The sequence below is a fragment of the Sebastes fasciatus genome, chromosome 23 (genome assembly GCF_043250625.1).
Source record: "Sebastes fasciatus isolate fSebFas1 chromosome 23, fSebFas1.pri, whole genome shotgun sequence".
In the NCBI taxonomy this organism is placed as follows: domain Eukaryota; kingdom Metazoa; phylum Chordata; class Actinopteri; order Perciformes; family Sebastidae; genus Sebastes; species Sebastes fasciatus.
Window position 1 is genome coordinate 19553278 of NC_133817.1, and position 288358 is coordinate 19841635.

General features: G+C 41.2%; 2 protein-coding genes and 2 long non-coding RNA genes across 17 annotated transcripts in view; 3 read left to right on the forward strand and 1 right to left on the reverse strand.

Annotated features, from left to right (window-relative positions):
- Positions 1-4168: 4168 nt before the first annotated feature.
- On the reverse strand, positions 4169-11858 carry ifrd1 (interferon-related developmental regulator 1). Of its 3 annotated transcripts, none has more exons than XM_074626394.1 (12): positions 11643-11858; positions 9007-9111; positions 8451-8532; positions 7637-7761; positions 7206-7363; positions 6993-7043; positions 6505-6683; positions 6232-6340; positions 5935-6069; positions 5584-5712; positions 5000-5095; positions 4169-4865 (listed from the first exon to the last, which is right to left on the reverse strand). In XM_074626394.1, exons 1-12 carry the CDS (start codon positions 11665-11667, stop codon positions 4779-4781), a joined length of 1281 nt encoding a protein of 426 aa, XP_074482495.1. In that variant the 5' UTR covers positions 11668-11858; the 3' UTR covers positions 4169-4778. The 3 variants fall into 3 exon arrangements, with proteins under 3 accessions (XP_074482495.1, XP_074482494.1, XP_074482496.1); XM_074626393.1 differs by having other exon boundaries at positions 11631-11858; XM_074626395.1 differs by lacking the exon at positions 11643-11858 and adding an exon at positions 9283-9313.
- LOC141762322 (uncharacterized) lies at positions 10881-41810 on the forward strand. Its single transcript, XR_012592801.1, has 3 exons — positions 10881-11021; positions 24820-25024; positions 41509-41810. It is a non-coding gene; the product is annotated as an uncharacterized LOC141762322 (long non-coding RNA).
- Positions 41811-42993: 1183 nt separating this feature from the next.
- Positions 42994-183705, forward strand: dock4b (dedicator of cytokinesis 4b). 12 transcript variants are annotated; one of them, XM_074626366.1, is made up of 53 exons: positions 42994-43248; positions 80279-80362; positions 83829-83869; positions 85764-85819; positions 85903-85999; positions 86576-86724; positions 89493-89577; positions 98441-98592; positions 105278-105359; positions 105537-105597; positions 105720-105852; positions 106901-106989; positions 115510-115635; positions 119700-119824; positions 120437-120599; positions 123637-123743; positions 125370-125523; positions 127333-127430; positions 127622-127705; positions 129730-129830; positions 130813-130894; positions 132585-132755; positions 135001-135190; positions 135806-135957; positions 137982-138116; positions 138662-138760; positions 139977-140071; positions 140867-140942; positions 141409-141509; positions 141719-141777; positions 143534-143682; positions 144890-144975; positions 146233-146259; positions 146642-146737; positions 146837-146897; positions 148232-148325; positions 149154-149302; positions 150667-150753; positions 150968-151072; positions 151393-151534; positions 154605-154771; positions 158031-158117; positions 160102-160278; positions 163839-163922; positions 165306-165425; positions 165837-165958; positions 166834-166954; positions 168962-169043; positions 170335-170444; positions 173220-173292; positions 177091-177207; positions 178001-178065; positions 181741-183705. In XM_074626366.1, exons 1-53 carry the CDS (start codon positions 43212-43214, stop codon positions 182194-182196), a joined length of 5961 nt encoding a protein of 1986 aa, XP_074482467.1. In that variant the 5' UTR covers positions 42994-43211; the 3' UTR covers positions 182197-183705. The 12 variants fall into 12 exon arrangements, with proteins under 12 accessions (XP_074482467.1, XP_074482468.1, XP_074482469.1 ...); XM_074626367.1 differs by having other exon boundaries at positions 178004-178065; XM_074626368.1 differs by having other exon boundaries at positions 166843-166954.
- Positions 183706-185891: 2186 nt separating this feature from the next.
- LOC141762320 (uncharacterized) overlaps positions 185892-288358 on the forward strand; it is a 123760-nt gene continuing 21293 nt past the window's right edge. Inside the window, exons 1-3 of the long non-coding RNA XR_012592799.1 lie at positions 185892-186898; positions 190848-191017; positions 213117-213240. This is a non-coding gene — a long non-coding RNA (uncharacterized LOC141762320). The remainder of the gene's footprint in view (positions 186899-190847; positions 191018-213116; positions 213241-288358) is intronic.

Consider the following 288358-nt stretch of genomic DNA (forward strand, 5'->3'; position numbering starts at 1 on the left):
CTGCACAAACAAGTAATTTATTCTCGTGGCGACTTTGTGATGTGCTGCAATATCTTAAATAATGGAAACCCATCCATCCTCTGTCTCTATGGCGATGTTGCAGCATCAATATCTCAATGCAAAGGTCGGGTTAAATAAAAACACATCTAGGCGGTCAATACAAACACAGTGGTTGTCTCCAGGGTTATCATGTTCCTGCTGTGGCTACATCTGCCTCTTCACAGCTACATAATTATTCCACAGCTGATCTGATGCAGGATGATGCTCTCCCCAGAGACCAACCAAGAGGAGCAAGAGATGCTTCAAGGGTTACGTCATCTCGTGTGCGGTAAATAAAAATCACACAAACAAAGAAAACGAGATTTCTGAGGAATTCTCAGTGTATTGCGGTCGCTTTGTGGCACAGAAGGTGACAGAGAGCGGGTTAGATCATCCTCTTGATATATGTATGCAGCATAATTGAAGTCATCGGAGGCAGCAGCCATTTTATCAGTCACAACAACAAGCCCCTTGGCGTGTTGGGATGGAGAGCACACACACACGCGACACTCATTTGGTGACAAAGTGCCGCTAATCTCTCTATCCATTTTTCATTGTGATAGCTATACTGTATACGCCTTGCTCCGGGGAGCAACTGGGGCCGGGAAAAGGGAGATGTTGGAGAGAGGAGGAGGAGGAGGAGAGGGAAGTATACGGGTGGCACACTAGTGTCAACATCAGACATGTGCAAGGAAACAGGTTGATCTATAGTGGGTGCCACGGTAACAGCTGCTGAGGCGCCAGAAGCACACAAGTGGAATAAATACATTAACCTGGTTTGCTGTTGAAAAGCATGTATCTGGAGGGCGTGTAAACGTCTCAGCCTGTGTGTCTGTGTGGCTGCCACACATGCTCAATGTTTTGGCTTGAGGCCCTTTTTGCCGCCAATGCGCGGCGCGATGAATGGCGAACTAAACTCAACATGGAATTGCCTAACCAGCCATGGCAACGAGCGGCTCACAGTGTCTATGTAGCGCAGCTAATCAAACACGGTGCCACATTACAACAATCAACTCGAACCGAAAGATGAGGCTTTCCGGTTAAAATCAATCGCCTTGAAAGGTCAATTGGCGGAAACCTAAATGCTCATTTCAATCACAATCATATCAAACTGTCAATGGCGGCAATCAGTCGAGGTGTAGAAGAGGAGAAGAGATTGCTTCTCCTTAAATACGGCCTCTGAGCTCTTTGCTGTGCTCTTCCACACACCCACAGGTGAAATCTCACCCACCCACTCCTGAAGCACTCGCCGCAGCTTTTTTTTAATTCTCATCTTGCACACAACAGAACCTCACAGAGGGAACCTGCTTAACCAGTAAGTCGATGGAACAGTGAGAGCATTCAGTCTTGTAAATTGCATTGAGCGCGCAACGACACGCAAATGAAACTAATTATCGATTAGACCGAAGATACCTTATCACATCTCCCGCTCCTCATTTATCCCTCTTAATTACGTAGTGATGCTTTTTCTTTGCAAACAACACACTGTGATGAAAAATGAATAATAACAACGGACCATTAGCATTCTGCCCATTCCTTCATACCTGCAAAGTTAGAGAGGATCTAATCAAATGATAGTGTTTATCTACGGAGGAGCCATAAATGCTGGGAGGAATCAGTTTTCAATACTGAAAATTGCACAAAAACACTGAAACTAATATGTTTTTTTAATAGCAATTATTACATTCTAAAGTAAACACTGATTAATCGAATTTAAAGCTGCTGCGATCAATATTTTTAGATTAAATATAGATTAAATGATTATGTGTATGTGAGAGGGACTGATAGTAGAACCCACAGAGAATAATAAGTTACCCTAACCTCTACGGGGCCTTTTAGCATCTAACTATCTGTCTGTCATCTAGTTGCATTGTGGGTAATGTAGGCAGCAGGTTTTGACAAGGATGAACAATACGTGAAATAAAGAGACAGTTCTGCTGGATCGATTTTAATCCGTCCAGACGAAATTTCTTCAAACGTCCACTTGGACTCAAGGATGAACTCATTCGATTTTGGGGGTCAAAGGTCACTGTGACCTCACATCCGTCCCATTCTTGTGATATCTCAGGAATGCATTGATATAATTTCTTCAAATTTGGTAAAAACATCGACGTGGACACAAAGGATGAACTGATTAGAATTTGGTGGTCAAAGGTTACTGTGACCTCACAAAACACATTTTTGGCAATAACTCAAGAATTCATGTTTATTATGACAATTTCACACACGTCTAATAGGATAAAATGCAACTTGACCGGTTGGCGGAGGCATACAAGCGCAAGGCGGTAATTCTAACTGTTTTTATCTGTCTATCATGAGTCCAACAATGTCATAGAGGAGCAATGATGAATCTATGGAGTACTCCTTTTTTGGACGTTCATTTGAAACCTGACTCAGCCTCGCAAAAAGGCCTGGATTTCCAAGGTAACCACCTCCAAAATCAGTCCATGCTAGTTCGGTAGTACTTTTTTTTTTAATCATTTTATGATATTAATCCATCACCACTAGTTCCATAAGGTCAATATCTAGTACTTATGCAGGTTGTTGAGAAAGTACCGTACATCTGTTTCTCTCCTACCAAAGAGGATTGAAGCAAAGCAAATTTGCAAAATCCTCAAATCCTAAAAATTACAGTTCTGCCATGCTTAAAATCCATCCTCCCAAATCATTTAAATGACATATATTCAAGAGGCAAAGGACTCTTTATGTAATCAGTGACTGCAAGTGCAATTTTGTTCAGTCTAAATGTTTAAGAAATGTGTATAACAAGTGCGATTACCTCTCTGAAGTTTGAGCCATTCAAAGGGAATAAGAGAAATTCCCACTCATTTTACGAGGGTTTTACTGGTCCGAGAACTACAGAGGTGGTGTCGACCCCTCAGTTTGCCTCTCAGGTCACAGAAAGATGCACGGTCTCACTCTCATCTCACAAATGATAAGTCAACCACCGGTGTCGGGGAGTTTGTAGTCGAGCCAACCACAACTTTCCATTTATGTCAGGAGACAATGGTGTGCTCTGAGAGAAATGGGAAATGACAGGGCAGAACTTTACAGCGTGCCATTTGGCTGAGGCAGGCAGTCAGTCAGTCAGCCCCAGACACATTTTCTCTCTCGCTGTGTGCCCTTTGAATTTTGGGGGGAGGGGGCGGGGGGGGGAGGGTTGATGGGTTTGGGAGGACTAGGAGGTGATGCAGACTAATGTGTGTCAGAACGTGTGACAGAAAATTTTAAATTCAATGAAGAGACTAGTTAAATAAGATATATACATACTAATATTTGAATTAAACACAAGTAAAATCAGTTCATTTATGGTTGTCTTTGCACAGATGAATCATCACATCTATTGATTCAAAGTCACAACCATCCTCTGGGAGAAAGCCAAAACACAGGCCATGAAAAATGCTCCCAACTCCATGTTGCTGCTTCCTCCTGAAGGTAATATTGTTTCACCTGAGGTATGAGGCTGCATCGATCGCAGGATGACTGTGTGTGCTCCAAACTCCTGGGTAACAGGCCAATATTATTGATGGGACTATTTGTAGCTTTGTGACATTGACCTTTATCATGTGATACTCGCTGCCGTTATGGACTATTTTTTTACTACCCTATAAAAAGAAGAAGCCGCCTTCAAGCGGGACCCCTGGGAGTAAATATACTGTGTACAATCTATGTTGGACCTCCATTATTTCTTCTGCTCCCTCAACAGTTTCACTAACTTGCATCAATAACCCAAGAGGTTCTATCACAGAGCCTCGTATCTATGTGTGGGAAGGTACAGACGGGGGTGTACTGCTCAGTCAGTCTCACTATAATGCCACTGTCACCTTGGCAGCAAGATCCTTCACTTTGATACGTCCAAGTAGCAATAAAATAAGATTTATACTGCCACTGTGCTCAAAATGACCTTCATATATCTGCCAGGATTTCAAAGAGAATCAGACTTCTGGTTTCCAAAACTTACTTGCCAACTCCTCTTCCAGTGAAGTTTCAGGTCACATCCACAAAACCTGCCATTTTTATTCTCAACAATGGGGAAATTATCCTTTTGATGAACTAATCTTGGTCAGGCAGCATTATTGTGTCAGTGAAGTGCAGTATATATATCTTGTGTAATAAACATGAGGATCCATTTCTTTCAGCTTTTCACTGTTTATTTCACCATCCTTGCCCTTTAGATTACATACCCAATACTAAAAAGACAACACAATATCCACCGAGGTCCTACAGGAATAACCTTCTAAGGTTTTAACAAGGTAGTGCAACTTAATACAAATTCATCAAAGGGGTTAGATCAGTCACAACATGCGTCTGGACATTGCTATGAACTAACTAGATTTACGTGGTGCAAGACAAATGCTGGAAAAATTATATAACTTATGTTAAAAATGGAAAAAAAGGCCACATATTGAATATTAACATGAGGAGCAAACAAATATACACTATTATGTACAACACCACTGTTTATGTGTGGATACATTACTCAAAATCTAACCGTTTGATTATCAAACACTCACCTCCTGTAGGTTTGAAAGGACGCTATAAAGAGATTGTCCACTACAGAGCATCGGTGATAAAGCCACCTTTCAAGTCTACAAAGGGCGAGCGTTTGATATTCAAAAGATGGATTTGGATGGACACAAAGTCGTGACAATTCATCTAAAAAGCAGGGAAGTCTGATAAATAGGGTATTAGAGTGGAAAGAAAAAGAGGGGAAAAAAAAAAAAAAAAAAAAAAAAAGGTTAAAATTCTCCCACATCCACCCTCTTGTCCCTGAACTTGTTTCTGGCCTTGGTCCGAGCCTTGAATGCAGCAGAGTTGTGGAGATGCTGGAAAAGAGAGAAAACAATTGATTCAAAATAGAAGAAAAGCTACAAGTATATAAAGTATGTTTAATGTGGTAAACTTGCCATGCTATAAGGTTTAAAAAAAGTGAAATGCTAGAGTTGTAAATGTTTTTTACCCTTTCAAAGCGAGGGATTTTCATGGCCTTTATTGTGGCTGAATCAACCAGCATAGGTGGTCCCAGTTCAAACACGTCTCTGATGAATTCATTGGCCTTGATTAAGAGAAATAAAAACATAAAACTCATTAAGAAAACGCATTAACAACCATCACCATGACACAATACAAGCAGAATACAAAAACAATAGCGAGCTAATTTTAGATACCGTTTACAGTGTAATGCTCTCTGAAATATGTTCCATTGTCTTCTCTCCACCTGTGAAATGCTGCACTTTTCCACAAGCACTGGCTGACAGCCAGACTACTTTCTAACCAGCTACTTCTAATGGCTTTATTTTTGTATTCTACAATGCGCAACATTATCCTAAATTGAGTTGTAAGTGCTGTCTTCCTGCATCAGGCAGGCCTACACATCTTCATTGTCTTTTTAGTGCTGAGTCAGTGCAGGAGAAAAGAGCTCCTGTTACACATCCCAACCTCGTGATTCTGCAGTGCAATTAAATCAAAATGTCCACTCCCATACATTTAGATTTTGTCATTGACTCATACGTTGACGTCACACTCCACTTATTAAAAACATACCTGTAGGTGGTAGTTCATCCCAGAGCCCACAAACTCCCTGAAGGCATCATATGTCCTCTTTCGGACCCAGCTGTCAATGGTCATGCGCTCAGTCCCGAAGCGAATGGCCTCAGACTGGAAGTCGCCCTCCTGGAAGAATATAGATGGAGATGAGAAAAATATACTTTGCCATGAACAGATTCTTAAATTGACAGTCATAATCCTCCTATAAAGAAAGTCCTCTTGATTTGTCTCGACTGAAACACAGAATATCTAGCTTGTAACCCTAACCACCCAGGATAAGACAAGGAAGAAGCATCTAAAAAGTAAATTAAAAGCTAACAAACCACGATGCTGTCAACGAACACTCACCTCAACAGCTTTCAGTACGTCCCTAAACACCGACCGCTGCTTCCTCTTGTCGGTCTTGGCTCTGTGCTTGTTACAGTCCGTGGCTAACGCGTTCAGTTTGTCACACAGTTGGTCCCAGTCATCAAACTCAAACTCCTGAAGGGACACAGAAAGAAATGCTGCATTCATGACCAATGAAAATGTTAAATAATATGCAATTTAGGGCAAAATAAAGAGAAAATTACAGTCCCTTCTGAATCCGACAACAGTAATTTAACATTTCACTGTACTGTACTACAGGAATGACAGTGAACTTACAGCGTCCAGGTCTCTGGCCAACTCAAAAAGCAGCGCAATGGTCTCCCCTGCAGCAATCCTCATGTTGACATCCTCACTTTCCAGCAATCTTGGCAGTTTTGGCAGGTGTCTACAAAACAAAACACATTCCAAAATATTTTAAAATACATATACACACACATCAATTCTTAAATTTTTCAGTGCTTATCTGGGATTTTTTATGTGTGGGTAAGGTAAATTTCTCAAACTGAGCTGTGAAACTTAAGTTAAGGGGTTGACAACAGTGGGTCTTACTTGCGCAGGATGTCTTTGAGCTGGTTGGCAGTGCAGATGGTGAGCAGCAGAGCCCAGGACAGCAGGGCGTTGGTGTGGAGCTGGCTCGTCTGGGGATTGATCAAAGGACAGGTACCATCCATCCTCGCGTAGGACCGGGTGAACAGGTTCTCAAAGCATTCCATGGTGGCATGCACGTCCTAGGAGGAGGAAGCAGCGGGGATCATATGAAGACTGGTTATTAAATGCTGTGTTCAAAAACACAAAACACCTGTCACCACAAATAACATGTTTATGACTATGTGACTAATCACTAGAGGCACGATTGAGTTCAGCTGCCAGTGCTGTTGACACGAACACTAAGTCTGAATGAGGCACGATGTCACAACCGATAATGAGTACAAATGAACGACTGACAAAAGGTTGTAGAGGAGACATCACAGCAGCTTGCCCTCAAGCCCAGAGGTGTCAAACCACAGAAAAGACACCAGAAGTGATCAAGAACTTACCAAAATGTCATCTTCTGCAACTAAAGTACACAGACCCAGACTTGTCGCAACCTATTAGAGAAACAGAGAGACTTGTTCAGTTGACTTCCCACAGCATATACACGTTACCCAGACAAACACATAGTAGCAGGTACAGTGTGGCTGATTCTGCTACCTGTCGACAATGTATTCTTCCAAAATATTTATTTGCTACCGACAATATCAAGTACTCACAGCCTGCCTGGCTTGTATGTTGGCTGATCCGTCTGCCAGAATGTTTTTGAAGATTGGTTTCAGGGTCTTGAACACCTCCTCGCTCTCGATGCCCGAGCCCAGCTGGATGCACAGCAGGCAGGCTAAAGAAGCTGCCGCCCGCTGCTCCTCGCCTTTGCCTGACAGCGAGAAGAAGGCCTTAACTTTTCCACTTAAATTCAGGGGACATTTGTTACGAGTAGATTTGAAGCTATAGAGTTGAGGTATTCAACAGAAAATATCAAACAGATCCTACTAAAATTAAATTATTTACATGTACAATTATAAAAACGTATTGTATTTAAATCCAGAATTTCATAACATAAAAAAGGCAACTAAAACACGTATCTGCTGAGCCATTAGAAAATAAGACCAGACTGTTTAAATGACACTTAAATGATCTTTTCTGGTACCTTTCTTGAGGCAGCGTTCGATGCTGTCTGTGATGGTCATCCTTCTCTCCGAGATGAACTCATACAGGATCCGTGTGGCCATTGCCGTCTTAAGCCCATCCAGCGCCCCTTGTCTGGTCTTAGCACTGAGGAAACAGGTACACAAACATTCATTATTGCCATTATACAAATAATTATCTCTCTCCCTCAATATCAAGCTGACTGAAGAGTGATGCAAGACAGTGAAATGTCAGAATAAAATATATTTTCATGAAGAAATTAGCCCATATTAAGACTGAGCAATTAGATCAACTTCAAATTAAAAGTTTCTATAAGTATTATTCTGTGAGCTAATATGTAAGTCTCAGTAAATGTAACATTTAAGGCTATATAAAATTAACTAACAAAAGAGCCTAACAAAATCAAAACAAAGTGACTTTACACCCTTTCATTTCTACACTTTCTCTAAACTGTGATGATACTTTCCTCCTGTGATTGACAGCGGCACTCTAAACTCACAGAAATAAGCTTTTTTAAACCGCATTAGTTGCATCTATTTAAAACGTATGTGTTCTGGAGGCACATTTGTCAATAATCCAAGGGTATTATTCCACAACACTGTACATCTACTTTTGGTAAATGACTTAGTCAATATTTTTTTGCACTATTGTTATGAATTCGATTACATCCTTAGAGTGACTTCATTCTATAAAGGAAAACAATTTATTTTTTGGCGACTAAGAACTCTTTTACACACTATTTTCAATGTATCTCATTTACAAGGGAAACAGACATGTGTGCAGACTACTGAGAAGCAGGCAGTGCTTTTTATTACCTCTTATCAACAGTGCTGTCGATGAAGCCCTTCAGCTTGTACTGGAAATCATCCTGGGCTGCATCCTCACTGGCCTCTCCACCTGGCAACACCACAAGATGTTATGCTTCATAGTTTTGATGAGTTACTGGAAACAAAACGTCAGATGAATTGCACTTTTCACAGCAGGGTTCTCTAACCTTTGCTTGATTTCAAGAAGAACAAAAACATGCAGTTTTACTCAATAACTTGCCCAATAAAAAAAACTTAACGGAAAAATTCAAACCGACAGTGGCCAGCGAAAATGTTATGATGTTTACTCCTTTTTTTATATCTGTTATTTATTCAGTGTCTCTTCAAACTCTGTGCCGACTAATTTGGAACGAAGTTCGAGCGCTGCTTGGACGGAGACGGATGGCCACGTCCATATTTCTATCACTGCCAATCAGACCTTTATTTCCCACTAAAGACAAAAGCCAGATGCTGGTTGTTTTTATTTGTCCAGTGGGAAAGGGGCTAAAGACTGAAGCACATATAATACACACAACTGTATACCCAGATATACACACAAACCTACCTTCATCTGCGACACTGGCGGTGTCACTGAAGCTGCTGCAATGACTGAGGGTCTCAATGGAGACATCCTCATCACTGAAAGGCTGCACATTTCCATGCTGCCCTCCTGAAAGAAAAGACAGATGTAAGCACAAAAAAATATAACTCAACCTAATCAAATCAAATGCATTAGTACAGTGCAGCACATATGGTTGAGTCCATTATGTAACCACAGCTGCTGCACACAGGTACTGTAGGAAATACTGCAGTTATCTAATCTGTCCTTTGCACGCTTTACCCTGCTGTACTTTCATTATCTTGTATGAAAATGCACCATGTTGTCAGGGTCAAGGGCAACCCACACTTCTGTTGGCTGTGTAAACACGACATTATGTTCAGGTTGGAGGGACATGGGTCAACACAGCTGAACTTTTGAGACACAACAGAAGCTCTCACAATCTGTCACAGGTGCAAAACGACTGTTCAGAATAGAGTTACAGTTTTGGTACAGTCCAAAAACACAAGAGTATGCAACCATGCGTTAAGGAGGGCAAGGAAGGAAGCTCATTCTTTTTCTTTCCAAGTCCACACCAGATAGTACAAGTGATTATCAGTCCAGAAGGGGAACATTTACAATACTGTTAATTGGAATGAAAACCTGGATCCAAAACACACACAATGTTTGCATGGTTGCCAGTCTATGCTGAATATTGTAAAAGTCTTCCTGGAGGCAAGAGGAGTGTGGGAGAGTTGTGAAAATTCACAGCTAAAAAAAAAGGGTGTGGAAATCTTGAGTGTGCTTCATTTTTTCAAAACTGAAAAGCTTTGAATTTTTATGTGAGAAATTTCCAATAAAAAAAAATACAGAATGTGTAGTAACTTGCTTCAATGGTTGTGCACTGTAATCAGACTAGACTCAACAGGCTCTGTCTGGCCTGGCCTGAATTCACCCCTGGCAGACATGCTTGGTAAAGCTCCTCACTGTAAGAGCATGTCTTAAAGGTCACATATCATGCTCATCTTCAGGTTCATACTTGTATTTGGGGTTTCTACTAAAACACGTTTATATGCTTTAATGTTCAAACAACACATTATTTTCCTCATACTGTCCGTCTGAATACACCTGTATACACCCTCTATCAGAAACGCTCCGTTGTAGTGCATTGCAACTGAATGGCAACAGAATTGCGTTGCTAGGAAACGGTGTGGATCCATGTTTACTTCCTGTCAGCTGACGTCATTCACATGCACTGCAACCAGGAAACAAACTGGGACACATTTAGAATGTTTACGTTTAAAACTGTGAAACTGTAAATATTGTATATTTGTGACATCACAAATGTACAGAAATCCTGACTGCTTGTTTCAAACGCACACTTTCTGAATACGGGCTGTGTGTGTATTTTATCTGTGGATTGAGCATTTTGATACTTTCACAGTATTTATATAGCACTTAAACCTGCTTTATAATATAAAAAGACATGAAAATCTCTCTTTTTACAATATGGGACCTTTAAACGGACACATTTTTGTCTTGTGGACCAAAAGAAGTTGGGGTGACAGGCCCAATGAGAGCAGAACTATGCTGATAGGTATGAACCAGTGCACTATGGGAGTTTTTTTTCTCGATCTCCTACCACTTTATGAAGTATTTATATAGCACTTAAACCTGCTTTATAATATAAAAGGCATGAAAATCTCACTTTTTTATAATATGGGACCTTTTAAGTAGTCACAACCATAAATGAAAGGACTTAAATAAGTCAACCCATAATAGATGGCTATAGAAAGCACTGTCCACTGTTTTTAAAAAGGTCATTTTAGCCACCTATAGAGGCTCTTTCTATGTGTTGACGTGGACAGCTGATTTCTGAGAACCGGGCACCGCCTCTAAGATCAACTGAGGACACTCTTCAGACAAGACCACATCACTTTATAGAGCTCAAGCTAGTTAACATAATGTCTTTTGATTTGTAGACCCATTAAACAGTTCTTTATTCGTCTACAGAAGCAACAATCGTGCCCTAAAGCTGTCAAGTAAGTATCTTTCAATGAAATCTACCTAGCAACCAAAGCAGTATGTTGCTAGTTAGCAACAAGGCCTATGGAAAGAAGGCTTGGACATCGGGCTTGCGGTGTGGGGTATGACGCATGCGCAGTGTAACTGAAGCTGCGGTCCTGCGTTGTGATTGGATCAATTTCGGCGGCCAGATTCTACTGCGCATGTGCAATATCCCTGCAGATATGACGCTTTAATCTAGTCTCCTTCTATAGTCCTTGGTGGGGAGTTGACATTAGCTAGTTGGCTAGCTTACGTTAGCTTGTAAAGTGCGACGATAGAGAAACTCGTGTGAAGTATAAATTAGTTTATGATGATTAAACGTGTATAAATAAATATAAAGCAAAAACATATTGTCTTATGATGGCATGTTTTTTGAAAGAGCGACGCTTTTGTATGACCATGGCTAGTTAGCTTTGTGTTTTGACGTTAGGCCAGCTCTGTGACGTTTTTGTAGTCCCTACTATAAACACGTTCCACTCCACTCAATGGACTCACAACACGGAAAGAACTACAACTCCCATCAAGCACGGGTAAGTCAAAATAAGCAAAGGCCAAAAGCAATGCGGGCCGCTCGTTTTACTCACCCTTGCTGCTGCTATTCTTCTTCTTGGTCCTCGGCATTTTCACGCAGATAAAATAGATGATTTTGATTAATAATCAGCCAATACACGTCCAGCTTTTATTATATTGTCTCGTAAAATGAAAATAGTCCCGTGGCACGGCAGATAGAAAGGAGTTGAAGGCGATCTTGGGGATAAACTGTTGGCCGAGACGAAACATTTTCCCTCATAAAACCAGGGCTGCGTGAGTGGAAGGCGGCGACGAGTATTTATACCCGGCTCACATGTCACGAGGAGGTTTCCCGGCATCGGCGACCAATCAGGAGACAGGAGGGAGCGTCGCGTGTGTTCGCGCGTGATGCAGGGAACTTTTTTATTTTTTTTTATTGAAGAAAATTAATTTACAAACATTAAGGCATTGTAATATAAACTCAATACTTCTAACATACAAGGCAAAATTGGAAAGGAAAGATAACTTAAATTATAAGTATTATAAAAGAGGGGGTAGAAAATAATTCAAGGAACAAAAAAGAAATGCATAAATAAATAATAATTACACTTTTTTTATTCATTTATTTATTTATTTTTATTAAAGATAATTAATTTACAAACATGAAGGCATTGTAATCTAAACTCAATACTTCTAACATACAAGGCACAATTGGATAGGAAAGATAACTTAAATTATAAAAAATATATATACGTATAATGACAACAATAAAAGAGGGGGTAGAAAATAATTCAAGGAACAAAAAAGAAATGCATGAATAAATAAATAATAATTACACTTTATTTATTTATTTTATTATTATTATTTTTTTATTGAAGATAATTATACATACAAATTATGCAAATATATATATATATATAAAAAAGCACCAATGTCCAACAATGAAATAATAAATAAAAAGTCTATATACACGTCAAGTGTTATGTAAGTTGTAAAAAATACAAATAGTGCAAAGAAATAAATACTGGACTGGATGATTATGTACAGTATGTACATATGAAGATGACTATATACTGTATGTACAGCGTGTAGGATTTATATTGACAGTGACAGATGATATGTGCATATTAAAGAATGTGCATTAAAAAACTGAACAAAAAATTATAATGGGAGCAGTGGATATTTTGGTGTTAGAGGGTTATTGACAGTGTATGACTCATTTAACTGTCCATCAGAGTGATGCATCAGATAATACATTAGCTGCTGTTCTTGTTACTTTCTACTACATTTCTGAGGCAAATATACTCCACTGCTAAGTGACTTTGCAGACTCAAATCAAATATGATGCATTGTTATAGATTAAACAACAATATATAGAGTATTAAAGAAGAAAAAGCTCCAAATGTATCAGCTACAGTAAAAGGCTACTTACACATTACATTAAAACAACAATAATTATGATAATATGGTATATAATGATATCCTAAAAAGATACTTGATACATAACCACATTTTAATACTTAAACAACATTTTGCTCATAATACCGATATGACTGTACCTTTACTTCAGTAAAATGCAGTATCTTTACTTGTAAGATACAATTTACATTTTGGCATTGATGCTTTTACTGAAGTAAATGCTCTGTCTGAGTACAACCTCTACGACTGCCTGTGATGCAATATGCATCTTTTTCTGGAGTGGATGGCGTTACAGGGCTCTCTGCTGCAACAATAGCCCACTGATAATGTTCCATTGTGATTGTAATTCTTTACTTCTGTAAGTCAATTGACACCGTGATGACAGGATCTCTGTGATACAGTTGATGTTGTCATTTTATGCGTCTGTGACTCAATGGATGCTGTGATTAGAGGACTGTGATGCAACAGAGAGTCCTCTGCTGCAGTTATGCATATTATTATGTAATGCATTTGACACTGTGATTAACCTACTGTTTAGTCATTATATTTCTTAATAGTGCTGTTTTGCAGATATTTAACAGATTTTTCAACATATTTTGACATTTAAATGTCTTTTAGTCTTTCTGCTCTGCCTTTGCCAAGTTTTCCGTTTTTGGCAACAACTAAATCCGTACTTACTTAGGCAAACAAATTGACAGAAAGGCTACACAAATTATATTAATTAGCAGTATACAGGATATGGACACAATGTCCAATAATGCAATCCAATGTGAAAACACTTCAGTACTCATGCTCTGTGATCAATGCCCTGAGTGGGATGGATTTTTTGCTCTGTTTGTTCCTTTCGGAGGAGAACAATTGATAGGAACTGTCCATGAAGTCTGGGGTGTGAACGGAGGTAAATGCAACCGTTAACAGTTATTCATCAGTGCAAGGTGTGAAACTGAGTGTTTTGTCTTTCTTTCAGAAGAAGAAAGTGATATAAAAGAGGTTTAACTGCGTCAGTCTTGTTGCTTTATTTGCAGAGGTACAAGGAGTATGCATATTTCCCAGAGTAACATTGTTAGAGAGAATACATTCTAGCAAGTAGACCACAGTTTCATACACTTACTGCAGTTAGTGATAATTGTATCAATTCTCTGAGCTCAAGAACTGAGTTATAAAGTTTAAAGTTTATTTTAATGGTCAATTGGATTCCCATAGTCGCTGAAATGTTTATTTGGCCAAATACTTGCAGAGTCCCTTGTGTGTCTTGTTCTCTGGGGAGCTGACCCTTTCATATGATAGACTAACTGAAGAAGATAATGTTATTTTCACATCTTTGCCAACCCTCTTTATTCTGTCACTGAAAATAAGGTCAGTTCGTGCCATTGATCATAATCACTAGTGCATTGTAATCCAGTAATCCAGCCAGATGGGAATCGATACATTTCCTCAACTATGTGTGACAATGTGTATCAGTGACACAAAAACTTCCTGGACTAGTAAAAGGCAGGCACATGTCCAATATCTGTACTCCAGCAGTCATGTTGGAGTTTCCTGGTCTGGATTTGAGTCTTTTTAGCATTGTTTTGGAATGCATTATTTTTAAAGGAACAGTGTGTAACATTTCTATTAGCAGAAATGTTATATAATATTCACAACAATGTTTTCATTAGTGTATAATCACCTGAAATTAAGAATTGTTGTGTTTTTATTAGCTTAGAATGAGTCCTTCATATCTACATATGGAGCGTGTCCTCTTCACGGAGTCCGCTATGTTGCTCCGCCATGTTTCTACAGTAGCCCAGAATGGACAAACCAAACACTGGCTCTAGAGAGAGTGTTTAGTGTTTTTACGTTACCTGAAGGTAACGTGAGCCACAGAGTGGAAAACCGTGGTATCGCCAGCCGCTGTCTGACTTCCTTTGCTCTTAAAATAGTGTTATTACGGTATGGATGACCTCTGAGGGAGGCGAACGGCGTTACCACGTTACCGCAGTCTTGGAAAGGGAGGAGTGAGCGGAGGGGTACTCAGTTGGTTGTAATCTGCAACCACAACACTATAGATGCCGCCAAATCCTACACACTGCACCTTTAAGTTTTTTATGAGATACTGTATTGTACTGTAAGGTATTGACATTATTCTTTCCACCCCTTATAGGTACAGTATATATGCAAATTTGTATGCACTTTATGTAGAGTCATGAAAATCTTCTTTCACACACTTAACTTTTTTGTCAGTAAAGCAAACTTGATACAGTGTTTAGAGGTCAAATACAGGACAGCATCACAGTTTCCACTAACATGTGCTAATATCCTAATGAACGTTTATCAAATCTTGGCCTAACAAAGAGCTGAGATTGAATCATCCCAGTTAATTATCTTCTCTGGGTTTTATTATTTCCATCACTCTGCGTTTTGCTTGACAGAACAGAAATAGTTCATTCTTTGTTACACAAGTGGAGAAATCTCACAGATGCAGCCTCCATGCTGCTGTTCCCACGGCCCAACTGTCAACAGCTATCCTGCCAGCTCAGACCTGACAAACATCAGAATGTATAGGCTTGCAGAATTCAAAGCTCACTTTCATTTTTCATGCACCTCATGTTCGACTACTGGGAGGTTTCCAGGGCTGCTTCCCGAACACATGATTGATTGACTTGATTTTTTTCTTTTTTTCTAAGATTTTTTTATCGTGTAGTTGTCAGTTTTGATCGTATTTTCTTTGGAGAGGCGACTGCCTTGATCCACAAGCACTCTCAAGACGTGGGCGGACTCAATTTCGATTTTTTCAATCTTTACTTTACTGATCAAATAGTCCTGCCAAAAGGAGATTTATCCCGTACATCCTGCCAAGAGTAGCATCAGAGAAACACTAAAGCTCCACATGATCAACATATACCATGTACAGAAATACACATAAAAAGAGTGTGGTATATTTTCAGGTCTTGCACCGGACAGAGAGGCCCCCAGTTGTAAACATATGTGCAGGAAGCGGACGGGGAGACCTGGGGTCATGCGGTGGATCCAGGGGCTGAAAGATAAACATGTAGGTCAAAGGTCACATACCTAAGCATACGCTTAGCTCAGCAAGTTGCCTGAATTGAACCCAATATAAGGAGGTACGAGAGCCCCAAAGGGAGGACTTTCAGATTCGACTTGAGACCTCCGGGCGCTCTAGACGCCCGTATGACATGTGTGGCTTGTTTGTAATAAACTCTATTTTACCAGCAAGAACAGTGTCCTCGGAGCATCCTTCATCATCACTTCAACAGCACTGTCGCAGAAAAGATACGACAAGAGTAAATAGTATCTGCCTCATCACTTCAGCAGGCAGTGGCCAATGGCAGCAGGATGGAGCAGTTTCAACAACAGCTCCTTAGTCGCCCACAAAATCTTTTTCTTTTTGAAAATCTTTCAAAAGAAAGATTTGGCGTTCCATAAAACAGTGGAGCCCAAAGTTTGAAAAACTTGAGAACCAGTGCTCAGTAATTGCAAAGATGAAAGGGTTTGCACAAAAACACATTTGATTTTAAAAATGTTTGTACACCAGACAAAACATATGCAATTTTCATCCTTAAAACATCGCTGACAATCCGCCTCCTTTGCAGACAAACCAACTCTGACATGAAATACATCAACAATATAGCACTTCTATAATGAGTAAGCACATGTGATCTTTCTTTGTGCTCCACTTTGTGCTGCCTTGAATATTTTAGGTTACAAACACTTTTTACCCTCAAGATGGCCCACCGCAACACTGTACTCATTTCCAGAAGAGGCTAGTGTAGCCCTTAGGGCGCTGTGCATGGACAGAACTGCTGCTCTTTGCAGCATCGAGCTTGAATAATTCATGATGAGGGGAGCTGGGGTGTGTTAAGTGGACACAATAACACATAGTTTGAGGTCAAGTGGGGCGCATTCCACACAATATGGTAGATTTTGTGGTTAATTATTATGAAAGATACGTTCCTTGATTTTTTAAGGGGTCCAATGGTGTCACAAAATCTTCACGTTTACAGTGTTAACTGTTGAGTTTGGGCAATATAGCAAAATCCGAGAGCTGTGAGTAAATGAAGTTAGGCCAACATATTGGCATGGCTGTTTTCAAGGGGGTCCCCTGACCTCTGACCTCAAGAGATGTGAATGAAAATGGGTTCTATGGGTACCCATGAGTCTCCCCTTTACAGACATGCCCACTTTATGATAATCACATGCAGTTTGGTGCAAAAACAATGCAGACTAAAATGGTGTATTTAAATATTTCTGCATACTGGGGTCCCTAAACAGTCTTGGAATAGCATACATTGTAAGACCATTTTTTAAAACTTGACCTCACTGTATAATATGACCTGTGGTGACCTCTAGAATAATCACAGCCTCATGAAACTTTACAGCCACAAACTATAGATCTAGAGCATTCAGAGGATGGATGGCTTTTCTAGGTATATTGACAATAAGGGAGTTTCTGAGCAGTTTACACAACAGAAGTGCTCGCCATCCAATCGCCGATAAATGCAATTCTTGCCGAAATCTCCAAATATCAAAAGTTTTTGATACCAAATCACAGCATGGCTTTTTCTATGGTGTTCCTCAAGGTCTTGGAGTCTTAATGTGGTACTTTGGAGGGATTTTTGATCATTTTTGATCAATTCTCAAGAGGTAAAGAAATTGTTAAATTTAGCACCAAATCTTGGTACAAATGGTAATAACCCCAAAAATGCTGCAACAACTTATGAAACATAATAGAGCATGGGAATGGCAATCACATACTTCTATGATATTGTTCTAAGCTCTTATACACTCTCACAATGTATTCTTATAATAAATTAATTCATGTTTATTTCTGATTCCTGACTAGAACAACTTGACACACAGTGCTGCGCTGCATCTCAAATTCATCTTCAGGTTCCCAGCTTTCAGATGATTATAAACTACTTCTATGTGACATCTACTGCTGACCTGCTTTCTTCCCCTAAAGACACCCTGTACCCCCCTAATCATTAATGATGTAATGGTTTTATTGATGGTATCATTATCCTGCTAGTATAACATTGCTAAATGTAGACACACTTACAGTGAAGGTTGCCTGAAATAGTAAACTATATTTGCTTGATGAGGACTCAACATCCAGACCTTACAACACATCTTTGGCACTAGGGGGAGCCATTCTGTTTGAAATTCAAAGGACACACTGCTCTCACTGCAATATAGCAAGTGAAATTCCAAGAGATGCTTTTGATCCATAATTCAGTGATTCAGTGAACTGTGCTCGCTGCTGAGCTGTGTCTTGCTTTAAACGTTTAATGGGCTGGAGCGTGCGATGCAAATATCAAATAAACCAAACCAGTTATAGGACGTCTGTAAAAATTACAAAATATATACTGAGTAGTGAAAAAGCTTAAGCAACGTGTAGTGGAAAGAGAGAGAGAGAGAGATCACCTGCCAGTAAAACCAGTGTGGGAGTAAGAAAAAACAGAGCAGCCCAGTGTAAACCCACTCAGCATGCCTGACACGTTACATCAATGGGCACAAGCCCTGACCAGCCTAATGCCACAGGAATACAGATCATTACCAACATAACAGATAGCAGGCAGAGACAGCAGATAATGGGAAATATCTGAATATTAATTTCATGTGCAATACCACTGTTTTTAAATAATTCATACATGACATGGCCTGGAGCAATGTGGTGAGGCTGCATGGGTTGGGGAGGGAGCGAGGCTATAGGAAATGATCTGGGGGTCTGTAAGGTTGATGGAAACACAACGTCAAAAGCTTAGCAGAGGTGATCTTTCAAAAACCTCAAACAGTTCTCTTTGAAATTTAGCGGTGTGCCTTCTCTTCTTTTTCTCGTCACAGGCCTCCATAGACCTTGAGGTGAAGTGAAGCTCCACTTCCTGAACTATTTGGCGGTAAGAATTTCAACCAAGCAAGGTCTCATTATGCATCTGTATTCAGATCATTTGCAGATTGTTTGGGCAAAGGACTTTTAGGTGTGTAGCTATCAATGCATATATCCAACATATATTATGTACATGCTATGATCAGGTTTAAAGGAATAGTTCCACTTTCATGCTGACAGATGAGGTCGACACCACTCTTTTGTCTGTACAATGAATATGAAGGTGGGGCCAGCAGCCGATTAGCTTAGCTTAGCACAAAGACTGGAAGCAGGGGGAAACAGCTAGCCTGGCTCTGTCTGAAGGTTACAAAAGCTGCTTACCAACACGTCTCCGCTGGTTGCCTGGCAACCTCGCACCAAAACTCAAGGAAGTCGCTGCTGCAGGCTAAGAAATAGGTTGCGTCTGAAATTCCATACTAATATGCTATTTAGTATGCTAAAACAGTTATAATTTTTACACAAATTGCACACTTTTTCTGGTGAAATATTACAGCATGCAAACCTTGCACACTACGCCAGCAAGAATATCCCACAATGCAATGCAGTAGTAACGACAACGTTCATAACAGACATTGACGGACAGCTCTGTAACATCAATAACGCTTTGATTTAAGTGTTAGTATGAGATTTCACTTTACTAAGCATAATATATATTTTTTAAATTAGTTCAGACTTTATGATTCTAACAAATCATCATTGAATCACATGAGGTTCGCACAGGTTACCATGGTTATGCGTCTACAACCAGCAAGGAGGCTCTCAGGAAATTACGTCATAAATTACAGTTCAGTGCATCCAAAAAGACACATACTACTGTTTATTCACACAAAAGTATGTTGAACGATAGTTCACATATTGAGTATGTAGTGCATAGTATGAGATTTTGGACACATAAGAGTGGTATCAATCTTCTCATCTAACTCTCTCCTTTAATTTAAATACAACATAATGATACATTTCTAAATTCTCCTATTAGGCAAATTAAAAATATAGCCTATATATTTCTGATTCAGTTGCCTTGTTTACTTTTGCATTCAGGGATCACGGCATTTTTTTTCTTGTCATAACTGCCTTCTTTACTGATTGTGTGAATAACACTCCAAACAAACTTGATTTAATGTGACCTTTATAAAAAGAAATATCACACTATCATTTGGCATCAACTCCACTTGGCTTAGACACTACCAGTCGTAATTCAAACTCATATTATTTATCAAAACAACTGCTGTTTGATAGAGACAGGGAGCTCAAATTACAGCATCCAGCTCCTAATTACAGTCTGTTAGTCACTGGCTGAATCCCATATTCTTTCCCCTCATTTTGTTGTTTTGAGAGGGGGCTTAGCACTTTATCAGACAGCCAGGCCACGCTGCTGTCATCGTAATTACCTCTCCGTCCCAGCACACATTTGTCTTATACTGGCTCATATTTTCCAACTTCAATCTCAATCCATTAACCTCAGGAGAGATAGAGAAGCCTTTGTTCTGAAGATGTGGTATGCTGGGCCGCTAGGATACCTAATATGGATTTTAATTGATCAAAGATGGAAGGGGGGAAAAAAAACAATAAAGAGAGAGAGAGTTGGGAGAAGGTCGGTCAAAAACACCTGTATGCCCCAACCCTGCTCTGCCTTTTCATCTCAACTTCAAACCTAATCACACTCCCAGCAGAAAGTCACTCTGTCACAGCCTCTCTTTAAATAGCTATTTCAAATTAGTTTGTCAGTCAGTCATCCAATAAAGCATCAGGATATATTTGAATCTTTAAAAGCCGGCCACCTTTGACTGGCACTATACTTGCGCTTACAGGTCTGCTGCAATAATAAGCTGCTTCTGTTTACCTTAAATGTGATTTTAAGGTGAGCTTTACCTTGTATCTTGCTGTGAGCGAGAAGGCGGGATCATCAATTTACTGCAGAATCTCAATAAGAATCTGCAATGAAAGCATTTTGCACTCCAGGTATGTATAGGCTTATCTGAGTCCTGGGAAAAAAAATCCATTAAGTCCCACAAGCACATACTCGAGCACACACACACACACACACACACACACACACACACACACACACACGCAGAGCTGATAAGGTAATGTCATTGTCATCTGGCCATCTGATTAAGTAGATTAAAAACACATTTAGGGGCTCGCTGTGGCCCTGTGTTGGGGATAAACGGCACCCTCTGCTCTGTCCTCATTACCTGATGCCTTCTCGGGAGGTAACCACCATTTTCCACCTACAGATGTGATACAAAATACTGTATATGTTGGAAACATACCAATAACCCAGAGGCAACAAGATCCATAACTGCATCAGGACATATTTTCACCTGTTGTAACGCATGTTCCACTGCTATTTTTTTTTCATTGTGTGTTATCTATCACTCATTTGACCAAGTCTTAGAAACAAACACAGCAGCCACTTGGATGTGAGGTCCATTTTGCAGGTTTCAACAGACAGATAGACTGAGAGAGCTCTGGGCATTGAATCAATAGAGGGCTGAGCTACCAGACAGCTCGTTCAATTCCATTTCCTCAGAAAAGCCCCTTTCCTATTATAGGAATTTCCTCTATTTTTCTCCCTTCCTCCACTGTGTGAGAGATTGTGGAAAAGGTTTGGGAGGAAAACACTTGAAAAGGTTCATGCGTGAGGTGCAGCCACCCGGAGAGGCGAGCTCAATGAATGGTTTGAAGTTAAAAGACTTCTCAGTGATGAACTCCAAACGATTAATCCTATTTCAAATGACAATCTTCTCCCCCATGTTACCCTGAGGTTGAAATCTGAGTTATTATGTCGGTTTCATTTTAATTCTAGTTGTCAGCCTCACAGATTAGTACACAGAAGTAGGAAAAAGCAAATAAACAATGCCATTAACAAAATATGGCATCCTCGTAAAGGGCCGGTGTGTAACATTTAGGGGATCTATTAGCAGATATGGAATATAATATTATTTAGTGTGTTTTCTTTAGTGTATAATCACCTAAAAATAAGAATATTTGTGTTTTTGTTACCTTAGTATGAGCCATTTACAGTATATCTACATACAGAGCAGGTCCTCTTCACAGAGCCGCACCACTGCACCTTTAAAGGTCCCATATTGTAAAAAGTGTTTTTTTTATGTCATTTATATTATAAAGCAGGTTCAAGTGCTAAATACTGTTAAACTATCAAAAAGCTCAATATATAAAGAAATCCACACAGTCCGTATTCAGAAATTGTGCGCTTGAAACAAGCCGTTAGGATTTCTGTCCATTTGTGATGTCACAAATATACAATATTTAGACCATTACACGGTTTTAAACATAAACATTCTAAATGTGTCCCAGTTTATTTCCTGTTGCAGTGTATGTAAATAACATCAGCTGGCAGGAAGTAAACATGGACCCAAGCTGTTGCCTAGCAACGCAATTCCGTTGCAATTCTGTTGAAATGCACTAAAGCGGAGCGTTTCAGACAGAGGGTGAATACAGGTATATTCAGGCAGACAGTACGAGGAAAATAAAAGTTTTTTTAAACATTACAGCATGTAAACATGTTCTAGTAGAAACACAAAATACAAGTATGAACCTGAAAATTAGCACAACATGGGACCTTTAATGAAAATACTGTACATGGATGCTGCCAGAGTGTATGTGTGTATGTCTGGGCAGGCAGCAATCTTCCAGACAAAGGAATCCCATCTAACAAGGACATTACGCCCAAAGGCTATTAAAACAGGCAGATGATCTATTGGGGAATCTCCAGCGCTGGATGACTACAACTCATTGTTATATGCTACCTCCTATTTCCCCCTTTACCGTATGTCTCTGCATCTTGTGCATCATTTCTTTCATTCTCATGTGCGTACTCACAAACTTCTCTTTTTTCTCTGTGTGTGCATGTGCCTGTGGGGAGCACAAACACTGGGATATCAAGGAGCCTATCGACCCATGAGGTATTATTTGTACCATCAAGAGCTGAAAAATATCAAACCTCTCTCTGTTTATGCCTGGAATAAAAATCCAGATGTGGATGAAAGACATGTGAGAGGGCAGGAAGTTTGATCTTTGTCCCTCCTATTGTAATGCCATAGAAGTCCACTTTGCTTCCGTCATGTAAAATGCCATTTCTTACAATAAAACATTAATATTTCATAGTCCGCTTCAACCTAGTATTTAACGTACATAAGCTCAGCTTGTATAAATCTCTCAGACTCCAAACGGGGTTTGTTGTGTGGTCTTGCATCCATTCAGGGCTATGAGGGCCGCCTCTGTTTACCATACCACACAGCGTCAATGCACCTGCTCTCGCCATACAGAGGACGTCTAGTGTGAATCCATTTTCAAGGCCATAATAATCCATTTTAAAGGAGGGACAGTGAATGGATTGTACTTACCAGTCTCAGAGTAGAACTAGTGTAAGTCATCAGAGTGGAATCACAGTGTGGCAGTATAGAGATATTTGAAAGAAATCACAGACGGCACACTGGCTCATTGATGGCAGTTACAGTGGAAATGCCAAGCATCACACAGACGTGTATTAAGCTAAGCTAATATGAGCTAATATAGAGGAATTAAATGTTTTGCATCTATTGATAAGGCAATGCATTTCTTTGTAAAGGCCAAAATGTATTTCAAGGAGTATACTTTAGAAATATGGGCATACTGTATATGAGTAGTCTTGAGTTTCATCAACATCACTAATCACTAAATTGGACTTCAGACTTCAAATTTTACCCAGAAGCATATTGTAGAAACCAGGAGGCATTGAGTTTGAAAGATGTTGGCATTTACAGGGCATAATGGGGTCTAACGTAAGAGACCACCATGAGTTGCATTATGGGAAATGTAGGGTCAAGAGTTATAGGGACTAAAAGTGACGCTATGTCGGCCTCTGGTGCTTTGATTTTGACCACTCGTTTTAAAATCTGTCTCTTGTCAGTCCTCGTACTTTATGAGTGCTACTTGATCCTGATGATTCTGATTCACAATTATTTTTACATTCATCAGGAAAGAGAATCTATATTTGTCAAAGTCACGTCTGTCTGACTAAAAGTGACCAGACGCTGGATGAGGACTCAAAGCTTCCAGCTAATCCTTTAACAAGATGATGTTGCACATCTGAATAGCTCCTTCCTGTCCGGTGTCAGCCATCTACTAATCACAAATCATCCATGCTTTGCAGCAACCGAATCAGACGCACTGGTTGATCTTAGTCTGTTAGCCTTGACAAAGTTTGGCAGAGGCGAGGAAATATGACTCCAAAAGACAAAAAGACTTCAAAAAGAGACACAAACTGAGACGCAGCCTCGATATGCGTCCAAAGTTCCTTTGGCCGTCTCTGTCCAGGAAGTTAGTTGGGAAACTCCACGCTGTCATCTGGTGTCCAGTGAAGTTTCTGTTCTCTTTTCAGACTTCTCCTTTCAGAAACGTCATTAGCTTAGATAAACACCAATAACAGAGCCAAATAACCTCATAACCTACCTCTGAGGCAAGACACTTCTAGAGGAGAACAGGTAATTTAAAGGATTGGGTCGTGTATGCATGTGTGTGTGTGTGTGTGTGTGTGTGTGTGTGTGTGTGTGTGTGTGTGTGTGCCGCAAAAGGTTGCAGGGACGCAGCCAGGCAGACGTTCTTGGAGTTGCCTGGCAACCCTGGAGCCACAAAGAGGGGGAAGTGTGGTGCTTGTTATGACGCCTTATGTAACTGCAGGAATGAGTTTCAGGACAAAGAATGAAATAATCCATTCCCACAACAAGTTCTCTTTATAGTATCTGGGAAAACAAAATTGGATGTGTTCAAGAGGGCTGGATTAACACTCTGTTAGAAAACCTGCCACTGGGATAAACAACACCAGCATCGCCAGAACATTCACTCAAAAGTCTTGTAGATTTTGCTTTATGTAAACCCCGCAAATGGTTGGTTTTCACAATCCAATATAATCAACCTCTCCCTCATCCTTGGTGATGTTTTCATTTCTGTAGGTCAGCACCTACTGTGCGCTGCAGGGCGCCGTGCAGCGAAGCCATGAGAACCTCCGGTGAACCTGCGGCGAGGCTTGGTGGGGGGATTCTTCTCTCCAAAGCATGCCAGCCTGGGGTGCCTGGAGCTCGGGATAAACACAGCCTATGGGTACCCTGAGCTAGATTTCTCCAGCAGTGTGGAAGATTATAACACAGGGGAAGAGAGGTAAGAAAAGATGGGCGGGGGGGGGGAATTAAGGACAGAGAGAGCAGGGAATCTGGAGGAAAAATGAAAGAACTGGGGAGAAATGACAGGCAGCAGCTGGAGATGATTACGACTCCCAGGTTGAATCTCTCACCATGCTCCAATTCCCTCGTTCGCTCGTTCACTTGATCACTCGCTCACTCGCTCACACCTTAACCGATGCAGATGGACACCCGTGGCGCACTGAGATAGCTCTTTCCAATAAACCAAATTAGATATTTCTGAAGCAGGGAATGAGTGAACGGTACAAACAGTTCGTCAGGTGGACACAGAATAGGCGTTATCTGATGCTTAAACACCATAAATATGGGTCATTAGGGCCCTACTACACCCAATAGTAGGTATTATCATCTATTCACATGGTAGATTACCGAAAGTCGGTATAAAAGAAGATGACAGCGACCTCTAGAGACCGTAGTAATTATGATACGAGCAGAAGCATAAGTCAGCGCTGTAGTATAGACCAGTGGTTCCCAAACTTTTTCACGTCAAGGACCCCTAAACTGACACAAATTAGACAACGAACCCCCATTTGATACGATTTTGTCCCAGGGTCCCCCATCTGATAGGATTTTTGCTTTTAGATGTTTTATTACATAAAGTGTATGAAACCAATGACCAAAATAGTCCTACATTCTGTTATCGTGTTGCTTATGGATGGCATTTTAGTGCAAATAAATTATTCCCATTTTTGCTGGGGACCCCCTGGAACCCCCTCACGGACCCCTGGGGGGTCCCCGGACCCCACTTTGAAAACCACTGGTATAGACTGAGTGAGACCGAGGTTTGCATCCCATGTGAAACAAACAACGAGTAGTTGTCTTCGTGTTCACAAGTGTTAAGTTTCACTTTCACTTTTGAAAAGTAGTTATTTTAAGCCAAAATACGGTACAAGGTTTTCCGTAAACTTAATGTGTTTTGTTGCCTAAACCTAATGAAGTTGTAGTTTTTTGCCTTTACCTAAAGAAGTTGTAGTTTTTGTTGCCTAAACCTAAATACATTGTAGTTGTTTTGCCTTAACCTAAATAAGTTGTAGTTTTTGTTGCCTAAACCTAAATAAGTTGTTGTTTTTTTTGCCTTAACCTGACAGTGTAAAAGTACCAGAGAGTGCAATTGTTCCTTAACATGTCTACAGCATGAGTGCTAAAGAAGCATCATGTATTTTAGATTTTAGATTCTGCGCAGTATATCTCAATATAATATTGTACTGTATGTGCTGACGGATGCCATGAAAACAGCAGGACCTTATTGTATACTGTAGGTGTGCATGAGGAGTGCAAAACATACAAAAAAATACTTGACTATATACTGTATGTATTATACATGTCAGTCTCCACACGTTCATTCTGTATTCAGTCAGGCATCTTGATGGCATACTAATTCCCTTCACTGACACAGCCCTCGCCGTGCTCTCCGTCTTAGCTCTAACATTATTGCCACGGGCCACAAACAAAGATAAGTAAATCAGAGCTTCCTGGCGTCCTGGCAACTCAGCCCAGAGCTGTGAGGATTGTGTGAACAGATAAATAAAGAGTATGAGAGAACGGTAGGAGAGAGGAGAGAAGCTGGGATCGAATAATTATTGGAAGGAGTGACGCTGTGAATACACAAATGAGTGACGGTTCCAAACAGAAACAAATGTAGAAGCAGTCGTGGCGGGAGGCATGGGGAGGTCAAGTGAGCAAGGCAGGGGAGAGATAATGATAGAGACAGAGAAATATAGTAATGGCTGTGGGCAGTATTTAAATGAGTGTGTGTGGCGGTCCAGTGCACAGATTGACTGTGAATTATTACCACTGTGTGCTCACTGGAGCTGCTTGCCTGCTGGGCCAATGGGCACTCAGTAATTCAGAGAGACAGAAACAAAGAAAGGAGGGCAGGGCATTAGAAGATATAAAAGAATACCGTGTTAAATTACATATTAGCTGTTTTCTTAAAGGTAATGAATTAATTTGTAACTTGGTAGTCATGGTAGTCAGTCCAAGTTTAGTATACAGCATCATAAAGTGTCTCAATGGGCTTCACAGGTTGCAATGTTTCCCGACCCAGCTCAAAGAAAAGACGAAAAACAAACATACACACAGAATTCATGAGTGAGGCAATTAAAAGAGACCCCCCAGATGGCTAGAGCAAATGAGGAAATGGCAGTGGTGAACTGAAAAAAATCGTGTTACAAAATACAGCAAATTGTCTAATGGAAAAATCTAAAAATATGATTATCTTCTTGGTTTTTGTAGCATTGCTTTCCGTCTTGTTTCACCCTGTCTTGCTATTTTCCTCCCCTCTGTTTGTGTGTGTGTGTGTGTGTGTGTGTGTGTGTGTGTGTGTGTGTGTGTGTGTGTGTGTGTGTGTGTGTTCGTGTGTAGAAAATGAGCTTAGTTCTCTAGAGCAGAGCACACCAGTAAGGCCGTGGGCAGCAGCAGGGCACCGGGACCCTGAGTCCCAATACCATCACCATTACTGCTGCCCTCAGCTAGAAACACACACACACACACACACACACATACACACACACATACAGACACATCTGGGAACTCAAACAGCACACATGTCTGTGTTTCTTTGGTGTTCGTGTTTGCTTGTTGATATCTGAAAAGGTGTGACTTTATGGTAGGGCTGTCAAAGTTAACGCGCTAATAACGCGTTAACGCATATTCATTTTAACGCCACTAACTTCTTTAACGCAAGGTTTTACCGGGCTCAGTTTGAAAGCTAGAGTGAAGATACTGGTATCATATGAAACTAGAAAGCCTAAGAAATCCATTTGTATGTAAAGGAGGTTAAATAACGCTCCAAACTTGTGTTCAATTTTGGCGAGGAAAAACTGTCATAGCCATTTTCAAAGGGGTCCTTTGACCTCTGACCTCAAGATATGTGAATGAATATGGGTTCTATGGGTACCCACGAGTCTCCCCTTTACAGACATGCCCACTTTATAATAATCACATTCAGTTTTGGACAAGTCATAGTCAAGTCAGCACACTGACACACTGACAGCTGTTGTTGCCTGTTGGACTGCAGTTTGCCATGTTATGATTTGAGCATATTTTTTATACTAAATGTAGTACCTGTGAGGGTTTCTGGATCAATATTTGTCATTGTTATGTGTTTTTAATTGATTTCCAATAATAAATATATACATACATTTGCATAAAGCAGCATATTTTCCCTCTCCCATGTTGATAAGAGTATTAAATAATTGACAAATCTCCCTTTAAGGTACATTTGGAACAGATACAAATCGCGTTTAACTATTTTAATCGATTGACAGCCCTCTTTTTATGGATTATATTAACAGGCATGCACATTTTTCATATTCACGTACATTCACAGGCTACTGTACTGCAGCCATTACGCCACCCTGCCATCCTAATAAAAAGAAACTTCTTACTGTTTCAAACAGCAAACCTTTTCAAGCATTTCATATTGCAGCATGTTGTTTTTTGTGCTGCTGCTGTACCTTTCCATTAAAATGTTTGTATCAGTGGGGATCAACATATTAATTCCATTATATATATATATATATAGGCCTCGAGTTGATTGAAATGAGTCTGCACAAGCAGATACATGATATGTAATGGATTCAGTTCTGTTGTTTATGATATGCTTTATAATCATAAATCATGTCCACTGCTTCTTCAATTCCACCTCCTTAAATTCAACCTTCCCCTTTTTCACCGCCATGTCATCAAACTGCACTTCTGTATTTTCTGTATCACTGTACAAATGGTACGTGCTATCTAGACTTAGAAATAATATTCAATAGTATCTATTTATTGTTTGTAATGCATCCTCCAAAGAGCGTGTTCCTGTTTTGTTTGGTGAGCATAGGCTCTTACATGTCGTGTGTTTAGGCTGAATGATAGAAGCTCCTATTTTTGCTGGAGTTGGAGAGTAAACAGCTGGCTGAGGAAGCTTTGTCTGTTCCCACCTGGATACTTTGTTATAGCTGCTAAAGGAAACTCCATAAAACAGCCAGCATGGCTTCCCTGCAAAAAGAGAAGCTTAGTTATGAGTACATCAGATTTTCCTTTTCTTGTCTCCGTCTGCATGCTCAATCAGTGTCTTGCCTTTATCTACAGTATGCTTAAATCTATACTGCTGCCTCTCTGTCTCGCTCTCACACTGTCTGCCCCCCCCCCGTGAGTCTGTTTTCCTTCCTCCACTTATTGATTCGGATTTTGGCACTAACGCAATGTTCAAGGGAGTGTTACTTCCCGCTGAAGCAGCTGGCTGTTTGGTTGTGTTCATGTGTTTTACCCTCTGTGTGTGTGGACCCCCCTCTGCCTCTGAAACACAGACAAGACGTCAGTACTTGTAGCTTGTTGACACTCTTTTGTACCAATCACTTGAAGCTGTCTTCTTGAACTAAACTAGTGTGTGAAACATGGCTGGAATACCTTGCCTTTTTAAGCTATAAATACCATTTCATATAATCTCTCCTACTCTGTACACTCAAAATATTTCATTACAAATGGATGAAATGAAAACATTTTGTCATTGGCGTTTGGATTTGACTGTTAAACTACATCTTTGGCACAAAAAATGATGCATCCAATCCATCCCCCCCAACCTGCCACATGTATAAAAAAAGCCTCAACTCTCTCCAGAGAATTGCCAGAGAATTCATAATTTTCCAGCTCTCTTCTCCTCCAAGGTGCTTTTACCACAAATCCACCCTCGTAATGTATGCAGCCAGCACACACATCAAAGATACATAGATTGGTAGTGTGTGCATTCGTACATGTATGTGAGCTGCTAACAGGCATGCATGCGTACATCTTCAAAAGCACCGTGACTATAGGCCCTCGGGGCACGATTGCAAGGAATACAGGTTTTGATGTCAGATGCCCTTACAGTATGTGCCGCCCTTCATGGAGGCGCATTATGCTGCTCCATCGTGAAGGTGAATCACCAAATGTGATCACTCAAAGCAGTTTGTGACCACTGACCTTAAGTAAATACATTTCTGCATAGCATGTTGCAAGTCCTGCTAAGACACCGCTAAGGGGCCTCAGGGCTATAAATAGGTTGAACGCATGGCTTTATCACATAAAGGGGATTTGAGTTATTGGACTTTTGTTGCTACCGCCCAAGATCTGGTACCTATTCCTCCATAAAACAACTTGAAATTATGCTTCCCCTGGCTGCACACATGGGCGTTGTTCAGATGTGTTTCTTTATTCTTGTATTGATTGGGGATATAAAATATGTTTCCACAATTGTTTAAAGAGGACCTATTAAGCTTTTGTGCTTTTTTCCCTTTCCTTTAGTGTGTTATATAATTTTTGTGCATGTAAAATGTCTGCAAAGTTACAAAGCCCAGAGTCCACACCAAAGGGAGATACTCTCCCCCACAGAAACACTGCTCCTGAACTACCTGAAACACCTTGCTTCAAGTCCTATCTTTCCTTCCGTAACGTGGTGATGTCACCAAGTAACACATTTGCACAATACCTGCCTAGCGGCTAGCTTGGCATGCACTCAAACAAAGATGTTTAGAGCGGAGCTGGAGCGGAGTACGAAGAGTTTGGTTCAGTTGACCAATCACAACAGAGTGTGCCAGCAGACCAATCAGAACAGACTGAGCTCTTTCAGTAGGCGGTGCGGGAGCTCAAACAGAGCGTTTCAGACAGAGGGTGAAAGGAGGTGCTGCAACACAGCTGGTATGAGAAAAATAAAGCGTTTTTTGAACATTAAAACATGTAAATATGTTCTAGTAAAAACTAAAAATACAAGTATGTACCTGAAAATGAGCATAATAGGTCCTCTTTAATGTATCATCCACTTCAAAGTATTTACACAAATGCATGTGTACCTATAGAAAAAACTGCTGTGTGTAAATCAAATTGTTGCTCTATCTCATTCTTCACTGATTTATCACTGTTGGTAGTTTATACCAGAGACATATTAAGGTGCATTGTACCATTTCCTGGCACTCCACCACGCCGCACTCATTTTATTGATTTGGTCTTCATTTTAGAGTGCTGGATGTCATGTTCGGTTGATAATAGACCGGGCTGAGCATTCAGTGAAAAATTGCCGCAATCACGACAGGGATGCTGTTCAGAAATAGAGCAGACTGATGTAAGAAACCGAGCCAAAGGGCTTTTAAAGGTTATGTCAGCGCTCGTGACAGTTGGAGGAGAAAGGAATATCTGCCGGGACTCGGCTCTGTCTGTCAGGCCAGAGATGAGGGAGGGAGATAGAGGAGAGGGAAGCGAATGTGGGAAATAAGAAAGTCTAATAAATCGCAAGAATAAAAGGATTGTTGCTTTTTATCTCCTGGATTAAAGGTTGGACTGTCATCCACAGTTTGCAGTCTAGAAGGGTTTCAATTTCCCTCCAGGGGGATAAAAAGTGATTTTTTATATGAACAACACCAAAGAAATAAATAGAAATAAATGGAAGCCCTGCTCACCAAACAGTATTGTGGTCGGGCATGTTGGACACAATCTACTTTCTTCCCCCCTCAAAGGGATGTACAGTGGTGAGAACCGAGGGACTTTATAGTCTGAGTGGATTAAACATACCCGAGGTGATAAATCATAATGACAGGAACACAGTCGCTGTTTCATTTCCTCTATTTATTTCTCCAGGTGCCAGTCCGTCTTTCTTTCTATCACCCAACCTCTTACACATCAGTTCATTCACCGAGAAATGGTCATCTCCTCTTGCCTTTCGTAGCTGCAGCCGCATCTCAAATATTAACCATAAAAGATGCTCCGGTTGCAGAAGACATCTGACAGTCAGGGTTTGAGGACAGCAAATCAAACCACGAGGGCCTGACACAGAAGCACACGCAGGCCTGATATCCAGCTGCCCTGACATTTGGAAGAGAAGTCTTTTTGATGTGGGAGGCAGAATGGAGCTGTGTTTTTTTCTGTTTGCTTCAAATCTGTCCAGAGCTCGCTCTCTCTCTCTCTCTCTCTCTCTCTCTCTCTCTCTCTCTCTCTCTCTCTCTCTCTCTCTCCGCCTCTCACTGCATGTCTGTCTTTGTTTCTGTCAGTTTCATAATTTCAATCCTTTCTCTCTTTTTCCTGTGCTTGTATGTTTTATTTTTTTGTGTGCTTGAAATAGGCCCCTGCATATGTGTGAGTGTTGGTTGAGGATATCTATGTAATGCACTCCTGTCTGCAGCAAGTGGAGCAGACCCCTTCACCTCGCTGTCAAAGGGTTATCAGAGTAAAGCCTGGTGTGTCTCCCACTGAGCCATGAGGCACAGATCTCCCCTCCACCGCCTTTCATCTGTGCCTTAATGCAACTGCACTGAAAGCACACACACATATTATTCATTTGCCACTCTGTCACATTCATTTTCTACCCTCTTTTCTCCTACTTATAAACCCTGATTTCTAAACCATCAAGTACATTTGATGCTGCATGCAGCAAATCTCCTCAGCGTTAATGAATGTTGATTTTTCAGTGACAATTATTTGGTATTGACAAGTGTTGATTGGAGTGTTTGTTCACTGATAGAGCCGATGCAGCTCTGGGTTTGAGTGTTCGAAATGATCCAAAAGGTGTTCGCTTGACTCCGACGGTGCCGCAGACATTAACATGCACTGACTTAGTGCTGAATTTACATCCTCACTTAAATTAGCATTGATTATTTCACCGGGTTAACATGTACACAGAGTTAAATACAGAGTGCTGTTGTCAGCCCTTACTAAAAAGAAGTTTATTCAAGTGTGCTATGAGTATACTTCTTTTAAACTTAAAATTCAATTTAATTTTTATGTACTTATCAGAGATATACTTAACTAAAGTATACATAAGTATACTTGGCTCATACTGACAATTATGCAGAAAAGTCTAAGTATATTTGGCTTATACTGACAAGGAAACAGAAAAGTCTAAGTATACTTGGCTCATACAGACAAGTATACAGAAAAGTTTAAGTATACTTGGCTCATACTGACAGGTATACAGAAAAGTCTAAGTATACTTGGCTTATACTGACAAGTACACAGACAAATCTTAGTATACTTGTCTTATACTGACAAGTATACAGAAAAATCTAAGTATACTTGGCTCATACTGATAGGTATACGGAAAAGTGTACTTGCTTCTACTGACAAGTATACAGAAAAGTCTAAGTATACTTGGCTTATATGCCTACTTGTACTTAATCTTTTGATCGGGATGTACTTAAAAAAAAGTATAATTAAGTATTCTTGCCTTATAGGCCTACAGAAAGGTATACTTGGCTTGTAGTTGTGAGAAAGAGAGCCTATTAAAGTGTGTATTGAAAAAATGTTTTAATGCTGTGTGAAATTCATAAATTCATGATTTCCTCTCACATTGTGCTGGTCTATTGTTCATGACAATGCAGCACAAAGACCTGTAAATGATAGACTGTAAGTGTACAACATGTGAGACTATAGTGCCCGACACAGCTTCTCGGCTGCTTCATATCCTGCTGGGATTTGTAATTCTGTTGACTTATCTTTCCAGATCAGTCTTTCCTGCTTCTGGTTTTGCTGACAGGCCAAAGCCACTCTATAGTACTCGACCATGCTCAAACACACACATACACACAGAAAAATAGCCTCAAGAAAAGCCCTTATTTGTGTCTTTCTGCACAGTTTGAAGCATGGATGCAAAGAAAAACTAAAGCAATGCTCAAACGAGTTGATTTTCTTTCTGATTTCTAAGGTCCCGGAAGCTGTCAGACCTTCCCACTAGCACATGAGCTCATCATAATAACAATAACTAAGATAATCATATAACGTCGGAAATCCCAGATCTTGATCACCACCGAAATGCAATTAACCGATCCGTTGACCTTGGGTTATCTCTCCACCAAATTTGAGTTGAATGAAATCTGGACAGCATTGTAAGATAAGTAAGTTTGTTATGTTAAAAAAAGTCCAATTAAAAAGATAATTTAGCCAGCTGACGGATTGTTCCAGGAGCCCTGATTGCTAATCCCGCATATGTTTGACTTCATAATAACATAAAACATGTTCTCACACAGCATTTCATACACCAACATATTCACTGGGATCATAAATGACATCATTTCTTTACCTTATGTAAGCAGATCTATATGGAAATTCATATTTGCCTTCTGGATATCAACTCATTCTCTCTGCAGCCATGTTTTTACCAGAGATAACCCTAACTGCTGACTTTCAGCTAAATCTAAGCATTAGCGATTACAGTATGTAATTCCAGCCGCTGGGGTTGATAGCACTGCATGCTGTCACAGGTGTCACAGGCCACAGTTAAAGATGTCAGCATGTTTTTATGTTATTAGTCCATGTAAACATGCAGCCGTGGTAATCACAGCCCTCGTGACATTTTTATGCACCGATCGGAAAAGCAGAAATTACCAGCTCACCCTGTAGCGAGTGAATCCTATACACCACGTCTTTATGCGGATTACAGGATGTAGGTGGGGCGGGTACACTCATCGCAGCACAGACTGCTCCTCACACCAACACCCACACACCAACAGGCGGACAGAACGGCTAAACACCAACCAGAAAAGAGCAAACAGCACTTAGCTGAGAGCTGGTCGCCCTGTTGCCAGTCTGTGGTTTTACAGATATGAGTAAGAAAGATGACTAAGCATACAACAAAACAAAAGATTGCATGTTTTTTGCACATGGACTCTTTATGTGTTATTTAATCTGCTGATGAATCTTTCATTTTGAGGAACAGTCAAAACAAGTGGATCATATTTAGGAAACTGTGTAGCTTTTCTTCTCCTATCCAGTTCTACTTCTGTATTCCTAATAATCCACTTTTAGCACCTAAAATGTCATCACTTCCTTTACATTAGCTCATGTTTCGTGGGAAAGCCCATTGCTTTTTGCTGAAACAGCAAATGGTAATGCTTTTATGAACATGTCAGATAAAAGCAGCTTCTCATTTCTAGCCAGCAAATTGTTGATTTTTATCAGTTGGTAGCTAATTAAACTAATGACAGCTTCATTTGTTGGTTGAAAATGTCATCAGCTGACGTTTTAATGTTTCAAGCTGACCCGTTTTCAATCAGAAACCCTTATAAAATATGCACTTGATGGCTATATCATGATATTGTGCTAAAAGCAACAAAACACTGGTATCATAAGTAAAATAAGGACAGATATAAGACCAGACTGTTATTTCATTCTAAAATAACCCCACAGAGCCACTAATGTTAGCCTTCGCTCTGTGGAGAAATACTAAATCTGTACAAAATAAGCTTTTTTGAAATGCTCTTTGGCCTTGGAAGTAACAACGGGTAGGTGAGTAGTTTCCAAACTGGTGTCCAGGGACCCCCGAGGGTCCTTGAGGGGGGGTCCAGGGTGCTCCCCGCAAAAAGGGGAATCATTTATTTTAACTATAATTCCATCCATAACGATGACAGAATATATGACTATTTTGGTCCTGGGTTTCATACACTTTCAGATGGGGGACCTGGAACATACGTAAGCCTCTCAGATGGGGGTCTGTGGTCTAATTTGTGTCACTTTCGGGGCCCTTGATATGAAAAAGCTTTGGAACACTGGGTTAGGTCACTACTGTAGGTAAAGTAGTAGCCTAAGCTATATGTATGTAGACATCCTAACCTATGCAGCTTACATTAGTGCAGACAAACATTCTGTTCAAACCGTTTCTTACGCTCTCTTACTCTTGTGTTTTTGAAAGGCTGAATAAAAAAAGAGTCAATCCTCCAAACTCTTTAAATTGTGAGTATTGCTCTTACCACTGCTTCAGCATTGTGGACAAATCCAAAGCTTGACAGGCTTGCTGTGTCTGGTTATGTTTGCTAAGCTATGATTGGGCAATCTATGTTTTTGCGAACGGTCAATTGGATATTTCAGCCACACTTATTTTTATTTCTATATTTATTTAATTCTTATTTTTAAGTCTTTTAAGTATTACTCTTAAGTTACAAAATATGACTTGTTAAGACACACATTTTTCTCTGTGTGTGTGTGTGTGGGTGTAAGAGGGTGCTGTGATGTTGCATGAAACATGTATGTGGGTCGGTGGGTAGGTGTGGAGAGGGGACACATTGCCAAGGATTGCTTTCAACTTGCTAACACATACAGCCATTTATGACAGCCATCTGTCCAGCATGTACGTGTGTCTGCATGTGTGCGTGTGTGTGTGTCTGAGTGTACATACACTCGCAGGCACAATTATGTTTTCACTGGTGGGTGTCGGGGGTCCAGGTGGCTGTATATTGTAATATTGCACCCACAGTGTGCAACAGCACGAGGGACGTGGGAGCCCCGCAGTGCATTTAGTTAGTCATAAAAACACATTCCCGATCTGGGAGCCCGCAGCTACCACGAACCAAAAGACTGTAACCTGAGAACAGTGTGGTTTTTAGGGTTACAACTCATCTTGGTAACATGACTCAAAAGAAAGTGGTTTAGCTGACCAATACAGTCTGTCTTCTTTTGTTTACCACGCCATAATCATCATGGACTAGAGGAACACTCGCAATCATACAGCGCTGTGGAAGTTTTTAAATGAAAATGTCTAGATTGTTACCAGGGTGGCAAATGCCCACATGATATATTATTGTGGGCGGCTGAAGAGCTTGTCTTTTCTTTGGCTTGCGGATGAAAAAGACCACTTCACAGGCTGAAGGAGACAAAAGATGAGGTTTGGTATAAAGACGACTGACTCCACTTGTTGATATCTTGAAACGAGATCATGGCTCAGATCCCATGAGCATCAAAGATCTTTGGCAATGAGTTGAAAACTGAAAAGTCTTCGTGACTGAAGAGGCAACGATTTCTTTTCAAATGTAAAAAAAGCAGCTTGAAATATATAAAATAATTATATCTTGCCCCGACTGCAGTGACTCATAAGCTTGTTGATGGTTAACGTTTTGGATGCATCAGAGAAGCGGTTAGACTAGATAAGAGAGAACATGGGAGGAAACACTGTACTTTTCGGTCTTTTGATTCCCACGGTGAACACTTTCAGGTGACAGGATCCTTTCCTGTACTGGAAATCAGATTTTTATAGCTTCTGAGTGCGGTTTTGCATATCAAACCGATGAAAAATCATCCGTTGGTGCGTTCCGTGTTGATGCTAAGGAGGGAGACGGAGGAGGTCTATTTTTACATCCAGCCAAAACAAGGTTTGATGTGAAGGCCCAGCGGAGAGGAGAAAAAAGTAGAGCTGCTCTCATCCAGAGTCTCTACCGCAGATACTGCTCCATCATTCATGTTGTTCAGATGGAGCCTGTCAAGGATAATGCTCAGATATCTGGCTCAGATATCTGGTAATACATCGCCTTTCATTGGTTTTGAAGGGTTTTCAGCAGCAGTAGGCCTAGAAGTGAGGCTTGAAGGATGGACTTGAGCTGGTCAGTCCACCGCTTTGGTTCAGAATGAAACTGCCATGAAATTTGGTTCACACATTTATTCCCCTCAGGATGATTTGTCATAACTTTTATCATCCCTTAACTTCTTATCTAGCTCAATTGCCATGTGACCGGAACTTGGCGTTCCTTCACCAGATTTCACAATGGCGGTGGCGTCACAAACTTTCTTATTTTACAGCTAAACCGTGCACTACAAGATGATTCTGAAAACATCTGAGGAGAGAAATAGGCATTAAGGTAACATAATATTGATTCATATTTGATCAGCGCGGCCTAGTTTGACCGTTTTGGCGGAGTTTGCAAGTGATTGACAGCCGGCTCTCATAGACAGCAGATGGACAGCAGACCTCAGATCAACTCTTACTGCTTGTTTTCCTCCGGTCTGTGAAATCTTGCAGATGCTGTTAGGAGCACCAGAGGACAAACTAAGATAGTAAAAATAATAGCAGTGTCAACGTGTGCATGTTAGCATACTGATGTTAGCATTTAGCTCAAAGCATTTGGGGAGTTAAAGGCACAGTGGGCAGGATTTGGGTCTTTCGGAGACTGCGGTGATTGGTTTGTCCGTTCTGGGCTACTGTAGAAACATGGCGGACTCCATGAAGAGGACCCGCTCCCTATGTAGATATGAAGGGCTCAAGCTAAGCAAACAAAAACACAACTATTCTTAGTTTCAGGTGATTATACACTAATGAAAACATAGTCATGAATATTATATTCCATTTCTGTTCATAGATCCCCCAAAATGTTTTTTTTTTTCAATTTTATCTCACTTTTCCACTCTTTCACAGGGCTTGTATTATTTGTAGGTCCCACTGTATTGGCTTCTGTATATGTGTGAACTGTGTTTCTTTCTAACAATATGTGTTTATATCTATGTATGTACATGCACATGTGTATATAGATCCACATGTTTTGTGAATATGACTAGGCTTTTATGGGTGGATTATACCCTAAGAAGGTATTACACATTACATAGAAAGAGCAAATGACTAATCCCTTTCGAAGCTACAGTAAACGTGCCAATACTGTAAATGTTCTGTCTAGGAAAGGCAAAGTAATTAAGGCCATGTATGAAGATCCTTCATCGGAGGTATTGGGCTGTGAAATCCATCCTTCATATGGTACAATATACAGAGAGGGGTGCTCTTCTTATAAGGCACAGGCCTGTTTTCATGGCTATATTTAGAGGCCTGTTTACTGGAGGTGAGGATATTGCCGGCTGCGTGTGAGCTGAGGGAGGCATATGTTTTTCCCCCCATCTGACCTACACTTCCTGGTGTGAATTAAAGCAAAGCTGAGAAGTGCTGAGAAGAGGTGATAGGCAGTGGTCTCTCGAGATAAGCTGGTGTAATTTTTGCTCCAACTGTCCAGCAAAGAAAATCAGCCTTGTGTCATCTCACTTTTTGACAAATAAACCGGTTGTATTTATAGTGGTTTGATGCCCAAAGGGGGGAAAATGAGAAGAAATGAAAAAGAAACCAGGGTTGTCCTTAAATGAAACCTGAAAGCTCGACTATGGCTTTAAAACGCATCGCTGACCATGTCGTCTCGCATCTCCTTTACAACTTGTTTGTGTTCCAAAAGCAATGGAGTCCTGGCTGATGCTGAAGCAAAGAACAAATCTCTTCTATCCTCTCCTTTTTGATTTATGCGCCACAGATGTTGCCTTTATGTGTGGCCATGGGCCAGAGATGAAAAGAGGCTGGTGGTTGAGTGGCGGAAATGCTGAGCAATCTTCAGAGCCCATCTGGGCTATAGTGGAGCTGTCTGTGTAAATGACCCGACTTCATCTTCCTTCCATCATCTTCAGTCGCACTCGCAACTTTGACGCCCGCAAGGGAACATATGGGACACCTGATGAAACTCGGAGCAAACATGAGGAGGTGTACGGACACTGGGGATGGACAACGGATAAGAGGAAAGGGAAGGGGAGATGAAGGGATGAAGGGATGAAGGGAAGGAGAAATCAAGCCCAGAATCCAGGGTGACTCAACCGGTCCTCAGTCCACCACCATAATCCTTTCACAGTGTGGTCAGTGAACAGATACGCCACCTTTGAGCCCTCTTCTTCCTTTTGTTTCCCTGTCTTCAGCCCCTCAGCTGCCGCTTCATCATTCTCTGTCAGTCTGAGGCTTACAGTGTCACATGGTTACACATCACAGACATCGAAAGGACGGAAAATGTGTCTCTAAATATACTGAAGATTGGTATTTTTAGCCACACTGGCAGCGTGGTTCAATGGAAGGCGAAGTTGATTGGTCCATCTGTTGGTCGGTTCACCACTTTGGTCCAGACCATAGACTATATATATAAGAAGTGGACGTAGTCACCGTGACGTCATCCATTGGTTTGTGGACTGCCGTTTTGAAGCCTCAAGTTTGTCATTTTTTGCAACCATAAGTGCTATTACTTAATGAACATCATGCTGTATTGAAGAAGACTTGAAATTAGTGACTGAGACCATAAACTCATGTTTTCAATGTTTACGGAGGTAATAAATCAAGTGAGAAGTAGGGTCATTTTCTTATAGACTTCTATACAATCAGACATCTTTTTGCAACCAGAGGAGTCGCCCCCTGCTGGCTGTTAGAAAGAATGCAAGTTTAAGGCACTTCAGCATTGGCTTCACTTCTCAGACCCGGAGTTGCCCACTGGTCCAGACTGACATATCTTGACAACTATTGGATGAATTGTCATAAAATCTTGTACATAAATTCATGGTCCCGAGTGGATGAATCCTACTGTCTTTGGTGATTCCCTGACTTTTCATCTAGCACCATCATCAAGGAAATGCTAGCTTATTATGCTATTGGTTGACACTATAAAAACTGTGATAAAAAGCATGTACATAAAACGTTCTTTACAAGTATTGCATTCACACTTCATCATTTCAGTCCGGTCACATTTAGCTGTAGGCAGTCAACAGCTCTGTCTTTTCTCATCTGTTCCATTCCTGTTGTCTTGTTTACCTTACCATATTTTTTTCACCTCCATCACAGCCGAAATTTGCCGGCAGCCCAAAGTTTGCGCAGGGATGTAGATCACATATAGTCTAGTTTCCACTTTCTAAAAGAGCACACTGGCTCCAATCTCCTGTCCTCGCAGGGATGAATCCGTTGGGCTTCTGTCTTACTTTGCTCCCCGGCTTATGATTTATTCATACGTGGAGTAGAACATTCCAACAACCCCCCGCACCCACCCTAGTACACCCACAACCCCCCACTTCTCCAATCAGAAATATCGAAGGAGGCCGGATGGGGATGAAGCAGAGCAACACTGTACAATAATCCAGCTCTATCTGCTGCTCTGCTTTTTAATCATTATTATACATAAGGTATTGTTGTGTAGTGAGAGAAACCGAGTGGAAAGAAAAAGGGGATGACCCATGATGCCCTAAGCACGTAGCATGTTCTTTAACCTACGCCAGCAGCGAGCCTCGGGTTGCTTGCTTTTTCATGGCACACACATTCATAATTCACCATGTAAACTACAAAGGTGGACATGCGAACTAGTGATGAGACAGAGAGAAAAGAGAGGCACATTTGACACTTCAAAGCATTTTAATGCACCATTTGCAGCATGGGAAATGAACGTGCATTAGAATGGGTTTTTACATTAAAAAAATCCTTTGTACTCATCACAACACCAGCTACACCAAGGCAGGTGATGAGAGTTAGTAGGGAATGAAAGAGGGTGGGGGTGTATGGGTGCTATGGATTTATTAGATGGTGAGTACATGGCTCATAAAAAATGTGTGGCATTGGGTGTGCATGCGCTCCCCCAAACTCACTCTCTCCTGCACATACGCATACAGAGAGCTATGTGTTGAACTCTTTCATTTTGGCTTTGGAACTCCCTCCAGCTTTCTGCTTCCTCTCATCCAGTCTCATGTATTTTTCATTGCACCAGTTGTCCCAGTAGAAGGCCTGTATGTCCAAGACGGGACTCTTCACTGTTTCAAGGTCATGTTCTCCACTAATACCCTGAAATGAGGGGTCTAATGCGAATGTGAAAGTGTGCTTACATGTCTTGTTATAGGGGGAATATCAGTAGAAAACACTTTCTTTCTTTCTTTCTTTCTTTCTTCCTTTCTTTCTGATAGGCTAACTATACATAGAAAGGCGTAGAATACTCTGATTGCTGTGAAGATGCTACAGATAATGTGATCTTCAGCGTGACCGTGGTATATACTACAAGTCCCAGAATGCATCGCTCTCAATTCTCGCTGCGCTGGCTATGCTGCTGCATTCAAGTACTCCTCGGAACTCCGGGTTTTGTAAATCACAGCAGCTGCCTGCAAACTCAAGTGGTTGTGATATATAAAATAATAACAACTCAGGTTGGACATGTTGCTGAATCTATTATATTTGGAGTAATGAAACAGTCCGTCACTTGAAGAGGTCTAATGTAAGTTTTCATCATTTAACTTGTTTTATAGCAAGTATTTATGTTTGTTTGGTGGATTTGGTGATACCTGTGGTGATGGTCACATCAAATGTGTTGTTAGAAGGTTATAGGATACATATATGTATCACTTCCACTATCCATATTACTTGTTTCAAATGTTTTTATTGTGAAGTAACCTCATGTCAGTAACAGCAATGTCACACATACAGTCACTTTAATGCTGTTAGTTGCTTGACCTCTGTTTTATAGATTGGGTTAGTTTAAATGTGTGCTGTTACTGTAGTGGGAATGGCTAATGAATAGCACCAATGAAACCTAATGATGTGTTCGTCGTGAACGAGCCGGTTCAAAGAGCCGGCTCTTTTAAGTGAACGATAAGAGCCGGCTCCCGTCTGAGACGTTTTTTTTTTTTTCTTTAATTAATTCAAGGCAGAATGAAAGGATGACCTTCTCCGCGCCACGGGCACTCCATGCACTGACTGTGACTGAATGTTGTGTTAATGACGTCCATGTGACCAATCGGGTAATGACAGACAAGGATCATACCATCAAGCAGGCGGGGGATGCGTGGCGCACTGACAGTCTACAGGTAAAGAGCAGGAGGGAGAGGAGGAGAGAAAGAGAGAGAGAAGTGCGGTGCGCGAATAGCAGACAAGATGAGTGACAGTCGGAAACGAAGCAGCATGTAAAATTATGGTATTCTGGAAATTATAAGGTTTAGTATAATTATATAGAATAATTTAAGTGATATATGTGCACACATACTAATCATAGGTCAAAACCGCGCTAAATTTGGCTGAATTATAAAAGGCAGAAGTGGTAAAACGAAGAGCCGTTTGGGAGCCGAAAGAGCCGGCTCTTCTTGGTGAGCTGAGCCAAATGATCTGGCTCACTAAAAAGAGACGGAATTCCCATCACTAATGAAAACGTACAGGCAATAGAAAAGCTAATGATACAAAATCACATGTAGCCGAATAAACCCGATATTTTCAATAGTTTAACACTTACACAGAGCAACGTAGTGTTTTTGTAAGTTAATGAAACAGCTGATATCTAATAGTTAAAGGTTAATTTAAATACGTCAATTTAAACATCAGAGACTGGTACAGCTGTCATGTTTTCCGCCCCCTATGTTACGAAGTGGGAAATGACAGAGATTCTCATTTCGCAGGGCCCTCATATTTCCGACAGCACGAGAAGGCAGCACGTCTCCATACCACTACTAGCAGCAGCAGCAGCAGCAGCAGCAGCAGCTTTCTCTGTCTGTCTGTAACCTAAACAATGAGTCGTACTACAGACCGGAGGAAAGCTCACCAGTAGAGAAATGCGTTACCCAGCACCGAAACCCTGCTTCTCGCTGCTATTCCGACCGATCACTTAAATGTGCCGACCGTAAACATGTGGATACCTACGGAACATGAGAAATACGGCGTCGGTAAGTTTATTGCTCTTTATGTATTTAAAACTGCGTCCAGTCACATCCAGTTTGTAGGGCATGTGTGGTTTCTCTAGAGGTGAACTGATGCTTTCCAGCACTGCGAATTGTTATGTTGTTTTTTTCTCACTGGAAGGCATCAGATCCGTTTCTACCAGTCCATGATGAGAGGATTGGATCGCATCTGACTGCCACATTGCAAAGCATAGATAGGTTGTCTCTCTGTGACCCCCCCATGGTTTACTAAATGAACAGACACATTTAGATTCTTTTTTTTTTCTCCTGATTTCCCCTATTTCCCCTTGCAATGTCAGGTGGGAAATAGTCTGCTATTTTGACTCAGATGCTTTGTATTTGTGTTATGTTGTGTTGTGTTTGAATGGGGGGGAAATCAGCTGCTCTCCAGTCAGGATATTTTCTGCCAATTCTTCGAAAGAAATACAAATCTGATGGGAAACATATTCTTTATTTTGGTGTATATGAATTTAAGATATTGCATTAGACCCTGAGAGGTCCTGGATGAAATGTGTGTGTCTCCCTTGGTGGTGCATTGTTCCAGGCAGTTGAAAGGAGGCTCTGGATCAAACACTGAAGTGAGACAAACAAGCGACAACAACAAGCCAAATGTAGGGGAGAAAGAAAAAAAAAATCCCACACAGACTTTGTCCTGTTGGTGTGGTTGGAATGTCTTCTTTGCTCGTCTTTACCCGCAAAAACAAACAAACAGAGGGATCTCATTGAGATGCTGAGAGGAGGTTTTAAATATCTCATAATGATATTCCCCAGAGATATTGGTGTGTGATGCTCTGGTCCCTACATGATCCCACAGCCTCCCTGAAAACCAGCCAATGACCATTTTGTAATCTTTACAAGGATGCCAGTAAAAAGTGGCTAGTAAAAAACTACAACTATATGATAATAAGATTATACATTTTTCCTCATTGTGCTCTCTTTTCTTGTCTGTAGAATAGAATATAAAAGAAAGCTTTATTGTCATTGTATTAAATACAACGAGATCCACAGTTGCCACTTCTGGTCAGTGCTTTAAAACAAATACTTGACAAGACTAAATGAGGCAGATAAAACATATAAAAGGTAAAAACACACACAGTTATAAAGCAAATAAAACAGGTAAAGTAGATGTAATAAACAAATATAAACAGAAGTGTTACACTAGAAGTATAAAATATAAAAATATAAAATATAATAATAGATAGTAGCCTATCTGGTTGCATTATAATGTAGGCTCCTAATTTAAATGTTGCTTACTGTCCAAAAACGCCACCTCGACCTGAAATCAGTGAAGCACAGTGAACCAGAAACTAGCCTTTGGCCTCTCTCTGTCACACTCTGTGGCTTGGCCACTTGACTGCTAAATTTCCCCCTGGTACTTGTTTCCCTTCTCTTGTCCATGTCCATGTAAAGCCTTGATACCCACTAGTACAGTCACTGTGCAGTTATATTATACTTAATCCTGTGCAGGGCAAAGTCCCCCCAGAGCCCACAGCTCCCATATTTTTGATAGGGCCGAATAGATTTATTCCATTTAGCCTCTTAAACCCATCTCATTCTGTCAAAGTTCACTTGGCCGGATAAAAAGGAAGACATTTATTTTGAAGGCTAAATACTCACCATTGTCCCCAAACTGCAAGAGGGCGCCCTGTTAATTGGATTAAGTCTCTTTATCCATTTCGTTCTTCAATAACAGCAATGAGACTCATTTAATTGGCTGTGATTTATTTTTTAAGACATGTTTTGGCAACGGCACGCTTCTTTGTGGCCTGCTCCTTTTTTTTTTTTAGGAAGGAAACTAGGGTGTTTTCCTGTTATGAAATTCAGGTTACGTGATACACAAACACACGCACGTATGTTTTTTTTTTTTCAGTCTGAAGTTCTGAAAGCTGTTCTGATGTGCTTTTTGTCTTTGGTTTTGTTTGTGCTGTACATTCTCGATCCGTGTCTGGAGAGGAATTCATTCACTCTGTTTTAAGTGGATCAATGGAGACTTTAGAGAGACTATTGAGTGCTTTGAGGGGTATCATAAGGGCCGGTCATGCTACAAAGGAACTAGTTCTTGTGACGTAATGGGACCATAATTTACTAAATGAACATCATGCTGTATTGAAGAAGACTTGAAACTAGCGATTGAGACCATAAACTCATGTTTACAATGTTTACTGAGGTAATAAATCAAGTGAGAAGTAGGCTCATTTTCTCATAGACTTCTATACAATCAGTTGCAACCAGAGGAGTCGCCCCCTGCTGGCTATTAGAAAGAATGCAAGTTTAAGGCACTTATGCATTGGCTTCACTTCTCAGAATCGGAGGTTGCTGCTCGTTGTCAACACAGAAATAGTTCTACCTCCGCTCAGCTGGTCAATCACTGCATGAAGTGGGCATGAATGTCGGATTGGCGCTTGTGGCAAGTTACAGAAATTGTTGAACGCAGCCCCTCTTCCAGTTCCTGTGTCAAAAAGATGTGGGGGAAGGGGGTTTTGCAAGGCTGTTTGACCTTCTGACGAGCACTTCTGATGAAGCATACAGGCGCCAACACAAAACTGTCCAAGTAGCCCTGCATGAATCATTTAATATTAATCAGATAATCCCAATGAAATGAAAGACTTTCACTTTGCTGTTGCTGAAATGTTTGTGGCTCAGCATGGTTGTTGCAATATCGTTACACATGACAGAATATTCCATTAGCTGGTCTCTAAGTTCACTTATTTTGCAGGGGAAAGGATAACCAAATGTTTATCCTTGTGGCAAAATAACCTCACATCAGCAATGACCATTGAGCCACCAGATTGAATCTCACCCTAAATTATTCATGCCAGGATGAAAAAACTGTTGCCTTTCCACTAGTCTCCACAGTTTATAGCAAAAACACTACCTGAAATGGTACTGAGCTAAATCACGCCTCAGTACGATTAACATCATTGATCCACATCTGTTTCTACTTTTCTGTCCAGTCCTGTTGGACCTTTCATGAGTATCCCTGCTGTAGAATTGCTACGATATCTAAATGTTGGTTCAAGTAAGTCCCTACCTAAGCCATTTTAAATGTGATCTCCTCCAGGTGCTTTCAGCGAACATTTTATCCCCTTTTGACAGGGAGGGCTGGCTAACTAAAAGGGCTTGGAAATCCTTGGATCCTTTGCAGGAACATTTGATCTCGAGCCAAATCGAGATGAGATCAGAACATTTCGCTGTGTAATTGGAAGGTTGTGGCGTTTGATGTCGATTCGCCTTACCAGCGGAGCGGGACCCTGGGAGGACGGGGGGCCACTGCTGCCATTGATGAAATATGAATGGACTCTCGGCGAGCTGATGTTAAGGCGCCCATTAGCCCACCAGTGGAGTGATTACTGCTTTTTAACCCGGAGCAAAAAGGTTGGAAGATTGATGAGACGATGTTAATATCTGATTCCTAAATGGACTTGGGATGTGGAGACATTAGATTGAGCCAAGAGGGAGAATCTTTTGTATCATGTTTTTGAACACAACGATGCGGTTGCTAGTAAAAAAATGATAAGATCAGGACGTTAGATGGTGAAGAGTTGAGATTACTGGATGACAGATGTACCCAAGAATGTCTTTCCAATAGCTACATAAGTGCATGATGGATAATCTGTCACAAATGTCAACAGAAGACAAACACACTGTGACTTAATCACCGACTACAGAGCATACTCGAGGCCGCATTGTGTCATGTTTAGTATAGACGACGTAGAGTTAACGCCGTAGACAGACAGAGTGAGTGAGTGAGGCCTTTCTCCTCATTAAGGCCCTCTGATCCAACCAATCAAGCATGTCATTGCTCATCATAATTTAGACACGTAATTAAACCGTTTTAATGAGCTGGTTTGGGTTTGTGTGCGTGCAAGTTGAATTCTTCAGAAGCTTGAATTTGTTTCATTCGTTGAGTGGCGTGGAAAACGGGACTATAGCAGCATCAGATAAAGCGGCCCGATTGAATGTTCCTGGCTGCGATGGAGGGCCGATGTCGGGCCTGAGGGTTTTTCCTGCTCTCCCATGGCTGACATCGCTGGTTCCTCCCTTGGGGGGATGTCGATGCGGTTGTTGGGGGATGGAGGAGGTGGAGGTGGAGGGGGTGAGGGTGCTGGCGCGTGTCAGGGGTTGACTCATTGTCGGGGCGTCCGCCCTGCCCTGTTACCCCCAAATTCACCCCCTCCTCCCTTACACCCCCCCACTCCACAGGGGATTAGCAGGTTGTTTTGGAGGGGGCCCCAAGGCCCATTCCACCATTATACCCATGATTCCCTAATGCAGCAAGCCCCAGGGCGATGTATGTGAGAGGGTATGGGGGAGGAGGAGGTGTGGTGAGGTGAAGCCTACCAGCTTGTAATTGCTTCCTCGCCCGGCGCTGCCTCGTCTCCATCTGCAGAGATAGCACCCCTTCTCCTCCGCGTGCACACACCATTTGCAATCATTCAACATGGAGGGAGACCGTAGGAGGGCTCCCTTGTGAATTGAACAGATGCAAATAAAATAGAGAGCAAGAGAGTTAACCACCCAACCCCGCCACTACTATACACAAGCTGTTGTGTGTGTGTGTGTGTGTGTGCAATCACGTAAGGGTTAAATAAATCTACATGGACCTGTGACATATGACGGGCTCAGCGAGCGTTTTATTCATTGCTGATTCACCCCCCCCCGACAATAATACCCATTGTAGCACAAAACATGGGCCTGAGACGGCGAGGACGGAGTTGGAGAAATGCCACCGCTAGTTCGTTTGTGTTATCTAATTAAATCATGCTCTATTTATTACGGAGCCCTCAATTATGAAAGAAAGACACGCAAACTGCACAATCTGTTTGTTTGGATTCAGAAATCAGTGAAAAGATAATTGTGTCATCTCAGTTATATTTTGTGGAAAATATTTCCTTTTTTCTTTTTCCACCTCTTTCCAGCTTGTCGTTACCACGCACACTGGGGATACCCTCGTGAATCCCATTGGAGTTGGCGACACAAACAAACCAATATGCTGTAATCGTCTGTCCATGTCCGTGTATAATGTTGAGACAGACAGGCAGCTGGGGGGGGGGGGCATTCCTGCGTTTCCACTCCAGTGGCGGTCTAGCGTGCTCGCTGTAGGGAGATGATGCCTCTGCTCCGAGATGGCCGAGCGATTTCCAGTTTACCAGAATGCATGTGGCTCTTGTAATGGACATCATTTTACATGGGCTTCACATGAATTATTAGGTTTCAAATGCCTGTCTGGCGATTGCTAAAATCTTTCTTAGAGGCTCACTTGTGCACTGATCAGAAAATGAAATTTGGTAATGCGATTTCCTTTCCTTTCAAGATACTGAATGAAATTTGTGGTCAACCTTTTTTGGCCGGCCTCACTGTTATGAAATACTCTGTGCCTGTGATCGGCGGGCCTGTTGTGGTGTAGTACGGTCGTGGTTCCCCTTCCTCGATATCAATCCGTGATCCCTATGTGAGAGAGGTTAATGGGATACGTCCTATTAGGAATTCAGCAGCTTAACTGATCAGTAGCGCTCCTGTGTGTATGCTTATGCTTGTGTGTGTGTGTGTGTGTGTGCGTGTGTGTTTGTGTCATCTGCGTGGGCCGGGGGAAAAATGACTGACATGCTATTTTCATAAACGAAGGGCGTCTGCCGGTGACAATCACTGTGATTGGCAGGTGAGAAGAGCTGTTTATGCGTCAAGAGACACTTGTTTTTCGTGCTCATTTATGGCAGAAAAAAAACCCGATTGCCTGCACTGGTCCAGCATCAGTTCTCTGTGCATGTGCGGCTGTAATCCAGGCTTGCATGTATTGACCATAAAGGAAGTGTAAATTGATTTATGGGAGCGTTTGTGTGGGTGACCCTGCACATCGTAACGACCTCAACGCTTCCATTTTCCCATAAAGCTCGCTTCAGTAATAGCTGCTCACCGCCAAGTTTCTAAAACTAAACACTGTGTTTAATTCATCATTAACGTGCTGATAAAAAAGAGTAGTTATGGTCTGTTCAGAATAGATCTTATAGCATTAATGTATTATTGATGGCTAGTAAAGTGTCACGGCTTGCTTAAAGAACATATGCATAATTTAAGAATGTAAAAGGCTAATGGTCGTGGTTGTCTCTGTCTTCAATTACCCTGTTAATTCGTGAATATAGAGTCGGCATCTAACACTCTCACTCACACAGTCACAGTGGGGGTTGTGTAACCAGAGGAGACTCATACAGATCGCTTTGGTCCTGTTCTTTGTTTTGCTCTGCAGTGTAATCTATATTCATCTCTGTGGGATGAGTGATTCACATCAGGCCACATCTGCATTGGTCGACTACCTTTACATGCACACGGATATATTATTCCAAACATGACATGTAAACAGAATATTCCATTTGGATATTCTGAATTAGGCCTTATTCTGAATGGAGCATTTTCCGATTAAGACATGCCGATATTATTCAGGTTTTAGGAGCATTCATTGGTCATGTATGCAGCACAGTCGGAATATGCATCTCAGTTCAAGGTTTTACAGCAGTTTGCGACACACGTCGTCTTGCCTGTTTACGGCTCAATGCGTTGTACACAAACCAGCCAGTTTGCAGAGATGCATGCCCAAAAGAAAAGCCCACATTTCTGGTTGGAAGGAGAAACACACCTACGTTTTTGGATATGCGCAAATATACCGCAACGCTGACCTTTTCAGGAAGGTGGTTGAAGGAATGAAAAGGGGGGACGCAGAGATGAGTATGCATAGCTGCATTTAAAAGGGAATATTAGGGGAATATTCATGTTCATTAGGCATGTAAACAGCTTATAAGGAGAAGGAATATTGTCTTTTTCGGAATAAGGGCAAAAAAAATTATATTTTGAGTATGTAAATGTAGTCATTGTTCACTGAGAATCAATTTTTTAAAGGATTGTAACCAATATACAGTATATGTACTGACTCAATTTGTCAGTGCTCTCTGGTTAAGGTCAGGGGATCATGGCAATAGCCTACATTTACTTGTCAAGATATGCTGCTGGCATGGCTAAAAGAGTATTTAGAAGAAACAACAACATGCTTTTCTTCAAATCAAGCTATCAAAAATAAGTATTGGTACCAAAGTATATCCTTAAACCTTGTTATTAGCAAAACATTGACAGCAGTATTAAACATTTTCTAAACATATACCCAGCCCTATTTGTGAAGATTTATCTTGTGACAGTCATACATGAGCATTTTCTAAAAGCTCTCATGCTCCATGCGCACATGAATATTATCTTTTAAAACCTTATATCCATTTTGCACAGTAAAAGATCAGATTCAAGTTGTATAAATCTCCAGCTTAGTGTGGATGTAATGCCACAACGAAGGGCTAACCCATTTGTGGGGACGTGACCTAAATTCCTCTTAAGTGCCAAGATACTTTTCACAAAATGATCCCTCGAAAAAGTGTAGCTCAACTCTGGTCAGTTCCTCTGAAAAGCATCACAGGTCACCGGGGACGCTGTCAGGAGTTTATCAGCGTGGCGACGGTCAGCAGTACTCTGTCAGAGAGACAGAGACAGACGGTGAAAGGTCTACAGACAGAAAGCTTGTAGACGCCATTGCTCAACCTTGACTGGCCGTTCACTCACAGCGCTGTCCGCACCTTGCTGGCAACATCATCTGTTCCCTCTTTTGTCTCGCGGTGGCTTAATTAAATGGAAATGCTATTGTATTTCTGTTGTATTGAATTGGTTCCCTTTGTTTCCTGTTCCCTCTCTTTGTACCCTTTTCTCTCTCCGGCTCATTCTTGCAGAGTGAACTGTTTCCAGAGACAGCAGATCACACTGTGATGACCCTTATCTCACTTTCTGCCTCTTTTTTCTCATCTATTGCTCAGTCATTCCTTTTCTGTCTGTGTGTTTTTTTCTATTTCTTTCTTTCAATAGCCCACTTCCCTCTATCTGTGCTGCAGTCTGTTCCACCTTTATCTCTCCCTTCCACATGTCGCTTTTTTCCCCCCTCCTCTGGATCCACACTCACCTGTCCTAGATAAGATACTGTGTGTGTGTTTGCCTCTCGTGTATCCAAGATTGTGTATTCCACGGTGCATGCATTTTTGTGGCTGTGCATAATCTAATGTTTCATATGTGCGTTTATATGCTTGTGTGCGCGTTTTTGTACGTCGTAGTATTTCAGTGTGTGTGAGTTTGCAGCGGCCTCAGTGGACTCTAAGTCTGAAGATGATAAAGCACTACAGACGCCCCACAGGCTTTGGAGTAGAGCTGTAGCTACAGCAGATGTTATACGTCTTTTTGTTGTGCTACATACTCCGCTTCGCATCAAATCCTCTTGAACGTGTTTCCTTTTGATGGAAGCATATCCTCCTATAATGAGATTTGAAATCGCTGAATGCTGTCGTTTTTGAAGTTGTCGCCAGTGGAAAATGTAAAATCACAAAGGAGGCGTTGCAATGGACAAAATACAAACATTTTAGACCCAGGATGCTCACTATACTTTGAAGGTATCAAAAAAGGATTAGATGGTTACCACAGGGCTATACACACTTGCGATAGCTTTATTGCAACTGTAAAGAGTTTGGATGGTGGTTTTCTTTTTATTGCATTTTCAAAACGAAAAAACACAAGAACAAAAGTGTAAGTTTAGTGTATATTGGAGTGGATTTAACTGTGTTTTTTATGTTCTCTTGAGTAAGCTGCAAATGTGAGCATGTCCGGCTAACTTAGTGATGTTCCAAGGCCATGAGCACATCACTAGCTAACCTTACATTAGTTTGGCGCTTGAAGGAGCCCCAATCAGGACTGAAAGAGTTATCTTAGCTTATCAGAAATAGGTTTACGTTTGCCAAATTCATCAGTTTGTCCTCATCCTCATAGCCCTTTCTCTTGTAAAAGTGAAATACAAACAATAAAGCCTTTATTGTATTCAGTTTATAAACCTAAACTCCGTTGCTTGTCCAAGAAGGGCTGCAACTAACGATCATTTTCATTGTCGATTAATTCAATTAATCGATCAGTTGTTTGATCTATGAAATGTCTCCCAAAGCCCAAGATGACGTCCTCAAAATGTCTTGTTTTGTCCACAACTCAAAGATATTCAGTTTACTGTCATAGAGGAGAAAATAAACCAGAAAATATTCACATTTAAAAAGCTGCAATCAGAGAATTTTGACGTTTTTTCTTTAAAAAATTACTCTTAATCAATTATCAAAATAGTTGGCGATTAATTTAATAGTCGACAACCAATCGATTCATCATTGCAGCTCTATGCCCAAGTATGTTTTTCTATAGTAAGCTTAGCATCCAAACAGGGAGATGCTAGACCAAAATAACAGTCTGAACTTCCATTTTTCCTCATCATATATATAATACCAGACCTTACTAGCTCTCTACCCTGCAATACATGAAGCTGCTCCTTTATATTTCCATGTCTTCTACATGGATCATTAAAGCTGATTTTATTGCCTGGGACATGCAGTTTAGTCTTTTAACACAATATCCTGTATATAGTCATCAATAGCATATTTAAGACCCCTTTTCATTGTTGTTGCTTTAAAACGAGTCAGCCAGAGACGGTGTTTTCAACCACATGATGGAGTTAATTACTGTAGCCAGCTACCTACAGCTGATAAAATCTGCTAGTTAAAGCTGTCGTGTCAGTCAGCAAAATCAATGCTTGTCGGCTACAAACGAGAAGCCTGCTTTAGTCTGCGTCTGTGTGAAATCAGTGACCTAATGTTTAAAAAAATAGCTGTAAATTGAGAGTGGTAAATCTGCCACTGCATATGTGCGCAAACAGAAAGCTTGACAGGCGTAGCAACAGTAACTAAGGGCGACAGGGCTTAGCGAAAGATCAATTGATAGATGCAGAAAAATCATTCTACTTTACATTTGACTTTAAGTCTATGTCTTTGAAGTGTGTGTAGCAGGCAGACATATGGCATGTTCCCGTTTCCCAGGGTTTGGTTTCGGTCCTGTTGTGTCTGTTCTATTTATGGCCTTGGTACCTGTTTTATCAGTGTTTTCTTAATGGAGGAGGCAGCTGTTTTCATGCAGTGCAGACATAAGAATGACACTTCATCCTTGTCACTTACTTACTGTTGAATACTTCTGTCTCTATAAAAAGCACCGGTGTGAATTGTCGTCTTCTCTCGTCTCTCTGTCCATTCATCTTCCTTTTTTTATGGTCCTACTTACTCTCTGTGTACACATATTCGAATCGGAGCGATGATCAGTTCAGAAGTGACCGTAAAAATCTCCGCGGCAAACAGAGATGCTTGCGCACACACGCCGCAGGTATGCCATATTAGCAGTGTATATTGACTGTGGGCTCAAGAGCTGTGGTAGTGACATTGATCGGTTTAGATCCCCCTCTCTCTTCGCTGAGATTGAACTGTTTTCCCGTCTCCATCACTCTCTCTGTCGCTGTAAAGATCACATTGGGAGGATCAGCTGCCGCCTGGCTGAATTCTGGGCAGCAGCCTCTCCGACCTTGGCTGCTGTTAGCTGTCTTATTACCTGCACAATGTGTGTGTCTATGTGCGTGTACTGCGGTTGAATCGGTGTATATACAGACTTTACATTCGATCTTTGCCCCCTTTGAGGTGCATGCATGTGTGTGTGCGAGCGATCTGTTTCCTGCCCTTGCTGTGCCGTCGAGATGATGCCCTGGCTCTCCTCTGCACGTCAACCTGCTGCATGCGAGGTGCTGGCCCGCCGCCCGTCCTCCTCACCTCGCCGCTGTCAACTCCCCTCACTTCCTCTCTCTGCCCGCGCACAGGAAAGCCAGTTTCATGTCAGGTTGACTTTCAAAAGGGCTTTTCATCGCAGTCCCACTACCGCTCGCTTTGCTCGCTTTCGCTTTCGCTACGGCCTCTTTTTTTTTCAGCCAATTTGAGACTGAAGTGTCGAGGCCAATTGCAATTGATTTTTGGCGCGCAAGACTGCTCAGCTGATTGAAATGGCTTTACTCAATAGAAGGAGAAGTTATAGGATGTATGGTATTTTTTCTTCATTTAGATTTATGGGGCAAAAGAAAAGAGGATTTACAACTTTGAAATGAGATTAACTCCAATCTCGGTGACAAAGCTCCAAAAATATGATTACTTTGAAACTGACTGTTCTCCTCAGCTGAACGATTCTTATGAATTCCTAAATTAATTGTGTGGGTGTTGTAGAGTGCTATTGCCTCAGAGAGTCTGTTTAATTCATCAGGTTGACTAAACCTCCAACTGCGACCCAGTTCACTTCTTACGTCTCCTTCTTTTCAAGCCGACCCCTCTTCGGGGACTGTTCCCATTTGGAATGTTTATCCAGTTAAGAGGAAAGCCTTCAAACCACACAGAGACAGAAACAGATCTCTTAGTTAAATGCTTGTCTTGAATTAATAAGCCCCCCCAAACATCTGAGCCACTGGATTATTTGAAGTTTTGTTTGTCTGAGGGGAGCAGACCAAGTGTCTTCCCGCCTCTTCCTGCCTCTCATCGTTGATTGAATGGGGCCTTTTCAGCCTTCTTCTAGCAACACCAAAGGTTGGCATCGCAGTGCATTGCAGGGTTGATTTGCTTTGTTTGTGCTTCTTTTCTGGAAGTTGCACAGAGAATTGCTTCTGTTGATTCAGTAAGCTGGGTTTTACTTCTCCTGCCATTTAAGAGGGAACTGCAAAGAGATGGAGTAGACATTTTATGTGTTTTCATGTTGTCAAAGGAATAGTTCGACATTTTGGGAAATGCCAAGAGTTAGATGTAGGGATGTCACGTGAACCGATGCTTCATAACAAAGTCAATTCTGAAAATGTGATGGTACTCGTTTTTTTGGGCTCAAGGCTCGAGACTAATGGCGTCCCATAGTCCATGGGGACGATAGAATATGTGTTTGGGACGAACAGAGATCTTCACCGGGACGAAAGGGATTTTTGTATGCATGTATGTATAACTATTGATTAGTAAGTGACAAACCAAGCGCTGACGTGTTGGACGCAGTAAACTCACTATCGATGCATCCACGGGACTATCCTATTTTTTCCCTGATAATGATACATTGTGAACAACAAATCCGTGTTGAAATCGGCAGGAGAGCTAGATAACATTAGCTGTTAGCAGCCGGTGGGCAGCACAGTCCTGCTTGGCTAAATAAATGAGCAAACAGCTAACGTTAATGGACGTGACATTATGTTACATTATGATGCCTTCAAGCTCTATTCAGTAAAAGTTAGTATTGGGCAAATGTAAATTATAACATATCATGATGGGTTCAAATTTAATCTTGTAAAATGTAGTTTTTGGTCAGTATGCAAACGGTAATAAAGGTGTGTTTGTTGAAGTACATGGGATTTATTGTTTTATTTTTGTTTTTTACCGTGGTATCGAATTGGGTATCGAGAATCGTGGAATTTCACCGGTATCGGTATCGACTACTAAATTTCTGATATCATGACATCCTTAGTTAGACGAAAAGATTGATACCACTCTTTGTTTTCACACTAAATATGTTGCAGGAGCCAGCAGATGGTTAGCTTAGCTTAGCATAAAGAATGAAAGCAGGGGAAAAGCATAGCTCGCATGGCTCCGTCCAGCACATCCAAAGCTCACAAATTAATATGATAAATCTTGATTATTTAATCTGTAAAAAAAAAAGGATTTAACAAACATGAAAAGCTAGCTGTTTCCACCAGTTTCCAGTCTTTATGCTAATCTAAGATAAGCTAACGGACTGCTGTCTGTAGCTTTGTATTTACTGCACAAATATAACAGTGATATCTTCTCATCTAACTCTCAGCAGCAAGAAAGTGAATAAGCATATTTCCCAAAATGTTGAATGACAACTCAAATCCTATTATTTAAAGACATGTACTGATGTTGCACCAACTGTCCGATAGCATGAAGCAACACTAAACCAGTCACCAGGGTCACTCCAGGCGGTGGTGTCTGTTTCTTCTCCTCCTACCAGACGTTACCAAAAAAGATGACATCCAACCACTGTGGGATTGACTTGAAGTGGCCCTGTTTGCCACAGGCCTAACCTCCTCTCCAAGCATCCACCTGGTGTCTTTATTTCCCCCCGCCTTCCACCAGTCGCACCCTCAGGGGGGAGGGAATCTGAAGAACTAAAAGTGGAAAGCGGCGCTGCTAAAAGCGGTTGAAATGGATCCCCTTTGTGTGGGGGCGAGAGGGGAAATACGAAGGAAAACCCCCCACTGTGGAAGCCTTTGTGCGGAGGAGTAAAAAGTACTTCTTGGTCTGGGCGATGGCGGCGGATGGACACCTCAGGCAGTTGGTTCAGTTGGGCAGAGGAGATGACAGCAGAGGAGAGTTATTGTTTGTATATGTATGCTTGCTATGTACACAACGTAGGCACAAAACATGATCTTATAGCAGCTTCCCTCCCAGCGGATGGTTCTCATACCTTGTGAGGCCCCCGGCTATTCTTGCTAACAAGCAATTTGTGTTGAGAGCTGGCCTCAGATAAAATATACAGGCGCTGGCATGGAAATAGTACAGAAGCTTTGATGCCAGTGAGAAAATGCCCACTTTCTACTGGTATTTATTGCTTTCTGACAGCAGATGGTTTCGTTGGTCAAGTGATAAAATACACTGCGATTGTGGTGGTTTGTGTTTCATCCCCAAGGGCATCTGAATTTTAAAAATAGCAGCCCAACTAGAAGTATTTTCCCTGAGAGTAATCTCTGCTGTTAATGGATCAATAATGGAAATCTCTTTTTGGATCATGTTTCCCCCCTACCTATTTATCTCCAGCCTAATGACCTGTCAGTGGTTCCATTTTGACCTTGATGGTCATTACAAAGCCCAGTATCATATTTCAGTCTTTGAGCTTTTTGAAGAAAGACGCTTTCATGTTGTTTCAATAGTTCAACTCGAAAGAGTAGCAGAATGGATAGCTTAACATCAGTGATTTATGTCTCTTGTCTTCTTGAATCCCATCCTCTTCTTTTAGGCTTTGTTTACGCAGCACCTCTAGAGCTCGCCGGGACGCAGCTACGGCAGCGAAAACGAGGCGTATTTGTTTTCCATCACCCCTCCGAAATAAACTTAATTGGAGTAGTGAAGAGCAAAACACATTCTTCACAGCCAGGATACATGTGAGCGGCTCGCATGCCGTAGTAGCAGATGCCCGGGTTGAAGCAGAACTGTGCATTATCTTTTCCTTCCTGTGTCTCTGCTCGGTTCGCTCAGACCAGCGCGGGCCTTCTGCTGCTGTGTCGTGCTGACATAATGAGTATGGGGATGCTAAAAATACTGATGCACAAATGGAGCATGCTACACTGCACACATTTATGACATATGTTTTAGCATGGTCGCTGATGCTGCTGTTGTTTCCCCGAAGCAGAAAAAGGGAACTTCTTGGCTTGTGTTTGTGATGTAAAGTGCAGCTGTTTTTCCTTTTTGAATCTGCTTCCAGTAACACACATTTATGATTCCTAGTTCTTTCAAAATTCAGTTCAGATCCAGCATTTTACATTACGGTATCTACAGGTACAAGGATGCACCCGATTTTGACATTTCGCAACATTCTGCGGCTTCATTTCCTCCAGCTTGTATCAAGTTCAGAGGTTAGTGTGGTAATGGTAGTGATTGACTGGGCGCTTGGAGCCAGGCCATTGATTTGTGGGGGAATGTTTCCAGGCATCATCAGTGGCGATGCGTCACCCATATAAGCTCCCCCCGGGACCCTCATCTGGACTCCAGCCATAATCCTCTTTGCACAGGCTGTCCTAATGCGCTAGTAACCTCACCACCGCCACCACCTAGGAATACAGACTTTGTGACGGCGGCTGGCGGGGACTGTGCTTGCTTGTCATATAGCTGTGTGGGATTGGACACACAACATGCCAGCGTACGAGTGGGGATATTCTAGGAATGGATGTGTGTAAGGCCAGTCTCCAGTATTACTCCACCTAAACACAGATGCTAATATCAATATCATATATTTTGAAATGCGAGAACAAATACACCATCCGGTCAGTCTGGTTACAAATCCTTCTTCTTTTGCTTGGATTTGCATCCTATAACCCCCTAATCTCATCTTCAACCATATATAAATTAAACCTAAACATAATCAGTTGATTGGTGGAGCTTGTTTGAGGTGGGGGAAGGTTGTTATTAAATGCTACTAAATGAGATATTGAGGTTTTCCTTTTACATGAGTAATGATGCATCATGCAGTTAACTGCATTACATATCAGTTGTAGCATTTAACATGTAATCTTTAAAACAATACATTTAGGGCTGGTTAGGTTGCAACGAACGATTATTTTCATTATTGATTATTTTCTGGATTATTTTCTCAATTGTTTGGTTTATGAAATGTCAAAAAATAATGGAAAGTGTCCCTCGCAAGTTCTTAAAACCCCAAGGTGATGTGTTCATATATCTTGTTTTGTCCAGCTAGTAGTCAAAAACTCAAAGATAATCAGTTTATAATGATAATAAATAATAAAATAGAAAATCAGTAAATCTTCATAAGTAATGTGGGTAATGTTTGGCAGTTTTGGCAGAAAAAAATACTTAAATGATTCAATTATTTTGAATCCTTTCCCATTGCAAGTATGTCATGCCGTTGCACTGTTCTTTCTGTTAATTTTCCATGGTGTGTCACGTTCAATGTCACAGACGTGCTGGCCAGCACTGGAAGCAGGGTTAATAAACAGTGAAAAAGTTAGTGTTTTATTTTGTGTTTCTGTCGAGTTTTAATGAATTGTGTTTTGCAATGATCAGTGAGGTAACAATTCTGTTTCTGTCAATGGAGTCTGGTGGCTAGGAGGAGAGGATGGGAATTGTATGTTTTGTACGTTAATCAATAATAATAATTGTCCAAATCTCGGTTGATTTCATTTATTATATTCACTTCAATGCGCATTATATACTGTAGCACCGCACCAGAAAAGGGGGTGTCATGTTTCCATCACTGCGGATCGAAGCTGGAGCTGGTAAATACCTGTGACTACTGCAGAGGCATTTGTCTGAGTCATATGTAGTGCACAACATGATAAAATGAATGTGTGAATGAATGAATGTGCTTTAAAGTCACTGTAATCTCACTTATCTTGGCATTATCAATGTCAATTTAGTTGTCAGTTAATGTTAATGGGTCAGCCATACATTACTAGTTATATAACAGAGATCCCAAGCTCTGACTGTGTGGGCCTTTAAAGCTGATATAGGCTGATGGTGATAGTTTTACTCTATATACTGTATATATATGCGCTTAATTATCCCAATCATGATCTGCCAGGCTTTACCGAGCACCACAGAAACGGAAGTGAAGAGAATATGAAGGGAGGGTAGGGAGGAATGAAAAGCGAAAGAGAGGTGGATATGGATGAGACGGAGGAGGAGACAAAGCGAGGCGGAGACAATCAGACAGACGCAGAATGTGACGGCTGATGGGCTGTCAATTGATGGTCCACATGGCGTTCCCTCCTCAGAGCCGAGCTGCCAAGGCTGGCTGGCTGAGCAGAGCAGCGTCCCAGTGTGTCTCTATCTGCCCGTTTGTGCTTCAGGAGCTCTCTCTGCAGCTCATTAGAATCTTTATACTTTCTTCCCCCCGGGGAGCAGCAGGCGTTGAACGGGCACACAAATGAGGCTACCTTTCTACTTTGTATAATGGTGTTCAGTCGCAACGGTGGGAGGAGAAAAACAAAGATGAAATTAATCACTCTAGCCTCGTCCCTCCCACCTCTCTCATCCCTCTTCCCCCCCTTCAAGTTCACAGCTCCTGCAGACTTTTTTAACTAGTTTTATTTAATTACAGACAGTGTCAGGGTGCACACTACTGCCGTTGACCTAAATCAGAAAACTGGGGCGTGTTTTTTTTTTTTTTTTTTCGCCCCCTCCAACTTCTTACTCCACTCTATTGATTTTGTCTGCGTTGGACCCGAGCTCGAGCAAATTAGCCGAGCGCGGCCATCGGCTTGACACTGTGTCTGCCTCTGTCTCGCTGTTGCATCTAAAATAGCCTAGTTGAGCCTAGCCACGGCTCCCCTCTCCCCACCAATTTGATCTTTCGAGGACGTGTAGAGGAGTTATCCATTCGGGGGTCCATGACAGGACGAGAAGCGTTCTAAAACAAACTGGAGGGCAGTCTCTTTGTTCACACTGATGTCGTCGCAGTAATGGAGAAGATTAAGGCAAAGTGTGAAGCAGCTCCTCGAGCTAAAGCAAAATTCAAAGCAGGCACTAGGGATTTTCTTGTGTGACAGTTGAGTATCGGTTAATTATTTTTCTGGTTCTAGATGGCTCGAGTGGCTACTCTCTCTCTCTCTCTCTCTCTCTCTCTCTCTCCCTCTGTGTCTCTCGCTCAGTGTAGCTCTTGGCTGTGTGATTTCCTACGTGGTTTGCTTTGACAAACACAGCTCCGCAGTCCCCCTTCGCCCGAGTTTGATTCCTGGAAGAAAGCGTTCCAAACCATCGTGGTTCTCTCTCTTCTTTTTCTCTTTTTTTTTTCTCCTCCATCTCTCCGAACCCAAAGTTCTCCGACCCCAGGAATAATCCTCCTTGATCCACCAATGGCATGCGGCGCACAGGAAAAATAGCCCGACGACAGCTGAACCCCTTTAGCCCCGCAGGAATGTTTGGCCACGTGCGCACACGCACACACACACACACACACACACACACACACACACACAGAGGCCATACATTCAAACGCACAGTGCAGCACAGTGCGGAGCAGAACAGAGCGCTTCATTCTAAAGATGGCTGTTTTGGAATCGGTCGCAACCAGCCGTCTGCCCTTGTTTACATTAGCGCTGTCGACTCTGGATGAACATGAAAGCAAATTTGGGGTGCGAGACACCTCTTGGATTTTTTTTTTTTTTTTACATGAGGCCTACATTTCCTGACAGCAAGCGGCATGCAAGACGCACGTAAAAGGAAGGAAATCCACTTCCCACAGAAAGCCATTAGGCGATTGTAACACAAACGATTTCCCTTTTATAAACCAACTTGGTACGCAAGAGAGTAATTGTTTGCTTTTTTGTCGGTTCCATTAAATCAGTGTTTCCTGATCTGCCCCATTACTTCGGTGTGTGTGAATGTGTGTGTGTGACATCCATTATTGATCTGTCTTAAGTTATAGCAGATGTCAGAAGCACTGGCATGCCAACAAGCCGCAGAATCCGACCCTCATTCTTCAGTTTTCAGTGTGTGTGTGAGGCTCTCTTTATAGCAAAGAATGAAGAATCAGAGCCAGTATAGACATGGACACACTCACACACATTCATTCTCCATATCTTGTGGCTCATGGAAAAGCAGAATGCATGTCACATGAAAAACATTTTATTTTTATTCTGAGGCTTGGGCCGGATGACAGATTCCGTACTTGTCATATTTCTTGGTTGAGTCGGCCGTCGTCGCTGCCTGTCGCCATCGTGTCATTGTTAGTGATGCTCTATTGTGGTCCCCGCGTTAAATGGCATCCTCAGCTCTTTCTACCCTGCCGAGCTTGGAAGGACTTACGGCAGAGCTTACTTTTTGCTGTTGCTTACAATTGCCTGGTACCAAGTGGTACACCCTGTACTTGGAAAATGCCACTGTTGAATGCCTCTTTGTTTAGAGGCCCTTAGGATACTGAACTGTATTGGGAACAGATTTGCACTCAAAATCAGATTATAGACTTGCAAAGCAATAGTCCTTACCTTTTGGCAACAAAACTCGTCATTTAGAGTCAGAAACACAAGAGTAAATGCAGTTTAAGGACTTATTAATGCCTGTGATTATCCTGATTTCCGTCTGTATTAAACATGTGAGATAATTTGTACAAGAACCACAGCAATGCTCTCTCTTCGTATAAACCAAAATTGACTGTGTGCACAGTGGTTTGTGTTGTTTGGTGTTGCTGCGTTGATGCAAGTTCATGGGTTTCATGGTTGTTCATTTAATTTCTGCCCCAGTCGCTCTTCCTCTTCTTTACTCTCTCACCTCTCTTCAAGCAACGGTTTGATCAGAAATCACGGCGTACAGTGTTCAGTTAACACATTCATTAGGTTTGGGTGGCAATATTTTGTTTTGCATTGACACTGTTTTATATCTGTTGCAATATTTCACTGTGCTGATGACATGGCATTTTGGTTGGCTTTTATGGATAATTCCCATTGTGATATAGTGTATTTTTAAAGCTGAATATATAGGGAAATATGAAGTGATAGTTTGGGTGATTTAAAGTGGGGTTGTATGAGGTACTTATCAATAGTCGGTGTATTACTTACAGTAGATAACGGTAGCTAACTTTGGGGATAACCTCTTCCCTTTAATCTGCAGATAACAAGCAAGACGGGAACTTGGCCTGGGAGTTGTATAATTTATTAACCGACAGCCTAAACTGTACACACGGCACTGCTACATTCACAGTTATACGTTACTGTTCATACTCACAGTCCATCACACACACACACACTCTCTCTCCTGCTACCTGTATAACACATTTTAGTTTAAAAAGCATCTTAAAAATACATAATTCCCAACGATTGCCTGCAATGCACTAGCAGAAGCCCTACACCAACTATGAAATAGTACCTCATACAACCCCACTTCAAAACACCTGAACTATCCCTTTAAATGGCGAAACATACACACATGCCCACAAACATACACTGTTGAGTGTTCAATCTGTCCAGTGAACATCTTGCTACTCTGCACACACACACACACACACACACACACACAGTTAATGGTTATAACTAGCTATCTCTTTATCATTAAACAAATCATCCATCCATCCATCATGTATCCCTTCAGTCTGGTGTCCATTTGTTTTGCTGAACATGCTGCGCTTCACAGGGCCTCCCTTTAAGTTGTTAGCTTAGCTCAGGGGTCAGCAACCTTTACTATCAAAAGAGTCATTTTAGGCAAAAAAAAAAATTAAAAATCTGCCTGGAGCCGCAAAACATTTGAGTATTGTGATGAAGGTAACACAGTTTATAGTCTAAGTATATAGTATATAAGTCTAATGCAGTGAGGGCCAAAGAGCAAATGTACTACGGAGTATTAGTGCCACATTAAGGGGAAAAAAATCTGAGATTTCCAGAATAAAGTCATAACTTAACGAGAAAAAAAAGTCGTAATAATACCAGAATAAAGTCATAACTTTACGAGAAAAAAAGTCGTAATATTACGAGAATAAAGTCATAACTTATCGAGAAAAAAAAGTCAGAATATTACCAGAAAAAAGTCATAACTTTACGAGAAAAAAAGTCGTAATATTACGAGAATAAAGTCAAAACTTTACGAGAAAAAAAGAAAATAACACGTAAAAATTACTACTTTATAATATTATGACTTTATTCTCATAATATTATGACTTTATTCTCGAAATCTCAGATTTTTTTTTTTTTGCCTCAATGTGGCCCCTAATACCATAGACCTACAACAATGATAAATAAAAATGAAAATGTAAACAAAAAACAGTTATTCATTTCCATTTTTAAAAATCCACAGCGAGCTACTGGAGAGGGGCTGAAGAGACGCATGTGGCTCCGGAGCCGCAGGTTGCAGACCCCTGGCTTAGCTGCTCTCTTCCCATGTTAAGGGAAGCTGATAGATTGATTCCTATTGTGAAGCATTGACTAACTAGCTGGCTGGCCAGCTTAGCTGAGATAATACGGTATGCTCCAGTGGCTTGTATTTGTGTAGCAACCTGCCATCTGTGTGTCCTTGAGTGGTGCCACTATGTGTGTGTTTCTGAGTTACTCCACGCTGCCACTTCCTGTGAAGTGTCTTCAATTGCCCTGGCTGTGCTCGGAGGCCATCGCCGTCTGTCAGTGCACGCGTGGTGCTTTTGAGCAAGCACGACATCATCACACATGCACACGCACGTTTCAGTCAGTGTCTCGACCCCACGCAGTGAATCCGAGCACACATCTAACATCCCGACCTGCACCCGGCGGCCCTTCAGCTCATCGCGGACGACCCACACTGTGGTCTTTTCATTCACTCCGGTGCTTTTCATACACTCCCCGGCGACTCGAATCACTCACTGACGCTTCAGTGCTCTCTCTTCTCTTATACAGTCTCTCTGTCTCCACTTGTCACTGAGCTCTTTGTTTTTATCTCCTCGGGAAGAGGGCGGGATGAAGGCTGCTAGGCCAGGACGTGAAGTGAACGTATAGAATAATGACTGGTATTTGGGATGCCAGTCCAGCGGGATTTTCTCTCTCTCTCATCTGTTTATGATGCTTCTTTTATTCTCCCCTTCTGTTTTGTGTTTTTTTATCTTGTTAGCAACAAACTAGGCTAAATAAGACTCTTGGTGGTTGGCGGCAGGATTGCCAACTTTGAGCCGACATGAAAAACAAGTAACGTAATTGCTTCGATTGTCTTCAACTCTATAATTAGCTTCAGCCCTATCATCAACATTGTAATTTCTCCCTCCTCCCCTCTTTCTTTGTCATTGTCTCTTTTTCTTTGCTCTCCAGTTACTGCGAGGCTTAGCATTCAGCGGTAGCAGCATGGGGTCATTTCTCCGTGTCTAGCTGATATCGTGCTTCACAGGGGACACGTACAGTCAGCCTCATCGCTAATGGAAGACTTATGATCCGAGGGGGAATTAGATGAAAATGGCTTACGAGGTTGAAGTCAATATTATCCCCATGGTCCACTGCTGACATTTATCTTCAGGATCCATCTTCTTGCCGTCTTTTTTAGATCTTTACCAAACTTATTTTCCCCTTTCTTTTTCTATTTGGCCATCTTCCCCATCTTCCAAAGTCACCCCTTTTCACCTTTTTCTCCTTCTCTCCTCTCTTCTATCACTTTCTCGTCCCTCCGTTTTCATTAGTTCATCGAGCCCTGTTGATCGACCCAACTCTTCCCACTCAGGCTAACCTTTCCCCTCGTCCTTCCCTTCTCTCTGCACATGTGTGTGTGTGTGTGTGTCGCCCTTGATCTGAGGGTTGTTAATCAGATGAGGCAGAAGCCTGCCTGCCCATAGGGACGATGTTAACACAGGCTCATGCTTAGGCTTATTGCCTTTAACACACATCTATAAAAGGGTTGGGACGATACACCTATCTCCCGATTCGATATACTATCACGTTACTTGGCCGCCGATTCGATATGTATTGCGATTCAATATTATGATCTATTGCGATTTTTGTTAACTTTTTTAACACTAGAGCTTGGGACAAAGTTGAATCATACACTTCTAGGGACTTTTGCTTTGGAAAATATCTAAATTAATACATTAAAATGTTTGATTTTCAGCATATATGTTGTCAGAGATGTCCAGAAGTCAAATATATCAGTCATTGTCTGGTGTTATTTATAAAAACTTTTCCAGCAACCCAAAAATCAAAGAATAAAGACATTTCCCTCACAAATTAGTGGTATATTCCTTTTGATTTATAAGGGACATGTAATGTTTTATACTTCTGGTGAATACAATCCAATAAATCTTATTTCCATATATATGTACTTTGTATATATATATGTTGTCGTTTTCTTCTCTGACGTATCATCCGGTTTCTGTTCGCTACGGCTGGCCGGCTACTGTTTGTTTTGAGTGACGGATACACAACGGATATGACGTCACGTTACTCAAACTACAACAATAAAAGCGGTAACTTCCTTCTACCTCTGCGTAGACTCAAATGAAGTAAATATATCGATACTGGCATTAAAAAATCAATTTCAAATCGTAAAAAAAAATCTCAATTCGTGAATCAATTTTTATTATTCCATTTTATGTTAACACAGCCTCTTTTTTTAGGCTTGTTGCCTTTAACACACATCTACAAACAAACACACATGCACAAATACATATTCTATAGGTGCATTAAGATGCCACACAGACACCAGGGTATGTGTGTGTTTAAAGCCTGAACCCAGGCTGTGGTTTTTCACAGAAATGAACCTGTAAAGTGTCTCTTTTCATTTCCTCTCTGGCCTCAGCAAAACCATAGCCCCCTAGAGAGTTAGGCCTATAGGCAGCATGTATTACCATGCATGCATGATAGAGTTACCCTTTAAGTCTATTTATGTGTTTATCTGCTCCCATTTAGTGCCAGGAAACACGGATGGATCTCATTCCGCAGTGAGGAATGCTGAACAATAGTTTTAATTTTAGCTCAGAGGAGGCGTCTGTGTGCGCTATTGAGTTGCTGAAAGTTCACTCGTTGTCTGTGGGCTTTTGTGTCACCGCTCGCACCCTACAATTGAGAGCGCGGCGGCGATGTTGTGGCGGCGCGTTGCCCTTAACAACAAACCGGTGTTCAGAAATACCCTGCATCTGTGTGTAATAAAATGCGTAACTGGTTCCCAGGCTACTCGTGCAACAATCCAGCAGGTTTAACTAAGAAGAAAGTCTCCATATGGTCGTTCATGGCTCAGTGCAGATTCAGAGATGCCGGGCGTGCTACCCCCTCCCGACCCCTGCTCACGGCGCTAACATCATGCACGTGGGTGTGTTTGTGTGTGTATCATGTGCCTCCGCAGACCTATGAGTGCAATCTCATGCATGTGTGCATGCTGAGATGCTGTATGTGTGCAGTACAACATGCTTTTCATCAGAGTGGGGCGGGGGAAATATGTTTTAATGAGGTGATAAGCGCCAGCTGTCCAGTATGATACGACAGAATCGAATGGTATGATACCAGTAGCACATTAACACAGTAACACACGCTGGGTGCACAAATGAGAACCATCCTTCAAACTCTGAGCTGCACAGCTCATGCATCGTCCTCAACTTATGCATTCAAGCAAGCATTAACATTACATTTAAATACTCTAAACTTTGAATTATATATCCTCTTTACAAATTGTCTTGCTGTCTTTATTTCCTGGGGGATGAATACATGCTACTGCATATACACCTTCAGATAATCATTCAACAAAATAACAACTTTTTTAAGCATTTACTTGATTAAGAAGCAAGAGCATCTTGATATGCAGCGCAAAATTTATTCCATAAACTGACACTCCGGCACCAAGGTGCTGTTTCAGAGAGAATGGTAGCACCTTATTTATTGCTTCTGGGGCATACGGATGTATAAAACTGGTCCATAAATTCTGCATCTAGAGGATGATGTCTTACATAATCCCACAGAACATCTTGGATAACTGATCTTAGACATGGATTGAGACCAAAAACAGGCCTGTGGGTAAGACAAGGCAGGGGGGCTGTGTTGGTGGAGGCGTATTGTTCAACGTACCAGTGAGACAATGAATTACAATCCAGTAAGTCCAGTTGGAGTAACAGTTTAATGTTTCGCATTTTAAATGAAGTCAAAAAGAACGATAGCTTTCAAATGAATTTGCATCATACAGTCCAAGTAGAAATAGAGATGGGTGATAAATTAAACCGTCAAGTGTTAAGAAAGGTGTTGGGTGACTTTGAGTCTCCACCACAGCCCAGTCCAGCAACTCTACTGGAGGGATAAACACCATTCTTACAAAAAAGATTCCCTCATTTGGTGTTTTATCGAGCACCGTCTCACCTAAGGGCCCCAAATCGTGCATCATACGATACTAGTGAGAATAGCGTTCAGCTGGATTGAGATCTGGAGACTGCGAAGGCCATAGGATATTTTCACATCACTTTAGTCATCATCAATTCTGTCACCCTTCGCAGCCTGTATGGGAGCATCTGTTATGTTTCGCCACTAATTTATTCAAGTCTTTCCTTTAATTTGTCATCCGTCTGTATGTTTTGGCAAACCTGCTGTTGCCCCTGACAATGTCTCAGTATCTCTCTCTCGCTCTCTCTCTCTCTCTCTCTTTCTCTCTCTCTGTGTTCTTTGCTGTTATCTAACAAGTAGGGGCTTTTGCTATTTTCTGATCTGTTCCCCTGCTTTAATGTCATCCTTTGCCAGAGCTACGCTGAAGTTACAAGCATTGTTTTTTCAAACAGCAAGTTATCTCTCGGTGACAATGTTTTCAACTGTTTTTTGCACATTCTGTACCTGAAGCTGTCATCACAGTACAAAGCCTTTGGAGCTGATGAATGCATTTAGCTTTCAAGATGAAAATAAGTGGGGAATGATTTAGATTTTATTGTGTACACAATGTCCAGACACACATCAAAAAGTGTACACTTTTGACAGTCAGTAACTTTCCACATGTTAGAATTACACATCTGTAAGAGCATCTAGTAAACTATTTGTGAAATGTAAAGCGTGTGATGATGGTGGTGTGTTATCTACTAGACAGGTGGGACCCGATTATGGAGAGCTTCTCCAACCACAGCGAGCCTGACGTAGCTGTGTAGCAACATTAATTAAGTTAAATCTTGAATTTCTACCGCTTAATTCACCAACTTTATCACTTCATATACAGTTATAATCGGATATCTTCTCCGTGTCACGCAGCCCTCTCTTCTTCTCTGTCTCCCCCATGATTTATTTGACTGTTAGCGCCCTGCTCTCGTCCTCACCTCTCTCCGCTGGCCCTGCCGTCGGCGTGCACACATTTCAGAGCCGACAGAGAGCATCTCTGCTACCCTCAAGCTGCCGTACAGTACAGCGAGAAACAAAGTGAAGTGATACACAAGGGCTGACAGCTACTTATCTCTCCTGCCTCTCTTTGACTCTCCCTCCCTCTTTCTGTTTCTCACTCTCATCCCGTCTTTTATCTATTGTCTCTCTCCACCGCTTTGTTTGTCAGTCTCACTGTTCTGCTGTCTTTATCTGTCCTTCACCTTCTCTCTGTCTCTCTTTCTCTCTGTCTTTACCCAGACTCACCCTTTTTTACTCCCTATTCAGCACAAATCCCACTAGTGTCTGTACATCTATAGGCTTGAGGCGGTGTCTGTAGGCTACACTGCTCTGTCTTTCCCATTTTGAGTCTCCTGACAGACACATAACACAAATAAAAAATCCAAACTAAGCCATTTTAGAGGTTTTACCAGCTCTGCTTTTCAAATCCAATTGATTTAACTTCACCTTGGGGCAGCATTTTCCCTTTTTTTTTTTTTATAAAGGCCACACCTTCAGTGTTTGAACTGGAACTATGAGATAAAAACACAGATGCTGTTTTTGGAGGATTTTGTTTCATCACTTTTTTCATCACCGTTTCATCATCCTCAGTGTGGACATGACTGCTATTTGGGCTGCTATAGCCTGGAGCTATGAAAGCGAGCGTGTGTGTTTTTGTTCCAGTGGTGGGTGAGGGTCTATTGCCGATGCCATGTCAGTGAGATGTGATGCCGACAGCTAAACACACAACCTGCCAAATACATCATGAATCTATGTGGATCGCGAATGTATATGCGTTGTGTTTGTATGCACTCACAAAGGTCACTCACTCTCAGGTATGCACAGGTTTTGTACGGGCCGCATTCACGTGTTCTCTCTGTTGATTTCCTGTCAGCTTCGGGCGCGCGAGTGTGTTTACATCTGCATGTGCTGCTGCAGCACGAGTGCATCATTTGTTGTAATTTGATTCAAGAGAGCTTGAAGTGCAGATAGAGGTCAGTCACACCTCCTCTTCCGTGAAAGAGAGCGGTTGAGGGATGGTAGAGATAGAAGAATAGGAAGTGAGTCAGAGCGAGAGAGAAACAGATTGATGCAGGAGGTTTCATTTGACACTCCCACTTTTAACCGTTATACCTGAAAGCAGATGTTTGCCTTTAAGTCTTTCTCTTTTTTTCCTGCTCTGTCAGTGGGAGATGCAGCCTACTCTCCACTTATCTATCTCTGTCCCTCCGATTTATCCCTCCATCACTCTCCACCATCCCTCTCTGTCTGCCTAAATCTTCTTCTTGTGATGCTTTATCATCAACCACACCCACACCCTTCATTTTCCCTCCTCTCCCTCTGTATATTTTAGCCTTTCTTCCTCCACTCTCCATCTCTCTCGCTCTGCAGGGTGGGAGGATGTGTAGGCACCAGTGTCGGTGGGACTTCAGCTGCTGCTGAAAATCAGCACTCTTTAAAGCTGCAGCTCCCAGCATTTGCATCTGGAGGGTTAAGAGCATTAGAAAGAGAGAATAGATGTTTTTGTGTGTGTGTGGTGTCATGAGCTTTGTTAAAAAAAGTAACCACAATGTAATTTAAAAGATGATTCTGGCTTATCAGAGCATATTTTTTTTATAGTTTTGGCTTCCATTCTGTGCCCATTGTCCTCACATTGTACCCACCAAGTTAATTGCTGAGATCCGGGAACGTGGCAACATGCCTAAAAAGAAGGAAAGCGAGGCAAGAAAATCAAGCAGTGAGAAGTTTGAAATCACAAGTCAGGCTGTTCTCATACACTGTTTGTAGCTATACCTATGAAAAGTTAATGCACTGTAATTTGTATATACTGTATTCCACGAAATCAATTCGTATGTAATCCGCGTAATCGGGAACCAGGAAGTATTCTTGCCGTGGTAGTCAGTGTTACACGGTGGTCGTGCACACACCGATTACAATACCCACATTACTTACCCATTGTTTTGCTTTTTTTTACAGAAATAAATCCTATGCATTTCATTTTCACACCATGTTGCCAATACATAGTCAAACAACGGACGCTACAAACTGAAAGTGAAAGTGTCTGCTCCGTATGGAGTCTCAGCACAGAGTAGCATGAGTCAAATTTCACACACACGGAGACGAGAGAGAGAGTTGACAGACAAGATGATGACGGAGGATTTGGTGTCGAAGCGTAAAACAAAAGCGCCTATTTGGCAATATCTCAGATTCAAACCCAATGCTATAAAGGAACCGTAACGTTAATGAGGCAATCGCTGTGAGGAGCACGGAGCGGTCACAACCAGTATGTGTGTGGCGCTGCGGCGCCAGGTGGAAACCTGCGGCCCCGCAGCCAAAGCTCGACAGGAGAGGCCAGACACACAGCCATCTGATGTTAAAGATCAAAGTAAGCGCGCTATACATGTTGACCATAATCTTTTCTTGTAAAATGTCGGGTGTAATCGGTAACACCGGTGTTGTCACAAGTTTATTGACCGGTAGGAAAATTTCCTCACCTTCATATCTCTAGCAGGAAAGAGCAACAAACGCTGCGTAAGGAGGAGGTGGATGGGTGGGTCAAAAAACACTGGATTTACGCCCAGGTGAAACTCCAGTGAAACCACAAGTCAACGTTGATTCGTCATGTAACTTCCGTACTTAAGTTACGTCACTTCCGGAATTATTTTAACCCACGATCTTTTTCTAAACCTAACTAAGTAGTTTTGTTGCCTAAACCTACCAAGTTGTTTCCTGTGAAGACGGAAGTTTATTTTGAAAAGACTGGAGCGGAAATAGACACATGCGTCACGCGTTGCTGGACATTCGTAGGAAAACGCACAAAAAATGAGGAACAATTTTTCGTAAGATGTCATACAAACCGTTGTATTAGTATAAGCTGCCCAGGTTAGTCAAAGCTATTTTAAAGATACAACTAAGGCGTAATGTGAAATCGCAACCGAAACCGTCTGTTGTTAACACCCATCGCAGTTTGCTGACCAACTTCCTGGTTCAACTATGACCTAACGTACATGCCTGAGTTGTATGCAACCACACTTTTCCTGTGTAATTTACTGTAAGGGTATTACTGACATTTCAGTTTTTACCTTCAAATCTAATAATGTTGCTCAGCTGTTCAACTCTGCAGCTCCCCTCAGCGCCACGGAGCGTTTTAGCGTCTTTCAGCTCATTGTCTTGATTTTACCGCCAGCAACTTTAGGGTTTTTTGTTCACTGGCTCTCACTGCTCTCATCAACCTAATTTCCAGGCAGCAGTTTTCAGCAAAAAAAAGCTCTGATAAACCCACTGTACGCTATCTGATAGCACCAAACAGCAGACAGACAACGTTAGTAACTAGCTGGTGAACATAGTGCAGCATAATGCTGACACATTAGCCATATCAACTATATAATATGTCAATGTGTGTTTATAATTTGCTGCACTTCCCTCAATTAATGCAGCAGTTAAATGTGCAACATACCTGATGAAGATGATGAATCTTCCTTCACACTTGACTCGTTCGGCGCACGTTGGAATGTGTTTATTGTTTACAGACGTAAAAAACACTGGAGTCGAATTCACGGTGGAACCTCAACAGGCTTCCTCTTGTCCTCCTGGGAGAGCTGGCGTCAGATCGCTTCCCAGTGAAATCCGGGCTGGTTTGTTTTTGGCAGGAATGCCATTCAGCCCAGTCACAGGAAGTGCCCCTCATGCGCCTCGTTGGCTGCGACTACTGTAGCTATCCCCAAGGTATAAAAGAGATGAACCACAGGAAAGCGATACGGGATTAGAGAGGGAGGATTGGGATAAAGATGGCCCGGAGTCTGTTTTAGTGTACAAACCACTGTAACACTGGTACTCACTGCTTGATACACATGACAAATTGATGCAGAACAGGTGAGATAAAACCTCCCAAGAGGATTATAAATCATCATCTCATCTCAACTTTGGCATCAGTGGGCTATCTAATGCATGCATTTAGCTTGCTATGAACACACACACACACACACACACACACACACATACAGTCAGATTAATGCCTGGGAATGAGGTGAGGTTTAGTGCACTGACCTATATTTCTATTTAATCTGAGTCGTTTATGATTTCTCCTGCTGAGGCCAGTAGGACAGATTGAATGTTGCTTTTGTTGCTCTCTGTTTTCCTGCTCTTTATATGATTGGGGGCAAAAGCTGGTGTCACATTAGCGGGTAATCACGCTAATGAAAAAGCTAATGGAGGAAAAAAAAGTGTTTTCCCATGTTAAATACACTTTATTTAGAAAGTGTAAATTGAAAACTCACCGTGCACAGCTTGTATTTATTTCTGAGGTCTTTCATGCATCAGATACTGTTGAATAAAACGTGACACTTGAGGCAATGCTGAAATGATACTGAGCCCTGGAGCTGCACTTTTTTGTGATGCAGCCATTTCAAAGAAAGTAATAACATTCCTCACACAACTCTGCTGCTTTGAGAGCTTCTGCTCCAGCAGCGTGATTTGGGGCGAAGGGTTATATTGTTGCCAGTGATGGCGGTTAGGTTGCTATCTCCACACACACAAAGGCAGCGAGAGGAACCTTGGCGGCCGGCGACGGGAGAGAGAAGCGAAATGAAAGCCGTTCCTCCTGGGTGATTCCGTCGGCCTGGCTTTTGTCTGCGCCGCCTATCATCGCACTTTTATGTCTGCACATGTGTGTTTTTTGTCTTCTCTCTCCCCGTGTGCACCAACTGCCAAGTTGAGTTCTGTTCAAGGCCTTCTCTCAGCGCCGCTACTTCCAGCCGCCGTCTGCCTGCTCTCTCCTCCCGCTGCCGACCCCTGTTGCTTCCCCCTGCTTTAAAATGCACGATGCCATTTCCCAGCATTCCAAGCAAAGAAATCACCTTTTTTTGCGGATGCACACGAGTGCACACGCGCCGACTTAATCTGTCTCCAGCTCGCACTAAAGCTGTCAGATACCTCTCCTCCTGCTCTGTCACACTCATGTGATATTGTGTGTATTTGCGCTTGCAAGTGTGCCTCATATATGCATAAACACGTCTTTGTGGTTTCTCTTGCTGCACACGCTCCCTGAGTAAGTCCTTGTGTGTTGTTAACCACACTCACAGACTCGCTGCCTTGGATCCATGAGGCAGTGGGACAGTATTTAGACATGACGTGGAGGCATTTTAGCCCCTTTTTTACCTCACCGCATAGAAAGATAAATGCCAGAAGCCTTTGGTTTGGAACACAGCGTGCATCCAGTTGGCGAAGACAAAACATAGCTGAGCTAGTTTTGGTCCGAGTAGGAATGTCTCAGTCACATTGCTGGAATAAAAGGCGCTTTTGGTTTGGCAAACGCACTCTCTGACAGCGCTATGCTTTTTGGACATGCAGAACATGCAGCGTGAGGAAGTGAAGAGGTTTACTGGTGTAGTTAACTTTCAGTTCTGTGTGTTAGGTTGCTTTTTTAAAGTTCACCTTGTAAATTTGTAAGAAACAGGATGAAAACAAGCATTGCTTCCCCATTCTGGATATCACTCTTCCTCCCCTTCTTCGTAATAAACTCATTAATAAGCTGTTATCTTACAAATGTGTGTTATCATGTTTCATAACGCTCACACGTAGATTCCCACGCACAAATTAGATATTCATGATGCTTTACTTTTTGGCAGCAATGGAGGCCAGTGGAGCACCACCAGTTGACGTGTTGTGAAATTAGCATATTAATGATATAAATGCTGTATAATTAACACGTGGGAGGGGATTATGCACATGAATCATTGTCAGATCAGTCGGGAGAGAAGAAAGGGTCAGGCTAATGAGGTTAAAAAGCACATTAATGTGATTTAGTGCAAAAAAGCTGGTAAAAGCCGTGGGCTCAGACAGAAATCAGTAGCGTCTTTAATGTTTTTCCTTACTTTTATGGTGAAATCTCTGTAAAATTGAGTCTAGCAGCAACATAATATCATGCTTTGATAACTGGCAGTATACCTGCCTCGTTCAGTCGTTGCTTTTTTTGAAGGAGGAGCAGTGGTGTTCCTCTTACGCGGGGCCTGTGGCAGTGTTTGTTCTTCTAAAGGAGCTTAGGCGGAGCGTTGAGCAAACCAAATATAACGTGGTTTGACAGGCCTTGACTCCAAGTGGCAGCCTGAAACACATGCAAGCCTAATCCGAGCCTGTAGGCTTTCTAGGGATCTCGATTTACTCAGCAGAATTCACTCGCAGACTACCAACACGCATAAAGTCCTGATGGATTAAGGCGAGGTGAAAGCGCATTAAAGAGATCCAAATGCAACCTCTGACTTCAAGGTCCCATGTGGACACAGCCGCTGTCGTTTAATGAATGGATGATTTGCTTCCAGTGCAATTTTGTTTGATCAGATATGCAAGTTAGGGCTGTAAGTAATGATTATTTTCATTATTGATGAAGCTATCAATCATTTTTAATTATTAATCATTTCATCTATATTGCCCAAAATTAAAGATGCTCAACTGAAGTTCCCAAAAGCCCAAGGTGACTTTTTCAGACCTTAAAGCTGCAGTCGGGAACTTTGAGCAAAGTTATTTTTTATAAAACTGTCACTATATCCTGACAGTAGCGCATGAGACAGATAATCTGTGAAAAATGCATGTTCCTCTGCCTCCTCCTAGAGCTCCGAATGGCATGTGCAATATTTCACTCGGCTGGGTCACAAACTTTATCATTTTACAACAAAACAGTACATTAAAATATGTTTTAGGAACATGACTTTTTTTCACAGATTCACTACTGTCAGGATATAGTAACAGTTATATACAAATAACTTCATCATATTTTCTCTGCAGCTTTAAAGGGACCTGTGGAAACCCAATGTGCATGAATTAATTTTCGCAAAAAGGAGACCCAACCCAAAAGCAACCTTAAATAGTCAGACCTGTAATTAGACCAGTTTAACAATACGGTCGACCCAAACAGAACAGCCAAACAAATAGAAAGAGAACACCAACACAGGCATCGGCATAATGCACCTCCAGTTACTGAGCAGCATAAAGCATACCCTACTCTATGGTGACCATAATTTACTAAATGAACACCATGCTGTCGAAACTAGCGATTGAGACCATAAACTCATGTTTACAATGTTTACTGAGGTAATAAATCAAGTGAGAAGTAGGCTCATTTTCTCACAGACTTCTATACAATCAGACTTCTTTTTGCAACCAGAGGAGTCGCCCCCTGCTGGCTGTTAGAAAGAATGCACGTTTAAGGCACTTCTGCATTGGCTTCACTTCTCAGAACCGGAGGTTGCCCACTGATATTTGATAAAGAATGATTTTTGCATCACTATTGTTAGTGAATATAATGTTGACCTTTTCACCATGCTGTTTCTCTCTTAATGACCTTCACACGAGCTCAGAATCCCAAAGGGACGTCCTCAAGTGTTGACGGAGATGGGTGCTGCCACGTCAGCCCCATGAAGACCCAGTGTGACACACTGCATCAGTTTTAAACCACCAGCTCTCCACCACAGACCCTCTGAATTTAATTTTAGACTTTATATATTTGCTCTCTGCCTCTCTGTTGGTGCATTTGTCAGTTTCGATTCCCTCACCTCTCTTGTTTTCTCTTGAGAAGATTGACAATAGTTTTTTTCCCTGCCTCTGTCTGTCCTCTGTTGTTGTGTCTCTGTTTGTTTGCTCTTCCAGATTGCCGTCTTTGTGTAATTTCTAGTTTGGGGACGATAGTCTGGTCAAGAATAGCAGCTCCCTTGCCATGACCCAGTGGACCGATGTCGCATAGAATCAGACTGTGTGTGTTTGGGTGTGTCAGAAAGCATCAGAGTTTGCCTTTTGGTGGCTGGAATGCTGGTCATTTGAGGCCATCTGGAAACTGTGTCTAACGGGTTCAGTAGAAAGGCAATGTTTGCATGTGTTCATGTTTTAACTGAGCATCAGCGGGTCTGACTTTGTTCAATTTATGCAATTGGATATTCATGCACCAGCGGCATCCACTTAAACGTGCTATGTTTGTGTGTGCATTGGTCCGTTTATATAAGATTCCCCCCCCCGCTATGCGTGTTTTTGAACCGTGTGGTCGAACAGCCATGAATGGCATCTTTCTCCTCGTTATTTGTACTCCCTGTTCTCTTTTTTTCCGACATAATAGTACACATGCCGCATCCTCAGCAAATGGAACACAAACAACAAATCAATTCCTTCAAGTGTAAGCAAGCACCTTTCCGGTCTTCTCACTGCATCATTTGGCGGTTAGCCAGCCCAGACAGTTGACAGTCTGAGGCAGACGGATGACAGGCCGTTAGAGACAGACAGACGGACAGACAGCAGCTGGCTCGCGGATTGACGGGCAGGAAGCTTTCATTTCACGGCAGAGAAAAAAAAAGGCGACTTGAAAGTGAATAATTTAGTTGACTGCAGCTGGGAAAGTCACTTGGATAATTCATGCGTCGGGCACACTTTGTGAGTGTAAGTGTGTTTGCCGTGATTGCCTCTGTGTGTGCATGTGTGTGCGCGAGTGATCGGGCTTTGAATGAATTACAAAAAGTAGGCAAGTTTTGGGTTTTTTTCTGCACGTGTGTGCACGCAAGCGGTCGGCCTTTGAATGAATTACAAAGTCAGATGTGCACTTGTGACAAATCCCGTGTAAAGATAGCGTTTCTGCAGCTCGAGGGATAACAAGGAGCTGGCGAAGCTTCGGCATAAGATGCAGAACACACACACATGCACACACACACACATGGAGTTACAGACAGCACAGAGTGTCTAGCTGCTGTTTGATTTCATCAGCAGACTTGATCTCAATGTCAACATGAGAGAGTGGGTGGATGGGTAATTCAGCTGACTCCTCTCTTGGGTAGTGGGCTGCCAGAAAAAAAACTAAAAAATAAAAACCTAAACACCTCTGGCAGTCAATTTCTGATTTGCTGCTGATATTTCTCTTTGATTGCATCTTAGTCTATAAAGTTTTTGCTTTTGGCATTTTTCATAAAAAAGTAGCCACATTTTTAGAAGATGCTTCAGTGTAAACTGACTTTCACCCCAACTCTTTTGCCAGTTTTCTATTTTCAAAATAAATACTGATAAATTCTTGGAATAAAAAAACTAAAATAAGTAAGATTTATCCATTAGAAAGCCATTTCAAACAGATCCATGTGACTTCTTGGATTCACTGAACGTTAAATGAGTGTGTCCTCACGTGCAGCGCCCCCCTATATCACCTTTACCCACGATGTTTGTACTCTAGATCTCCTGGTGCAACTCACTGTGTCTTTAAATTGGGCTGGATTAAACATTCTTGCGGGGGAGAAAATTCAGTCAGTGCTGTTTGGACGGTGCGTTCAGGTACACTGGACGAGCCCCGGAAGGCAGAAGAAATGAAATTCTCTCTGAACACTTTAGCTGTAGCAGCGGGATCCCGCTCAGTTCTGCATGGCAGGGACTCTTGTTATACGTTTCCACTCCCAAATCCCTGTAAAGCTGTCTTTTTCCTCTGCGTGTGTGTGTGTGTCCATGTGTGAATGCATGTCTGTGTGTGCTCGCATACATTGCTGCTTGAATAGGCTGCTTGTGTGAATTTGCTGTAAGGAGTTTGTGTGTGTGTGGAATGGATCTGTCAGCGCCTCTCTATCTGTATGAACATCTGTGTGCAGCGGTTGACATATATACGTGTGTACATGCAGGTTTAAGTGAGCGGGTTAATATATATATCTGTGTATGAGTGTGTGAGAGGCTGCAGCGAGCGAGTCAGCGGGACACGGCTCTGTTGTAAAGAGCCGGTTGAAGAGCTGTCAACTGACACTCACTTCTGAAGGCTATTACACTCTCACAGCGCAAAGTAGCGTTCACTGCTAATGGACCATCAGCATCTCTCTGTGGAAGTAAGGAGCTAGTCCTTACTTATTCTCCTTTATATTTCAGGCTTTGCTTCAATATTGTCTCGAAAAGATGCTCAAATCTTACACAGTATGTTCATTATATCATCAGTAACAGCAAACTTATTTGATTAAGATTTTTTCTCCATTTCATAACAGTGTTTCAGATCTCTCTGTGCTCGCTCTGCTTGATGTTAAATTTGGACATTTTCTACACCTCCATCTGTTACATAATGGAGGCATAATTTCTCTCTCTGCCTCTTTACTTCTCTTAAAGGGATACTCAGTGATTTTAGGTATTGCACTTCCATGAAGTTGGGGGTCTCACAAGGGACCGATTAGGGAAATAATTGGTGTTGCAGAGGCTGAGAGATACCGTGTCTTATAGTTCCTACTGTGGGTAAAGCTTCAAAAACCCCTGGATCATACACTTCCCACAATGCAACTCTATTAACTCCCTTTATCAGATCTTCCACGCCTGGTTATATAGCCATGTCTTGCAACCTCACGCCCACAGTTTGTAACAAAAGCTTTCTGTTAAACACGATGTAGTCTTCAAGCCCAATCTGAGATAACCCTGATCACGTCACCGGAGATTCATTTTTCAGACTTTTTAGCCTATTTGTGCACGCAACTGAAATTTTTCTCTGGGCTTGCCTATGCACAGATGTGGAGACATTTTCAAAATCGGTCAAACCGTTATGCTGAAAATTTAGTTTTTCTTATCATACTATATCTAGTCTTTGGGCACATGGAACTACTGTTTCTGCATTATGATAAGAACATGTCTGTATCTCAGAAACTACAAGGAGCACAATCAAGTATTTGGTATGAACTCATAACAAGTTGACACATGTGCAGTGTAAAAATAATCACGGAAAACATTTAATGAACACAATGTTCCTCATTTTTCAAAAAATACTGACTTTTAATCAAAGTATGATTTTTCAGATGATCTCAAAAAATTCAAAGTTGTACTGTTAGATACTTACCCAAAATATGTCTGTGCCAAATTTCAAGACTTTTGACCAAACTAAATATAGTCTTTGGGCACAAAAGGGTTAAAAAAGCACGCTCTCCATCTATTTTGATTTGATTTTGAAAATAGAAGACGTGTAAAATCTCCCTATATTTGACCCCTGCAGGAGGATAACACCGTTCCTTTGCTCTTCTGTGTCCACTCTCAAAGCTGTCATCATATAAACAGTAGTTTCAGTAAGGGGTCGTTTCAGGTCTGTAGAACATGGCAGAGATGTTATTTCACCACCTGTGCGTGTCTGCTTGCTTGTCTCTCAGTAGGGAAAGAATCACTACAGCAAACAGTCCAAGGTGAATCAGAAACAGGCTGCTCCTGTTATCGCTGCATCACGCAAAAAAAAAAGATTTATGACCCCCGCGTGTTCAGGACTGAGGGGGCGGTGTTCAGAGTGTTCATGTTCAGATTGCTGTAACAGTCCTTACAGACCTTCCAAAAGTTAATGTCTTTTTCTTTTCATTGTTGGAAATGGTAGTTTTTGAATTAAAAAAAATATATATGACGCAGAATGTATTTATGTTTTTGTGCGTTACTATTTTGAGTTTGTGCAGAAATACAGAGATATTTCATTATTTATATAAGCTTTGATTTCACCTACTCAGATTATTGATTGCACCTCCTCCCTCTGTGTTCTGATTTTCCAGAAGGATTTTTTTGTTTTGTATCACTCTGCTTATGACACAGGACCTTTTTTCTTAACTCTGCATAACTACGCTCAAATGTCAAAATAACTCACGTGGGTGTTTTTGTGCCTCTTTTTTCTTGTAGTGCTGGCCAGTTTCCGAGGGACTGTCCAGCATGGCCTGCCGCTGGAGATCGGAGACACGGTGCAGATCCTGGAGAAATGTGAAGGTACGGTGTTCACACGTACTGCGGGTATATCACTTTCAAATTAGCTGCTATCTCTGAGAAACAAAAATTAGAAATTACACAGAATAGTACATCGCTCTTGCAGGAGTAGTGAAGCGAACACAGCACTTACACACTTACAAAATATTAGGAAACACATCCTCTTTTTATTACATATACAGATCAAGTGAATCCATGTGAAAGCTGGCAGATATCACACTTCTTTTATATATTTTTGAGGGATATCATGGTGCAGCATGCGCACAAAATGAGCATCACCGTATCTGTGATAAATGCCTGTAGAAATTCATATTTGCTACAGTTTCCTGCACAACGGACTGGCTGCTTTTCCCGCCATCCTGCCCACGCTGAGTCTGTTTTTCTCCTCTACTTGCTTTCTCGTCCACACTCTCTCTTTTGCTTTCTGTAATAGGATTTTCGTCTCCTTCTATTGCTCTGTATTCTCTTTCTCTGTCCTCAGGCCTTTTTTAATTTCCAGGATAATATTGAAATCATCTAACCACAGCAAAGCCACACTATTCTGCACACCTTAACACAAATAAGCAGCCGTGCACGCCTCCCTCTTCCGGAGCTGTTGACACACTCCGTCTCACTTCCTGTTGGGAGACACACACTCGCTCCGAGAGAGTCAGCCAGCGAGCTAGTGGAGCAGTCAGTCGTGCAGCCAGCCAGAGGGTTGTGATATTGCGGTAAAAGGCCCAGAGGAAGTAGACAATAGCACAGCCAGCGGAACGCTTGGCCCAGAAGGGAGGAACAAAAATCAAAATGCTGCCAGCGGCGAGGAGGCTGAGAGACGGGGCCGCTGACAGCAGAGGAGACAGACTAATGGGTCTGCCTCATGTTGAGATACTGTTGACACTTCAAAACACAGGAGCTTATCATGGGAGAGTGTCTTTGCTGACATGTGGCTCCTGTCTGTAAAGGCAGGCACCGCCTCAGTCAATGGTTTTTGTCTTAACTTTTGTTAAGTTCCTGACAGCAGTGAATACATTTGGCTGAGTGTATTATAGTTAAAGTGTGATGCAACTTGTTTTATCTGAGTTACCCCCACAGCCCTATCAGATGAGTTCAAGTAACCCTTCATAGACAGACACCACCTAATGTTTCATGTTCAAAATGGGTTCATTCCAAATTATTATAAAGTGGATGTTAGATAAACTTACATAAAACTGGATATTGGTACAGTAATATTTTTTAAACAAATCAATTGTCAATGTTTAGGTCTGCTTTGGTAACATTTATGCTACTAGTGGCAGGAGATGTTTCCACTGTTTATCCATTACTTTTAGCCAACTATTTCAGACATTATTTATGACTTTTAGTTATCTATTTTGACTTCTTTGCTCGCTTGTTAACTAGGTTTTTCACATTCTCAATCAGTGTGGCGTTCAGGTGTTACAACTTGTTCAGGTTGGTGGGAGGTGTGTATGTGTAGTCAGACTATTGTAGCAGATAACTTACTTGTTATTATGACAATAAATTTACTAAAGATCAGGGGCCGGTTGCACAAAACGGCTACAGAAGGCTACGGAAAGTAGAGTGATCCAACTCTAGACGGTTGGACATATCATAAATTGACTGCCGGTCAAATCTATGGTGTAAAATCAGTTGCTCATCATTAAGCGTATCCGTTGGGTTCTCCCGGTCGGGCATGTTGCGGTTAAGATGGAGTCGGAGGTACCTTAAGCTTTTTGTCTTTTGTGCAACGGTTTAACTAACTTTAAGGGATGGTGCCTTCATATGAAACTCGTGAGCTCGTGTTTACAACATGAGAAGTCGTGTACACGATATGTCTGGTGTTCAAGTGGTTAAGTCGTGAGCACACCGCTGCTAAGCAACGGCAATATTAACGTTACTGTCGGCGTCTAGAAGCCACAGAGGCTAACAATCAAGCTATCTCTCAAGTGGGTAACATAATGCAGTAAATGCAAAGGCATAATGACAGAGGAAAAAGACGAGGCCTTTGGGAATATCAACATTTTCCTCAGACCTATTATAAAGTTACAAAGAAAAACAATAAACGACTTAAGTTTCAATTAATAACTTACTATGCTCCGAAAAATGAACTTCCATGGCCTCCGCCATTTCTGACCACGTCAACAAACACGTCACAACTCGTGAACTCTGAGCTTTCAGGAACTTTCCACTTACGAGGTTGTGAATACAACAAGAGGGGGGCGTTCATATGGATTCTTCTTGTCAACACCATAAACACGACCCAATTTGAAAGCACCAGGATTCCTTAACTATAAGACCAAGATAAGGAGAAAACCTTAAATACATAAGTGAACATTTTAAGGAAACCTTAAGGAGAAGACTTAAGGGTGATTTATGCAACCAATTTTATTTTAAGGTAACCTTAACATGGACTTTAGGGGAAAATCTTACCTTAAGGTGTTTTTTGCAGCCAGCATCAGATGTTTAAAACTCCTTCAAAGCTACTTCAATCTTTATTGGAATCACTGATTGAAAAAACGGATCAACTATCACATCCTGCTTATCGCTTCCAGACGTGCTGCTATCCTTCACTGACCTATAACGCTTGAGAAATCTGTCACAGTACTTGACCTCTGCTACTGAAAAAGTGACTCATCTAGGAAATACTGAGCATGTGTTCCACAGCGCAGCAGACCCAGACGAATTACTCAATGCGATTCCGACTATGCACGCCTGAAACAAATCAGCGAGGAAACACTACCTACCTAAGTCACAGATGCTCTGGCAAAACCCAACAGTGATTAGAATAATCTAATGCATTTACATTTGAGCTATTTAGCTAATGCTCTTATCTGGAGGGACTTACAATGACTGTAACAGTGGGACGAGCTTAAATCGTCAGTTTGTAGAAGAGCATCAGCTCAAAGCCTCCGATATAAACGTATTAGATTGTTTCTATCAGTACTGGGATTTGCAGAAGCATCAAGCACGTACTAATTTGGCTTGAGCTCAGATTGGAGTGTCTAATGGTGTGAGAAGAGTGCGAGCGTATGCAAGCCGCAGATTTTTCACCTCTTTTCTCTCGCTGCTTTTTCTCACACCTGCTAGGACAAGCCGTGGCGACGTTTACAGGGTTTCAGTTGGTTTGTATCACTGGTTTCCTCCCTTCACTCTGCTGTGCATTAGCCTGTGGTCACTGCAGACACAAAGCAACTTGTACCGCAACGCTCTTGAGTGCCTGTATGACATATGAAAAATGGTGTAAAATGTGTTTTTTCATTGGCAGTGGAAAGTTATTCAGTTGGCAGTGAGATGTCTCAGTCCCCCTTTCACATGACACTGAATTGGAATAAAAATAAATGTCTGGTGGGCTTGTTATGAATTTAGTTTGTACATACAGCTGTCAGAAGGATTGGATCATTACCCTGTACACTCAGCCAGATATATAGATTATAAGCTATATTATTCATAGTGACATGCTGTAAATTATAATGGTGCTTTGTCTCTGCAGGCTGGTACCGAGGATTCATCCTGAAGAATCCAAATGTCAAGGTGAGCCAACTTTTTCGAGTGTGTTTTACTCCTCTTTAGGTTGCTTATAACTCATTTGTACCTTCGTTCAACCCCGATGCTCTCTGTCATGAAGTCTTTTTTTATCGAATGCCGTGTCAAGAGCCAAGCGTCCCCCATCATTTTTAGCCGCAACTAACAATTTCACCAGCTGAGATGACACCTCTCATTGGCAGATTTCAGCAGCTGCACTTACTCTTGTGCGGTTAAAGTGTTCAGCATGTTGGTAACATAAGCTGCATGTTGTTAGCTGCTGTCTGTCTCTGTATCCATTAAGTGTTAAAGGCCCTACACACCTATGGTCCATCCATCCACACAGTTGTTTTTGCCTGATTAAAGCAGAACTGTGTGGGCATGTGCATGTTGCACCTGTTAGAGCGGGACCACTTCAGACCCTTTTTTATGACATATCATGACATGCCAGAGCAGGAAATGGAATAATGGCTGCCTTCCACTGGCACTAACTTGGCTTATTGGGCAACCGATTCGACGGTTATCTGGCCATTAAATAGGCGTTATCGGTTGCTATAAGCACCAAATATGTGGGTCATTAGGGGCCTACTACACCTACTACATTGTAAAAGTGAAAGCAAAACCAACACATTCTAACACATCAAACTGCACGAAACACAAACAAAACAGCTTCTTTAGGTTTAGGCAACAAAACCACGTAGTTAAGTTTAGGGAAATACATCCTGTTTTGGCTTAAAATAACTAAGTTTCAAAAGTGAAACTTAACACTTGCGAACAACATAAAGATAACTACACTTTGTTGGTTTCACATGGGATGCAAAGCCCAGTCTCCTGGGTGAAAACCCTCTTTTATTCCTTCTTTCGGTGATCGACTATGTGAATAGATGACAAAACCTACTATTGGGTGTATCTGTGAGCCTTATAACCACTGATAACGCACATTTAATGGCCTGATAACAGTCTAATGCATTGGGACAGTTAAATGAAACCATTGTTAGTTTTTACACTACTACACTTGTGTTAAAACAATTCAACATGACTACAATGAAAAAGGTCTATTAGTAGGCCTAACATGGAGTAAAGTGACATAACGTAATTTCCTGCAGAGCTCTATCCAACTTCAACCTGAGCAGAAGTCTAATGGAAGCTGAACTCACAAAAGCATCTTCTTTGATAATATCGTTTTTCACAAAAGACTTAAAGTTCTTTTAAATAAATTATATACACTGTTTTTAAATAATTTCTTAATTCTTTTCTTTTAATTAATTCTGGTTTTATATAATACTGTGGGTGCTGTATATAGTTAGCACAATTTGAAGAGCTAAAGTTTATGCTCACATTCTATTTTTATCACAAATAGATGGACTTTTTCAACTGTCCAACTATTTGTTGATAAAAGTAGTAGAAAATGCAAAACGTCTTATCTGTAGTTTGATAATGAAAGCCTTATCCTTGCCCAAGACCAACCAATTAAACCAAACTGACAGTAACGGATGCGGTTTGGCTTTTAAAAGCTCTTGTGCAGGAGAACATGTGATAACATAAACCAAGTGTTGTCTTCAGAGTCTCTGTGTGTGTGTGTGTTGCATTTATCCCCAGATACTTAAACGTAGGTTCTGCTTTGATCTCCCCGAGTCAATAGGGAGCAACTTGCAGTTTATTAGCGTCAAACAGTGCACACACACACACACACAAACACACTTTTCATCTTTTTTTTTGTCTCCTAAATCCCAACGCTCCTTTGCTTTTATCTCTTCGTCTGCTCCTCTCTCCCTTCGCTTCCCTTCTTTTAACCCACAAACACTTGTAACGCACCGTATTGATTATGTGCCTCGTTGCTGACAGAGTGACTTGCTGAGCGTTAGAAGGACTTCTCATTAACCTGTTTATCTTCTGCTCAAAGGGGATCTTCCCATCCAGCTACATCCACTTGAAGAACGCCCACGTCAAGAATAAAGGGTAAGTAGTGCCGTGTTATTTTCTCTTTTCTCTCGCTTCTGTGTGGCGTCGTATAGGTTTGAACTTTGTGTGTGTGTTTGCAGGCAATTTGAGACGGTCATCCCCGTCGAGGACTCTGTCATCACAGAGATGACGTCGACGTTGCGAGACTGGGGTGCCATGTGGAAACAACTCTATGTGGTAAGAATCCACACGCACACACAGTTTGCATCGATTTAAATCTCACCACGGCCTAAGTGAAGCTGCCTTTTTAGCTTTCTCCTGAAGGGAGTTTATTTGGCCCTGGGTAATTCAAAAGGCGCAAACAGTCAAGGCTTTTTCATACACATTCATTAGTTGGATTGATTGTGTTTGTGCCCTATTAAGCTATCTGGGGTGCTGATTAAATTGAGCTGATGAATACTTGCAGATCAAAGTGCATAAATTTGCGGCAAAAAGCAGCAGGACACTGGAGCTAATTTGCACAAATCCATTTTAAGTCCCTCTGTCTGCCTCTCTCTGTGGGTCGCCCTGTTCCTCTCCATGTCGATTTGGCTCTCTAATGTGTGTTCTGTCACTTCGTTTTCACTTATGTTTTTTGTTTGGCTCGATGCGACTCTATATTTCCTCATCTGCGCCTCTCCCTCTGTCTGTCTGTCTGTCTGTCATCCTTCTTGTCGATTTCCCATTCAATCACCGCCCTGTGACTGACTCACTGTGCTCCTTGGCTCATTCTTTCCTTCTCCGTCCCTCCCCACTGTTTCCTATTTTCTGCAGAAGAATGAAGGGGATTTGTTCCATCGACTTTGGCACGTGATGAATGAAATCCTGGACCTGAGGAGGCAGGTGCTGGTGGGCCACCTCACCCATGACCGCATGAGGGACGTCAAGCAGCACATCACGGCGAGATTGGACTGGGGCAACGAGTGAGTTTATTCCACCATCTCAAAAGGGCCATATCTGTGTTTTTATGTCTGTTTTTCTATGTTTTCGGACATTAATCATTCATCAGTTAAACTTTACTGCTAGCTTTAAGATCGATTTTTTTTTGCCCTCTGCTCAGCCATCGCATTACATCAACTTTATAGTATTGTATGAAAATAAAATGCCGGTGACTAGAGGCTCGCTTGAGAGCAGCAATCCATCACAGGGAACATTCAGTCAGCCTTATTTTTTGTAAAACTTTTTATTAAAAGGTACTGCAGTTGTGAAGCAGAATCATTTTGCTTTTCGGTGCATTCAATAGAAACATCAAGGATTTGAAAGTTAGTTGCTGAACTGCAGTTTTAAATGCAAGGCACTACCAAATGCATCTCATCCTTTTCGCATCATTTATATTGGCTTTTTGTTTATCTTCCATGCGCCCGTATCCACAGCAGGAACCTTACTAACCATTAGAGTAAAACTCAGGAAACTTTACCTGTGAGACTGGAGAAACCAGGGACCAAACATTTAATTCTAATGTCGTAGTTCCTTGAACCAAAAACGTCCCTATCTGGGATGAAACACTGAATTTTATACAGACATTGACAAAGAGAGAAAACACGTTTCGGACCAAACAGTTCTGGGGACTTCCTGAGAGGAATTGCCCACTGGGGAGCGCCCCGAGAACTATATACCTTCAAGGGCTTTTTCTGTTTGCATTCGCACCGCCAATAGGAACGCTGAAGTGATGTTAACCGGCTGGCACTGCTGGCACATATCTCCAGCCGGGAGATCGGCGAGTAGCTAGTTTGCTATGATTCACAAACTCTTTTAGCTTTTTTTAGTAATATAAGAATACAATAAACAATTCTGTTACATGTCACAATTATATAAACTCAAGCAAAAAAGCCATCACAAAAGTACCTGTTGTGATTTCACTTCGAAATGGATATCGTTTTTCGGCTCAGTGGGTGGGCTTTGTGCTACTAGTTTAGCTCGCTGAGCAGCGGCTCTCACTTGTTATTTGGCTCAGTTAACTTCTGGACTTCACTGTCGGCCCATTTGTCCGTGTTTTCTTCCATTTATTTTGTCACGAGCTGTTGTCTGTATTTTGTGTAGTCTGTTGTTTACACGGCTAACGGGTTTTTAAAATCGGTGGTTGCTGCTGCTGCATTGGCTCACGTGTTTGAACAATCAACGTACACTTACATCACTGGCGTCACTCATGGTTCCTCTTGTGCTGGGCGAGTACCTTCTCTGAAATAGGAGCTAAAAAAGTCCCTCAAAAATGGCGTTCTAAGAACTATACGATCATTTCTAGTTCTTACGATGCAGACAGAATATAAACAGGGGTTCTTAGAACAAAGTTCTTTGAGCTATGAAAAAGTCCCTTTGGTCCGAAAATGCCTTATAGTTAACGTGGATCAGTCATGTCATGGCCGATATTGGATCTGGTGTATCGGATCGGTGCACTGCTCGTTCTTGTGGCTCCTTCGTACCTGTAACTGTGATCAAAAACGGCTACATGTGTGATTTTCTAACATAACTCTTGTATACTATTCATACTCAAATCTTGAGTGTCTGAGTTTCTCTTTGAATGCTCCACTGATGAATCATCCCCAGCCCCTGCTCACATCTGCATAACCACATTATGACCCTGTATATCTTGTACAACTTTATGTTCACTGTGAGGGATGACCTGCAGAGAGTTTAAAGACCCTGAATATTCTTTTTTTATTATTTGTAGCCAGGAAGGCAGTTCATTTCATGTAAAAACTTCAACTAAAGTTGGGAAGTGGTTATCAATAATAGAAAGCATATTTGTAGTTAATGAGAAACAGCCCAGTGTGGTCTAATAACAAGTTGGCTCATTTAACAGTTACCAAACACTTGAAGCAAACATCATTTTGGAAAATGAATCTTACATTTCTTCACATATTTTCGGAAAAATAGGAAATTGTAATAACACAGAATTTCTGATTCAATCACTTGTTTATTCTGTTTTCCAAGCTAGAGCTTTCTGCAGCTCTCTTCCTTCTTTCTCAGACTCTCCCTCTCTTTTCTCCCTCTGCTCCTCTGTCTTTTGTTGTCACCTACCATCCCTGCAGGCGCACTCCTCACTCAATCAAGTCTCTCTCTCCATCCTCCCTCTCTCTTTCCTCTCCATGCCATGGGGGGGAAATAATAAATTTACCAACTTCTGTCATTCTCTTTTATATCTGTCCTTACCCTTCACTCTCCTTCATCCCCTAGCTGTGGGCACTCCTCAAACACACATACACGCACACACACACACCTCCTTAGTGAGGAGATGGGTGGACAGTCCCTCGCTGTGGGCTGTTGTATGGTTGATCAGGCCTGTCTCTTTTATTGCTGACAAGGAGACACTCTCTAGCGTGCCGTTTTGGTCCACTGAAAGGGCCGGCCTAGAGGAGGATAAGAAGAAGAAAGGGAGAGGTAGAGCTGTTTGTGGAAACCATGAAGGAGAGAGGGTTATAGGACGGAGGGGAGACGTTTGAGGAAGAAGGATAAAGAGGACAGCGGGCGTAGCAGGGTGCTAAAAGGAGAGGACACCTTTCTTTCATCTGTTCCTTAGGATAGGACGATCTGTCAAGTTTATTTCAACGACTGATCTGACAGCACCGGTGTGCGTTCGTTCACTTTGTTGTCGATGCTCAATTAAGTCAACCTTGTCTGTTTTGCCCGTCACAGACTTATCATTGCATGTGATGTAATTCACTTCCTCACTGCGTGAATCTTTGTGTTACAGACAACTCTGCTTGGACCTGGTCCCCAGACGAGAGTTCAGCATGGTGGACCCCGATGAAATCAGCGTCACAGAGCTTTACAGACTGGTGAGTGGTCTCCCAAACCCTCCACGCAATATTGAACTGCTTCGTTCTCAAACTAACACCTCATTAAGGGAGCAGGGTGGCGAAGTGCAGGTGATTAAAAGTATATATAAGTATCTGCTCTTCTGAAGTGTCCTTGTATAAGATGCTAAATCCAGCTCATCACGCAGGCTAGGTTACACCGTTTGTAGTTGTACCTACAAAAAGTAATGCACTGTAATTTGTATATATCCCATAAAATCAATTCATATGTAATCCACGGAATTGTGAACCAGGAAGTATAAAGAGAGACACACGCAGTCTAGGGAGGAGGTCGGGATGGACAGGCGGGTCACAAAACACTGGATTTCTGCCACTTCCGGAGTTATTTTAACTTAATTTGAAGTTTATTTTGAAAAGACTGGAGAGCAAATTGACACGTGTGTCACATGTTGCTGGACATTCGTAGGAAAACATACGAAAAATGAAGAAAAACTACGTAAGATATCACACAAACCGCTGTATGAGGATACATAGCATCACTTGTACTGCATAGTGGACAGTGGTGTTACAGGCTTGGTCCATGGCATCAGAGTGGACTGATGCTATAAACCTGTTTTTATAAACCTGCGTTTATAGCATCACCTGATTTGCCTTTTTCATATTCAGTTTATTTTAATTCAATGCCTGGAAAACAATTAGCCTTTACAATTTATATGTAAGCTTGGTCATGTTTCAACAAGCTGGTTACCATTAATTTTACCCAAATATATCTAAAATATAAATGATAGATAATGTAGGATAGAGGCTACAGCCCCAAGCAAATCCAAGCACAGGATAAGTGTGTCTAGATCATGGATGATTGGATGTGCCGTACTGCATATTTTCTTTGCAGCTGTATTATTATTTTGTTTATCATTCACAGACTTATAGCTGCTACTTGCGTCAAGCAAACTGCTTTTTACAACACATCCTTCAACTGACTGCATCAGACAGCTGAAGGATGTTTTTACCAGTCTGTCCGTTCAGTGCTTTGTCTGATCTGGCTAACCTCTAAGGTGATGTGAGAATCAGTCTTTAAAGTTCTTCACATCACATCTCCACCTAAGCACACCTTTAACTGTGGTTAAGGTGGGGATCGACTTCACAATTTTGGGCTTCAGAAAAATATAAAAATCTCGGACACGACCTCGACCATTTTTGCTGACCTCAATATTGCCCGTTGTGTTTACATGCGTGACTGTTTACATAAGAATGTCACCAACATTTTAACCAACATGTTGCCAGAATAAACAGCATGGTTTTCCCTCCCATTAAGGGACTCGGACAGTGCACATTTTTGTTAACAGAGCCTGAGAGTCCATTTTATTTATTGTTTTGGTTGTGTAGTTTTACACATTCCAATTTCAGTGTCTGAATATTAAGAATTAAAGGGTGTACTTGCATTATTATGCTATTATATTATCATTATATCAGTGGTATAAAATGGTCTTAAAATGAAAATAATATTGTTTATCGCAAGTATTTCGGGGACGATATATATCGTCCAACAAAAGTAGTCATCGTGACAGCGTTAACACTGGTGTCATCTGGCTATTGTGAAGGATTGAATAAGAAACAATCTCACTACAGTGTGCATTCAGTATCTGTTCTGGAGCTTTCAACTGCATCACACGGTTTCCTCAGCAGGTTAAGTTTGCCTGTAGTTGTCAAGGAATTGTAGACGTTCAAATTTCTACTTCCACTGAGCACTTCTCATTCATGTTGGCTTAAAAGTTGAGATTGACAGTTCATTCTTGACCTTGGGAACAGCGGTTGGCAAAACAATCTCACCGCTTTGCTGGAGCTTTCGATCGTATCGCGCAATCTCCCTCCGTTTTTCTCAGCACTTTGAGGACTTCATGTTGATTTAAAAGTTTGGACTGAAAGATTGAAAAGAATGTTTCTGATACCATTTTGAAACTATCCAATGGTGCTCAAAAGACGCTCTGAGCTTTGGTGATTTTAGATACTTTCCACAGTATTAATACACAACAAACTCAGTGTCAGTGTTGGCCACTCAATGGGCTTCAGTGTTGCATGGAGAAATGTAAAGTATAGCTGAATGTCTGAATCTCTCCATCCTCCATTCGTCTCCATACCTCTCTCGCTCATTCTCTCCTTCCTTGTTTGCTCCCTGCTTCCCCTTCCCATTTTCTCCAAGCCCCAACCGCTGTTACTGTGGCAACCACTTCTCTGCCCTGATACAGTGCATGGAGAATTGTATCACACACACACACACACACACACACACACACACACACACACACACACACACACACACACACTGTGACGGCTTTCCCTTTGCAGGGGTAATTGAGGCTCTTAATCCATCTGTTTCTTTTTTTTGTTAGTCAAAACAAAAGCAAGCATAGCAGGATGAAAGCTTAATGCACCTCCATTAAACGGCGTACAAAATGAGCAAATGACTGCAATTCCCCTATACCGAGACAAGATAAAGGGACCGGCGTTCACACACAAAAACAACACACGCTCGCGAACAGCCAGACACAAAACACCGTGACATCGAGCCCGAATTACGTCAATAGTTTTCAGTGAGATCTTTGTTTATGAGAGCAGCTTCTTTGTTTCCGTCTTGTGCTGTGCGGCTGTGGTGGGGCTTAATTAAATTGAGACGGGGATTACCTGGTGTGTGTATGTATGCCAGTGTGTGTGTGGTGAAATGGCAGTGGGGTGTTACTGTGGGAATTATGGGATATCTGCCCATTGAGAAATAAAGAGGATAATGAGAAGGATAAAGGAAAGACATTCAGTGCATTGACTAAGAGAGTAATCATAAATGGCGTGACTATATATGACAAGTTTGATTATTTATTTATTCATTTATTTATCTCATTAAGTTTTTTTTTAAATATTAAAGCCCAAAATGAGTTTGCAGCGACTTTTCCAGTAGACCTGTGCCAAGATTTGTGGCCATTTAAAAATGTTTTTTGCAATAAATTGTGGTAATATTTAGATCTGCAATAATCAATATTTGTTTATATTAAAGGTGCTCTATATGATATCCAGAGCGTTAATTTAGCAGCAAACAACTATTGTCTATGTAAAAATATAGAGGAGTAATGTCTACCTGAGCAGAGAATGAAGTCACTCTCCCTCTGTGTGTGTTGTATTCTGAGCTTCTCCGTGCTTCGTTTACATAGCTGGGCCAGCTGCGTGAGCTTAGCGCTGTTAGCACTGTTAGCTGCGAGCCGCCGGCTCGCCGTCGCCGTGTTGATAGCCGTGCGGAGGCAATAGAAATGCTCCAACTCTCGCATTTAGCACCTTAAACAATACATCAAATGTTTATGTGTATTGTGAAAGGCATGACTTATTGTGACAAACCCACAGTGATTATTCACCCATCTGTTAGTTTCCCTCAGCTCTACATACTTTGGTTCACCGTCACCGCTCACATCGACCTTGTTTCAAGCCGTAGTAGTCAGCTGTTTTCAGCAAAAAAAATTGTGATTCAGTAAACCCACTGTACCCAATGACATGTTAGTGACTAGCTGTCAAGTGAACCTAGTGGTGCATTTAGCATCTAAAGAGCCAGATTCTTCCCTCAGGAGTTGGAGGAGACAGATCAGAGCTCAAATGAGGGTAAATAGTTGACTTACATTTGTCAGGTGGACAAAAACAAGACTGAATGAACGCCAATGTTGCTCCATGTCTGCTGTATGTATAAATAGGCAATGACTTTTCCCCTCTGAATTCAGTCTACCATGCTGTGTAGTACTGCCAACAAGATCCATAAACCAAATGGTTAGCAGGTACATATTAGAATTTTTTCAGTGTTGGTAACTTTAAAAACGGTCAATTGAAAGGCTTGGTCAAAGCAGTACATCGCCTGAGGGTCAGCACTTAAAGGACATATTCTAGTGATACTTTGTCCCCTCTATGGTAGGAAGATAGATAGAAGACACTTTACTCATCCCCTTGGGGAAATTCAAGTTTGTCAGTGGAGATTGAATCCTGATTTTTTTAGTCGACTTATTTGACTTGACACCCTTTGAAGCATTTTATTTGGTAGTAGCTTTAAAGTGAGAGGAAACCTTTTATAATTGGCTCCCCAGTCTCACGCTAAGTCTGCTCAATTGCTAAAGCTGTCTGTAGAGCAAAGGCAAGACGGCTTCAAACTTCCCCATTTTCCGTCCCTGGAGTGTGAGTCCGGTACGCAGCGTGAGCGTGAGCAGACCAGAATTTAGATCCCAGAGCGATGAATTCATTAACGGTGGCAGATCAGACAGCAGTGATGGATGGCTCGGGCCTGGCCCCGGACATGTGGTAGTAAAATTTCCCTCTGTGGCTTCAGTTATCGCTAAAGTGAGACGGGCTTAAAGGCTCCGCTCACATCTCTTTGCTTCCTGCTTGTGTCACACAGGTCTCCCTCACACAAGCTTAAAAGAAGGGATGAAAAGAGGCTTAAATATAGTGATGTAGAAGTGAGTGATGAAAGGCAGCTCTGACGGAGGGACGTGGAAGTTTCTCCGCCACCTCAGTTTGACCCCCTTCTCTCCCCGTAGTTCGTCAGTCTCTCCGCTCGGTGCTGCTTGTTTAGGAAGAGTGAGCAATAATGAGACGGTTGGGAAAGCACACACATGGTCATGGTCTTTCTGTTCAGCTACATCTCTCTGGTCCTCTCTTTGTTTTCCCCACATCATTTTATGTTGCCAGCCGGGCTGCCGGGGCTGTCACGTCCATCCTTTGTGTCTAATTATTTATTTATTCCGTTATTCTCTTATCTCGTCTCGTTTTTATTCTTGTATTCATTGTTTTTATTGCGAAGATTTTTAATTTTTAATCTTGTACTTTTATTGTTCTGCACCTACCCATATGCCACCTACTGTGTTCCCTCTGTCAATGATGATTGTGCAGCATGAATGTGTGTATATGTTTCGGTGGACTGCAGAAACTGAATTGCCCTTCGGGGATAAATAAAGCTCTCTGTATCTGTATCTGTATAGTCATGCTGAAGCTGCCATATAACCACACACTGCAGCTTAAATGACACACTGAAAATAACCCCGTAATAAAATCCCACAGCATAAATTAGGCCTTCCCAGACCTAGTCATTCTGCGTCAAAAAACCAGCAGCTCTGCCTTGTTGTGTAGAGAGAAAAAAAGTAAAAAAAACAGTGTCAGTGCCTTGTTGTTAGAGTGTGTTTTCATCTGGGATCTCAGATAGGGCAGAGCAGTCAGGACGAAACAAAACACATTCTTCACTTTGACAGATATTACACTTGTAAAATGATTTGTAGTGGCATTGTTAGTGGTTTTTCATATGTTTGTATTTATAGTACAGCCAACTGTTTTCCGAGGCATTGTATCATAAATTTTAGATTGATTTCTTACCCTCTAGGCAGTCGCTGTTTATCTCGCATTTCACTACGACATAAAAATTTCAGCTTTCAGAGACTTAAACCTTCTCTGAGGTAACACTTTGTTGCCTTTTAGTTTTTGTCAAAGCAATATCGTCATCACACGGTAATGCACTCTTTTGGTGTGTTTAAAACATTGCAACATCAGTGCCTAGACAGAACAGCATATGTAATGTAGAGTGTATGTTTACGTATTATTTGTCTTCCAGATTTGACTTTTTAAGCCTCCGAGCCGTGGCACAAATTTGGCACAAACTACCACTTCCACCAGATTTTGGTGGTCAAAGGTCACTGTTACCTCACGTCTGTACCATTCTTGTGAACGCAATATCTTAGGAACACTTTGAGGGAAAATCTTCAAATTTGCCACAAACGTCCACTTGGACTCAAGGATGAACTGATTAGAATTTGGTGTTCAAAGGTCAAGGTCACTCAAATGCTAATTATGACAATTTCACACACATGTCTAACAGGATAGAATGATGTAGTGATGATATTTTGGACAGACATGGATGTGAACTGCAACTACAACTGACTTGTTGGCAGAGGCATAATACTGTGAGGTGGTAATTCTAGTTTATTATAGAGTCCCTCCAGAAATGTGTGATTCCAGTAATATATTTTATTGTCTCTGAAAAAAAGGCCAAATTAGAAGAATGTTTGCCCATTTTTTTTAATCACTGCAATATTCTACATTATATAATTTGATTCTGAATCATGTAATATGAGCCAAAGTTCAACTCAACCTCAATCTCAGCTGTCCAATATTATTGCAGAGAGATTATTCTTTATTATTATCCTCTGTGACTTTCTTTCCCTCCCGATTTGTTTTCTAAGGCAATGCTAACTCCCAGTTTGTGTATTTAATCCAACAAGTTCCACTAAAATATCACAATTTCTTCCCACGACCTTGTGTTTTTACGCATACGGCAGGTTATTAAGAAAATGTATCACAACTTTTCAGAAAGGCTGCTGCAAATTCACTCATTTCTGGTAACAATAATCAACCACAGATGTTCCTTTAAGGAATCGTTCAACATTTTGGGAAATATGATGAGTTAGATGAGATGTTTGACACCACCGTGTCTGTATGGTAAATATATAGCTGTAGCCAGCAGCTGGTTAGCTTAGGTTAGCATAAAGACTGGAAAAAGGGGGAAACAGCTAGCCTGACCGGGCAACCAGCGGTGACTTCAGGAAGTTACTGGTCCTGGCCAAGAAATAGTTTGGAACATAACCCTGTAAAACATTGAATGAATATTTTTTTTTTTACTAATTTTGTATCGATTAAACAAACAAGTCTTTTTTATAATATAAAGTAGGTTTAAGTGCTTTATAAATACTGTTAAACTATCAAAACGCTCAATATACGGAGAAACACACAGAAATTGTGCGTTTGAAACAAGCCGTTAGGATTTCTGTCCATTTGTGATCTCACAAATTTACAATATTTAGACCATTACACGGTTTTAAACGTAAACATTCTAAATGTGTCCCAGTTTGTTTCCTGTTGCAGTGTATGTGAATGACATCAGTTGCCTAGCGACGCAATTCCGTTGCAATTCCATTGAAATGAACTAAAACGGAGCATTTCAGACAGAGGGTGAATACAGGTATATTCAGGCAGACAGTATGAGGAAAATAATGTGTTTTTTGAACATTACAGCATGTAAACATGTTCTAGTAGAAACACAAAATACAAGTATGAACCTGAAAATGAGCATATATTATGAGACCTTTAATTAGTGAGCTTTGGAGATGCTATTAGGTGGATTTATTACCGTTGGACAGTCAGGCGAGCTCTTTCTCCCTGTTTCCTGTCTTTATGCTAAACTAAACTTGATAGGTGGGACTGGTCTTCTCGTATAACTCTTGGCAATGAAGCAAATTTGTGTTTCCCAAAATGTTGACCTATTCCTTTAATTACACTAACAAGAGGGCTCCAACATGGTTGCTTCTGCAGAACCACCCAATATGCAACTTTGACAAAATGCAGAAAACAAAACCTCCCCAGGACAGACGAATCCTGGTTTACATATAATCTCCTTTAATAATCTACTGTTGGAGGCTATTGGTAGAAATTTCTCCATTGTGTGTTTGCCTCTTAATACTCAGTGATGCTTGTGGGTGGCGGTGCTTTACTGCACTTCGCCCTTGCATTTTCTTTCTTCTTTTCCTTTCCTTCGCTCCTCATCCTCCTCTTTCCCCCCCCTCCCCGTCTCTTTACGTCCTACTACAGAAAGTGAATGCGGAGCACAATTTGGCAGTGGCTCGACCGGCCATCTGGTGCTCTGTGTGTGTGTATGCGTGTGCATGTGTGTGTTTGTCCTTGTATTTTTGGATGTTGACAGCAGATTAGGATGAACCTCTCATAAACAGAGCTGCAATGTGTGTGCTGATCTGGATGGTATTTACATCGCCGCACCGCATCGTGTGAGGCTTTATTGATCTTTTTGCAATAGATGGACTTAATATAGCCTGTAATATCAGACACGAGTGCCGATGCACTATACCAAGGCGCTGAGACGGGACTTTGTGCTGCATTGTTTGACTGCTCGCATTTATATTCAGTGTGAATTTCAGCACTTCGGTGTCTGTTTTTCTAAGATTAAGCAACCAGTTGAAAGGGATGCAAATCACAGCACTATTTATTCTTTGTGTCAAGAAAATAATTAACCTACTTACAGATAAATGCTTGAGGTAAATAAATAAGGAAGAGTGCATGTCTTTGGTGCTTTTATACCTGATGATAAATATGTTTTGAATAGGCTATAATACATTTCTGTGAAAGCCCTTGTAATATAAAGTATAAATACTTATGTATTAAGTGTTTGTTTATTTGGACATCTGTATGTACAGCAAAATGGGCTTGCTGTTTCTCATTTGTTTCTTTGGCACCAAGAATGCAACAAAGAAATCATCAGACAATATAGCTCGAACTCTCACATCGTAGCCTCTGGTGCTGCTGCTGACAGTCGGCGATATTACACGCTATAATAACTCGATCTATATCAACAAAATCTTTATCTTCAAATATATATGCAAATCTGCAGCAAAGCTCCTCCCAAGTGTGAGGTGTCTCAGAGGGATATTTTTTTATCTTTGACGAGGAAACTCCACACTAAATACAGCAGCTCTTGAATATCATTGGCCATTATTAAAAGAGATGTAACCACATGTTGTTTTTTCCCCTGGTATTAACTGTATTTGATGAGCTTTGATCCTGCGTTTGAGGATCTTTCAGGATTTAGAGCTTATAGATTTTACTGTTTTTTTAACCTTTCCAAATCCATCCCTTCAATCCTAGATCAGAACAGCACAATATGTATTTTTTTACCAATTTCATTTAATTAGTTTTTGCAGTTCTTTATAGAGTTGAGTAGAGTATGGAGTTGCAGATTGATTTTTCCCTGCTCAGAATACCATAAGTAAATGGATTTGTGCTGATATTGTCCTCTCCTCTGCAGATGGAACATCGGCATCGTAAGAAGGAGACCCCTGCGCCCGCCAGCACCCATCACTTGTTCGTCCACGTGAAGAGTCTGATGAGCGCCAACCTGGGGGAGGAGCTAGAAGTCTTCTTCCACATTTATGATGGACGAGAGAACCGGCCACTCAGGTAGCGACTTAAGAGAAAAGAACCCCCATCATTTTACAAAGTAGTGATGGGAAATGCATCACTTATGTATACTAGTAACAATATTTGCTTCATTATTATACCACAGTTATACATTTTCATTACTTTGACATGTAGGGAGGTTTAACTGTGATTTCTGTGGCTCTATATACCAGAGGTGTGGACTCGAGTCAGAGCCACAAATTTCATGACTTTAGACTCGACCTGACAAACACTTGCAACTCGACTTGGACTTCAACACCAGTGACTTGAGCTTTTTGCCTGGAAAATACGTTATACCTTTCCCCAAGCCGATCAACTGCCCGGTACTGGAGGTGTCGGGTTTATTTTCTTTCTGAGAGATCCTTTATTGATTTGTTTGGGAAGAGGATTTATACGTAGGGAAATAATGGAACTGAACAAACTGACCAGAGATCCTTTATTTGTCTGGGAAGAGGATTTACTCTTGGGGGGGAAAAAACTGAACTGAACTGAACAAACAGAATTTCTATCTTTTGTTATTTATTGCTGAATCCCTGAACAGTGGTGGCTAGTAGTGGGACTATTTTTGGTGAATATTATTGGGACTTGCATTTGATTATCTTACACTTAATTCCCCAGATCCACTATGTTTGAACCAATCCGACAGCATCAGTTGCAGGAGAGAACCATGAAGAATTAACGTCACTGAGCGTCAGTTGGCGCCAGTTACTCGGTTGTTAAAATGCCATTACATTTGGTGAAGAGTGCATTAGGACTTGTTTAGGACTCGAAGCTCAAAGTTTAGGACTTGAGACTCTGTCTTGACTTGGGACTTGAGTGCAAAGACTTGAGACGTACTTATGTATTGCAAAACAATGACTTGGTCCCACCTCTGCTTTATACTGTACATTTTTTGACCAAATATCAGTATTCAAAAGGTTAAAATAGCTCTTCTGCTCATGTGTTATGGATGCACAGTCCATAGCAATGTAAGTGAGGTGGATTGGTCATTTCAAATGAAAAGTGTGAATATAATTAGAGCAGTCTTCTTGACATCAGACCCCGCTGACTGCTCTAATTATATTCATGAAGATTGATTAAATGAATGAAGCAGGTTGTTAAAGCGTGCTTGAACACATAAAAGTGGGCAAGGCCGTGCTATTTAGTCATATAAAAAGTGTCCTTGCCATCCACATAAAAGAGCCTATCGCCCTGGGAGTCTGCACACGTCACTTGCATCATGCACGCACGCACACCGACACACACACACACACACACACACACACACACACACACACACACACACACACACTCCCGCGTACTCCTGATGGGGCGCCGGCCAAAAACAAGACTGTGTTTAAACTCCCTGGTTTCATAGTTCAAAGCGAAGAAATTCCATTTCATGTCACAAACAAGTGGATTCGTCAGGCGAGGGAAATGAGTGGGTTGAAAAATGAGCACGGCAACACTGAAAACTCCTTTTGATAAGTCATGCTTGCGTTTGACGCTTACTCTCCGCCCCGCAGGGTCACATCAGAGGAACAAGGGTGACATTGATGGGACTCATTGTTATATTATTTTGTTTCAGCATACAGTAGCTCCACTTTTGGTTCTATTGAAATATATTATTCATAACATCACAGGCAGAAAATCGAAACTTTTGCGCGAACTTGGTTGACCTGAGTTTCTTTAAACCTTGCACGGAGAGTCTGTGGTTTCCTCTGTAATATGAATAATTGCACACAAGAAAACAGGTTACATTTTTACATGAAGTGTACAAGGACTTTTCGGTTTATCATGATGTGGTCTATTTGAGAGAAAGATGATCTGCGTGTGTACTCACAAGCACAAACACATGATTAATCAGTGGATCAGAATCCCTTTTAATTAGGTAAGGTGTATTTATATTAGCTCTCTTGCCTCCTTTTAGATCGTACATCCGAATTCTTGATGGACGGTAAAAGGTTTGGAAATAATGAAGGTACATTTTTGCGACTATTCCTAACCCTCATTTGTCTTCAAGTGGGTAATTAGAGTCCAGCGGTATTATATTAAAGAGGACCTATTATGCTTTTCCCCATTCCTTTAGTGTGTTATATAGTTTTTTTTGTGAATGAAAAATGTCTGCAAAGTTACAAAATCCAAAGTCCACACCAAAGGGAGTTACTCTCCCCCACAGAAACGCTGCTCCTGAACTGCCTGAACTTCCTTGCTTGAAGTCCCGTGTTTTCTTCCGTAACGTGGTGATGTCACCAAGTAACACATTTGCATAATACCTGCCTAGCGGCTAGTTTGGCACGCACTCAATCAAAGCCGGTTAGAGCGGAGCTGGAGTGGTGTCCGAAGAGTTTTTTTCGGGTGACCAATCACAACAGAGGGACAGCTGACCAATCGGAGCAGACTGGGCTTTTTGGAGCTAAAACAGAGCGTTTCAGACAGAGGGGGAAAAGAGGTGAAAAGTAAAGTGTTTTTTGAACATTAAAGCATGTAAACAAGTTCTAGTAGAAACCCAAAATACAAACATGCACCTGAACATAAGCGTATTAGGTCCTCTTTAAGTTCCACTTGAAGCATATATATGCATCTGAAATGGATTTACCACTCATTCTCTGAAATAGAAGGAAGTCGGCTTTAGTTGTTGAGCTAAAACATCCGTCACAAATGTACTCTGAAGATATCAAACGGCAGCTTCAGAAAGTCAACAAGGTACAAAACAAATCTTATGAGCTTTTATCTAAACTGAATACAAGTAATAGTAAATAATATAATAACAAACGGATATAAAGCTCTATTTCTCTCAGTTTATCTTGTCTCCTAAATCGCCTAATTACCATTTTTCTGTCAGTTTTGGGGGATAAAGGAAGACAGGCCTTAACCATTGTGCCTTAGCGGTTCTGTCTTCGAGGAAAATCTCGCAATGGCAGTCGGCCAACGTTATCTCTCACTGTCTGGTCACACACATAAACAGAGACACACACACACACACACGCACACCCCATTTACGCAAGATGCCTGGCATGGAGCCATTTGGACACTTCCCCCTGTGCTGGTTTCTGTGTGTGTCACAGACCAGATGGGGGTCCGACCCGTTGTCTCAGCACCATGCCAACACCAGCAGCCCCTTGTGCACCATGGTAGCTCCTTTGTGTTCAAATACAGGCTCCTTGTCTGGCTTTCCAGCAGGACACACACTGTGGCATACTGTACCATGCTCACACATGATCCTGTTGCTCTTTCTGTAAGTGTTGGTGCTATTCCAGATCAAACACACGCCCTTCATACTGCTTTACTCTGTTCTCTCAATACATACTCGCACTTCTAACAAGGTCACCCATGGATGAGTGGACGTGTGTTTTCTGTTCATTTTTGTGTGAACAGCAGAGGCCCAGTGTGTGTTTTTGACAAAGGGATCGATGTCATTGGTAGGTCTGGCCTTGTGTGTTCTCTACCTGTTCACCCTCGCTGACTTGTCTAGTCATTTTCTTTCCACGTGGCCTCTCTCGGGGTAGATTTGGGTTTCCCAGCTAGGGGGGAGGGATGCAACAGTGGCAGTTAATTTAGCCAGTACTTTACACGCCAGTCGCTCACAATCCCATCCCCCTCCTCCGCTCCCTCGTCAGGCGAGCGCACAGCTCCTAATGCAATCATCGATATCAGGAGAGGGAACAGTCAAGCGCCGTGTGGACCCAGAGGGGAGGGAAATCGGCCATTCATGTTATGTTAATTCGAGCGGTGATAGAGGGAGATAAGGTCCCGCCGGGGGACACTGGTCCTCTTAGCTCGGGTGATCAACACGCTGCAGCTGTGAGGGAGAAGAGTCGGCGGCAGGGGAGGGCACGTAAGAGACTCGTGCATGTGTGTGTCTGTGTTTGCAGGAGTGGCTGTTAATTGGCAGTTGGGGTTTCGACAATGGAGCGCTAATTAGGGCTCGGGAAAAAAACGTGCTTCAAGTCTCATGTCTAATGCATAGGAATCCGTCTCCATATGGCTGGATAAATGGCGTGGAAAGTTACAGAGAGCAGCTAATGAGGGAACAACCGCATCTAAATCAAATTGGCTCTCAACTGGTTCATTCCAATACGGAAAAACTTTACTGAAGGAATACATGTATGAAAAATCATAAGCATTTGTATAATTAATTATCAGGACTTTAATTAATTCAAACATGGGCGCCCACTGCCCTACATACACAAACACTGAGTAACAGTGCAAGAAGCAGCCTCTTATTTACATCATGGAGGAGACAACTTTTTAAGCTCTTGTAATAAGAGCTTTTAATAGCTCAGGCTATTATAAAAACATCCTAATCCATTGTAGCCGTATGCAGCATGAAGTGAAGTTATATAGGATCTGTTGGGGTAAACTCTGCTCTTGTGTGAATGGGCCTACTGTAGCGCGCGCCTGCTAACCGTGCCAGAGACTTGGCTCATTGTCAGGCGCTGGTGCATTACAAGGTTTTCTCTCTGCTTATCGGTGGACTGTGAAAGTCACCTAACTGGATTAGCCCTCAGCTCGCCAGCCAGGATGAGACGGGGCCCAGCAGGATGCCTCCGCCGCCTCTCTTTGAACGTGTGTGCGAGATAGACAGAGAGAGGACGAAGTACAAAGAGAATGAAAAGGCGATCTGTGTCCGTCCTTTTCTGTCTTTGCCCGACATGCACTTAATTTCCCGCTCGCACGAAGGCGGGGCGCGGGGCATGTGAGGCCAGAGTTGTTATTTCGAGTCAGTTCATTCTGCTCTGTGAAGCTCTTGGATTTTGCACTGCAGACGATGTGCAAACTATCCAAAGTATGATTCAGTGTTGTTTAGACAGAAAGCCAGATTTACTTTTTCAATTGTCTCAGTGTGGCTGCTCTGAGTTTTATTTTTAGCCGTAGCTAGCATCATAGCTCAAGGGATGGCAATGTTGGTCTGTCTGTCAGTTGGTTGCTCTGCCACTCTGGTCCAGACTGAAATATCTCAACAACTATTGGGTAGATTGACATCACATTTTGTACAGACATTCAGGGTCACCAGATGATGAGTCCTAATGACTGTGGTGATCCCCTGATTTAACGTTCTAGCGCCTCCAGAGGGTTGACTTTTGTTGTCTTGAGTGAAATGTCTCAACAACTACTGGATGGTACAGACCATAGACTGTTTATATAGATGGATGACGTATCTCAACTTCCTCCCATTGTACAAAAGCGAAGCCAAAATATCCTAGATACGAGAGCTGCCATCTTGAGATTTGACGTCATTTGGAGCCAGAGTCTGCGCAGTAGTGATCGGGGGGCCCGGAGCTGCGGTATGGAGGTCCTGCCCGCACACCCGCCCAAGCCAATCGTGAACCGAGCACGGCCGCAGCTTGTCAGTGATTTAGAGAATCACAGCTGTCAATCATGATGTCTCACACAGTTTTTACAGCATCAAATAACTAATTAAAACCAAACTTATCAGAAAAATTAACACTTAAACATATATCAGTGTGATAAAAACTACCTAAAATTATAGAAACCATCTTTGGGGAAAATGTATTTGACGTGTACTTTGACTTTTTAGTTTGGCCCATGTCTCATTCTCAAACATGGAGGGGGTCAGGATTTATGACATATACTGCAGCCAGCCACCAGGGGGCAATTGAGATGTTTTTGCCTCACTTTTAGGGAGCTGTCATGTCGTCCATCTTTATATACAGTATAGGTCTATGGTACAGACCCTCAGGATAAATTGAAATAACTTTCCTTTTAGCTCAATTAGGACTTTTTTTGACCAAATACCTGTAAAAACAATGACATTCCCATCATCCTCAGTTGAACTTTGTGTTTAGTTTTAGTGCTAATTAGCAAATGTTAGCATTCTATCACGCTACACTAAAATGGTCAGCATACTAAACATCAGCATGTTAGCATTGTCATTCGGAGCATGTTAGCATGCAGACATTAGCATTTAGCTCAAAGCACCAATGTGCCTAATTACAGCATCACAGAGCTGCTAGCATGGCTGTAGACACGTAGTTGTGTTGACAGAGAGAGGTAGTCAACCAAGCAGTTACATGTGTTACTCATACAATTTCTGTTTCTGTATATTTCATACTTTAATTTACATGTTCAGTATGGTATCTCTGACAGCACTTAGCAGGTTACATTTTGTCCTTTCCTCTCTGCATTCACCTTGCTCATCATGGTCTCAGTCTAGCCCCGTCACAACTAGAAGGCTTTTGACAACCAGCTTGGCAGTTATGAAACTGAGGTTGCACATATTTTGCTGTAACCCATCACTATTTTTTGCTGACAGTCCAGTATCTGAGCTAGACCTTGACAGAAAGAATCCACGACGTGCAAAACAACACACTGAATATTTTTGCAGGCCGTGCAGGAGGAGCCACGTGTACTTTTTGTCGGATATGTTCCAGACATTCTGTGTTGGGGATTTGGTTCAGTAATTCAAGGGTTTTTTCTCTCCGCCTATCATTTTGTCTCTGATCCTTCTCTGCTTGTCTTTCTCCAGCCTCATATTCTGTTTCAGTCAGCTTTGGTTTGAAGCTTTAACTTTGAAGCGTTTTCTCCAGTGTCCACCCCGTTCAGAGCTTGACATTTTTGACACTGTTTCTAATCTTTATTCTGTTCCCGTTAGCAGTGGCTTGGATGCAGTTGTTTATGATGACACCCAGCCGACACTCCTGACCCCATTCATCTCAATGTGTGTTCCCTCCTTCTCGTACAGTGAAAGGTTCTTTGTCAAGCTGAATAAGAGCGGGTTGCCCAAGTCGCCAGAGAAGACAGAAAGACAATGCACGCTATTTGTGGTGAGTAGCGAACATGGCTTTTTGCGTTTACAAAGATTGATTGGGAGCAATTTAAAGCTATGTTCAGTAAAGTCACGCTCCATTACCCTGAAAAATAAGAGCTAAGTCAGTCCTCTGTAGCTTGTTTACAATGATTGAATCTGATGCTGAAGTATGTTTTCTTGTTTTCTTTTTCAGGATTTGGGAAGCAGTGATCTAAGAAAAGATGTCTACATCGTTGTGCACATCATAAGAATAGGTGGGAGTTACGATGCTGCTTCTTTACTCTACTGAGCACTACATGTCTTTTAAATCTCTTGGGCTTTCATAGCAGCGCTGTTATGACTGTGGATGTTTCTTTGTTTGTGTGTGTGTGTGCAGGGAGGATGGGAGCTGGGGAGAAGAAGAATCTGTGTAGCGTACAGTACAGGAGGCCGTTCGGCTGTGCTGTCGTCAGCATCGCTGATCTCCTCACTGCTGACTCAAAGGATGACCACCTGCTCAAGGTTTATGCGTAAGTCACTGTAAACAACCAGTATTTCAATACAAAGTCCTTTCTTCCATGCTATACTTTAAGGAATAGTTCAATATTTTGGGCAATACACTTGCCAAAAATAAAAAAGCTGAAACAATCCACCTACCAGCACCTCTAAAAAGAATAGAATTCCTTTATTGTCATTGCACAAAGAACAACAAAAGAAGGTGTGCACAACGAAAGTGGCTTCCTATCTCACTTTCGGAAAGAAAGCGTATAAAGGCGTATATCCCAAAACGTTGAACTATTCCTTTAAGAGTCACTGGTCTTTAAAATTATAGCTTTTATTCTAAATACCAACCACACATCTTGCAAAACAGATATGTCTTCAGAAACCCAGGGCTAGAATTCTCTTTTCTATTTTACAAAGTAATTAATCCTGTTAGCTGGTAGTCTAACTAAATAATACAACAGTATATATAGAGACATTTCATAATAAAATTGCAGCTTTTCCTGTTGTGCTTCAGAGGCCTGGTGTGTTTTTCGCCAACAGTGAGAGGACTCTGTGGTCCAACCTAGTCTACACGGTGCCCTGAGGGACAGAAAAGGCTATAGTCGACACAGTAGTTTGACCTAAATTATAGCTGGATCAGACTGACTGGCCAAACACGTTTAGCTCAGAAGAAAATACAGCCACTTTCTTTATACCTGCAGTAAAACCACTGAGGTTTTAGATGGATTAGCATTAAAGTTCTGAGCTGGATGTTTTCAGAATAAGGTCCAGACAAGACGTCCTTGTAAATACTGTAAGGATCTGTTTACTTGACCTGCCCTAGTTAAATGTTCAAACTGTTTGTAGTCACAGTCAAACCCATAACTTTACCTGTGATTCATATAACCAATGTGTGGTTCATGTTACAGTGAATCAAGCCACCATCGGCCTCTGCTGTATTGATTTTGACCATTCTTTTAGTGAACTGTCCTTGTGAGTTCTTCTACTGTATCGAAGTGAAATACTAAATGTGCCTCTTTAAGTAGAAAATCTATTCAAAATATGTATTTCCTGTCACTCATCTTTCTGTCTCAGGTGTAACACAGAGAGTGAGTGGCACCAGATCCATGAGAACATCATCAAAAAGGCGAATTCCAGATACAACCTGTCGGGTTCCAACACCGGTAAGAACCACGTGTGTTTTATTCGTACATTCATTAAACAAGAGGGATTTAGTAATGCTACAAGCTGGCCTCTTTAACGCTGAGGGATTTGGTTTTAATCCAATGTACTGGTTCACTTTATGTTTTGTTTTTCCTGTTTTTATTATCAGGGAACAACTTTCAAAGCTGTTAATTCAATAGTCTGGTGATAATCGGGCTTATTTCTTTCACAAAACCCCCTCATTGTGCCACGATGACAAACTTGGCAGCTCAGTTGCATCATTAGTCTCTTACCGTGCAATAGTCAGCTTCCGGTCAGTCTGAGTCGCGTTTATGTGGTAGCGAAGTTCCTCTTTAGGGGAGCGGATCAGTCTTCACATGGTCGTGTCTGCAGGAAGCCTGCTGTTGCAAATGCATTCAGATGATTTTTTTTTTTTTATAAATAGCTGCATTGGCACCATACTGAACAACAGCATCAGCAGTTTCCCATAGCAACAGGTTGGTGGAGAATCAGAACATTCAGTTCTTCAAACCCTCAAAAGAAATGTCATGTGACACGTGGAGAGGTTTGTTTCGCAATGAGATTCGTGCTCAGACTCTTGTAGATGCAGCTGTTAGAGCAATCATATTACACACATTTTTTATGTACACAAAATTATAGCCCAAGAAGAACTTGTGATTACGACCTCAAAAATATAATCTACAGCGAAGGAAACTCAAATAGGGTACAAAGTGTGAAGCGAGAAGATGTAATCATGAATTAAACAGTGTTGGCTGGTTTGCAGCTGTTTGCATCGAGGGGCAAATGTTCCATCAACAGTAAGCAATCAGCTTACAGTTCATCAGGAGTTTGCCTTAAAGCTGATTTACATAATGCTTTTTGTGTGAAACGTTGCTGCAAACTTGCTGCAGGCTGTTATTTTCATAAAGACAATATTTATTTTGCTTGTTAAAGGGATGGTTTGGGTGTTTTGAAGTGGGGTTGTATGAGGTACTTCTCCATACTCAGTGTATTGCCTACAGTAGATGACGGTTTGCACGCCCCCAGTTTGGCGAAACAGACAGGAGTTACCGCATGGAAGCAAAGCAATGTACTGCTGCGGAAGGGGCTGGCAGCAAAACATATTTTAGCCACCTAAAAGAAAGGTTCACCTAAAACAATCAATTTCACTTTAAGTGTACGCTATATTTAGAATCATTTTTGCCGGTTTACCTTGCTGTCAAACAGCCCTTTCCCACTGGGAATTGAAGCCGTTCTATCCTTCTACTGTATGCTCTCGCCAAAGCCACCAGACTTAGTTTGTGCTATTGTAAAGTCACGCAATAAAACAAACAAACTAACCGTTCTGCGAGGTAAAATTACTGTTTTTTTCAATGTAGTCTGGTTGCTTTGGCGAGAGCATGGATAACAGCTTCAGTTCCCCGTCGGAAACATAGACTGTATAGCTGTCTCACGGCAATGTAAATCGGAAAATATTCTAAATATAGCGTACACTTAAAGGGACTATTTGTAACTTTCAGAATTGCTTGTTAACAGCAACACCTGTGGCCGTTAAGTCAATGAAAGTCAGCGTCGGGCTCGCGCTTGCTCGCTCTGAATAGACATGAACGAGCATCGCTCAACACAGTGAGGCGACACACCTCAGCTAAAACCACAATATCACTCTATATTTCACCTGCTTGGCAGTAATGTTAGCTGACCAGACAGAGGTCTCTCCATGAATCGCTGCTGATCCTAGTGTTGGCTTTTCCAGCTTTAGCAAAAGCGGGTCGGTGCCAGGGCTAAAGCAGGAAGAGAAACGTTATCGCCTCCCGACTGCGCCCGCAGGAAGACACTGGCACCCGGTCAGAGACGATAATGTTTCTCTCTGCGGAGCCCCGTCACTTCACAAGACACGGGAAACCTCTGTTGGTCTGGAGGAGCTGCAGCAGTTATTTCTGCACAAACGTCCACTGTACATTCACTAGATATTCTCAGAGCTAAACTAACTCTTCTGCAGTGTGGAGTGAGCGCGCGTTCACGTTCAGAGGTGGCGCGAAAGAGCAAAAACGAGCGCGCTGTGTTAGTGAAGGCAAGCAGGCAGAGGAGACGAGACAGTGGCCACACGCGAGCGTGCATATGCGAGCGCGCATGTGTCCTGACCCGGTACATTTATACGCTTAAAAAGTTACAAACAATCTCTTTAAACTGATATAGATTTTTTTAGGTGGGCCTTTATTTTAGGTGGCAAAAAAACGTTTTGCTGCCGGCCCCGTCCACAACAGTACGTTGCTTTGCTTCGGTGCGGTAACTCCTGTCTGCTTCTCCAAGTCATCTACTGTAAAACGCAGGCTATGGATGGAAGTACCTCATACAACCCCACTTCCAAACACCCGAACTATCCCTTTAAGTGAGTTCAGTGTCTCCTTACATCTCCATCATGTATTCTTAGAGGACCACCATAGCCCGCTCCCTAGAAAAAAGGTCGCTAATTGTTTGAGTGAGATGAGATTATAGGAATGTCAAGAATCTGTGCGAGTGATCTACTGACTCAGCTCCTCTTTTCACCTCCCCTCAGAAGACCAATAATTAATTACTCGGGGAGAAGCCATACAACTCCGGGACTTGAAATTATCATGAATAATCTTGCGTATAGGCGTGTGCAGTAATTAAACTGAATGACACAAAGCCATTTAACACAGTCTGCGTTATCCAAGCAGCATCGGTTAATAACAAAACTGCAGCATACAGCTGAATAAAAGTTCTATACGGCGGTGCTGCTGTTGAATAAATGGAGACGTACAGTACAGTAAGGGGCTTTGCATAGCTGAGCTGATAAGTGCCACAAAAGTCTAAATGAATTTCTGATAAAGCAGAGGAATGACACTAAAATAGAAATATTACGCAACCACTTAACTTGTTTCCTTATCTCATATTGCACTCCAACAAAATCTTAATCAAGTACTTATATCAGCTTTATTTGCTCTTTAAAGTGTTGACTGGCTGTGTTATCACAGCTACGCACGTGTTATCAGATTTAATCACAGATAAAGCAGACAGATAATGCGGCGCATTCATTCTTGATGTTAAACTTCCAAGACCTTCGGCAGATGACACCGCAGACACTCAGTTAGTGTTTCACGCCTGATGGATGACAGTGACATTTTCAAGCTTTAAAATAAGCTTTCTGTAATCAAAAACAATTAATTACACTGATTAGGAAAACAACATTACCAGCAGAAGACAGCATGTTGTCTTATTTCACAGTACTTCCCTCAAAATGTATCCAACATTTAAGTGTTTGCTCCAGGCTTTAATTTGACAGCGTTATGCACACACACACACACACTGTCTGGCACACACATCATAAACACATGTAAGTGAATTATTTTAAAGAGTTACTCCCGTCTTTGGCTGCTGTGTGCACAGTTTATCACAAACACTTGGATGTTAGCTATTGAGTAGCTGTCAGCTAAAGACATTGATCCAGCTGAACGGCTGATTAGCCTCAGTGCTTTCTCTTTCAAAGTGCATTAGGGGAGAGCGCTGCGGCTTTTGTCGCAATACTCTGGCATGCATAATTCAAGCGAAAATTAAATTCCCAGCACTTAAGTGAATTTGACATTGATCGTATAAAAGTGAATGCTTTAATTACAAAAGCAGAGGTAATAATTTAATTTTTAAGATAATGAACACTGGCTATTAGTTATCATTTATGTACTATGAGCACCGTTCATCTGTCCGGACCAAATTAATTCATCATCATTTTATTAGCTTTGACAGTCATTGTCTCTTTTTCACTTCTTCTATCTCTTTAATTACACGTGTCACACACACACACACACACACCTGCTTGTACTGTAGTAGCACTGAAGACAGTAGTGTCACAAGTTGCAACAGCCTGATATCATATTATGAAGATACATATTCAGCTATAAGTTTGACGTCAACTTAAGAATCTCCAGGAAACTCCGCCAGTGCAAACCCTTAGATTGCCTTTTTTTTAAGTTCTTAAATCCGATAACTTTAAAGGGATAGTTCAGGTGTTTGGAAGTGGGGTTGTATGAGATACTTCCATCCATCAGCTGATGGTCGGCACGCCCCCAGTTTGGAGAAGCAGACAGGAGTTACTTCACAGGAGCAAAGCAACGTACTTCTGTGGACGGAGCTGGCAGCAAAACTTATTTTAGCCTCCTAAAAGAAATGCCCACCTAAAAAAAATCAATATCAATTTAAATATATGCTATATTTAGAATATTTTCACCAGTTTACCTTGCTGTGAGACAGCTATACAGTCTATGTTTCCGACGGGGAACTGAAGCCGTTATCTATGCTCTCGCCAAAGCCACCAAACTCCATTGAGAAAAACAGTAATTTGAACTTGCAGAATACGGGAGTCGCTGGTCTACCGCTGCCCTGATTGGTTAGTTTGTTTCTCTTATTGTGTAACTTTGGTTAGTTCGGATTCACCAAAGTCACACAATAACACACACAAACTAACTGATTGTGGCAGCGGTAGTCCAGCAACTCCCGTATTTTGCGAGGTAAAATAAAAAAAAATTTCAATGGAGTCTGGTGGGTTTAGCGAGAGAATAGATGGATACAGCAGCTTCAGTCCCCCGTTGGAAAGGGTAGACTTATGACAAGGTAAAGCGCCGAAAATATTCTAAATATAGTGTACACTTAAAGTGATATTGATTTTTTTTTTGATGGGCCTTTCTTTTAGGTGGCTAAAATACGTTTAGCTGCCGGTCCCGTCAGCAGTACATTGCTTTGCTTCCGTGCGGTAACTCCTATCTGCCTCTCCAAACTGGGGGTGTGCTGACCGTCATCTACTGTTGGTAATACACTGACTATGGATAAGTACAACCCCACTTCAAAACACCCGAACTATCCCTTTAACTGTGCTCATTCAACATTCAGAACAGCTACGCACAACATCACTTGCAGCACATTTCTTTCTGGATACATCCTCATCCGAAAAGTCAATTCCTCCCGAAAGGGCAATTCTACTGCAGAGCAACATTACAGCGTAGATAAAACTCAAGTCGCTTGTCTAGCCTCGACACACGAATGTACAAACTGGAGAGAGAATATTTCATCTTTAGCAAACAGGTCAGCGTCTCCTCTCCACTTTGTCCCCGTGAAAGCGTCCGTGCAGGAGTTATGGAACACCATGCATAATTTAAAGGCCGCAATTTATTACACTTAGTGTCAGGAGGGCAATTAAAACAAGTGCGCAGTGGAGTGAGATAACGTAATGTGTGTACATGTTTGTATATGTGTGCGCCGTGCCATCTTTGTATGAGTGTGTGTGTGTGTGTCTCGCTGTGTGGTTCTCCTTTTAAACAGACCTGGCAGTGGGCCAGAAGTCTCTTATTAGCAGCCAATTAGCAGGGGAGAGATGAATGCAGTGCCCTTAAAATATAAAGAACACTGGGCTGCTGGGTAATAAAGAGGCAGACAGACAGTCGATGTGGAGAGACAGCTTTTTTGTTCACATGCAGACCAATGACTACCTAATTTTCCTTTACACGTGTGTTTCGGGGTCATTGGGGCTTTTTTTGGAGTAATCGAATTCGAAAGGCGAGAGAGGGAGCTGATGCGAGGAGATGGCGGTTTTGTTTACACGTAGCCCAGTAATCCATGAAAGGGATTTCATAAGAATCTGGCTCTGCATGAGTCAGGTCAGGTAGATAATTCAGCTCCCACCTCCATGCGAGCGTAGGCAGTGACAGAAGAGGCTGCGACAACTCCACTGTTTTGTTTTTATTTCTCTATGTTTCTTTTTTGTGAGGAGGCGATCCGGGTAGGCTGAGAGGGCAGCAAAGGTTGATGGTGTTTTTGTCGGCGTCAGCTACATCTACCAAGCAGAATAGCAATGAAGCTGGTTTGCCTAATTGTAGCCCGGCAGTAGCTTTTAGAGCCTGTCCGTGTGTGTGTTCGTTTATGTGTATATAAAGGCCCAAAGGCTTGATCCACATCAGGGGGCAGGCAGATTAGAAACAAAATTCTCCTGAACCAAATGGGACTCTCCTCCTTCTATTTCCCAGCAGGCTTTTGTGCCAAGTTGAACACACTGGTGATGGACTGTGTGTGTTATATTTGAATTATTTAGATCAGAGGACTGTTCTGTAGTGTCTCTGCCACCCTTCATGCCCTCTTGCTTCGTAGTGCGGAGCTGTGTACCGCCCTAAAAAAGCCAAAACGTAAATTCTCTCGATATATCTAGATATATTTGGTCAAAGTTCAGACCAGTATCTGACTTTTTGACATCTGCTTTGCCATATGAAAACGAGTATGCCATATAAATGTGTAATTTATGAAAAAAAGGATCTAAACTTTGCAAAATCAAACCTAAAACCAAACCTAAAACCAAACTAAGCCGCAGTGGTTTGGTGCTATGTGAACTCTTGAACCTTCCATCACACAGAGAAACAGTCAAGCAGATGGGTAAACTAAAACTAAATTGGCTGTTTTTAATTTTTCCCTAGCTGTTATTTGTAATTAACAGATAACCACTTTGATTAACAGACAGCTTGGTAGTTCAGTTTTGTTATTCCCCATAACTATTTGAGGCAGCAGCTCAGTCAAATTAGCTAAAACTTCTGCTAAAGATAACAATTAGTTGAGTGTTAGATGAGTAGCAGTAGCCATTAATTTTGACTTTTGACTATAGTGGAATTTATGTGATTTGGTGTGGTTAAACTACACACACATTCAATGTGTTTATTGATTTCAACATAAATAAAGATGGTGAACACACTGGTGCCAGAGATATGTTATCCCTATGAACTATGGGATGTAAATAATCAAAACAGGTTTATTTTCTTAACCAAAGCATTTTAGCATTTTGTCTGAAGATACTGCATTTTTTATTGCCAGGACTCAGCAAGAAGGATTGCCCTCCTGCCCGGGGCTAAAAATGCCACTTTGGGCTCGTAAATGTAGCAACTCACATGCCCGATCAGGCAATAATCAAATTTTTTGTTTTTTTTCTGGAGCTGGAGTTAGACATGCAAATGATCATTTCAATTATCCTGGAAACAGGCGTTTAGTTGGGTTGCATTAGAGGATGTGGGCGATTCTTTAACTTAAAGGTCCCATATTATAAAAAAGTGAGATTTCCATGTTTTCGTTTATTATAAAGCAGGCTAAAGTCCTATATAAATACTGTGAAAGTATCGAAACACTCAATCCACAGGGGAAAACACACAGTCCTTATTCAGAAACTCTGCATTTGAAACAAGCTGTCAGGATTTCTGCCCATTTGTGATGTCACGAATATACAATATTTAGACCTTTGACACAATTTTAAACGTAAACATTCTAAATGTGTCCCAGTTTATTTCCTGGTTGCAGTGTATGTAAATGTCATCAGCTGACAGGAAGTACACATGGACCCAAGCTGTTGCCTAGCAACACAATTCTGTTGCAATTCTGTCAAAATGCGCTAAAACGGAGCGTTTCAGACAGAGGGTAAATACAGGTATATTCAGGCTGACAGTATGAGGAAAATAAAGGATTTTTTTGAACATTACAGCATGTAAACATGTTCTAGTAGAAAACACAAAATACAAGTATGAACCTGAAAATGAGCATAATATTGGACCTTTAAAGAATAAACATGACAATTAACTTTGTCCTTTGTTGTTATTTGATAAATGCTAATAAATGAAACAATTTGTATAGAATTATGCAGGTTCTATGGCAACAATTTTTGTGGTAAAATAATCAGCCTAAAAAGGCTCAAAATGAAGGCATTGCAACATTTCCATCTGCTAAACAATTTGTTGGCAAGCCTGAAAACTTTAAACCCTTCACTACTGCTCTATGCCTTTGTGGTGCGGTGAATTTTGGCATCTTGCTAACAGGTTTGCAAACAAGTCACGTCGCCTTGTTGACTCTCAGTGACTGAAACCTCACGCAGCTAATGAACCGTTTCACCGCTGCCTCCCAACTTTCCTGAGAACATGCACAACAATAATAATCACCATCATCTTGTCTCTTACACACTCCCTAGCTGTTAATAAGCTGTTTGTGTATCTGCCTCTCCTCGTCATGAGCAGGCGCACACACAGGTGGACATCAAGGAGATGCGTTTTGAGCTCTAAATACAAGTCGCTGCTTTAATTTAGCTGCGCTGACATTTGGAGTTATTGTGTAAGGATATTGATTTGAGATGACAGCCTTTATGTAGGATTTCCTCTTAATAAAAAGGAAGCCGGAGATGACTCACAGGCTGTTTGCATTTTTGGTTTATGTATAATGTGGGGGTGTCTGCTTCCTTCCATACACACAAGCACTGCTGTTGGCAGGTTTAACTGTAGTTGTCTGGTTCACAAGTTCATGTGGCTGCAATAAAACAGAAAATATGCCCTGGTGAATAATTTTTTCCTGAGCTCAACCCATACCAGATTGTTTATTGTGCTGGGAATAGGGTTATGATATATTTTGAGCACTTTATTGAGTGGCAAAGGGACAAGGGAGGGAAGATCAAGGCTGTAATATAGGAATATGCTATTTCAGATTTTGAACTTTTGTTATTATTTCCTTGCTAGGTCTGGCAGTGGCTCTCCAGCTCCTCCACGGGGACATAGAGCAGCTGAGACGGGAGTACATGGTCCTGTTCACGCGGGGCGTGTCCATCACCAGGAAACTGGGCTTCTCTGATGTCATCATGCCAGGTAGGACACCACAAACAAGCTTTACTTACGCAAGTAATACGGTCCCAAGTGGATTTTCAACTTCAATATGAACTTCCTCAGTCTTGTGGGTATGAGATCATCATGGATGTGAACAGTCTTTCCTGTTGCTCAACACAGACAACTTCTCTTTAGGTCCGATGGTGGAATAGCATTTAATCCCTGCACATCGCTAATTTAAGAAGTGACTTCATTGCATTCTCTCGACGTTTTGAACACAAGGTCAAGCCCATACTGAGTTACTTTATAACTCCTTCCTGGGTGGTGATCTCGTTGTGCACCAGTAACAAACTTGTCCAACCAATGCCAACCAACCGATGTCACATAATTTTTTTCCCCTAATTGATACCCCATCTTTTTTACGGTTAAGATTGGTCCCTCAAGCTGCATTCACAAAATAAAGTCGCCCACACATGATCAGTGTTAAAACTGCTCCGCACTGGCTGTGCCATTGTTTTTCTATGGGGAGAGCGGAGCCTACCCTTAGCTTGGCGCACTCGAAATCACCACCAAGCGCAAATCTCTTCAGCTGCCTTCACACGATAAGACATTTGCTCTTTACCCACGGCGACGTAGGGCGCAGAGCCTTGATGGTAAAATATGTCACCCAAAAGAGCTTCACTGTGTTATATCCTGCCCCAAGATCCTGGTTCAAGAAATACATCAAATTAAGGAAGATTTCTTTACATCCGACCTTTGGCCAAAACACTCTTGTAGTAACATCAGCTGCTTTGCCAATCGACTAATCTTCTGACCACTTCAGCATTAACGTATTCAACGTATTGCTGGCATTTTTTGGTGCTAAACAGTCACTGCTCTGGTGTTTTTCCACTACACATCCCGGAGATCACTTGGCTATCATGCACATGACATTTTGTTCCTTTGGTTTTCTGTTGAAGTTGGAATTCCCTTCTATGGTGGCTATTTCTGATCATACAAACCACCCAGTTTTCCTTCCACATTTATTATTGAAATCCCTTATTATCCTATCTATCGCAAAGCTAATTTGCATATAGATGACAAACAAATTCACACTCACATTCACATTTACAGACAAATTAGTTTCCAATTCACCTAACCTGCGTATCTTTGGACTTTTAGAGGAAACAGGACCACCTGAAACAGACCTAGAACGGAACATGTTTTTCACTTTCCCCATAAAGTGCTGTTACTGCTGTTGGAGACATAAAACATATAATGTCCTATGCATCAGATGGGTATACCGAGGAGAGATTGACCAGGTAGCAGGTGTGAAGACAGTCATAAACTGGGGATCCAGAGTAATAAAACACTGATTTCTATGTAAAATGTCAAAGCATGAAATAATATTGTAGCTGACACCTTTTGATGCTATAGACTTAATAATGTATTTGTTTGTATCGTATACATTGACCTGCCTTATAACATCTACTGTAGTTGCCTTGGTAACAGTCGACACACCTACCTCATGTGTGATATTTGATATTTAATTCCACCTAAGGCTGCCCTCGGAAAGATGAAATATTCAGATAGTTTCAGGTAGATAGGCATCACTTACTGTAGATGGCTTCTTCACAGACCCCTGCAGAGACCCCCCAGGCTTAGCTGGATGGGGTCTTGTTGCCTCGGTAACTAATGTACAACCACTTGAATGTAAGATGAATCAAGGGACTGAAGATTAACATGTTTATATTTACATAGACTGTGGAAAAAAAGCAGCTTTCTGACTCTTTGTCTGGTCATTCATTTATGAGAGCTAGACATCAGGGGACTTTTTTTTCTCTCCACAGCAGAGCTGTTCTTTTAAATAAGTGAGGTGTGCTTGTCTGGTCGCCCAGATAAAGAGAAACCACAGACTGCGGGTCCCACAGCGCCTCACTAACACAGATTTATGTTCACTGTCTCTCTCTTTGTCTTTGTCTGACTACAAACCCTTAATGCCGAGTGCTCTCACCCTTTCTCCCTGTGTAAGTCTGCCCTTGGGCTATGGAAACAGTCTCTCTCCCTCCTTTTCTGTCTCTCTTTTCTGGATTTGTATCTCACTGTGTGTTTCTCCAGCTGCTCTGGCCACACCCTCTCCACTTCCTTCTTTTCCTATTGTACATTAACAAACTGCCCCCGTGTGTGTCTGCCTTCCTGCTCTCTGTGTGTGAAGCGAGCGTACAGTAAGGGTGTATATAGAATGCCCTATGTTGCCATGGTTACTGTTGTTAAGAGCAGAAAATCGATGTTGACCCTCCAGATAGAGATATGATGAGCGCGCACACACACACTCACAGAGAGGTTATATAGGGAACCTATTTAACAATGTGTCTGACTGCAGCTTTGGCTGCAGAGGAAGCAGGCCTATCCTCTTTCTTACCCAGAGCACTTTGCACCATTTTAACTTCCCCCACAGAAGGAAATAAATGTGTGTGCCTGGTCCAGTCATTGTACGTTCAGCTGCAATTATAACAAAAAGATGTAGAATATTACTTCCTGGGATTATGTGTCCCTAATTGTTTTTACAGATTGCAGCACAAGAGACACTGAGTTCATTGTTTAAAGCACTTGAATTCACCAGGATATTATAAAATATATGTGCAGGAAGGGGCTGTATTTTATTCACTTTTAGGATGCATTGTTGTTGATAGTTATTTCGGCTAGTTGAGGATCAAACTCGAAACCTTGTCGTAATAAGATGTGACACCTTGCGCTCTCAAGCACGTTTCTCTTCATTGTATACATTTTGTTATCTTCTCATATACATATCGACCAGATATGCACTTACAATTGAAGGTCCCATTTTGTGTGCATTTCAGCGGAATTGCAATGGAATGGCAACGGAATTGCGTTGCTAGGCAACAGTTTGGGTCCATGTTTACTTCCTGTCAGGTTATTTTATTTACATACACTGCAACAAGGGAAATAACCTGGGACACATTTAGAATGTTTATGTTCAAAACCGTGTAATGGTCTAAATATTGTATATTTGTGACATCACAAATGGACAGAAATCCTGACGGCTTGTTTCAAACGCAAAATTTCTAAATACGGGCTGTGTGTATTTCTCCATATATTGAACGTTTTGATAGTTTTACAGTATTTATATAGCACTTCAACCTGCTTTATAGTATAAAAGACATGAAAATCTCACTTTTTACAATATGGGACCTTTAAGAATGAGAAGTCTGTTTACAGATCTTGGGGAGTACTACTGCATGTGTGAAAAAAAGTTGTATAAAGCCTTTCATGGCTCCAAAAGGAGGTGCGTGAAATCCATAGAAATAGAACGGACATTCACATTCAAATCAACGTAGCAGGATGGTTAGAGTGGCGGCAATTTTTTTATGTGTACCATTGCCAATGCGACCATTGTAGTGGGCAAAAACACGGGAAGGACAAGCCGTCTCTGGAGCTCCGTCTGCACTGACAAGTGTTGTCACAACTAACTAACAACAATCGCCATTTTTCTTTTGTGCTAGTTAAATGACCACGGAAAACAGTTCAATGTCCGTTCTACTCCTATTCTATTTCTATGGTGAAATCTGATTAATTGCCTTAAGTGATGTCACTTGAGTCAGCGTTGGTTGGGGCTGAAGACTACAAGTTTGAAAATAAAAGAAATTTGTTGCTTGCATAACACAACCATGTCTTTGACTGAACTGTTGGTGGTTGAGTTGCATTGTGGGTAACGTATGCACCAGCTTTTGTGTAAGGATGAAGAATGCGTGTAATAAAAAAAAGATGATATATCTGGATGTACTGCATCAGTTTGACAGTGTTGTCAGAGTGCAATGCTAAATAGGTGTACTATGGCCACTTGTTACTCTGCTGTAATCACAGAATATGGATTTTAGCAACCAAGTCTACTTTCAGCAGATTTTAAATCTTGTCATAGCTCAGGTTTAGATTTCACGTCAGCAGAAAATATATCATTCAGTGCCACTAATCTAAATGCTGTCCACCCCTGTCACGAAGCATTACCGCTAAAAATTGACGTCAAGCTGCTGAGAGATCATTAATAATGCTTGCTCGTATGCATAATCGATGCCTTGTTGCCTTTTTTTACCTTCCTGTTCCTGCAGGAGAGATGAGGAATGACCTTTATGTCACACTGGAGAAAGGCGAGTTTGAGAAGGGTGGGAAAAGCGTTGCCAGGAACGTAGAGATCACCGTCTACGTGCTGGATATCGATGGACAGATCCTCAAGGTGAAAAAACACTTTTTTTTTTCTTATGCAGCAACTGTATGTCATAGTTTTCATGTCTCCATGTTGCAAGAATCATTGAAAAAATACATAATTTTTTTTTTGTTTAAGGCTAGTAAATGCTTTAATTAATCCCATAGTTTTTTTTTTCCTAATAGCGGGTGTTTTATATTGGAGCCAAACTCTTCATTTAAATATCGCTGACCCAGATGAGAGCTAAGTGTCTCTCCAGTGTGTTGCCCATTTCTGGTGCAGCACTGTGACAGCCTGCTCATGTGGTTTCCTGCGCTGCCTCGGCCTTGAACAGAAAATAGACTCAAATATAACCCTGCTTGCCACTGCCGCTGCCACCGCATGGCATGCAACCCTCTGACACACATAAACACACACATGTAAACCGTGTCATTCTCACTTCATTGACATCTGTGGTGTGTGGACGCTTTGCAATACACTCCTATCTTTTTCATGTCTGACTCATTAATTCATTGTGTCCTTCCAAATCTGGCCCCTTACCTCACCCTTCAGCCCGGCCTCTCATTTCCTCTTTTCACATCCTGTTTTTTTATTTTCCTTCCGCCTCTGTCTTTATTCACTCTCTTCCTTCTTATCTTTCAGAGTCACGTGGCTGCCGGCGCTGGTGAACCAGGTGGGGATGAGTACCACTCCTTGGTGCTGTACCACAACAACAGCCCCCGCTGGGCGGAGCAGATCAAGCTGCCGATCCCGGTCGACATGTTTCGCGGGTCGCACGTCCGGTTCGAGTTCCGACACTGCTCCAGTAAGTGGGGAACGGGATTGTGGATAACTTTTAAATGATCTAGGAAAGGTCAGGTGAACACATCTTTCCAGGCTTTCACGCATTTTTCATGTGTGAATGCCTGAGGCGCTGCTTTATTTTTCAGTTGATTATCCAGGGGAGTTGGAGGTAAAGAGGTATTGTTGTGGAGGGAGAAGAGCACAATAAGCATTCACTGCCAACTCTCCGGCCTTGGGCCCAGACGCTGCTGCCACCCCCAAATAGACTGTGTAAAAAGTGTGTCCTTGTTTAAGCATTTTCATAATGAGACTAGTTTGTCCAACTTCTCACCTCCTAATGAGAAAAAACTTGTTAATTATGACCAAAATATTGCTCTCACTCTCTGTTTCTGGGCTGCAGGGAGAGGGCAGTCACTTCTCATTCCTAACAAGCTGATATTATTATGCCATTTGCAGCCAAGCTGGGAGGCTGTGTGACTGTGTGCAGTAGATATAGTAGCCTTATTACTGCTCGCAGTGCTAGCATCGCTACCCAAGGGCTGCCCATTAAGAGCCTGCGGTGACACCAAACCGAGGAGACCATATTACACGGAGGGCTCCCAAATTCTGGGACAAGCTTCCTGTAGAAATGTGATTAGCAGACACTCTTCATTTTCAATTAAGGCAAAACAGAATTTTTTATGAACATGCTTTTAAACTCAGTCTTGTTTTTGCACTCATTATGCAGCGGCAGGAATTGTTAATTTGTTTGTGGGGAGCCCAGTGTTGTTCCTAAATGATGCTAAAGGGGACTGTAAAAACCTGTCAGCGCCAGCAGTGCGATACTTTATTTTATTACAGCTGATTGTTTGTTGATAGGTTCTGTAATATTTCAAACAGTTTGAAACTATTTTCAGCACTTTATTGTTAGGAGCAGCTGTTTTTTTTTTCTCTCTCACTCGACAGTTTAAAGATAATTCCTTGTTTACAATCTAAAACCCTGAATTCCTAACAAGCCCCCAGACTATTAAATTGTACTATATAATAGCATAGTGTGTTTGGTAGGGTGGTTTCAAGATATAACATCCATCAATCTCTACCTGGTCTGCCACGCTCAGCAAAGCCTGAGTTTCAACACAGTACCACTTAATCTTTCCTAATCTCCTGGCGCCCAAGGCGATGAGGGTTTAGAGATTAGAAAGGAGCCACACACACCACAAAAAAGCAAAAGTTTGCAGTCTTGTAAGCAATAACTTTCCTGGTGTAAAAAACTTACTCACAGCAAAGCGAGACAGAAATAAAATGGTCATGGTGCGGTACCATTTTCTAAGTTTAATACAGTACAACTTGTTCTGTTCCTGGGAGAGTGAACACACACACACACACACACACACACACACACACACACACAGACACACACACAGCGGCCTGGTAGACGCCGTTTAAGTGGTGTGTTGCAATGAAAGGAAATAGAAACCTTGCTAGCGCTACACTCCTCACTTCCCCGCTGTGCGTACATTAGCACTTTATTGCTAAAGCAGCAGATAAATCAGATTACATGTGTTCATAATGCAAATTATGCCCAGAGCTTCCAGAAAGCTTCTTAAAAACAGCAGCCCACATTAATCAGGCCCTCGAAGACTAACTTAACAGCATCGAATAATCTTGTTGTTGCCGGTGATTAAAGTTGTGTGTAAGTGTGCTGAGGGCGTGTTCAATGCACCCTATATGCATTGTTGTGTGTGGTTACAGGCGCAACAGATTATTACCATACCCAACAGTAATGCTGGGTGTGGTTAAAGGTTAAAGGTACCATATAGAGTTTTCCTGTCAAGATTTAGTGTTTCTCATCAGATGCATTATGTGCATCATTGAGGTCTAACAATCTAGTTGAATGCATTTCCTTCCTTATAAAACATTTGCAAAGTTAACATGCAAAGTGAAGAACGAACTGTTTGCATTCATGTTTGCTAGGTAGTAGTCTTCTATTTCCTTTTGCTGATGCACTGCTACATTTCTTGGCACTCTTCCATTATCGATCAATGGAATAATGTAAAAGACAGGAGTGTGTGCCACCTGCATGCTTGTGTAAATGGTCAATACTGCTTTTCAGCTTGGTGTTGAGTTTACATTAAGTAGAATAGGGATGTCACGAGAACCGATACTTCAGTAGTAAGTCGATGCCAAAATTCTGAAAATGTGACGGTACTCGTTTTTCTACAGTACCTAGGTACCATAGGTACCGTCAGAACTTGGGACTAACAGCGTCCCAATGTCCCGGGGACGATAGAAAATGTGTTTGGGATGCAGTAAACTCACTATTGACGCGTCCAGGGGACCCAACCTATTTTTCTCTGATAATGCTACATTGTGAATAACAAATCAGTGTTGAAATCGGTAGAACATGAGCCAGTTAACGTTCGCTGTTAGCTCCGTACAGGACTGTTCTGCTTACTGGCTGCTGACTGCTAACGTTAACTAGCTCTCATCTTGCCGATCTCAACATGAGAGGTGCCATTGATTTACATTATGATGCATTCAGGCTCTATTCAGTAAAAAAAAAAGAGTATCGGGCTAGATAAATTCTAACGTTATCATGATCTTGTAAAATTTAGTTTTTGGGGAGAAACTTGAATAGATCCAGTTGTTTAAAGGAGATGTTTTCACAGCAATATAAAATAGATAATACAGAGGGAATTATGACCTGTTTAACTTCATTACAAATACCAGTATGCAGATGGTAATGTAATGGTAATAAAGGAGTGGGTGCTGAAGTACATGGGATTCATTGTTTTACTTTTGTTTTTTTACCGTGGTATCAAATGGGTATCGAGAAGTGTGGAATTTCACTGGTATTGGTATCGACTACTGAATTTCTGCTGTCGTGACATTCCTAAAATAGAACACATTCACTGAAGGCTGAGCATCAGATCACTTTTTTCCAATTTATTCATTTGTATTGCATAATCTGAAAAGAACCAGTTTCATAACATTAGTCTTTGTTTTGTTTATTGCCATGCAGTCTGTGCTTGTTTATTTTGGACTCAATGCCGTGTCCATGTGTTGTTGTTGTTTGACAGCTAAAGACAAGGGAGAGAAGAAACTGTTTGGCTACTCCTTTGTCCCTCTGATGCAGGAAGATGGCAGGACTCTGCCAGATGGCACCCATGAGCTCATTATCCATAAGGTAAAACCTTCATAGCCTCACCACAAAGGTTTGGACCGAACAACATGCGATCAGATCGACTGTGTGCTTTGCGGGATATTTGTTTTTGGCACGCGCACGGTGCTTAGATATTGTACTGCAGGAATATTCCTCTTTATGTGTAGTTCCATCCAAAATGTAATCTTATTGTGAAGCACCAGGATGTGATAATTTCACTATTTTCAGTGCCACTTATTTTTGTTAAGTGGTATCATGCAACAACAGGGGTATGGTAATTCAAGATACTTGGCCTTTATCAGTGTGCCATCCAGTCTTAAGTCCTTGCAGGGCACATTTGGCATGGTATTTAAAAGGAAAAGTGCACTTTCAAAACAAAAGATTTCAGTAGACAGAAAGAAAAAATCTCCATGGTCATTCTGTTCATTGGTAAATTGCAGCTTAGAGATCCTCTTGCGCGAACCCACTCAAGTGTTTTGCATCACACCGGTGTCACCAAGGCTACCTCGGATGGGATTACATGCCGTATATGATTATGTGAATCACTTGCTCTAAATGGCAAAATGCAGGCCATTCTGTTATCACACTGTTTGGTGCCGCGGGGCTGAAAAAACAGCTCACATCGCTCCGTTACAAACCCACTGGCCCATGAGTCATGTTCTCTTACGTAACATTTTTCAAGCTGTTGGGTTGAATTGAACCGCGTGAGTGTAAATATGTGTGTTTTGCTTTTTACATTGTAAGAGACAACTCAATTCATTTTTGAGGAAGTCTCTGTATTTAGCATGACCCTTTATGTCCTACAGACCTTAAGACGCTTACACTCCTTTTCACACATTTTGGTTTTGAAACATCAAAAGACTAAAGCAAATAAAATGGCCAGTTAAAAGCTACTGCAAGACCGTCTTGGGTGTAATTCAGAATAATTGCAGACTACTTGGTTTTCCTCAGCTGCAGGCGAAGGGTGTGTGCAGAAACCTCAGGCTCCGTGAAGGACAGAAAAGCATGGAGTGCATTCATACATTTTATGGCAGCGAGGCCTAACGGTGACCAAAAGTCTCATTATTTATTTTCAACAGTCTTTAAAAAACAAAAACTCCTCCTTTTCATTGTCTTCTTTTCCTGTCAAGTGGCCAGATTTAATCCTACTGAAACCCGCTAACCTGAGCCTGCCAGTTTTTAGAGGACAACTCTGGTAGTCCAGTATGTTCCCACCGTTGAGAGGGGGGGGAAAGGCCTGTTCTAATGCCAGATGGAAGTTGCTGAAAAGCTCAATGAAACTGGCATGGCCTAGTTTCTCCTCAGACCCAAAATAGACACAGAAGAATCAGTCCAAACTGTGTGGTAGCTTTTGGAGCTCAAACAGCCTCAGCTGGAGGCATTAAGGCGGCGCATTAAATCCCAAAAATAACAACCGTGATTGATTATGTGCGATGCCTTAAATGTCTCAATCGTGATTGATATACAGCCTAAAACCCTACGCCTCTAGAAAACCTATAACACTGTTGTACAATCATAAAAATCACCCACATTTAATCCATTGAAATGTGTTGACAAATGCATTTTGATAATATCACATTCTTTCACTCCTCTCCTTTTAAATCTTCTGTGCCAGTTTACAAAATGTTTTTTCTTTCCTTGTTTCCAAAGTGTGAGGAGAATACCAGCTTGGCAGAGTGTACGCGCTACCTGAAGCTGCCGTTCTCCAAGGCCAACCTCCCGTCCAACAACCAGACCCTGAAAGGCACCAAGGAGTCTTTCTGGATCACCAGCTTTCTCTGCTCCACCAAGCTCACACAAAATGGTAAACTTAGACTCAGGGATTGTGAATTTTTTTGGCCGCTTGCCCGGTGAGGTTTTTTTTTTTTTGCTGCTACGCTCCAACTCTTGTCACATTTTTAAAATTGGAGTTAGCTTGTACGCTAGATGGTCCCGTGCTTCTGTGCAGCTCTGTGAGTCGGGGTGTGGAGCTATATTACTGCCAAAGATAGTGATCAACACTTCACAAAAGGCTAACAAAATTGTAAAAATGCCATGTGTTAAATAAACAAAAAGGAGCGAGTGACACATTCTGTGCAGGTGAGAAAGTGATATTTCTATCCAAACCATCCACCTGTGTGAAAAACAACCTGTGAACATGCAGGGGGGTGGGAATAGCTTCCAGTTTGCAGTGCTCACTAATGAACCTATAAATCTTTGCTTTCATAAATCCGCTTGCAGAGTGGGAATTGTAGTCTCATCGTTGCTGTAAACAATAGCCAACAATAATCATGAATTGAAATATAAGGTGTGCAGCAAAAGAGACATTTATTTTTCTCCACTGAGTCACTGCCAATGGGTCTGAAAAGTGAAGTCAATGCTGAAGTGCCTTAAACTTGCATTCTTTCTAACAGCCAGCAGGGGGCGACTCCTCTGGTTGCAAAAAGAAGTCTGATTGTATAGAAGTCCCTGAGGAAATGAGCCTACTTCTCACTTGATTTATTATCTCAGTAAACATTGTAAACATGAGTTTATGGTTTCAATCGCTAGTTTCAAGTCTTCTTCAATACAGCATGATGTTCATTTAGTAAATTATGGTCCAATTTAGAGTCAAATAGACCATAAAGCAGGGGATGCTTTAGGGCGTGGCTACCTTGTGATTGACAGGTCGCACGGCGTTGTCCGATCTGGGAGTTGTCTGTGTTTTCGTCTTACAACTTTAATCCTTTCACGGTGTGTTTTCAGTTCATGAAAGTTAATATTAACATTTTGGTCGCCTAAAAATGTCTTTTTCAGCGTTCGGTTGTACTTAGCTCCACCCTCTTGTGTCACTTCTGGTTGCAAAAAAGCAAGATGGCAACAGCCAAAATGCCAAACTCAAGGCCTCAAAACAGCAGTCCACAAACCAATGGGTGACGTCACGGTGACTACGTCCACTTCCTATATACCATGTATGTTGACTGCGTTTCGAACCTCACCAGACACTGTCACTGTTGTACCAGACAACAGTATTTTCAGGCTGCAATAAAACCGTGACTGATGAATCATTTTTTACCTCATTAAGTCGACGGTAGAATACATAAACAGAAAAAAGCTACAGGCACAAATTACTTGCAACAGGCTGTTAATTTCCCTGAATACATTGATTACAGAAGTATTGCAGCGCTTTTGATGACAAAATCTACTCGACAGATTGGTAAATGCAGTCATGCTCGTGCACAGAAAACACATGCGCACAGACATTCACACATGAAGTTTGCAAAAAGACACACTTCAGGTTGAGCAGAATCCGGAGAGACAGCTAAAAGACTTTTCTTCTCGAGGCTTATGTTTTATTCATGTGCGTGTCTGGGGACCTTGGCTCAGGGAAAATGACTTTTTATCTCTTTTATCCCGCCACACTTGAAAATGTCATCATTTGTTTGGATTCTGTGGAGTTTTTGGGGCTATAATTGAAAGGTGTGGCGACGCTTTGTGATCTGAGGTGCATGTTGCTCTCATAAACCTGCATTTTCTTTACAAGCGAGCACAAGATGTGTCTTGATCTTTTTGTGCTCTGCACTTCTGTTTGTCTGTATCTCCTTTATTTACTATTGTATATCTCTATACCTCCCTTCTTTTTGTCTTTCTCCAGGAGATATGCTGGACCTGTTGAAGTGGCGAGCCCACCCCGAAAGGATCAACGACAGCCTCTCTAAACTAAAGGAGATCGATGGCTCGGAGATTGTCAAAGTAGGCCCGCGATGAGATTCTCTGCACTGAATTGCATTCGCTATCCTGGCATTTCGTACTATTGATTGTTTCTGATTTGATTTCAGTCTGTGTATTTTTTTTAAGTTCAAATCGAGAGGATGTTCAAATATTGAAATGTCAAGTTAATTTGATGCTGCAGCTCACACATATATAAACTCTCTTTTGTGCAGTTTCTACAGGACACGCTGGACACTCTGTTTGGTATTCTGGATGAAAGTTCTCAGAGATATGGCCTTAAGGTGTTTGATTCACTGGTAAGTAAGTTGTTCTAATGAATCTTTTCCTCCTTTTCTTCATATGTCAAGCACAATCTCATAGAGTCAAACACAGAAAGCAGAAACAAACTTACTGACGGAGAAAGATCTAGTGATGTAACGCCACAGAGCTCGCTGAACCAATCTCGCCCCGGTCACGCTGCACTGCGCTGATAGAGCGAAGCCTGTGATCGATCTCTCTCTCTCTCTGACTCTTTGTCTGCACGTCCCTCTCTCTCTCTGCATCAGTCTCACGCTGACACATGAACACACTTTCTCTCCTCTCAGCGTGGCGTTATCAGTGATGAAAAGGTCTGGCGAGCCGTTGCAGTCATCAAGTTTCCGTTTTGTGGTTTCGAGATCAATCCAACAAGTCTGACACGTGGACTTATCTTCTGTGGTCGGACAAATTCAGTGCATTTCACAACGACCTGTCGTGCACACACAGGGGAAATAAGGCGTGATTTTTGCAGCCACTGTCAAAATGGTTTTAGCTTTAGCTTTTCTGTACATGTTATGTTCCTATGAAATCAAAGTAGATGTTTAAGTTGTTTTATCACATATATATTACGCTGGTCATCACCTATACGCCAGTATCTGGCCCAACAATGACAAAAAAAGTTGTTTATTTGGTATTCTTAATGGTATTTTAGAGTTTGTCATATCCTGGAAAACTCCAACAAAAAAGGTTGATGACTCATATTGCACTCAGGGGCATATATTTTGAATTTGGCGTCCAATGAAACGACTATAATATAGACGATGCATCAGCTCCGTCGCGAGAATGAGCCTGCGTCTCTCCTTCACCAGCAGCACTGCCGGCTTCAGATCTCAGCACGTATACTGTAGATGCAGCCACCTAGAATTTTACCTCCCAGCCAGTTGCCAGCCTACTCCCAGCCAACTTCCAGCTGCTGGGAGTCCCCCTCCTCCTCCTCCTGTTTCCTGAGAAGGCATGTCTAGATTCCACTGTAAACACGCCCATTCATTCAATTGCGGGGTGTCACCATGAGATGGCGCTTCCTTCACACATTCAGCGCTATTGGCTACTGTAAACGCCAATCAATGTCCACAACAAGTCCCTCCCTACAGCTTAATGTTTTTACAGGAAATACATTAATGTGTGGAAGCAAATAGCACTGCTAGCTGTTTCACGGGAACTTTAATATACATTTTCATTCTCTCTTTTAGAATCTTACTTTGTATACCTCATATATTATATATTTGATACCTTTTATCTCTTTTTTTCTACTGATAACTGATACCAATGATGCACAATGTTGTGTGTCTGTGGAGTGGGATTTCATAACATTTTACTTTCTCACCGTGGATGTCCCATATGGGTGTTAGAGTTTAAAGTTCAATGTCAAGATGTGGAATCATATAACAGAAATCTGAAAAATGAGTCACTATTATTCATTATATTAGCTGTCTTTAGCAATTGCTAACAAAACAGCATCACCTCGATTATGTTTTTTGTTAGCTTAGCTTTTATTTATTTATTATACACATTACATTTAGAATATGTCCATTTAGTGAAAACGAGTGAAAACATGCAGTCTTGAGTTTGAATTAGGGTTGCAAATTGTGAGCACGATCCTTATTCGATCATTGGTAACATTAAGGATCAATCAATGGATTAATCGTAATTAAGAAAACATACTAATTTTGACAAGACAGATGCTCAAAAGCAACTAAATGTAACGCTGCAGCAAGAGAACAGAACTTAACAAATTTCTCTCACAGTGTCCCGATTTCTGCCTATACTCATTCTTGTTGAGGAAAATTAGCATGTCGACATGGTCAATATTTCACTCATCATGTAGCTTCAATGAAAACCTGAAACAAACTGATACAGAATATATATGATAGTGTTGTACAGTGTGAAATGTGTCAACCATAAAGCTCCTTTATATGGGAAAAACTGCATTTTAAGGGGTAAAAAAAAAAGAGCTGCACAAAAACTAATCTTCTATGTCAAGGAATGTTTTTTATAATAAAATGTCTTCTCTGTTTATGTCCAGGTCCATATCATCAACCTCCTCCAGGACAGCAAATTCCAGCACTTCAAACCAGTCATGGACACCTACATCGAGAGCCACTTTGCCGGAGCTTTGTCCTACAGGTATGTGACGTTTCAGCCTCCACTTCTCCACATGTGGCTGTTCAAAGCCACAGCTGTGCCTTGAGCGTTCAACAATGCAGCCTTCCCCGTATATTGTATTCTAATGACACACATATCACAATGGGCAGGCAGGCAGTCAGAGAGGCCAACCTGCGTCAGTGCTGTGATTTAGTCAACAGTGTGAATGAAATGCTTATGGTGCCCCCTGGCTGATGAAAAGGGAAATACCAAATTGTGCTCACATTTGCTCTCTACCTCCTCTTTTCTTTTTCTATCTGTCACATACATACTCACACTCACACACACACACACACACACACACACATATTCACAACCTGCTGTTCTCACCGGCTGTCTTCTTCACACTCTCTGTACCTGCTAAGATAACGTGCTGTTGGCGCTGTCTTCTTCTTCTTCTTCTCTTTTTTTTTCTCCAGTCTTTCGCATGCACCCACACAGAACGCTGCTGCCACAACCATCTGCTTTAAACTCTTTTACCTGTGATATAGTTTCATTTCGAGGTGTCACACCTTAATTAATTAACACAGAAAGTATTATAACTATCTTAAGTTATTAATAGTGAACCAAGATGTCATCCAGTCGTGATTAAAATGAGAATATCCTCTCATTCAGTAATCACTGTCTGCCTTCTTTGTCACCAGCTTACTGTAGCACAAAGAGGACGCTTCTCTGGAAATATCTGCCTCGATTTGAAGAGTTTTATTCTAAACTGCACCAATTAAAAAACTGGAATTGGAACTATTGAATTTGCCTGTCATCCTAAGATCATTACTCTGAGCTGTAACAGCCGTATTTATGAAAAACTAGCAAACAAGTTCTCTGAAATTGATTTGTAATGAAGGGTTTCATTTAAAAACTCTGCATTGCCTCATCTTTATTTGCTAAATCCAGTGAGAGAAGCTACGTGTGATGTGGCTAGGGGGTGAGTGGTGATAACTGTGTGTGTGTGTGTTTTCTCCAGGGACCTGATCAAAGTGCTGAAGTGGTACGTGGACCGCATTGTTGACGCAGAACACCAGGATCACATACAGCAGGTGCTCAAGGTGAGGCGTTTGCAAAGGCACAGGCAAAGGCAGCCAGAATGGTGTTTTTCAGACACACAATCATGCATATATACACACATACACCATCAACACAGATTCATCCAGAGATACAAACAAACAAACTTCTCCCTCGCGCTGCCACTCCTCCTAATTTATCCCCCCCTTCCCCCCGCTTCATCAGCAGCGAATACATCTCGCCACCATTCATTATTCCCCTCCTCAATCTATTACGCTGCATGCAATTTTAATCAGCAGAAATGCCAGTGCCTCTGGTGTTGGGAATCCACATCACATTATTCTATTGACTCATGCAGATGCGGCGTCAGAGAGGCACATTGTGGCTTCTGTACTGTGGTTTCCCGTTTTTATCATTTGGCGCGGTACATTCTGTTCACCAGAAGTAAACGTTACGCTGTCATACAGTAAATAATAAATGAGCGATACACCGCAGATGTGTTTAAAGGTTTCCTTGTACAGTATGAGGGATTCATAGCATGTCAATAGGTTCTTTTTTAGAGCACCTCCTTTAGATGGGTTTATTTTTGGAGTGAAGAAAAATGTGAATCAGGTTATCTTTAGACAACTTTGTGAAAAAAAGCAGGGCACTTTCAATGTACTGTAGTACAGTAGATAAACTCCACAATATATGAATCAAATGATCTTATAATAATAATAATAATAATGACTATGTTAAGGACACAAGGAGAAGGTCCATAGAATACAATACTAGGTAAAGATGGACAATATATACAAAAATACAATAAAAATACAATATCTTACAGTGATCTTGATCACTGTCAGGTTAAATAAATGTAGTTATTTTATCTATTTTTTTCTATTTATTTATAAAATTTCTTCTCTAGGGCTACAACTAATTATGTCTTTCATTACAAGTCAATCTGACGCTATTTTTCCAATTACTATTGTCCATAAAATTTAAGAAAATCTTGAAAAATGCCAAACACAAGCTCCAAGAGCCCAAGATGGGGTGTTCAGACTCCTTATGTCCACTGATCACTTGTCCAAAACTGAAATATAAGCCCTTTTCCGACCGCAGGGACTTTCCCCCGGATTTAGTAACCTTTTGAGGAACCCTTTGCGTTTCGACCGTAGGGACCAGGGTCTAAATTAAGTTTTGGGAACCCCCAAAAAAGGCCCTGGTTGGGGGGTAGTACTTTCTGAAAGTACAGGAACTTTTGGGGAGGAGTTTGCAGGGTTGACTTTCGCTGATTTGTAAAACACACACACACACACACACACACACACACACAGTGCTGCTGCCTAATCTTCGCAGGTCTTTAGACCTTTTTTAGAACCTTTTAGTTCCTTGAAAAGGAGTCCCGGGTCTAAAATTACCATCAACTTCTTGGTGGAAACCTGGCCATATTCTATTTACGAAGATATAAAACAGACAAAAGATGCAAATCCTCACATTTGAGAAGCTAGAGCAAAAAATGCTTGGCATTTGACTTAAAACAGTGAATCAATTATCTGTCATTTCAACAAAAGTGCACACCACTTTTTGCAATCAGAGAAAATCATAAAAGTCGAACTTGGATGAAATGCATCAGGGGCAAAATGAAATGTCACATCGTTCTTTACCCATTTCCGCTGGAAGGGAAGTCTGGCTTGTTTGGCTTTTTCATCACAGCACAGATGATAAACGACGATTGTTCTTCCTGTCCTCCAGGCCAGCGAGTACATCTTCAAGTACATCATCCAGTCACGCCGGCTCTTCTCATTGGCCACCGGAGGCCAGAACGAGGAGGAGTTCCGAGTCTGCATCCACGAGCTCTTCATGTCCATCCGCTTCTTCCTCTCGCAGGAAAACAAAAGCGTCAGTCCCGTCGCACAAACACAGGTGCGTGTACTGTACATGCGTCTACATGTCTCAAATCCCCTCTGCCTCCACAATCATAAATGTGCATCTCTGTGTAGCCTGTTGGTACTTGTGCACCACATTATGTTTGCTGTCTCGGGGACCTCCTGTTAATGCAGTTGTGATAGGTGAGAAATTGTCTGTAATTGAATTTCACGCTGCCAGAGGGTCTGGAGTCGGAATAGGCATTTCTGTGGCAGCTTTTCCATTTCCGCTGGGAGGTCTGCACAGCAGGGCGGACGCCTTCACTGATTTCCAACAAGCAAACCAAAACAAACAAGATAATCCTAATTACACACCAGAAACAGATGCCTGTGTGGTTTATTTGTGTGTATTCATGCACACTTGTAGGGAAATACCTGCTTGGTTTGCCTCCAGTGTGTGGATCTGTGATCTGCTTCCGTCTCTTCTTTTTCTTCTCCCCCTCTTCCTCATCGTCTTTTCTTTGACTGTTTTCTATTCTCATTTGCCTCCTTTATTCCCAGTCACTTCTCTTTAGTCGTGAGTCGTGTCCTCTTTTAATCGACCAGGTTGCTCTCAGCTCTCAAGTCAGAAAAAAACCTGTGTGTTTATTCCCCCTAAGTATGTTAATAATTTCTTTCATTTTATTGCCTTGTTTGCTTCACTCATGTGCCCTCACCCTGAACATATGATTTGTTCCTAGCATTAGCGGGGAAAACAGTCCTCATCTTTTCAATTTACTTCATCGGGTTTTCTTTTCACAGCTCATTTGATCAATTATAACAATCTACTCCAGAGACTTGTTTTAAACCCTCCAGTCACTTTGTAATTATTTCACCTCACTGTGCGAGGGTAACATCAAGCTATTGCGGTTGTGCCCTCTTCTCCATGCCGTCTGAAAAAGCTCCACTTCATCCCTCCGCTGACTCCTGATCTCGACTAATCTGTATTCTCAACACAACAGTAGCTGTGGGAAGATGCGGGCCGGGCTAATGCTAATCCAAGTTAATCTGTGACATGTGGGCACACACACACACACACACACTGGTCCAACACACACATTGCAAATCCATGTACTCATAATTTAGCACCTGTAGCCTGAGATGTGTTGTAGTTTCTTACTCAACATCTGATGTTTTGAGCACTGAACACAGAGAGAGATTGCTCCATCAATATTAGAGAAAGTACCTTGCCTGAATATTGTGTAATTTATGAAGTAAATGTCAAAAAGAGTTGTGTTATGGAACAAGTGGTTCCTCTAAACAATTAACAGAGGATTTTACAGACCTTTCTGGACTGCGACCCAGTTATTATGTTCTAAATATGTCATTTACAGAGCAATTAAAAAAGATTACAAAAAACAAAGTCATTAGAACATGTTTAATGTATTTATGCTAATTCACAACAAAAATAGGAGTCTTGTTTATCATTCTTCTGTGACTCCTGTCTGAGTCTAGACCCCATGTTGGTAGAGAAACTCTTTGCATTAACTAGCAGTACTGTGGAACTCCTTTTTGCTCCATCTGAACCGCTCTTTTGTCAAAAGTAAAACACCTGTGACAGTGAAACAAAGTGTTGCTGAGAAATGGCCTCAATCCTCTGACAGGCTTTCCTGGAAAAATGAACGTGAAAAGAAAAAAAGAAAAAAAAGTGTCACACGGTGACTCACCTCTCTAGATTTTAGTAATCTTCATTTTTCAATTGTGCGGCGAGAGTCTGACAGAAGTTGACAGGAAGAAAGAGCATCAGACTGAGAGCTACAAACAAGCGACAGACAGCAATCCCCCTGGAGTAGCCCTTAAATTGAATCCACATAATCCCTGACTGCCGGGCCAGTGATTCATAGCACAATAGTCCATATTTACCTTTTGTTTTCCCAACAAAACCTCCCTCTATAAACAGAGTCGGTATGAATACAAGGAGTATTGTGTTGTGTTTGCCTTTTCTTTTACAATTTAACAGAATCTTGTGTAATGAACTCTTTTATCCAAAGCCCCTGAGGTTTTGAACACAATCTATTATTGCCAGTTTTCCCAATCACCTTGAGAATGGAGGCCTCTTATAAGATTAAATGTATGTTATGCAACGCAGATTTGGTGGAAAATGTATTGAAATTACTGAACAAACACTATATATTGCAGTTTGAATGTGTTTAGCTGTTAACTTTCGACAAAAAGTGATTCCAGTCTTTGAGAAATATACATATTTTTACGATAATATATTCATAGTGCCTCCAAATGATTTAAGATTGCCCCGTTCTGTGCAGGCGGTGTTCCTGCGGACGTTTCCAGCCGTTTACGGCGAGCTGTTGAAGATCTTCACAGTGCGGGAGGTGGCCGGCTTCGTCAGGGAGACGCTGGGCAGCCTGCCCACCGCCGTCCACGCCGACTGCCTGGAGGCTGTCAAACTGCAGTGCATTGCCAAGACGGTGGAAAGCCAGCTTTACATTAACCCAGGTAAAGACTTGTTCACACAAACAGATGCACCGTTTGATACGCACACATAATTAAAGCTTGTAAACACGGAAAAATTTGGGAGCAAATATCACAAAAAAGCTCTGCATGCAGATTATGAACACGGGGAAAATAAACAACACAGAGGGAAACAAACAGATCTGAACAACTCTGCAAAATGCAGACAATAATCAGTAATGCTTTGTTCTGTACGTTTGTCTTGCATCATGTACAAACAGACTATTAGTCCATATTATACTGATCCTGCAGTGCAATCATTTGAGAGCACACCTTGATTAATTGTTACCCTACAGTGCACCTAACACCATGTCATTAAATTGTTCTTAATAAAGGCTCTACACTGAAGCGAATTACTGTCGACGTTTTATTCCCAGCATGCCCCCAAAGGCTACACGTAGCAAGAAAAACATCCCTCATGCAAATCATGTTAATGTTACACAAAGAATTACATTTAATTAGATTTAAGAAACACTGTGCGCTCGTGAAAGCAAAACAAGAACTAATACAGCCACAGAGGATTACTGTGTTTTCCTTCTCCTTATATATCATTATGTCTTTGTTGGGTGACAACTGTGTGTGTGTGTGATTGTGTTGCAGAGTCTCGGTGCATCCTGTTGCCGGTGGTGCTCCGGGTCCTCCAGGCACACATGCAGGAGCAGAGAGACCTGGTTATGTGTGCCCGCATCCTCACCAGCATGCTGTCCCTCATCAAGAAGGAGGAGAACGGCACCGCGGTGAGAATCACAGTGGTAATTGGTTGCCGTTATACACAAGCCCACCTCATCCTTAACGTAATGGTTTGACATTTTGGGAAATATGCTTATTTGCTGTCTTGCTGAGAGTTTGATGAGAAGATTGATACCACTCCCATGTTTGTAAGGTAAATATGAAGCTGCAGCTAAGAGCTTAGTTTAGCACAAAGACAGGAAAAGGGGGGAAACGGCTAGCTCGGCTCTGCCAGGTGACAAAATCCCAAATCCTCCCATCTTTGGGCTGGCGCCTTGTTTCCTCACAGTTTTCTTTTGTGACAGTAAATCCGTAAAGTATACGGATTATGTCCCCCAGTGTTCAACGCAAGGAAATGCATCTCTTTACGGATGGATAGGAACACCACTGCAGATAGTTACTCTGTTTTTCGCATGCATATTGGTTCATACGTCTTTTAACAAAATTGTCACAAAACTGCTGAATATGCCGTCAAAGTTTTCACTTAGAAAAGAAGTGTATAAAAAGGAACTGTATTACATTCATCAATCAGTTATTAATTTGTTAATTATTAATGCTAACTTCCTGTGGCAATCTGCTGCAAAAGTTAAATTTTTTCAATGTACAAATTACGGGCCGAACAAAAAAAAATGGAAGGAGGAGATTACGGAGGTTTGCATAGGAACTCTCTTGACTCACATACGTACACAGAGCTATATGGAAACGAGGCGTAAGCTAAGCTAACCAGCTGCTTCATATTTGGCATACAGATATGAGATTGGCATGCATCAATCTTACCATCCGTCTCTCAGCAAGTAAACAATGAAGTGTTTTTCCTGAAAAGTTGAACTATTCCTTTAAGATATCCTGCATGCTCACTGAAGTGGCAGCTGTAGAAATAAAAAAAAAAGTTGTATGCATATTGTTGCATAAAACTACTTAACACGATTTAAAAAGAAAATTGGCTAAAACTTCCTAGAGATTTTTTACATTTTATAATGGATGAAGTGACTTTATACCTTGACATTATCCTGTACAATGTGTACAGTTAGAATGAATTCCCTTTGCTATTCTACCAGACTGTACAGACAAATAAGCATGAATTACAACCACCATAATAATAATAATAATAACTGGAAAATAACTTTAAAGGAAGTCAAAGCTGGAGGAATATTAGTCTTAAAGCAATTTCCGTGCCAATACATTGCAATAGCAGATTGCTTTGTTGTGTCTACGGTCAATTAGTCTTTGTAACAAGGACATTGGCAGCCGTGCAGTTCAGTAATGAGACCCATCAATTTAGCAACGGGCATTGTCGAAATGGCAGTCACTTGTGTGTTTGTCTGATTTGTGTGTGTGTGTCGCGGCTCCGGTTGCTTTACTTGCACTGTTGGCTGCCAGAGGGGCAGCTAGTGGTAAAGGCGCCCAGTAGGACACACACACACTTACAGACAACGCACACACACAAAGACTGGCACCACATCTAAAGGGAAGTGACAGCAGTGGCAGCCAATGTGCCAGTCTGAGGCTCCGTCTCATTATCGCTCCGTCCAAGACCTGTCTGTCTTGTCAGGGGAGACTAGAGGGAGATGCACACACACGCGCACACACAAACACAAACACACACACACCAGTTTATCCTCCACTCCCTTTGAATTGCTTTTCATCTTTAACTGTCTCTCTCTCTCTCTGTCCTTTGTATTCCATCTTCTTTTATTCATTTCCATTTTCCTCTTTCTCTGTGAATTTAAAGTTTCAAAATGTTGCTCTTAGCCTTGAAACTTCTTATTAGTCCCCAAAACTTACTGGTTCAAGACACATTAAAACTGCAATGAAAGTAAGATTATCGGGTAAGGAGTGGAGACTTTGGCTCCGAGGCCGAATGACATCAGTTGTCGATCGTGGTTCAAGGCTGTAGAATGCAAATTAGTCAAGATGATTTTAAGGGAACATTCACGTATTCACATCGCCCTGACATTTTAGGTCTTTCTTTTCTTGTTTTTGTTAATAAAGTGGAAGTGATCCTGTCGCCTGTAATTCACGCGTAAGTGTTTTGTCCTCTGTGTAGGAGCCGGTGGTCTCAGAAGAGGTGGAGCTAATTGTCGAGAGCCTGCTGGGAGTTTTGCTGAGAACCATCCTGGAAATTAGCAACCGGCCCCAGCCTGCTGGACCTGCCATGAGACTCCAGTTCCAGGATGTCACTGTATGTGTGTTTTACCCTGTGTGTGTGTGTGTGTGTGTGTGTGCTACTACAAATTGTTTTGGGACTTAACTAAATGTGCAGGAGTAATTATAGATTTAAAATTGAGTTGCTGCTGTGGCGAACATAATCCCGCTAACATTATTAACATTAATGGCAATAATTAAGATTTAGAATACAACACAGCACAAAGGGGGAACGGTGAAGTGGATAATAATGAGATCATCATCATCATCATCATCATAGTGTGATGATGGAGACTCAAGGAGGGGTTGTTCCACTTGTAATAGAGCTCCGCTAATGTTGTCTACAGCTCTTACCGGTTGCCAATAGAGGTTAATACGGGGCATTCTGCAAATCCAATATAACAGAGTGCTTCCTTTCCTATTTCCTGTGGCAAAGGATATAAATGAGCATCCTTTGCAAAGGCGCCGTAGTTCAGCGTTGACGTTGCCACAACTCCTACTTGACTACTTTTCACATAAATGTTTTAAAGCACAATTAATTTAGTGATTTATTTTCTCTGTCGTTGTGTTTCATCCCGTCAGGGGGAGTTTGTGGCGTGTTTGTTGGCCCTCCTGCGACAGATGAGTGACAGACACTACCAGCAGCTGCTGCAGGCATTCAGCAGCAAAGACAACCTGAGGGTAAGACCACCACCATCCATCCATCTCTCTGCCTCCATCTGTCTGTCTGTGGCAGTGCTTCTCTTCCTCTCCATCCCTTTCACTGAGACCATATCAATCCATTTTCATATCCTTTTCTAGCCACATTGCAGTCTATTTTGTTATTACTTGGCCAGTGTGTGTATTGGCATATGGATATCGGGTGGAGAGGGAGAGAAGAATTGCAGAAAAATGTTTTTTTTTTTGGATTTGACTTTCTAATCTGTGTTGTTCTGAACAACATTTGTTTTTCTCCCTGCCCTCTTTGAGTCATCATCGCTCTCCGCCTCTCTATCTGTCTCTCTCAGCAACTTTCTAAAAGTTTTTTAGAAACTTCCCACTTAACCACAAGTGACTCACTCGCTGCGCTCGCAGACATTTCTGAAATGTTCGTCCACGTACATACAATATATGTTTATATAAATTTATATACTGTCCATGTAAGTATGTGTGTCTCTGTATGCATACAAATGTGTGCATGTAAAGGAGCTGTACTGCGGGGGTCAGCAGTGGCAAGTTACAAAATGAAGAAGAGCAGAGAGATGTGAACACTGGAGAAGAGACTAGAGAATGTTAGCGGGGTCACAAGTTCATCCCAGTGAGAAATGGCAATTGGCCGAATCTCAGAAAAAGTAGAGAGGTGATATGCTCTTGTTAGCTTGAGAGCACTTGATCGAGAAGGACTTTTTTTTCATGCTTTATTTCTAGTGCTTTTATCACAAGTATCCAAAGTAAGTGTCTGGAGGAGATTGAGCAACCACTGGGAAAAAGCAAATGTTAAATTACAATTGATTTCAACTGAGAGACACTGGATTTCATCGTTTCAGCACCATGGAGAGAGACATACATTGACTGCATTTGATTCCATACTACACACTGATCCTTAGATTTAAGTATGTGGCACGTTCATATGGTGGGAAATTAGCGTGATACAATTATGCAGAAACATCTACGTTTCTCCTTAAATAAAAACAATAAAACAACAAGTAAAACAATGATCAACAAGTGTCTTAAATCCTAATCGAGTGAACAAGGGAGTGATATGCACAGAGCTTGATTTTAAATGTTTCAGCACCAATGAGAGAGACGCAGGGAAAGACTGTTTTGAATTGCCGCACAAGCTTGATATTGAGCCTGGACCCAATTGATTTGAGTTTCCAATGCTAACACGTCGGCTGTGTGTGTTTGTGTGTTCCAGGACTTTCTCCTTCAGATCTTCACGGTCTTCAGGATCCTAATCCGACCAGAAATGTTCCCTAAAGACTGGACCGTCATGCGGTTGGTCACCAACAAGTAAGACCGCACACACGAATGTGCAAACATAGAGAAAGCTTTCATCTACTTACAGTGCATGTCAAGCCTGGTCTCTCTCTCTCTCCATGGACAGTGTGTTCCGACTCTCTACGGTCTCTTTTAAAAGGTCAACTGCCGTCAGTAATCCTGGGTGATGTCTCTTTATTACATGATTGCAGCAGCAAGGTGGAGGAACAAAGACAAGTCATGATGTCTAATTATTTCTTGTGGCTGTATATATCTTTGTTTCTCTTCTTTTTTTCCCCCCCGGTATTGTTTTTCATATATTTATTTATTTTTATTGGGTTGTTGTCTAGTGATTGGTTCGTTTTTCTGCCTATTTTGTGGGTGTCTTTTGGTCATTTTTTTTGGTGTATTTTTCTAAATTATATTAGCTTAGTTTTCCTTTTTTGTTACTGTTTGTTTTTGTCCTTATGTTGAGGTAAGGTCCATTGTATAAGGCTGTGGCTTCTTGACCTCTCCTGTGACATTTTTTTAAAATTTCTTTTCATTATCTGGGTTTTATGAAGTCTTATGTGTGTGCAAATAATATAACAAATGTTTATTTAAATTCAGAAAACTGGAACTTCACAACTTCAGGTCATAGCTAGATAGCAAGAGTTTTATATTTGACCCTATATATGAAATGTAATTGCAAATGTTTCTCCACTTCACCCATGGGATATCACTCTACAAATGGTCCATTTGAACAGCAAGTAAATTGTGATGCATTTTTCCCACAAGCTAGCACAATAACCCTCTCCACCTCCTCCTCTCTTTGTCTCGTTCTTTTAGTGTTATCATCACAACTGTCCTCTACCTTTCTGACGCTCTGAGGAAAAACTTCCTCAATGACAAGTTTGACTACAAGGTAGGCGGCTCTGTCGATGTCTGTCTGTGTGTTTGTGTTCATCTGAACAATGCTACAGTGAGTATCAAACAGCCTCACCCACCCACACACATTCTCACTCAAACAGACACAGACAGATACGCATTTATAATAAAGGTCATTAATTTTTATTTTATTTTTTCAAAATAAAAGCCTTCACAGAGACACAGACATGAAACAGAGCTAATATCGTTAGTCAGAAGCTTAAGGCAGACAATTAGCTGAAAATGATTGTTTAAAGGATGCTTAGCTTTTTTTGTGACTGAAATGAACAGCTGATCACTTTAATTAGCAGCTGTAGTTGTCCAACATACCACTAAAAACTCAAATCCATGGATACCTGTTGCAAATGATCTGGTGTTTTTTTGCTTGAATTCCTGAAAGTTGGTGGAGAGAATGTTTTTTGTGCAGCATTGACATGATGCTGTTTTTTTGCTGTCATTTCCAGGTGTGGGACTCGTACTTCTATCTGTCTGTAATATTCATCAACCAGCCCTGTCTTCAGCTGGAGTCCTTCTCTCCCTCCAAGAGGAAGAAGATACTGGAAAAGTAAGTTCAGCTTGTTTGCAAACGCGATGTGCACACACGTGTTAGGATGTGCCCGTAATGAGCCACGTGCTTCTCAACAAGCCATCCTATCCTGCTCCTGTAGGCCACATACAGTATAATGGCTACTTAACATGCTGTTCTCACCGCTGCTCCCGGTATTTGCCTGCAGCAGGCACATATTTTTCTAACCATGATGTGTTATCATGCAGGTATGGAGACATGAGGGTGATGATGGGCTGTGAGATCTTCAGCATGTGGCAGAATTTAGGTAAGATGATAAAACGTTTCAATGCACATGGTTCACATGGACTGTTTTATTCCCAAATTTGCTCCTAAAACCCATCAGAGAAAAAGAAAAAGAGACTCTAGAGCTCCGTTTCCACCAAGAAGTTCCTGGTAATTTTAGTTCCCACCCTGGACTACTTTTCAAGGAACTAAAAGGTTCCTTCAGCCGATTGTTGTCTGCGTTTCTATAGCTGTTTGAAGCCCTGCGAAGATTAGGCGAATTAGTCCGCTGACGTTTGAAAAAGCAACATGACATGGGACGAGGGCTGCTGGTGGTCGCAGCGGTAAACACACTCTGCAGCCTGCAGTTCAGTGTGTCTGTTTCATCTAAAAAAATCAGTGGGGAAAAATAAATGTGTCATTGCGACGACATTTACTGCTGCATAGTATTTACTGATGCACGTCGGATATAATGAATGAAATGCAGCGGAGGAAAATGAAACTAAGAGCATCTGTCTCCACAGTAAATCATCCGATGACTGTTTTATGGTTATTTATTTGTGCTTTAGAAGGTAACCGCCGTAAAACAATCAGAAAATAACTTTTCTTTCTTTCTCATTCACAGCACCACCGCGCTACATCTCCCTCTTCTAACGTTACCGCTCTACCTCGCAATCTGTCTCTTTTTTTCCTCTCTGTCTTTTTTTAATAAGGCGGGAAGCCGACAGCAGAGCCTAACTTTTCTTTCGATGTTATCAAACAAAGAAAAATGCTCTCCTCTCGTCTTAAATCGATACTAGAGTACTTCCTTGTTTATGAATCAAGCGGTACACAATTTGAAGGCGTTGAAGCAGCGGGGCTGTGTGTGTTTTACCAGTCGGCGACGGCCATCCCTGCAAACTCCACCCTGATAGTTCCTGTACATTCAGAAAGTACTACCCCCCGAGCAGGGCCTTTTTGTGGGGTAAAAACATCCCCAAAAAAATTCCCGGAACTTAATTTAGACCCTGGTCCCTGCGGTCCATATGCAAAGAGTTCCTCAAAAGGTTCCTAGTTCCGGGGGAAAGTTCCTGCGGTGGAAACGGCGCTATAGTAATATTAGACTTTTTCCGTGTGGTGCTGTAAAGAAAGTACAGTAAAGGCAACTGTCTGTCTTCCATTCCAGTAGCAGGTATCTATAACAACATGCCTGTAAAATATCTCCATAATTATTTGTCCTCTGAAGCAAACGTAGTGTTCTTGATGCCCGTGTGACGCACTAACACCAGAGAAAGTAAGGACAAATACATTCGGCATTATTTCTCTGTGCTGATGGGAACTAAAATAAACTCTCAGCCTTTTTTTTCCCTTTATGCCAACAACTATTTGTCACCATGGCAACCAAATGGGTGCTCTCAACCTTTTGTTCCGCTCAGTCTGTGATGGATCTGTGCAATTTTGTGTTTTGATAATAATAATTTCTAGTGTTTTTTTATGTGTATTCAAGTGAGCCCAATTTGAAATACATTTGGAAGTCAATTTATTTTGTTTTTATTTGATGTCAATGGGAATGGAAAGACTCCCCACTAACACTAATGAATTTTACTGTAAGTAACACAGGCGCTGTGATTATTATTAAAATACTCCATCAATTTGGATAGAGTGCAGTGCACTTCAACCAAATGATCAGAGCAGCCAGTGGGAGAGAAGAAGAGTGCTTTCCAGAGTTGTCCAAATTGCCTCTGAAATAAACAATAAGCTGCGTTCAGGGATAAAGTGAGAGCCTAACCTCCATGTTGACCTTTTGTCTCGCCTCTCAGGGGAACACAAGCTGAACTTCATCCCGGCGATGATTGGTCCGTTCCTGGAGGTGACGCTGGTACCTCAGCCCGATCTGAGGAATGTCATGATCCCCATCTTCCACGACATGATGGACTGGGAGCAGAGGCGCAGTGGCAATTTCAAACAGGTACACAACTGTAAAAAGAGGGAGATCAACTTGCCTGAAACTCATATTTAATCACACGTTTTACCTCCAACCCCTCATCAGCAGGTCAAAAGTCACCAGAACTATAATCTCAAAATAATATATACGCTATCCTCATAATTTTGCTCAAAATAATTATTTGAACTTGTAATGTTTATTTGACATTTTCATCATCAAATTATCTTAATCGCAAATATTATAATTTTCTAAGTTATACTACAGTGTAGCCAAGTTACCAAGCTACTTAGTTAGGACAACAATTCAACTACGGTAATGTTAGCTGCCAAGATTTTAGTTCATTTTTTTCGTTGTTTTGCAACTAGTAGAAGATGGATACATCATGGAATTCATACAAGAGGGAAAAAAAATACAAAAGACTAAACAATAGAAACAAACAAACCAAAATCACCTGCTCAGATTCATTCACGCAAACACCAGAGGTTACAATGATAATGTGCAATAAAACAGTGTAGAAAATCCCTGCAGCATGACGCAGCAGAGACACCAGGCTCTATATAGCTCAAGTAGGGTTCCCACATTTTAAAGAACTGGTCTGTGTTTGAATGAAATATCCATGTGAGGTATTATAATGGCACTAAAGCAAACAGCACTCTCTGGCAGCCTTTAACACTCGCTACTTTTTCACTAATCCACTGCAATAAAATGTTCTTCCTTGCAGGATAAGTACGAATACAGTACAGTCTGTTATCGTTGTTTGATGTTACATACAGGGACACTGGGCCCATCTCCAGGTCCAGACCCCAATATTTGTTTTATTTCAATTATCAAATTGGACCAGTGCTTTTAGGTAATTCAACAAAAAAAATTGACATTTAAAGTTAATGTAAAATTGTCTTGCTGTGTAAAATAATGACGGTGAATGACAGTTGCGATGTGGTCCACAATTAAAACTGTATATACCTGACAAAAGTAACTAATAAGGAGGAAATATTCTTAACAATTTCCAAAAGAAATGCATACAATTCATTATTCCCCACCATCTTGCACCCTGTCGATGGTGAACCACTTTTTCATGACTGCAAGATTAAGTCATAAAACACAAAATACATGTCAGAGGCCGTTGCCTTTTTTACTTTGACACGTGACTGATTTTGACATGACGTAGAGTGATTTGATCGACCGCGCTGTTCAGTTTCAAACTCTGAAATGTTGTTGTTTTTTCTCACAGGTGGAGGCCAAGCTGATCGACAAGCTGGACAGCCTGATGTCTGAGGGCAAAGGAGATGAGACGTACAGGGAGCTCTTCAACAGCATGTGAGTTAGAGAAAGGAACGGCAGTAGAAACAGAAGATATGGGGATGAGGGGAGCAAACTTACTTACATTTATCTAATTAGCTTGGACTTTAAAGGAGAAGGGATTGGGTCAGTTGGCCAGTGTGTTATGTAATTTATTTGTCCCATGGAGCCACTCAAGAAGTAGCTTAACAGTAAAATCTAACAGACAAAACAGCCGTTTATTTAGAGTCCAATAGCCTAAATGATGCGGCTGCGGCTCCCAGCTCGTTTGCCTCGGTAAATGGCCGCTTTATCTGTAGGAGGACATGTATTCCGTTTTGAAAATGAGCTCCTAACCCTGGCAGCCAAAGAGCACAGATAACAGCATTAACGCTCCTTTACCTGAATACAAAACCTGTTAAATGCTTTAAGCTGGTAGATTACAGGCCATTCTGTCAACAGGGAAAGTGGTTTTTAATTGAAAGTTTCACCAATTCATTAGTATTAGAGAGTAGGCAGTGGGTAGTCGCTTATTAGATAGAATAATAATGAGAGGTAAGTGATCAGTATTCACCTTCATCTCCACTCTCACCTCCTCCTGTGGCCGGTCCTTGTCCACTGTGTCCTTGTGTCTCCAGGTTTGTGCTCCTGCATCCTTAGCGTATGTGCTCACGCTAATATGTGTGTGTGTGTTATTGTGTGTGTGTGTGTGTGTGTATCCCTGCTTCTTTTTGTGCCTGTTCATATATTTATGTTCACCTCCACATAGGACTACTGTACTATAATTCAGCCCCACATTAAGCTTCTAAAAACATGAATGCATTCAATTAAGCCATTTTTCTGAATCACATACATACTGTATGTCTATTTTACTATCACATAGAATTTAAGTGTGATTTTAAATAAGTATTTTATCAATATGCATCTATTGTAATTGTCCCTTTGTCTTTCATAGTCAATCATTCTCTTTCCAACCATTTTTATGTGTAAAAACATGATGTAATATCAGTGCATAATATTAAATATCATTAAAATAAATGTAATCTATACTCTGCAATATGATATAATTATGCGCTAATAATCATTATAATAAAATTGCAATTATCAAATAAAGATTATAAGTTAGTTTTTATGTTTATGATTTTAGCCTTGATTGATTTCTTGTTTTGATTTAGTTTCTTAATTTATTTTCCTGCTACTAACTCCACTAACCCCTAAACTAACCTGTGTGAGTGTGTGCTGATATTAATCATATTAATATTAATTTATTCCGCCTATGCTTCCCGCCTGGAGTAGAATTCCTCTGTTTGGTCCGTACCCTAGGTAAGACGCTCTCCTCTTTGTTCTCTCTGTGTCGTCTGTGTGAGGGGGAACAGCGGGAAGGCTAGAACTTAACCAATCATCAATATTAAAATATCTATTTAGGTGGCAAAAATATTATTAACTATTGTGATTTTTTTTTAAGCCACCTTGGGTATTTTATTTTGTTAACTCCTACAGGCAGGCCAGTAAGCATAGGTGACACTGGTGTGACTGGGATTGATTTCCTCTTTGCTTCGCCTCCTTTTCTTTTGTAGTAATTTCTTCTTCCTTTTCCCTCCCTCCCTCCCTCCCTCCCTCCCCCCCGTCACCTTTCCTTTCCCATTTGCTCTCTGTTATCTCTTGTCTCTTTTGCTCATAACATCTCTCCATCTTGTCCCTCCAGCCTGCTGAAGAAGATTGAGAGAGAGACCTGGAGGGAGAGCGGCATCTCTCTGATCGCCACCGTCACTCGCTTAATGGAGCGATTGCTGGACTATAGGTGAGAGTTTGCGCACATACACTCTCGGCTTTATCAATCCGAATTATGTTTGTAAAAAGTTTTTTTACCCGTTGCCACTTTATGATGTTTCTATCACAGGGATTGTATGAAGCTGGGTGAAGTGGATGGGAAAAAGATTGGATGTACTGTCAGTTTACTGGTGAGTAGCGAGTCTGTTTGCTTGTCTAAAACTGCATAAGCGTTTAGTATCAGTACCGATATTTGATCAGATTTCGGGCCGATACTGACTCAAATAGCTGGATCATATATATTTGACAATGGGGCCGATCTGTTCAATTCAATTCTATGTTCATATACTGGATTTTGAATTCCTGTTTAAGTTTTGACCAATTTGTTGCTGTATTAAAACGCTTTATACTTGAATTGTAATGTTAGTTTTGAAGATTTCTTTACCAAGTTGCTGGTACACGATTTATTATTTTAATAATAAATCGCAATTCAGGTGCATCCCTAATGCCGACTTGTTTTTGGCTGTTACAAAACCAGATCTTCAACAGAATTATTGCCTTAATGTGTCCTTTTGGGGGGCCAGGCCAGCTGTTTCCACACACTTCCACTTTTTATGCTAAGCTAGTTTACGCCTCCTGGCTGTAGATTCATATTTAACACACTCTCAGGCATGAGAGTAGTATCAATCTTATCTAACTCTTGAGAGAATAAGTGTATTTCCCAAACTATTGTTAAATACTTTTTAAGGCTTGGTCACACATGCGCTAATTTAATTTTCACCTGAAAGTTCACTAAAGTTGAACTACACGCGAATTTGCTTCGCCACCGGAAGCAAATATTTTTCCCGCCCCTTTGCCTGCATAGAATGGAAGTGAATGGGAGGCGAATGTTAATAACACACAAGCGTGACCATGCGCTAAGCCTTTTCAGTAGGTTTTACCTCCTTAGAGTATTGGAGCAATCCTCATCTGTGCTAAAGAGAACAGAATATATGAGGACATAATTAATGTTTTATATTCTGCTGCTATTACAAGTGCCATGAGATTTTCACCCTTTTCTTGATAAAGAATTACCAATAATCAAATACGTTGTATGTATACAAGTTATTTTCTTCAGTTCAGGCTGTTTTACATCATTTGAATGTTTTATTATTGCTGTGTGTTTTGTAGGATTACATTATAAGTCTCTAAAGTGTATTTCAGCTGACATCTTGACTCATCGACATAACAAAACTCTGTTGTTTTCTGTTGTCAAGCCCTTCTGCCTACTATGTTTTTTCCTTACGTAACTGCAGCCATCTGTAAGAGCACCTGGGCGTGTAGGCAGATGGATCAGAAGTCACTGCTATTCAGCAGCTGAAATATATTGTTGCACCTCCTCTACCATACAACAATCTGTCACTTTTGAAAAATCTCTCCTCATTTGCATCTCCAACTCTCTGTATAATTTTTTCTAAATCCTCCCCCATCTCTTGTGATTCTTTTTGTCCGTAATCATCGCCGAACCGCCCACCGCTGCTGTCAGAACTTCTACAAAACTGAGCTGAACAAAGAGGAGATGTACATCCGCTACATTCACAAACTGTACGACCTGCACTTTAAAGCACAAAACTACACAGGTACGTCTAAAGGAGCGACTCTAACGTACAGTATGGGTGAGTGTGAGTGTCTGAAAGTGTGGGAGATACATTGATGTGGTCTTACTGTATGTGGCAATTAGGGGAGACCCCGAATAGTCGACTATTCAACGATTAAGGAGCCTGATTCGACTGCCAATCTCACAGTGGATCATTCCATTCTGGATATATGGGGGTGCTGAATGTCTGATTTTACATAGAGTTGCTTGGTTTCAGATTCAACGTAAATTCTTAGAGGTAATAGTACCTGAATGCCCTGATCACATTTTGCAGGTGGAAAACGTGAGGCGCACCACACTTCCTGTTTGTTGCCCGATCAGAGTGTTTTTTTGCAGTTTGCGCTCTCTTTTTTTTAGGTGGTTGCTAGGCAACCAGCGAATGAGTGCTAATGTAAGCTTAACACAAACCATGAACTGTGCATTACATATAGTTAATAGTACAGTTTACATTAATGAAAACAACTTACCCGAAATCTCAAGTGCCACATTAATTTGCCTCCTGCTGTTTTCTGCTCACATCATTATAACTACGGTTGGTAAACTCACATAGCTCCAGGTATCCAGCAAAAGTTACCACGGTGACAAAAAAACGCTGAAGACGTCAGGCTCTGTTGAAAAAAAGGCAACTCATGCTGTTCAGAAATGCAAAAGCAGTGCGCAAAAAACTTTTACTGTCATTGAAAACAATTACAAAACGCCGCCCCAGGCTGCTTAAACACACTATATGTCCAAATGTATTCTCCTTAACTGCTCCCATTATATGCGTATAATCTGCTGACTGCTTGTCTGTGTGTCTGTGTGTGTGTCACAGAGGCATCGTACACTCTGCTGCTGTACGACGAGCTCCTGGAGTGGTCAGACAGGCCGCTCAGAGAGTTCCTCAACTACCCCATGCAGAGCGAGTGGCAAAGAAAAGAGTACCTGCACCTCACCATCGTCCAGAACTTCGACAGGGGGAAGGTGAGCTCTTGAACACAAACATGTTTTCCCATAATCTACATTTGCAGTTAAACAGAAACAAGAAAATTCCTCTCTTCAGCACTTTTGTGGCACAATGTAGCACTACGTTTTCCACGGGTATATAAAGACAAATACATGCAGCTGTGTTTTTAGTAGATACCAACTCTGAGAAACACTGTACATAAGGGGGAAGATAAGTGGCTTTGTCATGCAGCTTCACATGCATATTGTAAACTCTAATTCATACCTGGCATTGAAGCACAGCCATATTATTAATGCTCCGTTTAGAATGAATACATACCAGCCATAAATACACGGATTTTAACCTCATAAGCTTTAACACATCCATTAAACATTATTACTCGCGGATGGAAGACGAGAGAACTAGAGTTCCCCGCTTGTTAAGAGGAGGTGTGACATCGTTCTCATGAAATGAAATCCCCTTCATAAGAGAGCCGAGCCGTGAGCTGTACGGAGCAAGAAAAATATGTGTCACTCGCGGTCAGACGTTTAATTTCTGCCTGTAGTGAACTGTGACACCGGCTCGAGGCATCAACACCTCCTCGGTTTAATCAGATGAATCGCTGGCGGCTGTAATTAAAGCAGGATCCATTTCACCCCACAATATCCTACGCCGTTCCTTTTAAGAAATATTGTGTGTGGGAGATGATGACAGCGAGACTGACGGGTGAAGCGTGACTTGCATCGGCGGTGTTGGTTTTAAAGGCAGCAGCTAAGAATGAACAGTGAGATCGTGCAGCTTGAACAGAGCTCAGCTGATTCAGGATGCATTGGAGAAGTAGCTTCTTTTCTGTCTTCCTCCCACTACACCTCTCTACTGATTTTATATCTTTATCCTAACTACATTTGCCTCAGTTCTTCACTCTCAGGGAAAAAAAGTGGCATTATGGAAACCCTCCAAAATTACACACAAAACCTTCAGCATCCCTGATGAAATAACACAGCTCTACGGAATCATTAAAACCGCTCCCCTCGTTACTCATAGTCCAATTTCCCTTCACATTCACGAGCTCTGCCATCTGCCGGTGCCGCCGCACAGGGATCAGGAGGCAGCGGGAAAGGAAAGCTTTTCATTTAATTAGCAAGATGGCTGGGTGCTGCGTGTACCTGCATGAAGAGGTTAGATTTGACTCTCGATATTGTCGACTCACCAGTGCCACCCAGTGGGGAGAAAACGGAGCTTAGCAGCACCTCTGCAGAGAGAGTTTCATTAAGCCTTCTATTCAAATATACTAAATCAGAAGGATATGCATGAGCTTTCTTGATTTTTATGTATTTGCATTCTTTTGAGACAGGAATCAGTGAGCATGAGGATGAATACGTGTGTGTTTTTATGTCTTCAGTGTTGGGAGAATGGCATCATCCTGTGCAGAGAACTGGCGGACCAATATGAGTCATACTACGACTACAGGAACTTGAGCAAGATGAGGGTGAGTTGTCCACAATAAACAAGCTAGAGACACTTCCTGAAGAAGCATTGTTTGTTGAAGTCTTACCATGTTCCTAGAAAACTGGGAAAGAAAAAAGTATATATTATACCTACTATTCATCTGCTTTAAAATACCTTTTGTCAATGCATCAAATCCCTTATTGGTCACACACTGTTTGTTTATATTCAATATTGTCCTTTATTTCCATTGCCAGATGATGGAAGCCTCTCTCTATGACAAGATCATGGATCAGCAAAGACTAGAACCCGAATTCTTCCGAGTGGGTTTCTACGGAAAGAAGTTTCCTTTCTTCTTACGGGTAAAAAAAATTCTCCATATTCCCCTCTCTTCATCATATTCATCTTTGTCAGTAGCAAGTTGAATAGAGTCATTCTTTCACCCTCTCCAAAGAAGAAACAGACCTGCAGGAAGAATTAACTTTCCTTATATAAGACTCCTCCAGTGTGAGGTGACATTCAGCAACTCTTATTCAATGCCATTTAATGATGTAACAGGCCCTGTGGTGTCCTTGTTTTTTTGAGTTTGGCAGTCGGAAGCTGCAGTTGCGACGTGCGACCACTAGATGTCAAGCTAACCCCACGCTGTGTTATGCTCCCCCCCCCCACACCTCCTCTGCAGAATAAGGAGTTTGTGTGCCGCGGCCATGACTACGAGAGGCTGGAGGCTTTCCAGCAGCGGATGCTCAACGAGTTCCCCCACGCCATCGCCATGCAGCACGTCAACCAGCCAGACCAGACCATATACCAGGCCGACGCACAGTGTATCCTTGACTATAGAAAGAGGAGCATACTAAATTAATTCCCAGCGGTGGACCACGCTGAGCAGTCAAGTGTGCAGAAATGCATAACATATGACAACACACACACACAGGATGGATACATATGTGTGCACGCACACAGAGGCACGCTTTGTGTTTGCATCCGCGCAATTACCTGTAATGAGGCACACATTATCACCCACCATGCCTCCTTCTATCTCTCGCAATCTTTTTCTTGCCATTATCAAAGGCTCATTCACAGGAACACACACACACATGCATGCATACTGTTCTGCATACTACGTGCGGCATACAGAATCTCATTCAAGAAAGCATTATCAAACACGCCGTGGTCATACATACTAAGGGAGCCGGATATTCAGTTGGGAACAAACTTTGAAAAATAAATTACTTGCTCGCTATAGTTTAGATAAGAGAAGCTCTAAAATGATGAAATGTTGATGCTACAGTCATCTGGGTTCCCTCGGTTATTTCATTGTGCTCATACAGCAGTAATAAGTTTTACAAGCAGCAGCAGCAGCAGCGAGTGCTTCAAGGACTTTTTTACCCTGGGTTTTGTCTGTTGGATATCTGACTAGAATCAAACATCAATCCTACATATGCTCTTTTTAATAAAGAGGCTAATCCAACATTATATATCAAATGATGATAAATATGACTTTAAGTAGGAGTGTGACATTAGTAATGCAATAATTTCTCATTTTTTGTTAAACCACTATCATTATGAAAAGCACAATTAGATATGTATGTCTTTAAATGCAGGTCAGACAAGACACTCACATCAACCATTTATTACAACAATATATTGATTGAAATATTTAATCACAAGTAATCGCATGATTGTCCATAGTTAATCACGATTAATCGCACATTTTTGTATCTGTTCAAAATGCACCTTAAAGGGAGATTTGTCAAGTATTTAAAACTCTTGTCGACATGGGAGTGGGCAAATATGCTTGCTTTATGCAAATGTATTTATATATTTATTATAGGAAATTAATTAACAACACAAAACAATGATAAATATTCTCCAGAAACCCTCACAGGTACTGCATTTAGCATAAAAAATATGGTCAAATCATAACATGGCAAACTGCAGCCCAACAGGCATCAACAGCTGTCAGTGTGTCAGTGTGCTGACTTCACTATGACTTGCCCCAAACTGCATGTGATTATCATAAAGTGGGCATGTCTGTAAAGGGGAGACTTGTGGGTACCCATAGAACCCATTTTCATTCACATATCTTGAGGTCAGAGGTCAAGGGACCCCTTTGAAAATGGCCATGACAGTTTTTCCTCACCAAAATTTAGCGTAGGTTTGGAGCATCATTTAGGCTCCTTCACGACAAGCTAGTGTGACATGGTTGGTACCAATGGATTTCATATAATGTCACCCTGGCTTTACATTACCTGAAGGCCACCGTAGTTCTCCGACACGCTTGTGAAACTGCAGTAACGTGAGCCGTAGAGTGCAAAACCGTGGTACCGCCCGCCACCGTCTGCCCTCTGTTGCTCCTAAAGTAGTGTTATTATGGTACGGATGGCCTCTGAGCGTGGCGAACGGCATTAGCACGGTTTTGCATTCGCCGGCTCACATTACCGCAGTCTTGGGAATCGAGGAGTGAGGGGTACTCAGTTGGTTGCAGTCCTCAACCACACCACTAGATGCCGCCAAATCATACACATTGTACCTTTTAAGTAGGGTTATGACATTAATAATGAGATGATTTACATAACCTTTCTCATTTTTTGTTAAACCATTATTATTATGATGAAAAGCACAGTAACAAATGTGATATACATATCTTTTTAATGCAGTTCAGTCAAGACACTCAACCATTTATTGCAACAATACACGTTTTAGTTTGGCCGTGTGGCTCCAGCTCATGTGACGCTCTGGAACATATCTGAGCCATCTTGACACAGACGGTCCCTGAGCTCACAAACGCCCCCTGGCACATACAACATTTAAACATTTGAACATGGACACATATTAGAGAAACGCACAGAATTCCTGAACAGACCTCGGCGCTGTTGTGTGCAGACCGAAAGAGCGCCAAATGTTCATACGTGGACATACATGATTGGAGGGGTCAGACTATGAAATGACTTCTGCGCCTGGCTAAAGTCCTGTGAGGCTCTCGTACTTTTGTTTGTATCTGACTTCAGTTTGTGCTTCAACATGCCCACTTACATAAATCTAGTCACGTTGAGAGCTGCACTCAATATGGGAGCCTTTTTAATTATTCACTCTAATGTACAGTATGGGACAACTGTTGGCCTATATAGAGGAGGAGGGAGAGCGAGAGGGAAAAGCAAAGACTCAGTGGCATAAATGACACAATGACTCTGGAGAGCAGCGCTAAGAGACAGCCAGATGGAGGGCAGACATGGAGAGATGTGATATGTTTGCTTCCATGTGCTTCCCTACCGAAGAGGACAGGGATCGTCTGAATGAATTAGCACACCGCTGTGTTATTCACACATAACACTAATCAATAGAGGCTCTCTGATCGCTCACCCATCTGTATATCCTTGTTGCAAACACTCATGCATATGAATTCTTGTATAAGACCAAAAAAAAAACTGACTTTTCTTTTGTGTCTTTGTTTCTCTGTTTAGTTCTTCTACTTCTTTGTCTCTCTTTTGTGGTCTGAGTGCACTTATCGGTTGTTAAGAAATGGCGATCTTGCTGCTTTTGGTACCATTTGTTTTTGATGTGTAGTATTGTGAGACATCCAGGGATTGTTATATTGGTCCCTTATAGTATATCCTTGGCAGGGTATTGTTTCCATGTGGATGTAAATACAAGTATGTATGTGTGTGTGTGGCTAATGAAAGAAAATATATTGCAGGACAGATGTGCTTATCTCAAAGACACACACTTAACCACCCTGTAAACCCCTGTCTGTCTGTGTGTGTTCTTGTCCTCTGTGTGAGCTGCAGTGTCTCATGTTCTTTCAGGTCACTGAAGATTCCTTGTGAGTTTTAGTCTCTAGTGCTTTCCCTTGTCACTCTCTCTTGTACTTTCCTTAACTTCCGGTGCTTCCAGACCTGCAGATCTACGCCGTAACCCCGATCCCAGAGAGTCAGGATGTGCTGCAGAGAGACGGAGTGCCTGACAACATCAAAAGCTTCTACAAGTTCAATCACATCTGGAGGTTCAGATATGACCGGCCCTTTCACAAGGGCACCAAAGACAAGGAGAATGAGTTCAAGGTACGGGGGGGGGGAAGGAATTCACTAGAAAGAAAGAGATGATGAAGATAGACAGCTGCTGACACGCAAAGCACATCTGCACTACACACACACACACACAGTAAGAGGGCAATGCGACACAGACATTCCTCTGCGTTTATGTAATTTCATCCCCAATTTTGTGGAGATATAAAAACGTGCTCTTAGATATTGAACCGGCCTTTTACAGCTTGTTGAGTAGTTCCAAACTGTCTTGTGCTATGAAATAAATCGTTAAAAAAAACATTTTTTTTTTTTTTATATTTCAGGACTTAAAATTATACATTTATGATCATTAGCATTTTTTTTCCCACTGCAAACCGATGTGAAACAGCTTCGTTTTCTTCCTTCTCTCTGCTTTGTTCATCGATCACAGGCTCGTGTAGGTAATGATAGTTTGAACCTGCGCCCAGGTATTTGTCTGTGTGTGGCGCATGTTTTATTCATCATGACTCCGGTATCACTAATTATACTTGGGTACTAGTCAGAGCCGCGCAAATTAAGTCTTTACACTCACACACATGCAAACCCACACAGCTGCACGCACTCTAAACACACACACACACACACACACGCCACAAAGACCCTGATATTAGGCTCATAAATATTCAATATTAACACGCACACACATACACACACACACACACACACACGCTCCATGCAGTCATTTCATCTCGGTTCCATCAAAGCTATTTGGCCAAATTTAATCACGATATCGCATTTCCATCAGGGCTGGATATCTCTGGCCCCTCAGGTGGGAATAATATGTATGATAAACTTTTGCACGGTGACAAGAGTGTGCAGCAGCCAGGGTATGGTGTGATCAGTCATAATAAAGCAGAAAAGAACACTGTTTTTGCCAAAAAATTCAACACAGAAGTTTCTATCTGCAGAAAAAGAAATGTTTGCAGAAAGGTCAAGTCTTTTATTTTTTCCCTCTTCCTTTCAACTTCCTGATCCTAAACTGTAATACATGTTTTTTTTTTTTTTCAAGAGGTGTTCAGGTGGGTTTCTTGGCCTTAAAAAGCAGAAAATCAATAAAGGGCAGCCGGGTTGTGTAGCGAGTCGGAAGACCCTTCTCAACCTGAGGACACTGGATCGATACCGCATGTCAGCACTCATCTGCACTGCCGGAGTGTCCTTGAACAAGACACTGACTTCTAGACCAGGCTTAAAATAAGTTAGTTTAGTGCAAATATCATGTGAACATGGCAAACATTATACCTGCTTAACATCAGCATGTCAACATTGTCCCTGTGAGCATGTTAGCATACTGATATTAGCATTTAGCTCAAAGCACTTCTGTGCATAAATACAGCCTCATAGAGATTCAAAATGAAAGCTAATTCTTGACCTTGGAAACAGTAGCATGACCAAAAAAAGATTAAATAAAGCTTAAAAAAGTAAAAGTAGACCTTGAATTACTATTTTTTTAATTTATTGATGGAATAGTTAAAGCTAGGGTTCTGTATTGGCAAGAATCTCACTTCAATATATTGCGATATATTGTGATTTTCTTAATTCTAATTTTAGGAAAACTGTTAAAATCTGAGTAAAGTTGACTTCTTTTATGCAATCAGAACAGTGGGATCTGCATTTGCATGAATCCCAGTCTCTGTTACATCCAACATCATAGCACTACTGTGAGAGGGCACATATGCTGAGACGGTGCATCTCTTTGCAAATGGCATAAAATATAGACTGAGTTACATGTTAACTATCAAAACAAAATCGCTTCAGTGTTTTTGAGAATTAATAACAGTATCACAAGTAAGGGATAGTGTACAGTGAGCCGGTCATTGTTGAGAAATGAACCCCGACAGGGCGATGCCGCACCCTGACGCGAAGCGGAGGAGTCTTGCATCGCCCTGCAAGTGTTTATTTCACAACAATGACCGGCTAGCTGTACATTATCCCGCTTATTACACGGCGACTTACTTAAGAAATCAATGATTTCACACAAAAACGGTCCGCCAGAGTCCGACATAAGAGCTGTGCCCATGGCAACGGTCTGTTATACATAGCAACGGTCTGCTATAAAGAAATAACACACCGTAGAATGCCGTGCTTGACCAATCAGAATCGAGTATTCAACACAGCCGTGTAATAAAACATAATAACGCAATATTCAATATTTTCCTCACCCCATTCCAACAGCAATCAATGAATCAAATGCTCTGACATAAACAATAAAAAGATCTGCTATCTATGACTGTCACAGGACTGTAATAAGCCTGTCCAATCATTTTATTTGGCCTGAAGCTTGACAGCTGTGAGTACTAACAATAGCCATGTTAGTTGTTTACATTCATAATGATTATTTTGGGGGAGTGGCTTTAGAGGGAGGCCTGAAGGGACGGGCTGTCAGTGTTGCCGACTTGGCGACTTTCTTGCCAGATTTAGGGACTTTTGGAGCTGCTAGCGACTTTCATTGGAAAAGAGTTGGCAACAATGTGATGGGGTTTTCGGTCAGATCATTTTTTTTTTTTTTAAATCTAGCGTACTCTTGGTAGTTTCTTAAGTTTACCAACCATAGCTTTAATCTATAAAATATCAGTAAATAAAATACACAAATTACAATTACTTTCAATTCTCCGTGTCTCTAGATGTGTTTACAACAAACCTGCTGTTTGTTTCAACACACATACTACCATACTATTTATTATGCCAGAAAGAGATTTAGTAGGTCCCAATACATAGTATGTCAAAGTTCAAGGCGAAATGTCTGGAAGAAGTATGTTCCAATTGTATGCATGCTGCATGCAACAGTACATACTTTGTAAGGGCAGCTGCAGTATGAACTAAAAGTAAAAAGGTATGTGATTTGGAATGCAACCATAGTGTGAACATAACTGTAGGCGCTCCTCTATAGTGTGAATTTATTATGTTAATAGCCTGCAGTAAATGATAGAGTTTCCATAGTTAACGTGCTGTCAGAATAACCTTGCGATGTGTTGGCATATTGACAAGCATGCTGGCTGACAGGGTAAGTGGTGGAACATGAATGACGATATGAGATATAAGACATGACACCTGACCTATGTCTTAAAGTGGGTGTTTGGCAGTAGGTGTACTCTACATGTTTCCACTTAAACTACGTATAAGTAATTAAATTTAGTGACTTCTGCCAGAGATAGAGTGCATGTGTGCATCAGGCATAAGTAGCTATGGATTTTTTCTTTCAAAATGTGCAATTTAGCAAGCAGCTAATACTCCCGACTATTATTGTGTGTTAATGCAGAGCCTGTGGGTGGAGAGGACAACCCTGACTCTGGTCCAGAGTCTTCCAGGCATCTCCCGCTGGTTTGAAGTGGAGAAGAGAGAGCTGGTGAGTGTGACAACCTCTGATGAAATAACCATGAGGACATAACTGCAACACATCACACAGGTTACACTGTAATAACACTTTTATTCCGCAGGTTGCAATTTAGAGTACTGCCGGCCAATACCCAAGTATCGATCCAAGTCATTTCGTTGAACAACAATAATGACCTAGGTCATGACATCGGGGCAATTGGACACATTTCATTTCCTCTATTGAATAGATAACATGGTGTGCTAAAAATGTAATTGCTTTGCTTTGATTGCCAATGTCCAATTTTTAAAATTGATTTTTGTATTGGAAAAAAATTTTTTTACCAACACTTATTCCGTTTTTTTTTGGGCCTGGAATCACTTTCATATTTGACACGAGTCCATTGCTACACGTAAATCCCCTTCAAAAGCTTTCCGCCTCGGATCTTCTCATTCGGATCTCTAAGGAGTGGGAGGATTTTTAAATGCTGTTTTGTCCAGCGTATGCAAAACATAACACAGTGTCTCTGTTGGTCTAAGCACATATTCTTCAGCGCATAGCTGCTGAGCGTGGTGTGAAATTGTGGATTGTGAACCCGGTGTTATTCTACGGTGGTTATGCAGTGCAATAGCATATAAAAATACAGAACTGGAAAAAGCTCTATTAGTAAGAGGATTAAGCTTTGTGTGAGACAGAGAAAGAAAAAGAGAGAGAAGGAAAAAAAATGCAGCATAAAGGGAACAACATTTTTATGCATCCATGAGTAAACGCAAAAGTCACCATGTACTAATTATGTGTTTGCAATAATACAGTGTGTGCCTTATACATAAAGCTGCTATAATCACTAGGTTTGAATGCTACGTGTATGGGAAAGGTGTTGCAGGTAGTGATAAAAACATAGGTAATTATCATAATTTAAGACAAACAAAGTAAGCAACTAGCTGGTGAACATAGTGGAGCATTTAGCAGCTAAATTCTGATGTTTCATATATTTGGAGTTGGTGGAGACCAAAAATAGAGCTAAAAAGAGAGTGAATATTGGACTTACATTCATCAGGTGACATAATCGCAACTCTAAATGAATGTGAATGTTGCCCCATATCTGCTGGATGTGTAAATAAGCCAGTGTTATCTAACAATTTCACCATTTTAAAATTAATGATGATAAAATATATCAGTATTGTGTTTACAGCTTGTTTTTTACGCTTCCCCCAAGTGGCCAAAATTTAGCAATTTTTGTTTCCATAATAAGAATACCCACCAAAAATTCAATGACTTCTCAGTCCGATCTTAAAGGCACAATGAGTAGGATTTATTGGTTGCGGTTTGTAAAGACAACATTAAAAATTCGCCCCTCCTCCACGGCTCAACGAGAGTTATGGTGCTAACCAGTGGGCGAAAGCCGACACCTTTGTCCGTTTCGCGTTTCGCGTTTTTTCAACGTTGTGTCCACCATTTTCTTAGCTTCCTCTTGGATGCGTGCTTACGATCTGGCACCTAGTCGCTAAGCTTTTATAGATGTTGATGCCCGGAGATGTCCTGAAAACAGCAAAATAACAAAATACAGACAGTGGGTCTCTGTAGATACGTCCACACACTTCTAGTGGGTCATAAGTGCTGATTGAGAGGAATTATTTTTGTATTAGTCTATACAGTACATTGTGTGTGGAAGTGTGTAAATGTTATTGCTTTTGTCAGAAATAATAATAATAATAAACTTTATTTGTAAAGCACTTTTCCAAACATAGTTACAAAGTGCTTTGCATAAGTTAAAATAGTGCAAACATCAAGATAAAACAATACAGAATAAAAACATAGGGCAAAATAAAAGGTTGAACACAAGACTTAATAAAACAAAAAGTGTGAACAAAAAGTCAAAAATAATGAAATGAAAACAAGGGATTGCTATAAAAAGGCCTTCCTGTAAAGGTACGTTTTGAGGCGTGATTTAAAAGAAGAAACAGAGTTTACTAGCCTGAGTTTACCTTTCATTTTTCAACAACATCCTCCTCCGCAGGTGGAGGTGAGCCCGCTGGAGAACGCCATCGAGGTGATCGAGAACAAGAACTTACAGCTACGCACGTTGATCACCCAGTGTCAGAGCCGGCAGATGCAGAACATCAACCCCCTCACCATGTGCCTCAACGGGGTCATCGACGCCGCTGTCAACGGGGGGCTGGCCCGCTACCAAGAGGTATGGATGGATGGATGGAGGGAGGATAAGGTTGGAGGGCTTTAGAGACCGTGGAAGGGAGTTAGGAGCGATGACATATGGAACGCCTAATGATGCATGAAGGTGGACTTTAGCGGAGAGACGTATGGACAGGGAGCGTTTTGCTGAGGGAGGAGCGGGTGAACAGATGGATAGATGGATACATGAAGGTTTTGAATAATGCGGATGGAGGGAATGGATAGATGAGTGGATGGAGGTGGGGAAATAAGATGGATGAGTAATGGATGGATGGATGGATGTGGGGAGAAAGAGGGGTCAGGTCAGAATATGGCAGATAGAGGAGTGGGAGGACGGAGCATAGAGAGATGAATGGCTAATAATGGCTGAATGAATGAGATGGGAGTGTTTATGCAGCTGCTGTATTATACTCTGAAGTGGTAACAGACAGACACACAGATTGGTAGAGGAAAAACTGGAATGTTGTCAATCCCGCTGACAAACATTTGCTTTTACTGCTTCTCCAAAAGACAGTAGATAATTGCAGGATAACAATACAGCGCAATTTCTTAAGCAGGAGGAGCTCTTTTGAAGAAAAAAGGCTTCCAAAAGCGTTTTTTTTACCCTCAACAAAGTGAGTGGACTCAGCGACTTGCTCGTGTCGCATAGCAACCACCCTTTTTCCACTGGGAGCGCGTGTGTGGGGGTTCATGTTCGTGCATGCGGGTGTGTGTGCGTGTGTGTGTGTGGGCACTTACTGTATGTGTGTGTTTGTGAGTGTATATTGGGTTTGTGCAGAAGAGCGTGCCTCGGTGTAGAAGGAGCCTATTAAGGGTTGTAGGATACTTGATAGAGCCGCAAAGGCAAGGGTCGCTGAAGTGCTTTCCACCTTTACTGCCATTATTTTGTTAGAAAAAATGATGGCATATGGAATGATTTTCGTCTTCCAGTATACTTATAGAGCCACCCTTTTACTTTGATGCACTAATGGCAGCATCATGCGTATGTTTCTATGTATAACACTGTAAACAACTGCTGTTGATTTACAGCAGGATTTCAACAGTATTAACCTGTTATTGCTAAAAAACAGTGCTTTACTGTTAATACAAAAGAAAACCTGTTAAATTATGCTCATAGGCCGTTTTTTAACTGAACTATAATGCATTCTTTAAAAAAAACATCACTTTACTGCTGATCAGCTGTCTAAAGTATCATCAGTAACAGTTTCATGCAGTATTTTTTTTTATTCTGGGACCTGATCTGCTCATGTGAGGCTTGTCCATTGTACATGATTGTAAAATCAGTGAATTAGCTTTATTGTTCTTCACTCACATGTTGTTCTGGTTTGCATTCTGTGCTTGTAGCCAGCTAGAGACAGACATTTTTGGGAAAAGTGTCAACAAGTCTATTATAGCCTTTTTCCTAACAAGTGCCTTTAATTGTATTTAGTGTGACTATTCCTATGTCTGTAACCTGGTAAGTCTATTCATCTAGGGCAAAAAAATAATGTTTATTAAAATGTATGTAAAAAAATACAACCTAAATAGTACATTAAAACAAATCAGTAAGATAATGTAAAAGAAAGGTGAAAAACAGCTATATAATGTGTCTTTAAACAGTAAATTAACTGTAAAATACTGTGAAATTAATAAAAAAAAACAGTTCAAACTGTATTTTTCATTAACAGTACAAAGCTGTAAATTTCAGCGACAGTATAATAATGTTAATTTTACAGTAACATAAAGGCAAACCCTGCTGCCAGTTCTTCACTGTTATTTTACTGGGGAATTCTTAACAGTGTATAATTATATAAAAAGTGGCATTTCTCTGGTTAAAATTGACCACCAACTTCCTTCAACCATTTTTAATTTGTGTTTTCGTTTCACACACAATGCAAAAGTGACATATTTCAATTATTTATCAAGAGGCGGACACAGATGGGGGCTGTTTCTGCAGCAAAAACGCACCGCCACCGACGTCAACACTCATTTTTCTTTGCAGAATATCGCATGAGGTACCCCCACGGAACGCGCCCGTAGAATCTATTAATTTCCCCGCGTAATGCCGATTGACAGCTGTGGAGGTTCGCTCGGCTACGAATGAAGGAGAAATTGTCATTATTAATATTCAGATTTATTGCTTTAGTTTGAGTTGAAACCCTACAGGGGGAATGCCGTCTGATTTATCCCCCCCCCATGCCTCCCCCCTACCGTTCCATCTCTAATTGGACTTTTCTAATGATTAACTGAGCTACTCCATGGCGAGGACTCACTCCCTGCAGCCCGGCGCAAAATTTTCCATCACTCGTAGAAGATTATTGATTTTTTCGCTGCCTTTTCCGGAGGTCCTTGGACGGAATTTCCTGCTGAAATGCAGCCCCGTCTCTCTTTTAGAAGTACCACCATGGCTCTGTTGCATGTGCACCATATAGTATATCGCTTATAAAGAGCATAATAACATTCATGCGATGTAATATTTTTCATTTCTTATATCCGTCTGTGTTTCATGGTTTAATAAGAGAGGAACGTGATATTGTGCACTGCATACTAATAAATGCTATCGTGACGAAGAAGATTGCCATCTGAGGATGTTTGTCTGGAATAATAATATTCCTTGTTTTATTGAAGATTGGTAGTCTCAGTGCATTCATTGACAGGGATCTACGACTTTGTGTGACATGTTTCAAGCATTATCCTCCTCTGTAACTGTCATCTGGCTCTGTCTCTTTGGAGATAAACAGCTGTGTCCTTGGGAGAGAAACCGCGCTGATCTTTTTTTTTTTGCGAACTCCCCCTTTACCTTTCAGTCCCTTATTTTCTGTGTGTGTGTGTTTCCCTCTTTGGCAGATTTGAAAGCAGATTGTGAGCCGGGGCCTTTTCATCGGCTCGCCGTCTCTCCCTCTTTGTGCGCTCCGATGCAGATTGAAAAGGATTTAACATAATCTGTGTTGATGTTGAAGTGTTGATGGCATTGTAAACAGCGAGGGGACTGGCGTTTTAATGTATGGGTGCCACAAAAAACGGTTATCATCGTTCAAAAGCACACCAGGCCATTTCTCATCTTATCTGTTCCTCCTTGAAGTCGCCGTTTTTTGAAGGAAATGTCTGGAGAAGCGAATAGAAAGCGCAGTCTGAAACCCATAATCAAGAAGTATGATGTTTTCTGGAGAGACATGATCTGTAACTGTTACATGAATGGATGTGATTTGAAGAAAGCTTTTAAAATTTAAGACCAAAATTGGCCCCTAAATCAAAGTCAAATCAATCCTCTGATCCCACCATTTGGCACAGAGTTTTTCCGTCTCTATTTTTAGCCCTTGTGTACTTTTATTCTGGTCCCTGAACTTGATATTAATACCACAACAAAAAAAAAAAACCAGACAGTAGCATTACACCCCACTTGAGCTGAATGTTAGTTTATTCTCTTTGGATATTTTGTTTTTTAAGGATTCAATACAAAGTGTGTGGACACTAATTCACTGTGTCAGCCCAGCAGGGATTCAGGTAACACTGCAGCGCAGAAAGCCTAGCGCTTCAGCTCCCGGTGTGCACATAACAGATGTTCTGCATTTTGTCTCCACGCAGGCCTTCTTCGTGAAGGACTACGTTATGAATCACCCCGAGGATGGCGAGAAGATCGGGCGACTGAGAGAACTCATGTTTGAACAGGTCTGTAATAAAAGATGTATACATGTGTGAGTGTAGTGAATGCTCATCGTGTGCTTTAAATGCACAGGAAATACATAAAAAGATGATCATGAATAGGCCACCTTTATATCAAACAGCAGGATTATCCTCTGACAAAACAATCTCAACTCAAGGTCCACTTACTCGCTTGTTTCAGAGCTTTCTCAATCTGCAAATGAAAGCGAGGAAGTGGATCTTGAGTTGCCAGACAGATACTGGATTATTGAGGCAGATACCTGTGTCTGAGAGTTAAAAAAAAAAGAATCAGATAACACTATATTGGCCAGTATTCATTATTTTCACCTAAACACATATCATATTCACATTTTTTTGATAAGGATCCCGTAACTCTGACCAAGATATGTACCAAGTGGAACATTTTTCTGCTGAAAAATGATATAAATGCAGTTTTATCACATGTTAGGTATTTCTGTACCGCATTTTATTGGTCCAGCTCTATTGTAGTACCTCTATTATGTGAGATTAACTTGGTTTTGCTGATATAGCCCATGTTTTTTTCCAGGTATTTAGTGTATCTCATTGTATTCACACATTTTTCTCGTTTAAAAGTTATAAAATATGACTAAACAAAACTCAATTCACAATTTAATGTGTTAAAGGAGGATTTTATAAGGGAATATACTATTAATAAGTATGTTTTTCTTTAGTGTATAATCACCTGAAAATAAGAATAGTTGTGTTTTCGTTACCTTAGAATGAGCCGTTTATTTTATAGTGGAGCACGTCCTCTTCACAGAATCTGCCATGTTGTACCGCCATGTTTCTACAGGAGCCAAGAACGGACAAACCAAACACTGGCTCTAGATAAGGCTATTTGCTTTTTTGCATTGGCCACCGTAGTTCTCCTACACACTTGGCACACTGGCAGAGTTTCAGTTGGTTGCAATCTGCCACCTCACTGCTAGATGCTGCCAAATCCTACACACTGCACCTTTAACTCATACATAACCAAGATATGTACTAAGTTGAACATTTGTTCTCTCTAGTACCTCTATCAGGTGAGATTAGCTTGCTCATATTTTTTCAAAATATTTACTGTATCTCATTGTATTCACAAATTGTTCTTAATTGTTCTTGTTAAAAAGTAATAAGAAATTACATTAAATATGGCTAAACAAAACTCAATTCACAATAACATGTGTTAAGTGGAAAGTATTTCACTGAATTTGTCAACTTGCAGACTAATTTTAACCGAGCACGTCTGGAGCAAATATTTAGCGATTTACACAGATGAAGTGGGAGGAATAAAAGCTCTGTCATTTTCATTCATCTCTACACTTGTCCTCAGATTTGGTTGTTTGTAATACAACAGAGATGTTAAAAGATTTTGTTTTTGTTTTTCAGGCACACATTCTGGAGTACGGCCTCGCCGTGCATGAGAAGGTCGTCCCCCCGGACATGAGGCCTCTCCACAAGAAGCTAGTGGACCAGTTTCATCTGATGAAATCCAGTCTGGGCATACAGGTAGGCCAGAAGACAAAGACACTGTGACACTTCAGTACATCTTTAAGAACGTATTGCAGAGGCATTTGTAAATCAATGAGGGCTTCAAATGTCAAGTTAAACAGAAGTTATTTTTGTTAATGAGTATAAATTATGTATTTGGAAGATTAAAACAATCCAGCTTGTGGTAATGATTTTCCTCAAATCATTAAATCTCTCATGGAAGTGCACACTGTATGTGACAACAGAGGCCCACCCGCTGCGTTTCAGACTTCCGAGTGAATGACCCCTTCAGTGCTCCGCGGAGAAAAGCCACCCCTCATTACACACACTTCCTTCATCTGCATTTGTGTGTATTTTATTTACATACCTCACGCTGGCGCCGAGCATTTAATCATGTGCACTGCCTCTTCTCCAATTTTAAAACCCCAGGAGTTTCCGGCTTATGTGCGCGCAAGCCCAGTGCACTTCACCAACGGGAGCCCGCGAACATGCAGGAACTCGGTGCCCAACATCATCAGCCCAGACGGTGGCAGAGCGGTTGCCAGGCGGAGGTGACGACTAAGAATTTTGCTCTTTTATTTTTTTTGTATTTTATTGATGTGATGTCTGTCTTTCTTTTCTCCTACAAATTTACCCAAAAAGCTTCTTTTACTACAAGTTTCCCCTTCATATTATCTCACCTTTCTCTGCTTTCTCTCGATGCGCTGCCCTTCTCTCTTGTTTTTTTATTTGTGTCCCCACCTCACCTCGAACACCACGCTCGGTGCCTTTGCTCTCTTCTTCCTTCCGTTCTCCACCGGTGTGGCTCCATCTGGGCATGCGATAGGTGGGGGCGGCTGGCTGGCACCCACAGGGATATTACTGTGTGGCTGCTGCCGAGCCGGCAGGCAGACCGTGTGCACACGCGTGTGTCTGTGTTTTTTTGATGTGTTCAGTGACCCTGCCACTCTGTCTACCTGCGACATTCTGCCTCCCCAGTCTGATCCCAGGAGGTGATGCCACACATCCAGACACACACATCACCTCAATCTCCCTGTGGCATTTCACGTTTTACTTATTGAGCTTTTCTTTGTTGTTTGGCAACACAACAACAAGTTATTTCTTTTCAAATCATTTTTGGTGATGACTTCCGCTTTAACCTTCCCTTTAAGAAACCCATTGTGTTTGTTCTCTAACCTTTCTTTTACACTTTTCCCAGACAAGTGCTTGATGGAATGCTGTGATTGCTGCATCGATTATCTTCTTATAATCTGACATTTTCTGTCCCTGTTTGTCTTTGTCCCCCTCCCTGCCTGCCTTTTTTGTCGGCTTTTCATGCTGAACTTTCGGTGAGTGAAAGCTAATGAAACAAAATACCATAGCCGGTGTCCCTTTATGGAAACCCACCGTAACCATCTCTCTCTCTGTGTCTCTCTCTCACCCTCAGTCTGCCCAGCTACCCTGCGGTGAACCGCTACTCCTCGTCCTCTCTGTCGTCTCAGGCCTCCAACGAAGTCAGTAACATCACAGGGCAGTCGGAGAGTTCGGATGAAGTCTTCAACATGCAGGTAATCTCCCTCTCTCTCTCTCTCTCTCTCTCCTCTCTCTCTCTCTCTCTCTCTCTCTCTCTCTCTCTCTCTCTCTCTCATACTCACAACCACACAAGTACTCTTAAGGTAATTAGATTGAGTCATCATCCCAACATTTGCCCTCGTGCTCCCTACAGGTTTCAATTGCAATACTTTGTAATCCTCCTCTCTCCGTTCCACCCTCGTTTCTCCTCTCCTCTGACCCTTTCTCTCTCTATCTCTGTCCTCTCCGCTTGTTCAGAGCTTTTGTCCGGGCCAAGCAAATTGTCGTGATTATATCAAATAAGGACACGATTGCTTTGTGTGGTCTGTCCAGGCAGCTTGCTGGAGTTGGGCAGTAATCTAAACTAGATTTGGCCAATTCAGAAAAGCTGCCGACAACTCCTGGCAAGCTTTTGTGGCGCACCTGGCCAGGCAGCAGAGGCAAACACGAGAGGAAAAAAGCCTGTTGTCGGAGATCTGACTGAACCTATTACAATATTATTTTTGAACATCATAGCTTTTATTCTATAGATCAAGTACAATTCACTGAACGATGTCCCAACAGACAAGTATCATTGCAGAACATGTCAAGTCACAAAGTGCATTAAGCCTTTAACCCCCACCCTCATGGAGACATATACTTTTAAGGTTTCAGCTGCAGACGCTGTGATGGATTGTATATGGATTTTTTATCGGTTTCTTTTTGGGTTGTTTTTGTCAGTGACAGTCTAATCTAGTGTAATCTATATGGGTAGCACCTTCTATGACGCCCATGTCTCTAATGCATTATAAACATGCTTATATAAAATATAATCTCCTTATAGCACTGTATTATTAAAGTTACTCACACTCACATATATTCCTGATGCTTTATAACAATAATCATAACACATTATAAAGCAGTTTATAATGACTTATAAGGTCAAGTAAATACTTCATGATTGCTGGTCACTCTTATGTTTTGTGTGTGCATAGATTTAATGATGTTTTTTTCATAAATAATGACCAATTCTAGTGACTTATAACCTGCTCATAATGTATTATATGTGCCTATACCTCAGGAATTTAATTTCTTAATGTAAAGCACCCAATGACCAGTTAGAATAATCATATTATAATACATTACAACAGTGAATATAGTGCATTATTACACGGCTTTGTTGAATACTCCATTCTGATTGGTCAATCATGGCGTTCTACAGCCTTTTATTTCTTTATAACAGACTGTTGCTATGTATAACAGACCATTGCTATGGACGCATTTCTTAACTCAGACTCTGGAGGACCATTTTGTGTCAAATTATTGATTTCTTAAGTAAGTAGCTGTGTAATAAGCGAGATTATGTACAGCTAGCAGGTCAATGTTGTGAAATAAACCCCCTTAAGGCGATGCAAGACCTGCTGACTGGCTTGCTGTACATTATCCCTTACTTATAAAATGATTCTAATATATTACAACTATGGGAATTATAATACACTATGATCCTTGCAAAAAATGACCAGCAATTATGAAGAATTATGATACTTGACCTTGTTTTATGATTATTGTTGTAAAGCATTATCAATATTAATAGGTGTTTATAACTGCAACCATACATTGCTCTAAGCAGATTATAACTCATTATAAGTATGTTTATGATGCATTATAGACATGGGCGTGCTACCTAAATATGAAGCTATCACCTACAGCTGTTTAGCTTAGTCTTGTTGTGTCTCGGCAGCAGGCAGCAACTAAGAATAGTCCGGCACATAACCGCCGTAAAACCACCACATGTTGTTTGTACACTTTGGTTTTTGTACAGATTAAATGTGTTAATTGTTGAGCTGAAGATAAACATGAAATAATTATTTGCCCACCCCCAAAGGCTTCATCACAAACATCTATTTTTTTCGATAATGTGTTATAAAGTAAGCTAATTTATTTAATATATAAAGTGTACTTTCATACTCTTCTGGTTCATGTTAGTGATGTTGTTGTTGTTGTTGTTTTAATCCCACCTGCAGCCCAGTCCGTCTACCTCAAGCCTCAGCTCCAACCATTCTGCCTCGCCCAACGTCACCAGCTCAGCCCCCTCCAGCGCCAGAGGTAAGACCAGCGCTCCTCAGAAAGCACTCATTTTTACAATGTTACACAATGTAGGGCTTTTAGCTGATATTTCACTCCAGAGTGACTCCCACAGACAGAGGAGGAGGAAGACAGAAGGTTCAGCTGGACACACTGAACACGGGGACTGAACCTTTGACCTTTCAAGTGACACAATGTTCTCTCCAACCGGCGCAGCGTCCTGTCTGGCGAGGTCGTGCAGGGTTAGACAACAGCTAAGGGAACGCGAGCGGTGAGAGGATGACGGGGTAGAAAGAAGAGAACAATGAGGGGGGCGGAGGGGAGAGGGTTGAGACTGGAAAATAGAGAGAATACAAAATGAGCTGGGCTGAGACGTGGTGGTGACAAATGCTGTTGAAAGAAACATGGAGCGGGTGAAGATGCAACAGAGAGTAAGAGATGATTACAGCGCTGTGGAGTATCTCTCTTGGACCTCAATACAATCTCCAGTCCAGCCCGGGCCATCCAAAGCCTCCTCTACAGTGTGCTGGAGTGTGAATATCTAATGCCTTCCTCCGTCTGCCTGCTGTCTTATCTCATGTTCAAATGTGCAAACGTGTTTCTGTCTGATCCACATCATAAAAAGTGAGGATATATGAAGACGTTTATGGAAGCTTATACACTCCCCTTTGGCGAGCCGCTGGCAGCGGGCGGCGCCCTTATAAAAGGGGGCCTCTGTCTACCCATAAAGCCTGTAGAGAGTTATTGCTTGTGTGGTCTTATCTGAATGAGAGCCAGGCGATAGGTATCTCATACTCGCATGATAGCCTTCCAAATGCTATCGCATTCGCTAATGGATCGAGATTCTATACAGTGGCTAACGTCACATGAGGGGAAGTAGCTGTGGAAACGGTGCCGGCGTGCGTTGCGGTTATCTCGGTGCGTGTGTTACATATGTTTCTGTGTCAAGGTTTAGCATGTGTCCCCATCTGTCGTACTGTAATTGTCCAGTCTAACGGAGGAGGTGAGGGAGTGCGCTAGGAGGGAGTGAGGAGGGTGTGTGTGTGTGTGTGTGTGTCTGTGTGTGTGTGTGGGGAAGGGGGCAGGCCATTTATCATGTCGTAGAGCTAGTGAGGCTGAAAGAATGGTAGAGAGGCTCGGAGGGAGAAAGAGAGATTGGCCTTTCCTGATTGCCAGTATTTGTGGGTAATAGTCTAACACCTTGCTGCTATTTGGTCCCTTATGTGTTGCACATGCCCGTGCTCGTGCGCGTGCGTGCGCGTGTGTGTTAGTGTGTGTTATTGCTGTAACATCTCACACCGTCCGTTTCCAGGTTCACCCCAGATGGCAGAGAAACACAAGCATTCCAGAGAAAACGCCTGTCTGTCTCCACGAGAGCGACCGGTCAGCGCCATCTTCCCCAACCCCCTGGACCCTGCACAGGTGCTTTACACACACACACACACACACACACACACACACACACATTAAGGTGGGCGGTATAACCAGAAGGAATGAACACATTTATTGGATCCGGCTATAACTTGTGTTCTAGTATAGAATAGATTTTAATTGTCAAGTCAAATAACTGTCACTCCCTTAGGTTAAAACTAATGGATATTTGCATGCAAAGAACAAGTGGTTGAAAAATAGATACAGACGAATGAGCTTTTGACCTTTCAGTGACTGAACACAAGGACAAGTTTGAGAATATTGTTCCCTGAGGCACTGATTATTAGCTGCACTAATGCAAAGGTAAGCCAGCAATAGAAGGACACACAGTAACGATCCATCGAAACCATTTTGTGTAATGAAATACTATAAAAAATAAATCTAATTTGCCAACTAAAATGAAAATGCTATTGTTCCACGTGTGGCGTCACGTAGGCCTTTAGCATATTAGCATACCCAAAGAATCACAATAGCGTTATGGAACGAGAAGAGCTATTTCAGGCACCTCCGGTTGTTGTTGCTGGTCATTTTCTCCATAGACAATGGGAGATGACTCATAGGGGACACACTTCCACGTCTTGCTTGCAACTCAGTTGAATCATCAGTAAAGAACATGCAAAACTCTATCAGAAAATATATCTGATAAACAGTTGAAGTTGCAACACTGTACATAAAAACGTAAAGGGAGAAGTCACACTCTCCCTCCTTTGTTCCACTGCATTCACTTCACAACAGGTGGTTGCCAGTTCGTTGCACGAACTGCATATTTTATGGTTGAGTGGTGGGAGACTCTGAGAGACAGTCATGTCAAGTGATGAATCTTTTGCGGTAGAGTAATGGAGTCATTTTGCAACAAGTAGCTATACATTAGCTATAGATTTAGATTACTTTGTTTGTTGGTGTTTTAAGATTCCTGTAACATAATCTATGGTAATCTGAGGATATGGCTAACGAGTTTTAGGTAACGTATAGCTTGTCTCCTTAGCCGTGATGTAGTGCAGGGAATACGCAGGTAATCGGCATATAGTCAGCCACCCACTTCTAAATCCCGTCTGATGCACATCTGCGTTATACCTTGTTTGAAGGAACTATAACATTACGACAATCTAACTTTCAACACATTAGTTAAGGTTGTAAGATCGTAATACTATTGGCTCACAAGACTTGTTAGAAGTGGGAACCAAACATCGGATATCTTCCACAGAGATAAACAAAATTCGGAAAAAAAATAATTTAATTATTAATTATATATAAAAATTATATATAAAAATGATTCTGCACTTTTCTAAAAACTCTGTGGATGTATTATTATTTTTAAATGATTCATTTACATAAAAATGTTATCAGTAAGACCTTTAACCTTGACTCAAGGTGCATTTTAGCAAGAAACATTCAGTCACCAAGCTTAAGATTAGTTATGTCAACGGTGGGCGTAATCTTAAGATTACGGTGTTCAGAAAACTGATAATACATTTAACAACTACGTTGCTCTGTTTTGTTTCACATCTGCAACAACAAAGTGTTTTTGAATTCACTACAGCTCTTCTTCTCCATAGCAACGGCGGCCAAGGCTTGTGTGTTTTGTAGTATTGAGGGCCGTCTGTGTTTCTATATAAAGTAAGAGAATATAATTAAAAGGAAAGTTTGAAATACAGAATGGAGGGGAAACACTTCCCTTCCTGCTCTCTATACTCCCTCTATAAGCAGATGGACATCTCCACCCTGGGTGTGCTATTCTTTTTTTTTTCTCGGGAGGGTGATGGAAGAGGAACACTCGTTTTTTTTTTTTTTTCTCTCACTTGCGTCCTCGTCAGTCGTGCTCATTTGGCTCCACCTACCTAAATTAGTGATTTGGAATAAGACAAAATCAACATATGTTTTGACACTTCGCTCCTTAAAGGCATGTTTGTCCCGACTCTGCAGCCACTTTTTTGAGGTGCATGCTGGGGCAGGAAATCAAGGTCACCTTTGTATTGTACAGCGTATCTCAATGGGTGACAGGAAAAAATTGCCTCCTGGACGAGGACACATGCTACGAGGCCTTTTGTAGATGAGAATTGCTGTTTTTTCAAGAGCAGCAGTCCAGTAGCTTTGCCTCAATTTCAGTGAAGAAAACATTCCAGTACAGGAAGAACGAGAGCCAACAAGAACAGCATGATATTGCAGTGTCTTCTTCTCTAGCTGAAGGGCAGTATGTAACGCAATCACACACCCCATCCTCGGTGACAAAGCTACTGTAAAAGAAAAATGTTTGTCGAGGTCTTTCATCTCTCAGGGTCAGCAGTAGTGGCGTACTTCACCTGCTTTTCTCACCCTGTGTTGTGTTGAATCGTTTTAAGTCTCCAAATGAATAGATGGTGGGAGGCCTAAACGATTATTCCCAAACCTGAGAGCAGCTAACAGCTGCTAATGGAGCATTGATTATTAGAAACATTGATGACTTATAGCATTTACTGTAATTAGAGCAACTTGAGGATGGAGGGCGAGCGCTCACCCACTTCTACAAATATCACACCACTGCCAGACATAAAGGTCATTACGCATTCAACACTCTCTCTCTGACTCTGTTGCTGTCTGTGCCTCCTCCCTCTGTCTCTTCTATTGAATTTGCGAGGGAGAGATTTCACACCTTGATATTTATTTTAACCGTTCAATATTCAATTATTCCTCCCTGCGTTAAAGCTGGCATTTACCTATGTTATCTCAGATCGCACTGTTTCCCGCTGTACATGTTTGTCATTTGGACTATTTCTTTCCTCTGTGCAGAGAGCTCCTTCTCATCAGATAGGCGATACCACTTTACCACGGAGCGACCCCAACCTCTCGGCACCTGACAAAGGTAAAACACTATGTTTAGCATATCTCTCTTCCATGCACTCATGACGATCCACATCCAACGCCCTCGAAATACACTCTCACCTCGCAGGGAATCCCCCTCCAGCTGAATAATAATGCCAACGTGAGCTGTGCAGTTTTTTATTATTTATCGCGTTCCTTACCGTTAACGCAGTGATGCAGCAGTCACACGCATCTTCTCCATTACTCACCGTTGCTTGCACCGTCGTCCAGGGTGGCGGTCATCTGTCCAGACATGCAGTGTGTGTGTGTGACAGTTTGACCGCAAAGTGACTGGAGGCATCTGTCTTCACACAGCTGCTTCAGGGAGCGCCTCGGGATACACACACACACACACACACACACACACACACACCAACAAACACATACAGTATGCTCACACACACGTACTCAGCTCCATTTTCCTCCGACTCCGAACCAGACACACCGTCGAGATTCTCATCTTCCCTTATCCTAAAAGAGTAATAAAATGGCAGGTACTATTCCGGCAACGGTGATGGATGTGTGTGACATTCATATGTATGAATTCATATCTATGTGTTAAGCATCCCCCTGGTTGTCATTTTGCTCAGCATAGCCATAGAGAGATGCATATTTCCTGCATTTTCTGGGAGAAAATATGCCTGTGAATTGAGACTGAAATTTAAAAAAAAAACCTGATTGCTTTTTCTCTGAACTTCGGCAAAACTGAGAATAAAATGCACAAATGTATTTCCTTTCCGTGAATGCTGCACACAAACACTTTGGGAAATAATTAGGGGAGGATTGCGGAAGAGACACCTTAAAATAAAAGAGTGTGGATGTGATCGCTTCCTTGTGACTCGCACACCTTTCCATGTGACTCGAGTGTGATCTGTAAATAATGCAGCGAGACGTAGATGAACTGCGGCAATACGGTGACGTGACACCTTTATGCATACGGCGATGACGAAAGGTGTTGGAATTTACACCAAACCTGTGATTGTATGAAAGCGTTGTTTGCCACATCTTCTGCCTCAAATTATAACTCCACATGCCAAATATAGTGTTGTTAAAATATGATATGATGCTCCCTAGACTCTCACTTTGCAGTGAAATGAAAATGAAGCCTGTTTAGTAGCGCTGTCCAGAGGCATCAGACTATTTCATAAACTGTGACCTGACCAATCACCCCGGCTGAGGTTTCAATAGTGTCTGATTACATTTTATTTTTACAGAAATGTCTGCGCTCGAAGTAGCTCCTAGACTTGAAGTGGCTACTTAAGGGCTTTAAGTTTGATTGATTGTGACCTATAAAGCTGAAGAGTAAACAAGAACAGTCTGCGATTTCTACCAGAAGTATACCGGAGTGTCGGTTAGATGGTGTATTTGTATTTTATAGTTTATTCCTGTTGATGTGAAATGTACATTCAGGAAAACCCATTACCATGTTTTCACACCAAATGTGCAAGTGTGGCATTGCGCAGAACAAGACCATTATTTTTCTATTTCCTCGCTCTATTCAAGGACATTTTTTCCCCCGATGAAAACAACTCTATGATGAAATTCCTTTTTTATACTTCTTGTCAACGAATAAATACTAAATAATAATGTGAAAGATGCACAAATGGACATATGAACTTATTACTTGTTTTAATGCAAAAGTCTCATGCAAAGTCACTGACCTGCATGTATCTCACGTTGTATGTGTTGCACCCACGAATCACACCGGACTCAACATGGACATATTTTAACAAATTTAATTCTGCAAGAATAAATAAAAATACAAGAAACGATCAGCTGGTCTTCAGCGGCTTTTCAACTCTAAACAATGTACAATGGCAACAATCACAATATGTCAAAATCACAGGGTCCCGGAATGTTGATACATTCTTTAAATTATTGTATTAAACATTAATAAATTCAGAATTCCTACATATACAAAGGTATTAAAACAAATTTTTCAATCTACAATTCTTATAATTACTATGTTTTTATAGACAACAATAAATAAATACAAAAATTACAATTAATTCAATGGTATTACAAATAACTAACTAACTAATACTAAAATCATTTAATGCTAAATAAAATGAATCGAATCTGTATTTACGTTGTATCTTAATTCTGCACTCTATTTCCATGCCGTTAGCCCAGTGTTTACGGTTGCTATGGTGGAAAGTGACAGCTGCCTTTAGCACATTAGCTATTTTAGCAAACAATAATCACCCATAACATGACGATTCGGCATCTTTAAACAAAATCAACATAGGTACCAACAGTCATAGTTCTTAATCCTTGAACAGCTTATATAACGGACCCACAGTTGCTCTCATGCCTTTTCCAAAATCAGAAATCAATTAAATGGGGTGTATCTGTAAAGATACAAAGTGTTTACTGTCTATAAAATAATAACAATTGACATATACCCTGTATACCACATATGCTCTTAATTGGTAAAAAAAAAAAAGTATCCTGCACCACCCACAAATATCACTTCTTCAGAGGTTTGTTTGGCTTCTTGACCTTAAGCATCATCCTGCATTTCTCTGTCATGTCTCTGCCAGTAATATTAGAAGAAATAAAGAAACACATTTATGGACTAAAATCATCAACAGTCCCTCTGAAAAGCACAAGAGAGACGGGACAGGAAGCGAGGAACAAAGCAACAGCAAACAGCTGGGACACGTCAAACATTGAAGCACGCCTCGGAATTCGAGGAAGACACAATAATTAAAAATGCATAGCAGAAAATGAGACTTAAATGTCACTGACTAACGCAACACTCTAGTCAAAAGACTAAAACTAAATCAACCAGATGTCAAAGTTTACAGTGAGCTGTGCTCCTCTTGGCTGCTTAGTGAGCCATAGCGGTGAGCACTGCCCTGGCGGTCAAAGTTCATTTTAGTGTAACCCCAAATGTGCTGACCTCCACAATGCGCGTCCAATGGAAGTCTAGCAATGTCAAGAGGCAGAAATAGAGTGCTCCATGGATGACGTATTTTTGTAGGCCAGCCAAGAAGTTAGCATCACTCTGGTTCCCTCGACAAAATGCCGATGGGAATTCTTCATTGGGTTTTGGATTACTGCAGAAAATAAGCTCTGTGGCAAACACACTTTCATGATACTCACATGTTTTTTTCAGCAAGATAACCTCCACAAATGAACACCACTTTTATGATTTTTGAAGTGTGAATGCAATCGGCAGAAGTAAAAAGCTAACATTAGGCTATAAACAAACTACACCGCGGTCGCATGAGTGTGAGTATGAACAACGAAGCTGTAGCATCTCAGCAGGTATTATGATTTCATCCATAGCACTTTTATGACGTCTTGTCTCTGTTGTCTTGAGAATTAAGCAAAGAGGCTCATTCTTGCCCATGAAAATAGTAGTTTGACAAAACAATTTCGACAGAGTTCGACAGTGACACTCTCACTGATACAGAGAATTTTCATCTGGATTTTACTGCTCTGCGTTTGTTATCATCTCTTCAACGCTGACAATACAGCTCGGTTCTGTATTCATGTGGTGAACAAAGACGTATCTTTCACCGACAATCTTTTAACAGAGCAAAACACAAGTTGCAACCAAAACACCGTCCCTCCGCTTCATCCTACACTTGGACAATATATGCACTCTTGCAAATTTTGGTGTGAAACCAGTTTCCTTCTGCAGGCCAGAATGTGAATCTGAATGTCATCAAATCATTCTTAATTTGTTTCCAGTTCTCATACCATCCATCTGAAATGTGTTTCTCCATGTTGTCTTGTGTAATCCCATAACCTGTTGAGTGACTTGTGATGTGTTTCTGTGTACCGTAAGTGCGACCCACACCCAGTAGCTGGAGCCTAGACAGTGTCAAAGAGGGCGCTCCATCCTTCTCTGACTCTTTTGGCAAATTTCTATGCCCTCCTGTACCTCCTAGGCCACCGTACTCAGGTAAAGTGGCCGATCACGGTGAATTCTCACGATGAAGAATGATACTAATTTTCCCACTCCGACTTTTGACACCTGGTGCTCCCCCCCCCACCCTCCTCCTACTGTGACATTTTCCCATCTGAGGCTCTCAGCTGCTGTTTCCTGGCTTGCTGCTCCTAACTTCATCCACATACACGACGGCAACAGCATCTTCTTTTATTAACTGGCTTGAAACGCTGATATTTTTTCTGGTATGAGATGTGCGAGTTCTGCTGAGAACAAGTCTGAAAATCTCTGTGGACTTTGAGAGGGCTGAAGTCAATCCCAATTGAAATTCCAGTCAATTCCTGGATCTGTTTTTTTTCCCTCTCAGCCCCGCTGAGAAACGCATGTCATTACATTTCAACAACAGTTTTCTCCATCATCAACCCAAACTGTATTCTAGTTTTTTACTTATTTACAGATGCAACAGACTTGACTTATTCCCCAGTGCTTTCTGATATATTGTGCTGCCCAGCAGCGTAATAAGCAGATGGAGCGTTTCACCCCCCAACACACACACACACACACACTATTTCTGCCCTCATTGCATAGAGCAGGAACAGCTGTTGGATGTAGAAACAGCTTAAAGCAGCCTAAAGGACCCGCAGAACATCAGCGCTTATTTGATTCATTGATGCTTTAAGCCACTGGCCCTCTCAGCTCCATGTGTGTATGTTTGCATGACTCACGCTGTGTCGTCATGGTGAATGGAAGAAAAACGGCCCCCTAATTTGAATTTGCCCTCTTTTCTCTCCTCTCATCTGGTTGTCAGCAGGCTCCTCGGCTAAAAACATGAGGTCGCAGTCTCCCGTCTCCGCGTCCAGATCGCCGCAAAAGGTTGGTTCCGTGTCTGTCACTCACTTCCTGTCTGTTTTGCTGAGTTTTGGGCTTTTTTTTTTAGTTTCTCTTTCTTTCCCTGAGACAATCTGACCTTGCTGGACCGCCTTGAGGGCTTTTATTCTGCTCTATAACATCGTACCGCCCAGCTCCGGGGTCTTTATCCTTCTCTGTGTCATCCCGAGGCCTGGGGAGCTTTGCATTACTGCTCACTGAAGCTGCTAACTGCTCCAGGGCTGCTGATTTTGTCGTTTTTTTATGACACCGCTGTCCCGAAGAGGACTCAAAACGGGTCTGGCTGGAGGGCACTCATCGTATTAGCTGAGCGTACACCTGGTAGGCGCCAACTGTCGTCCGCTGTGTTTAATTCAAGCTCTGAGCGGAGGTCACCACCTGGCCTGCTTGCCAAAAAATATGCAAAACCAGATGGATTTATTCAACTTCACTACATGTACTTGTCAGTGAATTTAAATTTCAAAAGACTGACTGTTTGTTATGTTTTTTTCTCTTCACTATTGATGCTGCGAGACCTGCGCGCGTGCCTGTACCGAATGTTCCCTCCAGCGTCTCTCGACGGAGATGTGTTGAAACACAACAAATGCGCCTGACCTCCAGTGTTTTTTGTGTTTATCTGCAGTTAAACTGATAACTCTCGCTTTGTCTCCGAGCTCTGATTTGTTGTTAATGAGCCTCTTAGTAGTTAATACCAGTCTGCAAAAGCAGAAGGTCCAGGAAAGGTTAACTAAGCGCTGAGTGAGCTTTTAATGAGGGGCTAGAAAGTTGTTTTGAAACTCCAGTGAACCGAAAAGCTCGTCTCCTGCTAACTGTTATCTTTTGTGGGCTTGTCACAAGCAACAGTGTTAAGCTCCCAGCTTTGTTACGGGTGCGATGTGTTCTTACATGTGACAACTCCCAAGAATGTGTGTCTGTGTGTGTGTGTGTGTGTGTGAGGCGGAAAAAAAGAGATAGAGCGACTCTGGAAACCAAAGTGTGAGTGACAGCTTGGCACTCAGCATGCTCTGTCAATCAGATTCGTGTGTGTGTGGTTAGGTGTGTGCATGGCGGCACATTTGTTTGTGGCAATAGAAGAAGCCTGGAGTGAACTACCAAGCTGCCCATCACAGCACAGCCAGAGACGGATCCTCCGCGGACCTCCAGCAGGCCCCCATTATCTGGCACACACGCAGAACACACACATCAGTCAGTGCAGCCAGGGGCCCATTACCAGACCACAAACCCCAGGACGGTAGTGAACCTGCAGAAAAACACACGGCGCTAGCCTGACAGGGCTGCACTTACTCGCGTGCGGAGGTAGAAATGATATTTAGTGGCAGCCTCTCTCCGGAGAACTGGGTCAGGAGTTTAAACTGCTTGTCAGCACTACATTAAATACACAGATTTTTCATCAAGCGCGCCCCCAGATGTGAAAAGGTTTGTCCAGTCGTGCATGTCAAATGGTTACCTCTCTCTTAACGCGTGCCCCCTGTAGCATGAGCAATACAACCTTACTGATCAATTGTATACTCAACTAGATCCAATTAAGTTTCAGCAGATATAATGGCAGCATGGTGTAATTGCTTAGAAAAACATTTTGATGAGTGATTGGGTTTTTGAGAGGGGGAAGTGCGGCATATTGTGTTTTTTCGTCTCGGTGCACAGGGCCGGTTGATGGAGTGTGAAAACCTGGCCCTCTCAATCTGTTCACTGACTCTCCTTTTTTATAAAAAGTATTTATCGTTGCTGTAGGGCTGTGTCAGCACACATGTTGGAGACAGCAGAATAGGGGATGCATTCAATATGGTTGCATGCTTTCCGTAATTATAGAATAATGCCATGTTATGGTATTTTTTTTCAGACGTTAAACTAGTTTTTGCCTCATTCTTGTGAAATGCTGGATACTTTAAAGAGTAACTTTGGTGGTATTTTCCCATGTTTTTGTATCTAAGTGACTAATTGGAACAGCCATTTTTGAAGCTGGTTCAGAATTGAGGGATAACGCTGTAATCAGCAGCCGCGAAACAAGCCGCGAGGGCAAGTGCGCAGCGTCAATGTAATGTTACTAAGAGTGCTTGTTTTTGCCACCGACAGGCTCAGATTGTTATTACAAGTGTCTGACAACATTATAGAAAGGACCCTACAGAGAAATAAATCCTTTTCCCCCACCTATCGCTTGATCTGGTCTGTTTGTTATTGTGTCCAAGTGCCGCTCAAGGAGAAGTCTTGTTGTAAGGTCTGAATATCCGTATACTCTGGCTCAAATAAATACAGGTGGCCATCGAATTCAAAGACCTCAACCACATTGGCGAAATCATCTACTGTAAATATTTAGCCATGACTTTGAAAGTCTTTTAAATAACGCTTTCTGTACTCCAACGCAACAAACTCTGCCTGGCCGTTACTCGCGTTTCCACCATGGATGTATTACACCGATGTCTTTTGGCAACACGTCACCTCGCCAGATTTAAGAACGAGACTTCTCCTTGAGCGAGACTCTTTCCATAATGTCAGACACTTATTATAACGATCAGAGCCTGTCATGGCTAAAACAAGCACTTTTAGTGGACGTAAATGGCGGTGCCAGCTTGCCCCAATAGCACCATATTGCAACCTGTGAGCAGCTGCCGTCTACAGCGCTCTCGCTCAATACTGGACCAATTTCAGAAATTATTGTTCATATTAGTTAGTTAGACACAAAACATGGGGAAATTGGTTGAAAAATAGATGTTATCCTTTAACTTCACTAAAAATCCTTCAAGTGAACCAATCTGAGAAGGAAAACCCAGTCTGTGATAGAACTTAGGGATCACAAGTAGAAACTGCTTTAAAGCTATGAGAATTTCATTATCGATTATTCTACTGATTATTCTTTCTTTTAATTGATTAACTGTTTGGTCTACAAAATGTCAGAAACAAACAGTCAAACAGTCCCCAAAGCCCAAAGATATTCAGTTTACTATAGACCTTTTCATTGCTGAAATGTTGCAGCTTTGGTCCAAGTTTACTTCCTGTCCGCTATTCCATTAACAAACATTGCAACAGGAAATACAAAGGGGTCCATTTGGAATCTTTATGTTGTCACGTTTGTAAAGGTCTATAGAGCTGAAACAATTAGTTGATTAATCGATTAGTCGATCAACAAAAAATAAATCTATTTAGATAACCTTTACAGTCATTACAGTTGTCTGGCAGAAATGGAATATATTCTCTGAAATGGAGCATTTTCTGTGTATCTAATATTTGGACTGTAGTCACCTTGGGATCTCAGATCATGGGCAGTTTTTTACTATCTATTTTTTTTTTTTTTTATATATATTTCATAGACCAAATCAATTCATCAAAAAGTAATTACAGAGTAATCAATAATAAAATAATTGTTACTTGCAGCCCTAGTTTGTTGTTACTGTAAGAAAAAAAGAAAAGCAGTAAATCATTACAATAGAGAGGCTAGAAACAGGAATTTGGCAGATTTTCAGGGGCTGTTATGATGCTATTCAAATGATTAATCTTTCATCAAAATGGTTACCAATTCATTTCTTTGTTGTTCGGCTAATCCATTTATCGACTAATAGCTTCAGCTGCTTCATTTCAAAGGGTCAGGAGCCAAGAAGGTTGTGAACCACGGCTCTCTACATGAAGAAAATATCTGATTTTCATTCTCTCTCTCTCTCCCTCTAGACCGCAGTGCCACCTTTCACCCCTTCGCCCACCGAGTGCCAGTCCACCAGCCTGGTCTCCAACTCCCCCGTCCTCTCCGGCAGCTACAGCAGCGGCATCTCCTCGCTCAGTCGCTGCAGCGTGTCGGAAGCTTCGGGCACCGAGCTGCCCGCGGGCGACCACCCGCCTCACCAGCTGCCCCCTCCCTCCACCTTGCCAAACTCCGTCTCCAGCAGCTCGGACGAGCCGATCCGCAGGGAGAACAAGACGCCTCCCCCCTACAGCGTGTACGAGAGGAACAACCCCCGGCGGCCCGTGCCGCTGCCCCACAGCCTCTCCATCCCCCCACAAACGGACCCCCCGGCCCTGCCGCCCAAGCCTCACCAGCTCCGCACAGGCAGCATGAAGCTGGACGGAACCTCCGACCCTCGAGTCCCCAGACCGAGGCCTCTGCCCAGGAAAGTGTCCCAGCTATAGGTGCTGGTTCGGGTCCAGGTCTGGAGAAGAAACACACTGGCGTATTTTGCACTTTTCTACTGGGCACTCACTTGTTTTATGTGATCTTCAGTTTGGCATTCCTGACCTACACTCCAATAAAAGACACGGGCCTATAGATTAACAGGCAGTCAAAAAAAACAAAACTGAAGAAACTGTCAAATAACGGAAGTTTCTTTTTGTATTTACTAGAGGGCATTGCATTGACTTTGACTTGGTCATTCCGCACTTTTAGCTCTAGTATGTATAATAGGTCACCACGGTCAGTCGCAACATATGTTTACCAGAACACTCTAGAAAAACACAGTTTTGATAGATGTAATAATCTCAAATATATGTATATTGGTATATATGAGAATTGTTTTTGCCTTAAGTATTGGAAACAGAGTCTTTTATCCGTGAGTCTTGCACGTTTTTTTTTTTAAAACGACTCCGTACATTTGTATACTATATGGCTAAAAAGGTGCTAGAGGCCTCGAGTATGCATTTCAGTGAAGTGTAGTAGAAACGGGTGTGTTCCCATAGTCATATCCACACAAAGCAATGGTGCAAAATAGTTGAACATGCCAACAAAAGTGTATTACCATTAAATGAAAATAATGCTGTCGAAAATGACATTTTTATGCAGTGATATAAAAGAAAATGGTAACAAACTTTGGCACAGTAATGACAGCAATTTTGAGGCTTATTTAACTCCACATGGTTCTATGTAAATCAGAAAACTAGAGAGGTTTTTAGTGGGAAGTTTTCATGTTAACAAACCACTCTACTGCCCTCTTCTCTCTCTAGAATCTTAAAATCAGCCTCTTACCAAAAATTGCCCCCCATTAACAATGAAACCATGAGCCTGGACCAAACACACAGGTAAACGCTGGTGCAATTGCATGCTTACTGTAGAAGCTGGACTTTGCCTTTGACCATTGCTATTTATGTGAACACACCCCATCCCTCCTGCATGATGTACATGACAACAGATGTTTAGGGTTACCAAGTATTGTGCCAAAGGAAAATGTACAATGTGCTGAAAAGAAACTGGAATCAAGACACTCGGAAATGCTCAACTGAAAAAGACATTTTTATTAAAGAATATTTAAAGTGATTTCACCCCGAAAATCCTAATTAAACTGTAATCTATCGATCAAGACAAGCACAAACAAGACTTTATCACCTGTATTATGACCAGTACTGTTATTATGAACTCTCTATTTGACAAAGCAGTAATTGGAACAGAGTTTCACTGTCAGCAGCGACCTTAAAACACCCGAGGACTGACACTCTATTGAAGAAATATTTACAAACTAATCATTGTCAAATATTTGTACAGTTGAGATTTACTTTGTGTTTGATTAAAAAGATGGACGTGCGTTGACTGCACTATAAATAGTTGCTCAGTTCAACCGCGTTGCATTGCTGCAGTGAAGTAAGTGTTCTGTGGCAGGCACATTTCACATTGTTTTGTAAAATAGAGGCATAAAATATTCATCAATCTTAAATCCCGTGCACCATTTTTTGTTTTGGGGGAGGGGGGGGGCTAGCTTTAGTATTGTTTGTATGTTTCATTTTTGTATGGTTAATTTACTTTTTGATTTGTTGTGAATTTTTGAGATTAAATATTCACATTAATCAGTACTTGAGAACCTGTAAATTATATGATGAGATTAATGTAAGTATGCCAAATATAAAATTTGTGTATTACAATTAATGTAAATATTGTGTTTTTAACAAAATGTAGCTATAACAATTTACAGCTTTGAATGTAATGTTGAAGCAGCAAATTATTATTATAAATGTTCAAACTTTTATGGTTTTGTGAGTGTAGAAAAACTAAGGTCATGCATAATGACACCTAACACATTTACAAGTTCAATAAACTGCCCTATGTAATACAAACGGACTGATTGGCAGATTTCTACGTTATGAGACCTTGGAGATTTATGGCTTAGAATTTGTCTTCTTTTGTGGTGGTATTGAGGTTTCACATACACAAACACTCTCCCAGCGCTTCCGCCATTTTGGACAGAAAACACTTATTATATTTATAATATTTTATTGTTCAACACAGGTCATTTCGGTAGAATATGACAATAGAATATAAAAATAATTTTGTTTTACTTTTGTACGGCACTTACGGTGCGGTAGTATGGTGTACAGTTGTGTACAAATTGGCAGAAGCGTAGCCTTGCCGCTGGGCGCTGACGTTGCAATGGAACGAACAATTGACTTTCACTTCTTGGCGACATATGTTCTTTGCTTAAATGACCACACCCTAGCTCACTTCCTACTCTGACAGGAACCAAGGAGGGTTAAAAGAGGAGATGTCACGGGTCATCAACGCATCATATCTTTGGACAGTAAAATCTGGTCGCCGAAAAGCACTCACCAAAATTGAACTAATCGCACTGCGCATGTGTTATAATCCATGACCTGTGTCCCAGCCTCTTTAAATAGGCCTTTAACGGACCCAGGAATTGTTTTAGGGAAGAAAGAATTGTCGGTGGGAAACCGTATAAAATGTAAACCATTCAAATCACCATTTGGAAGCACGATTCGTTTTGTACTTTAACTGTGAAAATGTAGCACTGTATTCAAACTTGCTATGGTAGAATACTGTAGATCTTCTGCTGAGTTTGAAAGGACAATTTTTGGGGATTTCCTTGGGACAAACTAAAAGAGATTGACAATGGATTGTACATCCATGAGATTGACCCACTGATCCGGTAAGAAGGGTCATTTGGGGCAGAGCTCCACATGCTGGCAGCAGAGCAAGGTTTGGTGGTACGGAGTACATAGAAATTAATATAATTCTGCATTAATGCTGCTGTTATTTGGCATTATTCTACATTTAAGGTCAGTGACTGATGATGAATAGTTTTTAAATGGTGTTTTAAATGGGCTTTACCCCAGAGGCCTACAGACCTACAGGCTGGCAAGGTCAAGTTCCTCCATTGTTGGTGCCTTCAAATGGGGTTGTGTTTACTGTGTTCACGAGAAGAGACCGTATTAATGCCCCCCTCTTGTGGTATTCACAACCTCGTGGAAGTGGAAAGTTTCCGAAACTTTACGTGTTTGTTGACGTTGTCAAAAATGGCGGAGGCCATGGAAGTTCATTTTTCGATGCACAAAAAGGTAATATATTGTAATTTTTTGTCATATATTGTTTTTCTTTGTAATTTTATAATAGGTCTGAGGAAAATGTTGATATTCCCAATGGCCTCATTTTTTCCTCTCTCATTTGGCCTTTGCATTTACTGCATTATGTTACCCACTTGCTAGCTTGCTAAATTGTTAGCCTATGTCGCTTCTAGACACCGACAGTAACGTTAATATTGCCGTTGCTAGGGGTGTTCTCTCACTTGAACGCCAAGCATATTGTGTACAGAACTTTCCATATTGCACATAGGAGCTCAGGATTTGCATTTGAACTAGTGATGTGTCGGTCATGAACGAGCCGGCTCTTTTAAGTGAACGATAAGAGCCGGCTCCCGACCGAGAGCCGTTTTTTTCTTTTTCTTTTTTAATTAATTAAGAATAATAGGATGACCTTCTCCGCGCCACAGGCACTCCATGCACTGACTGTGACTGAATGTTGTTTTAATGACGTCCGTGCAACCAATCAGGTGATGACAGACAAGGATCATCCCATCTAGCAGGGAGGGGCGGGGGTCTACAGGTACAGAGCACGAGGGAGAGGAGGAGGGAAAGTGAGAGAGGAATGCTGTGTGCGAATAGCAGACAAGATGAGTGACAGTCGGAAACGAAGCAGCATGTAAAAGTATGGTATTCTGGAAATTATAAGGTTTAGTATAATTATATTGAATAATTTAAGTGATATATGTGCACACATACTAATCATAGGTCAAAACGGCGCTAAATTTGGCTGAATTATAGAAGGCAGAAGTGGTAAAACGAAGAGCCGTTTGGGAGCTGAAAGAGCCGGCTCTTCTTGGTGAGCTGAGCCAAATGATCTGGCTCACTAAAAAGAGCCGAATTCCCATCACTAGCGCTTTTGAACTCACCATGTGCGAGCGCGCGCGACTGAGTGACGTTTCACTGCTGCAATTTGATTGGTGGTTGAATTGGCTAGCTGCTATCTTGTCAGGAGACAGATTGGAACACACTATGCTAGTGTGTTCCAATCCGCGTACTTCTGTACTTACACTTACTATTTTGAGTGCTTAAGTGCGTTCACACTGGGAAGTACGGCAAAATGCAGTGCACTCAAAGTACCCGGATGTTGCACTCAGAACGGTCAGATCGTTGAGTGTAGAACGCTGGACACTTTCCACACTGAATTGTCGCCATCTTGGCTACGTAGCGGAAGGGGCGGAGCCACGAGCACTATTCAAACACGGCGATAACAGATTGTAATAAAACAATACAATACCTAAACATACCGGTGCATCTTTAGCCAACAGGAGGACACATCTCAGGCGTAGGTCACGACGTTGGAAACGTAATTTCCACTCTGCTTTCATTTTTTTCAGAAGATATTTTGGCGGGTAGCGAGCCGCGGTCAAATGTTGCCATCGTCATTTCCGGTCAGTGCGCCGCAGAGTATTCGATTTGAGACGATCCTACCCCGCTGAAATGTACGCACTACTCAAGTGAGTACAGAGTGCACACAGTGCACTACATTGTGTACTTCTGGAAGTACGTGGATTGGAACACTTTCGTCAGAGAACAGGTATGTGCCTATTCGGTTTATCACCTGTGTTAAACTGGGAAATGTGAAATAGCACATTATATGCTGCCGTTAATTTGTTCAACGTAAGGTTGACATTTGTTTAACTAAAAACGCCACTGAATATGATTGAACCTGACATGCTAACATAAAGTTATCTATTGTTTGGTAATAAACAGTAGGCTATATGGTTTCCAGCCATGCTAACAGCTGAACATTTTGGTCTGTCATTCATTTTTACTGTCCAATAACGGTACTGTGGTTTAAATGAATGACACTCCCACCAACCCTCAGCTGTAATGCTACTCTGTGTTTAGGCTAAGGTTAAAGAGTCAATTAGCATCACTGTTTCTCACAGAGCAGCTAGCTGACTGTAGTCTTGTTAAAAAAAGGAGCAGAGGTCCATAGCCAGAGTATATAAAGGTACAAATAAAGTGGAAAATATACAACGTAATAGGCCTTTTTCACGGAAGACATTTTGGCTTGTAGCCATAGGAAAAAGCAAGTGTAAATAATGAAATTAATAATGGCTGAGTTCCATTTAGCTGCTTTGAGTTTAGATTCCTGGTATGGTGCATGCTGGCTCACTGTCACTCTCCCTGTAACACTTGAATAGAACAGAGCCATCGGTAATGTTATTAGTAACACCTGTGCTTTTCCTACTATGACAAAATGTCAGAGAGAGGCCTATTATTGAATTAATATGTTGGCCTTCATATACTGAAAATGTATGACCAATTTACCTCCAAAAATCACTTTACACCATCACCTGCTTGTTATGCGTTGTAATATAGCAATTTGGTCTACAGGGAGTCTGCTTTTGCAATATAACTAATAATAATAAATGTTGAATATTAATAATGTTATGGGATTATTCTTTATCTCATGGACTATATTATTATTATTATTATTATTATTATTATTATTACTATTATTGTTATTATTATTATATGCTTATATATATATATATATATAAACAAAAAAAACGAAGCATTTGAATACTGGTTTTGAGGTTGAATACCATGGCAACGGTCAAAACCCTGAAGCATTCGGGTCAGCCCTAATCAATACACAGAGTTAAAAAATCATGGTTTGCATCTTTGTCATGTCCTTACTTTCAAATGATTTTCGTAAGGATGTAATTGGCTCAGTTGTTAACCTGCTCCTCTTCATAGATTTCACATCCTTTGGCACCACGGCCGATGCGTTAAAGCATGCAGAAATCTCCCTCTGGTACAGACGTGGTTCAGAGGGCTGTAGATGAGTTACTGGTGTTTGATAAAAGAAGACACATTCACACAAGGGAGAAAGTTCCCAGTTCATCACAAAGCATTTAATTACCCCACCGCCACAGTCAGCACAACAGTTGCGAGTCGATGGAGCTGCATTGCTTGACCGAGGGACCTTGAACAACTGTAAATTGTGTCGGCGTGTGTAAATTGTGTGTACTCTCTCGCCTATAAACATACTGTGTGTGTGCGCAGCACGGCGACAAGCACACTTCACCTGTCAGCACCCATCATAATTGTTGGTGGTTGGCTGTAATTTGACAGCAATTATCATGTCAGGAATGAATTCGCGGCTAATCGCAGAGTCTCCTTGCAACAGAGGGCGCGTACTGTAGCGTCAGGAGAGACATGTCTCCGCCATTCAGCGAGCCTGGGAGAATTGTTGTCCGTTATAAACCTCCACAGGCTTGTCAATCTGCCCATTATTGAGAGAAGAGCCGCATTCTACTTGTAGTAGTGGTGAACAAAGCCTGTCCTGGTTTGTAAGGAAGCACAGATAGCTTCCCTACAACAAAAGGAGCCATAGCTGGAAGGCACAGAGCTGTAATAACATGTAAATATTTTGAACCTGCAGAGCTCCCTGCAATTGTAGAGACGTTCAGCACATTTCTGAAAGATGCAACATTCATTACATCCGGCACAAGATTTTAGCAGAACAGTTTAGCCCTATTATAAAAGCACTAAACATCCTCCGTTTATAGCATTCATGGGTGATGATACATAATTATCAGGGGAAAGGCAGTGCTAGGTATTAATTTAAAGTTGCCTGGGGCGAATTTTGGAGAACACACAGCCGCAGAGAAACCCAAGGTGTTTGTCTCGCTCTGCAAATCTCTCCAGGGAGAGGAGAAGCTGGAGCAGCTCTGCAGGGAGCAAAGAACCTCCATCTCAGAGGCACACTGAAGAGAAGTTTCAAAGAGAAACTCGCAAGAATAGATGGCGTGTTTTATCTTTCTGCTCCACTCGTGTATCTGCTCTGTTGTGTTCAGCAGCTTATGGGGGATTTTCACCTGACAGCTTCAAATACTCCAGGTTGTTTTTAATGGCACGATGAGTGAAGTTTAATTTTTTGACTTGCGCCGTCCTCGGAGGAGGACTATTGCCTCAGCTGAATGATGACGAGTTGACTGCTAGTTTCAAATGCTTTGAATGCTGAAGAGGAGTACAAGACAAAAAGAGATCAGGGGGAATGCAGGCATGTGTGTTTGCACACGTACATACGTATGTGCGTGTGTGAATGTGTGTTCTTGGAAGAGACATACTGTATTTCTTCCTGCCGATTTGTGCAGTATTTTTCAAAAACCACTGCATGAAGGTGTAGCGCTGGGTTCAACCTTTGTTCTAACAATATAGAGGAAAATGACTTAGTATTCATCCTTTATCACACTTTGTGGCAAATTTAGTTTGACTGCAAAGTAAATATTTTGAAAAAAAGTACTTTATGGTGATAAATAAATAATTAAATTAGACTGACAGCTTTTTATACATCCACAGAGAGAAAACTAGTTTGGTCACATAGTAACAAACAACAAAAGAGACAACAAAGTAAATAAGTAATGTCGTTAAAAGCAAGACCAATAAAGCAGGTTATACATATAAAATGAAACCTTTTAAAATCAACATGTGTAACAACAAAAACACATAAAACAATATCTTAAATATAATGTCAAAAATACAAGCCATATCTCAGAAAAAAAGTAAATGTCCCATGTCATTTTTAAGTTTCACAGCACAAAGTTCAGAATTCTTTTGTGGAGCATCATCCATAGTCAGTCACTTGATCCATGTTTTAAACTGCTAAAAGGGCCAAACAGATAATGGTCATTATTGCCAGCACTGTTTTGGGGTTGCTCTCCAATAAAAACGTGAAAGCAAGCAGAAAGACTTGATAAAAGTCTCAGATGAGCATACCTTTCTTTCAAATGCAGTCATGCATCACCTGTACATTATACATGTATTCACTTTTAAGACCTACTGGCATCACCAGATTCTTGTTTTTTTGCATTTCTATTAGATTCAATTAATTCTAAACTGGCTCTACTCCATATTATTTGGTGTGGCATACATTGAAACAGCTATTGTAGAATACACAGCAGAATATTCAATGTTGTGGAAACCAAGTAAAGGCCTACGCTTCAGAGCTGAAAGGTCAGAAGTTACTCAAAAACTGTGATCTCTAAAAGCTAGCACTGTATCCTGTGAATACCTTTGTCCTTTATAATGTAGTAGCATTACGATCATCTTGTATTCAGGGTTAAACCAAGGGAGTTTTTTTGTGTGCAGATGGCAATCTGTACTACTCTACACAGAATCTTATCAGATCATATTTATCACAGTTTGTATATATTGGTGGAACAAACAGATAAACATATATATATATATACAGTATATACTGTATGATACTTCCAGACAGTGTCGAAATTGGAAAAAAAAGCTAAATCTACTTAAACCCAAAAGCTTGGGAAAGCTTGACATTGAGGGTTAAGTTGCGGGATCTTCTGTAAAACACATGAATACTACCTGTGACAGCATTTCACCCTAAATATTTCAAAGTATTTACATTGCTTTGTATGCTAAGCCCATGCCTATTGAGACTCTCTTATCTAGCACTTGAACCACACTACTGCAGTTCTCTCATTATCATATGCCTCTATCCTTTCCAGTGAGTCATCCTCCGAAGGTCAGCAAATGGTGACCCTGTTTACTGAACTCCCGTGCCCATCAAGGGTTCTCGATCCCGGCTTCCACTCCAGCACCTGGGGTTCAGCAGTCTGCACAGCGGGACCAGAGGCCAGCTGCATCAAGACTTGCATCAGGCCAGCCATGCTAAAAGGTACTCTTTTGCCCTCATCCAACACCTCGCTGTCAACCCCTCTCATTCTCTGTGGGGGTGTATATTAAATTAAATGTTAGGCTCTCTTCATCGCCGCTCTCTTGGGTGATCACCTTAGTTCTGCCTGGCTAGTTCAGCTGTGAAGAGGCCTTTTCTTGTTTCTCCTACACACATGAATAAACATAAGGTCAGGTGAGATTTTGAAGGGTTGTCCCCATAAGGGTTTGCTGTTAAAAAAAAAAAAACAGCTCAGGGGTTACATAAGAGCAGGAAGGATGGCACAGTAAGGGCAGTGGAAAGTAAACCTCTCAGTATAAAGTACAGATGAAGCCACCTTGGATTTCCCCTCCCTCCGTGATGGGGCCCCGGCCGATCCGTGCTGGGTCCATGCTGGGTCCTTGGCTGAAAGGAATGGCACCATATGTGGAAACCAGTGGCAATAGTTCATCTAACCACCAGGGAAGGTTGCTCATATTTTACATCTATTGCTGCCATAGATGTACCTGCATCATTACTTGAACATCATTTTATATTATAGCCAGAGTACTATTATACTAGAGTACTGAATTAAACTAAGAAATATCACTGTTTTACTGTGGAAAAAGTTGATAACAAACCCAAGAGATGCTGAGCTACTGACTTTCACACCAACCAAGACATCAAATGTTTGTTTTATGCCAGTATAATCATTTCACTAATTAAAAAAAATATTGGTAATGTTAATCCTAATGCATCCCAAAAGTACTTCATATTGTAAGCTTTGTTTATCTAGTCATCTATTGCTATAACATTGAAGGATATTGACAGTTTAAAAAGCAGACTGGAAATGTGTCAATGAGGATATTTTCATCTGAATCAGCAAAATCAATAACAATTACTGTTCTTCTTGCATCAGCACATCATCATATAACTCTTTGAAAAGTTGGCTCCATAAATTGATGACTAGTGTTGATATTTTAGATGCATTCCACTGTAGCTCTGCCTTGCTGCCCTTATTTATAGAGCTTTATAGACTTTGGTCAAGCTTATCCAATAGCCGCAGCCCGGGGGAGAGCGGCCTTTTCTCTGGTCATGTAGCACCAATTTCAAAATTACTAGTTTTAACACGCCACTATTTTCTTTAATGCATTAATGCAACTTGCGATTTTTAGGTTGTAACGGGATCGGTCTTAAAGCTAGAGTGAAGATACTGGCATCATATGAAACTAGAAAAAATAAAGAATCAATTGGTACCAACCATGTCATAGTTGCTTGTCACAAAGGAAGTGAAATAACGCTGCAAACTTACGCTAAATTTTGGCGAGGAAAAACTGGTATAGCCATTTTCAAAGGGGTCCTTTGTCCCCTTCACAGACATGCCCACTTGATGATAATCCCATGCAGTTTGTGGTAAATCGTAGTAATCGCATAATCGCACATTTTTTATCTGTTCAAAATGCACCTTAAAGGGAGATTTGTCAAGTATTTAATACTCTTATCAACATGGGAGTGGTCAAATATGCTGCTTTATGCAAATGTATATATATTTCTTATTGGAAATTAATTAACAACACAAAACAATGACAAATATTGTCCAGAAACCCTCACAGGTACTGTATTTAGCATAAGAAATATGCTCAAATCATAACATGGCAAACTGCAGCCCAACAGGCAACAACAGCTGTCAGTGTGTCAGTGTGCTGACTTGACTATGACTTGCCCCAAACTGCATGTGATCATCATCAAGTAGGCATGTCTGTAAAGGGGAGACTCGTGGGTACCCATTGAACCCATTTTCATACACATATCTTGAGGTCAGAGGTCAAGGGACCCTTTTGAAAATGGCCATGACAGTTTTTCTTGCCAAAATTTAGCGCAAGTTTGGAGCGTTATTTAACCTTTTTCGCGACAAGCTACTATGACATGGATTCCTTAGGTTTTCTAGTTTCATATGATGACAGTATCTTCACTCTAGCTTTAAAACTGAGCCTGGTACAACCTCTGGAAGAATGATTGCGTTTATGCATTGAAGAAATTAGTGGTGTTAAAAAGAATTGACGTTTAGATGTTATTATCGCTATCATTACTTTGCCAGTGTCATGCTAACTAAACTAACAATTAACATCACACAGCTGGTTTTGCTACAGCATGAGCACACTCCTTGTGTAACAACATAGTCGATGTAAAACAAGCAGACAATACAAATTCCTATTTTGATCCATAAGCAGATAATTTATAACATATCATCCGAGAAGCACTTAAAAGGACGGACAGGTCTATTATTTATTTTATTAAAAAAAAAAAAAAATGTATTTCATGCTGTAGCTTCCCAGTGGTGTTCCTTCTGCATTCAAATCTGAACATTCACATTTTGGTCCAAGTATGTATGTTTTAGTGTCAAAATGCTATTTTCCCCAAGCCTTTCTAAAAACTTTCCGACGTGACCTGACGTATGTTTCTGCATGATGACGTTGCTACATTTACAGTGTATATATACATCCTGATGGTCTGTGTGTTGCATGCAGTAACTTAGATGGCGGTCGGCATGCTCACAATTTGGAGAAGCAGACAGGAGAACCAGCACGGGAGCTAAGCAATGTACTACTGTGTGGATTGCTGTGTGGACTGCTGTGTGGACGCCACACTGTTTAAAATAGATATTTCAGTGGGAATGAAAGAGTTTTTGTAAGTTCTCTTTTTGGCCAGAGGTGCTCTGAAGCGGCTGCCTGATGGGAATAGCTGGAAGGATTGGTGAAGGGTGTGTGTGAAGGGTTCTCAGTGATGAAGTTTGCCTTTCTTTTGGTTGCATGATTGATAATTCATGGGAGTTTTCTCTTGCTTTTCTCTATATTGGTTTATTCTGTCAATTGTCAATCAAAGCAGCAGTAGGCAAGATTGGAGCAAATATGATTTAAAAAAAGTTATTTTTATAAAACGGTCACTATGTCCTGATAGTAGTGCATGAGACAGGTAATCTGGAAAAAATCATGTGCCTCTGTGTCCTCCGGTGCTCCTAATGGCATCTGCAAGATTTCACAGACCGGAAGAAAACAACCAATCAGAGCCGAGCTGGAGCCTTGCCGTCTCTGAGCAGCTGTTAATCACTCGCAAACTCTGATCAAACAGTCAAACTAGGCAGCGACGATCAAATATGAATCAACATTCTGATACTGTAATGCCTATTTCTCGCCTCAAATGTTTTCAGAAACATCTTGTAGTGTACTGTTTAGCTGTAAAATGAGAAAGTTTGCTCCGGATGGTGGGCGGTGTTTGGTATTTCATTAACATGGTGGCCGGGTCACAAACTTTCTCAAGTTCGTGAGTGATCGACAGCTGCCTCTGTTGAATGAGCAGCCAATAGGAACCCTCTCTCTCTGAAATGACCTGTGATTGGCCAAAGTCACCCGAAAACAGAGCCATGAGGAGGTGCAGAAATCTAGTCTTCTCTCAGAACACTTGAATTACAATATGCTGAAAGGTTATTGTGGAATTTTTGCGCAATGATGCCAAAAATATTCTGCCTACCTCTGCTTTAAATGGAGAGGTATGTATACAGCGGCATATTGAACAAGTTTTGTCATGGGATTGTCTCTGTTTAACAACTTGTTTCTAGTTTGTCCAGCACCTAATACAATTATACATAATAGATACACAGTAAAGGCCTGGTCACACAGAGACTTTGAACACAATCGAACTTTTAATCAAACCTAAACATTTTAATTGTGAATGGGAATTATGTCATTACTAGATAAACTGGTGAATGTCCATATTTGGAAATGAAGAGAATATTTTCCACCCCAAAGAGAAACAAACCATTGAAAGGGAATCCTTTGGGGAATAACTGCCTGGCGAATGGTGAAATCCATCCGTATTTGAGCCAGAGAACAGCGAAGAGGAGCTGTGGGAGAAAAACTGAAAAATGTAGATGAGCAGCATTCGGGCAGACTAGAGAAAGCACCAGCAACACAAGGGAATACAAAATATTTTGGAAGTTGCATGAAGGTGCAGAAAAAAAGGGCTGAGTGGAATCACAGTCTATAGGGGTCAAATTTCAGCAAGCCGCAGTGTACATTTTATCGGAACTGTTAAAACCATCTGTAGATGGTGAAGAAAAGCTTCCTCTCTGCCAATAGTGTGTTTGTTTTTTTTAACATATGTTGATTTTATAACTACAAGTAACTTTATTATTTATATGCACTGGCATCCAACAATTATGTTTGTGGCATATACAGACCCTTAAATCAGAGATTGGCATGAGAGCTAACCACAGCTGGAAAGCTAGCAGCAGCTGCTTGTATCTCCCTCGGATTTACAAACTGGTTATGACTTCTCTGCAGAGTTCAACAAAAGCAGCTAACTGGCTGCCAAAAGAACAGAAGAAACACTTTTGTTTCTCTGCCTTTCTGCAAACTTTTCATTTCGTTGCTTGTTTTCTACTGCCCTCAAATTGTAAATGCTGTTTTCAAAAGAAAACGCTATCAGAGTTTAGCGCCCTGGTATATGTGATGAACGGGAAAGGGGGCTGGCGGCGGGGGGTAAGCCATGAGAAGGATAATGCACTGCTTCAGCACGCATGGTTTGATTCCTGCAGGAGAATGACTTTACTGGGCTATTACCGCTTCAGCTAGACAGCACTGAATTGTTCTTTTGTTCTGGCAGTGAAGCTCTGAGGGGGTTTCTCACAATGAATTCCTATTGATTTTTCTGGTCATGTCATCAAATTGTATGTGGCTTGAATCGTGACTACTGTTTTCTCATCTGCTCCCTGAGGTTCCTCTCCTCTATTAACTTTTTTATCCTATTTGGATGGGGCAAAACTAAACAAAAGACAGGGAGAATGAAAGCCGGGATGAAAACTGGAAAATAGAAGTAAACACAATGAGCAGACCTGCCGTGCAAGTCACTTGTTAAATAAAGTTCCAGGACATTTCATGAATGTTAATCCTCAACCATTTTTTTGTTTTCGTTGTTGTAAACATTGGACTACAAAGCATTTAACAGTGGGAGTGTTGATGTAGGCGGTTAGGAGATGCAGTTGTACTGTACTTATGGGATGTGGCTGACTTGATGTTAAAGCGAGACTATGTAAATTTGAAAGAAGAAGTAACACAATCTTCCTCCTACAAATGATAAATAGAAATTCAAAAGAAATAAAACAAACTGCTGCTCAATTTAGTTTAGTAGTTTAGCCATTACACTCTTGTGTAACATGTAGCTTACAGTTGATAATGTTGGCTAATATTAGCAAACTGCAAATTTAATGTTATGAAACTATATACAGATATTGCTATGTAACTGACATTAATGTCAATTTCCTGACTTCACGGCTCTTCTCTGTCCTGGTCCATGCATGTCATAGATAAACCTCAATCACTTTATTATAAAAATAGAAGGCAATGCAAGTTTATTGTATAGCACAAAGAAATACAAGGCAGTATAAAAAGACACGGACTGTATGGATGTGGTCTAAAAACATATTCATTTAATTAAGTGGGAGATAAAAATAAGCTGCAATGTAATAAAACTGTCAAAACAGAAGAATAATTGCAATAACAGCACAGTGAGAAAATGTAATGTAATAAAATGCAGTGGCAGAAAAGTTATAAATCTTGATTTTAAAAGAGCTGAGAGTTGGAGGAGACTTCAAAATTTTCTAGAGTTTTTTCAGCTGAACATTGCTTCTCCATCTTGGTGACTCTGGGCTCTGTAAGTAGACCTGTCCCAGATGACCTGAGAGGTCTTCATAGTTTGTCACATAGCAGCCAATCAGAAATGTATTTTGGCCCTTAACCATTCAGTGCTTCATGAATGTATAATAATATTTTAAAATCTGTTCAACGGCTCACAGGAAACCAGTGCAAAGATCTGAAAACTGAAGTGATGTGCTCTACTTTCTTGGTTTTCGTGACTAGAAGCGTTAAGCATCGACTGAAGCTGTCTTGTCAGCTTTTTAAAGAGACATGTAAAGACATATTACAGTAATCGGTCTGCTTAGACATGTTTTTCTAGGTCATGCTGAGACATCTGTAGTTCTTGCTATATGTTTAATGTGATATTACACTAGTCTGACTTTGTAATTACCTGACAAAACAAGGAATACAGTAAACACGGTTCCTCATGAGGAGAAAATATTTGTTCCTTTGTTAGTTGTTATCAAATGATATGTTTAAATCAGGGAAATTAGGGGAAATTCAATGTGCCAATATCTTGCAATTGCACCATTACAGCACAAGTTACATAGACAACTTTTAGGTGATTTAAAGATAACCCACAGCTGGTCGTTTGACTCGTGTCAAAACACCATTATTTTCAACTTGAGACCAGACATTGGTGGCCAAGTCAGGATACACCAAAGTCCTATTTCCCAGCTTCGATCCCTGTCAACTCTCCAGAAAAGCAGCAATTTTATCACATTTACTGCCCGGATCTTGGCACGGCTGCTCCCTCTGTCTGCATGGCGTGTTCGGTATATGTGCTATGCATCAGCTGACGAGATGCTACACAACGTGGTCGGTGTGTGTCTTACTTCACAGAACAGTACGCCAACTCTCCCTATTATCATAAAAAAAAAATCATAAATCTATGTTGTAGCACTCTTTTTTTAAAAGTTCTAGCTACTTCAACTAGCATCTGTAGACACTGCATGCTTTGGTAAGGCCGTCCGCTATGCTATAACATGCACACCAGGCATCTTCTCTCAAACTCACTCTCAGTGTGATGCTGCGGCCATCTGTTAATGTGCTGCAGTCTTAATTATGCTCTCATCACACTAAGTCAATCAGAGATGAGCCTGAGCCAACTGTAACACACCTAGCAGGGGCTTTACCGATCAATCTTATCCTCCCGGGGCTACTGGAGCTCTCACCAGCTCTGGCCCTCTCAGTCACTTGGTCTTAGCACACTGGTCGTGAATTGTGCCTTGTTTTGGTAGAGGTTTTTGTTGTACGTGTTGTATCTGAAAGCTAAATATGTTAACAGATAACCTGAAAAACATCATGTGCCTCTGTGTCCTCCGGTGCTCCTAACGCCATCTGCAAGATTTCACATACCGGAGGAAAAAAAGCAGTAAGAGCTGATCTAAGGTCCGCTGTCCAGCTGCCGTCTATGAGAGCCGGCTGTCAATCACTCGCAAACTGTGACCAAACAGTCAAACTAGGCAGCGCTGATCAAATATTAATCAATATTATGTTATGTTAATGCCTATTTCTCTCCTCAAATGTTTTCAGAATCATCTTGTAGTACATGGTTTAGCTGTAAAATGAGAGAGTTTGTGATGCTGCCGCCATTGTGAAATCTGGTGAAGGAACGCCAAGTTCTGGTCACATGACCGGAGCACAGCCAATAGGAACGCTCTCTCAATGAAATGACCTGTGATTGGTCAAAGTCTCCAGTTACGGGCTAGATTTTCTAAAGCCTGAAAACAGAGCCATGAGGAGGAGCAGAAGTCTAGTTATCTCTCAGAGCACTTGAATTACAATATGCTGAAAGGTTATTATGGAATTTTTGCCCAATGATGCCAACAAATATACTGCCTACTGCAGCATTAACTTGTCTCATAGTCAGTGATCCAGCGCCGACTGCTCCACTGTGCCATGTTGCTTCAATGCATATGGAATGGTGGGTGTATATTAGTAAAACGCTGTGTCTGTCTGATGTGCTGTCACAAGATCATTTTTGTGTGTTGAGGTTTTTTGGAGAGCTTGGTAAAGAGATGTATTACAGTTGGCCTTCTTGTATGGTTTTGCATAGTTGCGTGTAACATTTCCAAGCAGTGTAGCAAGTGAAGCCAACGCTAACAAACAAAAAGTGCATTTGAAAATAATGAGCTGCGTGGGTTGTCAGAGTGCCAGCAATGTAAGCTACTTGTATCTTGAAATTTAGCACAGATTAACATAAGGTTATATTTCAGTTCAACATTAAGGTCCATCAGTGTACGGACAAAACAATCTGCATTTCCCTAAACATACAGCTGGTTCTTATAAATGTAATTTCTCTCAACATTAGCCTTCATAGCCAACACCCCTTTACTTTATGGATGGATGCCATCCAAACAATGAAGAGGTTTTTAGAGAAAGGAAAACATCACACCCAACACAGCTATACAGCACTGTGCTACCTAGAGGTTCTGTTACCACGTCAGTGTAAACATGCAAGGTGTTATTGGCCAACTGCATCAAATAACCTTGTCATTGAGAAGTAATTTGTTAAAGCAGCAGTGGTTAGAAATGGAGCAAATGTGATTTAAAAAAAAAGTTATTTTTATGAAACGGTCACTATATCATGACAGTAGTACATGAGACAGGTAATCTGAAAGAAATCATGTGCCTCGGTGTCCTCCGGTGCTCCCAACGACCAGTCAGAGCTCATCTGGAGTCTGCCGTCCAGCTGCCGGCTATGAGAGCTGGCTGTCAATCACTCTCGAACTCCGACCAAACGGTCAAACTGGCAGCGCTGATCAAATATGAATCAATATTCTCAAATGTTTTCAGAAACATCTTGTAGTGCACGGTTCAGCTGTAAAATGAGAAAGTTTGTGACCCGGCAGCCATGAGGAAATACCAAGCACCGCTCACCAACTGGAGCACAGCCAATAGGAACGCTCTCTCTCTGAAATTACCTGTGATTGGTCAAATTCTTCCGTCACGGGCTAGACTTTTTAAAGCCTGAAAACAGAGCCATGAGGAGGTGCAGAAGTCTAGTTATCTCTCAGAACACTTGAATTACAGTATGCTGAAAGGTTATTATGGAATTTTTGCCCAATGATGCCGAAAGAATTGTTGCCTACTGAAGCTTTAAAGCACTACTGGTCGTTTTCTACCCAAAATGATTTGAATACATGGGAAGCTGTTCATTTACCTGCTGATAAATTTAATGATCTTTCTAAAAAATCCCGCCGTTTGCAGTTCCGCTGTGCACCATTTCACTCAACCATTGACATTCAGCCGACCTCATTCCATATCATCTCCTTGGTTCAAAAGTTCATGTGAAGAGGTGCCTGTGCACCAAGCATTAGTTGTCTGCCCAGTCTGCTCTCTCTCCCTCAGCGGGCTATCAGGGCTCCATTGGAGGCTTGGCTCTAATCTGCCGGCTCGGGGGTGTGTTTCCTGCGTCGGGGCTGTGGCCCAATCCATCTGTCTTCATCAGTGAGCCGGGGTGGCTGTGGGCTTGGGCCAGCAGGACCCCGCTAAGCACCAGCTGCTAGCTGCCTTTTACACTGATTCCCACCAAGTGGGACATATTTACAGTACAGCAATCTGCCCGGTAAGATTGGAGGACCGCTCAGCTTTAGCGCCTGAATTTTTCCTTTTTCTCTAGAGGTTTCGTTCTGTCTGTTAAAGTTTACCCCCTTAGACTCTCAACACCATCCACAGCCTGTGCTTTATGTGTCTATTTATCAATCTCTGTGTCATTCTGTCTGCCTATGTGACTCCGCATCTCAGGGTATTTCAGGTTATAGAGGTTAACATGAGTACATAAAGGGTGTGCACATCAGTTTGTTGTTGGTCCTTGACACGAGAAAAGGCTTCTGACAGTTTACAATGGATGGACCATATAGTTGTGGGTTTAATGATGCTATTTATTTACAGAGACTGCCAAAGATTTCTTTCAAAGTCTCTTTCTGTTCTGCTTGGCTCCACTCACACATGAAGCCAAACAGAAAGTTCAGGACAATCTATAGATATAAAATAATTGTATTTTCAGTTGTCATCCCAACCATTATCGCTGTTGCCATGGCTTCAGTGTATGATGGAGAGGCTTGTACACTTCTTTTTTCCCCATCCTCTGTCTGCCTATGGCGTACTTTACTTATTGTCCATCCACTCATCCATCCATCTGTCCATGTTCTAGATCACACTTTCCCTATAATCATGTGAACCCGTCATAACAGCTTCTGCATATCCCTCTCTGGCTAAAAGGAGAGGTTTTGTTGACAGCACGTCAGAATGGAAAAGAAAGAGACAATCTATAAACTCACCAGTTCAATAAACACAGTGCTTGAGTGCAACTATTTGCTCAAAGAGATGATGCAAAGTAGTACCTACTACTACTTCCTGTGCTCAGTCAGTAAAAGAGGCAGGTGACCCTGCAGAGTGGGTCACAGTGACTGGATTGATTTGGAGGGGCTGCTACTTAGCATGGCAAGACACTAAGCTAATTACCTCCCTTATAAACACCAGTTTGGCCTTTAGCTCCTATTGAATAAGGCCACAGGCTCTGAACGATGAGACTGGGCTGCGGAGGCCCTGAGGCCGGGGCTCCTTCCTATGGAAATCAATTTTGGTCTAAATGGCAATGAGATTAGCGCAGTACTGATCTGATGCTTTGATTTTCTTTTCCTCCTCCCCACAAGCTCCCCTTTCTATGTCAGCTGCCCTCGAGTATTGTCTTGTGAGCAAATGTAGATTAAGTAGTGTGTCTTCATCGGAAAGGAGAAGTAGGAAAAATGCCACTCTAGCAAATCATGTTCTTTTTCTTCTCAGCGATGCTAGCGGCATGGCTCTCTCGGCCGATTGGACCACCACTTTAATCCAGACTGAAGTATCTTGAAAGAAAATTGGATGGATTGCTATGAAATTGGGTACAGATGTTCATGTTCCCCTCCAGATGAATTGTAATAGGTGGGGATCCACCTGATGGTTGGAAATTAATTTCAATTTGTTCAAAACTTTGGTTTATGACCAAATACCTACCCATCAGCCTTAGTTGTACTGTGTGTTTAGTGCATAGACCCTTTATAAGAGGTGGACATAGTCACTGTGACGCCACCCATTGGTTTGTGGACTGCAGTTTTGAATCATCAAGTTCGGCATTTTGTTTTTTTGCAACTAGATGCGACACAAGAGGGTGGAACCAAGTACAACCGAACGCTGAATAAAACTTTTTAGGCGACCAGATAGGTTATAATTAACCTTCCTGAACTGGAAACACACTATGAAAGGGTTAAAGTTGCAAGACAATAACACAAACAACTCCCAGACCGGACAACGCCATGGTGGCGACCTGTCAATCACAAGGTAGCCACGCCCTAAATCATCCCCTGCTTTATGGTCTACTTTACTCATTACATTACATTACATTGGACCATAATTTCCTAAATGAACATCATGCTGTATTGAAGAAGCCTTGAAACTAGCGACTGAGACCATAAACTCATGTTTACAATGTTTACTGAGGTAATAAATCAAGTGATAAGTAGGCTCATTTTCTTACACTACTACTTCTATACAATCAGACTTCTTTTTGCAACCAGAGGAGTCGCCCCCTGCTGGCTATTAGAAAGAATGCAAGTTTAAGGCACTTCGCAGTGGCTTCACTTTTCAGACCCCGGAGTTGCTCACTGGTTTAGAGCTAATTAGCAAATGTAAGCATCTTGACACGCAACAGTAAACTAAGGTGATCAATGGTAAACATTATACAGTATCTGCTACAGCATGTTAGCATTGTCATTATGAGCATAGCATTGGTGACATTAAAGATTGTCCATAGCATGTATACCTTCATACAATACATACATGTGCATGACAGCAATAATATTCATTTTTATTGCTACAGTAAAATAATCTTTACTGAGAAATACTGTATACCACAGCGTTACCACACAAGTGATATACTACTCTGCACTTAGCTGACACAGATGGAGATTGTATGTCCTCTGTGGTTACAGCACATCATCTCCATACCTCTCCTGGAGCGTGTGCGGTTGATGCTCCAGGAAAATAATGAAATATACCTGCTGGCATTCTTTCATGTGTCTGGTCTGCTCTTGATGTTTTCAACAGCGAGGGATGAGGGTAATGCACTCGAGCGTTGTCAGTCACGCTACAATAAACCACGATGCGTGACAACAGAAGAGGTCCAATTCATACTGATAGTACAATGACATCTCTTTGGCAGGCCAATAAAAGAAAATGTCCTGCCCACCATCTTGAGTACTGCTATAGTGAAGCATCATGATGGGCTGGGTTGACTGGGAGCCCAGGCATGTGTATGTGGTACAGTATGATGTTATTGCACAGCATTTTCATAGTGATTTGTGTGTGTGCGTCTTTGACAAATGGAAGTGTGAGTGTACATTTGTGCTCTTGTGTGTGTGAGCTGCCAGTATTGGCAGGCTTATATAGCGCGGAGGAGGTGCCACTTTACGGTGCCCATGAGGCACTTATAGTATTTGTAGCTAACTCTCTATTTATGTTTCGTGCACATCAACTAAACTCTAGTGCAAGTGACAAGTCTTGTAAATATATGCACAGCCATGATATATTGTGACTGCTGTAGACATGTTTAATAGGGCCCTTTTTGTGCGCATGTGTCGATACAGATTTGGGTGTGAATCAAAGAGAAATCGCAGAGGGAATCGCAGCCTCTCTGCAACCATCTGAGCAGGTTGTGCAATATGTACAGCAGGAGAGAGGTGGCGTCAAGTGGGAATAGTCGGCTCTGCCTGGAAGAGAACAAAAGACAGGTTCTACCTCAGGTCTCATTCTAACACATGAGATATGAGATGGCGTCTCTTCCGCCCACCTTCGTTTCTCTGGGGTCGTGGTACAGTGACAGTGAGCAACAGAGGCTAATTGTGTTGGATCTAGCCAGACTGAATTTGCATCGGCCTCCTTTTCTCTGCCTTTTTTGGCATAGCTGTCTTATTTTTTTAGTTTGTCGAGGGCTATTGCATGCAATCGGAGTTGGATCAGGCACTGCAGAGGCTTTTTTCTCGTTATTGGACCCACTCTAGTCATCACTTGATTGAAGTCTGCTTTTTTTGCGCCTTACCTATGTTGAAACACAGCCGAAACACTGCCTTCCTGCAGCATGTTACTCCGTTTTTCATCATTTTCTCATAATCTCCCTCTTTTTTTCTCTCCCTCTCTCTCTCTGAGGGATTATCCCTGAACCTTAGCTCGTGTTCCATCCTAACTGTGTCAAACTCTTAAGATATGCAGTAAACAACGCCGGCATCGCAAAGCAGAGCAGAATAGAGACTGTGCCATATGTGCGGTGCTCGGGACAACATGCATGTTTCTCTACGGAGGGGCTAACCTTTAAAATGTTAATTGTTGTGCTCCTTGTTTAATCATGGGAGAGAACCTACCTCCTAAATATAGCTGTACTTCCTGTCCGTGCTCACTCAAACAGAACAAGGCGGATTTCCGTTGCATAGGGATGACATTAAAGACCACTTCCCACAGGACTCTTAACATCAATATTCTATTCACATTTTCAAGGCAATGTTGAGCTAAAAGCTGTCCTGGAAGTGTTGTGTGGATAGCATGAGAAAGCAAACATGGAGTGAATCAAGCAACATATAAAACAGAGCATAAAAGCCTCTTGTATGCTTTTGTCGCCCTCTTTTCCCATGTTTTTCTTCCGGATCTTTGTATTTCTACACCTCCACCTCTCAATCCCTGCTTTCATCATGCCCCCCCCCCCCCCCCCCCCCCCCAACCCTTTCTCTCTCCATCTCCCCTCCAGCAGATGATTTATTATGCCCGTTCAGTGAAGGCATCATAGTGCCGCTGAAAGCAGCATGCCGTTTGCAGGGCACCAGCGGCGCCTTTGTCTGCAAGGCACGCTGCTACCAGCAGGCCTTTGGATGCTTGTTGCCATTTCCACTCTCGAATTTGATTGCTGCAGAGAAATGAAAGACATATCATACCACATCCCACGTGGGGTGCAGAAATGAATATTTCCCTTTATTTATTCACTGTCTGCCTCATTTCCCTTTTTTAACGACTGATTATCTCCAATCTAGAGGTAATATCAGACGGAATTTGCGCTTGTGTCCGGATAATGCTGCAAGCGGTTGTCATCAATGATGTTGATTTCACAGTATTTAAGATTTCACTAGACTCTTGAGATATTTCTTAAGACTACAGTTACCAGTGTGTGATAAAGTGTGATACTTGTTTTTTAAAAATGAGAAAGAAATAACCGTGCTTGATGTTCGGATTTTACAGTGCGTTGCCTCGGCCTTGGAACGTAATCATTTAGTATGGTGTGTTCATCAAAAGGGCCTGATTGCTTTGAATGTACCGTCCTGTAATGCTCCCCATTCATAAGCCTCTCTTTGTTGGCAAAGGGCCAGATAAACAATATTCTTCACAGTAAAGTCTAAGTACATGAGTCACTCTATTCTCTTCTATTCACTGCACAAAAGCAGTCATCAGTTTGCTTCTGTCCACAATTGAGTCTTAAATGCCTTACTACAAGCTCTCAGTGCATTAAAATTGTTAACCTATTTCAAATAGATAACAAGTTTTAAGAATTTTCTGGAATTGAGTGTATGCATCTCGAAACAAGAATAAGGCAGGATGCTGCTCTAGAATAAGGAAACTAGGGTTGACCCGAATGCTTCGAAGCTTCGACCGTTGCCATGGTATTCGACCCCCAAATCACTATTCAAATGCTTCGTTTAAATTTTTTTTTTTTAATATATATATATATATATATGTTTTTGTTGAGTGTTATGTAATGGGAGGTGAACTTCACTCTCCTGCATGAAGGTCAGATGTAATGCTACCTCCACACCCTTACAGTACATACTGTCTGGCTAAATAAAGCATGCACTATACATTCTGCTCTGGATATAAATCGTGAGCCGTGGAATGGTCGGTCCTGCCTATAGGACACTGGGCTGCGAAAGAAGTATCTCAGTTTCACTTATTTTAAGAAAATAAGGCTTTAAAGCTGCTCTAATCAATATTTTTTAATAAACAATGGCATTCTTTCTCATTCAGGTGGAGAACACGGCCGTGTCAGAACATTCACAGTTATACATCATCAAAGTAAATTGGAACCCAGAGGAGCAACACAATTAAATGGAATAGCTGATCTGGAGATGTGTTGTTTTCTTGGCTCAGAAGGGTACAGAGGAGCTAGAGCACACTGACCCCATCAGAGAAACGGCTTGTTTGCTCTAATTAGAAACACTGAGGGCACAGAGTCAACTGCAGAAATTAAAGTGAAAACCTTCACCTATGTTTATCGCTACGTCTCAGTTTTGAAAATACACTAATTTCTAATTCATGAGAAAAAAAAACAACTTGCCTAATGTAAGCCTCTGTGTTATTTGGGAAGGAGCTAATCCTCCTGGACTTCTCATTGGTTTTTAGTGATGGGTGACCAATTAATGTAGTTTGTGGCTTTGGGCAAACATGCTGTCAATGCCGCTGTTTGTTGTGGAGCTCGTTACCTTCACTGTAATAAGTTAACCCTGCAAGAATTGCTTGACCTCTATGAAATACATTCATTAACATCAACAACAACATTCATGCGGTAAAACACTGAAACTCTTGCTTGCGGTGAAGATCGATGATGCAGATACAATAGAATCAACTTTGAAAAGTGCAAACAGCTTTATAAACGATGTGGCCCTGTAATGCATGCAGGAAATTAGTTGAGTTATACACCCCTCACAGTATTATCTGTATTGTGTGGTACGTTGATGTATATTCATGATCCGTGCGATTTCTCCGGTTTTGTATGTGTTAGGTTGAATTCACACAGCCCGTCTTCCCCCTACAGGTGTTGTTTATCTTTGGGGAGCTGGAAACGTGGCTGTTAATTAACTCGCTGTCGATCCCACACTTGTAGCTCTCTGTCAACACTTCCTTTGCAGGAATAATCTAAATGGTCTGGGAAGTCGCAAGTTCACACTTCTGTGTGCATGTGTGACCCGTATGAGTGTGTGTGTTTGTGTGTGAAACACACTATGTCTACATTAGGCCGTCTAAATTTTAAAACACTGTTTTAGTGTGAAAACGATTTGTGTCCACATGGTGTTTATAGAGGCCTCTGTCCACAGTGAAATAACTAATGAAAGGAGGCGGGGTTTAGGTGGAGCGGTTTACTTTCTCTGGAAACAAATCACCTGGTTCCCTATGGCACATTCAAGAACAACACATGGCATTGGCCTTCACATTGTGCACGAGTTTATTGGCTTAACATTTTTCACACACAAGTCCAAGATTGCATAAGTGCAAGATAATCTGCAATCTGGTATCACTTGATTTAAGACCGTTACACACTACGCCCATGCGAGTAGTTCAGAATATATTTTTTCAATCAATGTATTTTTTTCAAACTGTCGTTTTTGTCATGACTGCTTACAAACAGAAAGCGAATATTATGCGGCAAAAAAAACAACGTAATTTTTTTTTTCAGAATGAGGTCGATTTTCTGAGCTTTTGCACCGTGAATAGAGGCATCAACCAATCAAGTTGTGCGGGACCGGTTGAGTTGTGCCTATATTTAGGAAACAAAAACACAGAGGCTCCGTAGCCAGAACAACTTTATTACTCCATTCAACAATGGCAGCGCAGACCAGATCCACTCCTTCCTTTCTTACCTTTCACAATAAAAACCCTAGACATGTAATATTCGCAGACGAGTATTCCGCATTTTTGTGTCGTTTATTCGTCACGCCCCTGGTGTGTAAAGGCCTTAAAGCTGCCTTCACATAAGAAATTTGCTCTTCGCCCACCGCGAGGCAGGGCGCAGAGGCAAAGCGCAGCGCAGGTATGATATGTCATCAAAAAGTGCGCAAGGAACAACATACACTGTGTCTTGGCAAAAACAACAGTCACAGCTGTTATATCTCATTGGATGCGCTTCAAAAGGTCAGCAGCAACCAAGGTTAAAGTTGAAGTAATTTGAATTTTGAGCGCCACGCCAAGGGCAGCACTTCTGCCCAGTTGGGAGGCAATGCCCTATCCATAGGAAAACAATGGCACAGTCAGCACAGCGATTTTTTACTGCTGATCATGTTCTATTTTTCTTTTCTTTTTTGGGGGGTTTCATTTTATATATTTTTGTTGTGATCGGAAAAAGTGTGTGCAAGAGTGTGTGTTGCTTTGTTTCCTGGGAGGGTAGGGTTAATAATGTCCATAGAGGGGTTTTTCTTCGTCCTCTTTTGTGATGGAGCTGTGTGTGCACAGTACTGTATGTTGAAGGTCTATAAATAAAATATAAGTCTTTCTGCGCTCTCTGTACCTTTAGTGGATGTTGTGCCCCAGATAACATCAGGAATGACCTCCTCTAGTAAGGCTAAAACATACAAAGGCTGAAAGGTAGCTAAATAAAATTGCACAAATGAGGATGAGCAATTTGTCCCGCTTTTATTGTATGAGTAAGACCACGGCAGAAAAGTCAGAGATTGTTGTCCGTTAGAGTCAACTGCATGCTTTCTCCTGTCGACATCAGAGGAGTTGCTTGATCTCTGAGCAACTAGCTGTCCATCCAGTGCTGCTCTGTTTCAAATAAGATGGCTTCCTCTGCATACACTGATCTATAAGTTCCGCTTTCCACTGCGTGATTTGGCTCCAGTCCCAAGAAGAGGCATTGTTTGAAATGTAATGTCTGTTTGGGTGGAGCCCTAAAAGCAGCGTCTCGGAGAGATTCGCTGTGAAGTTCAGTCATCAGAGAACGGATGGATGTGAGGAGACAGCTGGAGTGATGCAAGCACACACACACACTAACACACACTGTGGTCCTCAGGGATAGTATGCACTGTGCCAGGTAGGACAAACACACAATTCACGCATGCGCACTGGCGTACACATATCCACAGGCCCCTTAGGCTGACATACATAGAGCTAGGGCTAGTTCAGCTGGGGATGAGAGCTGACTGAGCTGAGCCAAAAAATACAAGGACACAGGCGGCAAATTAATCTATAGTTTGTAGGAAAACAGCCTTGTAAAGGAAACATAGTATTAAATATGCTTAGGTGTGGTAAATATACAAGGAGTTCAATGTCAGAATTATAAATACATTTAAATATTGGATCAAAGCTGTTATATTTGGTCTGCCCAGGTATCCAATGTACCTCTGTCATCATTGTCCAAACAAGATGGAGCCAGTGGTTTCCCTTTCTTCCTCGTTCAAATGAATGATATCCAATCGGCTTGATCTATTCCCAGGAGCATTCGTTCAACGGATCCTTCTCTTCCTGTTCCAAACAGAAAATATGCTCACGGTCCTCTGCTCTCAGAGTTCCCATGTTTATAGATGAGGTTGACTCAGGACATGCTCATGTACTTGGGACACATCTCTTAACACCCAATACCCTTTTCTAACACGCCATGATGCCAGCAAGCAAACAAGCAAGTATTGAATTACCTTCAGTGCTCTCAAACGGCCCTAACCACCTCATGCATCAGCGGACAGGACAAGTGATGTGTTGCTTGCTTGAAAAATTGGACTTTCACTCTATTTTTGCAGCATCTCACAGACCTGCTTCACCTCCAAGCCTGCCAAAACCACCAGCCCACAGTCAACCCTACCTGCCACAACATTTCCAGGATCTGACTCTTAAACCTGTGGACATGTTGGGCTAGAAAACACCTTTCTTCAAAGGGAATATGAGTCTGTCTAAAAAAAAACCCAAAAAAACACTCCTTTCTGCATGGAACCAGTAGACACTATAAATAACACACACTGTAAGTGATGGGCAGTAAAATCCACAGTCCCTTTTCTCTGCAAAAATCTTTCTTCTTCGCAGTGAGAATTATCCAAATCAAGTCTGTTTCTTTGTCCCGGTAGCTCGAGTGGGTTTATTATGGGGAACTTTTGGTCTAGCAATACAACTAACAGGGGATATTCCTCCGCTGTGGTATGGACAGGAAACGCTATCCGAGGAGACAAAAATAATGAATTTCATAATAGGGCTGCAAATAATGATTATTTTCATTGTTAATTAATCGGTGGATTATTTTCTCAATTAGTTGTTTGGTCTATAAAATGTCAGAAAATGGTGAAAAATCTGTGTTTCCCAAAGACCAAGATGACGGCCTCAAAAGACTTGTTTTGTCCTTAACTCAAAGATATTCAGGGTTTTTTGTTTTCAGTTCAGAGAATTTTGACTTTTTCTCTTTACTCAAACTGATTAATCGATTATTAAAATAGTTGACTATTAATTTAATAGTTGACAACTAATGGATTAATCGTTGCAGCTCTATTTCATACGAAAAAGGCTAAAACTTTGGAAGATACTCAATTAATTTAACACATGTTTGCATGGAACTATGGATTTTGTCCCACATTTCTTAGTATTGAGTGTTGTATTAAGAAAAATCCAAATCTATCCTTTAAGAGTGGTCATTTTTGTCTGCTCTTGCCACATGTTAGCTTGTTCGCTGTATTTTGGGAACAGGTGTAAGGTTGTATTGTGAAGTGCAACGTGGGGAGCATGAGTCAGCATGAGTCACACTGACTGCTTCTGCTGTTAAACAAGAATAAAACTGTGAGAGCAGACCAAATTTGTATTAGTTATTAGCTTCTTTTTCTTCTTCCATTTCAGGGAAATAAGGATTGCACTCTTTTTGTTGTTGTTGGAAGTCACATTATTAACAACCATAAAACAAACCTCCTGCCCACAATGACTAACTATAGCACACTGCCTATGAAGGATTATAATTTCTCCACGCAAAACAAGGAATATTTTTTCTCCAGCAAGTCCCTCAGGGCTCAGTACTTGGACAAGTAATATTGTGGCTTTTTAGGCTCCACTGTATGTGTCCACCTTGTTTTTGTTATCTTGCAGTGTATGTGCTTATTACCCAATGTAAAATGATAGATATCAGAAAGTGATGTATTATTTGGCTCCAATACCCTCAGAAAGTGTTTTAAACAGTTAACGCGTTTCAAGCAATCAGTTAAAGACTTTGACTTTGACCCTGAATTCTCCTACAGTATAAGTTCCCAGGGCATCATTGTTCCATCTCAGTAATAAGCTTCCAAGTTAAGAAACGTATTAACATTAGGTTATGCTAAGAAAATGGAGCAATGCACACTCCCACACAGGTTCTGGCCCGTATCACAACATTTTGTGAAATGCTTGTTCTCTCTTCTTTTCGGTACTCTTTTCATCTTTATTCATCACCCCTGTTCTTTGTTAAGCACTTAGTGCTTAAGAGCACTTTATGAATAAATTTAACTCAAGTTAACAAGCACATCTGCTCTTTTATTACTACACTAACCTTTCCACTTTTTGCTCTCCCTCCATACATGTCTTGTTAGAGAGGTTGTGGCGAAGGTCCAGAAGTATTACGAGGACGACATCGCCCCAGTTACCCCTCGTCACTGATCCTCCTCTCTGCAGCATTCCCATTCTTTAAAGAAACTATTCCACAACCTTGTCAGATTCAGCTATTGCTAGAAGATTACTTTTTTCATCTTTTGTAGTCAGAATGCACACAAGCATTGAGCATTAGGTTTTGTAGATTACCAGAAATGAAACCCTATCACGGATGCGTGGTAGGATAGAATGGATAAAATACTTGAAATACCAGTGTTGAACGAGTCTGCAACATCAGGGAGATGAATGCTTGGTACAGTCAGAACATAAAAAATGACATGTCGTTGCTTCAACTTGAAATATGTCTGTTTTAACTAGGCTACCGTAATGTTACTTTGCCTTGCAAATTTCTTGCTCACTTTAGACAAAGCATTGTAGCCGGCGCCATACGATGCACATCAAAACACCCCTGCTGATTGTTTTCTATTTAAAATCTTGCACACCGGCTGTGTCTTGACACACGTCAACTATTAAAAAAAAACGAGTGTGCTACGGGCACCGTTATGTGACTGTGTTGGACTAAAAGGATGGAGTTTAACTTCCTCAGCTGAGGCGGAAGAAGAACAAAAAGAGGCACATACCTAAGCTGTGACAATGAACACTTAAAATATTGTTACAAGCCAGCAGACAGAAAAAAAATGATTAGGGCTCAAACTGATGATTATTTTTAACCATTTCTTCAATAGTTTAGTCTACAAAATGACCGATAAGATAGAAAAATGCCCTCCATAATACCAAGTCTGAGATTGTTGCTGTTTTGCAGGCCTGAGTATTCAAATCCAGATTAAACATCATGTATGCGGAGTGTAATTTGGTTGATAGGTATGGGAGGTGCCCTAATATCCCTCTTAACGTCAGCACCCACCTTGCTATAAAGACACTCATCATGTTCACAACAGAACCAGGAGCTTTGATGCTCCCACGTCACTGCAAATCTGGATAAATCACTTTAAAAGAGCGCTGCTTAAATTGTTGAAAGTATATAATCTCCATTAGCAGCCCAGAGGGGGCAGTGTGTCGCTGTGCGGGGGATGCTGAGCCCCAGGTCAGGGGGAAACTGCAACATTTATCCCCTCTTACATCACCTCTCGTCTTGACAAAGTGCACTGAGCGCTTCGGGGGCATACTAATTCGCCTGATGTGTATTAGCTCCCCATATCTGCCATTCAACACAATGACAGTAATTTGGCAGAAAGGTGAAAACAAGTCTAGACCCAATCGCAGACATCCAGTCAGCACAGAAGCTGATATTTAGCTCAAGATCTCTGCTTGTGAAGACATAGGACAATACACAAATACAAAGAACAGTTTACATACACAAAAGGGACACATGCACAGACACACAGGCAGAGAATGAGAGTGATTATTGCCACTTTCTTGACTTGATCATCTCGCATATCTGCTGTAATTCGACCCATTTAGAAGGTTGGAAATAGATGTGTGTTATTTGTTTGTTGTGTAGGTAATCGATTTTCAATTTTGGTATTTGGATATTAGTTTTTTTTTTTTTAACCCCAACAAAGAGGCATCAAAAAACACCAAACCTTTTGGAAAATGCTTCTTATTCAATAACAATAAAAAACAACAACTGTAGAACCACAGAATCTTTAAAAATGAATGCCTTTAATTAAACCAAATGACACATGTTGCAGCGCTATGTCGTCCATCTCGGCCGAGAACTGTCTGACTGAGTCCGTCACAAGTAGGGGTGTCACAATTCTTAAAATCCACAATTTGATTTGAAGATTTCATTTTGATTTTCAATTTAATCACAGTATGCCATTTTTGAACCATGGAGTCTTGAATCGCAAAGATCAACAGATCGTTGGTTTTATGCCCTGACATCGGTCATTTACACTTTCAAATTCTTCTTTAAAAAGAGAGGCTATCGAGTGTGATATTTTTTTGGAATGTATCACACTAAGACCATATGTGCAAGATACTTAACCCCAAAATTGCTCCCGAAGGCTGAGCCATCGGTGTGTGAATCTCCTGCTTTCCTGTTTGCAATTTCAAATATCTGCTTTATGTTACTGTTTTGCTTTCAGCTGCACAGGAGTCGTGTTAAGTGGCTGCTGATGGAAACCAAACACTTCCTGGACACCTGCGGCCCCGGAGTGAAAGCTGGACTGGCGAGGCCAGACACAAAGTCATCCAACGCTAAAGGTCAAAGTAAGTGCTCTACAGATATTGACAGTCATCTTTTCTTGAAAAATGTCCGGTGTAATTGGTAACACCGGAGTTGCCACGAGTTTTCTAACCGCTGTGAAAGGTTTAGGGTTAGGCTCCTGGTAAGATACGCTGTGTTGTCTTTGAAGTGTTGTTGTTTGTTTTTTTCTCCTTTGGACGCTCGCATGTAGTCGGGGGCGAAGAGAAAGAAAAATAATTGGAGAGTCACTGATCCGATGGTTGAAATCAGAAGCTTTATTTCGATAGATTTTCGATTTAGAATCAAAATCGTGATACCCGTAATCCCAAGTCATGTCACGGAGACGAGCCAAGAGCCCTCGTCGCCGTTGCTTGTGTCGGAGCGAAAACTACGCGAGGCTCGGATAAAAAGGGCTGAGAGGAAGCCATTGCAAGCCATTACCGGTGGTGCATATTGCACAGAGACAGCAGCCTGAAAACGCCGCTGTTTAGGGTGAGAGGGCCCGCAAGACGCTGAGCGCAAACGGATGCGTGTGCGGACTCATCATGACACAAAAAACATGTGTGGGGGGAAGACTCCGAAGCTTCGAATATTCGCTGTTGACTACTACTGAAGCTCCGTAGCCCGAAAATGGTGTTCGGGACGGCCCTAGTGTGTTGTAATGTCACATAGACTGCATTTTTGTATTTGCTGACATGTAAATATCTAGCTGCCTAAAATAGAGCTCATGCTAGCTTGCAGACTGTTAAATACAAGGTTAAATATTTTCCTAAGAGGGATGATACACGACACAGCAATTTGCAATGCGTCTTGGCAGTCATAGCTCCAGGGGATTGATCTCTGTGTCACAAAAGCAGACGCGCAATTTTTGAGACAAGAGAAACCTATTTTTTTCAGTCAAATGTCTCATTCAGCATTTCAATTTCAAACATGTTTGTTTCTAGTGCAGATTGTAATTCCCACACATCATTGATATTCACTCTTGAAAGCAAATAGTTCAAGGAAACATTTAGCTCCACAGAGACTTACTTACTGAATATACCCTTCATTTTCAAGAGGCGGCATCTGACTCAGAAAAACGCCTTGTCACCGGTGGCTCCGTGAGCCCATACGGGGCTCAGTGCCTCTTTTAGACTTTTTGTCATGCCTGCAGTAAGGGCCATTAGAAACCTGATTTATTCGGCATGCTGCTGTGAGCACACCCATCTGTGAGCTGCCTGTAAAACTGATTCGTGCAAAGGATCAATTTCCATCTGATGGTTTCTATTTGTCTGTGTTCCTGCTCGCTAAGAATAAGTGTTGCAAGAAATGTGAAATGGGATCTCATTTTCAGCATGGATCCATCATATGCTGCACGCGTTGGCTTGATATAGTATCATTATTGTACATCAGCCATCTAATTTTAGCTTTGTCTCTCTTCCGAAATACAAATCGCATCTTCTGCTTCACTGCATGGTGTCTCGCTCCCAACCACAGACACATTTTCAGGATTTTTCATTTGTTTAGTGTCATCGTTTGAAATGAAATATTCATCGTATTGTAGTATATTGCAGATTTATGTGTGCATGAGCACTAGAAAACCAGGCAAACAAACTTTAAAAGACCAAGTCCATGACAGGATGGTTCATTCAAGTTCCATTTGCTGCTATCTTGGTGCATTAGCATCCTTCAAATGCAGCCTGGTATCTCTGCTTTTGTCTTTTTGTCTCACTCCCTCTCCCCTCTCCAGTGCCAACTTCAAACTCTCGGCGCCCACATGCAATAGCACAAAAAAATAAATAAAACCAAGATGTCTGGTTTATTTTCACTCTCAGAAACATGACAGATGAAAAATAGAGGGAGAGAGAAAACATTCTAGGCAGCGGCGACAGCTTTGGAGCTTTGGAGAGCCCACTGCAACCAATCTCGGCTTCACAGGCGTGCAGTGGTGCGCTGTGGGAAGTCCGGGTGGCGCGCTGTCGTGTTTCAGGAGGAGAGGGAGAGAATGAGAGAAAATGGCAGCAAATGAAGTTGGCGGGCTGCGGAGTATTGTTCCCTCCCGCTCCCAGTAATGAACAGACTGGGGAAATTGGTCCCCGGTGGGCCCAGAGCCTTCTCTTTCTCATCTGTCAGGTGTGTTCGCCACACATGGAAACGCACAAATACCTGTGCACACACATGCATGAAGATTGCCCGCACACTCTGGCGTACACTCGAGCATGCGTACTGTAAAGAAGCCTTCCTCTATGACAGACTGAATTCAGCAGACAGGGTCTTCTTTCATCCCTTTGTGTCTGTGTATCGGGGGATGTCCTGTGCATCTTCACATTCAATTACAGTACAATGCCCTTATACTGGTCAGCTGCAGATGGAGATGGATGATGGTACACAGGATCGGCTATTAGGGCCTACGTTCAAACCTAACCTGCCCGTGATATATCTGGCTCTTACCTCATGTACCTCAGTGTTTATTGACCTCTGCTACCTTCTGAGCCTGAAATAGTTTGTTAGTAATGCTCATCCATAAATAATAATAGTGTTCCCTGATAATGCTACATTGTGAACAACAAATCCGTGTTGAAATCATAGAAATAAACAAAAGAAACCTTGCTGTTAAAAAAAAAAAAAATCCATCATTATTTTCTTACCGTCTGATCATCTGTCTTGCACAGACGTGATCATATTCTCATGAAGCGAGAGAGACTAAATGCCCTTGCTGCATCAACACCAATCCTCACCGCAGAGATTTCATTTCAACAATCAATCAAGCTACAGACTTTGTGTTGGTAAATAAATTCAGGTGACCACTGATTGATGCTGTATTAACTTGTGTCAATGATGACCCCATGCTTTACCGTCCAGGGGACGCGCTGTGTTGAAAGATTCTTTTCACCGGCGGCCGCCATTTTGACAAGATCCCATTTTGTTCATAGTCTCAATGAGTGAAGGGAAAATGTTGAAACTCTCCTCATAAAGAAAGCGAATGAGCATATTTCTCAAAATGTTGAACTATTAAATTTATAAATTAAAATTTTTTGTGGATTAAATCATACTTTTAAATGCTCTTTTTTTTTAGGGAAAAATAATATATATACTGTATATACAGTGTGTATATATATTACAATATGTTGATTTGAATTTAAATAAAGTTATTTAAAAAAATATATATATTGATATTCTGATCAAACCTGAGTTTAACACAACAATTTCTCAAAAAGTACACATTTAATTGGGGAACCACTTAATTTCCCTGGAACCAACTCAAATGAGTTGTGATTTGCACAACAGAGCGTTTATCTGGCCTAATGAAAGCTGCAAATGTTAGCATGTCTGGCTAACTAGCTTACTATTAACAGTTATAACCTGGTAATATTTCTAAAGGCAAGGGGCATGTGATTAGTGAACAACGTTAATTTGTGGGGTTACAGTCTGGAACATCCAGTGTGTGGGAACCATGCTGCTTTAGCTTTAGGATTTCATCATGTATGTATTCATCTTGTGTATTTAGAGGCTTCCCATTTTAAAACTGTTCATCTCAGAGTTTTCATTCACATATCTTGAGGTCAGAGGTCAAGGGACCCCTTTGAAAATGGCTTTATTTAGCGTTCTTCCCGACAAGCTAACATGACGTGGTTGTTACCAATCGATTCCTTAGGTTTTCTAGTTTCACATACCAGTAGAGTATCTTCTCTAGCTTTAAGACTGAGCCTGCTACAATGTCTGAAAGACAGAACCGAGGCCGAGATTGTTAAGAGGTTAATAGTTTATATAATAAAAGATCAATACTTGACATCCGTGTATCGATACAATATATACAATATACTACAATGTATAATACAATATCGCTAGCAAAAGTCGTCATTTAAGTCCATGAATGAGAAGCCTGCTTTTATTTACTCCGTATGAAATGTAGGACCTATTGTTTGGTAACTGTGTTACTGTTATCATTGTAAATTCCATATGTGCAAGAACGGAGAGCTTGATGTGGCAACAAGGGCTCAGCTAACGGTGAATTGCTCTCACCCCAGCCAATCACTTTCTCTCACCAGTCAGTGTGCTCCCCTCTGACATTAAACATTCATCCTTCATGCTAGGTGTTTCCAGTTTTTCGTTTCTTTCCTCAGGCTATTATAAAAGTGCTAATTCCTGAAAGAATTCATTTAAACTTTAATTGTGGCCAGTCTTAAGAGGATGACTCTAGAGTCACAGATGAATGCAAAGGCTCTATTAATACGTTGTTCCTCCTGCGTTATTATTCCTGTTCGTCTGTATATTTTATTCATGAGTCTTACCGTACTGGTGAAAGGGGATTTCAGCCTTGGTTTGAGAGTGACCGTGACTACAGGAGAGGAATGAAGCCCAGAAGAGGGGGAAAAAAACGCTTAAATGATGAGATGATCGTTGAGAAAAGGGGGCCCTTCAGAGCTACGCAAAGCCATGTTTCTTAATATATTGAGAGGGATTGTGGAACTGAAGTCGTTTCCGGTAACTCTTGATCCTCTGATTGCAGTAATTAAATTGCCCAATGGAGGAGTGAGAGCTTGGCCTTCACTTCCAGCTCTGTAATGTCCACCCCCTCTTTAACATGGCAAGCGTTATGACTCATAGGGCCTCATTACAAACAAGGCTGGGCCCTATATGTAAAATTAAATGAGTATTTCTCACTTCAAGCATGCATTGACCTCGAAACCTCTATTATTGTAGCAACCCGATGAGCAGAATCTAGATCCGTTCTATTGCTTTGTGTCTACAGTGAGTCGGTCTTTTTCTATTCCTCGACCTTTCTCCTTCCCCTCCTTTATCCTCCCCTCTTTTTCTTCTTCTTTCGCCCTTCTCTGAGTGACTCGGCTTCACATCAATCACAGCAGTGTTTATTGTCAATGAAATATTTAGTACGAGAGGGCCTCTGTGCGCAGATTGCAGATTTCATCTCACCCTGAAACAATACACGATGTGTGTTTTGACTGATTTAGATGCAGGATCTTGAGGCTGAGAATCTTGATGGGTTTGCATGCTATTTCTGTGATTGGCCTGGGATACAGGTTCACATCTGAGCATTCACCTGGGATTGGACACAGCCGTCAACACGTAAATAACATGCCTGGAGGTGTTTAGTGAGTGGGTTATGGATATTGAAGAGGTAGACCTGTGCACCGGGCAAGCACAGAAATAAAAACGCACCGAACTAAACATGAAAGACCCAGTTTGCAAATCTGTCATCACAAATACAGCCAAATCTGAATTAATAGGATGCAACCTTTCTCATTAAGTTCCATAAACCTTGCCGTGATTTGATCTTTCCCAGAACACTTTCTTTTAACCTCCGCATTTAACATTTATAAGCAGTGCTGGTTTATGACATACATTTTAAGTGGTTATTAATGCAATTGTCAACAAGCAACAGCTCATCTTATGAAGCACACCTAACTGTATAATTAATTACCTTTATAAATGGTTAATGAATGCTTGATAACACATAACACAGGTTTATGATTACAAACAGCATTTATTAACTGTTTACACACAGACACAAATCCTTTGCAGGCAGGTTTAGAACTGTTCATACATGTGTCCATGTGTAGGGCTGTCGAAGTTAACACGATAATAAATGCACTAACCCAAATTTGTTTAACGCCACTAATTTCTTTAACACATTAACGCAACTTGCAATTTTTAGGTTGTAGCAGGCTCAGCTTTAGCTAGTTTTAAGCTAGAGTGAAGGTAATGGCATCGTATGATACTAGAAAATCTAAGGAATTAGAGGAATTAACCATTGACAATTATGCGATTAATTACGATTAAATAATTTGATCGATATATATATATATATATATATATATATATATATGTATTATACATTACAACAATTTTTAATATTTAATTATGTTGTATTATTTTAGCATTCATTAACTGTTTTCACCAGTTATGCTTCATAAGTGGAATTATAGTGTTGACCGAGACATCAATCAATTCTCAACATTGTAAAAAAATGAATTAACAGTTTCATGACACACTGTATTTATATATTTAAGTATTTTTTCAAGGTTAGTTATCCTTCTGTCTAAACTCTATCATATTTGCTCTTTGTGTAACATGGAGGAATACAGTATAAATTCAGTTACATTTTTACAGAAAAATTGGGCATTCATGTAAGAGTCAGGATTTGATATTTCGGGAGGAACCAAGGCCTCGTATTAAAAATTGGAGAGTTCAAGTGGTAAGGAGAACACACGGCTAGTAGCCAAGTTTAATTAAAGTGCTGCTGCGGATGCATTGCACTGCAGTCTGAGTGGTCGGAAGGCAGTGCGTTAAAAAGGCTAACTAAAGCTGGTGCAAGGAGAGAACTCTATGAATCTGATCCAGATAAGTAGCCTATTGTGCATGTGTTCACAGATAAAAGCTGTGGCTTGTATGTTTAAGTGTCAGCAAATGAAGATAAAAAAAAAAAGTGACAGATGAGAGAAATGCTGACTAAAATGCAGATAGTAAATTGTTGACTGTACATAATTATTGCTGAATAGAGCTGGTGGTTGAGTGGCTTTTTCTAAAACACAGTATAGCCCAGTAAATGAAAAACTAAAGGCCAGAAATCATGCACCTCAACAAACATCCTCAGATATAATAAATTATAGTCATTATGTGTCGTGACATGGTATAAATTTGACTTATTGCAGCCTTTTGAATTGTCTATATTGTAATGGCTAGACAACATGTCTACAATGATGCTTGTGAATTGAAGAGCTCAGACAGATAAAAACAAAGAGGCGTTCTTGCCATTATCTGCTGGTTTGCAACTATATGAAGTGCGTTGGTACGTTTCAAATGCCATTGTTTATTTTAGTAGTTTTGCCTCAGGAGTGTGAAGAGGCTCTACAACCCTGCTTTGAAATTATGGACCGGAACCAGCCCCGGTAAAGACGCTCCTATTGCTTTTTTTTGTCTATATAAACTAGGAGTTTGGACACTGCAATTCTCTCGTAAACTTGGAAAACAATTTCCGAAACATAAAGCGTTGGATAACAATAGGCATTTAATGCTTCCTCAACAGAAAAGGGGGCATTCATAGCATGGCGAAGGAGGAAGTCTGTCAAAAAAAAAAAAGAGCCAGAGAAAATGATAATGGACGGAAAGAACGCCTACTGGGCTTAAATTGAAAATAAACTGCAGGGGACAGTGTGATACAGAGAGATGTGGAGTGGGTGGAGAAAGATCACTTGGCTATAAGCAGCCAGGCCAAATGGTGGAGGGGACAGACTGAATAAGCCAAACCGCTTTTAAACAGGTTTGACACAAGAGCCCCAGGCCATCTACTCACTGCACAGCTCAGTAGGCTGCCCCAATGGCAGCCCACCTACTGCCACCCACGCACCCTCTAATGGCACTCAAACTGCCCACATCTCTGCCTCCCTTAGGGCCCGCTGTATGCTCGCTGTAAAATGTAGACCTCCGACACGCTGTTGCACACAAAAGGCACAAATCATTTGTAGGAGAATTTGGAAGCACTTCTTCAAGTTCATACAGTGTACCCAGGCTTGCTAGAAAAAATTATAGTGGAACTTCCTTTTCTAGTTCTTTAACTTGCTTCACAACTCAAGGATAAAGTACTGTATAGCACAAATACACTGCCAGTTTTCAGTAAATTTAGCTCAAAAGCCAAAGCTCACTAATTACTGAAAAATATTATACATTGTTTGTTTAATCCACACACAAAACAATATACAGTGTTAATTAGTGAGCTTTCGAGGTGTCATATTTTTGGTTCTTGTCTTTATGTTAAGCTACGCATATTTCCCTTCTGCCTCTAGCTTTATACTTAAAGAAATTGTTTGACATTTCTGGGAAATAAACGTATTTGCTTTCTTTCTGAGAGTTGAATTAAAAGATCGATCATGTCCAGCTTAGCAAAAAGACTGGAAACAGGGGGAAGCAGCCAGCCTGGTCTGCTTGAAGGTAACAAAATGTGCCTACTAGCACCACCAGATTATATCTTGTTTGTTTAATCCATTCAAAAACCAAAGTGTAAAAATGAAAAGTTGTGGTCTTACATGGGGGTCATGTGCTGAACTGTTTCTTGGCTTGGAGCAGATGACATGAGTTAAGCTAACTGACAGTTGGCTGTGGCTTCATATTGAACACATGAACACATATGAGGGTGGTATCTATTTTTATGCCTCTGCGGCAGCCGTGGCCGGAGGCATTATGTTTTTCGGTTGGTCCGTCTGTCCGTCCGTCTGTCTGTCTGTCTCGTCCATTCTTAAGGATGAACTGATTCGATTTTGGTGGTCAAGGGCCAGGGTCACTGTGACCTCACGTCCATCCCATTCTTGTGATATCTCTTGAACGCCTTGAGCGAATTTCTTCAAATTTGGCACAAACGTCCACTTGGACTCGAGGATGAACTGATTAGGAGAATGCCTATGCTAATTATGACAATTTCACTCAAATTTTTAATAGGATACAACAATGAAGTAATGACATTTTGGACAGACATTGATGCAAACTGCAGCTTGACTGGTTGGCGGAGGCATAAAACCGCGAGGTGGTGATTCTAGTTTCATCTTACTCTCGGCAAGAAAGCAAAGAAACGTATGTTCCCAATATGTCGAACTATTCCTTTAAAAGCACAAAGTAAGTGCCGTCCATTTATATAATATTTGTGACTTCTGAAATGTTGGACAACAAACACAATGGCATTGAGTGGTTTTACTCTGGGTTTGAGTCAAGGCTAGTGGCATGTACATCAGTCATGCACTTTAGGTTTCTGGAACGTAATGAACAATGTTGTTGTGTAGGTAACACTACTTTGGTTTGTTTGGATTTTATGGTATGAGTTCTTATTTCCTGTCTGCCATATAACTTCCCCTTCCGGTGCAATAACCTCAATCTCGACCTTGATGTATTTCAATGATACTTTTAAAAGATCATTTGTTTTCAAGTCAGCTCAGTCAGATTTTTTCATTTCCAATTAAACTTTCTTTTAGTATATTTAAAGAGCAGTCGGGGACACAGGCACCAATGCGTACACAGCAGTGTTGACATGATGACTTGAATAGAACTAATCGGAAGCAGAAACACAACACATATGTTGAAACAATGTGGAAGGCTCTCTGAAATGTCAGGTATGTTTAGGTTGCCTTCTGTGCTGCCTATAACTTCTAATCTAAATCTGTTTCCTTGCAGATATATCACCAAAGATCAACGGGTTATTTAAGTCTACAAAATATCCTGCTTTCAAATGTACTCATCCAACCACTCAACCTGTCAACCCCACAGTATGTTGTTGGTTGCTGCCAATAATGTGCGTCAGTCCCTGCATAGCTGTAGCCTGAGAGCAGTTTGGTGGTATGCTATATGGATGCTTGAGCAACACACTTTGGTCAGTAACTGATTTGAAAAATGTTTGAAAGCTTAGTTTAGCACTCTCTTTCTCCCTCTCCAGCCCCCTTATACTCGCACACTTAAACGCTTGAGGACAACCTCCATCACACTGACATTGGCAGCGACACTGATGAGACAACTAGGCCACTGCTTTGACACATTGAGAGCAAAACGGGGGAGATAAGGCGTAATTATTTCTCTTAATTTGTGCCACATCATTAGTTTAGATCAACTGATAATTAGCACCATTAGAACAGACTGTTGACATTGACTGTTCTGACCCAAACTTGTATTTTTAAAAAAGAAACAAATGACTCTGGATTTAGGTTTAAGTGCAGCTGGTGTAGAATAAGGATGGACTCATTTTAACGGCTGCCCTATGGAGAGGACAGAAACACATCTGTTTTTGTACCAAGGACAGTTATGAAGATTGATCAGTCAATTTGCAATGACTGAACCCTATCTCCCCTGAAAAATTGTCTCAAAGCATGTGGTCTTAAAATAAAATTGCCTCTGAGCAGAGTGCCTCTGTAGCTTTGTGCGCAGGTGCTCGTGTTCTGTATTTACACTTCTTTTTGTGTGCGTTTTTTGCATGTTTGAGCGCAGGTGTGTTGTTTTTGTTGTGTTACGTGCACATGCGTGCTCCGTCGTACATGGGCATTGTCTGTATCCAGGAGCTGTCCTCCCTGTCAGATCTCAGGTATTTATAAACCACGACAGTGGAAGACAGATCACCAGGCCTCAAGCTGCCACACATCCATCCTTCCAAGGGCTTCCAAAGACAGCCTTCAACACGCATTACTCATTCCCATGCTGCTACAAACCAAATTTTCAGCTCCTTTCCATTGGTTTTTGCCTCGCATGCTGTGGGGTTTTGCGTCAGCAGGGATGCATCGGTGTGGTAATGTCAGCAGAGTTGCGTGTATCTTCAGAGGTACAACTTAGTTTTCTTTGAATTTTTGCTTTCCCCTCATGCCACTTTGAATGACACTGCCCCCTGTGTACAGTGCTTACATTTCCTGCGGTGCGCTGTCTGCCACCTCAAGTTGGTTTCGCCTGTGTTTGTTTGCATATCTGTGAACGCCTCTCAGTGTGTGGCGGTGTCTGAGAGTGCTTGTTGTGTGGGGTATTAGGGAAAATAGTCTTTTAGAGAGTTGTGCTCAAGCTGGATTTACTCTACAGTAATATAAATGTACATAATGAATATACAAATAATTTAGTTCTGTTTGCAAATCTGATATTGAAATTAGGAAATGGAGTATATTGAAATTAGGAAATGGAGTATTCTAAGTGGGTCAGTAGGCCTGTTTTATTTATTTATTTCCCTGTTGTGGCCCATTGTGGATTATTGTAGCAGATGCATTCTGTATGTCTAAACAAGACAAAGGAGGATATTTACTAAGGCTGTTAGAAATACCGTCAAGGGCACACAATTTTGCATCACTGCAATTTTTTAATTTAGCAGGGTATTTACTAAAACTACAGTTGTAGTAAATGAGCCCAGTCGCAGTTCATTTGATTTGGAATTATTGAAGGGCCGCTAAGAAACACAGGATGCCAGGCTGTTTAGATGTGTGTTGTGCATGCAAAGTAAAGAAGCGCAGGAGAAAGTGTTTGCTGCTGTTGAGCTCGGTTGAGGAGGAGTCACTTTTGGGACTGCAAGTGTGCGTTCATCCTGCACGGAGAAGCGTTTGTGTACCATGAGAAATGTAAAACAGCCCGATGTTGTCAGCTCAACAAAAAAGATCAGTGATTGAGGTAGAAAGTCTAAATCACTGTTTCTCCCTTGCTGTCTCTCATTCTGTACGTGTGTACTGAAACAATGCTGCAGATTTTACACAGATTTTCCCGCACGTTGAATTTTAGACGCAGTTTCCGCTGCCACAGTGGTCAGTCTGCTGTGATGAATAAGGCGCTGAGGGTATTTATATAAATTTCCATTCCCTCCTTCCCTCTTTGCGCCTTTAAACAGAAAAGGCATTAAAATATATATTTCATGAAACAAAACGTGCAATTTTTAGTAAATAAGGACAAACGCATTTTGACTGTTAACAACCTATAAAATGCCTGTTGTCCCCCAAAAGAGCATACAGCCATGCTAGAAACCCTGTGAGGCAGTAATGCTCATTGTACAGAAAACCAAACTCCTCGACAAAATTTAAATTTTTCAAATAAAAAGTATTTGACTGACAGTCTGTCATCGGTCATCCCTAGAGCCACTCTGCTGTGGTTACAAATATATAACAGTTTTCACACCAGACATTTCAGCCCTCTTGTCCAGTGACTATTGAATGAGAATTAGCCTGCAGAAGTTGGATGCTGGACGGTTGCCAGTTCCAATCCTCAGACCAGTCAGAAAAGTAAATGAGTAATGCTCTCTGAGTAATAACCATAGAAATCATATGTTGAAGTGGCCTTAAGCAAGGTGCTTAATCCCTGACTGCTACAGTAAAGCTGCTTAGTTGCAGGAGACAGGAGATGACTCTGGTTACTGTAAGCAGCCTGTGGGTGTGATGTGTGTAACACTTTAAATGGTTCAAGCAGAAATCCCTGATTAAAAAATTAGAAAATAATGATGAATGACATACCGCAGATGCGTTTTGGCTGTTCTCTCTCTTGTAGTGATGTTATCTTAAGTAACATATGGGTCAGGGCTTAACTTTTCACATGTTGGGTTTATGTCCACTCCATTTTTGTTACAGTATGTAGGGTAAGAAGTGGTCCAAAATTCACATTGGCCACCTCTTCTTTCACAATATGCAATATTGCATTTAATTTTCAGTTCTCTCCTCTTTTCTTCCTCGGAGAGCAGCACCTGCCGTCTCACAGCCTCCTGCATGTACTTCCGAGATGTACACATCTCTGCACAGAGCATGCCTCCGCGATTTACTGTGTTTCTGTATGTTCTCTCATTTAAGGTGAGGGTTGCCTGTAACAAAAACGCTTGCTTCTGCCCTTTGCAGTATTTGCAGTGCAATACATAAAGTTGACCTCTAAAATGAGCCATGGGAATGTTCTCTGCGATTGCGGGTTATAATTGTATTTCCTACCGCCAGTGGAGGATGAACTGGAATCGCCGCCGGGGGCTTCAGTTAACATTTCTTGTTGCCTTCCTCGTCCATCTCCTCCATATCGTCCTCGCCGTCGACTATTTCAGGGGAAACTTCAGTTTCTGTCTCACTCAGTCTTTGAAATAAAGACTAATAAGCTTCATACTTTGTGTATGTTTCAAGCCAACTTTAGCTATCTGTCTAACTTATCTTGCTGCATGTTCGCTCTTGACGTTTGTTCTTGTTATTTGTAGAAAAGGGCAGTGTCTAGGCGACCCGTTTGCACTGACAAGTGGATCACATGAATTTTTTTTTTAACGTATTTAACGTTGTATACCTCAGAAGACAAACAAATAATTGGCCCAATAGTTGCATAAGAGAGGTGTGATATTTTCCATTCTCTTGAAAAGTGTTTGTGTGATGTTGTGATCGGTGAGCAGATGGCGAGACTCTTTACATCTCATGTGTCACATGCGAGAATATAGTCACCACTAAATAGAAACTAAGACGTCTTCTTTGCCGTACACTTGAAAACCGTCTATACTGTGATATACAGGTGTAGCTCTCTGCAAGGTAAGTTGGTGTCCTTGACATTTTATGACTGGAAAAGAAGTAACATTTATGAACTCTGGCTCTGACTTGTCTTAATAAAGCCTTTTATATACCCCCTTTTTATGACTTAGTTAATATCGCTATTTGTGGAAAATTGGAAAAACATAATGTCCCTTTTGTCTAAACATTAGGCTTTATCCATAAATGCCTTATCTATCTGGTTTAAATTATGATTAATACATCTAGATTTTGGATGTATGATGTTTTTTTTTAAGTACCAGTGTGTGCCAGCCTGATATCAACGGGGTATTCTTGTGAGTTTCTTGAACTGTATTGCTTTGGTTTTACTACAAAAAAACATTCTGCACGACACCTTAAGCTGAATGGAGATCATAGCAAGAAAACAAAAAGGATTTTGTTGGCATCAGTGTGGATCTTACTGATTTATAAGCCAGAATTTCTCTCTGATTCTCCGAGGATCCAGGACTGTGTTACAGTAAATCCTCTGAGATACAGAGATGGTACCGCGTAAAATGCCAAGAGATGTAGCGGCTGAGTCCACGGATGCATGCTTGCACGCACTAACGTGCGGTACACTTGTGGTACAGATACACTATCATTTTAACTGACCGCAAGTGGGATTTTTCCACCTGTATGATGGATTGTTTCCTTTATCCTCAGGCGGTTTTGGACCTTTATTTTTGGGCCTGCTCTACAAAAGGGAATAGCCACCAGGGACAACGCTGCCTCCTCTAATCCACCGAGTTCTAAATCTCCAGTATGATTCCAGTCTCGAAGAACAATACACCCTTGAGCTTAGGGAGAACTGAGAGGGATATAGAGAGCCGGGGGACGAGAGAAATGGGAATAGCGAACTACTGAAGGGAGTTGAGAAAGTGAACTAAATCCTTTGTGAATACAGAATACGATGTTGAGAGATGGCATATTAAGGTTCAGTGGTTGGGCTTTTTTGGCCCAGAAATAGTAGTATTTTGCTACAGTAACATTTGATGTTGGATTGCATCAGTCCATTTTCTACAGCAGATCTGAGGTTCATGTCATTAAGCACCATAGTCCATAGCTGTTCACCTGAAAAATATATTTTTAAAATGGTGATTAAATGTGCTTTTCAGACACCATAAAAAGAGACTAGATAAAAGAAATATGAGCTTAAAGAGACGGAGCTATAGAAGAAAGACCTTGTGAGAGCACGGTACACTTAAGATACCAGTATTTAGAGAACACATACAGAAGAGCGCAACAGCAACGTTGGCAGGCTCCTATGGAAAAAGGACAGGAATCCCTTTAAACCCTCCATCCCGCCTGGATCAAGGAAGAACAGCTAAACTCCCTGTGGATTCATTGAACAAGAAGGAAAGATAAAAATAGGCCCCCTTTCTTCTGACAAGGAAAAATGTCCTGGGTTCAAATGAACCTCCACTGAAAAGTCCTCCCTCCAGGCACTTTTTGCCGGAGATGTGGTGGGGAAACTTTCAGGCTAAAAACCCTCGTCCTTGACTCTTTGCATCTCTTATTTCTTACCTGCTAGATCTCTTGGCAAAAAATACCCTCACTTGATCATCACTATATATACTTTACTTTACTTATAACAGGCTTTAACTTGATTGTTCACTTGGGTCATTCAGTGCCTGTATATAGCACATTACAAACACTATATTACTGTATGTCCTGATAATTTTTTCCCCATAGTGGCAGAAGAGAGGAAAACGCCTACTAATACTGCTTTAAAATGAGTGAAAACAGTCATGTTCACACTCACACAAGAAAATACTGTATCATAGCTTCTCTTCAATGGTTTTATATTGTGTTACATATAACACATACTGCAACGTATCCTCATACAACGGTTCGTATGATATCTTAGGAAGTTATTCTTCATGTTCCGTGCATTTTCCTACGAATTCCGTCTTCACAGGAAACAACTTGGTTAGGTTTAGGCAACAAAACTACTTAGTTAGGTTTAGGAAAAGATTGACTTGGTTAGGTTTAGGCAACAAAACTACTTAGTTAGGTTTAGGCAACAAAACAACTCGTGGTTCGGGTTAAAATAACTCTGTGGCGTAAATTAATTACGGAAGTTCCGTGACAAATACATCAACGTTTTAACATCAACGTTGACTTCTGGTTTCACACGGGGTACGAACATCAGTTTCCTGGGCAAATGTCGTTTTTTTTTTTTATCCACCCCAACCTCCTCCCTCGGCAGCGTTTCTCACTCTTTATATTTTCTGGTTCACGATTAAGTGGATTACATACAAATTAATGTCGTGGGATATATCCCAATTACAGTACATTACTTTTCGATATATGATATATGAGAACAGCCTGCATACTGTAATACCTGCGTATATCTGTGTCTATCAAGACACTGTATGCCAATTTCAGTGTAAAGCTGTTGTAGGCAGGTTGGACACATCAGGGTGGATGTCTGTTGGCCGTTTATTGTGTAACACTAACACGTTATGTATTACAAATTGGTTCCAGTGTTTTTGTATTCTGTTCAGATTGGGCATTTTTGACACCTGGCAAACGTAAAGCAGTGGGTTAAAATTCACCAAAAGATCCCATTTCAGGCTGTTAAATATTGTATTTAGATTTTTTTATAAAGTCTTGAGTGGTCAAGATTCTGGTCCTGCATGTTGTCAAGGACATCCCATACTGTACAGTATATACTCTACTATTCATATGGACAGAACCAACAGTATATTGCCTGCAGTTAGGTAAGGAGTCCCAGTAAATCCAACTAGAATGTAGCCTGCATATCATCAGATTATTTAGTAATGAACCCAGCGAGCTGTGGCTACACTCAAAGCGCCTCATTACTCCCAGTAGATCACGACTTTATTATTGCCCATCATGTCAGAGTAAATGTGTGATATATGTGGTTGCAATATAACATAGTGAACTGTAAAGTAGCATTAATTTGGTTCATTTTGCGTCAGAGATTGCAGCCATCGAGTGGAACAGTAAAGAGAGAAAGAGAGGCTGTGTTGAGCCGAGTTGTATATGGGTTTGTGCTGTTGTAAAGAGCTGTTGAGGCATTTGTATAAATTATTCAATCTTAATCCTCATTTTGAAATACAACAAACCTTCCACGTTGGCAATAGGTCTTGAGAGCGATGTGGTTTGAGAGCAAGAATGGGCCAGCGATGCCATTATAATATTCTCGCAGGAGCATTTTCTGAATCTGCAACAGCATTGAATAATGAAAATGCCTTTACCCAACAGATTCATTCACTCTTTAAACGGCAGGAGGAAGTAGAATACCTGATGGTAATTTGAATTTGCCACTGAATAAAAGGTAGCTCCCAGCTGTAAAACACCTGGGCGTGTTTTCCAGGTCTGTTTTGTCCTGCTGGGATTGTGTGTGTGTCAAACCTGCATATGAATTTACATGTTTTTGCAGGCTATTCAATATACTGTATGAATGCATGCAGGAGTGTGTGTGTATGTGTGTTTTTGTGTGTCTGAGACCTTGTTAAAGACTCCGTGGCTGCATCTCTGCTATGAAAGTGAAAAGTGGGGATTCTTTACTTAAGCATGCCCCCTTTTGGCCCCTGAAATGTGCGAGCCTATTTCCGCATAATGGCTCTATCGTGTAGCCCGCTCCCATGGGAGCCTCGTTGCTCGCCCCGCTCCGCTTTACTAGACACCCTCCCCCCCCCTCCTTCGCAGAAATGTGATGAGGAGGAAAGAAGGGAGCGAGTGTGCTATACAGTGCTATGATGAGTGAACGCTGATGAGGGACAGTTATTATGCAGAGCTTATTATTCTCTCTCTGCACTGGGGGGATTGTCAGCAGCGGCCGCAGCTATTCATTAAAGCTGTGAAATATGACCCGGCCCATGATGTGTGTACATGTGCGCGTGTGTTTGCCTCAGGGCCAAGCCAGCAGATCACTGGAGCTTTTTGTAGCAACTAGAACTCATATTCACTCTTAAGACTTGCTGGACACATTTACTTTGTACTGCTTGTCTTGCGCTGCCTGTTTTCCTACTCATCGTAGACACACATGAAACGAAAGAGCTCAAAAAACTGTCCAGTTATGACTTTTTAATGGTCATAATGGAATAACTAGAATAGAAGACTTCTTTCCCCTAAATACATCCTTTTTGGGAAACATTAAATAAACTACAAGCAGATATACCCCTCCAGGATGTAGTCCTTCCCATCGGTTTTGCTTTCACTTATCATATTTGTCTCTGTAGTGTCTCTCCTGTCTTGCTATAGTCACTGTAATACATTGTTATTACAGTAAACAGCAAACTGCACAATTATCAATGGAGCTGATGGCGCAGACACACTTTAATAACGGTTACCAACTGTTTAATTCTTTTACCTATAATAACTGATTTTTAGACCACATGGGGGCTGCAGAAACAAAGCTGTGAACACAATATTAATATATCCTCTCCTTTAAGTTGATAATGTCAACAGGACCTACACACTAGAGATGTCACAATACCATAAAGTTAGGATTATATACCTATACCAATACCAATGAAATTCCATGATTCTCGATATCAATTCGATACCATGGTAAAAAACAAAGCAATGAATTCTGAGTACATCAACATCTACTCCTTTATTACCATTACTGTTTTTTTGTTAGGAATTAAACAGGTCATAATTCCCTCTTTATTATCTATTTTATATTGCTGTGAAAACATCTCCTTCAAACAACTGGATTTATTCAAGTTTCTCGCCAAAAACTACATTTTACAGGATAACATTTGAACACATCATGATAACGTTAGAATTTACCTTCGCCTAATACACATTTTTACTGAATAGAGCCTAGAACACATCATAATGTAAATCAGTGATACCTCCCGTGTTGAAGTCGGCAGGATGAGAACTATGTAACGTTAGCTGTTAGCAGCCGGAAAGCAGCACAGTCCTGCACGGAGCTAACAGCTAACCTGAACGTGTCGATAATGAGTTTACTGCATCCCAAATACATTTTCTATCCTCCCCTGGACGTCAGGATGTCGTTAGACTCGGGCCCTGACGGTAACTATGATGGTACTGTAGAAACACAAGTATCGGCGCATTTTCAGAATTTTGGCATTGACTTGGTACTGAAGTATCGGTGCTCGTGACATCCCTACTATGAACTTGCATTAATGGAGAGCGATGGGGTTGACCATGGACAGGCCACCCCAGTTCGGTGCCTTGCTCACGGGCACTTCGGCAGTGGCAGTACGCACTCCGTACTTTGTCTGTTCGGGGACTTGAACTGCCGACCCTCCAGTTCCCAAGCCAAGTCCCCACAGACTGAGCTACTGCTGCCCCTTTTCTGGCCACCTGATGAATTTAAGTCCAATATTGGTCACTACAAGTAAGTGACCCCTTTCACATAAAAGTGTTCATGTGATCCTTTGTTAATTGTTAAATTTGGATTATAGCTGCTTCCAGTAATGCTGCTACAGTAATAGTCACATTTAATCATCAGCTATGTCGCATCATAATTTCTAGTACTACACCTACTCAGAGCAAACATCTAACTATAGTGCCAAGCTGCTTTCCTCTTTCTTTCAAAAGGTGGTGATGACCTTTTTTTCTAATTTGCTCTCTAATTTCTTTGTGCTGGATGTGAGCAATTAACTTTCTAATCACAAAGTGCTGAGCTCTCAATATGTTTTACTTTGTAACTATCCGGTGTGGAGGTCACCGGGATAATGTTTAAGTAAGTGGAAAGTGGACTTCGAGTGAAATCTATACTTCATTCCCTCTTTCCGCTTACCAAGCCCCCAACCTGCTCCCACTTCTTATTAAAAATAGGTCAAGGACCCTTAAGCCCCAGGCAACATGGGCCCCAAACCTCTAAACCACCTTGCCCTCAATCCTCATTACCTATCACCTCACCAGGTGCTTCAATATCAAAGCCCACCCCTTCCTCCTTTTCTCTTTCCTTTTAGCACCATCCACCCCAGCTTCCATCATCTCAGCCCTATAGCCCTCACCTTTCAGCTCTCCTCCCATTCCCCAGCCTCTATCTGCGGTTTCCTATCTGAGATGATCTTTACAGTGATTAATGCAAGAGGGAGGTTGAGACCCTGCTGCCGGCCCATCTCAAATCTCCAGCCTGCCCGGGGCTCAGGCTGATGTGAAGCGCTCCTATTTTAGTCTCTTTTTATTGCTGTTTTTGCATCTGTGTTGCTGTAATCTACAGCTCAAAGCATGGCACAATTCGTTGGCAGAGTTCAGTGAAATATGGGAAAACCCCTTACACAGCGGCACGTCTTTGGGGTCTTTTCAGAGGTGATAAAAGCATCATGGGATATGTGAATTAATTGCTGGGTGTAAATGATCTCACAGTATATCACACTGCTCCATTTAGCTAATTTTGCTCATATTTTATTGCTATTTGTCACTGGAATCAATCTGCCTTTATATACATATAGTTGTGCATTTTAACATTTCCTGAAGAAAGATATTTTTGAAATATTTGACAGCTTCAGTGCGAGCGTATAGTTTTTGTCCATGTGATTCTGCAGATCTGAGCAACTGTTCATCACCACAGTTTAAATGACAGGTCTTGTTGGCCATTTTTCATGTGGTTGCTAGGGTAACAGGTTGAATCAAAGAGGTGCTCACAACTGCGTATGGGTGTGTGTGTGTGTGTGTGTCTGTGCTGCCCACCGTTTGTCTACATGACTGTAACTGCATGATTATTTGAGTGTTTCCCAATGGCTCAAAACCTCTTGAAAGGGTATGAGCTGTATAATTTGTTCAAACAGTAAACCAATTGAATAAGAAGGTCAATGACTGAGTGTTTTTGGATTACGAGGATAATGATCATACCGACATATAAGGGCTTCCTCAAGGCAGCTAAGAACAGCCTGTCTGCACAGAGAACTGCCTCACATTTCACCTGCAGTAGAACAATCGTGCATGTTTTTATGCACCGATTCCTTCAAGCATGTTTTTCTATTTCTTGAAATCATCATGAGGTTTCGATTTAGCCAATTCTGCCAGTGTTTTTTTTCTTTTTTTCTTTTCTTTGCCAACACTGAGACTTGTTACCCTTTTTATTGCAGTGCATGGCACCTTTCCGAAAGTGCCTGTATGGCCCACAGGCTCTTTCGGAAAGGTGCCAGGCTTTAATTGGTGAGCCAGTGATTTTCTGTTGTTGGACCATTGATTTTTATTTGCATAGTTATTTGTTGATGGATACAAAGCCAGTGGCAGCCTATTGATCAAGCTTGCAGAGGCAGCATTGAAAAGAGACGAGGCAGAGGGAGGAGTGAGGGATTAACCTTTAAATTACAAATTGTAGAGCAATATTACAGTACTCTTACTGGAGCCTAGTGCTGTTGTGTTGTACGCATAATACTTCTACATTAATGCAGTACATGGAAAATAAGTATGAAGGTTGGTGGAAAAAATGAGTCACGTTGTTGTTGTTTTTCTGTGAGACTGTGGGGTGCTGTGAGTGCGTGCTAGAGAAGTCGTAGCAAACAAGAGATTTTCTTTACATTAATTATAGGTTCTCTATATGATATCTAGAGCATTAATATAGCAACAAAAAACTGTTTACTATGTAAAGATATAGAGGAGTCATGTCTACCTGAGCAGAGAATGAAGTCACTCTCCCTCCGTGTGTAATGTAGTCCGAGCTTCTCCGTGCTTTGTTGACAAATCCGGGCTGGCTGCACTTGCTTTTAGTGCATGTCCGTGCATGTGAGTGTGCCCCACTGGCTAGCTCATGTCCGCTGCTCTCCACTGCCCTCATATGGTGGTAACAGCTGATAATGCCGGCATGACTGATGGCATCATCGCTAAAACGTAGCACCCACCCTCCAGTTCCCCCTCAGGTAAACACCGTTAGCTCTGTCTGCACTTTTGCTGCTTTTTCCACTGTTAGCACTGTTGTCGCTGTTAGTGCTGTTAGCACTGTTAGCACGGTTAGCTGCGAGCTCCCAGTCTTGCATTTAGCACCTTTAATGACTCTTTATTTAGTGCTTTTAGTCTACATATTTGAGGCATATAATATATATAATTGCTCATTTCTGCTATGTAAAACAACAGGTATCAAGAGATAATCTTACTGAAATAGAATATTGAATATCATTAAAATAATCAATCCACTAATCATCAGTCTAATAAGTATAACCAAAAACCACAAAACATCAGCGTGTTGTTTCTTAACATTACAGAAACACAACACTGAAAAGAAATGCAATGCCGATTGAATCAGCACCTTAAGAATTGATGTAGTATGGAGGCTCATTCCAGTCCCTGAAAATCATGCTACTGTTTGGGAACATGTTGGTATTATCAGTCCAATTGATTTTTGTTGCTGTTGTTTGTTGATGTTTTTTAAAATTTGACCAGCTCAACCAAGCGTGAACAAAGAAAATTCAATTCTGCTCAGATTGTCTAAATATAACAAAGATTGGAGGCAATGTTCAGAAACACCCACATTAAACTTAATATGGAAGAAAGGCCTATTGAAACAGTGCCAGAGGCAGCAGGTGCAAGTTTGAACAGTCAAGTTTTATTGGATTCCATAAAAACATGTTCATATTGTATTCGTACCATTTTCACGTAATGGTACATGTTACCATGGTATTTTGTACTTTTGTCCAAAGCAGTATGTTTTAGTGTACAGTATCCTTACATCAGTTTTACATCTTGAAGGTCAGACTTGACATCGTGCTGGTTCAGTAGTAGGTCCGGTCACACCAGTGTTTCAGATAGTGTTTGTGTTTACTTCTCAGTTTGTGCTGCTTTGCTTTAGATCAATCCGTAGCCAGATTAGCTTTGTTTAACAAGGTTTCTGAGGCCGACTTTGACACTTATCGCCTGCTCCGCCGAGAATTTATCACATTGAGGAGAGCCAGCGCAATCCCACTCAATCCCCCTTTCCATGCTAGCACCAATGACAAAGGCTCTAAATGGATTAGTGTAGGTGATTATTGCCATTGTCACCAGTCAATAGCTTTCGGGTGCGTGTTGTGTGGTGCCGCCCAAGAGTGTACATTGTGTGCGTGTGACAGAGTTGGTGTGTTTAGCCTTCCATGTTAACACCTAATGAAAACAGCATCCTTGTAAGAGATTTGAAGGCAGCCGTCTCCACCTGGCAGAATGAGATGGTGCGAAAAATGGAGAGGCGAGGAGCGAAGGAAGAGGGGACAGGTGTGTGTGCAGTGTCATGGGTATAAGGAGGACGGAGAGAGGGGGGCTGGGGGGGGGAGTGCAAGGTGAGAGCGATTCACACTACAAACTGCATCAGAGACCCTTCCCCGCAGAGAGTGAAGGAAATTGCCCAGAATGAAGATGGACCGGGAGGCGGGATGGAGGGAGCGGGTAAGGTGGGTGATTGTGGCGTTCAGGGAAAGGGGAGGAGGCGACACTCCGCACAATGCAGGGAGTCTTGGCCACAGATCAGTCAGCCAGGAGGACGGGTGTTGGACAGGACACGAGAGGGAGCGCAGGGGAGATGGGTAAAAGATGCAGGCGGCGTGAGAGACTGGGAGAAGGAGAGAGACAGATGGATGGAGGTGTGACGGAGGCAGCAGGATATCGACAGGGGAGGAATTGTGTTTCAGGAGCTCACTGCCAGAAATATGTTTCCATCATGCAGATAGGAGGAGAGGAAAAGAGGCGAGCAACATGGAGCCATGTATTGCAGAAATGGCAGGGGGGTTAGGAAAGGGTTAGAGAAACCACTATAAATAGTAGACCCCTGAGGTGATGATTTTCAGTGGGTTTTAGTGCACAGCATTATGTGCAAAACAGGGAGGTAGTGTGTGAGTTCTTATGTGTGTGAGGTCAACTGAAGTGCCTCTGAATACGAGGGTCAAATAAAAGAGAAACAAGCACAGCACGCTGTCTCTGGCATCATGTATGTGTGTAGTTATCTGGAGTAAATCATGTACTGTTGAATGAGTTTTCCCTGGAATGTGCGCTGTTATGACATTGAAAATCTCATCCAGGCTCTAATTTCAAAAGGAGCAGCACACATAGGAGCCATATCTCGAAGGTTAGGGGATGTAGTATGAGCCATATCTCTCTGTCACACACTTCCAAACTCTATGCTCACTTCTTTTTTCTGCGATTTCAAACGCTGTTTACTTAGCCGTTATTGCTTCTTCATGCGGGTCTCAAAGGACAGACCGCAGCGAGCATCGCGGGGCTCTCCTGTGCTGAGGACTCCTTTCAGCATCAGTTTTCAAGCCGGTGTTACCTATCTGTTTAATTAGCAAACATCATGCCAAGTTGAGAAGTTTACAGAGGACTACTAGTGAAAAGCAAGTCCGTCGGGGGTACCAGGCGTCACAACGGGCAAGATCAAAATCCAAAACAACAACACAGCCTCAACCCGCTCCTCCCTTTAAATGCAGAAATCTCCAGAGTGGTTGGGCTGCGAGTACACAGCATTACAATATGTTCTTCCCACCCATGCTGATATTTAGCCAAGCAGTCATATTATGCTTCTAGAAAGCAGGACTATGACAAATACGATTTTAAAAGTGTTTCCACTCATAGTTCCCACACTACAAGGACGATCATTCATAGTTTAGTCTACCACACATAACACAATGCTGTTTTCAATTTAACAGCAGCTATAAGTATGGCTCATGTGTATTGCTGGAAGTATGTCACAATATCCCAGTGTTCTATAATGTGACGTGTTGCTGAATGAATATGCTGCTGGGGTATTCTTTTGTAAGGCAAACAGTAGGATCTGATTGCTGGAAAGTGAGCATGATTTAGCAAACATGGAAAACCAAAGCAAACTGGAGCTAGGGGACAGTTTGTCTCCGCCAACATCTGATTCACCAGCATTGTTAGATGAGGAACAATGAAGAGAAAAAGAGATTCAACCATGCTCTTTTGAAAATGTAAGGAGTTTTTCTTTTCCCAAATGGTATCTAAACACCCCTGACCCATGGCAACGCTCTGCTAGCCAATATGGCCCACAAGCTAGCTAATATGATCAATAAAGTAGCTAATATGAGCTATAAGATAGCTAATACAAACCTCAAGACATAGTGTTCAAGTGTGGTTTCATATGATGGAAGGGCTCAGCTAGTTGCCCCAAATAAAACTTGATTGGATGAATGTATTGCATGTAAACGCCCACCATTAAAGGATGGATAAAGCATAAAAAATGATTTTAATGTAAGATATATTTTTGAAATATTTGGCATATACCAATAAAAGAGCAATTAACACAGAAACCCACAATGATTTTTTTTAAAGGTCCCTATTGTAAAAAAAAAAGAAAGAAAAGATTTTTTTTTATTATAAAGCAGGTTTAAGTGCTATATAAATACTGTGAACTTATCGAAATGCTCAATCCACAGGGAAATCCACACAGGCTGTCAGGATTTCTGTTATTTTGCGATGTCACAAATATACAATATTTAGACCATTTCACAGTTTTAAATGTAAACATTCTAAATGTATCCCAATTTATCTGATTGCAGTGTATGTGAATGACATCAGCAAATAGGAAGTAGACGTGGAACAAAGTTTTTGCCTAGCAACGCAATTCTGTTGAATTTTTTTAGGAAAAATTCCATTAGAATGTGCTGAAACAGAACATTTCAGCTGGAGGGTAAATACAGACATTTTCAGGCAGCAATATGAGGTAAGTTAAGGTTTTTTTGAACATCACAGCATGTAAATGTGTTGTAGTAAAAACATAAAATGCAAGTATGAACTTGAAAATGAGCATGACCTTTAAACAATATGTTTTCCAAATTCTAATTCTATCTTTAAACATATTTTTCTTTCTTTTTTTTGGCCACTTGACAGCAGCGCAACAAGCACTAAACACAACATTGGCCTGTATCACCTCATGAAGTTAATAGGTTAATATGGTATGTGTTGGATATCAGTTGCCTATTTACACATTAAGAATACAGTTTTTGGTCTCCAGCATCTCCTGAGAGAAAAGTACAGTGGGTTTATCAGGGCTTTTTTGCTGAAAACCGCTGCCTTCGACTGGATTTGGGATTGATCAGAGCAGTGAGAGTGAACCTAAACAGTAAAGTTACTGGGCATATCAAGCAAAACAATGAGCTGAAAGATGCTAAAGCGTTCCATAGAGCTGAGGGGAATTGCAGAGTCAGGTGATAATTCTCTGTAGGTTTATCAATGTGAGCGATTCCTTTCCCATTACACTCATCAAATGTAAAAGTTGTAAATAGTGCATCTTTAAGGACCACCAAACCCCATAATATGTTGGTTCTTTGGTAGCTATATTTCTTCATCTGGAGAAATACGTGTTGGTGCTGGTCAATGTCACCTTGGGTCTTTTTAGATTAACTAAAGTTGGCTGGGGAATCTAGCCAAGTCAGTAGCCAATAGCGTAGCACCATTGGTGTGGAGCACTGAAATGTTATAGCTACATCTAAAAACCAGCCGCTCAGAAAGGTCAGTGTCAAGGTCAGTTATTCCATGTTTTGTATTTTGCCACCAGAGTTCACGGAGAATGATCCCATAAATTGGTTGAGTGCTTTATTGGCTGTTGTAGGACAGGAGCTCCTTCAAAACCCCTCATACACGCTGAACTGCAAAAAGTATTTGGATCATTTCCTATTTTAATGAAGCACAAAGATGAGGTGAATGTTGGTAAAAGCCATTATTTACTGCATTATTGTGTTATCACTCAAGGGTTTAAATTGCTTCCTATTCCTTTGTTTTAATTGTAGTCTGTTGATTGTTTCAAAAGAGTAGGTATCATCTTCTAAATCTCATTATGGACCAAAAAATCTTCAAATATGAACTCATAACAGCGGAGGGAAACAATAGAATATGGCTGGCTTAGCCCCGGGAACGTCATCCTCAAAGGCAGTATGGGTTGTGAGGTTTGAGAAACCATGTGCAATTTAGCATGAAGACAATTTCATACTTGCAGCTACATTTCTCTCTGCCAGCCTGGAGAGGCTGGCTGAAAAGCTCTTGGCACATTCTGTTTTAATTCACAGGCACAAATGGTTAGTGGGAAAACAATCCTGGCAAAGTTATCTGTCAGGATGCTTGTCAGCCTCCTTTTTTCTATTTTTCCACTGCATCTTTGCATCACTATGCATGTTTCTCTATCTTTCTCTGTCTTCCATCGTCTTCCATTTCTCCATCCTGCAGTCACACAGCGTTATCAGGTACGCAAGCTCCCTTTTAAAATTATGTGAATGCTTCGGTGGAGCCTGTTAGAGTTCAAAACCTTCAGCAGGAGCTCCTTATTGAGGGCAGCACCCACAGATTCTCTTTCCTTTTGGCCTGTAGTTCCACTTCATGGACATCTACGTATAGCTCCAAAAATATATCTTGAACCATCTTCCTGAAAGGCAACACACAGTATGAATAACCCAGTTAGTTCTGACAGCTTTTATATTTAGATGACATCTTTGGTAATTGCCTTTCCCAGAGATCAATCGTGCAATCAAGCTGCTCGGCCAATACCATGCCATCTCTTTCTCAGAGTTTTGAGAAATTTGAATTTGTGTCTGTGGATCTTTGCTTCCTAGTATTCATTACAAATAACATGCTGCAGCTGCTGCTACCAGGGACGTTATATGGATGACTTCCTGTGCATCAGATGCTGAGCTTGTTTCCTCTTTATATATATAAATAAATAATAATTCTGCACTTTTTTGACCAGTGCCCCTGCAATTCAGGGAAAGATGATTGGTCTTTTAGAAGACCTATTCGTTTTCTTATTACATTGAAAATCCATATGTCTAAATGCTGATTGCCAGAGCTCTTTTATACTGTAGCATATAATGCTTTTAACTGTCATCCAGTTTTTAAATGGTTATAGTGATTACAGGGCGTTTCTCAGTCCTTTCTTCATTGAAGGTTTAGAGTCTGTTTCATCTCTTGATGCTGGCCGTTGTTGGGTGTGATCAGAAGCACGATCTGTTCAGGCTGATCTCATACAACGTTTGTAGCTATACCTATACCAAATCAATGCACTGTAATACGTATATATCCCGCAAAATCAATTTGTATGGAATTTACATAATCGTGATCCAGGAAGTATAAAGAGCGACAAATGCTTTGTAAGGAGGAGGTCGGGTGGATGGGTGGGTCAAAAAACACAGACTTTCGCCCCCGTGTGAAACCAGACGTCAACGTTGATTTGTCACGGAACTTCTGTACTTAAGTAACGCCACTTCTGAAGGTATTTTAACCCAAACCACAATCTTTTTCCTAAACCTAATTAAGTGGTTGTATTGCCTAAATCTAACCAAGTTGTTTCCTGTGAAGACGGATGTTTATTTTTAAAAGACTGTATGCATGGCTCGAGCGGAAATTGTCACGTGTTGCTGGACATTCGTAGGAAAAAGCACAAAAAAATGAGGATAACTTTTCGTAAGATATCATACAAACTGTTGTATGAGGATGCGTTGCCGTGTTCAGCCTGTAACCACGCCTAACAGTGATGTCACAGTGTACTGTAACACCCTGGAGTACACGTCTTGATCACTGCAGCAAGTGGAGAAGTTAAACCACTGGAAGCAAAAAATAAGATTTTCAGCCAATCTTAAGTTGGTCTTTAAGTGTTTTCATTATTTTGTCTACCCTATTTTACAGCAAACAGTGGTCTCATTCATTGTTAAAGTGGAGAAATTGGTGCTTATATCTTTTGAAATGTTGTATATCATTATATTTAAAATGGCAACTGCATAATACTTTCCCTGTTGCACCAAAATTCTGACATATTTAGAACCTTTTATTTATTATTGGGGGAAAACGATATGATCTACTTTCATGTCAGCAGTATTCTTTGTATTGGTCTCGTTTTTAAATAATAATTTTTCATGTGATTGTTAAAATGCTGCTCTTTTTTTTGGCAACAGCAGCACAACAAGACATTATTTGAGGATCTGAAACGCAGCCTGACAACCAGTCGGAGCGTTGGGCTGTCTGGCCAGAGGGGCCTCACACCCCGCTGAGCTCAGTGAACGGACAATTGAACATAGTGCTCGCTTGTCCTCACATGTTGTACTCACACATAAACACAGAGACAGGCAAGCATAACACAAAAACACACAGACTATAGCAGGTGAAAGATCTGCCGCTGTGCAAACCCACAGGCAAGGGTGTGTAGACGGAGGTAATGGTGATGTGTGGATACATGAAAGGTTTCATTCTAAAGCTCTCTTTATCTGGTGTTGGATAACAATTACCCACAGTGTGTTCCTCGATGTTAAAAGCACATTTGCTTTCATTATAATCATTTTGAATATCCCACTGGAAGCTTATCATGTACCAACAACACACACACACACACACATGGCTGGTTTTGGAATCGCTACAGCAGCTCCTCTCCTCCTACTCAAAGAGATGAGTCAACCCTAGATTTCTGTCATTGTTCAGCAAGTCTAGAAATACCTCATTGCGGATGGGATTTTATACTCTATATTAGTGTTTTATATGATGTTGTTTATGCAAATAGAATACATACTAAAATAGGAACCCTTGTTTAGCTTTTTGTTAATTTTATGTAGAGCACAACCGGTTTATTTGTGTGAAATTTGCTTAACAAATAAAGGATGACTTGACACGACTTGACAAGTGTATCCGCTGCATGGAAAGTTGGAGGACTGTCCTGCCTTCATCCCCCACCAGCAGGATTTCTGAGCTGTCAGAAGGATAACAACGCGAGGAAGGTCACGCTTTATAATGTTACCTGTCAGCCAGCCAATACAGCATCGCCCCGGAAGAAATTTAATTAGCTGGAAACAGGCAGCGGGGAGAGAGGCGACATTAAAGGAATTGAACGATAACCAGCTTTTAATCCCGTCCTGGCGAGAGAATAGAAGAAAAGAGGAAAAAATCGTTCTCTATCGAGCAGTCGTGACTTTGATGGAGGTGGAATTCTTTTAAGGTGATATGCGGTGTAATTAGTGATGCGCATGTGTTTACAAGATAAATAAACCTCCCTCACTCGCTTTGATGTGTAATGGAAACTTCCTTAGAAATCACAGGCTGGCAAAGACTGGCCTCGCTGAGACAGCTATTTACACCATGTGCTGTAGGGCCCCAGCAGGAAAAGCTTTTAGTGTTGTTTCCAGCATACTGGGGTGCAATTGTAGTCATGTTTTAGTTACTTAACATTAAATCGGAGCGTAAAACGAATCTCGTTAATGTACAATTTGAGTAGAATTTCAGTTTTTTCATACTGACAAAAACACCGGACATCATGTATTCTCTCTCTTCCCGATGTATGGCACATTATTGTAGCGTGCTGTAGTTGTAGTAAGGGCGACAGTACTTTTTTCAGAAAGGCCTGGAGTCTCCTTGAGCAAGAAAAAGCCTACACACCTTCTATTGCAGACCCTGACCCCCTGAACTCGGCCAATCTTGTTTAAAATGACCCGTTAACTATTCATAAGGTCTTATTTGTATTGTGCACTTCTATGGTTTACATATTATTTATCAAATTATTTTATATTCCGTTTATATGTCGTTTTCTGTCAGAACAGCTTGCAGTAGTTGCCCTTGAGAGAAGCAATCATTGCGCTCAAAGTAAAAGCCATAAGATATTGAAGTCTTTAACAGCTGCGTTTCTATTCAGTACATAGTCAGCATTACTTCACAATAATGTGGCTTGGTTAATAAAACAACTCAAACACTTGAATAAATAGCATGGACATAAAAAAAAAGACATCTTCCTTATGTTATCAAAGGCTGTGTAATTGCAACATTTCTTACATTTCTGGCCTTGTGGTTTTGCATAAAATCTCTCATGGAGGTGAAAAACATTCGTGGAAGTTTGTACAGACTGTGAGATATGCATGATGACACAGTATTGGAAGAATTATTCAGCTATTGTACAAGACCTGTCAGTGACGGTAATTAGATTAGTGATGATACAGACAGATTTTGTTAAGCACATTATTGACGTGTCTTAAAGCTCCAATAGACAGGACAGTTGTGTAAAAATGCATGCATGTCATCAGCCTAAAACGTGAGATTGCCTCACAAAAATCTCTTATTATTCTAGTCAAGGCCCTTTATTGTAGTTTATTGCCCCAATTAAATTCTGGTTTTATATATTCCTCATCAAAAAATAAGCAAAGTCCAAACCGATAACTTTGTTTTGTATTGATCTTTGACTATAAGCTGATATAGCTGGTAATGTAATACATTTCAACATATTTCCCAGCAATCCCAGACTCTATATTTCCCCTCATCTCCTCCTGTATCAGAGCATTATTCAGCCCATTCTACTGTACTGTTCCACCTGGTTCTTTAACATGTTATCTGTTACTAACTGGGCCAAACTCGCACGCATAACCAACACCAATACCTGCTAAACATCAGAGTTAAGCTCAAAGCAGTACTGTGCCTAAGTAGTGTAGGAGTGTGGTTGTCGACTCTGAGGGTGTTTGTTTGGTTTGTTTAAAACAAACTCAGGTCAGTTTGCCCAGTTAGTACGGTCCATTTGGGCCGGTGTGAAAGCTGTCAATCGAACTCTGGTGCAGACCAAACAACCGAATGGAAACCTCCTGAAAAGGTTGTTCTCTGTCCCCTTTCAAGCAGACTCTGGTGTGGTTCGTTTGTGGTATGAAAGCAAACAAACCAACTACAGGATTTTATGATAGCAGTGATTGTAGCATGATTTCAAAAGCTAAACTCTAAAAGTCTCTTCAGGAAGCGATCTTATAATTGATCTATTTAAGGCCATGTATAGGCTATACATCATTTGGTAACCATGGTAACACGCATGCATGTCAGCGTAGATATTTTCCCTGATTAATAGGTTAAAAGCTGTTGAAACTGGTGTGCTTGTATCCGACTCTGTGTATTTTGTCAGTTCATTAATTCCATTAAAAAGTGTGTGACAGCGATCCCACAGTAGCCTAACAAGCTCTGAATCATTACTGTACAAGACGCTCCCTTTTCATCCTATCTCTACCTGTTAGTCATTATTCATAACATGAGGTCGATTTGCAGTCTAATAATGCTAATAATCAGTTATTTATTCGAGAGGTCTCTTGACACCAAGGAACATGAATATACACATCGGAAGCATTAAAGTGCCGCATAAACGTCTGCCACGTGGGTCCTGATAATGCAGGATGACAATCGCCAAAACAGTCCAGTTAACAAGTTACCAGTTAGTTTGTATAACTTCATGTTTACTGGTTGGTCTGTAAAAAGTCAGTGTGAAAAGACCAGACAAGACAAGACCAGACCAGAATCAAAATGCAACATATCTTTTCCCCTGATCCGGACCAACTAAACCGAACTACAGGTATGAAAGTTTGTTAGCTCGTTGCTAACTGTGCCATTTGCTGCTAGGAAGGTTGAGTGCTCAGATTTATCAGGCTTTGGTTTCAGTTAACAGCTGCTTACACAAGGTGAGAGTGGCTCAGACTCAACCATACAAATGCACGGATGTGAAAACAAGCTGAAAGAGGTGCAAAAGCAGCACATCAACAACAACAGTGTTGTTGTTTTAAAAACACATCACTTCCAGTGTGCCAGAGGGTTTTTCACCCAGCCAACAGTCAGTGTAAAAGCTGTAATGAACTGAATATGTGTTAAATCGCTCTCGTGTGGCATCGATTTCTATGATTATATCAGAGATAATTATTCTATGAATGAAATTCAATCGGTCGCATGAAAAGAGATAAGTAATGGCTCTGTCCAGAGAAAGCGGGTCTCCCCAGTGGGATATCATTTGCCTCGTATCCATTTCAAATTCTAGTAAACGGGATCTGGATGCAGTTCACTGACGTCAGATTACATCATTTCTGATGTTCAAATTTCCAAGGATTTTCCTCTCACTGATCCCAGACATTTGGAATTTGTTTTTAAAGTTCATGGTTTATTAATTAAACTACAAGAGGAAGCAATGCTGCTAATTTGAATACTAAACAAAACCACATCAGTCACCCAGCCTCTCTCTGCCTCTCTCTGCCTCTCTCTGCCTCTCTCTGCCGCACACTATCTGAAGAAACAGAACATACTTCTGTGTTTTAGCTCCTGTTTTTGTGTTGTAGCCATTCAGGGCTCCTCTTCCTCTAAAATATTCCCTCTGAAGCACTTAGCCTAATTAGAGATCATTTATTCCCCGAACTAATCAGTCCAAGTGTTTTTGTGTCTTCTAAAATAATAACATGAGAGAAGGCTGTTGCACTAAGTGAGGGTTCAACAGCCCACGCTGCTTACTAAATTTGACTTGCATGTTGCGTTTTGTGCGTCTGCGTGTTTGTGGGGTTGCTGTTATGCAAACCGTAGCATAATTTGATTAGTGGCTAGAATATAATTACTAAGTAAAAGAAGGCACATCGTAGGATTCCTCTTGATCTAGCTTCATAAATGTTATCTTGTGCAAAAAGACATGTATTGCTGAATGCTGCCTCTCTCCCAATGTGGAAGCAAGAAATAAATCCATGTAGTTAAATTCTGCACATTCTTGATTCAAGAGTTGGAGGCAAGCAAACTGATTTCAGAATTTAGGGTTTTAATGAGTGTTATTACACAACTTTGTTGAATACTCAATTCTGATTGGTTAATCACATCGCTCTACGGTCTGCCATTTCTTTATAGCCAACCGTTGCTATGTATAACAGACTGTTGCTATGGGTGCAGATCTGATGTCGAATTCTGGTGGACCATTTTTGTGTCAAATTATTGATTTCTTAAGTAAGTATTTGTGTAATAAGCAGGATAATGTACAGCTAGCAGGTCATTGTTGTGAAATAAACCCCTTCATGGTGATGGGGATCCCTAACTTAAGTCATCAATCAAGTCTTAACTGAGTCTAAATAAAAGCTGTGTAGCTTTTGGTGGAAATGAATAGTCAAAATAAAACAGGACGTTTTAAAAGAGGGAAAATGTAGGTCATAATTGCACTGAGTCATATTGCATGAAATTTCTTTAAACATTTTGTACGTCACATAAAATGACAGAACGTGTTCAAATCCTTTATTCAAGTAAAATAAATACCACAGTGTATAATGTACTCTGTTGCAAGTAAAAGTCTACTCAATATTTTACTTAAGTATACTGTAGAAGTAGTAGGAGCAAAATGATACATAATACATGTAGGGCTGAGCGATAATTCAATATGATAATTTATTGTCTTTCAATGAAATGGTATCCTGATGAAATAATTTATCGAGATATGGTGATTTACAATTACGTCGTCTAAATTGATAATAACAAGCACATACTAAGTAACATTTCTCAGAAAGTTTTATGTGTGCATGTATGTAAACTTCAGTCACTGAATAGCAGGACATGTTTATTTATTTTTTCTCCATATTTTCACTTGAAACCATGAATTTAAATTAGAAAAATGTTAATTTTGCACTAAAGTTCTTAATTAAATGAGAAAATACTGAGTACTTTTCATTTGTCAAGTATTTAATTCACACAGGAGTGTACAAACATAGGCTTTACCATGTGGCTATTTATATTTATTTATAGACTATTTATTGAACTACCAGGAAACATGAAATAACCTATATATTAAGATTTTGGCCATGTCACCCAGCCCTAAATACATGCAATAATGTGTAAACAGAATTTAATGTTGTAGTTGGTCAAAGGAAGATAATTATACCTACTTCATTGTGTAATCTATAAAATGCAGTAGTATTTTTAAGATTACAAATCTTCAATGTAAAATCTTTATCTACAAAATAACTAGTAACTATAGCTGTCAGAATGTCAGAAAATAGTGAAAAATGTCCATCTTGGTTTATCAAAGTCCAAGGTGATGTCTTTAAATGTCTTGTTTTGTCAGTCCAAAACCCAAAGATATTGAGTTTAATATAACATACAACAGAGAAAAGCAGGAAATCTCGCTATTTGAGAGGCTGAAAAGAGCACTTTATGTCATTTTGCATGAAAAATTACTTTAACGTTAATCGATGGGTCGACTAATCGTTGCAGCTCTGAATCTGAACTAAAGTACAAGTAAGTTAAAATTATACTTAATTAGCCTAATGTTTAATTGAGTAAAATGTACTTCCACCAGTGTCCAGATGAATGTAACGTTGGTTTGAAGTCTCTATGATGAAAAATAAGAAAGCTAGTGACACAAATCTGAACATTTAGCATGCACTTTTATGACCACCCCTAACCTCAGGGACTTCAGAGTTACAGACCATGCTGACACTCTGTTTGGCTGTCATGTTTCCATTTTATATGTTTTTCACATACATATTTCAACTGCTATTGTGGCGACAGGAGGAAATGTATAACACACATAACACACACACATACACACACAATTGTCTGGCAGCAAATAGTGTGCAAATGAAATTCACATTACTGTAGGTCACTGAATTCATTTCTGAAATGGCAATTGGTATAATCTCTCAAGGGACTTGTTGTGAGTAGTGGGCCACATTTACCCAGTTACCCTTACACCCCAGTGTAGATTAAGGAATACATTTACCCACTATCAACCCATCAACTCCAGCCCATTTGTTCCCCTCGGACAATATGGATTGAACTGTTTTTGTCTGCAGTTAATTCTAACTGGGATGAGGCCCGGCTGTGAAAACCGCATCAGAGGACGGGCCAAAAGCCTTTTCCTGGAGAACAAACATCCTCCCTCTTATCTCGTCCTTTTTGTTTTATGAAATACTCTTCCTCTCAGCTCATTAAGAGAAAATCTGTCTTTTTCCAGCCTTATCCGCTGTGATCTGAACCAGAGAACTCAGTCATACAATTCAAAGTCGACCTTGATCTGCGGGGCTATAGCGCTGTGCGAAACGCATTTGAGAAGTTCGTCCAAAAATTAAGTATTCTGCCGCACACTGGAAGGCTTCAAATCTATTTGGTTATTTTCAAAATTTTAAGTGTTTCAACAGAGCTAAGGTCAGTAAAGTGAAACAAGGGTTTCTCTGTGAAGAAGAAGCGCATCTGTCTAATTTAATGCATTTATTACTGAAGACAAAATCGAGGCTGCTGCTCCTCCTGCTGTTATAACAATATTCAGTGTAATCTATCTACAGTAGAGTATCAGCACTGCAACACAACCCCAAGCACTGCTCTCCAGTGCTAAATTGACTCCAGCCGTCTCTCTCTCTCTCTCTCCGAACGACCTTGCGAAGACGACTCTCCTCTTTAACCCAGAGCCGTGTAGCTAGCTCAGCGCTCTCTCTCCCACACCTTGTCCCCATTGTTGCTGATCTTATCGTTCAGCCTATCAGAGGACTAATGACCCCGGCAATCGTTGCTGACCTGTCGGGGGAAGTGCAGCTGCCAAAGAGAAGGAAGGAGAGTCCATTAAAAGATTAATGTAAGGAAGTGGACACTGTCCTCCTGGACCTGTGGAGCACTACAGCAGGAGTAGGGGACTTTGATTTATTGTCGTCTCCCCCCCCCCTCCCTCACATGCTGAATAGGCAGAGAAGGATGAGCGAGGTGAAACGACTTGCTTTGTCATGAACAACTGACTGCAGGAGTGTTTGTTATAGGTTTAAATTAGGGCTGTCAAAGTTAACGCGATAATAACGAGTTAAAACAAATTCTAATAATTCTAACACCACTATTTTCCGTAACATATTAACGCAACTAAACCTAGCATTAAACCTAAGGAATCCATTGGTACCAAACATGTCACACTAGCTTTTCCAGAAGGAGGCTAAATAACACTCCAAACTTGCGCTAAATTCTGGCGAGGAAAAACTGGCATGGCCATTTTCAAAGGGGTCCCCTGACCTCTGACCTCAAGATATGTGAATGTATATGAGTTCTAGGGATACCCACGAGTCTCCCCTTTACAGACATGCCCACTTTATGATAATCACATGCAGTTTGGGGTAAGTCATAGTCAAGTCAGCACACTGAAACACTGACAGCTGTTGTTTCCTGTTGGACTTGAGTTTGCCATGTTATGATTTGATGTTTTATGCTAAATGCAGTACCTGTGAGGGTTTCTGAACAATATTTGTCATTGTTTTGTGTTGTTATTGATTTCCAATAATAAATATGTACATACATTTGTATAAAACAGCATATTTGCCCACTTAAATACTTGCCAAATCTCCCTCGACGGTACATTTTGAACAGATAAAAAATGTCTGATTCATTCGCGATTAAATATTTGAATCGATTGACAGCCCTAGTTTAAATTTAAAAAATGAATCCTTCCAAGATGCCAATATACATATTTACTTTGTGATTGTCATTACAGCTTTAAAGGTTACATATTTCATTGGGAATAAGGTGAATGCTTCCTGTTTGGCCTGGCATTACTCAGCAGAAACTTTGCGTTGGAGCAAAGTCAACAGCGGGGTCTGACAGTCCAATTAACCCATGTTTTTAAGAGAACACACTACCCTATTCATCATTCAACATACAGCAATTAAGCAGTCTGTTACTTTGGCAACCGTTTTTAATATTTATTTGATCAAAGCGTGGAGTGGCATGGGCCCTGCAACCTGCCTCCATTACTCACGTGTGTGGCATAATGTTGGCATTTGTGCGGGGAAAAAAAACGTTTCCTATTATATGCTTTTAGTAAAGATTTGCTGTCAAGCTTGAGGAGCCTTGTTTCCCTGGCTCATTTAGTGAGGGCCTGAACTTTTATAATGGGCACACACACAATGACTTCTCCTGCACCGCATGGGTACCGGCAGAGCTGGCTTACTGCTGAGAGAGAAATAGAGGCAGAGAAATTATTCTTCGCTTTTGATTGTCAGGTTAGTGTCTCTGTGTGTTGTTGACAGTGTCTGGGTTATATCTAGCAATGCAAGCAGCTGGATTTGCATTTTGTTTGCTTAAACTACAGACAAACCCGATGGGAAAACGTACCTGTTGTTGTAGAAATGTATATGCATCTGTTCATGCACACATGGGAATCACACATACAGTATAGACTCCAGTATTCACTCACACGCTAAAAAAGCTATGTTTGGCATCCACAATTTCAAACTAAAATCACTATCGGGATATCCTTAATAGAAAATAGCAGCCTCTGAAGGTTGGCATCGGGAATGAGGGTAATCCACTTCACATTTCCTCCTCCCTCATTCTTCACCTCCAGTTGATCGTATCCAGGTTAAATGTTAATTGGACGAAATCCCAGACCTCCTTTGTTTTAATGGCTGCACTTCTCATTTCCTCTCTCACCGCTGCACTCGTTACACATACTGTAGAGTTTTAGGAGAGACGGATGCGAATGATTTCGCACACACAGCTCGGCAACTTCCGCGGAAGACTCACTGTCCACATTCCTCAATGGATCATAATGGGCTTTCTCACCATTTGCAGTATTTGCACCATTAGCTAGTGATGACTTTGCATCTTACCCTGACTGAGATGAACAAGGTTGTCGGAAGTCAAATGACAATAAATGGGCCACTGAAGCCGGCAGAACTGTTGCACTATTACAATATCAGCAAAGTCCAATGAAACACATGGACTCCCGTGTTCAACACCTTGTCAGATGGTGACAACACATTACAGGACCATGCAGCGTGCAGCGTTGCTGAGCTGGTCGACATTAAAAATAATACGCTTTGATGCTGACCATTTAACAGCAGCATTAAACCTGCGTCCACTGATTTCCTTTTGGCCACTTGGGAGCGGTGGTAACAAGCAGTAAATGTAACAATGACATATCACATTTAAAGTGGATGTGGGGAACTTGCGAGCAAACGGTTGCTTATTTACACATCCAGCAGTTACAGAGCAACATTAGCATTCATTTCGTGCATCTGGCCACCTGGCCTCTCCCTTTTAGCTCGGGTCTTTACTAACTCCTAAGAGAAATATCTGGCTCTGTATCTCCAAAATGCACCGCTGTGTTCACCAGCTTTGTCTGTGTGCCACTTGGTGCAACTTTCACATTCCACATAGTAATTAGATCCTTTGTTAATTTAAAAAATACTGATTGTACATCTCGGGACTTGTCTCATTATTTTTTTTTAATCTGTACAATAGCCATGAATCCCCATAAGGCAGGATAGGTGCCTACACTGACGTAAAATAACAAGGAAGCGTGATTTATCTCAATTTAAAATATTGAGCATTAACATTTTAAATGATCTTGTTGATTTAGACGCTCATGAATGCAGTAAGTATCATTCCCAAAATGTACAGTGTGTTCCTTTATAAAACTGGATAATCAGCTTGTGGAAATTATCATAGCTACCCAAACAAAATCTGGATTAAAAGTAAAACCGAATGATTGTTCTCAATGCCATTTGTTGCAGCAGCTTGAGCACCTAAATTAACAAATGTGGTTGTAACATCTCAGTGAATATAATTGTTTCACATTAGGTGAGTCAGGTGGAACGTCTCTCAAATGAGTCTCAACCAGTGGCGGCTGGTGGATTTTTTTTTGGGTAGGGCCAATCAATTTCAACAAACATCCTAGTACGATTCAATGCAAAAAAAGGTATCAAAAACGCATTACTACTTTGCAGTTACATTTTTATCATTTATTCCAACACTGACATAAGGACATCTTATTCATACAATTCAGTATGTTAATATAACATAGGACAGATCATTTATAAAGGAAATGGGCTGTGAGAGAAGAGAAGTGGAGAGAAGCGAGAGACGAGAAGACAAGATCACGCGAGAACTGACATGAGCCCTGACGAGAACAGAGAGAGACACACGTGAACGTGCGCGCGCACACCATGGGCCAAATCAGTTTGGCCCTCCCGGAAGTCTTTTTTACGGCGCTGATTGGATGAATTGTATGTCATTCATGCTTGTAATCATATATCTTTAATCAGTGATTGGCTGTACTGCTTATTAGACCCGCCTTCCTTGGGCCAAATCCATTTGGCCCCAGAAAGTGCACGTGCAGCAGAGCAGCTGAGAGGTGCACTAGCAGAGAGTTCAAGGAGGAAAGCAGATATTTGGCGCAGTTATCCTATTTTACAAATATTACGGGTATATTCCATAGGTCAAAAACACACATATTGACAATTTTTAGAATTTTTAGAATTAATAATTTTATAATTTTTTTTTTTTTTTTTTGGTGGCTCAAGGTGGGTGGGGCCAGGCCCCGTGGCCCTCTATTGGCCGGCCGCCACTGGTCTCAACCCTTCCAGCGACCTAATTTGTGTATGTTTAAATGATCATGATAATAACACAATCACTAATTTGAAGTAGTATATTAAATTTTTTTTCAATTACAATATCAGAACATAAAGACCCAGATGATACCTAGTGTCATATCACATAAGGTGTGAAAGGTTCAAATGGATGCAAAAACAACAGAAATCATTTTAATGCGCATTGTTTACGTTCACTTTCTCAGGCCCTGGAGAGACAGCGCTCACATATCAATCAAATGGAAAATACAGGGGTCAACTCATTACACAAAAATGAAAAACACCAGCACAAATGTCACTTTCTTTTGTCTTTCATCTCAGACATGCTAATACTGTAGATTGCACAGCCGTCACCTCGGGGATGAAGTCGGTGTCAGGGAAATATACAAGGAAAAATGAATTGGGTCGTTTCATACATTTCAGGTAGTGTGTGTGTGTGTGTGTGTGTGTGTGTGTGTGTGTGTGTGTGTGTGTGTGTGTCATGGTGACATTTGCACACAAAATCTATTTTTTGTACCGACTACTGTAGGTCAGAGTAGACAGTTGCATGAAGCTCGGAGCTCTTTTTCTTACATAATTTCCGACTGCTCTTCACAGCCACAATGGAGAGTGACAGCAGGAAGGAATGTCAGACACAATGCAATTTGATCTATAAAATCTGATCTCTAAAATAGATCTTAAAAATATCAAATCAAACGACAGAAATAACTCAAGATTTCGATAAACATTTGGCAGCTCGTCAGCAAGTCAGAACTTGTGATACTCCACCAGAAATTCTAATTTTTTGAGTATAAAAATATCAAAAACATAAAAAAACAAACTGAAGGCCAACAGTGGATATATTGGATTAAGTTTCTGTGGTTGTTTTGATCATTTGTGCTGTTGTCACTCCTGGAATTCAACTGTTTGATAAACACATTGTGTAGGCTATTTGTATATTTCAAAGCTAAGTTTAAAGGGTCACTCCAGTGATTTAGCATTGCATTCTCATTGAGTTGAGGGACTCACAAGAGACGGATTGCAAAAGGAATGGTCAAAATCGTAGCAGCAGAAGCCAACATATTTGGACTTTTAGTTCCTAACATGACTAATGCTAAAAAAAAACACAGGATCCTACAATTCCCATAATGCAACACAAAGGCATCTTTCATTAGACCCTCTCTACTTCATAAATACCAATGTCTGTCAAGCTCCAAGTTCTAACAAAGGCTTTCTGCTAAAATAAATTGAAGTCTCAAGCCCTATCTCAGATGACCCCGATTACATCATTCAGGGAAATAACACTGATGACATCATCAGGGTATTTTCTCAGACTTTAGAAAGTTCCATCCAGCCACAGAGGACATGTACAACTCTTTTCAAAGACGAGGCATGTGTACAATTGGTGGAGTTCCCCTTTAAGCTAAAAAAAATGACAACATTTTTATAGTAAAAGAGTTCTTAAAGAAACAGTGTGTAGCATTTAGGGGGATCTATTGGCAGAAATGGAATATAATATTAATAAGTATGTTTTGTTTAGTGTATAATAGGTTTGCTGTGGTAGTCGGTGTTACCGATGTTACACAGTGTTCAGGCATACACCAATTACATTACTTGCCCACTGTCGTTTTCGCTTTTTTATAGAATAAAACCCATTTAGTTCATTTTTGCGTATCAGCGCCGTGTTATCAACACATAGTAACCCATGTTTCTACAGAAGCCCAGAACGGACAAACCAAACACCGGCTCCTCAGAGGGCTATTTAGCATTATTGTGTCAGCCACCGTAGTTCTCCTATACACTTGGCACACGGGAGAAGTTTCAGTTGGTTGCAATCTGCAACATCACTACTAGATACCGCCAAATCTTACACACTGCACTCTTAAAATGTTATGTCCAAAAACTCAATTAGAAGAAGAAAAAAATTGTTTGACAGGCAAAAAAAGTTGTGTCCAAGGACAGAAAGGGCAGGCAGGGAAAAGGAAGAGTGGTATAGCGAGCAGAGAAAAAAATGCAAGAGGTCAAGGATTCCGTCGTTCTGGAGTGTGGTCAAAAGCACTAAAAGCTTTATGCTTTAACAGGATTGTTAGGCAAGATACCTCAAGCCTCACTGGCTCACGTTGCTTAGAGCATAATGATTGGTCGGTGGGGTATTTTATATGCAGCATGGGTAATTAAATCGGTGGATACTGTTCCGGAATCGATATGAGCCCGGTGACATAAAGTATTACCACTGAAGCGCTCTGTGTATGTGTGTCCACATACACAGAGCGTGTGTGTAGGGGACAAAGTGAGAGTCAGAGCGAGAGGGAGAGAGGGTGAGGACAGGGAACATGAGAGGCGGGGAGCGAGGGACACAGTGGGCAGCACAAATTGCAAGCTAAACTTTTATTATGACAGATGAGATGGGTTATTGGAATCCAGGCAAGGCTCTTTGACTGTAGATGCCATTACAGGACACGGCTGCTTTAAATCTGGGTCACCTATCGACTTAACCTCGCATTGGGCATCAGCAGGGCCTCATTGCCGTGTAATTATGCCTGGAATAAATAGGGCATTTGGCTTGTGGCACTACACCACATAACGTCTGGTATAATGGACAGTGTGGAATTCATTTGTTCTCTTCTGTTCTTTCCTAATCCCTCCTCTCAACCTCTATTAACTCTACATTTTTCATTTCTTCCTCTGAGCCCCCTTCTACCCTTTTGGTTTTCAAGCCATCATTGTTTCTGTCCTTTTTTGTAGCTCGCTTTATCTCATTCCCCGCCGTCCTTGAAGCAGAAGGAAGAGGGGGAGGTCGTCACACAAGCCTCGGAAGGAATGCACTATTAAGAAAGAGTTGTTAGCAAAACACTGTTTCGAGATGAAATTAAAGACAATCCCCTCCATGTGAATTCAACCACCGCAGCCCAATTAGAGAGCATAAATATTCTCTCTACACTGAAACCCAAAGCCTCCTTATCATCCAGCCTACTGTTCTGGGAGTTTTGAAGATATTTTGGGTGGCCATTTGGCTCCATAATGCCTGTTCAAACCAGATCTGAGCGCAGCACATTACTGCCTGCAGAAAAACAGTGCTTCTGGCGCTTTGGCCACACAGCAGCTCAAAAAAAAACCTTCCTCCCCCTAAGCTGCTAGCAGGGTGTGCTCATACTCCTGTGTGTGACTAGCTTCCTTTGTGTCTCTTGCTGTGAGGTGACCAGCTCAGTAATTGGTCCTGGAGGCTTTTACCTGGCGGCGTCGACTGGGCATGTCGGTGACTTTTCTCTTTTTTTCCCCTTCGACTCCTAATGCCCCTCACTGGCCATTTAGAGCTCATTACCTCTACTTTTATAAACCGTTTCAACCGTCATGAAAGGAATTTTTTTTTTTGTGTCATTAATTAAATGCCAGACTTTTGTTTGTAGAAGTATGCAAGCTATTTCCATGCACATCACAAAGAGAACAGACGTGCGTTTCCTTTGCCTTCATTGGAATGGATTCTGTACAACTTGGCTTTATTAAAAACAACAGGGGTTGCGGTCCCCGCTTCTGCTTTCATTGTTTTTAATCTTTGTTAATTAATTTGAAGAAGTCCCGATTAAAATAATGGAATTTGTCGGGGAACGCGCCGTCTTAAGCTTATATGAATTCAGTGCAGCTGTTTGAACAACACATAGAGAGCATATTCAATAACTGAAGACTTTTGAGAACGCCTGCTTCCAAAGCACATGCCTGTTTTTAAAACGTTGTTCAATATAGTTGAATCCTCTTCAGCGATTCTGAGCAGCGCTCCTTTTCTGTGTTTACTGCATAAGTGCTGTTGAAGTGGGCCAGTTTGGAAGTGTACAAAATCTATTGGTTTTACCTACTTTATGCTGTGGATGATGAGGAATATTGCTTTCAAGTTGCCTCGTGATATCAGACTATTGATCATAGGTAAATATCAGGATGCTCCACGACTGCCAGAGGGTTGATGAGCTGGTGTGAATATATATTCTCCCTTCTCTGTTTAATCTTCTACTGAAGGTCATGCACTAATTTATGCTCTACAATCAAGCTCCGGATTATTGCAATCAGAAAAAAAGCATAATTTACTTTATGGCTCAAAGGGCTGGAAGTTTACCGCAGTATCACCAGGGTTCTTGTTTTCTCTGGGAGTTGGGGTATGGCAGTTGTGACAGCAGCGCTATACAAGCTTATCTTCACCATGATAACATTACATTGCACCTGTGCTGACAGGCCAGATGCTGCGGAAAAAAAACAAACAAAGGCATCTTCAGAGCACAGATGTGTTAGAGTTCTAAAAGTTGACACTTCATTACAACTATAGATGATTTTGTGTTCGTGACAATAATGCTGCTGTCTTTCAGAAGCAAAGTCAACTATAGGGTGGTGTTACAGCGCTGCAAAACATAGCCCAGACTGAAATATCAATGGTATGTATGGGATGGTTTGCTATTCATGGTCCCCAGAGGATGAATCCTATTGACTTTGGTGATCGCCAGACTTTTCTTATAGCGCCACCACGAGGTTGATGTTGATGGTTTTCAGAGAAATACCTTGACAACTTTTGCTATGAAAGTTGGTTCAGACATTCTTGGCCCCCTCAAGATGAACTGTAACAATTTAGGTTATCCCTTCATTTTCCATCTAGCGCCATCAAGGTACTTTGTTTTTAGTGCTAATTAGCAAATGTTAGCATGCGAACATGCTGAAATAAGAAGGTGAGTATTATACCTGCTCAATATCAGCATGTTAGTATTGCTGTTATGAGCATGTTAGCATTTGCTCAAAGCTAGCGTGGTTGTAGACTCTTAGTCTTGTAACTATGACCACAATCTGTTCATAACTTTAACCAAGTTGTTTTAGTAGCCCAAACTTAACCAAACTATAACCATATACTGTAGGTGGCAGGTCAGTTCATGTAGGACATTTTGGAAGGCACTGAAAAACAAACAAATGGCGTATGAATGACGCGGTAATTTGCAAGTCATTTGGCGCGCAATAACAACGCCTTTGTTGCTTTTGGCATGTCATGTGTACGCCATGTAGTCTGTGCTGACTGCAATGCAAATGCATCCACGTAAATATACTACGCTCAGAGCTAGTGACGTAGAATAAAAAGAGACTGTTAATGGTGGGGGGTGGGGGGGAGGTGGATGTGTCAAACAAACAGGAATTTCAACCAAGAGACCGGCGTTTGAGACTGGTGTTCGTGTCTCAAAGTGTCGTTGAGTTATTTTTAAGTTACACTAGTGACATTTGTAACTTTGTGATGTATTTGCTGTACTTATGTTATGTTGTTTACGTACGTATTTTACTTAGTTCACTATTTTAAGCCAAACCATGATGTTTTTCATATCCTTGCCTACACCTGACTGTGTGGCGTTAAATGGCTTGCGAAAAGCCTTTTCACAACGTTAAACCTGTGGCATATAAAATGTGTTATTATGACACATGGAAATGTGCTATTTATATGCCTTCCCATGAGATTGGGTTGGAAAAAACACTGCTTTGCAAGGAAAATGTCATATTTCATCATAAATAGCCAAACAGATTTTAAAGAGTTTTTTTTCTTTTTTCAATGCAAGAAAAGTAATGGCCAGAATAATCCATGTTAAAAAACAAAAAACATGTTTTCTTTAATACCCTTTTAAGAATTCATCTGTATCAGGATCATTACTGTCCACATTTCTATTCCAGCACTCTCCTCTCCTGCTCAGCGGGCTCGGTTTTTGTCCGCTCTAAACAGGGTGTTCTGGTCTGTTCTTGTCTGTCCGACAGGCATGCAGCTTAAAGCTCATTTTGGGTACAGCGAGTCGGAACACATGGAACCTGTGGTAGAGACTCTGAGTGCTCATCTCAGCCTGACAGCGGGCAGTCCCTCAAGCATTACCGTAGTTGGCCGTGACTGATTTCTCAGAGGCAGACAGAGCCACGGGAGGCTAAACGTTCTGCTTTGGCTCGTCCGTTTTGATTTGCTCTAGATGTACGGCTGTTTGACATTTTGTCTTTTTTCGATGTGCTTTCTTTGTATTCACACAGTTAGCGGCGGTTGTTTACACTCAATAAACAGCACTAAAGGACAGGTTAGTGAGATACAACCAGGAAATTATTTTTAGATGTGTTTTTAGATGACCTTTCTCCTGGCTTTTCTCTATAGTTAAGTGCGTGCTTTCTCTATTGTAAACATGGATAACACAGTCTCAGAATGGATTTAGTATTCGAAACGCTGAAATATAAATGATTTTGTTTTGTAAGTCAAGGTCCCTGATGCCTACTTTGCTCTCAAAGCACATGAAATGTTTATCCGTGTGTACGCAGGTGTCACCTGTTTAGCAGATGGTGGACAGAGGGACAGAATGATTCATGCAGTGACCGGCTGCACAAAACAGCCTGAATGGAGGAAAAACACTTATTTTATGTATCAAGTCAAAGCCTCAGATTTTAATTTATTTTTCTCTATTTGCTGACAATCTCTTATGTTGACACTGGGAGCAAAGGGGGTATACCGTACATGACTTTTGTCATAGCTTTTGTGCACTAACCTAAAATGATTGCGGGGGAGGAACGAAGCTTTTCATTTACTTTATTGTCAGTTTGAGCTATAGGAGGATGTTTACAGTGACAGTCTGCCAATAAGAGAATAGACATCCAGGCTCAGAGTAAGAATAGATAGCGCTGGAGACCCTTATGGCGTATGTACACTGCAGAACAGTTGCCAAGGCGACGTTATCTCCCATTATCCATCATTGGAAGCAACAAATCCAGGCTCTATTTATTCTGTTTTCTCAGAAATGGAGGTGACAGATAGCGCGATGGCGGAGAGAGTACATTATTGATCAACACAAGACCCGACTTGTGCCCTTGTTCGTTTCTCTGATGGCAATCCCGCAGGCCGTCTGGCGAGCAGAGCGCTCGGGCTATCTTGTTCGACGGTGGTTTATGGGGCCTGTCACTGGGATGTGGAGGAGCATGTACTACAAAGAGAGGCCGAGCCGGGAGACTCCCCAGGGAGGGAGGAGATGTGACGGGTGGAGGTCAGAGGTGGCAGGCTGTGAGTACAACAATCCAGGGCTGCGATTCCAGGCTGGAAGAAAGAGAGCTGTGGAGTTTGTGCAAGTTGTGCTCTTTGTGGAGGGTGTTGTAGTCGATATATTATTCCACATAATGCTTTGAGCAGAGGATAAAAGGAAAAAGAGATGTTCGTCTGTGCCATAAGCCTTTATTCCATCCAAAAACACAGAGACACATTCCTACATTGCCATGAACACCGGTAATGTAGTTTATTTTAAGTCGATCCTATCCCTTCTGGTGCCAAAAATACTCACTGGCACGTTAACAACTCAAAAGTCTGCAAATACACTATTATCTTGTGTCTCTATAACGTTTGCCAAAAGAAACTACAGTGCCCTGCTGTTCAGGACATTACTGTGCCTTTTTTAAAAATTCAATTGTGACCCGTTTTTAAAGATCTTCAGTAGAAAGAACTGAGCCACAGTGCTACACACAGGGTGGGGAAGTCAGAAAAATATTTGGAGAGGGATTGACACAATGTTGGTTTTGGTCTTTCCATGGGATTGGGAAGTAAAATATAGCATAACTGTAGCATTAATCTTTAAAATGAAATTAAAATTGATGAGAAAATGTTGTAAAGGGAGAGATATCTTCAGTCGATAAAGGTTTATGATGCTACAGTATCTGACCTTGTTGAAAGAAAATCAGCATTTATTTTGTAGGCTATACAGGGCTATATCACGCTCCAGTCCACCACAAAAGTTGGCGGTACGTCTCCTAGCAACACCGGCCCTCAAATTGGGAAATACCCACTCGGAGACCTAAAGCTGAAATGCAAAAACAGTTTGATCTTATTTTGAAAAATGTGCACACATTGTAGCAGCATTATAGTTTATATTTCCTTACATAAAAAGTGAGGCAAAGTCAAAATTTCAGTTCCCCACATTTAAACCCCTCTCAAAGTAAGAGCAGTGCGACACTCTCTTTCTATGAGCGGTACAAAGATGGCCTTCCTCTGCTAGAGAAGATATACGACGTGGAGGATACAAAGCCAAGGCCCTTAATAAAAATCATCCATTTTTGTCAGAGCCCGGCCACGGGGAAATTTGCAGCAGCATCAATAGACAGCTTTTCTTCCCACTTCTTTATCTCATCCCACCTCCATCTCCTCCTCTCTCTATCTTTCTGAGCAACAGCATATATCTGCACAGAGAGAGCGTCACCTCGACTGTCACCGATATCTCCTAAATCATTTTGTCTCTTTCTGAAGGCTGACCTCACCGCTGTACATTTTTTGGGCTATCGAGTAGCGCTGAAAGTCACACTTATCAGGAAGTAAAGGATGACAACCCGGACTGCCATTTATTTCTTGATTTCGCCGCGATGGGAGTGCGTAGGTGTGATTGAATTCTCTCTCCTCCTCTTCAGCATTTAGGCCCACTGTGGGAGAAGTAAGTAGACTATCCAAAAAACTGCGCCATGCATTCCTCAAACTAGATTATGGTTATTTCCTCACATCCTGGATGGAGGTTTTATAGTCAATATGCTGCTATATGAAGAAAAATGTTGCAGCAGTAGAGCTGCCCCCACGTTTTCAAATAATGCACCACTGTTCTTGATGGTTTGTGAATCACTTCCCTGTAAATGTTGAGTAGTCTCTGCACTGAGGATACTGAGGGGTAAATACGATAAGAGAATGCGTAAACACATCAGTCATACTGGTGTTGCGGAGGTTGCTGATATACTCCTGTAGGTGGGATTGTCATGCCCGGGGATGATGGTGCGACTCCTCTCCAGGAGAGCATGAAACAGGATTACGAGCACATCAGCAAACATGCAAACCACAACCTTTATTTCGGGACAACTACTTGTCAAAATAATATGGGGTGCTGACTTTAACCTTTTTTTTATGTGGGATATATTTTTCTTGATATTGCACTGTAATACGGTGACAAAAAATATAATCATATAAATGAGCTTCCTGCAGCAAACCAGGATCAGTGTTACTTTGTTTAAAAATAGAAAATAGTGTGACACACTTACACCTCAAGTGTTGCATTTTCACACAGTGTGATTTGTGTGATGTCACCTGTTTCCTGGTGGTACCAATAAAGCACGTCATTTTTACCACGGGGATGTCATATGCCATCTTATCACCGGAACAGAACGTCCGAAGCAATTCAAAGAGAGCTTGTTATTCGTGTGGAAGTGGCTCTTCGGCATGACTGACAGCTTTCTGCCTCCAGTACATGCCCTACCAAGAACTTCACCGTCAGGTTTCAGTAAAGTGAAGTAAATGTTCCTCCCCTGCTCAGAGGAATCCGATTGGACTTCAGCTTTGCCAGATACGACTGGCTGCTGCAGTTTCTCTCCCGACGCTTGGTTACCCACCGCTTGTCAGCCAGCTCCCATCATGCCCCACGCCCCTGCAGCTGTGTAGCTGTGGGCAACACACACCTTGTCACCAGCAGGAGCACGATAATATGCCCACGAGTTAAGTGCACAGGCCGCCGCGTCCTGAACACACGCACCTCTCGTCACACGTAGAAACACAAGCACACTTTCTTTTTTTTCTTTTTTCCTTTACGCCTGTCAGATCTCATATCCAAACAGAGCCAACTACACCATTACAGACTTCCTCTACTGTCTCACCGTCTGACCACATCCTGACTCTAAATGCCACAAAATCCAATCGCTGCCCAGGTTGTGGTGTGTAATGAGAGGCAGCAGACACCCACTAATATGATCTTTCACAGTCTGTTGGAGGGGAGAAATATGCAGGAGGACGGCGTACCTTAAACATTGTAAGCAGAGGAACCTTTTCCTGTTTTTACACGATTCAAATATGGATACACACTACAAAGGTCTCTCTCCTCCCACCAGGCGCATGTTTTTCAAAGGGCCTCCTTCGCCTTTCTTCTCGTCCCCGCCCTCCACTCCAACTACTGCTTCCTCCATCAGTGTCGCCAATTGCTTTTTTCCAGCCTGCTTTTAAATTAGTCTGTCTCCCCCATCTTCGCCCTCTCATGTTATTTTCATAGAAGGCAATCCAAAGTGGATTGCATGTTAATTCAAATGTGGGATCACTGTCCCTCACAAGAGATAGTGGACAGAAAGCAATTGGAGCCCAGGAACAGGGTAGACATGTCTCGCAGACAAGCCCCAAATGTGTCTCCTGCCGGGCAGAGTGACAGAAAATGCTAATAATTTCCCAGTCTCACTTAGCCCGTGTCTAGACGCTCGACTCTTGACTTTTAAACTACAGTACACTTTTTAATAACAATATATTTGTGCATAGCAGTTATTTGAAAAGCCTCTGATTGTATTTATAGGTCACTAACTTCGCAGAGGGTTTTGTTTATTCAAAAAACTTCTGATTAAAGCCGTAATTAATTTGGAAAAAGGCGTACACACACATACTGTACACACACTAAATGGAAAAAATGAATAAATCCTGGCCCCCATCTCTTTAACCATGCCATGAATCCACAAGCAGCAAGGCTGTTCCTTGGTTACAGCCATATTGATGAACATCTACATCCAATATGTTGCTCCATTGATTCTTCATTATTCCAATTCCCTTGACTATTTTTTTTCAATGTGGCATGGCAGCAAGATGTACACAATTGTGCTTTCTATTAAAAGCGAGTCATTAAAAGCATGCTGCAGCACAACAGTTTATAATTAAAATACCAGCACTACCGAGAGGTGAAAGTCTCATTAGTATTGGTGCCATGCGTTGTTTATTTCCTTGACTAATTTAAACAGCCAGTTTTAGCCGTTGCTATGATGATTTATGTACTGCACGTGTGTATTCAAGTGTTTAGAGACGGTAACAATACTGGGGAAAATGCGTTTCTTTAATTGCAAATAATAGCAGCCAATTACAAAAAGGTCAAAAACATGGAGGCTGCATGTTACTCAGTTTATTATATATTGGAGTTTTTCGCCTTTTTTGAGACTCCGATATCACCAAATCCCGTTAAAACTAATTCCCATCAGACTTAGCTGTACTTTGTGCGTGCCGGCATTGTCATTGTGAGCATGTTAGCATGCCCATGTTAGCATTGAGCTCAAAGAACTGTTGAGGCTGGTTTAATTGTTAAAGTATCAGTCTTTTGTCAATATCAGTGTTGAGTGTACAGTGTCACAGACATAGATCTATGCAGCGATAATGAGACACAATTGATTAGCTTTGCTTCTCAAATGAGCCCTTCACAAGGAAATTGAAATAACACACAGTCGAACCACGCGGACATGATTAATGGTGTTTTGAGATTGGGATCTAGTGGTATTTACATAATCAGCAGGGGAGAATTAGCTATTTCCATTGCTTGTGTTGTTGTGTGAACAGCAGCCCTGCACTTACGTCAGCCTGATTGTGTTGCATTGTCTTAAACTCTTGATTTCCAAAAGGCTTTGATGAAGTGATTGGACCGATAATGAAGAGAGTTGTGAATGTGCATTAAAGTGAAAATGACTTGGGGAAAACTTTATGAATAACCATAATTCATACAGATCTTCACCACATACTTCCTGTAGACAGAGGGGGAGCTTTACAGTTTTAGAACACAAGCAAATATGCATCTTTGCACTGATGCCATTACTTTAACTGTAAAGTTTATAAAATCCCTGAAAACTTGGTTTCAAATATTGAGTTTTTCTTTACAACATTAAATATTCATGACTAAATAAGCAACAATTTTAGGTATTATTAGATTACAGAATTTCTTTGATCAGATTTTATTGACAGTGGTCTGGCAAGAATATTACTAAATTATGATAGGTGCACGGAAATATGCGAAATCTCATCTGTGACATCTGGTCCCAACCAGTGGGCAACCTCCTGGTCTGAAAAATTAAGCCAATGCTGAAGTACCTTAAACTTGCATTCTTTTTAATAACCAGCAGGGGGCGACTCCTCTGGTTGCAAAAAGAAGTCTGATTGCATAGAAGTCTATGAGAAAATGAGCCTACTTCTCACTTGATTTATTACCTCAGTAAACATTGTAAACATGAGTTTATGGTCTCAATCGCTAGTTTTAAGTTTTCTTCAGTACAGTATGATGTTCATTTAGTAAGTTATGGTCCCATGTAGACGATAAAGCAGGGTATGCTTTAGGGCGTGTCTACCTTGTGATTGACAGGTTGCTACCACGGCGTTGTCCGGTGTGGGAGTTGTCCGTGTTTTCGTCTTACAACTTTAACCCTTCCACAGTGTGTTTTCAGTTCATGAAAGTTAATTGTAACATTTTGGTCGTCTAAAAATGTCTTATTCAGCGTTCGGTTGTATTTAGCCCCACCCTTTTGTGTCACTCCTGGTTGCAAAAAACCAAGATGTTACGGCCAAAATGCTTGAGGCTTCAAAACGGCAGTCCGCAAACCAATGGGTGACATCACAGTGACCACGTTCACTCGTTATACACAGTCTATGGTCCCAACCACTTCAAATCAGCAAGAAGAGTACAGACAAAACACAAATACAGAAATCTAATTTGAAAAAACTGTTTTAACTTTGGCAGTCTTTCATCGCTCGTAGTAGTACGCTCACTTTGAAAATAGGCATTTAGAACCTTTAATGCTTTCTCAAGGTTATCATAATCAGAATTTAAAAAAACCTTATTATGTAATACCACATATGCTTGTGAATTGTGCATTAACATAAAAATAAGAGGAGAGTCACAAACTCTAGTCCCTGGGCTCTCTAATGGACCTTAATTGAATGCGGTGATGAAAGTGGGATTTTTAATCGTCAGGGCTGGATGAAATGAATTGCCCTGCGCATCTAGGATGCTCGAACAATGTTAAACATCAACTGCTGCTGAGCAGTGATTTCAGTGTGTTGTCACAATTACTTTAGAGGTTAAAATCATACAAAAGACAGAATAATGAAAGGATTAAAGTGTGCAGGGATGATACGAAGATACAGGACATTTACCTAAATAATGTATAATCAACAAGTCAAAACAATATTCAGAATTCTAAAGATATGTGTAGATAACGTAAAGTAAGAAACAATAAAACAACAAAATGAAAAAACACATTTACCATAGGTAGATAAATGTACCTTAAAGCAAACCTAATGTACTGTAACTGTTTGCTAAACAGCAACCACTGTGGCTACAAGTAGCAATTATGGGGTAATGGTAACTATAGAATAGTCCTACATTCAGCATTTAGTCATGTCAGTCACACAGTCATTTCTTTGATAACATTAGCTACCATAAGCTCCTGGACATACCGGACCAAGTAATACTGTAGCAGCAAAACCACTGAGTGTATACTAGCAAATGTGTGTTTATTGCTAATGAATTCAACTGTCCGTTTGTAAGAGGGAAAAGTGTGCACTTTCTTCTTTTAAAATGAGTCTCTCTTTAAAGGCCAGATTGTAGCTAAGGCTTACTATTTGTTTAGTTTTTTTACTGCCAACCTCCCTGGACACCAAGCTTATTGGGATTATTTGTCAATTAAGGCAAGTTAGTGAAGTCTGGATGTTCATACGGAGATTTAAAAACAAAGATGTGTTATTTTTGGAAGCCTAAAATAACTTTTTTGCACATTGCTGAATGTAAAATTAGCAGCGTCAACATAAAAACACATGCATTTGCATCAATGAAATTTACAAAGTCTGTGAGCCATGCACATACGCACACACCGTGAGAAGTTTTACGCCCTGGGACAACTAAAGCTACCAACCTGTCCTCTGCTTGCTCTACCACAAAAAGGTCACCGCATGATTTATGCACCTGTTTAGTGACTTCGATGGGAACTGTTTGTGCTTTGGGGCACCTGACCCGATCAAAATGTGAAATAGGAAAAAATGAAGTTCTGTTCATGAATTGATTTTACAAGGTCGAGTAGGCATTAAGCTGCCCAATCGGGGAGCAGCTGGATAAATACATACTTTGTGTTTGTGTTCGTTTATGCGTGTGTAGTAATGTGCTCCCATGCGGTTGTGCCTGCGTGAGGTTGCAGTGTGTACTAAGCCAACATTTGCATTCTACAAAATACAAAAGTCATGATATTTTTTGCTTGTGGTCACCACCAGATAAAGATATCAAGAAGAGTGCATGTATACCATATTTGTGTGGCTGTGTACTCTCACTCTACTCCATTTCTCCATCAGATGCTAGCATCTGTCTTGACAGTGCACTGTGTTGAAGACATGTATTCTTTAACATGGCAGCTCACGGGGGGAAAGGCACAGAAAGGCTTTGGCTGTTTTCGAAACCGCATACTATACTAGTAGTACGTACTGATTTGGCCAAAATGTAGTATGTAGTATGCAGTATGCGAACAAAAGCAAAATCTCCAGTATGCCAGAAATACCCGGATGACGTACTGATTTGGAAAAATTCTTCAGTATGCATCGGACCAGTCTAGCTCGCCTACTGTATCCCACAATGCAAAGCGCCGGAACAGCACAGGCTACGGGTATAAAAACAGCAGCCAAAAGCTGCTCTTTTTTTACGTTTTCTGTAGCCATTTCAACACTAAATTCACTTCTGAAAGTTTTTGAGGCGAGAAATCAACTGTGTAGATTATTAATATCGGCAGTTTTACGAAGTTAGATGGCGAATCGAACATTTGTTCCACCGTTGTCGGAGTTTAGAAGCTCCACAGAATACCGTGACAGCCAGCGAGCGCCTGCCCGGGTCGCTGCCAGCAAGCCGGGTAGTCACGCTCAGAGACCGCTATGAGCTGCTGGAGCTCTCTAGAGACCGGTCTGTAGACGAGAGGCTTTGATTTCCTTGTTGACGGATAGTTTGTTTAAATATCACAACACAGATGTCCATTATAAATTAACAGGAACCTGTGTTTATTTGCCTTTTTTCGAGTTAAAAAGCTCCACAATCACCCGCGGGCGTAGCTCGCTGGAGAGCCGGCCAGTGACGCTCACAGAGCGGCTGCAGAGCAGCAGAGTGGCGAGGGAAGATGAGAGGAGAGGAAGAGGAGAGAGAAGAGGAGAGGAGAGGAAGAGGAGAGAGAAGAGGAGAGGAGAGAGAAGAGGAGAGGGAAAGAGCAGCTTCTGACGGGGCAGAGAGGTTCCTGATGAGACAACATGACACTTTTTTAACATTTCTCTAATATCTGGAGGGAGATCAGTCCTTTTGCTGTAACTGAAAAAGCAGTTTGAGTAAAGTAAACGTTGTGGATGAATGTTTTATATTTCCCGTCTCTCCTCGTTGATGATCCTGTTTGTCGGACTTCTTTATGAGCTGTCAGAATAAATAGTTTAAACCTGCAGTATCTTATAAAGTAAACAAGCACAACATAAACAACAAAATCAAAGTTGTATTTTTTGATAATATTGTAATAGTGGTTATTACAAAAGTTAGTTTTTTTGTCCTGTGCTTTAAGAGCTGGTTTGAAGGCTTAAGCCTCGTCTAGCATACTGCTAAATACATCACTTTAACTGTCACATACTGCATACTACTGAGGAACGCAGTATACAGTATGTACTGTATACTGCATACTGCGCTCCTCAGTAGTATGCAGTATGCGGTTTCGAAAACAGCCTTTGACTTCCTAATGGTTCTGGATGGCCACGGATGATGTTATCCTGGTTGACACGCCGCTCCGTAGCAGCTGTAATGGAATACCACCTGCATGCTCTTTTTCATACAAATTTAATTTTTTTTTTGTCAATGATTAATTAAACGATTAATTTAGCGGTGGCCTACATTCAGAAAAGGGAGAAGTTTGGTGGGATTCTCAAATGAGTTTGTGTTTTCCTGCAAAACTTACAACAGACTTGAACAAAACAGTAGATGAGTACAGTTTGAAAACCTTAATAAAACATGTGAAGTGTATCCTCCCCTGCGATCTGTGTGGTATCAAGACTCTTTTAGTGTCTTGTTGGATACATCAAGCGCACGTCAGCTTATCCAAACGGAAATCTACGTTCACATGATTTCTTTTGCTCCTGCACAGTTTGTCTTAGCATGTTTTCTCATACATTTATTAAGTGTCTACACTTGCAAAAACGTAATTTCTGAATATATTGGAAGTTAATGATATAGAATTGAATAAAAAATGAACGACGGAGGAGCGTTTAATTGAGAGCACGAGGCAGTGCGTTTGAGATAACGCTATTCACGCCAGAGGTAAATATGGTACTTGTGCGCACAAGCTTGTTTAGCATGACAGCTGTGTTGGATACATTACTGCATTAAATCAAACCCAATTACTGCCAGCTCATTGCCCCCGTGCCCCAAGAGGTGTGTGATGCATACGCACAAGCACACAATCCCTCAGCGTTACCGTGTTGAGGGGAGACATCTTATAATATGCAATGTAAAAATGGAGAGGACAGATGTTTGTTTCAGAATGCATCTTCTGAATATTGATTGGCATGATCCTGGAAACATGGACGTAACACAAGTAAATCTAATTCCTTTAAGATCTCTTCAACCTGCACAACAGCTCCTTTTTTTACAGTTTCTCGGTGCTTTTTGATGTTGAGTTTGCTGCGGTGTGCTAAGGAATTGCTCCAGTGTGGCCCAGAGTGCTGATGTTGCTCTTATGTGCTGCTGCTGCCGTGCTTTTTGTCACTTTAGAGGGTCAAGCAACACACTGTGATATCCGCTCCAGCACTTAGACGCACTATGTTACGCTGATGGAGGAGGCTTTTTGGGGACAGCACTACTGGGATTTAGTTTGAGTGGTATCCTCTGAAATGGAACGGTGTGTGTGTGCGCGTGTGCGTACAGCTGAGTATGTTTAAAAAAGAAAAAGTGGGGCTGCACTGGATGACAGGTGAATGGACAAGCAAAGGACACAAAGGGGGAGAAGCAATATTTAGAGACTTGGACGGTGCGAGACAAAGAGAGCTGAATGACAGAGAGGAGTGCCACACACACACTTCAGCTGAGCAGAGGGCCCTGCCACCAGTTCTCTCCACTGAGACTCACTGGAGGTGTCTGTCAGGTCAATTAGTACTACTGTGCTTACATTTTCCACCTGACTTCCTTCATTAGTGTTTTTGTCTGCAGCTTTTAGCCTCCTCGATGCGTCTGCATGTTCAGTCATACTTCAAGCCTTTCCCACACAGTCTTGGTGTGAACCGCGGCTTGCGAAAGTACTGCAGGTTTGCCAAGCACCCGACCTAGAGGAGGTCACAGCTTTAATGTTATGGGCTTTTAGCCATATACTAGCTGCTCGTACTGTAGAGATGGCAGTGTCGGCCTGTCAGTTAGCCGGCCACTTCCCAGACGATGTATCCTAATGACTTTGGAGATCCACTGACTTTCTTCTAGCACTACCAGCAGGTCAACTTTTGATTTACTCAATCAGCTTCATCTGTACTAGTGCTAATTAGATTAGGTTAGACTAGATTTAACTTTATTGTCATTGCACATAGTACAACAAGTACAACGAAATGCAGTTTTGCATCTAACCAGAGTGCAAACTAGTAAAGTGCTGATTAAGACAATATATACCAATAGGGATATATATGGTGTATATAAATCGACGGTGCAAATCCCGCCAGGATTATAAAGAATAAATTATATATATAGGTGGAGTTATATCTATATCTATACATAGATAGGTTATATACATATAACTATATTACTTTTAATTGCTATACTTTACGCTATACATCCTATATACCACTTTATAGACAGCACATATGCACATATTACATTTATTTATTGCACTTTCTACATTTATTTATTGACGGACTGTACACACTATGTTCACCCATTCACTCTGTATCTTTTATATCTCTATTATTGTTTTTATAATTTTTGTATACCTTTATACCTCTCCTGTGTTTCACTCTGTTTGCTGATGTTGCTGCTTTGACACCTGAATTTCCCTCTGGGGATTAATAAAGGTTCATCTTATCTTATCTTATCTTGTCTTATCTTATATGCATATGGGACTAAGTGAATATATATATAAGATGAATATTAAAGAATAGATTATATATATACAGGTTGAGTCACATGCTAGCATGCTAACACACTAAACTACAGTAGTGAACATGGTAAACTTTACCTGCTGAACATCAGCATGTTAGCATTGTCATTCTGAGTATATTAACATACTGATGTTAGCTTTTAGCTCAAAGCACTGTAGTAGTAGAGCCTCACAGAGGCACTATCAGGGCTGTAGAGGACTTGTTCCAAATCGCACACTTTCTTTTAGTACATACTGCAGCTGCCCTTACAAAGTATACGTACTGTTGCATGCAGGATGCATACAATTGCTGTATACTACATATTACTTCGTCATAATATTGCATCTTGAACTTTGACCCTCTTGCTCATATATCCGGCGGCTTCTGTCAATGAGCTGTCATCTATCCGTGCTCTCCCGTCGATGTGACGTACAGTATCTTCCGCTGCGCAGAGGATTGTGGGTCAGAATAGCCAGAAAAGAATGCTGACTTGCATACTACAAAATGCAACTGGATGCAGATGGACATCCTGGTATTTTTGGCATACTGCATTTGACACACTACTGTATGTATTGGGACAGTATGGTAGTATGAGTATTGGAACGCACCTGTAGTCCTGTTATTTAATTCTTCTACAAGATGGTAGTCACATTCTATCATTCTATAAGCTGCTTTCAGACGGTCTATTGAAACTCTCAAACTGCTTTTAGAGTTCTCAAGAGACACATTTTGTATTCTCTACCGTAGCTTTATAGTTACAGTTGATAAATTTTTTGTATTTTTCATTTTATCTGGCTGTTTTTCCACTTATTAGACTTGTAGAGAAGAGACAGAGTGGAGGATGGGGTGCAGTGCAACAAATATCTTGTGCTGGGTCCAAATGGAAGATACTACGGTCTAATTATGCACATGGCCTGTGTGTTAGCCCACTCACCCAAAAGGACACCTATAAGTTTGATTACTTTTTTTTGTCTGGAGGGAATATAATTATTCAATCAATGCATCCTCTTTGTTTGAGCTTTGAGTGGACCACGTTGCTATTTAGTCAATTCCACCTCTTTGTTTAAGGCTCCTTTGTGTGCATTGTTGTGGGCACTCTCAGTCTGGACATTCACATTTATATATTCTGGCATCACACCAACACTAGGAAAAGAAGAGCTGAGGAAAGGCACAGAACTATAGTGGCATCTTTATAATTCATGATAAACAGCAGCTTATGAGGTAATGGCTATATTACAGGGATACTATATCATTGAGTAAACTCAATAGAAATCTATACAATCAACAGCAGGTCCCTGTGGCTGATCGTTTATTCTATAGTTTTATTGATCCTTTCTTTGTGCGAGTTGCTCAATGATCCTGGATTGTGGCAATTATGATCATCCCCAAAGGTCCACTTAAGCACGATTCAAATTCTGGCAATGTCCAGCGATGACATGTCCTGTCATATGAGATGGGAAAGAAGCCAATATGCATTGAGATATGTGCATTTGAAACACTTGCAGGTCAGAGTCAATTACGGGCCTCTGTATAAGTAACCATAAGAAAACTGTCACCAAACAAATAAATGCGTCTGTTGTCGAGCCATAATAATTGATGTGTTGACATTCAACGAGTACAACTCTTGTTATCCCCGACTTGCAGCATCTTACAGCGTGTATACTGACTCAGAAATATGTGAAAAGCACAATCGCAGCGTGAAATGCTTAGTCATTTCAGTCCTTTTAAAGATTCCCGAAAAAACGGCGCCGTTGTGGTCCGCCTTTTAAACGTGGCGTTTTTGATGTGTCGCACTTCGAGCACACACAGAGCGGCTGTTTTGTGGGTTCCGGGAGATAAGAGACAAGAGAGGTTTGAATGTGTGATAGGGAGGTACAGTAGGGCAGCGACTCCCTTTCAGGTTTGTTTCAGGCCACCTGCTGGGTCCTCCAAACAGAGCCACACATGGCACATCAAAGTAACGCCATCAACACTTTGTTTTGTTCAGCTTTCTTATAATTAGCAGTTTATTCATGCGCAAGGAATGGATGTGACAGTATTAGCAGCTCACAGTGACAGGAATCATCTTGTATGAGACCACTGGGTATTTACTGACTGTCAGTGTATAATAAACAAAACTCATAACCCTTTCCTGATACGATCTCGGTCATACTTTACTGACTGTTGTCCTTAAATGTAATTTTAAAATGGTCAAGGGACGATCTGTTTAAATAATAAATGAATATGGAACCAATGTAACATTTACCCCCAATACATTAGTTTACCAAGATCTATGTTCATTTGTCTTCTGGTTCCAGTGGACCGCTTTAAGGCCTTACCAGCCTTAACTGAGCGAATAAATCGCTGTCACAGTCCTCAAATGGTGTGATCGCCTGTCACAGCCCTTCACATCAGTTTGCTTTATTGGATGTGGCTCACGCCTTCGGATATTTATATCTTTTTACAGCCATGTACTGTAGTGGCTAACAAAACAAAAAAAAAATAGGAAAAAATCAGTGAGGGAGAAAGAGGAGGCAGGAAAGCTAGGCAGGCGGCTAGACAAGTAATGGTGTGGAATACAGAGGAGGGATGTGTGGAGCTTTGGCTGGGGACAGCCTCTAGATCCATCTTCCCCTGCTTAAAGCCCCAGTGCCTGGGTAATGGTCGCACGGCGGGTGCTTTCAGAGGTTACGGCGCAGGAGATGAGGGATCTAGGAGTGGAGAGGCCAAACTGAGAGATGATTTCCCCAGCAGAGGCCTCTTCATTTTGGGGGTAGAGGAGCTGTTGGCGTTGCCACTGCTGCTGGAGCCTGGAGGAAAACAAGCAAATTGCTCCCCACAGGAACAGGGCACTGGCAACAAACTGGATCCGACTTGATATAGAGTCTCTGTATCCGCTTTACTGACGTTTTGTTCTTTTTATTCATATATGCACACATGAAATGTTAATTTCATCTGTTCATCCATACACGCATCCATACTTAGGTTTGTGTGGTATGTACACACAAACATGCACACGTGAAGTAAAAAAAATAGATCTGCAACTGGAACACAAAAATATATGTTGTCACCTACAAAATCTATTGCAGCTCAGCGCCCACTCATTTTATTGAGGTCACCACAGTGACTAGAATGAATAGAGTCCCAGGCACATGCTAAATGATACAGCTCAACTAGAAGGGGGGAATATCTCTTCTGGGTTTTGCATGAAAAATCACCGCTTCCTTTGCTTTAGGTTTAGAGGGAACAGTTTTGAGCAGGAAAGCCAACCTTTACAAAATGTTTGTGATTCACCATGACGAAGGCATCGGTTCCACATTAAAGACAGAGATAGTATACTGGAGGAAGACAAGGCCTTACATCAAAGCTGTCATCTTGCATTGTGAGCAAAGAAGGTAAAGCCTAGTGAGTGGAACAAAAGCAATGCTGGGCTCGCTCCTGCTTCCCCGATTGGAGGACGGTTGGTGCTGCAAAGCTGTTGAGGCCTCTCAAGTTTTATACCATTCAATAATAATAAAGGTTATTTATGTAGCACTTTTGAAAACACAGTTACAAGGTGATTTACAGCAGAACAAGATAAAATCGTCAACATAAAAACAACAAAAACATAAATAAAGACATAGAACATAAGACCAGAATAAAACAGCGTATAATAAAAACAGGTAAAGTAAAAGTGATAAAAGAGGGATAAAAACTAGACAAATAACCAATTTACTGGAAAAAAAAGCTTAAGTTTTGAGGAGTGATTTTAAAGAAGGTAAGTCCTCAGTTAGAGAGTTCCACAACTGCGGGGCTTTTATGGAAAACAGGCAGACAGTGGCTAGGCTCATAGGACACGAGTAAGTCTATCATGTTAGGTAGGAGCAAGGCCAGTGTAGCTTTACAAGGATGGGAGTGATATGTAATGGTCTTGTCTCCCTCAGAATTTGTTGAGTCTAGCAGCCAAGTTTGGGACGAGCTGGAGACATGAGATGGCCTTTTGGCTGAGCCCTGAATACAGGCAAATACAATAATTCAGATGTGATGAGATAAAAGCATGGATAACGCTTTCAAGGTATGCTTGAGATGAAATAATTAAAATAAAATAATTGCAATATTCCTAAATTGGGAAAAGTTTGATTCAACTACCTTGGTGATTTGTATGTCAAAACCAAGTCAAAGATTACACCCAAATTTCGGGCGGAAGATTTGTTGTTGGAGGACAGGTTCCCAAGATTGTTTTTCAAGTCAAAGTTCAGTTTAGGGGGGACCTCAGATTTGGAATTATTGAGACGGAAGAAGTTTTGTGACATGCAGCATTTGATATCAGAGAGACGATCCATAACATGAGAAAATGTGTCTATGTCACTACAAGTCAGCGGAACATAAAGTAGAGTGTCGTTTGCATAACAGTGGACGTTAATATTATACCTACGGATTATCTGACTCAAATGAAGCATATAAACAGAAAATAGTAAAGGGCCAAGAATTGACCCCTGGGGAACACCACATGAGAGGGGGTCTGGGGATGAGGAGAACAATCGGTCAGAGAGATAGGAGCAAAACCAGGCAAGGGCAGTGTCACTATTTTCAAGTCAATTCACAAGGGTATCCTGGCCGACCGATTAAAATTGAACAAGCCCCAGAATCAGCGTTGAGCAGTAAATCATTGGTTACTTTAGTTAAGAGCTGTTTCTGTGCTCTGCTGGGCGCAGAATCCTGATTGATATTGCTCAAAAATATTAATGTTATTCATGTGTGAGATTGATTGAAAGCAACAGACTTTTTTGGTCTAAAATGGTCAATGGAAAATTTCATCTTCAGCTTTTCAACTGCAAGATATGATCTTCCTCCTACTAACGCCCCCCCTTCTAAATACTTAAAAGAGATTCAGTCCATTTACCTGAATCAACCCTCGCCATTCTCAATCTGTTAAAGGCTCCTTGGCACCCCCGAGTACGGAGGAAGATAATTGAATTGAGCTCATCCTTGCTGATTTCTCATGTTACCTAAAGGGACTCGGGGAGGAAAAGCATCCTTAGAAAAAAAAGGCCTTTCTCCATTTATTGCAAATGCTATTCATGAAAGGGAATCTGACAGTCAAATGCATGGCTGAGAGGGGAAGGAGAGAGTGAAAGGCACCAAGAGAAAGAGAGTGGCACTCCAAACGTTATTGTTTGTTAGAGATCTGTAGTATGAGACTGTTGTTCATGAATTTCATGCTGCTTCTCTGAAGAAGTGTGTCTCCTCAAAATGCATGCATTTAAGCATAGCAAATTATTCTATGAGAAAATGTTACCTTAAGAGAATGTGAGAGAAAAAACTCACCCGTTTTTAACAAATGAAGTGTCCCATCATTGTTAAGGCTGAATGTTGTGAAAAAGCTTTTAACAATTTTTCTCTATTTTTAGATTTTGTAAGCTGTGTCGACATCTATTTTTTGAGATAGCTTACCTATAAAATTAAACTTAACTGTTATCTGCTAAACGGTAAGTCAGTGTCCCACTGTATGCGCAGCCAAAGATGTTTTTAGGGCGTGAAATGCCACTATGTATCGTTGTGATATTTAAGAAGTTAGTGAGGATTGCTAACAGAGAGACCAGCAGAGTGATGAGTCTGTCGGTCAATAAACCATCTGCCGTTGGATCATTTCTTTAAGAATTTCTATCTCTAATCAGAAACAAAATTTGTAGGGCTGTCAAAGTTAAAGCAAGCAATCTTTCAGATGTTGTTGCGGGCTCAGTTTTAAAGCTAGAGTGAAGATAATGGCATCATATGAAACTAAACCTAAGGAGTCCATTGGTACCGACCATGTCATACTAGCTTGTTGAGAAAGAGGTTAAATAACACTCCAAGCTTTAGCTACATTTTGGTGAGAAAAAACTGGCATGGCTATTTTCAAAGGGGTCCCTTTGACCTCTGACCTCAAGATATGTGAATGAAAATGGGTTCTATGGGTACCCACGAGTCTCCCCTTTACAGACATGCCCACTTTATGATAATCACATGCAGTTTGGGGCAAGTCATAGTCAAGTCAGCACACTGACACACTGACAGCTGTTGTTGCCTGTTGGGCTGCAGTTTGCCATGTTAAGATTGAGCATATTTGTTATGCTAAATGCAGTACCTGTGAGGGTTTCTGGACAATATTTGTTATTGTTTTGTGCTGTTAATTGATTTTCTTTAATAAATATATACATACATTTGCTTAAAGCAAGCATATTTTCCCACTCCCATGTTGATAAGAATATTAAATACTTGACAAATCTCCCTTCAAGGTACATTTTGAACAGATAAAGAATGTGCGATTAGTTTGTGATTAATCACGATTAGCTATGGACAATCATATGGACATATCAATTAGTGTATTATTTTAGTATAATTTTACAGCCTTTGCTGGTGTACGTCTTACAAATTATAGTTCATTGCCCCCTTTGGGTAGAGCAGTGACCCCTGAGAAAAGTACTACTGGGCCCATTTGACCCCCTCTCAGACAAGTCTGGCTCAAACACTGTGGGTGTCAGTTTCAGGGTAATATCTGTATAGCTCACAGATAAGCCAACACACAGAGCGCTGAACTTTCATCTTTAATTGATGTCGACATACCAGAGGGGCATTTTAGGATTAAATAAGTCCACTGAAAATTAGAATTAGAATTCTAAACTGTGAAACTCGCTGTAAGAATCAGCGAAACAGTCGTGAGCCTTGGGCCTCTCTTAAATGTGTGAAATGAATATTATATAAAGCCTTAAAACGTCCTTATTAGAGCAATAAGAAATTGAATTACTAATAGAAACAGTAATAGATTTAAAGAGACACCATATTCAAAGAGAGATCCATGTTTTTTTGTGACACGTGTGAAACGCAGCAGAACACAGAGCAGAAGGCTTTAATAGTAAGGTGACAGCTTCTTCTATTACAGAAAAAAAAAGTAAGCTCTCCATAAGAAGCCAGCTCACTGTTAATTTCTAAACCGCCGCAGCATTTTGACATGCTTCTCAAAAACTGTTGACACATTCTAAATTAAAATCATCGCTCTCTTTTCTCTTCCTGTGAAGTAATACTTCATTATTTATGATTGTTCATCCATGCCATGAATACAAAGGATTATTTTCTTAGAAATAACAAAGGGCCTCTTTCGCCTCAGAACCACGGAAGATAAAAGAGTAAAGCCTTTGATAAGTTAATGAATTGGTATGGATAAAATCAACAGTGGGTGTGTACTGGCACAGCTAGTAAAATTCAATTATTGAAAAAGGAAAAAAAAAAAAAATGACTATGCAATCATGGGATTAAAAAAACACATCATAGTGTGATAGAGATTTTTAAAAGCCAAGATTCCATCAATTTAGGTTTCAGGACAGCTGTTGTGAGTGCTTCGACATTTCATTTTACAGCGCTATGAAGAAATTAATCAACTTTTATGTTAATTTAAATGGTAATATATTGTCGTGGTTGTTTGTGCATGTATATTTGTAGCCATGCTAGCGGCATGGCTCTAGGCACGGCCTGTCTGTATGTCAGCCAGTCCGCCGCTTTGGTCCAGACTGAAATATTTCAACAACTATTCGATGGGTTGCCATGACATTTTGTACAAATTTCCATGGTGCCCAGAGGATGCATCCTAATGACTTTGGTGATTCACCTACTTTTCATGCACCACCACCATTGGGACAAAATTTTAAATCGTCTAGTAGTTTTGTTTTATGACCAAATACCTGAAAAACAAATTGCCGCAGCTGTACTTTGTCTTTATTTTTCTCATATTGATTATCAAACCGGTGACAACACATACGTTACAGTTGTAAGGACTATGGCTGTTGGTAGTTGTTGTTGGTTTCGTGTAAATATGCAGAATTGTAATTTTATGGCTTATTGTTGTTAGGCTACGTTCGAAGCTAATATGTGCTAACGTCAGTTGTCACTTGTTGCAACATGAAATATTAACTTATTCTGCACTCCGATGGAGAGCAGTCAGACAGCAGTGTCAGTGTGGCAGCCTCCTTTTGAGCACTATGAGACACTATGTGACACCAACGTTGTTATACTATTAGATATCTTCCACAGAGATGAACAAAATATTCATTTTGGACCAGTCAACATTTTTAAAATGATTAATTCACATTCATAATATTTTTTTTTAAAGAAAAAGACACAGTACCTTTCTAAAAGCTCTGTGGATGTATTATTTTTTAAAATATTGGTCTACATAAAAGTGACATCAATAACACCTTTAACATCGTCATTGTGAACATGTTAGCATGCCGACATTGACATTTAGCTCAAAGCACTGCTGTGCCTAAGTACAACCTTCCAGAGCTGCTAGCAAGGCTGTATACTCTTAGTCTTGTTATAAATATCTGTGCAATTTGTTTATGTTTATGCCATATCTATGTACATGCGTCTATGCGGGTATGAGTAATGATTATTTGTGTAATTTCTTCTGTCTGTCCCCATCTTGGTGACTATTTCAAATATCTCTGTCCCGGTCTTTATTTCCCAGGCATGGGTTTGACTGGAGGAGGGGAAGATGTTCCCCCGTTGAAAGGGATGTATATCTCCCAGATTGCCACACTGCTGGGCTGTCAATCAGCCAGTGTCTTTAACTGCACAACAGCCGCAGTCTGCTGCTTCCCACACACCCAATCACACCGCCTGTTACATTCCTATGAAGATAGTGGAAGGCTTGATGTATGTATTTGATAGGACAGGTCAATGTTAGAGTGAATGCAGTTGACACCTATCTGAATGGGTCAGGGCTATGTTGTTGTATGTCTTCTGCCTGGTGACTTTTAAGGCTTATATTGAAACAGTAAAAAGGACATATTGACTGCAACCACTGACACTATGCACACAGAGATTGCCTATATTTCAACTGACTGAGGCATTATAGGCGCCGGGCGAAGGAGGTGGCTGCGGCAGCCTTGCTTTGACAGTCTTGAGTGACATTGGCAATGTGTGCTTACACACAGGCTCTGGGCAGATGGACACAGACGGGCCGACAGAGCGACAGAGGGTAGGGAAAGAGAGAGGGAGGGAGAGAAAGCAGCCAAGGGTAAATTCAGCACCATGGACAGCTACCATCAGACATCTCTCCAAGCAGCATTTGTTTGCTTTTATCTCCAGGAGATGAATCACTTATAGCCAGTGCAGGATAAGCACACTGGTTCGAAAATGTCACTATAATATGGATGCTTTCACGAGTTCCCACTCCATGTCGGTTCCTTACTTTTCCTTTTTTAATTATGTTTCCTGTTTCTCAGTTAATCAGCCTCAGTCTACTGCAATGCCGTGCAAAAATGAGTGAATGTGACTTCAGGCTATGAATAGGCATTATCAACACACATATGTCCCAAGTGTGTAGGCTAGCAGGGGCCTACTAAACTAATAGTAGTAGGTTCACAAGGCTCTTATCACCCATTCATTTCAGTGAGCCAATGTTCACACTAGATGTGGTTCATTTGGGCCTTACTACGTTGTAAAAGTGAAAGCCAAACTTAAAAGCAACACGTTCTAACGCCTTGTAAAACTGAATGAAACGTTTTGAACACAAAAAAAACTTCTTTAGGTTTAGGCAACAAAAAAACACTTGGCTAAGTTTAGGGAAAAACATAATAACATTTTTGGTTTCACACGTGATGTGAACCCAGGTCTCAAAGCCCTACTGACCCACATCTATGGTGCTTATAGCCACTGATAATGCTTATTTGATAGCCTGATAACAGTCTAATCGGTTATGAGATCTGTATGTATCTTACCTGATCTACAGTGGTATTGCTTTTATTATACCCCCGCGACAACGTAGTTGGGGGTATATAGTGCTCCGCGTGTCCGTCCGTCCGTCCGTCCTTCCGTCCATTTGCGCATCACACTTTTGTTTCGGGAGCAGAACTCGGAAACTATTTAACTTAGGAACTTCACATTTGGTATGATGGTTGACAGTGTGGTCTAGTTGTGGTCTTGTTGTGCCTTTTGGGGGTTAGAAGTCCAGGGGTCCCCCTGGACTTGAGGAAGGTGAGCTAATAACAAGCTACATTGTGCTCAATGGACTTATTCCATTAGTTCCAAAAGGGCAAAACCTTTGGCCGTACTTGAGCGAGGGTATGTGAGCCATGCTCACTTTTGCCTTGTTACATACAGCTTTCCACTCTGATTCCGACAACAACTCGCCTCCTTCTGCCTACTTACAGCTTTTTCGATAACTACACACTCTGTCATTGCAATGGAGGGACTACAATCTTAATCTTAACAAACTCACTCTTTACTGTGGCAAAGTGTGGCTTTTAACAGCGTGGGTGGTGATACCTGTTTGTCCCTCTGAGCTTACCCTGGCTTTTAAAAAACACTGTTTTGAGATGTTTCATTATTACCGGCAAGTCCCTACAGCGGAATGGACTCACGTAAAGGTGATATGGGACACTGCAGATATTGCTCATTCCGGTGCACTCTCCTATTAAGTTAAATTCCCTTACATCAACTCAATATTAGTGTAGATTATTACTAGACTGCTGCTTTTTACTCTCACGTGTAACAGGTGCACCACACTTTATGAGAGACAAGTCTTGAAAACGTAAAAACTGGAACTCAGTATTAGAGCTGCAACGATTAATCAATTAGTTGTCAACTATTAAATTAATCGCCAACTATTTGGATAATGGATTAATCAGTTTGATCGTTTTTTTAAGAAAAAGTAAAATAATAAATATTTTCTGGTGTCTTTCCTCCTCTATGACAGTAAACTGAATATCTTTGAGTTGTGGACAGAACAAGACATATGAGGACATCATTGTGGGCTTTGGGAAACACTGATCTGACATTTTATAGACCAAACAACTAATCGATTAATTGCGAAAATAATCGACAGATTAATCGACACTGAAAATACTTGTTAGTTGCAGCCCTACTCAGTATGTAGTGAATCAGTAAATGATTTTCCCAGCACCACTGCATTGTTAACACTCCTCTATAATTATGTCACTGTGACCTGTATAGCTCAGATGATAGTTATAGTCTGAATCATACATGCTGATGATACCCCAATGAAAACAACACCGCTCTCTAAAAGGCCAACAGTCAAAATGTCTAACTGTTCCTAGCAATAGTAGTTGGTTTCTAGGATTCTGGGCAAAATGGGTTGGTTCAACATGTGTGTGCGGGGGCTCAATTTGGGCCCACAGATCATCATTTGCCAGAGGGCCACACATTTATGTAACATGTTTGTGGTTGGTTCTCAACTTTGGATACTTCCTGGCTTGGCTTGGAATTGTGTTGTTTGTGCTGTGTTGATCAGCTTTAGGTGATATCTGTTCCCGTCCTCAACCCACTTGGTCCAAAAACCTTGGGCTTGACATAGTTAGCTTCTGACCAAAAGCTATTTTACATGGTCTTATGTCACAGTGATTGAAAACAGTACCGTACTCCGCTCTGCTGCACTCTGTTTTGCTTTTGCTCTCCCAACATTTGATCCATAACAGCACTCGGTTTTTAATCAGAGCTTTCAAATTTGACCTTGACTTAAATCCATCAAGCTGACATTTCTGGTGAAAACGGGGGCCCCGATGGCAGCCTCGAAAATCCAATGATCAGCTCTGCAATGTGCTCACAGAGGGGACCATTCTCTGTACTTGGGAGCATTATAATTACAAGCTAGTTCCATTTGCACGCTCCCAGCACCTATAAAAAAAGGTATGGAGCCGGTGAAAGCTAGCAAGAGGTAATTATCATAAGAGTGTATAGAACAGAGCTCCATGCTGAGGAGATTATAGTCCTCTCCATCCCCTCCATCTCCCCTCCATCCTCTCTCTTTCTCTCCCCCCTGTTTGTGAATCACATTTAACCTACAATCCAAACAGCTTTGACAGGGATTATGGAGTTTTGATGAGAGACAGAGAGAGGCTGGGAGAAAGTGAGTTTGGGGTAATGAAGCAGCAATGTCAAGGAATGATTTATGAATGGCTCTTTCCTTCACTCTCCCCCTCACCGAGATGCAGTCAGTTCAAATATCACTTTTCAGAAAAATCCAATTCTGACCACGCACAGAGTGATCAGTGTACCATTTCGAGAAATTGGATAGCATTGTTTGTTTAATATAGTATTTCGAAGCCTTCCAATGATATGTCAGCAATATTTCCATATAACAGCGGAACAATGCATGCGTTCACGACAATATTTGAGGGAGATGGCGAAGCTCGCCCGAGACGCTTTTATTAGGTTTCACAAGTTTTCTCTTATTAATTTTCTTCCTGCGGTGAAGCACGGGGATAATGTTGTGTGCTGTTTATGATTTCAGACGGATGAGTCACAGGCAGACCAGGCCCAGGGTCACTGCCTGAGCTAATGAGCAGTTTACAGGCAACATCATCAGCCACTGAGTAGACGACATCTCATTGTTTAAAACAAATCAGTGCAAAACACCATATACTGGAAAAATAAGAAAACACTGCATACTAGATATTAGCTAAAATTGGATCTTAAAAATGGCTTGGTTTTTTGGCATCAACATTAAGGTAGCGTGTAGGTTGTTATGACAACCATTCATAGTGCCTTTATTGGATTATAGTGCAGTTTTTCCTCCCACTGGATATTTACATTTTAGACAGTAAGCTGACATTCTTATCCAGTGCTTATATGAGTAAGCAGGTAGGAGTACAACGTCTTGCTCCGGGACAACAACAGAGACAGAATACATGACTGCTTGTACAGTTGTACAGTTGTACAGTTGCAGCAGTACAAGTCAAAGTCGACTTTCAGTAATGAATGATGACCAGCTTCCCAGCTCACCATAAATTATAGCATAAACATTAAAGCTACTACAAGACCAACCAAAACCGATTCTGAACAGGCCCTCTTGCTCCTAGACTGGTATGTAATATGTCTATTTTTATACATTGCGAGACATGGTTTTACATGAATATATGAATTTGGTTGGTGGCTAAAACAAAGCTAGCTAACGCTTTGTCTAATGTTAGTTGAATGTAGCTAACGTGTAGCGTGTAGCTAGCTGTATTTGTCAAGCTCCGCAAAACTTTCTGTGATTATGAGCATGATGACCAACTAACATGCACACGGCAATCGACAGCAGTGTATAAAGTTGAGAGGCGAGATCACTGAGTTTAAAAATGTAAAATATTATTAAAAAGAAGTCGCATCTTTCTTTCACCCACTTCCAAAAAAAATGCACTCGCCAGCCAGATCAAGATGTTTAAGATAACATAACATAAGATAAGATGAACCTTTATTAATCCCCGGAGGGAAATTCAGGTGTCAAAGCAGCAACATCAGCAAACAGAGTGAAACACAGGAGAGGTAAAGGTATACAAAAATGATAAAAACAATAATAGAGATATAAAAAATACAGAGTGAATGGGTGAACATAGTGTGTACAGTCCGTCAATAAATAAATGGAATATGTACATATGTGCAGTCTATAAAGTGGTATATAGGATGTATAGTGTAAAGTAAGTGCAAAGTGTGCCAGTGGTTAGAGTCCAAGATGGTTGCAGATAGTGCATGTTTAAAGGCAGATAATGCGTGTTTAAAGTTCTTAAAGTCCTCATAGTTGTCATATGGGGGTCAGCCTTGGTTGTGGAGCCTGATGGCTACCAGCATGAAGGACTGACCAGGAGCTTTGTGTTGTGCCGAGGGGGGATGAGTCTGTGGCTGAAGGTGCTCCTCATCTTGACTATAGCTCATCATGGAGGGGGTGGGAGGGGTTATCCAGGATAGCGTCCAGCTTCCTCCTCATCCTCCCCTCTTCCACCACCTCCAGATCGTCCAGTTACGACAAAAGGCGATGGTGCTCATGGGAAATGCAGTCTTCATTCCGGGAAAACACTACCTCTTTTGTCCAAAGGGGCCACCAAAATCAACACAAAATTAATGTTCCTTGTAGTTGCTTTAACAATTTATGACAGCTGGTAATATCGACACAAGAAAATAAATCAGTTTTCAGGGTTTTAGGATTAAAATCTAAATATTACTAGATTCTTAGCTGTTGAGATAATATGTACATTATAAGAAATGCTTCAACATTTTGGGAAATATGCTTATTCACCTTTTTACCAAGTGTTAAAGGAGAAGATCAATACCAATCTCATGAGAGTCCGTTAAGTACAGCATGGAGCTGGCGCTGGGAGGGGATTAGCCTAGTTTAGCCAGCATAGAACGTAACGTTTACAGCCACACACACACACACACACACACACACACAACATGCACGTCGAGTACACAGCGGCTCAGACCATGAAAGAAAAGTTACAAAAATGTTTATGTATGCTGTCAATTGTATTCTTAGAAAGAAAGCAAATTGGAATCGGCAGGTCATCGTCAGGTCGGCCAAGAAAATTGCAATTGGTGCATCTCTACTGCCTATACACACAACACTTTGGATGGCAAATTAGATTTTTCATCCACCCAAAAAAAGAAAAAACGGCTGGAAAAAAACAAGCTTTCAGAAAGGTCTGGCATAAAGTATTGGTGTGTGTAAATATTTAATTTAATATCAATATTTCAAGACCCTCAAACAACTTGCAACTTATCAAAGTTGTGTTTATAGTTTGCCGTAGGGTAATATCTCGTTCAGACGACCTTCTATCTTCTTTGACATTTATACTGACTTCTGCCTGTTACAGTCCGTGTGCTGCTCCGCGCCAACCGTAGCATATTGTGGTTTTCCATTTGTCTTCATCGCCATCACCTTGCGAGGCAATCACAGTGCGCCATCTCGCCTAGAAGAACCATGAAGGATGGCTGTGACCGTTGGAGGCCTCGTGTTTGTCTTCCTGTACAGATGACGTGTTACATCCCTGGCAGGCCTTTGATGTTCCTTATGTCTACCAATCAAAATGAATTACCTCATTTCACTGAATATTGTTATGACTGAGCAACAAAGAACTACAAACACATGGCTCTGCTAGTCCCTGACTGACTAGACAATTACCATCTGTCTTTGTAAAGTGACTGGCCTTTTTCATAAAGGCCTTGGACGAGTGTGTATTGTGCTGTGGGAGGGACGGAGGCAGCTTTTGAATGAAGCCTTGATCATCACAAATGCATATCAACAGACATTTGTTGTGGAGGCGCCGCTTTGTATGCAGGAGACAACTTCACTGGTAATCAGGAAGAACAAACTTAACCAAGCTTTTAATTGTTGTTTGTGTAACTGTCTGATCCTATTTAAATCATACTGCGGGATCTGCACAACATAAAGGCGTATAAGTGGCATAATAGGGAATTTTACAGTATATCCTCTCAAAATGGAATTGGAGGTTTTTGTAAGAATAGAGTTAACAAAGCAATTAAGACAACATCATTATAAACTCTCTGTAAATTTGTGGTGGTGAGCCAGCAAGACGTTTTTGCAGAAGAAATCCAAAGCCCAAATTTGTTCTTCCTTCCCTCAAAAATCACCACTGAGGGGCCCTTGAACAACTCCCATAACCTCGTCCAAGTGTCCCTGACTGTAGTAGCAAGAGTGCAGTTTCTGGACAATGTAATGGGCGTAATGATGACTATCAGTAGTACTCAACCAGTGCAATTCCATTCTCAAGATATGTCCGTTCCACTTTGTTCCTCTGGGCCCCATTATCAACTTTTTTAACACCTGAGAATACACACACAGGCCTGAAATGTGAATTTTAAGTATTTCAGCCAATTACCACAGCCACTGGCCATAATGTCTACCCTCAGCCCTTCTATAAGCGACTTACTGTCTCTCCATACAATCCTCTTATTACAGAAATCATATTAAGAGATCATGGGCCACTGTACGCATGTGGAAATAGCTGAATTTTGCTGAAATCTTGTTGCATCATCATGAGAACTTCTTGTTTGTTTTCTTTTTTTGGTCAATTGGGGCAAATGCTACAAGCTGTAAACATCGACATATCATCGCCTTTCTTAGGGGGTGTAACGATACTTCGGTCTGGATCGATATATCGATTCAACGATCCAATATCGTTGAAAATTTTGATACAGATCTTCATCTTTAAGATATGCCTTTATTTCGAAATTCACACTTTATATTTATTATTTTTATAAAAAAAAAGAATAGATTGTTTTTCATTTAAATGTCTGGAAGAGCTCAGTAATAAAAATTGTCAGATCATATTTTAGTTGCTTTTTGTGAGTCAATATAAATGTAACTGATTGTTGTAAATGGGCATATGATTTTGTCTCATATCGATCGCAGGCGTTTGAATTTAATCAAATCAAAATCGTATCGTGCAGACTTTGTGATATCAGCAAATATCGTATTGTTGTCCAAAAAATCAATATAATATTGTATCGTGATTAAACTTGTGATTTACAACCCCTACCCCTTATAAGGTTGATATGACAAACATGTTCGCCAACAGTTGCTAATTTACACATTCAGCAGACACAAAGCAACATCAGCATTCATTTGGAGTCTTGTTTCTGGCCACCTGGTGAATATAGGTCCAATATTCACTCTCCTTTTGGCTCTGTTTTGTTCTCCACCAACTCCTGAGGGACATATCTGGGTCTGTAGCGGCTAAATGCTCCACTATGTTCGCCAGCTGTGACCGAAAACGGTGCTATGAGAGCGTTTATAGTGAAGAATCGGACCACTGAAACTCACAGAAAAGCTCTGTAGAGTCGAGAGGAGCTGCAGATTCATGTCGTCACTACTGATGACTCCTTTCAATTTGACATGCTAATATAGCTGCTTTAAAAAAAAAAATACATATTAATTTTACCATATCATTTCTTATATCATCCAATGTCCTAATCCATTCCAATATACTGTCCTTAACATCAACATTCTGCTTTAGCACTGCTCTGCCGTACAAATGAAAAATATATTCGACCACTGTTTCATTAGTGAATTCTGTCTGTCGTAAAGCCAGAACTCGACTCTAACCCACTGACAGCCTCAGAAGAAACCCGATGTAAACGGTACGCGACATGAATTACAGCCTAAATTGAAACAATTATGGTCCAGAATCCCTTCTAGGCATCTGAGTGACAGATCAACGACTCACTTTATCGCTGTTAAAGGAGACATCGCCCATTACGTGGAAAATAGATTCTGTACTTTTTCCCTCAAGTGGTGCAGTTGAATCACTTTTTGCTGACTAAGTTGAAATCAAATCTGGTATAATTCAAATAAATGGAGGCTTTTGTCTCAATTGAGCAAATTTAAATTTTTAACGTGTCAGTTTACAAGTGCTTTTTTTGTCACAATTTGACAGTAAAATATTTGGATGGAGAGAGCAAATTGAGTACTGTGTTTGGCAGTGGGTTCACGTACATTCCCTCGCCTCTGTGGATTAATTCGGTATTCCACTTCATGTTCATTTTTTTTGGCTACTGCGGCTCCTTTGAGATGGGATGAAAGGCGAGCAGATTCCAGTTTGGGGTTTGCGGATCACTGTCAAAAAGAAAAAAAAGTCCTGGTCAAAACTGGACTACGGGGATATTCTTAGTAGACATTAGACGCAAAAAACAGCATGAGATTTCAGGTAGATCATACACAGAAAACACACACAGACGCACATTCCTAGAGACCGGATCCCACTGAGAGACCTCCAGAAGAGGTGCACCACGCTGAGCCAGATGGCTGGCAGCATTGTTTCTCAGAAAGACCCCCCCAGCAGACTCCAAAACCCACTCTCCTGCTCCCGTACATGAAATATGGAACAAAGATGAATTATACACAACACCTGCTCATTTGACACGCCAAATATACGCGCCTTATGCGGCGGCACACCTGTTCCCCAATGTGACAAGGCAGTGACGCCTCATTTATGTGCCCCCACTGAATCATTCTGCCTGAATGTATTATTGATACATTTAATCTTTCATGTCGCTCAATGTTTGACCTCTCACTGCAGGCTTCGCAGGCAGGGTGTATCATGGAATGTACTCTTTGATTTGTCAGTGTTTAATTGCTTTTACAGAGATGGATGTGTTTCGAGAGGGTAGGGTATTGATTCAAGGTTGAGCGAGCAGTAATTTTGTGCTATAATTATACATACAAGACTGTCAGTCACATGAACTTGCAGGTGCACTCTAATGATCTAAGAGCAATGAATGGATTTGATGTTAAAGACATGGCAGGAGAGAAGAGCGGCAGATTCAGACAGTTCACATGGAATGCATTGAACAGCATAATGGAAGAGTTTCTATTCCAGCATTGAGGTCTTTACACACCGGGACGAATAAACGACACTAAATGCGAGATACTCGTCTGTGAATATTATATGACTAGGGCTTTTATTGTGAAATGTGAGAATGGAAGGAGTGGATCATGGTCTGTGCTGCCTTTGTCAAAGTTGAAAGGAATAAT

Bases quoted from the DNA above. Each gene is read 5' to 3' on its own strand.
- ifrd1 (XM_074626393.1), bottom strand. From the start codon at position 11,667: ATGCCGAGGACCAAGAAGAAGAATAGCAGCAGCAAGG. The intron at 7,762-8,450 runs GTAATAAAAAGC...CTGTTTCCTCAG, and splicing joins GACAGCACTGTTGATAAGAG to TGCTAAGACCAGACAAGGGG. The intron at 6,684-6,992 runs GTAAGTTCTTGA...TCCTCCTCCTAG, and splicing joins TTGCAGAAGATGACATTTTG to GACGTGCATGCCACCATGGA.
- dock4b (XM_074626366.1), top strand. From the start codon at position 43,212: ATGTGGATACCTACGGAACATGAGAAATACGGCGTCG. The intron at 115,636-119,699 runs GTAGGACACCAC...CTGTTCCTGCAG, and splicing joins CTCTGATGTCATCATGCCAG to GAGAGATGAGGAATGACCTT. The intron at 148,326-149,153 runs GTACGTCTAAAG...TGTGTGTCACAG, and splicing joins TAAAGCACAAAACTACACAG to AGGCATCGTACACTCTGCTG.